Source organism: Delphinus delphis, chromosome 5, assembly GCF_949987515.2.
Source record: "Delphinus delphis chromosome 5, mDelDel1.2, whole genome shotgun sequence".
NCBI lineage: Eukaryota > Metazoa > Chordata > Mammalia > Artiodactyla > Delphinidae > Delphinus > Delphinus delphis.
The window spans coordinates 94,372,098-94,629,221 of record NC_082687.1 but is presented as its reverse complement, the minus strand read 5'-3'; the positions used below and the strand labels follow the sequence as shown (position 1 = coordinate 94,629,221).

The following is a 257,124-nucleotide window of genomic DNA, read 5'->3' as shown; positions in this document are numbered from 1 at the left end:
AAACACACACACACACACACACACACACACACACACACACACACACACACACAGCACTGATTCAACTCGATTCACATTCCCACCCTGGGAGCACAGACCACCTGCTCAGCGTGGAGGTGGTAGGAGTTTCCTTGGCAAGGATCCTTTCTCTCAGCTGCTTTAGGATGGTGTCTCCAGAAGGTCACCAAGATTTAGGACCGCTTCCCTTCCAGGTTGGCCTCCGAGGCAAAGTTTCAGCTCGCATTCTGCCTGGGCCTCCCTCGGGCGCGTCCGCACTCCCTCCCCGGCCCGGGGCGCCCCGGACGCGCAGCTGGCCAGCCTGCAGCGCCTCACGTTACCTTGGTGAGCTGGGCGATCTTCTTGCACATTTTCACGTGCATCTCGGGATCACAGTCCATTCTCCAGTCGGCGCCACCTCCGGCATCGGCTTTGGAGCCCGGGCAAGTCCCGGGAGCGTGAATTTTGCTGTTGAGGGCAGAAGCCATCAATGAAACGCGTCAGGCACTCAAAGCCTCTCGATGGCTCGGCTTCTCGATGGCTCGGCTTCTCGATGGCTCGGCTTCTCGATGCCCACGGTGTGCAGGTGCTTGCGCGCGCGGGCGTGTGAGTGTGTGGGCTTTCTCGGGAGAGGTGGCACTGCAGTCCCGCCGCCCGCGCCACCGCGTGGCTCCCGCGCGCCCACCCTTCCTCCTCCGGCCCTAGCTCGCTTGCTGGCTCTGCGGGCACCCGCACCCTGCGGCGAAGCGCCGAGAAACCGCACGTGCTGCTCGTGACCCGCGCGCAGCTCCCGGGCCCGTGCGGGTTTCGCCTGCAATCAGCTTCAGCGACGAGAAGCCAGTGGCCTTGGAGAGGTTTGCGCCGGTCAGGCGCGGCGCTCTGGGACACGTGGGTGGCGCCGGGCTCCGGACTCAGTGGCGACGGACCCCGCCCGTGGTGGGCATCCCAGGCCAAGGAGAAAGAAGAGCCGGCCTCAGCCTCGGGCAGCTGGGGCGTTTGGTGTGGGGAAGGGACCCTGGCGACGTGCTGCTGGCGAATGGATGGCGAGAGACCGGGCACCTTGCCGGGTGCACTCAGCCAGCGACTCCGGAGCCTCGGAGCTGGGCGCTGAGGGCTGAGAGGGGGGGGCGGGGTGCCGAGAGAGGGGCGGGGAGGGGAAAGCGAGTCGCGGGGACGCAAGGAGGTACGGGGACCCGGGCATACGTTTTGGGCCCCTGCCTGGGCTGAGGGTGGGAGCCCCCCTTCCCCCATTTTAAGAAGGACCCCGGACGTTGCGGGAGAATTGCAGGAGATTACCAAAGGGAAGAAGCCAAAAGGCCTGCCGAGGAGCTGGTGACCGAAATCTGGGACGAGAAAGCGCAGAGTACGTAGTGAGGGAATGTGTAGTGTAAGAAAGCAGAGAAAAAAGTCAAAGACAGGGGTAGAAAGGATGGTGACAGGTGTGGGAAAGGAGGAAGCAAAGAGGAATGAAGGAGTAGGTGAGTAACAAATGGAGCTGAAAGTCTGAGCAAACCGATCCCAGGGAAAGTGAAGCGACTCAACCACACACCTGGCCACCGGCCACCCGGAGCCAGAATCCTGTCAAGTCTTTGGATTACGAGCTTGTGTGGTTTTCGTTTGTTTGGTGAGTGGAGGGGTTAGCGGGCCAAATTTCTTTGTGACTTGCTTTTTCTGGTTTCAAACAGTGGGCTTTGGGGAAAGTGACAACATCCTGATCAGAATTTCCTAAAGTGTGAATAACAGCATCAAAATAATAAGCAATTTGCATGGTTAATATATTTCATTTTACAAACTGCTTTATATCAGAAGTTTTAATAATCTTGAAAAAAAAACAAGCAAACCTCAAGGGGTCTCAGAAACCACGATCCCATCCCTCCACACTACCCATTTTTATAGATGAGGAAATACAGAAAACTTGTACCAAGCAAGGCAATTACAAGTGGCAGAGTTGTGTCTGAAACAGAGATATTCCTATTCTAAATTCCTTACTTTCATCCCAATACATTATACTTCATAGGCATAGCCAACCTGGGTTTTGGTTCCTAGTTTATCCTCTTAGGTTCCCTCTCCAGGACAACTACCCCCTCCCCCAATTCAATTAGAAAACAGAATGCCTGAATCAGAATCACTGCCAGGATGTTGATGTAGACTCTTGGTCCTATCCTAGATTCCATAAGTCAAAATCTCTGGAGGTGAGGATCCAGAATCCACATTTTAAACGAGCGTCCTACTTAATTCCAAATTTAGAGTATTTTCTGCAGGGTCTTAATATATAATACATTTTACAGGAATTCAACCACTTTGTAAACTAGAAGAAAATTAGCCTTTTTGATTCAGAACTTTCTCAAAAGTTGTTCTCCTCTGTGGAAAATCACATCATCAGTGGCTTTGTGGCTCATATTTGGTTGCTGATACAACACACTTGTATTGTAACTGCCACGTTCATGGTGAGTCTGCCAGTATGTGGAAGCGTCTGAGTACTACATTATGTCATAAAGTTAAGCCAGAGCATTTCCATACTGAAATGATTTAATTATAATTGCTTTCCTTTTATTTCTCCTTTCTATTACTGTCAAGAAATTATACTGAGTTTTAAAATGTGTTTACTAATTTAAAAAATTATCTATGAATTTCAAGATAATACCATGAACATTATAGAAAAGGTGATATTGGGTGTGAACAGGATTGAGAACCACTGCTCTTGATGATCTTATACACACTAAAGTTTAGTAATACTGCTTTCTAACTCCAAGTTTTAGTTATTTAATTATGATCTTATTAAGTCTGGGGGCCAAAACGTTTTCCAGTTGGATATATTATACTTGCAACTTTATAGTGGCAGACAGTGGGGAAAGCAGATTCCCTTATCAGGCTTTGCTGGACTGCAGTTACTATAATCAAGGTACCACAAGCTGGCCTGTCTTGCAAAGAGTCCTTTGCAGTTTGCTGGGGTTTTCTAGCACCGTGACTAGTAGGTCTTTTCACACTATCAGGAATGAAATAGAGGGCAGAAGAGGACTATGTGCTTTGTCTAATACAGGGCATTTATTAGCCCACTAATGTGGTCTTGGAATTATGCCATGCTCTTTGCACATGGTCTCACCCCCACTAAGGCACTTATTATTCTCATTCTACAGACTAGAAAATTGAAGCTAAGGGAGGCTAAACACCCAATTTTACACAGCTAGTAAATGGATCTGAGTCTATCCAACTTCAAAGGCTGTTCTTCCCAGAGCACAGTGCTGGCAATCCAAAACTTTTTAAAACTACAATTTGTTTTTTCTTTAGATTATAAACATATAAGCTTCTTTTAGTTACCCCTCTCCTCAATCTCACCTGTAATAATACAAAAAATGGGTATAAGAAGAAAGCAAAAATCACCCCAAGTCCCACACTCAAAGAAAATTGCTGTTAATATTTTGAAGATTCTTCTAGACATCTCTCTGAAAACACCCAGAAAATGTTAAGTACATATATGTATTTTAAAATAAATGAGATACTGTAATAATGTTTTTGAACCCTATTCACTCAATCTTATTTTCCTTTTGCCAATAACAATCTACATTCCCATTTTAAACAGCCAGTATTCCATTATATACAACATATTTACCCCACCCATTATTGAACAATTCTTTTATTTTTTTATATTTTAAGCAAAATGCTTCATATATGTTTATAATGTTTGCTATATTATGAGAATATTCAATTCTGTTCTAAAGGACAGGAAAACCAAAAAGGATATATGAAACTTATGTTGGATAGAATTCTTAAAATGTGTTAAGTACAGAGTATACTGTAAGACAGGATAAAGACAGAATGGAATATATGTAAAAAGGAGGGAACGAACAAGAGTGTTACTAATAGGTGGAAAAAGATGGAAAGACCAAAGATGTAAGGTAAAGATAATGCCACCTTCAGGCTGACAGCTGTATCATCCCTAAAATGCCATTTGTTGTTGACACTCATTCTGGCCCCGTGAAAGTCCTGCCCCAGAAACACAGATAAAAAACATGGCTCTCAGCAGGCCGTTATCCAGGCATACGTGCCTTTGCACATTTCTAACAGAGCAAGCACGTATTGACTCTAGGCATCCTCCACCTGCTGAGCCCCTCTTTCAATTTCAACTGTGGTTCTCAAAACTGAACGTTCAGGGCTTCCCTGGTGGCGCAGTGGTTGAGAGTCCGCCTGCCAATGCAGGGGACACGGGTTTGTGCCCCGGTCCGGGAGGATCCCACATGCCCCGGAGCCATGGCCGCTGAGCCTGCGCGTCCGGAGCCTGTGCTCCGCAACGGGAGAGGCTACAACAGTGAGAGGCCCGCGTACCACAAAAAACAAAACAGAACAAAACCCTGCACGTTCAGAAGTCAAGGCTGCTGCAGCAGACAAGACAACAACACTGCATACCCCAGGATTCTGGCAATGTGGTCCTCCACCTCCCTGGCACCCTATCCTAAATGTCTTAACCTTCACTATACTTTCCAATTGACTTCTGTTTAAAAGTGATTCAGTAAACCATGGGATTTGAGCATCTTGATTTGGGCTGTAAGGATTTGCTGTCCATGACATCTGGGATAGTCTGTCTGGTAGTGTATTTGGAGATTACCATTGCATCAGGAAAACTTCCTACATGACATTATACACGGATCTTTGCACAGATGTGCAAGTATTTCCATAGGAGTAAATCCTAGAATAAACTGGTTTCAAAGAGTATGCAAATTTTAAATCTTTATATATTCTATACTGTTCTGGAATAGTTATTCCAAATTATACTCATTAATAGTGCTCAAAAATGTGTGTTTTCCCATGCTTGTGATCTTGAAATATCTTCCAATTTAAAAGGGGAAGAGCGTCTCCCCTACACCATTTGTTTGATTACTAGTAGGGCTGTTAAAACACCTTTCCACAAATTGATCAGTCATTGGAATTAAACCTTTTGTGCACTCTTTTTGTCTGGCTGTCTTCTATATGTTGAAGTAACTTTCTAGACCCAAGATAGGGCTGCTACTGTGTAGGGTGCCATGTCAGCAAACCAACACCTACATAATTTTTGTGTCCCTGTAATGCTCTGTGCGACCAGAAACACAGTATATCCAGTCAGCCAATCCCCAAACACCAAGCCAGCTCTGGGCTCTCTACTTAGTTTCTTCTTACTCTAAACAAGGTTGACTAGGTGACCCCAGCCAATCAGATATTTTCTATTTTTCTCTTCCTTGTTCTTTATTCTTTATCCTATAAAAGTTTCCTGCCTTCCACCCCATTTTATTCTACTTCATAAAGTGCTAAAGTTTGTATCACCAAAATTGTCTTTAATCATTTTTTAAAACTTATTACAAGATCTTTCTTTGCAGGGGCTTTGAGCACTTTACTTATCATACATATTGCAAACATTTCCCCCAGTTAGCAATTTACGTTTCTTATGCTCTATGAATATCTTGAATTTTTACATAGGTAAATCTGTTTATCTTTTCTCATATTTTGGAATAAAATGTTTGGTGGCAAAATTTTAGCCAGATTATATTAAATATTGATATGATCACCATGAGTGCCACAAATTGTTTTGGAAGTAGCTAGTGGGCAATGAGTCTAGTAATGCGAGCATTGGTAGTCATTTTTCTCATCTTCATACCTGAAAATCCTGCTAGTGGTAACAGAGGTGTGAAGCACAGGGATAAAAGAAGAGTTGAGTACATGGGCTAAGAGCAGTTAATCGCACAAGTAGTCTTTCCAATACCTGAAACGTTTAACAGCCAGTTTGCAAAGTACATTTGACTTCACCTTAAACAGGCAGAAAGTGAATCTGGCCACTCAATACTGCTGCCTTTCTGGTCTTTTTCTAGAGTTCAAAGGTAAATAAACAATAGAACTCTCCAAAACTTGAAAAAGGAATGGAACTGATGCTTTTAAATTCTCTTTATTACACAGCAGTAGAGTGCTCTCTACTTAATGGAAACGAAAAAGTTTTTTAACTGAATTAAGTAGTGGTAATAGAATGACCTATGGTTCAATTTTTCAACCTAGCCAAGTCGTTTTTCAATTTCCCTTTCCAGAATTGACCACTGTTTTTGTTTGTTTTGTTTTGTTTTTGTTTTTTAAGGTCATCTGGTGTCTCTGCAATACAAATCCAAGTATCACCTAGAATATGTACATGGATTTAGAATTTCTCAAATTTTGGTAAACATAAAAATTATCATGAGCTCGATAAAAATGAATAATTCTGACTCCTTCATCAGAAATTTTGATTCAGGTCTGAGTAAGGCATTTTAAACAATCACTTCAGTGATGCTGTTGTGGATGGTACCAGACCCCAGTTTGAGAATTGCTTTAATGTCTCAAATAAGCCTTAACAGTTCCCTCTATGTCGTCCTGCTTTATTACGTCCTCCTCATCCTTTCTCCTATTCACATCCTATCAGCCTTCATGTCTCAGCTCAGGTAGCACTCTGAGGGAGCCCTGACCTGACTACTCCAGTCAGAGGTGCTCTCCCTGAGCTCTCATGGCACTTAGTATACAGCAGACGTCTCTAAACTTTGATTCAGCAACTGATCAGAAGAAACTTTTTGAGCATGCATTCCAATAATGTACTTCTTGACCTATGATTGTACTGTACTAATATTTTATATACACTGTAAAATATACCCAAAAGAGAAAGTTAACAGATGAATTAAAGAAAATATGACAAATTATTGTTAATTTGACAAAAATTTTGGTATATATTATTAATATATTGTGACATAGTATTTTAGATGAAGCAATTTAATTGAATATGCTTCAACATTTTAAAAAATCTTGATTTATCATTTTAGGATATTGTGATTCAGAGGTCTAATTCTAAGTTCAGTTTATTTCAACATTGATTTTAATAGCTGCTATAATTGAAAACATATGAAACTTCACAGGTTCAAGGGATGGATATCATTAAAGTTACTTACTAAATTATGGTTATCAATTTTGCAATCCCATACACCAATTTTCATAAAGGATTTTGCTCAAATTTTGTTGAAATTCAGTAAAGTTATATCTTCCTTGATACCAATCAATTCTCACAAGCTAATCATAAAATGTTGCATTTCTATATGTATTTTTAAATAGGTAATTATTCATATGGTACAATATTCAAGAGTAAAAAAATGAAATGACTTCATTCCACCTCTGTTTCTAGTCACTGGTTCCACTCCTGCAGAAGCAACAAATTCTATTCCTACATGAGCATAAAAAGCATGTGTATATTTAATTTTCTGACACATTTTACACTTACTACCATACTGAATGAGGAAGGATGTGGTTTTCCTACACCATATCCCTTCCACATTCCTCAGTCTTATTTTATCAGAATTCCAATAGTAATCACTTAATATGATAACAATGTAAATATGGTTCATGGGCCAAAGTGTGCTCAAAATTACTCCTACTTTCTTACACAATCCTTCTTTGTCTTCTTTTTTAATTCGCTAACTGCTAGGGATAGATTTAAGTGTGTGTTGGTTTCAGTATTCAGCAAAAACCTGCTCTTAGGCTTTGGCCTTGCCCTTTGGGAGGCTGAAGAGCTGACTACCTCTTTCACTATCATTTCTGGCAACTCTGAAATTGTACCAGATCAATGATAATGGTTCTTTTTTCCAGATGAACATCACACCTATTCAGATTAACAACATCTGTATTATTAACAAGGCAAGTATATTAGTTACGGTAATGTTAATTGCTAAAATAAACAAACCCTACATTTCAGTAGCTTAACACAGTACAGTTTATTTTTTTGCTCACATGAAAGTCTGAGTTACTTGTCTTTGGACCCCCTTCCTATCTAAAGTGAATCAGCAGTTGGCTATTTCTATCTGTGCTCCAAGATCCTCCAGGACCACATAGTCATCTGCATCCAGCCAGTAAAAGGCAAAAAGAATATAGAGAAGGTATATCCACTTCTAAAATACCTTGGGGCCTGGACTTGACATACCAACTCTGTAGTCATTGGCAAAAACTGATTATAGGCGAGAACTGACTGAGATATAAGGGGGTCTGGAAATATAATTCCTGGCTGGGTAGCAATTTCTCATAAGAACTCTACACTCTGAAAAGGGGAGCACACAATATGATGGACACAGAATTATCTATTACAAATAATTCAGACTTACTGTTAATATCTGAATATATATTTTCTAGTACAGGTAAACATTTGGGATATAAATTGAAGTGAAAAATCACACTGAAATGTAAGCTCCATGAAGGCAGAAATTTTTGTCTTTTTTGTTGACTGCTAAAGCCCTAGGGCTTAGAATAGTACTTGGCACTCTGTAGGTGCTCAGTAAATATTTGCTGAATGACCAACTGAATGAATGTATTTTATGCACTGAAATTCTATTAATCAGGTCAAATATTATGTGTATGTATTGCAAAAGTAAAGTGCTGCAAATAATTGATTTGAAAACTGTTAATTTTATGTACAGAAACAGATATTGAGAACATTCTGGTAGCTGAATAATGGAAACAGATGAACACGAACATTAGACTAGATAACGTCTAGAAGAATACCTTAAATGTATAAAAACATTTAAATAACAGCGCAAGGCAGAATAATAGATTCAATTGTTTATAATTCCAATAGCTGTAGAATTGGTATACGAAAATTCAAAATTTTAAACAAAGAACTAGTATTAGATTTTAGTTAATTTATACCATTTAGATAATTAATTTTCAAGAAAAAGTCCAATTTGGGAATTCTTCAGTCTTTTGAGGATAACTGAAAAATGGAATGTCAACTCTCCTACCTCAGATTTCATGAAGAGGACAAACTCCAAAGATATATAAACCACATCTATGATAAATGACCTTTAACCTGGATAAAATAAATGTAAAGGTTACCGAAAAATAAAAAGAAGATAGTAATAGAGAAAAATGAGATACCTAAAGTATTGTTTTCAGTCATTAAATTTCAAAATGTCAGTTGTAATAAGAATATTTTAATAAAGACAATTCCTCTTCTACCTCATATCATATACAAAATTAACTTGAGATGGATCACAGACTTAAATGTGAAAGCTAAAACTATAAGGCTTCAAAAAAAACACAACATAGAAGAATATCTTCATAACATTCAGGTTGGCAAAGATTTGTTAGAGCACTAACAATAATAGAAAAATAACCTGATAAACTGGATTTTATAAAAATTTAAAACTTCCACTCATAACATACCATTAAGAAAGTAAAAATAAAAGGCATAGACTGGTAGAAGATACTTGTAACACACATACATATATCTGACAAACAACCTTGTATACTAAATACGTAAAGAACACATCATTAAGAAAAAGATAGCATAATTTACAAGTGGGCAAAAGACTTGAAAAAGTACTTTCAAAAGAGGTATCTGAAAGGACAATAAGCATATGAAAAGGTACTCAATATTGCAAATCATGGAAACGTAAATTAAAGCCACGATGAGATACTACTATACAATAACAGAATCGGTAAAATTAGGGACTGACAATAACAAGTGTTTGTAAGGATGTGAAGCAACTGGAATTTTCATACATTGCTAGTGAGAATGTAAAATGATACAAACACTTTGGAAAGTGTTTGGCAGTTTTACTCTATGACACAGCAGTCTGGCTCATTCCCTAAAGGAATGAGTGCCTACAGCCACAAAAAACACAGAAGAATGTTTAATTGCAGCTTTATTTGTAATAGCCGCAAACTGTAAAGAACTCAAATGCCATCTAACAGGTAAATGAATAAAAGAATTATGGCATATTCATACAATGGGATAGTCTACAGCAATTTAAAAAACTGAATCATGGATACGTGCAAACTCCTGGATGAATCGCAGATATTATGTTGATGAAAGAAGCCAAGTGTAAAACAATACATACTGGATGAGTTCATTCACATAAAGTTGAGAACAAGCAAAATTAATCAATCTTTAGAAGAGATGAGTGGTTATTTCTGGGGGAGGTATAAACAGGGAAAAGGGCACTAGGGAATCAGAAATTTTTTATACTTTAATCTGAGTGTATACATCTTAATATGAGTATGCATTATGTGAAAAATCAAGTACACTTAATGATTATTGCACTTTATGTATTTTAGTGTAGGTATGATTATCCCTTACTTAAAAAAAGAAAAAGAAAAAAAAAAAAGGCACATGGACAAATTGTCCTGGCAAGGTTCACTCAATAGATTGGATGACAGAGAAAAAACCACATCACCACACATAATTATTTGTAGTTAGATCAAAATTTATTAAGTTATATAATATTAATATAAACAAAGTATAGGGAAAAAACCTCAATCATAATACATAGAAAAAAAATCTAAAGCATTATATGGGAATAACTATATCCTGATAGCAAAAACAGTACAGAAGATGAAAATATGAAATTTCAGAATATTATTTGTAAAGAAGTAAATAACTCCTTATGCTTTTGAGTCTACAGAGGCTAAAATTTAAACAAAAAGCTGGTTGAAATGATTGCTATGTATTATGCATCATTTCTTTAAAAAAATTTGATATTTGCTTAAGCAAGGGGCATTTTACAAAACAAGTCACTGAACACAAGTTTTTCTGAAAAAGTCTTCCGCAGTGCACATCTTATTGAAGGTGAGCACCTATTGCAATTGTGGTGTATGATGCCTGAATGAGCAATCTAATCGCTGACAATACTAGTTTTCCTATATTTTTAATGTCAAACTTCTAAAATCTGACTACTGAAATTGTAATAGAATGATTACATTTTAAAAAATAAAATTTGCAGATATATTTTTGTGACACAGAGACACTCATCCAAAAATTTGTATTTGGTGTACTTTGAATTGCTTCATTTTATCATTATTCTAGTTACCCTTGTACTTATCTTTAAATTTTTTTCCCTTGTCCCAACATCTGTTGCATTTTTTACACGTTCCATGTACTCACACACTTTGTTCTAAGTTTCCCAGAGACCTGCTTCCTGAGATCCCCACTCTACTTACTTGACACAGCAGTCATCGTGGGACTTTCTTTCATGGCATTCCTTTGTGAGATCGTATATTTTCAGGATCTCATGTCTTCTTACTTAGATTACTCCTTTGTTTTGGTGAAGCACATCCTCCAGTAGCCTCCTAAAAAAGGGTACATGGTAGGATAAAATTTTGAGACTGTGCTAGCCTAACCTTTATTTTAGCCCCATACTTGATTGGACTGTCTATATTCTAGAGAGAATACTAGACTGGAAATCATTTTTCCTCTTAGATTTGAAGACCTTGCTTTCCTAGTTTTCTGCCATCTTCTAGTGTTGCTACCAAGGAGTCAAAATGCCATTCTGAAAACATCCTTTTATGTAACCCTTGTTTTCCCCTTGTGGAAACTTTTAGGATCTTTAACCCTGGCATCCTGAAATATCATCATATGCCTTTGTGTGTGTGCGTGTGCGTGTCCGTGTGTGTGTGTTTTAATTCATTGTACTGTGCACTCAGTGGATCCTTTTAATTTAGGAGCCAGATGTCTTACATTTTTGGGAGATGTTCTTTAATTTTTTATCCTCACCTCCTTTCTCTGTTCTCTCATGTTGGAGATCTTATTAATCAGATGTTGCATCCCATTCTGATCTTCTTTCTTTTTTCTTTGCTATTTTTCACCTCTGCTTTTTTGTTCTAATTTCTGAAATTTCTTCAGCTTATCTCCCAACACATCTATTTCATATTTAGTTTTGGCTCTCCTATTTTTCCAATATTCTTATTATTTACTGATTGTTCATCTTTTATAGCACCCTATTCTTAATTTTCATGGGTGTAATATATTCTATGTTTCTGAAAATATCATAGCATCTTTGAGAGCTTTATGTTTTCTGCCTCATTTTCAGTTTTTTTTTGTTTTAGGTACTTTTAATTGTTTTGGTCTTCATCTTTCATTGTTGAACGTATCTTCAAATATCTAGTGATCCTTGGCTATCAGCTTATCATGACTTCAAGGGACTGAAAGCCACGTATGAATGAGCAGGGCTGTGAACTCTGGGTTTCACTGTAACAAATAGTCAAGTGGCAAACTGTTTTTTAAATTGTCCATCTTTTTAGATGGGCTGGTCAGGGCTGGGGATAAGCCCAGCTACCAGATTCTGTAGTGAGGTGGTGAAAGGGCACTGAAGGATTATAATGTTCAGAATACTCACCTTCTCTCAATCATCCTGTTTTCAGAATAGCACCTCACTACCACCACCATTCTCCCTGCCCCAGGCCCCAGTTCTGATCCATTTGGTTCAATTTCTCCAGAGAATAAGCCTCTAGCCTTCTGCTAGAAAAAGGGAAAGCTGCCTGGCTACAAAGGGAGAACAAAAATAAACTTTCAAATAATTCCCTTATTTTCAACTTTGCTCCTCAACTTCACCTCCCAGGGTACCTTGTGCCCCCAAATCCTTGACTCTTTGGGGGGTTCTGGAAGGAAAAGATAGGTGTTCCAAATTTGTGGACCTTTTCTGCAATGAAGAGTGGCTGTGAGAACTGTGCTACCTATCAAGTATTAAAAAAAAAAAAAAGAAAGTAGTGCTACCAAATGTAAAATAGTGGGAAGCAGCTGCATAGCACAGGGAGATCAGCTCAGTGCTTTGTGTCCATCTAGAGGGGTGGGATAGGGAGGGTGGGAGGGAGGCGCACGAGGGAGGGGATATGGCGATATATGTATACATATAGCTGATTCACTTTGTTATACAGCAGAAACTAACACAACATTGTAAAACAATTATACTCCAATAAAGATGTTAGAAAAAAACAACAAAAAAGAACAAAAACAAAACAAAAAAAGATGTTAAAAAGAAAAAAGTAGTGCACTTAATCTTTCCCTTCATGGTAAAAGAGAAAGTAACTTTAAAATACACACAAACGAAAAACAACAAACCCCCAAACTACCTATTACTGAGACATCATTTTGAAAATTTGTACGTCTGGAAATGTTTTAATGGCTATGTGATAATTTTAGCCAAAGACAATGTGTCTCCTATAACAGCGCTCATATCTCAATTGACCTTCCTCTTTTATCTCTTAACAACAGTTCTAATCTTGGGTCAACTATGTGTTAGCCTCTCTCTTCCTGCATCAAGTATTCGCAGATAAAAATACAACACATAATGGAAAGAACCAGAGTGTTCCCTGGGAACAACTACAGGACTACAATCCAAATTTAATCAGTGTTACTCACACATTCATAGGGTTGCCAGATAAAATATGGGATGCCAGATAAATTTGAATTTCAAATAATTAATTATTTTTCCTCGAATAAGTATGGCCCCTATTTCATTGTTTATCTGAAATTCAAATTTACTTGGGCATCCTGTATTTTTGCTAAGTCTGGCAATCCAACACATTTACTTAAACAGTATATCATAAGTAGAAAGTGACCAACATAGAAAAACTGGGTTTAAAGAAGGAAACTGGGATCTGGACCAAAGCTATTCAAGCCACCGGGCAAGTCTACATTACTACCAGGCAGGTAGCCATGGGCAACCCCATATGCACCCACTTTGCAATGTACAATGCCTTGGCTGTGGCCAAAATTAATGCTTTCAATTACTATAGGAACTTGGATTCTCTAGGTAGTGTGGTCAGCCCCTTGTGTCACCAGAGCTGTGCCACTCTATCAAGCCATTTTGGTTGCTCAGGGTTCAATCATAAAGCCAATCTAGGGTCTTTTTTGATGGATGATGGCCATACTCTTGGACAGTTCCAATTATTTGTGCACCTCCCAAACAAAGTTGCCCCAACCAGACCTAGATAATACACACACAGCAAGGTATCAGTTGATGTATTGGAGTGTCAGGTCTCATAAGCTGACACCATGGATTGAAGGGGAGCATTAAGCATGGGTTTAGTAGTTAACCCAAATATAATAATTTCCCCCCAATAAAATATTACTAGCTCCTTCATTTATAAGCTGTAATATTTTAAGACTGTTTCATTTGGTTTCTGTTGATATCTAGTTTGATACCATACCAGCTCAGTTTCTGTGTATACTAGGAACTCAGTTACAATCTTGTTAGGCTGGCTGGTATCCTGTCTCCTAGGTGAATACTGGTTATGTTCTACGCTAGGAAATACAGCATAACTTTCCAAATGATTTCAGGAATTCTCATATCATGTTTCAGGGTCATCTATTTCTTCCCAGATAAACTACCCAAATTCCAGACTACTTACTTTTTTATGCTCCAACCCTAAGCTCTCACTAACATTTTTTTGAGCTTGAATTGTTTATTGTTCACTGTACAGTGTTATATACATTATCATGTCTTAAGTGGGTTATTAATAGACTCAAATATTTAAATACTTTGTATTGAATTGGACAAGTCACTTAATTTTTCTCATCTTCAGATTCCTCACCTCTGGAAATTATCTTAAAGTATCTTTCATAGTGTCATTTCAACGGGTGCTATAAGATTAAAAAAGAAAATAGATGAACATTAGTTATGACTTTGGTAAATACTGCCCAGCTGTGGAAGGTCATTTCCAGGTTTATAATGAGCTGCTGTCAATGAGAAATAAGCAATGATCAACCACATGCAGCAGCTGCAGGGGATGAGGGGAGAGGTTCCTCACAAAGGTCTATGCTCAATATGTAGGAAAAAAAAAGAGGCAAAAGCCACAGTATTCAGGTCTTAGAAGAAGGTAGAGGACTGGCTTTCACCAATGCCCCGCTTCTGCCTCAGTTTCAATGTTCGTTGCTTATAGGCTTGTTCTCTGATTCAACCCAAGCCCTGAAAGTGGTCCTTGAGATGGGGTAAGATATTTTTGCATTTATACATAATATTAAGGGTTTTTTTTTTTTTAACCTGAGTGAAGATGTGAGTTGAAAGGATTTTTACACTGTGCCACAAAAGTTTATTTTTGAATATTTCTTTTTAGAAATTAACAAAATTCTCTTGGAATTAAATGGATTACATTTTATGTCACGTGTGGGCTGGAATAAAAGTGATTTAAATTTCTATTTAAAACTAATGGGCTGCTCCAAAAATATTGAATTCTCTAACAATGGAGCCAAAAGTAGGAAATCATTTATTATGTAAGAGAATCTATGTTTTCAGTAAGAAAACAACCCAAGTGACTTCTAAAGTCCTAATTGCTTTAAGCAATTGAATAAAAGTTAATTCAGGATTGACATTTTAAATGAAACATGTATATTCCTAGTACATTTGATAACGGTTCTTCATTGGAGGCTACATTTTAAACTGACTCCACAGTTTAGAAGCAACTCTAGTACTGTCTGCCTGCTACATTGTTATTTTAAATCATTATTTTAAAATCAAGTATTCTTTTTCCATACCTTATTGAGAAGGGCTGGTCATAGCTCTTACAGCTAAGAGGAGCTGGGTAGATCAGATCACTGTGATACCTTTACCCTCTCCCTTTCCTTAGTCTCATATCCAAAAATTGTATAGTATATAATCCCACTGCTGCCACCAATAGAAAGAGATTAGAAGATTACATACAAGGATCACACTTAAACATGTAGCCATTAACTAAATTTTGTTCAAAACTGGCAAAGGTACACCACAGAGATTTTCCTTTTGATGACGGCAAGTAGACACAGAAGAAATACCTGGTGGTTGGTGTCAGTTAGTGTAGCTCCTTCAATTTTCCTCAGTCCAATGGATACCACTCATTAGTAGAACTTATGTGCCAGCAGCTTGTATAAAGTTGTCTCATGAAGTCTGAGTAGTTATCCAGACTTTCTGGGCTTTTATACATACCCCAGCCAAATGAGCATAACACTTCTGGTCCTGATCTTTGTGTGCTACTGCCTTGTGAATTTAGTATATACAATTTAAATCTGTGTATAAAATACCTATTTATTTTATGTATTCCCTTAGCTGACTACCTCTTGTGGGGTTTAATTGTTGGAGTGTGCTCTCCATCTGAATTCCCACTACACTTTGATGACTGTCTCATTTTCAAATATTTAATGGCCAGTGTAAGGAGTAAGCTTATATTCTGTGACCCTAGCTCACAGTAAATGAGCATCAGTGGCCAAAAGCCTTGGGGTAATTCACATTGGTTCAATATATTTTAAAACTGATTTCTTATGTATATCATCTGATTTAATTTTACACTCCCAGTGAGTGTCTGGATTATAGTAGGCACTCCATAATGTTATTAAATGACTAAATTTCTATTTAGAACTAATGGGCTGCTCCAAAAGATATTGAATTCTCTAACAATGCAGCCAAAAGTAGAAAATCATTTATTATGTAAGAGAATTTATGTTTTCAGTAAGAAAACAACCCAAGTGACTTCTAAAGTCCTAACTGCTTTAAGAATCTACTCTAATATCAAAACACTGTTTTCACCATAGAGAAAATGTTTTAGATGGATAGTTGTGATTGGAGTCTCAGCAAAATAATTCCCTAAAGGTGACCTAACATCTGCCCTCCTCCTGCCATGTCTAGATTTCTTCTGTTAGGAAGCTGATGGGCTTAAAAAAACATGTTTATGGTCTTCTGGGCTCAAGGTATCTGGACTGCTTCAACAAAAAGAGACTATCTGCACCAAGACAGAATAATACCTTTAAATAACATTGATGTCTGTTGGTTTAGAAATTCTGTTTCCTTACTCTTTTGATAAATATTTCTATAAATAGGGAATAAATTCATCCTTCTTTATCCTAATTATGGGGACTGCATTTAACCAAAGGCCCATGGAGGGAGAGTGTGAAAGTGGTAAATTCACCCCTAACCCCACACCATGGCACACAAAAAGAAGTAAAGGCTTAAGGCTTATTTAGGTACCTATCAATCATTTTGTGCAACCTGGAATTACTTATATACAAACAAATGGGTTCAAATCTGGGTCTTGACTGCATATCTGACACTTTCCTCTTCAAGTATGTTTCTTTTCTAGAGCTGCCAAGTCACCTCCTATCAGATACACTGTATCTCTATGGACTCTATTCAGCACTTGGTGAATGTTGAATATGCCTTAAGCAAAGCAGAATCTATTTCATTTGTGAAGAATAAATGACCATACTCTGTTCAGCATGTACAAAGCTGTTGGTTTATTCAGCTGGGAAGCTGGGGAAAGGCTTCCTTTGGGAATGAACAGCAAAAATGTGTTCATGAACAAGGCACTTGTACACACACACACACACACACACACACACACACACACACACACAGGAACATATTATGGTTACATAAACATCAACAGATTTTAATTTTTAGACCCCTCTACCTCTTCCCACCTTCCCCTAAAAAAAAAAAAAAAGAAAAAAAAAGAAACAAAGAAAGAAAGAAACAGGTTTTTTGTAACATTTTAAAAACCAACTTCATAGAACATCTACATAGGAACAGTTACTGATACATTCAGTTACACTAACATTATATGGTTTCAGTTCAGTAACAAATTTTCCATTAACAAGTATTTTTTTCTACCTACTATAATTCCCTCCTTTTTCCTTAAGAGGAGACAACTAAGGTTCAGCAGAAACTACTCATTAGGTTATAAACATTCTCCTCTCTCCTTAAAGTTGCTATACATTTATAGAATTTGTGATTCCATTAATGCTTCAATTTTTTGATGCCACACTGTATACAGCACTTAATTATGGAGAACAGGAAAAAGCAAAACTAAAATAAGGAGAGATATATATCTTTAACAATCTGTTTTCTGATTCCCTTTAGATGCCCAGTCAACCAGGATCACACAAAGGTTTCACTCTTTATTGTAGGTGTGTGAAAAGACTTACTGGTCTCATGCATTTTATGTATGTTGATTTCTACGTTTTGACTCATCTAAATAAACACAGCAAGATTCATTTACAAGGGTACATATGCTTTCTATTCAGCCAGAAAAAAAAATCTAAAGCTAGATGTAGAAAAACAATGATGCTAAAAAACTCTTCAACTTCAGACTGTATTAGGCTGAGAATTTCTGCAGTAAAGTTCCTGAAAAGTTTGCAATGGACATGGAAAGTGCATGAAGTACTGCTCCAGGGAACATCATACAGACGAAATACTTTAATCCACTAACATAAATGCTCTCTTAATTTTTTCCCATTGGTCTTTGGAATGGGTTTTATTTGCTCTTGACTAAAGTCTGGATGCCAAGATGCAGGAAATATATTGCCTACGGAACAGGAGTCTGTTTAATCCCCAGGTATGATCTTATAAGCCACTTTAGCTAGAGACTGCCTGGTGGGAGCCTATAAAATGTTTATGCTGTAACTGCAGGTTCCATAATAGGTTTGGAGCAGTGTAGGCTACTACTACACTACTGCACTCCCTCCCCCCAAAACAGGAACTCCTAAAGGGTGCCATATATAGGTCTACCAATATAAAAAGAGGGAGATAAATCCATATTCCCACCATTTTCTTTTATCTAGTTATTCAATTTAACTCAGCTACCTCCCTAGAAATGAGTATCAGAGAAAAGTATGCTCAGAAAGGTGTTACTGGGAGTAGCTAACTTACCGCTTTCCACAATGGCTACTCTGAAGGTTGGGTAACAAATGGGGTAGTGGCCTCCTTTTCCTTCCCATTAATAATTAGGTATCTAGTTAAGTCCATTAGACAGGCAGAGTAAACTGCGGGGAGAACTAAGTGTGGAGAATAGTCAACTTATCTCTTTTAATAAGGTCCCTTTTGACTAATTCTCTACTGAAGTTCTCATTTTAACCACAGGGTCTTTCAAAGTGAATGCTCACAATGCACATCTTCTGCACTGGAGTTACAGGACTCTTGGGTATTATATTCGGTACTTGATCATATTTTGGCATATCAGGACAGTTTGGTTGAGATGTTTGTTAGTTCCTCAACTGTGGGCTGTGTAACTGTATTCCTTTCTCAACTGGCAACACGAGAGATATGAGAAGGAATGGTGGATCTTTATAGTGATGCAGTTAGGAGTTTGTTAACTGCCTTTTGGAAGTCAGTGTAGGAGTAAGTAGTGTTGATGGGTTCAGTGCGGGTTGTTTCCTTAACTGTTTTAGTTAACCAGCCACAGCAACAACCAGAAACACATGAATTAGGAATTTGTTTTAGGTACTCGGGTATGGGAGTGGCTCTACTCAATGTTCGGCTCAACTGTTTGGTGGCAAATTGCAGTGCCCCATTTAGAGTGGCATGATCTCTAGAAAGCCGGCTGGGACTCATAAGGGGCTTTTGAAAAGGTGGGACTCCACAAGAAGCTAGAGGAGGCCATTCAGGAATTGGTTCCAGTTTGGGTACACAATGGGAGCAATGGGAGAGTCTTAGTCCTATCTCTCGTAGTATATGGACTGGTGTGCTAGCATCCAAGAGTTTAGCATGATACAACCAGGAATTAGGATTTAAAGGTTTCCAAGTTGTAGAATATTTTAAAAGGCACTTAACCTGCCAGGCAAGACTCTCAAGAGGTGTTAGGTTGGGCACCACAGGGTCCTCTTCTTCAGAGGAATCCCACTCTTCCCCAGAACTCTCATTTAGGTAGTTAGCATTTTCTTCTTCCTCACTTTCTGATTCTGATAAGGGGTCAGGAGAGGGATTTCTAGGACCCATTAGAATAGAACAACAGTATAGAAAAAAAGGTAACAGAAAAAGGTAACAATCTAAGCCAGTAAAACACTAACACTGGCAAATAGAAGCAGAAGATGAGAAATCCTTTCAATAGGATTCATTTGTCTGTTTCTCAGTCTGTTACACACACACAGTATGCCTCTGGCTCGCACCACTGTGCAGTTCTTCAAGATTATGTTGTATATTCTTCACTTACAAAGAAGACAGCTCAGTTCTCAGGACCAGTTCAGTGTGTAAAATTTAGTCACTTACCAGTGGCACAGGTCAGAGTCTCTCCTTCAAATCCTGGCTACCCAAGAAGAGAAGGGGTCCTCATCTAGGCAAGCTGATTTTCTTAGCATGGTCTCAACTGGTTGTGAAATTATGAAGAGACACTTTGTGTACTCTTTTTTGCTGGCAGAGATATTATATCTATTTCATAATAAAAAGAAACTCAGTGGTCGCCTTCTTTGTCCGCTGGTGCAGCAACTTTTGCGCAGAGAGATGGTGGGACGAGGTGTCAAGGATCTGTCTGGTGTGCACGGATCTGATGTTTTCCATAGGTGGTGCAAATGTCCTTGGAAACTGGTGACTTAGTTGTTGGACTATCTGGAAAGGTAGCCTTAACCTGTGAATGAGAAGACTAGAGACATGATATTAAAGCCTGAAAGCACTGGGTAACATTATTATCCATCTAACTTCATAGACTATCCAAGCACATGGTGTTGAGCAAGAAGCCTTATCAGCTTTCCCATCTCTAGCACATAAGTTTAGGCAGAGTTTCCTACTGGGAATGGATCCTACCAAGACAAAATTGGGAAGAAGAGCATGGGGCCACTTTAATCTTTTGTTGGTACATATCTGGGCTAGTTTGTTTTTTATCATGCAGTTCTAGCCCAGGAAATTACTTCTGCAAGAGCAGATCCCTTATGCTCCAAACTCCAAATAGGGAGCTATAAAAGATATCTTTTTTATCTTTAGAGGTGCTTGTTGGGATTAGTTCTAGGGGACCTGTGCTGGTTGTAGAGCTGGTTGTAGAACTCTTGCTGGGACCCCAGAGGTTGTGGTCCTATGACCATACTCTACAGATAATGAGGGAAGATGGCAGGTATAAATCTTAATATAGCAGGAGTTAAAATGAATATAAACAGCTTAAATTGACAATTGAAAGGCAGACACTCAGACTGGATCAACCAAACAAAACAAGATTTAACAATATGCTGCTAACAAAAGATATTTTAAAGCAAAAAGAACCAAAAAAGGTCAAAGCTAAAAATATGAAAAAATATATATCAGGTAACTGTGGACCAGAATAAAGCTGGGACAGCAATCTTAATATCCAACAAAAAATATTTCAAGGCAAAAAAATATAAGGGACAAAGATTGATGATAATACTAGTAAAAGGAAAACAATGAAAGTGATACACTCATCATAAACATCTATGACCCTAAAAGCACATCCTCAAAATTTCTCTAGTAACAACTAATAGAACTGACAGGGGAATATAAGCAGGGATACAAACATTCTGAAAAAGTTAAAATATTAATATACTTTAGGTATTATATTATTTAAGTATACAAAACTCTATACCAAACAGAACAGATATTAAGTACACACATATACACACACACACACACACACAAATAGTTCATGCATTAGGTTATAAAGTATAACTAGATTCCAAAGGGTCAATTTCATTTAGACTAAATTCTCTAACCATAATGCAATAAAAGTAGATATTAAAGGTTAGTTAAAAGTAATCCTGTTAGGAAACTAAATAGCTCATGAATCAATAAAATGGAAATCATAAAAGATATTAGATATAAAACTGAATAATAATATAACCTCACAAGCAAACATTTGTGGGGTATGGCCAAACCAGTACCTAGAAGAAATTTATAGCTTTAAATACATTGATGAGGAAACAAGGAAGTTTAAATACGCACAAGTTAAGCATTCAATTCAAGACAATCTAAAAGCGCAACAGCAAAATAAGCAGAAAGGAAATAATAAAGGCAGCAATTAAATAGTATATAAACGAATAATAGAGTGATAAAACTGAAAGACGGTTTTCTGAAAATATGAATAAGAAAAACAAAACTGGTGAGAGTTATCAGGAAAGAGATTTTAAAATACCCCCCCAAAATTAAAAACATAATATATGCTAAAAAGTGAAAACCTAGATAAAATGGCTAAATTCTAGAAGAATATAAAATACTAAAATTTGTACAGGAAGAAATAGATAACTTGAATAAAACAGACCAGTATTAAAGAAACTCAAAAGGTAACAACCTATTAAAAACACCAGGTGCAAATGGTTTTATAAGAGAGTTCCACTAAACTTCCAAGGAAATTAATACATATTTTATATAAATTGTTCCAGAAAAAAGAAAAATAGCATAAAACTCCTTTTATGAGGATAATAAAATATTAATTCCAAATCTAGAGATGAAGCAAATAAGAAAGGCTCATTTCACTTGCAAAAATTTCAAATATTACCTAACAAAATGTAATAGTGTATTAAAGAAAAAAAGAATGTCACAATCATATAGAGCTTATCATAGGAAAGCAAGAATATCTCAACTTCATAAAATTTATAAATATAAGTCACTACAGCAATAAATTAGATAATTTTATTAACTATGGATATTTAACCGTTCTTGGTTCTTGATCAACACCTATTTATGTTTTAAAAAACAAAATGCTCTTACCAAACTAGGAAGAGAAAGTTACTTTCTCAACAAGGTAAAAATTATCTATGAAAAACTTTCAACAAATATCCTAAATGAGAAACTTCAGATATATTCCCTTTAAAAATGAAATTAGGGAATTCCCTGGTGGCGCAGTCGTTAGGAATCCGCCTCTCAATGCAAGGGACAAGGGTTCTACCTGTGGTCCAGGAAGATCCCACATGCCGCGGAGCAACTTAGCCCGTGCGCCATGACAACTGAGCCTGAGCTCTAGAGCCCGCGCGCCTAGAGCCCGTGCTCCACAAGGAAGAATAGCCCCCGTTCGCCACAACTAGAGAAAGCCTGAGTGCAGCAACAAAGACCCAACGCAGCCAAAAATAAATTAATTAAAAAAAAGAAATTAGATAAGGATGATAAGGACTGATATTGTATAACAAAGTACCAGTGTAACAAAGTACCAAAGTTCTAATCAATGTTTTTTTTAAAAAAGGTGTGAGAACTGGAAAAAAGATATAAAACTACTAATTTACAGATGATATGGTCATCTAACATTAAAAAAAGCCTAACTTATAAACTATTAGAGCTAATAAAAGAGTTCAACAAAGTTCCTGGATCTGAGATTAACCTATGACTATTCATTAATTTATTTATATAGCACTTAAAATTTTCCAGGTACTATTCTAGGAACTGCACAAATGTTAACTCATTTAAAATTCTCCTAACAATCCTATAAGATAGGTACTTTTATTGACCCCATTTTATACATGAGGCTTAAGCTACCTGTCCAGGGTCATATATCTACTAAGTGATAGAATCAGGATTTGACCCCAGGCACTCTTAACACCAGCAATACTAACCATGAAATGTATTACATACATCACTTGCACAATAGGGGCAAAATACAAAACCTATAAAGGGTTTAAGAACTAATCAATAATATGCGAGACCTCTATGAAGAAGACTGTAAAATTCTAATGAAGGACATAGATGATTTAAAATAGACAGACATTCCATGCTCTTGGATGGAACAATGAATATTATAAAGAACTTTTTTCCAAATTAATTTATACAATTCCAATATGTTAAGAATAAAATTCCACATATAGCTAAACAAACTATTTAAGCAGAAGAGTAAAGTAAATATCATGGCCTACAAGATATTAACACATATTATTACACGTTACAGAAGCCACAGAAATTAAAGTAGGGTGGTTAGTATAAGAACAAATAGTCCAATGGAACAAAGCTCAGAAATAGAGCCACATAAGACTTAAGAATGTAGTATACAGTAAAGTTGGCACATAAATCAAGGGGGAATGAATGCATTTAGTATGTAGTAATACTGGTAAAAACTGGCTCATTACATGAAGAAAAATAAAACTGTACACCTATATAATGCCACATACAAAGGAGGACTCATGACAGGTTAAAGACCTAAATGAGAATTGTAAAACTATATAGTTAAGAGAATATAATGCAGGAGAATATCTTTGTGACTTAGGGCCAGAGAAGCACTTCTTAAAAAAACATAACGCACAAGACCAAAATACGATGAATTCAATCACATCAAAATTAGTATTTTTGGATTGAACTAAACACATCAAGAACAAAGTTAACTACAAATCAACAACCACCAAAAAGGTAGCAGTCTCAATAAAGAAATGGACAAAGGACAAAAATATCCAATTTACAGAAGAGAAAATCCACAGGCCATTAACTATATGATGAGTAAATAGATATCACACTATTCTATTATTTTGGTAAAAATTAGAAAGCTGGAAAAAGCCAAGTGTTCGTGAGGGGACTAAAGGAACTCCCTTAGAAACCTGCACTACTGGTGGGATTACAGACTGGGGTAACCTTTCTGAAGAGCAATCTGGCAGCACTACTTAGTCAAACTATTTGCACAACTCATGATGTAGGAATTCCACTCTTGGGTATATATAGCAGAGAAATTCTCCATAAGACCAACATGTACTCTGGGGAGTCATCTTTGATGGTAAAGAAATAGAAGCATTCCAGGCTTCCATCACTGGAGGAGTGGATAGGTTAACGTGTTAAAAGCACATTAGAAGTATACATAGCAACATGGATGGACTAAAGGCATAGGTCTGAACGAAAAAAGCAAAACCAAAATATCAAGATCCCACTCATGCCATCATGTAGCAATGATTTCTAAAATGAAAGTTAGTAAACATCTCTAGTTTCAAATACACAATGAAGTGGATATGGTCTGGCTTCGTGTCGGTACTATTCCTCTAAAAAACATTTCTCTGACTTCTACTCATTCTTTATCTAATTTAGTTCTCTGCAGTGTCCGGCACATATTAGGGGCTTAGCAAATTTTTTGGAAAAATTAATGAGAGAATGATGAAGGCCTGCTGTAAGTAACTATACAAGCATGTTTCACTTTTATTCTAGGGAGACAAAAATTCCTAAATTATATTCAGGTGATTTGGTAGTATGTTGTACAAAGACAAATGAAACAATTTTTTTAAACAAGATCAACAAAGATAATGCTACTAAAGCAATATAAAGGTCACTGCTTATAACTTCATCTTTAAGAACATGAGTGCAAATACTTTTAAAAGTTTATAATATTATTACCTACTTCAATCTGAAAACAAAAGGAAAATTTAAAACATACCGTAAGTATTTTATTGAGACAGGTGTTAACTTTTTTAAAAAACTAATTATTTATTTATTTATTTATTTTTGGCTGTGTTGGGTCTTTGTTGCTGCACCCGGGCTTTCTTTAGTGTGGCGAGTGGGAGCTACCCTTCGTTGCGGTGCATGGGCTTCTCATTGTGGTGGCTTCTCTTGTTGCGGAGCACGGGGTCAGTAGTTGTGCCTCCCGGGCTCTAGAGCACAGGCTCAGTAGTTGTGGCGCACGGGCTAGTTGCTCCGCGGCATGTGTGATCTTCCCGGACCAGGGCTCGAACCTGTGTCCCCTGCATTGGCAGGCGGATTCTTAACCACTGCACCACCAGGGAAGTCCCCAGGGGTTAGCTTTTAATTCTTCTGTCCTCTTATATTTTTACTATTTTCATTTCAACCAGATTCCATTTGCATGATTATTGATTGGCTATACTTCAGTAATTATGTTGCTCAAAGCATTCTTTAAAAGGCTCACCCTACTTTTTTTTGTTAAGCAAAAATAAAACAAAGTTTCTTTGAAGGCATATGTAAATTCTAGAGTGAACCCATCACTGTTACCTCTTTACATTCCATGAGTAATACCCTCATATCAAAAGTGAATTAACCACTTACTCTGTACACTCCCATGCATAATTTACTTTGAAAGAACCATTTTTCTGTAATTTCAGAACTAAATAGCCTTACCATACGAATTAGTTAGTTTGCTTAGTTTAGTTGCTACAGTGTGTTCTTTTCCCTATAGCATTTAGAGAAAAAGTCAAGACACAGGTAACCTAAAGGCAGTGAGTTTAAGCTTAATATAGCATCTTTTTTTTTTTACCAGTTTTATCGAGGTATAATTAACAAATTACATATATTTAACATGTACAATGTGATGCTTTGATATACGTATTCACTGTGAAATGGTTACACAATCAAGCTAATTAACATACCCATCACCTCAGTTACTATATATTTTTTTTTGCATGTGATGATAACACTCGAGATCTATTCTCAGCAAATTTCAAGTATACATGATCAACTATAGTCATTATGATGTACATTAGGTCTCCAGAAAGTCTGTATGCTTTGATATCTATTTCCTCCACCCGCTAGCCACTGATAACTCCCATTCTACTCTTTATTTCTATGAGTTCAACTTTTTAAGATTCCACATATAAGTGGGATCATACAGTATTTGTCTTTCTGTGTCTCGTTTATTTCACATGGCAGAATGTCCTCCAGGTTGACCCATGTTGTTGTAAGTTGCAGGATTTCCTTCTTTTTAAAGACTTAATTGTGTATGTATATAAATGTCACATCTTCTTTATTCATTCATTCATTGATGGACACTTAGATTATTTCCATATCTTGGTTACTGTGAATAATGCTGCAATAAACATGGGAATGCAGATGTATCTTTGAGATAGTAATTTTATCCTTTGAATATATACCAAGAAGGGGGATTGCTGGATCATATGATAGCTCTATTTTTACTTTTTTGAGGAACCTCCATATTGTTTCCCACCAGTGTGTATAAGGGTCCTAATCCTCACCAACACTTGTTATCTTCTGACTTTTAGATAACAGCCATCCTGACAGGTGTGAAGTGATACCTTATTGTGGTTGTGATTTGCATTTCCCTGATGATAAGTGATGTTGAGCTCCTTTTCATATACATGTTGGCCATTTGTAGGTGTTCTCTGGAAAAATGTCTATTCAGGTCCTTTGCTCATTTTTAAAGCAGGTTATTATTAATTTTTTTGCTACTGAATTATATGAGTCCTTATATATTTTTGATATTAACATCTTACAGGATATATGGCTTGAAAATATTTTCTTCCATTCCAAAGGCTGCCATTTTTGTAATCTAGTATCTTTTTTTTTTAACTTTTCAGATAATGTTCCAAAAATACTGAACAAAAACATGTTATTAATCCCCCCTGCCCAAGCTGGTCAAAATATACTTAGGCTGACCTCTGGTGGCCAGATGCCTCATCCCTCAGTAATGACAAAATGGTATGAAGTCACCTCTCATTTGTGGGTAACCAAATAAAATATGGTAAATGAAATAATATTGTTAGAAATTTCACAGTTAAACAAAGCAACAAAGGTAGCAGGCACCCAAAGCATAAGGAGAGCTGAGCAATTAAAGGCCACAAAATAAGAAAAATTTCTCCAAATATTAGTTTGTTCTAACTTTTAGTTCAGCAGTTGATTTTACATGAAAAACAAATGGTATATTCAGTGGTTCCCAAAGTAAGAATAGTTATACACTAATACTGTAGTCACTAGCCCCATGTTTATTGAGCAGTTTGAAATGTAGCTAGTGTAAAATAATTCCCAATTCCAAAGACTTAATAGGAAAAAAAAGAATGTAAATTAACTCATCAATATAATTTATGTTGAGTACATGTTGAAATGATACTTTGGATATAGCTGGTTAAAAAATTAATGCCCGTTCTAGGTTTCTTTCACCACAGCTGTCTAGGTATTCTACATTTTAGCTATAGTGAGATTATAAATGTTATCGACTATATTCCATGCACTCTTAAACCTCTGCTTTCCCTCTAGCTGATTAACCTAAAATACCCACCCCTCTTGCCTTTTCAGAAATTAGACATTTTGATAATTTTGAAATTATGGGCAACCCAATATTTACTATTACTGCTACCATATTTACTATTTTAACTAGCATTTGAATACCTGCAATGTTTCAGGAATTAGGACTATGAAGAGAATAGATGAATAAATTATGGCATGCTCATACAATAGAATTCTAGAGCAACCTATATGTACCTCAGTTTCCTCTTCTTAAAAAGACGGAAAGAATTTACAAGGGTTGTGCCTAAGGATTAAATGAAGTAAAGTGCTTAGAACAGTGTCTTGGCATATAAGGTGATGAAATAAAATTCATACTTTATGGCAAGACAAGAAAAATTTAAACGTAAAATTTTTCTCTGCCTGTTTTGGGCCTCCTCCCTCCCCTTTAGTGTGTGTTGTGTATCTGCACTAACCAAACCTCCTTAGGAGATAACCTTCCTTAATCTTGTAAGGAGTCAAGATGACCCATGACCTACTACTCTCTTTGTAACTATAGATCTGGATTGTGTAAACTGTCAATAATACGTCATTTGACGTATAACCCTTTGTCTCAAAAACATATATTACTGGGCTTCCCTGGTGGCGCAGTGGTTGAGAGTCCGCCTGCCGATGCAGGGGACACGGGTTCGTGCCCCGGTCCGGGAAGATCCCACATGCCGCGGAGCGGTTGGGCCCGTAAGCCATGGCCGCTGAGCCTGCGCGTCCGGCACCTGTGCTCCACAACGGGAGAGGCCACAACAGTGAGAGGCCCGCGTACCGCAAAAAACAAAAAAAAAACAAAAAAAACCCCATATATTACTGTGCTTAAGACCTCAAAAGGGCAGGACAGTCCTGAGCTTCCTGAAAGATTGTCTCACAGGTTATAACCCTCAGATTGGCTTGAATAAAATTCTCCGTTTCTTTCCTAGATCAACCATTGGTTAATTTTTCCTCGACAATGGGTCCAAAAGGTGTTGTTATGGTTATGAAAATATCAATATGAATAAACCTCAAAAATAATACTGAGTGAAAAAAGCAAGTTGCATACATAGGATCATTCATATAATGTTAGAACATGAAAACAATACAAGATACTTATTCAGAGATTTATTCAGATATCATTAATACATAAAAATTAACAGTAAATTCAGAAAATCCATTGCTGCTAGGGAGGAAAGGTAGTCCAACAGGAAAAAAGGCGTACAGGCTGCTTTGTAATCTATTTCTTTAGATGTTAATAATTGTCTCAAATAATTCCATTAAAGAACAGTTTAAATAAAGACTTAGTTCCTGCCGGAAGGCACTCCAAATTTCTTTATCTTACCATTACCCTAAACTCTTTTTCCATTCTGTGTTGAAAACACTGCCGTTATGCACCTCTGTAAACAGGCCTCGAAAGCCGGTACATCTAGAACAAGCTGTACCTAAATTAACCCGTGCCTCTCTTCCCATACTGCCTTACACGTTTGCAGACTCTCCACCAGACGCGGACCTAAGGCTTAAAAATACTGCGGCCCGCCTCCATCTGGAGACCTCGGAACATCCTCCCTTCCAGTAGAAACCAGGCCGCCGCCCAGCACTCCCGCACGCCCTAGCTCTCCCTTCTTGACGGATCTCCGAACGAATCCCTCCTCCCCTTCAGCGGGGGCAGGGATTCGTCCCCTCAGCAGATTCCCTTTCTCACCCAAGAAGGATCCGTTCTTCTTCCTCGCCTCACTCCCAGCCTCAAGACACGACTAAGCCTGGCGCCACCAGCTCTGATCCAACAGTCACTCCGCCGTAAGGCTCGCACTCCGGTGGATACCACTTCCGGGGGCGCCAACTCCTCCTCCTCTTAGAAACGCCACTTCCCACTCGGAAAACGGTTTAAAAGACCCTAAGCGCAAGCGCCCCATCGGTGGGGTTGAAGGGGGTGGTCCCATCTCTTCCCACTCTCGCCGCTCTAAACTCTCGCGATAGTCTCGCGTATTTCCTTCTCCCGCGGGAGTTATTTGAACGCTCTGGCGGCTACCACGCCCTCGGCTGTCGGCCGCCTGCAGACTGGAGAGTGAAGCGTACTTGTGGAGTCCCTGACCGTGGTCAGTCGGTCAGCTGAAGCCGAGCGCTGACAGGCTTCGTCACGACAGGGTCCCGGCGCCATGGGGGCGGAGAAGAGGCTGCTGCCGATTAAGGAGGCCTTCCAGCTGGCGCAGCAGCCGCACCAGAACCAGGCGAAGCTGGTGGTGGCGCTGAGCCGCACCTACCACTCGGTAAGCGATGCGGCCCGCGGCACCGGGCCCCCACCCCTCCCTTCCCCGGCTCGGCCTGGCCTCTCCCGGGGGCTTCCCGCGACCTTCCCAACTCCGCGCATCAAGACTCCAACCTCCTTAACTTTCACGACCTGGTTCGGAGAGGCACACCCTCCCCTCCCCCCCGCCTCTTCCCAGCGGCCTCCGGCGCGGACCGTTAATCCTCTGGCGGTGAACTTGGAGAAGAGTTTTCGCGTACCGTGGCGACCGGGCATCTAGTGTAGGGCCGCAGCGTGGATCCTGAACGCGGTGTTGTCCCTCAGATCACCGCCCACATTTAATTACGTAAACCTCGCCCCACTGTTAAATTGTATCAAATCACCAATTAGCAAATGAATCGTTAGGACTTGGCTCTTCTTAGTCATGTAAATACTGTTTGTTTCGTTTTTAAATGAAACCTCAAGAAGAATAGGACCATGAATTTACTGTTTGTTTCGTTTTTAAATGAAACCTCAAGAAGAATAGGACCATGAATTTCGGGAGAATAAATTATCTTGAGGTCCGAGAAAAATTGTAAGTCAGTATAGGGCTTGAGGATATGAGGTAGGATGTGAGTTATATCAAAAGGAAATTGCTGTGTAATATTAAGGGTAATACGGTAAAATGCAAAAGCTGTGGTTGATTTTGGGTTGTTCATGAAGAAGCAGATTTTTACTAAACTGGTACCAAGGCATCATATTGAGAATTCAAGGGTGTTAAAAAAAAAAAATCAGAGGAGTCCTTTCACTGTCAAAATTCATGTTTGTTTTCTTCCTGGGAGAAATAACTTTCTCTGGAGAGAAATTAGTGCAAATTTATTTCCCCTTTGATGGTTTGGATAATTGAGAGTTTACTAAATAATGATTTTAGTTTGTTTGCGTTAGGGCTGGTGTTTTCAGTGTCTTAGAGTAATGTTGAGAAAAAAGGATTTTATCCCTGCAGTTTGTGAAGGGTTTCTTTTCTCTTTCAGGTGGATGACAAAACAGGTTTTTATGAGGAGTTTGTTAATTACCTTAAATATGCTATGGTGGTCTATAAACGAGAACCAGCTGTGGAGAGGATAATAGAATTTGCAGCAAAGTTTGTTACTTCATTTCACCAATCAGATATGGAAGATGATGAAGAAGAGGAAGATGGTGGCATTTTAAATTATTTGTTTACTTTTCTATTAAAGGTATACGAAAACTAGAATTTCGAGGGAATATTGTAGAAAATTTTACTATTTTAAATGGGCCATGGGAGTTTGTATATCTTAGAGAATGAATATCTGGTAATTGAGAAAATGTCTGAACGAATCTGCCTTTTATAGGAAATATTAGAACTGTCATTAAGATTAAAAAGTGAACTTTTAAAAACTCCAGCATGAAATTTTTAATGACCATTCTAAACCAGTTCTTACATACATTTGTTTGAAATGGGTTCTCTAGTTCAGAAGTAAAGAGTTCCTCCGAAGAGGAATATGCTCTTGTAATTTAGCAGATACTTTAGACTGTGTATTTTGAGATTTTTATGTTATGTAATGTGTATTTAGCATGTATATATGGATCAAGGTAGCATTATAGTTTTTCTGCAAGGAATGAATTATTGCTATAAATTCTTGAATTCTAAACATAGAATTCAAATGGTATGTCATTATTTAGTAATGGTATGTGACTTGGAATAAATTTTGTTTTGTTTCTGTTTTAGTCTCATGAAGCAAACAGCAATGCAGTTAGATTTAGAGTGTGCCAGCTCATAAACAAGCTCTTGGGAAATATGCCAGAAAATGCCCAGATTGATGATGATTTGTTTGATAAAATTAATGAAGCCATGCTTATTAGATTAAAAGATAAAATTCCAAATGTAAGGATACAGGCAGTTCTTGCTCTTTCACGCCTTCAGGATCCCAAAGATGATGAATGCCTGGTGGTTAATGGTATGTATAGCTCCTTAAATCCTTTTTCAGTTTCACTGACTTTGTTAAATTCTCAGCAGATGAATTTTCTTATTATGAAATATTATGGAAGAGCATAGTTTATATACACACACACACATACATGTATGTAAAAATATATGATTAAAAAAAAATACCCAAGTAGCCACCATCCAACCTAAAAATAAATAGAGCATCATCAATACCTCTGAAGCCTATCTTACGTCCCTTTCTAGTTATATTACTCTCCCTCTGAATTAACGAATATCTTGAATTTTGGGTTCCCTTTTGTTTGTTTGATTAAACAGTTAACCACATGTATATACTTCTAAATAATGTTTAAGTTTTGCGTATCATTTTGTATGTTTTGTGGATCATACTATATTTTTCTGTGCTCTCAACATTATTTCTCATTGTAACATTCATCCATGTTGATACATTACTGATATACGGTTCTATTGTATGAATGTAAGACAATTTTATTATTTCTATTATTGATGGACCTTCTAGTTGTTTCCAGTTATTTTCCTCTTAAAATACAGTGTCGTTGCTATGAACTTTCTTACACAGTACATGGCTTCTGGTGCACAGTTTTTCTAGGATATGTACCTAAGGGTGGACTTGTTGGGATATGTGCATTCAGCTTTATTAGATGAGGTACAAGTGTTCTACAAAACATTTATCAATTTATATTTCCAATAACAGTGCATAAACTTGTTCATTGAGCCATATCCTCTCTAGTGTTTGGTACTGTCAGATTTTTAAATTTTTGTTAATCAGGTTGTGTGTATCATATGTCATTGTTATGCATCTTTTCATATATTTAGCAGCCAATTTTGTTTCTTCTGTATAATGCCTATTAACGTGTTCTCATTTTTCTATTGGTTTGTCTTATTAATTGGAGTTCTTTATATATTCTGAAGGGAAATCCTTGGGTTATATGAATTGTTAGATCTTCCTGCTTTCGATGGATTATTTCACTGTCTTCACTATGTCTTTTTTGGGGCAGAAATTCCTAATGTCAGAATTACCAGTCTCTTCCTGTATGATTTGCACTTTCTTTTATTTAAGAAATCTTTCTCTACCTCTGGGCTCATAAAGATAGTCATATTCCAGTTTTCCATATATGCCTAGGTTTATTTTGGGAACTCTTCTGGTTTGTTTTTCTCTTTGTCCCTGTTACTACCTTTATAATTTTGATAACTGGTGGTAGTTGGTATTTTTTGGTGTTAAATGAGGGGCATAATAATATGTGAAACATATATGTTTAGTAGTCAACATATACTTGATTATAAAGCATGGGAAAATCTGAGAAATAGAGGTGAATAAATATTTAAATACAGGAAATGAGTTTTGTTCAATGATAAGATCAGAAGTTATTTCTTTTTAGGATTCATTAAAAATCAAAATACTGAGCTCTTTATAAAGCCATATCCGTTTAAAATAAACTGGCTTCCATCCTAGACTTGTTTCTAAATCTTAAAGAGTAGCAAAGACATAATCTGAATGATGGATTTTCCATGATCTTTAGGGTTATTTATTTTCAGTTTTAGCCTTCCTGCCTAGTCCATTGACTAATTTCTAATTCTGTCCTTTTTAAGGGATGTTGGCAGAAAAAAATCTTCAGCTAAAATTAAATGTGTAAGACTAAAAAATGATTTTTATCATTTTAAAGATTAAATATCAAAATGTGGGTTATCTATGACTATGGCTAACTAAATAATATGTTGTTAGCGTACTAAAATGTATTGCTCTATTTTTAGCATATGCTACTTTGATTGAAAATGATTCAAATCCAGAAGTTAGGCGGGCAGTGTTATCATGTATTGCGCCATCAGCAAAGACTTTGCCAAAAATTGTAGGGCGCACCAAGGATGTGAAAGAGGCTGTCAGAAAGCTGGCTTATCAGGTAAATAAGTCCAATATCTTATATAGACATGTTCTTAAAAGACAAGAAGCTGTATTCTTAAAATACTTTTTTTTTTAACATCTTTATTGGAGTATAATTGCTTGACAATGGTGTGTTAGTTTCTGCTTTATAACGAAGTGAATCAGTTATACATATACATATGTTCCCATATCTCTTCCCTCATGGGTCTCCCTCCCTCCCACCCTCCCTATCCCACCCCTCTAGGTGGTCACAAAGCACCGAGTTGATCTCCCTGTGCTATGCGGCTGCTTCCCACTAGCTATCTATTTTACATTTGGTAGTGTATATATGTCCATGCCACTCTCTCGCTTTGTCACAGCTTACCCTTCCCCATCCCCATATCCTCAAGTCCATTCTCTAGTAGGTCTGTGTCTTTATTCCTCTCTTACCCCTAGGTTCTTCATGACATTTTCTTTTTCTTAAGTTCCATATATATATGTCAACATACGGTTATCTGTCTTTCTCCCTCTGACTTACTTCACTCTGTATGACAGACTCTGTGTCCATCCACCTCATTACAAATTACTCAATTCCATTTCTTTTTATGGCTGAGTAATATTCCATTGTATACATGTGCCACATCATCTTTGTGCATACATCCGATAATGGACACTTAGGTTGTTTCCATCTCCTGGCTGTTGTAAGTAGAGCTGCAATGAACATTTTGGTACATGACTCTTTTTGAATTATGGTTTTCTCAGGGTATACGCCCAGTAGTGGGATTGCTGGGTCATATGGTAGTTCTATTTGTAGTTTTTTAAGAAACCTCCATACTGTTCTCCACAGTGGCTGTACCAATTCACATTCCCACCAGCAGTGCAAGAGGGTTCCTTTTTCTCCACACCCTCTCCAGCATTTATTGTTTCTAGATTTTTTGATGATGGCCATTCTGACTGGTGTGAGATGATATCTCATTGTAGTTTTGATTTGCATTTCTCTAATGATTAATGATGTTGAGCATTCTTTCATGTGTTTGTTGGCAGTCTGTATATCTTCTTTGGAGAAATGTCTATTTAGGTTTTCCGCCCATTTTTGGATTGGGTTGTTTGTTTTTTTGTTATTGAGCAGCATGAGCTGCTTGTAAATTTTGGAGATTAATCCTTTGTCAGTTGCTTCATTTGCAAATATTTTCTCCCATTCTGAGGGTTGTCTTTTCATCTTGTTTACGGTTTCCTTTGCTGTGCAAAAGCTTTGAAGTTTCATTAGGTCCCATTTGTTTATTTTTGTTTTTATTTCCATTTCCTAGGAGGTGGGTCAAAAAGGATCTTGCTGTGATTTATGTCATAGAGTGTTCTGCCTATGTTTTCCTCTAAGAGTTTTATAGTGTATGGCCTTACATTTAGGTCTTTAATCCATTTTGAGCTTATTTTTGTGTATGGTGTTAGGGAGTGTTCTAATCTCATACTTTTACGTGTACCTGTCCATTTTTCCCAGCACCACTTATTGAAGAGGCTGTCCTTTCTCCACTGTACATTCCTGCCTTCTTTATCAAAGACAAGGTGACCATATGTGTGTGGGTTTATTTCTGGGCTTTCTATCCTGTTACATTGATCTATATTTCTGTTTCTGTGCCAGTACCATACTGTCTTGATTACTGTAGCTTTGTAGTATAGTCTGAAGTCAGGGAGCCTGATTTCTCCAGATCCGTTTCTCGTTCTCAAGATTGCTTTGGCTATTCGGGGTCTTTTGTGTTTCCATACAAATTGTGAAATTTTTTTGTTCTAGTTCTGTGAAAAATGCCAGTGGTAATTTGATAGGGACTGCATTGAATCTGTAGATTGCTTTGGGTAGTAGAGTCATTTTCACAATGTTGGTTCTTCCAATCCAAGAACATGGTATATCTCTCCATCTATTTGTATCATCTTTAATTTCTTTCAACAGTGTCTTTTAATTTTCTGCATACAGGTCTTTTGTCTCCTTAGGTAGGTTTACTCCTAGGTATTTTATTCTTTTTGTTGCAATGGTAAATGGGGTGTTTTCTTGATTTCACTTTCAGATTTTTCATCATTAGTGTATAGGAATGCCAGAGATTTCTGTGAATTAATTTTGTATCCTGCTACATTACCAAATTCATTGATTAGTTCTAGTAGTTTTCTGGTAGCATCTTTAGGATTCTCTATGTATAGTATCATGTCCTCTGCAAACAGTGACAGCTTTACTTCTTCTTTTCCGATTTGGATTCCTTTTATTTCCTTTTCTTCTCTCATTGCTGTGGCTAAAACTTCCAAAACTATGTTGAATAAGAGCGGTGAGAAGGGCAACCTTGTCTTGTTCCTGATCTTAGTGGAAATGCTTTCAGTTTTTCACCATTGAGGACGATGTTGGCTGTTGGTTTGTCATATATGGCCTTTATTATGTTGAGGAAAATTCCCTCTATGCCTACTTTCTGCAGAGTTTTTATCATAAATGGGTGTTGAATTTTGTTGAAAGCTTTCTCTGCATCTATTGAGATGATCCTATGGTTTTTCTCCTTCAGTTTGTTAATATGGTGTATCACATTGATTGATCTGCGTATATTGAAGAATCCTTGCATTCCTGGAATAAATCCCACTTGATCATGGTGTATGATCCTTCTAATGTGCTGTTGGATTCTGTTTGCTAGTATTTTGTTGAGGATTTCTGCATCTATGTTCATCAGTGATATTGGCCTGTAGTTTTCTTTCTTTGTGACATCCTTGTCCGGTTTTGGTATCAGGGTGATGGTGGCCTTGTAGAATGAGTTTGGGAGTGTTCCTCCCTCTGCTATATTTTGGAAGAGTTTGAGAAGGATAGGTGTTAGCTCTCCTCTAAATGTTTGATAGAATTCGCCTGTGAAGCCATCTGGTCCTGGACTTTATAGTTTGTTGGAAGATTTTTAATCACACTTTCAATTTCAGTGCTTGTGATTGGTCTGTTCATATTTTCTATTTCTTCCTGGTTCAGTCTTGGAGGTTGTGCATTTCTAAGAATTTGTCTATTTCTTCCAGGTTGTCCATTTTATTGGCATAGAGTTGCTTGTAGTAATGTCTTATGATCTTTTATATTTCTGCAGTGTAAGTTTTACTTCTCCTTTTTCATTCCTAATTCTATTGATTTGAGTCTTCTCCCCTTTTTTCTTGATGAGTCTGGCTAATGGTTTATCAATTTTGTTTGTCTTCCCAAAGAACCGGCTTTTAGTTTTATTGATCTTTGTTATCGTTTCCTTCATTTCTTTTTCATTTATTTCTGATCTGATCTTTATGATTTCTTTCCTTCTGCTAACTTTGGGGTTTTTTTGTTCTTCTTTCTCTAGTTGCTTTAGGTGCAAGGTTAGGTTGTTTATTCGAGATGTTTCCTGTTTCTTATGTATTGCTATAAATTTCCCTCTTAGAACTGCTTTTGCTGCATCCCATAGGTTTTGAGTCATCATGTCTCCATTGTCATTTGTTTCTAGGTATTTTTTGATTTCCTCTTTGATTTCTTCAGTGATCACTTCGTTATTAAGTAGTGTATTGTTTAGCCTCCATGTGTTTATATTTTTTACAGATCTTTTCCTGTAATTGATATCTAGTCTCATAGCATTGTGGTTGGAAAAGATACTTGATACAATTTCAATTTTCTTACATTTACCAAGGCTTGATTTGTGACCCAAGATATGATCTATCCTGGAGAATGTTCCATGAGCACTTGAGAAAAATGTGTATTCTGTTGTTTTTGGATGGAATGTCCTATAAATTATCAATTAAGTCCATTTGTTTAATGTATCATTTAAAGCTTGTGTTTCCTTATTTATTTTCATTTTGGGTGATCTGTCCATTGGTGAAAGTGGGGTGTTAAAGTCCCCTACTATGATTGTGTTACTGTCGATTTCCCCTTTTATGGCTGTTAGTATTTGCCTTATGCATGGAGGTGCTCCTATGTTGGGTGCATAAATATTTACAATTGTTATATTTTCTTCTTGGATTGCTCCCTTGATCATTATGTAGCGTCCTTCTTTGTCTCTTCTAATAGTCTTTATTTTAAAGTCTATTTTGTCTGATATGAGAATTGCTACTCCAGCTTTCTTCTGATTTCCATTTGCATGGAGTACCTTTCTCCATTCCCTCACTTTCAGTCTGTATGTGTCCATAGGTCTGAAGTGGGTCTCTTGTAGACAGCATATATATGGGTCTTGTTTTTGTATCCATTCAGCCAGTCTGTGTCTTTTGGTGGGAGCATTTAATCCATTTACATTTAAGGTAATTAACGATATGTATGTTCCTGTTCTTATTTTCTTAATTGTTTTGGGTTTGTTATTGTAGGTCTTTTCCTTCTCTTGTGTTTCTTGCCTAGAGAAGGTCCTTTAGCATTTGTTGTAAAGCTGGTTTGGCGGTGCTGAACTCTGTCAGCTTTTGCTTGTCTGTAAAGGTTTTAATTTCTCCATCAAATCTGAGTGAGATCCTTGCTGGTTAGAGTAATCTTGGTTGTAGGTTTTTCTCTTTCATCACTTTAAATATGTCTTGCCAGTCCCTTCTGGCTTGCAGAGTTTCTGCTGTAAGATCAGCTCTTAACCTTACAGGGATTCCCTTGTGTGTTATTTGTTGTTTTTCCCTTGCTGCTTTTAATTTGTTTTCTTTGTATTTTATTTTTGACAGTTTGATTAATTTGTGTCTTGGCGTGTTTCTCCTTGGATTTACCCTGTATGGGACTCTCTGTGCTTCCTGGACTTGACTATTTCCTTTCCCATATTAGGGAAGTTTTCAACTATAATCTCTTCAAATATTTTCTCGTCCCTTTCTTTTTCTCTTCTTCTGCTGGAACCCCTGTGATTTGAATGTTGGTGCGTTTAATATTGTCCCAGAGGTCTCTGAGACTGTCCTCAGTTCTTTTCATTCTTTTTTCTCTATTCTGCTCTGCAGTAGTTATTTCCACTGTTTTATCTTCCTGGTCACTTATCCGTTCTTCTGCCTCAGTTTTTCTGCTATTGATCCCTTCTAGAGTATTTTTAATTTCATTTATTGTGTTGTTCATCGTTGCTTGTTTCATCTTTAGTTCTTCTACGTCCTTGTTAAATGTTTCTTGCATTTTCTCTATTCCATTTCCAAGATTTTGGATCATCTTTACTATCATTATTCTGAATTCTTTTTCAGGTAGACTGCCTATTTCCTCTTCATTTGTTAGGTCTGGTGGGTTTTTATCTTGCTCCTTCATCTGCTGTGTGTTTTTCTGTATTCTCATTTTGCTTATCTTACTGTGTTTGGGGTCTCCTTTTTGCAGGCTGCAGGTTCATAGTTCCCGTTGTTTTTGGTGTCTGTCCCCAGTGGCTGAAGTTGGTTCAGTGGGTTTTGTAGGCTTCCTGGTGGAGGGGACTAGTGCCTGTGTTCTGGTGAATGAGGCTGGATCTTGTCTTTCTGGTGGGCAGGTCCACGTCTGGTGGTGTGTTTTGGGGTGTCTGTGGACTTCTTATGATTTTAGGCAGCCTCTCTGCTAATGGGTGGGGTTGTGTTCCTGTCTTGCTAGTTGTTTGGCATAGGGTGTCCAGCACTGTAGCTTGCTGGTCTTTGAGTGAAGCTGGGTGTTGGTGTTGAGATGGAGATCCCTGGGAGATTTTCGCCATTTGATATTACGTGGAGCTGGGAGGTCTCTTGTGGACCAGTGTCCTGAAGTTGGCTCTCCCACCTCAGAGGCACAGCACTGACTCCTGGCTGCAGCACCAAGAGCCTTTCATCCACACAGCTCAGAATAAAAGGGAGAAAAAGTAGAAAGAAAGAAAGAGGATAAAAGAAAATAAAATAAAGTAAGATAAAATAAAATAAAGCTATTAAAATAAATAATTATTAAGAAAAAAATTTTTAAAAAGGAAAAAAAAAAACGGACTGATAGAACCATAGGATAAATGGTGAAAGCAAAGCTATACAGACAAAATCTCACACAGAAGCATACACATACACACTCACAAAAAGAGGAAAAGGGGAAAAAATAATAAATCTTGGCCTCAAAGGCCACCTCCTCAATTTGGGATGATTCGTTGTCTATTCAGGTATTCCACAGATGCAGGGTACATCAAGTTGATTGTGGAGATTTAATCCCTGCTCCTGAGGGTGCTGGGAGAGATTTACCTTTCTCTTTGTTTGCACAGCTCCCAGGGCTCAGCTGTGGATTTGGCCCCGCCTCTCCATGTAGGTCGCTGGAGGGCGTCTGTTCTTCGCTCAGACAGGGGTTAAAGGAGCTGCTGATTCGGGGGCTCTGGCTCACTCAGGCCGGGGGGAGGGATCGGTATGGAGTGCGGGGCGAGCCTGCGGCGGCAGAGGCCAGCGTGACGTTGCACCAGCCTGAGGCGCGCCGTGCGTTCTCTCGGGGAAGTTGTCCCTGGATCACGGAACCCTGGTAGTGGCGGGCTGCACAGGCTCCCCGGAAGGGAAGGGAGGGTTGTATAGTGACCTGTGCTCGCACACAGGCTTCTTGGTGGCGGCAGCAGCAGCCGCCTTAGCATCTCATGCCCATCTCTGGGGTCCGCGTTGTTAGCCGCGGCTCGCGCCCATCTCTGGCGCTCCTTTAAGCAGCATTCTTAATCCCCTCTCCCCACGTACCAGGAAGCGAAGAGGGAAGAAAAAGTCTCTTGCCTCTTCGGCAGGTCCAGACTTTTCCCCGGACTCCCTTCCGGTTAGCCGTGGTGCACTAACCCCTGCAGGCTGCGTTCACGCCGCCAACCCCAGTCCTCTCCCTGCGCTCCGACCGAAGTCCTAGTCTCAGCTCCCAGCCCTGGCCCCGGCGGGTGAGCAGACAAGACTCTTGGGCTAGTGAGTGCCGGTGAACACCGATCCTCTGTTCGGGAGTCTCTCCACTTTGCCCTCCGCACCCCTGTTGCTGTGCTCTCCTCCGTGGCTCCGAAGTTTCCCCCCTCCGCCACCCGCCGTCTCCGCCCGCAAAGGGGCTTCTTAGTGTGTGGAAGACTTTCCTCCTTCACAGCTCCCTCCCACTGATGCAGGTCCCGTCCCTATTCTTTTGTCTCTGTTTATTTTTTCTTTTGCTCTCCCCAGATACGTGGGGGAGTTTCTTGCCTTTTGGGAGGTCTGAGGTCTTCTACCAGCGTTCAGTAGATGTTCTGTAGGAGTTGTTCCACGTGTAGATGTATTTCTGATGTATCTGTGGGGAAGTAGGTGATCTCTGCGTCTTACTCTTCCACCATCTTCCCTGCCGTAATCCCTCTTAAAATACTTTTGAAAAATATTTGGCACATAATAATTCAATTGAGATTTTTATGGACGGAGAGTGTAGATAATTTAGGTAGAATCTTATTGCATTAATGTGTTACCAGATATTAATTTTTTTGGAAATTCTGGATAATTTTCTTAGGTGAAGGAGATATTACTAGTTATAAAATACATAAATTATATTGAGTTTAATGGCCATTTTTTTATTATCATCTCTTTAAGGTTTTAGCTGAAAAGGTTCACATGAGAGCTATGTCCATTGCTCAGAGAGTAATGCTCCTTCAACAAGGTCTTAATGACAGATCAGGTAAGTTAGATATCATTATAGACAAAACATTAGTAGATTTTGAGGTTAGATTTAAAAGGTTTAGGAGAGTGTCCTAAATTAGGTCAGGTAAGCCTATCATTCCCACAGCCTGTCAAAGTTTATCTACGTGTATTGTATAGAATACATTTTCTAGGGTTAAAGGTCTTGGTACTTAGAAGTAGCAGTTTGTTTTAATTTTTCTGTGTTTTATGTGTGGAGAAACTAAAGCTTAAGGCTATAAAAATAACATCAGAAGTAGGGCAGGATCTCTTTTTCACCCCTTTCGCTTCCTTTAAAAAAAATGCTGTCTTATCCCTTTTGTGTATATCCTCCTATGAATGTGTTCTGTGTATCCGAAACAATTAGAAATGGTCAGACCAGTATAATTTTTCTAGTCCCCCCCACCTTTTCTCTTTGTTACAGCTGGAGAATCAACTTACAGCAATGATATGAAGAATGATATATTTTAAATTTCCAAACCCCATGAGAAGGTTAAGATGGCTTAATTTTGCTGTAGCAAGAAAACATGAGTTTGAAGGACTAATGACTAGGATGACTTTAAAAACTAAGAATAAGGTTTTTCAATCATATGCCTGTATGATTCACTACTGCACATATCAATCATGTAATAAATGGATGAAGTCAGGCAACAAGTAAAATAATAGGTATTATATATAGTCTAGACTAGTACCTGAAGCCCAGTGAACTCAGGGGAGAAGGAATGCAAAAATATTTTTGTAGGCCGTGGTAGTGGTTGTATATTTGGTTCTGACCTATTCCATTTTCATATGAAAGTGAGCATCACAGTGACTTTTCACTTTTTACAGTATCATTGTACTTTTAAGTTTTTCTTTAGTATGCGTTGTTTTGCCTCTGTCTGGTCCCATTTTTCTAGTAAATGTCGACTTAGTTAACATTGATCTGATAAGAGTTAATTAAAACAGACAAAATATAGGAAATGGAAGCTAGAGGGAGACTTTGTTCACCTGTGTTTCAAATGACTTAACAGATGCTGTGAAACAAGCAGTGCAGAAGCATCTTCTCCAAGGCTGGTTACGTTTCACTGAAGGAAGTATATTAGAGTTGCTTCATCGGTTAGATGTGGAAAATTCTTCTGAAGTGGCAGTCTCTGTTCTCAATGCCTTATTTTCAGTGACTCCTCTTAATGAACTGGCAGAAATCTGTAAAAATAATGATGGCAGGTATGTAAAGTATTCATTATTTGAAATATGATACGGATGAACCCCTGCAATTAAAATTAGTCCTCTTCTGCATTACTTAAGATTGTATCAGTACTTTTTATCTACATGTCTTTTCTTTAGTCTGGTGGATGTCTTTTTTCCCTTTTTTTCCTCCTTGTGTTAGAACTCACTACTTTATCATAGACTACTTTAGCTGCGTTTTTTGTTTTGTTTTGTTACTTTGATTTTTGCATTAGCTTTGATTGTTTGTTTTGTTACTTTGATTTTTGCATTGGAAAGTCCAACAGCATGGATCCCTATTGTGTTTGCTCATTTGATTTTCTTTTTTTCTCTTTTGGTTTAAATATTTTCATTCTCTTTTGTGTGGATAAGTTAATGACTCTGCAGTTAAAATGATGGTGGTTATAAATCAAGTCTGCTTATTCCCACTTTTCTACTCAGTTCATATTTTTACTGGATATTAAGATATATTCTGTCTCCCTTTTAAATGAAGGAAATTGATTCCAGCAGATACATTAACTCCTGAAATTGCTTTGTATTGGCGTGTCCTTTGTGAATATTTGAGATCAAAAGGAGATGAAGGTGAAGAATTTTTAGAGCAGATTTTGCCAGAGCCTGTAGTATATGCTGAGTATTTACTAAGGTAAAATTGTTTTCTTTGGTTTGGGATGTACTTGTGTTGTACTTGTGTTGTTGTGTGTATTAACTTTCCAGCCCCCTCCCTCAAAGCAATGCTTGATTGAGAATAAGTTGAAAACCATTTTTTTGGACAGGCAAGGATAAATAGGTATACACATTGAGCCTTTCTAAAGAATATCCTGTGCTGGTCAGTATACTGAAAGACCAAAGTCAATATGTTTTGGGACATTTCCTTAAAACTGGTAAGATGTAATGATGAACATTTCTCCATAAAGTTGATGATGATGTGTTGCTCTTTGAAATTGGTTGGCAAACTTTTTCTAAGTGCCAGACGGTAAATATTTTAGAGTCTGTGGACCATGCTCTGTCCCAACGACTCAGTTCTGCTGTGGTACTGCAAGAGCAGCCACAGAAAATATGTAATGAATAAGTGTGATTGTTTTCTGATAAATCTTTCATCAACTTTTATGGACACTAAAATTTGAATTTCATATAATTTTTACACATATATTTACATATATATATATATCATTTAAAGATGTAAAAATCTTAGCTTGCAGGCTGTACAAAAACAAGCAGCAGGCTCTCTCTGGTGCATGGGCCATAGTTTTCCAACTGACAGGGTGGACCTCTGGCCAGTTTTAGTATTAATTAAAACTGTTACGGTTTGGCTTTTGTTTTTTAAAAAGTTTTTTCAAAATATCTTTTTCTTAAATTATTTGAATTACTCTAGTTTCTACTTGGTTCACTTTAAAATTATACAAGTAGGGTTTCCCTGGTGGCGCAGTGGTTGAGAGTCCGCCTGCCGATGCAGGGGACGTGGGTTCATGCCCCGGTCTGGGAAGATCCCACATGCTGTGGAGCGGCTGGGCCTGTGAGCCATGGCCGCTGAGCCTGCGCATCCGGAGCCTGTGCACCGCAACAGGAGAGGCCACAACAGTGAGAGGCCCGCGTACCGCAAAATTATACAAGTAAAATTGTACAAGTAAAACATGAATGCATTTTTGTCAAAATTCAAATACAGAAGTATACAGAATAAAAGTGCGGTATTTCCTCTTACTCCTAATTCCTCAATCCCATTAATCTCCTTAGAGTTAACATCTAAACAATTTGGGGTATACACTTTAAACCCTCTTTCTCTACATTCACATACACATATACTAAGTGCATGGTTTTTAAAAATATAACACATTATACATATTTTTGGTTTTTTTCAACTACTATCTGAGATCATTATATTGGTACATATCAGTACAAATCTATCGCAATCTTAATAACAGCCTATCACTCCATAGTACGGTGGTAATGTTTAATTTACTTTTCTACTGATGGACATTTAGGGTGTTTTCAGTTTTCACTGATGAAGGTGTTTTAAATTTTCTTTACATTTTTATGTATGTTTGGGATTTTGTAGGGTTGATTCCCAGAAGTGGAATTGCTGGGCCAAAGGTTATATATTTTTTCAATAGATATTGGTGTGTAGATTTTTAACTTCATGATTTTGATGCAGTTTTTAAAAAGCTTTACATATAATATGGATTATGGGCCTGAATTCTCTTGGTGTGAAATATAGTGTCCTGCTTTTGTGTATAATGGCCCCACATATAAGTTAGGGAGCGAAGCTAAGAACGTATTTGAATTTTGTATGCAAAACATTGAATCCATAAATATCTTAAATGTGAGCCAATATGGAGACTTACAGCTTGAGCTCATAGTAACATGAAAAACGTGGGAATCTACTTAGAGTTTTAAGGGTAATTATTTCAGGCTTTAATACTTAACTGGAGTATTCATTATAATGGTGTTTGGGCCATGTTGAAATGTACCCAAAAGGAATGAATTTTGATGCAATGCTTAATAATATATGTTTATATAAAAGTAATAAGTGCTCATAGAAGATTGAAAAAATATAAGAAAATATGAGGAAATGTTAAATATTATATTTAAATAACAGAGGGTGAGCATCTCAAAGACTGGTTCACAGATTGATTAATTCTTAGTTACTGAAAATTGACATGTAAAGAGCTTGGTTCCTCTAACTTTAAGAGGTCAGGGATTCTTATATTTCCTTTGTCACTTAATCTGTGAGTTTTGAAATAAGTTACTTGGATCAACTTGTTTTTTTCACATATAAAAAGGAAAACTTTAAAGATCATATTTAATTATTGAAAGAATACTTAAGAAATAGGATGATTTTCTTTTTGGAGCAGTGTCACTAGATAGGATTCGTTTTCTCAAGAACAGAGACAAAATTAAATGGAAAAATTGTTTCTTGATAATCTCAAGTGTATTCTCAGACATTTTGTAGCAGGAAGAGTTAGTGACTCAGAATGCTGATACAAAATGATTTCCTGTTAATTGAGGTGTTCACATAAAGAGAGAAATTGGGGATGTTAAATGAGGCCTATCAAATTTGAGTAAGAAAAAGGGACACTAATAGAATTTTAAGAAATCTACCTTAAATTCTTAGAGAGTTTAAAAAAAGACTTTCTTGAGTGGTCTCTTCATTATAATGACTACCTTTAAAAATGGTTGGAAAGAGACGATTTCATGGTAATTAAAATTGGTAGGTCGATTTTAAGTTGTATTTATGCAGTTCAGGATTTGTAATTATTAATGAAACAACTACTCTTTAGGTATTTTTAAAAATAAATTCAAAGTCTTGATACTATGCATTGTGCTAAAGCTGGGATGGAGAAGTAGGAGGGATTCAAAGGTGAGTGAAGGTTTCTTAGCTTGTCAGAAATCAGTAACTCTACTGATTTATTGATTTTGATAATTATCAGTTTTGTAGCTTTAGTTTCCTGCTAGAATCCAAAGGGTGGCTGATGGCCTTGAAGGTCCTAGTATCATTGCCAGAGATTTATGAGCTTTTATTTACTCTTGGCTGTCATTTTATGAGTCAGTTCATTTATTCATCATTATTCTGCAGTGTTTATAACTTGATTTTTGTTGACAATTTAAAATGACATTTTTCATCAGGATTATCATTTCATATATTACTTCCAACCTAAAGGCACCTAGTTGTATAGGTTTAAACTCTTAATTCTACTTAAACTCTTAATTCTGTTTTTAAGTAGCTATTTTTGTTCCATACAAAAAAGGAGACCTTCTGGTAGACTCTTGAATGTTATCTAGGTGAGGGTTGTAAAAGGCTTTACTTTGGGCAGTGATAGTAAAAATAAAAGGGTAGTTGACGGTGCTTGCTTAGTATCACCTACACTAAAATAAGAACAATATAGAGATTAGTAGGGCCCCTAAGCAATGGTACTACAAATTCATGAAGCTATCTATATTTTTCTGATTTTTTCAAAAAGGTCGTTGTATTCATGCATTACTTATGTAATTACTATTTCTACTACTATACTTTTAAACAAAATAATGGTTAATTAAGGATGACAAGGGAAGACTAGCTCTTTCTGAATAATTGGATTTTGGAGACGGGATTTAGAACTTTATAATTGAGAATACTAGTGACATTGAAATAGTTATTTTGAGAGATACAAATATGTACCTTTTGAAAATTTCCCATAGGAAATTTGAATCTTTAATGAAAATATATTTTCCAAATTCTTTTGAATCAAGCCAGTAAGTTCACAGAAGTTCATGACAGTAACACGGGAAGTTACTCTGTAGATCTGGATTAGTATAACATGGTATAAATATCCATATATTTGGACTGATATGAGCAGAAAATGACCTTTTCTGACTTAATGGGGAGCTGTTTAATGTTTAATGTTTCTAAACAGATTCTACATCTTATTAATTGTGCTTGTTTTAGTTATATTCAGAGCATTCCGGTTGTTAATGAAGAACAGAGAGGTGATTTTTCTTATATTGGCAATTTGATGACAAAAGAGTTTATAGGTCAACAATTGATTCTAATTATCAAGTTTTTGGATACCAATGAAGAAGGAGGAAGGTACATTTAAATGTAAACCCTTGTTCTTATTTGCGCTTCTAATTTTATGTGTTGAAATATAGTCTTGTTACAATATGATTAAATATATTTAACCTAGCTCCCTAAAGTGTTATATGAAGTGTTCTCTTTCCTCTTATATAATATATATGGAGTATGTAAGAGGAAATATATTTATATACTGTCTCTCTCCTAATTTCTCTCTCTATGAATATATGTATATATGGAAATATAAGTTTCTAATTCAGTTCCTTGAGAATAAATCAATAAAATTGCAGGTTTTTGCTTAAAAATTTCTATTAGTATTACTAGTCCTCTCTAATAAATACTGTCTAAAAGATTTGATTCAAATATGGTATTTTGTCATTTCATCATGTTGATTTATGAAAGATTATAGGGCCATTTATAAATTTTTTTCAGAACGTGAATTTTGGTCTAAAGTCTGTACATATATTTTTGTACCTATAGTGATAAATATAAAAAAGAAGACAAATTAAGCCTGTAATTAAGTCTGCAGAATAGGTGAAACGTTAGAGATATAATGTGTTTCTACTCTTGTACTGAAATTAAAATAGTTCTTTTTGAATGCAGGAAACGACTGCTGGCTATCTTACAGGAGTTTCTTACTCTACCCACCACCCCAATATCCCTAATTTCTTTTCTTGTTGAGAGACTGCTCCACATTATTATAGATGATAATAAGAGAACACAGATTGTAAGTAATTTTCTTCATTCTTGATAAAAATAAAAGATTTTGGTCAATAACATTGAGGGCTGTCTTATTCTCTTTTCAGTACTTTTGGCTTTAATTGCTTTTGTTTTAGTTTTGTCTCTTTATCAAGTCTTTAAACTTCTTAAAACCAAATCTCTCTCACACACACATTTTAAAAAATATCTCCTTTCTTTTACCATACCTATCATTGTGTTGAATCAGTTTGAAATGGAGCAGGTTAGGGAAGAGGTGACATATAGGCATTGGTTGCTAGAAGGTTTGAGGGCCGACTGAATTTATACATACCTGGGTTCAAATCCCCTCGGACGCTTTCTCGATTTGTGGCTTTGCCTGAGTTATTTAATTTAGAATTTTTACCTGTCTGCAAAATAAGAATAACAATGAAATTTATCTTTCATTGTTCAATGAAGCAATGTTCATAAAGTGCTTGGTAAATACAGAAATAAATATTATCTATTATTTTACTATATTCAAGTGTTATTTTCTCTGGGGTAGCCCAAAAAGAGAGGCCTGTATCGTTGATTTTCATAAAATCGTATAGTCTTGGAGTTGCGAGTTAATTCAAAGGTTGTCTTTTCCACTCCTTCCTTATATAGATATACATAACATAAATTCTTTCTACAACATCCCCAGTTAGTGGTTATCCAGCACCTGCTTAAGGTACCTTCCTTTGGGATGCAGCTTTTTCCTGAATTGGCCAACTCCAATGCCTAGTGGCTCTGAAAGAAAAGTGTTTAATCTGCTGTCATTATTTATGCCTTGTATACCCAAAGGAAGAATAAAAGAGTATTCTAATTTTTTATATTCCACTTCCATTGGAGCTGAACAAGGGAGGGAGTTGAGGATTTTAGGCAGAAAATTTTAGTTTTATGGTGCCTAAGATTAGATGCTCTTTTCATTTTTTCTGTTTTAAAGCACTATATGAAAGAGAATTTATCTTCAGTGTCTATGTGCCTATTTACCTTCCCATAATCTTAAGGGTTTTTAGTCAGATGTATTGTTTGGTCATTTTTTTTCTAAAATTGTCTAGCAAATAGAATGTGTGCCATTTTTGCTTGTATATTTTGCTCTATTTTTCAAGAGATTGTGGATACAGTTTGGAGTTTTGTATAACAGTTCGATGTCATTTTCTGATATATAACATATATTAAAGCATGTATTCTGAATTATAACTTATCAGGTTACAGAAATTATCTCAGAGATTCGGGCACCCATTGTTACTGTTGGTGTTAATAATGATCCAGCTGATGCAAGAAAGAAGGAACTCAAGGTAACTGTCTTCTAAATTAAAGAAATGCTTGAGTATATTGTAATTGCACAAGTCTTTTATTTCTTCTTGTACATTTTCAAAATTGCACAAAGTCAAATTATTGGTTAACTATTAAACTATATAAGAGTATCTAAAATGTTATCAGATTATGTCAGTCTGAAAGATTTGCCAATCTCTGTTTCAGGAAGACTACCACTTTTTCTGTATGTACCTGACTGCTTAACTTCTAGATGGTTGAAATGGTTTTAAATAATACTCTTCAGTTTGCTACAGATTTCACATTAATAGTTTTTGTTTGGTGTTTACACAATTTATATCTTTTCTTAGATGGCTGAAATAAAAGTTAAACTTATTGAGGCAAAAGCAGCTTTGGAAAATTGCATTAACTTACAGGATTTTAATCAAGCATCAGAATTAAAAGAAGAAGTAAAAGCGTTAGAAGATGCCAAAATAAACCTATTGAAAGAGACAGAGCAACTTGAAATTAAAGAAGTCCACATAGAGAAGGTATAGATACATTTTTCATATTAAATTTCAGCTACTGTTAATCATCTCAACTAAACCTTGTTTTCTTAACTCAGCTGCTGGAATATATTCACTTAGGAGGGATTTTTTTTTTTTTTTTTGTGGTACGCGGGCCTCTCACCATTGTGGCCTCTCCCGTTGCGGAGCACAGGCTCCAGACGCACAGGCTCAGCGGCCATGGCTCACAGGGCCCAGCTGCTCCGCGGCATGTGGGACCTTCCCAGACCGGGGCACGAACCCGTGTCCCCTGCATCAGCAGGAGGACTTTCAACCGCTGCGCCACCAGGGAAGCCCTAGGAGGGATTTTTAACAATACCATGAACTAATACAAAAATAATATTTTTCCGCCTGTTCCTTTCTATTTTGGACTTCGAAAGGCTTTAATGAACTTTAATTATTGTAGCTAAGACTTTATTTGATTTGCTCCCTTGTCATGCTAATCCCTAGAATCTGAAGTCTTTCTTCCTTGCCAAGGAAACCTGCTTTCCAGTGGTTTCCTTCTCTTTGTTTTGTTCTGTTTTGTTTGTCTTGAATGGTTTAGAAAAGGAAAATGCATCTTTCTCTTATTTGTGGAAGACTCATGACCTTTCCACTGCTAGGAAAAGAATTTCTATAGTAACAGTGCAATTATACACATATTTTTTTAAAGTTTAATTACTCTTTTGTTTTTAGAAAAAGCTAAGTAACTTTGTTATTTTAAATGAAATACTGTATAAAATAGATAACTAATAAGAACCTGCTGTAAAGCACAGGGAACTCTACTCAATACTCTGTAATGGCCTATATGGGAAAAGAATCTTAAAAAAAAAAAAAAAGAGTGGATATATGTATATGTATAACTGATTCACTTTGCTGTGCACCTGAAACTAACAACATTGTAAACCAACTATACTCCAATAAAAATTTTTAAAAAAAGAAATACTAAACATATATCTAATAACATTTAAAGCTTCGTTTCAGCAGTCTTTTTTAATTAACTTAGTTGTATTTGATACATGAATATTATTTTAATGTAAGGTAAAATGGTATCAATTACTATAATATTTGCTATTAACTTTAATTCAGGAGGTCTTTTAGGATCTTGCCTTTTGTAGTAAACATCATTTATTACTGTAGTTTTGGTTTGGGAAGTGCTGATTATTCTTATAAAGAGAATGCTGGATAGGGAAGAGTTTACTATACAGGAGAGTTTTGTAAGTTATGTTATGTCCTTGAGCTCTGCAGCCATAGATATCCCTGCTCTAACACCCTACCTTCCCAGTGGGTATGCCTGAATTTTATTTTCATAGCTAAGTAGCTTATTTCTTTTGTTTGACCAAGTCAATGGATCGTTATAGGCTCTTAAATTTGAGGAGCAAATTTAAAGTGAAAAATGAAAATATAAACTGAAAAATGATATAAACTGCAGGTCTGAATTAGGAAAATTTTAACTAGGGTGATCTATCATGGTTATTATTATCTGTTTAACTTTACCTGCTTTGACCATTTATCTGTTCACTTGTCCTATTTTAAGGGTTATAAATCTATTACAGTATAATTACAGTATAGTATAATAAATGCTATGTTCAGGTAAGTATAGGGGTTTTATGGAGAGGGTGGTATTGGCTTCCCCAAAAGAAATGTTTCAGCTTGAGATTTGAATAAAAATAATATAAGCAAGTAGTTACAGGATCCTTTTTTTGTGGTATTCACAAGTATAAATTCATTTGATTCTCATTATGACCTAATGGAATTGGTACAATTATCCTTACTTTATAGAAGGCAAGTAACTTGCCTGAAGTTATACAGATAGTAAATGGTAGAGGCAGGATTCAAACCCAGGCAAGTGGCTTTGATTGTGCTTTTAATGCACTCTGTGTCATCTCTCCTCAGTGAGTTGTTAAGGGAATGTTATAGGCAGATGGAATGACGTGTGTGAAGGCCTAGAAGTTAAAGAGTGCCTGTTGTGTTTAAAAACTTCAGGTCCACATGACTAAAGAATTGAGGTGGAGAGATAAGAGATAAATCTGGGGGGAAGAAATTAAGGGCCAATTCATGTAAGGCCTTGTATAAACAATATTTTAAAAATTGTCCCTTACCCAAAGATCATGGTGAACCACTAAAGATGAGATTTATGTCTTATAAAGATCACTGTTACTCAGGAAATGAATTGCAGGCAGGCATACGAGTTTGAAGACTGTTAACAGTAATGTAGGATTGAGATGAGTGCAGTCTGAACAAGATAATGATGGTGGATATGGAAAGAAGTGATGGATTTGAGAAGTATTTAAGAATTAGTAACAAGGAGAAGAGTGAGTCAAGAATGTATCCTAGGTCTTTTGGTTTGGACAGCTGGGTAGATGGCAGTGAAATTTATGGAGGTAGCACAGGAGGAGGAATTTGGGTAATGATTGGTTAGTTCCCTTTTGGCCATTTTGAGTTTGGGAAGCCTGTGGACCATATAAGAGGAAATGTCTTATGGCAGTTTTATATATGAATCTGAAACTTAGAAAATAGTTGAACCAGCTTATAAATGGTAAGTTTTGTGACTGGATAAGGTTGTGCAGGAAGTGTGTATAGAGACAACATATCTTGGACAAAAAGCCTCGAGAAAGTAAACATTTAAGGGATGGGCAGAATATATTTTTACTAATGCTGAATATTTTGTGTTTCATTTTAGAATGATGCTGAAACACTACAGAAGTGTCTTATTTTGTGCTATGAACTGTTGAAACAGATGTGCACTTCAACAGGTATAGGTGCAACCATGAATGGCATCATTGAATCTTTGGTATGTTGGTGCACTTTGAGGCTTTATTTTAGCTCGCGCCTTCATCATTTTATAAGTAATATGTTCCTTGGGGTTCAAAAGAATGAAAAGACGATTTTAAACATCTGATAAATATAAATGGTAAAAAAGAAAAAATAATACAGTGGCTGCTTCATATTGTGAGGATTAGATTAAGATAATGCATGTAAATGACCTGGTATATAAGTTATAATTATTCCTTTAGAAAATTTGAAAAAATTATTTTATGCTGGAAAGAGATGCAGAATATCTTCATTTTTTGAATAGTAAGAGGAAATACTGAGGTACATAAGGAATATTTAAGTACCAGAATCTTGCTGTGTAGAAAGACTGAGAAGGTTACATTGTAAGCCCTGTGAAGGGAATTTGTTTATTATTATATATTTAAGGACTTTACTAAAGTAACCCTTCATAGGTAATCTCCATTTTACTGACCAGAGGGATATAAATACCTCAAGCCTTTAGAACCACGTTGTCTGACAGAAATATAATGCAAACCACATGTAACTTTAAATTTTCTAGTAGCCACATTTAAAAATTAAAAAGAAATGTGAAATTAATTCTAATATACATTAATTTAAATATATTTTAATATATTTAACCCAGTATACCCCAAATATTATAATTTCATCATTTAATCAATATTTTATTGCGATATTTTACATTCTATTCTTCATACTAAGTCTTAAAGCACAATCTCAATCTGGACTAGTCATATTTCAAGTGTTCAGTAGCCACATGTGGTTAATGGCGACAGTATTAGACATGCAGCTTTAGAGTATTCTTTTTAATAGTGCTACTTATCCAAAGCAAATTTTGAATGTATCCAAACTCTTCCAGGATTCTCCCCAAATTGTTTTTACTTGGGATTAGTGAAAAACAGCCAATGAATGTGATCTAAAATCTAGTTCATTGGATTGTCATGAGTTTCTAAATGTAGTAAAGAAAACCAATTATTGTTTATAACAGTCCAGAGCTGATTAAAACTAGATCTGTTAAACCGTTAGAATTTAGTTTTATTTTTAACAAAGCAGATATCTAGTGAAAAGTGATACTGTTAAAGTTCTGCTTGTATACTTTATGTCTGGTTCTATTGCAAGAGAATGATAAATGATGGTATAATTAATTGCACAATTGAAGTAGTAAATATGAAGACTTACATATATATGTGGGGAAACACTATTGAGGGAAGAAAGAACACAAAATTGAATGGTCATAATGATTTTAAGTATATAAAAACAATCTTCTAAAGATTGAAAGAGACTATAGAGGGATGTAAATGAGTAAGGTATTTAAATATAGGAGTTATAATATTTTAATGAAATTACTGTGCTTTAAATAAAAATCATATATTAAGTGAACAAATATTTATTGAACATCTATACACCCAGTGCTGGGGATAGAGTGCACATGGTGTACAGAACACATATAGACTGCCCTTTTTGGATCTTCCGGTCAAGTGAGGGGGGGCATCAATCAAATAAACAAGTGAAAGCTTATGCCATTGATAGTTGCTATGAAGAAGAGCTTTATGGTCATATGTGAATTTATGATAATGAGATTTCATCTATTTATGGAAGGTGACCTTGAGGTGATGTTTGAGTTAGACGTTAACTATGTGACAAAGAGGGAAGAATGATCTAGACCTACTCTCTTCAGTATGGTAGCCACCAGCCACATGTGGATATTAAAAACCTGTGGCTATTAAATCTAGTCCAAATATATATATATATTTATACATATTTATAAATGTAAAACTACATTGGGTTTCAAACACTTAGTACAGACAACAGAGATTATCTCAATTTTTTATAACATGAAAAAAGCCACAGCTAAAAAACAAATCTCAATTTTTTAACATTGATTACATGTTGTATTGATAATATTTTGTCTATATTGAGTAAAATAAAATGTATTAAAATTAGTTTCATCTTTTTCTTTTCACTTTAATGTGGCTACTAAAAAAATTTTAAATGACATACTTGGCTTGCATTATATTTCTAGTGGACAGCACTGAATGGGAGGCGTTGAAATCAGCTCAATTGAATAAACAGAGAGCAAGAGATAGCATGGTATAAGGTGATACTGGGAAAGACTACAGAATGAGGTGTATCATATATTATGTTAAGGGGTTTTATCTTTTCTATGAGCATTGGGAAGCCATTGAGTCAGTTTCGGCAGATGGAGGGAAGGTATCTCATGATCAGACTATATTTTGCTCTGACTGTATTCTTCTGTTTTACTGATTTAATATTTACCTTTTTTTAAACCAAAAGTTGACTTTTTTGGGTTAATAGACTACATGGAAATGAAGTAGGTCTGCAAAATCATACAGAAATTTGCATTTTTTAAAATATACTATTGTAAATTTCTTATCCTAGTCAAAATTATTTTAATTTCTAATTCATTTTAGATTCTTCCTGGAATAATAAGTGTTCATCCTACAGTAAGAAATCTGGCTGTTTTGTGCTTGGGATGCTGTGGACTACAGAATCAGGACTTTGCAAGTAAACACTTTGTATTACTATTGCAGGTAGGATTTATCTTGTGATTAAAATCTTGATTATACTTCTTGAGATAAATACTCAATCTGTGGTGATTTTGCTAGTGTTATTAAGTTTAATTGATTCCAGGGCTTGTTGATGATGATGATTATGGATGACTTTTAAGGGCTCAGTTTTTATGTTTTGATTTTTTTGTTATTAAAACTTTTTTGTAGAAGAAAGATGAAATGTCAATTATTTAAGGTATTTAAAAAATTAATCATATAGCAAATATTTATTGAGTGTATATTATATGCCCAACATTATTATAGACTTTAGAAAACAATAAGATAGGTAATGAAAAACATAAAAGTTGCTGTCCTAATGGAGCTTACATTTTAGAAGAGGAAATACACAATGAAAAATAAACAATATGTAGTATGTCAGATGGAAAAAAATAAAGCAGAGAAGGGGAATGAGGACTGGAAATAGGGAAAAGGAGCAGTTTGGTTTAGAAAGACCTCACTAATAAGTCAAAATTTGGGCTGTTACCAGAGGGAAGTGAGAATGAACTTTGTAGATCTGGGTAAGAGGTTTCCAAAGAGAGGGAAGAGCAGGGGAAGGGGTCCATCAGTAGGACTCTGCTTCACATATTAAAGGAGCGGGAGCTCATATGGCTAGGCCAGATTGAGCAAAGAGGAGAATAGTAGGAGAAATGATTTGCAGGCAGCTGGTCATCCATGTCTTCTAGGGATTTCTAGTCTGTAAAGATGTAGCCTTCACAGTGAATGAGATGGGAAAGAATTGGTAGTTTTTATTTTCTTTTTTTTAAAAAAAATTATCTATTTATTTGGTTGTGTCGGGTCTTAGTAGCGGCATGTGGGATCTTTTGTTGTGGCATGGGCTCTTCATTGCAGCATGCAGCCTTCTCTCTAGTTGTGGTGTGCGGGCGTTGGAGCACACGGGCTCTCTAATTGTGGCCTGAGGGCTCTAGAACACAAGGGCTTAGTTGCCCCGTGGCATGTGGGATCTTAGTTCCCCAGCCAGGGATCAAACCTGCATCCCCTGCATTGGAAGGTGGATTCTTAACCACTAGACCACCAGGGAAGTCCCAGAATTGGAAGATTTTGAGTAGGGGATTTTTATGCTGTGACTGGATATAGTGTTGGTTAGACCATGGGTTGGTTGGCAAACCTTTTTTCTAAAGGTCTAGAGAGTAAATATTGTAGACTTTGCAGGCCATGTGGTCTGTCTCAACTGCTGCTTTGCTGTGGTAGTATGAAAGCATCCATAGATGATACATAATTGAATAAGCGTAGTTGTAGATCAGTAAAACTTGTATTTATGGACACTGATACTTAAATTTCTTATAATTTTAGCATATAATGAGATATTATTTTTTAACCATTGAAAAATGTACAATTATTCCTAACTTGGAGGCTGTATAAAAACAGGCAACAAACTGGCCCATGAGTCATAGTTTGCAGATCCCTTATAGTAACTATAGGGATACAGTATGGAAGGAAGGATACTCATAAGGAAGCTATTGCAATAATCCAGGAAAGAGGTGATGATGACCTGGACCAGTGTTGTGATTACTGGGGTCATGAGAAGTGATGGTAATTTAAGTTTGAAGACAATGTCTATAGAATTTGCTGATAAATTTGATGTGGCGTGTGAGAGAAAGAAGTGGAAGAAAACAGGATTTTGGCCAGAATAACTGGAAAGATGGAATTGCCCTTTCCTGTGATGGGGAAAACAGAATAACAGGTTTTACGGCAGATAGGTGAGGTAAGGAGTTCAGTTTTGGACATGGTAAGTTTGAAGTTTGAGGTACAAGTGGATATACTGAATAGGCATTTTTAAGTGGGTTTGGAGATAGGAGAGAGGCCCAGGCTGGGGAGAGGAATCTGGAAGTCTTTATTCTATAATAGTATCCAATGCCTAGAAACTGGATGTTACCTGACAAATGAGTATAGTTGGAGAGGAGATCTCAACTTTATAGTTCCCTAGGCCTCAGGTAACATTTAAGGTAAGAGAGATGAAAAGGAACCAGTAAAGACCAAGGTGAAGTAGATAGTTAGGGGAGAGTGTGATGTCCTAGAAGGCAAGTGAAGATGGTATTTTAGAGAGGCCAGGGTGACCTAACTGTCTAATGCTGGTGACAGGTTAATAAGGATTCATTGTTGACCATTTTTGGCAAGTAAGGAAGTGTTTGGTGACTTTCATGTGCCCTAGTTTATGCGCAGGGCAAAGCCTGTTGGAGTGGTCCAAAGAGAATTATGGGAGAGGAATTGGAGACAGCCAGTGTATACTACTCTTTCAAGATTTTATTTTGTTAGGAGTAATGGAGAAATGGAGTGGTAGCAAGAGAGGATATGGGGTAAAAAGAGTTTTTGGTTTGGTTTGAATTATTTGAGGATGGAGAAAATTACAGCCTGTTTGAATCCTAATGAGAATGACCCATTTGAAAGGAAAAAAACAATATAGGGAAGAGAGGGCAGTTGCTAGAGTGCTACTGAGTAGACAAGAGGGGATTAAGTCTAGTGTATCAGTAGAATGCATTTGACTTTTTAACTCCTTTGGACATGTTTTTAACATTTTTGGGCCTAGTTTTATTTGGAAAATATACTTCCCTCCACCTCCCCCTGTAAAAAGACAGTGTGATTCATGTAGCCTCTTGGTGTTGTCAAACGTAATGGGATAAAAAAGCTGCAAGGAATTTTAGTGCAAATTGCTTGCCAACAGGTGAATGGGAGTGCTTTGCATGTTCAACATGAAAATAACACATGACAACATGGATTATCATTTTTATGAAGATTATATTAAAAGACTCAACCAATAGTTGAATTTTCCCCCAACATGAAATCCTTATCTTGAAGCATCCTTTAATGTTGCATATGACATTGCCAAGAAAAAGAAAACATACAATTAGGGAGAAATTGGGGAAGTCATGTGTTCTGGAAATGGTGAAACTGTTTGTGACTTGTATCAAAGGAAGAAAATTAAAACCATACTTTTGTCAAAAGGCAGTCCTCAGAAATTTCATTTTGTTGTAATTTCCTTTTTTGGAGTACTTGACATCTAATCAGTTCATTTAATGTGCAAGGATTAAATTCCTGACAGTGCTTTGTTTATATTTATCATCGCATGCTTGTTATCAGAGAAAAATTTCTATTATTGTGAGATCCTTTTGGAAACTTAGAATGTCAAGTATTATCTTTAAAATGGTGTACAGTTTCTTTTCAAAGAAACTGGAAGAAAAATCTTGGTACTTTGTCCGGATGAATCATTTATAGTGCTTGGCCATACATCTGGTTTTGCTCCAGGATGAATGAATGAATCTCCCTGTGTTATACAAAGTCATTACTATTTATATCAGCAGGTACTGGCATGAGTGATTCTGGTAGTAATTCTAAAGGGAGTCTTGTTTACTATTTTGAAATCTATTGGCTTTATAGGTGCCCAGGAAATAAAATACTACATTTTCAAAGAGGTTTTGCTAAGAAATTAAACCAGTAAGTTCTCTATTTCAATTTCCTGGTTTTCTAGAGGATGGGTCATTAAATGCTAGATTGACCCCTGGTCATTACTTTTTATTTAAGTGGAAGAAAAATCTTACTAGAAAATTTGATAGTGAAGGGTTCATTTATGTCTAGCTTATTAAGTATAGCGCTTTTTACTCTACAAATGAGGTAAAATGTTCATTAAGATGCCCTATATACCATTATGAGTACTTCTGAAAAATTGTATTGAGAAGTTGTTGTTTTCAAGTAGAGGAGATTAGAGTTAGACAACTATATAAAATTTCTAGTACTGCAGCAAAAGAAATACCATAGAACTCTTTCCAAAGACACATAAATTCACTTGACTTTTAAAGATGAAATGTAGATTTTGATCCTTTTAATTTTTGCTGACATAACATCAATAATAAGTGTTCTGGTCATTTCAGACAGAAGAAATTAATATGAATTTAATGCTTACAAGTGTCCTGGAGCATTAGGAAGCTATTTAATACTAACTCATACCCCATTTGACGGAGCTATAGGAGCCTTGATACTGTTTGCTCCTATATAATTTTCTGTAGTGAAAAAGAATTGTCAAAATCAAGTTCATGTGAAAAATAAATGAATGTTTCTTATCAAGACCATTCCATAATTTTACCTTAATTTCAAATCAAAACAGTTAATAGCAGCCTTGTCATAGAATTAAAATTTTTAAAAATGAAAGTTTAGGGGCTTTCCTGGTGGCACAGTGGTTGAGAGTCCGCCTGCCGATGCAGGGGACACGGGTTTGTGCCCTGGTCTGGGAAGATCCCACATGCCGCGAAGCGGTTAGGCCCGTGAGCCATGGCCGCTGAGCCTGCGCGTCCGGAGCCTGTGCTCCACAACGGGAGAGGCCACAACAGTGAGAGGCCCGCGTACCACAAAAAAAAAAAAAAATGTGAATGATACCAGATACAAATGCAGTAAAATAAATTGTTTGTGGAATTTTGCCTATATTTTGACTGTTATTTTGAGGTGGGCTCTTATTAGGTCCTCAAAGGGGTTCGCAATCAAAAGAATTTAACCACTGAGTAGATTCAATTATTTATCTTTATAAAGGTATTTTCAGAGCTATCATTGGAAGATTTTAGATTAAGAGAAAAGAGCAGTATTTTGGGGGAGTAAGAAATCAGTTTTTTTTTTAAATCAAGTTTTAGTAATAGAAATTGACTTAAGAAATATATCCACACTTGTTAGAAAGGCAGGAGAGGGAAATTATTTCATTTAGAAATCTTAAATAAATATCCAATATTGAGAGCTATTGCTAGCCAGTGAGGGACTGAGAAGGACAAGGAAAACCAAGATGCTGTTGAGAGTAGCATGTTTAGAATTTGTAGTGAATAGTCATGACAGTACATTCTTATAAATAAGCATTTGGCTTTGGCAGATTTGCAAGTCTTGCCATAAGAAAGTATGTAATAGATGTGTCTTGAAATTTCCTTCAAAGTTTTGTAATTTTGAGCCATTTTTCTCGATTCATTCATTTGACCAACTTGTGGGTGATTTTTCTTCATTCTATGGGCTAAGCTGTATAGCCAAGTAGCTTATCAGTGACCAAAATTTAAGTGTATTAAAAAATATAGTAAATCTTTTCATAGTAGAAATATTCAGCTCTATTTTTTTCATGGCTTTGAAATTTGGTATGTAAGAATTTGGTTTTCTTAAGTCAGGATAGATTCATACAAGCTGCTGGGTTTTATGGATTCAGGATAGACTCATAGAAACTGCTGGGTTTTATGGTTCACTTTCTTTTGTAAAGAAGTCCAGTTCAATGAAAACTGAATTCACTATTAATGAAATCTGAATTTATTGAGCTAATAAGAAAAATTTCTTTAATGAAACTTGATAACCTAGAAGAGTACTGATGTTCCAATGAATGCTTTTCATTGGTTAGAATGTAATGTTTTTATCTTGATAGATGGCCCCAAACAATTGCAATATATTGAACAGTTTTTCTAGATCTTAAAAAAATAATAAAATCATAGTTAAACATATACTTTTTTGTATATAAAAGGAACAAATAATATAATTCAGCTTGACTTCAGGGATTTTTTTTGACTGAAGACAGAATTTTTCTGAAGGAAATATAAAAGTGTCATGGTCTAAATAAAAAAAATAACTAAAATAAACTTCTAAGTTTTAAAAAATATTTATATAGACTTGACACTGTTGTTGCAGTTCGATTAATAATAAGATATATGTTAATTTTATGTAGCATAAACAATAAAAATATACCTAATTTGCTTTTGGTGGGGCATGTTTCGATTTAGGTTTTGCAAATTGATGATGTGACAATAAAAATAAGTGCTTTAAAGGCAATCTTTGACCAACTGATGGCATTTGGATTTCAACCATTTAAAACGAAAAAAATCAAAGCTATTCAAAGTGAAGGTGCAGAAGTAAACACTAATGAAGAGCAAGAGTCAAAAGAATCTGAAGAAGAGGCTGATACAGCCAAGAATGTTCTAAAACTACTTTCTGATTTTTTAGATAGCGAGGTAAGAAATAATCATAGCCCTATTATTGTGAAAGGTAATTGTCAGCATATATATGTTTATCCTCTTTGTAGTTTTTAGGCTGAAGTTTAAACTTGGCTAACATTTTTTTTAAATTTGCCTTTTGAATATTATAATTAAATCCTACTTTCACTTCTAATATATCTAATTTCTCACTATCAAATTACATTGTGTAGAGAATTGAAGTGTAAACAAAAATGAAATGACTGTTGGGGGGGGTTATTTTTTCATCTTTTTTCTCTGTCTTTGTGATCTGTGACTTACAAGTTTCCCCCCCAAGGGTCTTAAGAAATAATTTAAAATAATCTTACATTGGGTGGGTAGAAGTTCTAAGATATGATATGGGATTAGATCTCTTTCCTTAGGGTACTCATGAACTACATTTTTATAGCATATGTAAACATTTAAATTATAAAATTTTTATTTTTTTTGTTGAGGTGAAATTGACATTACATTAACAATTTTAGAGTGAACAATTCATTGACATTTAGTACATTAAAAATATAGTGTAACCACTGCCTCTGATTTTTAAAACATTTTCATTATCCCAAAAGGAAACTACCCATTAAGCAGTTGCTCCCTATTTCCCCTACCACCAGCCCCTAACAACTACCAATTTGCATTTTGTCTCTATGGATGTAACTCTTCTGGATATTTCCTATAAATGGAATCAGAAAATATGTGGCTTTGTGTCTGCTTTCTTTCACTTAGCTTGTTTTCAAGACTGTTGTGGCTTATATCACAAGCCTTCTTATGGCAGAATAATATTCCATTTTATGTATATACCAGAATTTGTTTAGCCATTCATCCATTGAAAGATATTTGGGCTGTTTCCACCTTTTGGCTATTGTGAATAGTGCTGCTATGAAGATGTATTTGTCTGAGTAGCTATTTTCAATTCTTTGGGGTATATTTCTAGAAGTGGGGTTACTAGGTCATATATTAATCCTTTTTTGTTGTTTTTAGGATTTTACCCCTGATCCCTATCCCAACTAGTTAATTAATACATCCTCACATATTTATCTTTTTTTTTTTTTTTTTTTTGAGTGAGAACATTTAAGTTCTCTCAGCAAATTTCAGTAATACAGTAGTGTTATCAGCTAGTCACCATGTTTTACATTTGGTGTCTAGAACTTATTCTTTTTTTTCTTTTCTTTTTTTTTTTTTAGGTATAATAGAACTGATAGTATACCCTTTTCCATATTTCACCCACCCACCAGTCTGTGGCAACCATTTTTTCTACTCTGTTTCTATGAGTTTGACTTTTAAAAAGATTCTGCATATGTCATATCATGCAGTATTTGTCTGTCTTTGTCAGGCTGTTTCACTTAGCATAATGTTCTCAGGGTCTACCCCTGTTGTTGCAAATGGCAGGATTTCCTTCCTTTTATGGCTGAATAATATTGCACTATATATCTCACATCTTCTTTATTCATTCATTGATTGATACGTGGGTTGTTTCCATATCTTAGCTCTTGTAAATAATGCTACAATGAACATGGGCATGCAGATATCTCTTTGAGATTCTATTTTCATTTCCTTTGGATATATACCCCCAAATTGGATTGTGTTTTTAATTTTTTGAGGAACTTCATTCTGCCTTCCAAAATGACTGTACCAGTTTACATTCCCACCAACACTGCACTAAGGTTCCCTTTTCTCCACATCCTTACCAACACTTCTCGTGTCTTTTTGATAAAGCCATTCTAACAGTGTGAGGTGATATCTCATTGTAGTATTGATTTGCGTTTCCCTGATGATTAGTGATATTGAGCAGCTTTTCATGTATCTGTCAGCCATTTGTATGTCTTCTTTGGAAAAATGTTTATCAATTCCTCTGACCATTTTTTAATCAAATTATTTGCTTTTTGCTATTGTGTTATATGAATTCTTTATATATAATTTTGGATATTAATCCCTTATCAGATATATAATTTGCAAATATTTTCTCCCATTCCATAGGTTGCTTTTTCATTTTGTTGATAGTTTCCTTTGCTGTGCAGAAGGTTTTCAGTTTGATATAGTCCCATGTGTTTATTTTTGCTTTTGTTACCTATGTTAAGGAGCTTACTATCCTGTTTTTTGTAGGCGTTTCATGATTTCATGTGGTAATTTCTTTAACTTTTTGAGGACTTGCCAAACTGTTTTCCATAGCAGCTGAACCATTTTACATTCCCACCAACAAACACTTGTTATTTTAAAATAATTTTGTTTTATTAATAAGAAAAAATTGTTAGTAAAAATTTTAGCCATCTTGTTTTGAATTGCCTTTCCCTAATAACTAATGATGAGTATCTACATGTGCTTTTTGGCTATTTGTATACCTTGTTTGGAGAAATATGTATTCAAATCCTTTGCTCATTTTTAAATTGGGGTGTCCTTCGGAATTCTTTATATATTCTGGGTAGTAGATCCTTATCAGATAACTGATATGCAAATATTTTCTCCTATAGGTTGTCTTTTCAGTTTGTTAATAATGTCCTTAGATTTTTAAAAAGTTTTAAATTTTGGTGAAGACTAATTTATCTTTCCTTTTGCTGCTTGTGCTTTTGGTGTTATCTCTAAGAATACATTGCCAAATCAAAAGTCATGAAAATTTATCTCTGTTTTCTTCTAAAAGTTTTACTCCTTTAGCTTTTAATTTAGGTGGATTGGTGCATTTTCAGCTAATATTTGTACATGGTGTGAGGTAGAGGTCCAACTTCATTGGTTTGCCTGTGGACATCCAGTTGTCTGAGCACCGTTAGTTGAAGAGACTATTCTTTTCCTATTGAATTGTTTTAGCACCATTGTGGAGGGTGAGAGAATCAATTGATCATAGGAATATGGGTTTATTTCTAGACTCTCAATTCTTTTCCATTGTTTGTGTCCACCCTTGTGCCATTACCTGACTGTTTTGATTCATGTAACTTCATAGTAAGTTTTGAAATCAGGAAGTTGAGTTTTCCAACTTTGGTTCTTTATTTTCAGTATTGTCTTGGCTATTTGGGGTATCTTGCAGTTCCTTATGAATTTGAGGATTGGCTTTTCCATTTCCGGAAAAAAGTCTATTGGAATTTTGATAGGGATTGCATTGAATATGTAGATTGCATTGGGCAGTATTGCCATCTTAATGTTATGTTTTCCAGTCCATGAACTAGAATATCTTTACATTTATTTAGGTCATTTTTAATTTCTTTCAGAAATGGTATATAGTTTTCAGGGTACATGTTTTTTACTTCCTTGATTAAATTTATTCCTATATATTTTATTTTGGTTGCTATTGTAAATGGAATTGTTTTCTTAATTTCCTTTTTTGGATTGTTCATTCTTGTTGTATAGAAACTCAGCTGTTTTGTGTGTGGATTTGATTTCATATCCTGCAACTTGGCTGCATTCATTTGTTAGCTCTTGTACAATAGTTTCCTTGTGTGTGTGTGTGTGTGTGTGTGTGTGTGTGTGTGTGTGTGTGTATTCTTTGGGATTTTTTCTATAAGACCAAGTCATCTGTGAAGAGACAGTTTTAATTCTTCCTTTGCAATTTGAATGTCTTTTATTTGTTTTTCTTGCCTAATTTCTCTGGCTAGAACTTGCTGTACAATCTTGAATAGCAGTGGTTAAAGCAGGCATCCTTGTCTTGTTTCTGATCTTAGGGGGAAAGTTTTCAGTCTTTAACCATTGAGTATGATGTAGATTCTTCATAAATGCCCTTTTTTATTTTGAAGAAGTTATCTTCTGGTTTTTTTTTCCAGTCATAAAAGCATGTTTAATTTTGTCAAATGGTTTTTCTACATCAATTGAAATGATTATGTGATTTTTTTCTTTTTTTTTTTTTGCCGTACGCGGGCCTCTCACTGTTGTGGCCTCTCCCTGTTGTGGCCTCTCCCGTTGTGGAGCACAGGCTCCGGATGTGCAGGCTCAGCGGCCATGTCTCACAGGCCTAGCCGCTCCGTGGCATGTGGGATCTTCCCAGACCGGGGCACGAACCTGTGTCCCCTGCATTGGCAGGCGGACTCTCAACCACTGTGCCACCAGGGAAGCCCATGATTTTTTTTTTTAATTGCTATGGTACATTACATTGCTTGATTTTCTTATGTTGAACCACCCTTGCATTCCTTGGATAAATCCCAGTTGGTTATGGTGTATAATCTTTTTAATATGTTGTTGGATTCCATTTGCTAGTAATTTATTAAAGATTTTTACATCTGTATTCATAAGGGAAATTGGTCTGTAGTTTCCTTGTATTGGTCTTTGTCTGCCTTTGGCATCAGTGTAATACTGACCTCATAAACTGAGATAGGAGTTGTTTTCTCCTCTTCTATTGTTTTCGAAGACTTTGAGAAAGATTGGTGTCAAGTCTTCTTTAAATATTTGGTAGAATTTACTAGTGAACACATCTGGTCTTGGACTTTTCTTTTGGAGAGGTTTCTGATTTCCTTATCCAATCTGTTTATTGTTATAGGTCTGTTCAGATTTTCTATTTCTTCTTGAGTCTATTTTTGTAATTTGTGTGTTTCTAGGAACTGGTTCATTTCATCTAGGTTGTTTAATTTGTTGGTATTCAGTTCTTATTATTCGTTTATAATCCTTTTTATTTCTGTAAGGTCAGTTGTAATGTTGCTGCTTTTATTTCTGATTTTAGTTGTTTGCATCGTCTTTTTTCTTTGTTAGTCTAACTCAAGGTTTTTCAATTGTGTTCATCTTTTCAAAGAACCAACTTCTGGTTTCATTGATTCTCTCCGGCCCACCCCCGATTTTCTATCTCTTTTTTAGTTCTTTAAAGTGTAAAGTTATTGATTTGAGATTTTTTTTTTTAAATGTAGGCATTTACTGCTATAAATTTCCCTCTGAACACTGTTTTTGATGCACACCATAAGTTTTTGTTTGTTGCATTTTCATTTTTATTCATCTAATTATTTTCTTTTTTTTTTTTTTGGCTGCTTTGGGTCTTTGTTATTGTGCTCAGGCTTTCTCTAGCTGCAGCGAGCGGGGGCTACTCTTCGTTGTGGTACGCGGGCTTCTCATTGTGGTGTCTTCTCTTGTTGCAAGCTCGGGCTCTAGGCACGCATGCTTCAGTAGTTGTAGCTTGCAGGCTCAGTAGTTGTGGCCTATGGGCTCTAGAGTGCAGGCTCAGTAGTTGTGGCACACAGGCTTAGTTGCTCTGTGGCATGTGGGATCTTCCCAGACCAGGGCTCGAACCCATGTCCCCAGCATTGACAGGCGGATTCTTAACCATTGCACCACCAGGGAAGCCCCCATCTAATTATTTTCTAATTTCCATTTTGATGACTTCTTTGACCTTTGGTGTGTAAGAAGAGTGTATTGTTTAATTTACAGACTTGTGAATTTTACAGTTTTCGTCTCTTGTTGCTTTTCAGGTGTATTCCATTGTAGTTGGAGAAGATATTTTGTATAATGTCATTCTTTATGAATTTATTAAGACTTGTTTTGGGCCTAATATAGCCTCTGTTCTTGAGAATGTTCCATGTGCACCTGAAGAATGTGTAGTCTGCTATTTTGGGGTGGAGTGTTCTATATGTTTGGTAGTTCTAGTTTGTTTATGGTGGTGTTCAAGTCCTCTATTTCCTTATTGGTCTGTCTAGTTGTTCTATCTATTACAGAAAGTGGAGTATTGAAGTCTTCAGTTATTATTATAGAGCTGTCTATTTCTCTCTGCAATTCTGTCAGTGTATGTTCATATATTTTGGGGCTCTGTTGTTTGTTGTGTATATGTTTATAATTATCTCTTTGATGGATTGACCTTTTTTTAAATCAATATTTAATGTCTTTTGTATATTGTAACAGTTTTTTACTTCACATTTGGACTGCAGAATAGTGGAAATAAGTCCTTCCTTATCAGTATTTTCTTTTTTCTTTATTGGAGTATAATTGTATCAGTATTTTCTTAAATTTTGAGTTATTAGCCAAGTGATAGACTAACTTCTCATTGGCAGTTGTCCAGTGCTGTGGGCTTGCTGACATTGCATAGATGGAAAACTGTTGCACATGAAAACTGTTTGACAGTAGATGAATGGTTTTTGTTTTTTTAAATAGTGCAGGTACTTTAATCTTCTTTTGGCTAAACTAGATTCTGTGGCTTTGATTTTATTTTTGTCATAAACACTAAAAAATCTTGACTTCCTTGACTGTCCTCTGGACCATAAATAATAGTTTTTCACATGCTTTAAAGACTTGCAGTCCTTATACTCCAATAAAGATGTTAAAAAAAAAAAAAAAAAGACTTGCAGTCTTGTCCCAATTAAAATTCCCATATTAGAAATTTTTAAAAAGACAGAGGGCATGCAGCCTTTGGAGTTGGAGACTTAAAGATTTGTGTTCTGGTAATGTCTGTGAATCTTCAATAAGGTATTTACTGTCTCTGTCCTGTTTCCTTATCTTTAAAATGGAAATAATGATGCCTATTCAGTGGGATAATTCTTTAATTTAGTCAACAAATATTTGAGAGCTATTTATGTGCCAGTCATTATATGCTCTTGAGAGTACAATGCTGAGTGGAACAAAGTCTCTGCTCTCATGGTTGTTGTGAGCCCTAAATGAGTTTGTATGCGGAAAGCACATGCCAGTACCCTGGCACTTATTAATCTTATCAACCTCTACATTTTTCTTCTTATTTTTGAGTTTTGAAAAATTTCTGAAGTAGTTCTTGTATCTGCTCATTCCTCTGTTTTTCCTCCTGTCCCCTCTAGTTTAGACTTGTCTTTCATTCCCAGATTATGGCCTGTCTAGATAATTTTTCTGAAATCTCATTCAAATCTTATCTCCCTACCCTTTCAAAAATCTTCAACCATATTTCTTTACCTAATTTTCGAGGTCTCTCTAATCTGATCACTGAGCAAACTTACTTTCCATCAATAATAATAATCACTGACATTTGTTGAGGATTTACTGTGTAGATAGCACTCCTTAGAGCTTTACATGTATTATTTCTTTGTGTTTTTTGATAAGTAGTTTTATTATCCCTTTTTTTTTGTATATGGAAAAAGTGAGGCACAAAGAAATTAAGTAATATGCACAGGATCAGATCATGCAGCTAGGAAGTGTCAGAGGCTTGAATTTAATTCAGGCTCAATAACCAATATTTTTAATTACTACTCTTTTATACCTGTACCTGCATTTGAATACCACTACATCTTTTCCATTTTCTTCTCTAGGTTTGTTTTGGTTTCTCTTTCTAGGAATGCCTTTTTCTACTTGTACATGTTCTATTCACATTTTACCTATTACCTATCACACACATTGCCACACCCACCTCTGGAGCTTTCATTTATAGGCACCTCTGATGGCAGAGACCATTACTGAAGGTTTTCTATATCTTAGCACCATGATAAGTGTTTAATACATATAGTTTTGATTTCTGGTTTCACAATATTATAAGATCTTTTGGTTTTTCTAAAGAGTTTAAAAGGAATTGAAGTTTTCATAGCTAGACTAATAATTTGTCACATAGCCTTAACCTAAAAGGAAAAAACAAAATCTTTTTATATGCCTTTAAAATAATTCATAATAACAGGAATGATTTTGGATAGTTTATATACAAATACTTATTTTGGGCTACAATGTAAGGCTTAAAAAGGAAATACAAATAAAAAATTTCTTTTAAATGAAAGTCATTTTTAATAGGTGTCTGAACTCAGGACAGGAGCTGCAGAAGGACTAGCCAAGCTGATGTTCTCTGGGCTTTTGGTCAGCAGCAGGATTCTTTCTCGTCTTGTCTTGTTATGGTACAATCCTGTGACTGAAGAGGATGTTCGACTTCGACATTGCCTAGGCGTGTTCTTTCCAATGTTTGCTTATGCAAGCAGGTATTTAGTCATATCGATAAATCAAAATCTAACTTGAAGTTAAATTCAGGCTCCCTATGAGTCATATCTGTAGTATTTTGTTGTTAATGTTCTTTTTCTTCAGTGGTAAGTGAAGAACTTACTTAGATTCTATCTACCTGAATCATTTGGCTCTTTCCTAGATGAATATGTACTCTATCTTGGTGGGGTGCATTTAATATATAATGTTGTCGCTGCTTTTTAAAGAATCATATGTTTTTTCTTTGCCAACATACCTCAAATTGTTTTTCAATAGGACTAACCAGGAATGTTTTGAAGAAGCCTTTCTTCCAACTCTACAAATACTGGCCAATGCCCCTGCATCTTCTCCTTTAGCTGAAATAGACATCACTAATGTTGCTGAGTTACTTGTAGATTTGACAAGACCAAGTGGATTAAATCCTCAGGCCAAGAATTCCCAAGATTATCAGGTAGGTGAGTATGTTAGCCTGTGGATGGTCTAGGGATGGTAAATAGCATGCTTTGGTAAAATAACCCCTCTCACAGATTCTTTGAAATAGTGAGAAGCTACATATAGATCTTGAGATTTCTAGTTTATATGGTAGCACATAACACAAAGCAAGAAAAAGAAAAAGATCTTTTGCAACTATGTGGGTGGACCTAGAGGGTATTATGCTTTGTGAAGTAAGTCAGAGAAAGACAAATACTCTGTTATCACTTACATGCAGACCCTAAAAAGTAAAACAAATGAATGAATATAACAAAACAGACACACAGTTATAGAGGACAAACTAGTGGTTACTAGTAGGGAAGGGGAGGGGAGAGGGACAAGATAGAGATAGGGGATTAAGAGACATAAACTACTATGTATAAAATAAACTACAAGGATTACTGTACAAGGATTACTGTACAGCACAGGGAAATGTAGCCATTTTTTTATAATAACTTGAAATGGAGTATAATCTATAAAAATATGGAATCACTCTCTTGTGTACCTGAAACTAATATAATATTGTAGATAACTATAATTTTTTAAAAAATCTTTTGGGAAATGGGGAGATAATCATATAAAAATAGAAGTAATCAGTGCTAACATTTTTGCTACTGAAAAGAAGTTACCGAAAATTCATCATCCTTACTACCCCCTCCCCACCTAGTTCTGGCTGTTAATCATTCTGAATAATGACCTGTTATGTAGGACTCATTGAGTCCTCAGTTGTTGGCTTACCTGCTCTGTTCCTGATACAAGGAAGGAGAATTCAAAGATTGAAACTCACCTCAGGCTTAGTTTTGTTTTTAATTCAAAGAAGATATAGTAAGTGCATACTCTCCCACAAATTACATGTAGCTGGTTTTTAACCCTTTAATATCATTTGATCAAACATTCACCATATTGAAAATTAATGTGTTAATTATTTCAGATGCCAGCTGATTAAGTTGAAAATATTGGTCTTCTGTTTTGTTACTTAGTGACTGCATACTTCATTTGAGTTACTATGTTACACGTTATTGGAAAGAAGATTACAATGGATATTAAGGCAAAATATAGTAAGCGTCAGTGATATAGCTACGAAGTGCTTCAGCGCTTTAGAAGATGGCAGGTTTCATGTGGTATGGGTGATGAGTACAGCATTACTAGTTTTAAATCTCACTGAGTAAAATTCACTTAGACCTTGTTGGGATTTGGGGAGTGGTTTGGATAGAGAGAAAGACTTTTAGTAAAGGTGATTAAATGTAGCTGGTAGTACAAGTCATGTTGGGGAACTGTGGAAAAAATCTGTCAGCTAAGGATCCTGACAGGGATCCTTAGGGAAGAACATTAGGATAGGGAATTTGGAGTTGACTCTGTTTGCAGGGCGTATAATGAAAGGGTTAATGGGATGACAGTTACTTATTAGGCAGATTAATTTGGTGGTCAGTTTCATTAGGTGAGGTGAATTGGTAAGAGGAATAGGGAGAGAATATTAATAAAGAGGGCAGTTAAAAGTTGATATAATTAGGAGATAAAAGCTTACAGAAAAAGAATAATATAAAGTAGTAGTAGAAAGTAGACAGAAAAAAGTAGTAGAAATTGACATAGAAAAAAAATTACGGGTAGAAAAGCCTAGAAGAACGAACTTTGTGTGAGGCAAGGGAGATGGAGGAATCCAAGATAACTCTGAGGTCCTAAGTGTGGGTGACAGAAGACTTCAAAGAAGCTGTTGACATTAGGGCGTACTCTCATGATCAGCATCTTGGAGGAGTGAGGGAAATAGATTGGGCAGAGGAAGAAGTTGAACTGTCATGCAGTCTTTTTTTTTTTTTTTTGTGGTACGCGGGCCTCTCACTGTTGTGGCCTCTCCTGTTGCAGAGCACAGGCTCCAGATGCGCAGGCTCAGTAGCCATGGCTCATGAATCTAGCCGCTCCGTGGCATGTGGGATCTTCCTGGACTGGGGCACGAACCCGTGTTCCCTGCATTGGCAGGCTGACTGTCAACCACTGCGCCACCAGGGAAGCCCTGTCATGCAGTCTTAAGGTCCCAGCTGATCTCACAGAAGTTCCAGAATTGGGATAGTTCTTTGCTTTGTCCAGAATTGAAACAAGGCTAGGCTGTTGTACCTGTACATCTGCCAGTTATTGAATGTGGACTAACCGTTGCGGGGAAGGTGTGACCTTAGGCAGAGCCCGTTGTCTTCAGCTTGGATCAGTTCTGCACCTGGGAACTTTTAGCCTCCATAACTCGTGGTAGCCTGGAGAATGAATGGTCAGTAGTAAAGCAGATGGATCTGAGCCCTGTACCATGGCATCCACTCTACAAGAAGGGGAGCTCACATGGGGAGGACTATGATAATTTTGTTTTAGACATTTTGGATTATGTCAAGATAATTAGTTGGAAATGATAGATGTGTCAGACTGTATTGTAATCATACCATTTCAGTTGACAAGGATTTTTCTCTTGATTTTCCAGGCCTTGACAGTTCATGACAATCTGGCTATAAAAATTTGCAATGAGATCCTAACATGTCCATATTCACCAGAAATTCGGGTCTATACGAAAGCCTTGAGTTCTTTAGAACTCACTAGCAGTCTTGCTAAAGATCTTCTGGTTCTGCTGAATGAGATTCTGGAGGTAAGTAGTTTCTAGTTACTCTTAATGTGTATAAATTTTTATCAAAGTAGAATTTACATGATTCTATTAATTTATGCATACATTAGTATGCTGTGACTTTGTTCATTTGAAGTAAATATTTCCTTCATAAATTTAATAGAATTTTTAGAATGTTGTATTATCAGTATGTAGCGTTTTTGAAGGAAGATTAGAAAATGCTGCATTAAAAAAAGTTTTCTGTTACAGCAAGTAAAAGATAGAATGTGTGTGAGAGCTTTGGAGAAAATCAAGGTTCAGTTAGAAAAAGGAAATAAAGAACATGGTGACCAAGTTGTAGCGGCACAGGATGACAACACAACTACAGCTGTTCTTCAAAGTGAAGATGGTAATGACATACTAACCTGAGTATTTTTAAGATTCTGTCCTTTTCATCTTTACTGAGATACATTGTTTTCCTCCTCTAACGTATATGTGATTGTATGTCAGAAATGGAAGAAAAGTTTTTCTAATTAAATCCCCTCAGGAAAGTGTATTACTGAGAAGTGTTCACTCACCATATAACCATGCATACTATGTTCCTAAGAGTTTTGTTTGCTTATTTTCCAGTGTTCACATTTTTTTGGAACACTTATTTATGATAAATTTTCAATAGCTGCTATTGGGACTGGTTGTCTTTGATTTGATCATTTAAAGTATTTCATGAGGCTACTTTTAATTTAGTTCATTAATAATTGTATTATTTCCTTTAATAGAAAACAACAAAGAAGTATATATAACCCCCGTCAAGGATGTAAAAGCAACCCGAATGAAATCCACTCAGCAAAAGACCAACAGAGGTAATATATGGATTGACTAGCTTTTTTAAAATAAATTTATTTATTTATTTAATTATTTAGTTTTGGTTGCATTAGATTCTTCGTTGCTGCACATGGGCTTTCTCCAGTTGCAGCGAGTGGGGGCTTCTCTTGTTGCGGAGCACGGGCTTGAGGCACGTGGGCTTCAGCAGTTGGGTGTGGGCTCAGTAGTTGCGGTGTGCAGGCTCTAGAGTGCAGACTCAGTAGTTGTGGCGCCCGGGCTTAGTTGCTCTGCGGCATGTGGGATCTTCCCAGACCAGGGATTGAACCCGTGTTTCCTGCATTGGCAGGCGGATTCTTTTTTTTTTTTTCAATTTATTTATTTATTTTTGGCTACATTGGGTCTTCATTGCTGCGTGCAGGCTTTTCTCTAGTTGCGTCGAGTGGGGGCTACTTTTCGTTGCGGTGTGCGGGGTTCTCATTGTGGTGTCTTCTCGTTGTGGAGCATGGGCTGTAGGCGCGCGAGCTTCAGTAGTTGTGGCTTGCAGGCTCTAGAGCGCAGGCTCAGTAGTTGTGGCACACGGGCTTAGTTGCTCCATGGCATGTGGGATATTCCTGGACCAGGGCTTGAACCCGTGTCGCCCACATTGGTGGGCGGATTCTTAACCCCTGCGCCACCAGGGAAGTCCCCTGGATTGACTAACCTTATAATAAAACTTTTCAGTTTTGTTATCCAGTGAAACACTTTGTTTCCTTAGATAGGTATAAAGATCATTCATTGTCTTCAGTATCCTTAACTTTCTTTTTGATTTGTTTTAGCTGATATTAGGTTTTGCTTTGTGTCTAAGAGACATCAGTATTGCTTCAAGTGCTTTTGATTGAAAGAAATATGATGCAAAAGATCATACTGCAAAGGACTATTTGGGTTAAATTAAGATTTTTATTATCAAATGATGAACAATGATTTTATATTTATATTATCAGTTGTTTGTGGTCTGTCCTTTATATGATTAAGCATTTTTGTCCCTTTTATCCTCCTAGTATATTTCTGGGCTTCTGTTTTCCGTTTTATTTCATATTTTCCCAACATAAATTTATTTTCAAAGGGATATCCAACAATAGGGGATTTGCTGGAATAAAGTAAATGTTGACTATTAGGGGATCACTTAGGAAAAAAAATGTGAAATTCAAGGTCTTTTTAATCTTTTATTATTTTCTTATTACAAAAGCAATGCATGCTTATTACAGAAGAATCAGAAAACACATCCAAGCAAACTAATCAAAAGAATGCTAATAATTCCACCTATGAACCAACCATTATTTTAATCCTTGAAAAATATTTTTTGAGGCCCTTTTCTGTGTAGACTTAATTTTTTTCTAAATGGAAAAATAATATTGTTTTGTAGCCAATCAGTTATTTAAATGCTAATTGCTGGCTAACTGTTTCACATTAGTCCCATATTGTTGGATGTTTTCTTGGGGATAACTGCATTAGAAGTTTACAAGCAAATATGTACAGTTGGAAGAAAACAGAAAGAAAAAGTCTCACTTGAATAAGTAGGGTATATAAATTTCAACCAAATGATCATACTGAATAATCTGCTTTTGATCAGATTGCTTTTAATCATGTATAAGAACTACACCTCTTTTTTTTTAATAGCTCAAACTTCATTTATATATGCTGTTTTATTATCATAAATGAGCATCACAGGCCACTTCACTGCTTAACCTTGTGAATTTCTAGCTAGAATTTTTGTAACCCCCCAGCATATAAAGGGCTTTAATTTTTATACTGAAATGTTTTAGAACACACATTTGAATTGACCATGTATATGTTCGAATATTTTATAATAAACTATACCTTACTGATTAAAGTTCTATTTATTTAGGATCTGTTTTATGGGCTTAATCTCTCTTTTTAACCTTAATTTTCATTAGGTTCTCCATATACCTTGTGCTATGAGGTACTTTCTTTATATAACATTTTTCACATGCTTCTTTCCCCCAAATAAATTTAACAAAATTTGCCACCTATAACTCATTTCCATCTTTTCCCTTACCTATTATAAGAGCTTACAAAAGAAATTAGTAAAATTTTGATCTTGCTGGGGTTCCTTTTCTCCATGGTGTTGATCATTTGTATCAAGGTGGCTGGGAACTAGGAGGAAAGGGTGTTGAAGAGGGAAAAATAAAGGATTTGGGTAGCCCAGAAAACAGGTTAAAAATGAGCAATTGATAATAGATTTTGATAATGATTTATATACTGTCTTTAAGGACGGAGAAAAGTGATAGCTTCAGCTAGAACGAACAGGAGACGTCAGACTGTTGAGGCTGAGGCTGACTCTGAAAGGTATGCCATGCACATCTAGAATATGTAAAGAGGTTTATCGTCATTTAAAAAAAAAAGTCTAGAAGTAAAAAAAAAAAAAATTGTAGTTTGTTTATACTGTGATTATTTAACAAGATAATCCATGAAAATTTACAGCTTTTTAGTTTATGTATCTAAGAGCATTTGACTTCCACTGGCTTGTGTGCTTTTCCTGTTCGTTGACATGGCTTTTAGTACTAGGTAGTTATCTTTATGTTCTTTCAAATTGTATTTCCACGTATTCCTCTAATTATAAGATCATGTATGTATGACTTCTCTGAACTTGAATTAGCAAACTATTGAGATTCAGATTTTCTACATTTATAATGATAGAATAATTCTGCCTATAATTTGGATGATATTAGTTATATAGTTTATTTTTGGTTTCTGCCAATAAGCCATTGTTGGAAGCTGTCTACAGCTGTCTTGCATTCATTCATTCATAGGTAAAATGTATATATTTTCAGTTTATAACTTTAGATCAAGTTTTAATTAAAGTATCTTTTGGGGAAACTTGCTGTTTACAGTGTTTTAAGAATGTATTGCCTAAATAAAATAGAACTTATTTTTTCACTACTTGAGTTTCCAAAAAAACTCTTGGGCAGTTGTTATGGTTCCTGTTTAATTACAAGTTTCATTATAGAAGTTTGGGTTTTTGTTTTTTGCTTTTTTCTGTATAATACCAGGTTCCATGTAGATATAAAAAAAAATTAGTTAGGTTAGGTTTTCCATGGTTCACTTTGCTGGATAGCCAATCGGTGTTTTTTGGTTTTGAGATTTTAGTTTTAAGCTTAATGGAATCAGGATATCAATCACACACGGATAGAATGACGGAAACAAAGTTTTATTTATAAATAAACTGGTTTTAAAGCTTGTATTTAAATTGGTGTATTTCAACATCTGTTTAGTGATCATGAAGTTCCAGAGCCAGAATCAGAAATGAAGATGAGACTACCAAGACGAGCAAAGACAGCAGCACTAGAAAAAAGTAAACTTAACCTTGCATAATTTCTCAGTGAAGATAAAAATTAGGAGAAGATATGATGCAGGTGGAGTCCTTTGAAAAATGTCCTTTAAAATTATATTCATTTCTTTGCTTTAATAAAGTTACCCTTGTATGAAAATTAGAAGAAGTCTGATTCTTGTAGAACTTCCTGCTGTGTGATTCCACATTAATTTAGCCTGTATTGAAGCAGTGAGACAGCGTCCATCAGTGTGCTCCACAGACCATCTCCATCAGTCATGGATTTAATCAGAATCTAAGGTGGGCCCAGGAACCTGCTTTTTAACAGCCTTCCCAGGTGATGCTTATGAGTTCTCACATTTAAAATCATGGCATTATAGACAACTTTTAAATGTAACTAGCTGGTAACTTGCATTTGAAAAGTTTGACTTAGATGTGGCAGATCCAACATAGATAAAAACACCTCAGGACACATTTTAAAAACGACATCTTAAGGGCAAATGAAGTACCACAAACTGGCTAGAGAGGAGCTTACTTCCAGGAAAGACTAGTATAATGAACCAAAGTCCCCAGCATCCAAGTTCAACAGTTATCATTTTGATAATTTTGTGATTCTTACACTTAAAAATATTTTGATAATGCTACATGCATGAGTAATTTTTTTCATAGAATGTTTGCATATAAGAGCCCAAGTTTGCTTATGTTGCGATGGTTCCTGGGTTAGGGAAATGTTCACATATACATATTAATCATGGAGTTCTCTATGTTTTTGGCATAACAAAATATTTATTGTGGGTAATAGAAAATACTAGTAGGAAAAGAATGTGACAGGAAGTCCACTATATACTAATGTGTGAATGAGCACTATTTCTTCACTGTAAATTTATTTTCTGAATTGGCACTGGCCTGACTTAAGAAACTTAAAACTGTGTCAAATCAGTCCTCTTTCCTTCTGTAACTCCCAACCAAACACCTTTTACTCCTCTGATAATCATCTCTATTATTCAGAACAGAAATACCCTAACATCGGATCTAATACATTGGTTTTAATAATAATTGTGCTTTTTTAGGTTTATTTACCAGAGGCCATTTAAGGTGATGTTCTAAGATGGAGCTAAAGTAAGAATGCTGTGCTTTTTTGAGCCAAATTGCTACATTACATATGTATATGTGCTTTATAAAACTTGGAAATATAAAAGGAGTCTGAAGGTTACAAAGAATGCTTATTAAGAAAAAGGAAAAGGCAGATATGGTGGTGATATAAAACAATGAAAAATAGATGATTGTTTCTCATTCTGTTGGCTCTGTGTCTTTTCCTGTGCTTCAAATTCCTTACGTAAGCCTTTTTGTTAAATCCCTGTCTTTTTAAAAATAATTTGGGGGTTGGGGTAGGCTGGGAGAAATAAGGACTTAGAAGGTACACAAAATGTGCCATAAGTAAAAGTCTTTAGAAACACACTAAACTAAAATCCCATTTAACCCACAGCCAGGCAATCCAAAGGGAAGGAGCCATGTGCTTACATACTTTACATGGACCACCATACCAAAGCTTTCCTTCTCAGCCATGGGAAAAATTAAGCATCAGACTTTGAGTATTCTTACTATTCAAGTTTTGGACACAATCACACAAGCCAATCACAAAAGCTATGCTTTTGTACTACTAAAGAGGTAAGGAATATTATCCTCATTTTAAGACATCCCTTTACACTTTAAAATAAATGGCTAAAATACAGTAAAATCAATGGATATAAATCCATTTACCATTTTTCATTCAAAATGGATAACTTAAAAAAACCAAACAGTATTCTTATCTGCAAGAGGCACAGATTTGCTGAAGAGTCAACATGCAATTGTGCCATTGCTCTTAAAACCCAGACTTCATAGGTTTAAAAGTACAGAGAAATAACTGATCAGTTCAAATTCTCCTTATGAATGGAAACATGCTACTTGATGATAAACTATGATCAATTTTTCTATACATATATAACTTTGAAAGAGATATACTTCTAAGAGATACCTTTGCCTTTTACCAATTTGCTTCGAGGTAGTTGGTATCCACCTGTTATACAACTGTTCATGGGTCAGGTAATCACAAATCTTTACAATACTAGCCTTCTAAATCTCACAATGCATTATATATTAAGACATTGTGCACGGAAATAAAACTGGGGACAATTATATATTTAAACTTAGGGAGTAAAAAATTCACAAAATACCATTAAAAAGAGAAACTTCAAAAATCCATTTGTACTGCAAAATTCCACAATGGTCTGGTGTAAAACATGTAAAAAGACATACAAAGAATATAATCAAAATGATTAATGCTAATGATTTAATATATAGACAAATCACAAGACTAGAAATATTTCAAAATCAATCGATAAATGCTTATCAGCAGGAAGAATGTTGACGTACAAAATAAGGATAGTGCAAGAAGAACTGCAATCTATTTCTCTTCACTTTTGAGATTTTGGTTATGAACTGTACAGCTCGCTAGAGATGCTGCTGTCAAATTCAGATTCCATTCAATGGGACGATTAAGGCACATCTTAATGGGGCTCAAAGGGCAACTTGCTGTATTCCCATCAGACAAATTCACTTTCTCATCAGTTTTCACTTGTAGCATGCTGGAAAAAAAAAAGTGTAAAGCACTTTAGTTTTTACTTTAATTTCAAAGAAACTATCAACCTTGTAAAAGAAAATTCAGTAGTTTTATTGTTCAGACCTCTAAACAATAGAGATAATTGATTGTTGGGTTTTTTTTAGCTCCTGTCTCCTTAATGAACTGAATTCAACACAGGTAATTGAGAGGTCACTCAGATACCACTGGACAAAATTAGCATATACAGATTTCATCAGTGTACATCAGAAAGGATATTTAACTTACTGACCTTGGCCAGATTCAACCTTTCTTTTAACTTTTCCTTTAACGTACCAGGATCACAGCCTCTTTGAGACAAGAAGGAATTAACCTTTGTTGAATGCCTACCATATTCTAGGCACATTCACATGCATAATCTCAAATTTCATAACCACCAAGCAAGGTTGGTATACTGTAAGCTCATAAGAAACGATAAAAGTGAGTCACAGAGTTCCAGTACAAATAAAGTCGAATGGGCTGGAACTGGAATACAGTCCTTGCTCTTTCCCTTATGCCTGTCTACTAGCTCTCTGATGAGAATCTTCTCTAAAATCACAGAAACTTGAGAGTCCAAAGGATAGCTAGCCACTCCACATGTGTAATATTAAAGTCAATTCACATCTTCCAATGTGAATCCTTACGTTTAGAAATGATTTAATAGCTTGCTATACATTAGCTCATTTGACACGACTGATTAGTTCAGTTAGACTACATCATTCCTAAGCTTTCTTCAACCGCAGGTCAATGATCCTTCCCACTTGTAAAGAGGAAGCTGAGTTGGGTAGTATTTTAGTGGCTTATTAGAGTTGGTAAATGGCAGCAGCATCCAGACTTCTCTCCTTACAACTTCAAACAACTGACTCACTTGCCATTCAATAAGCCAGAGATTTAACCTGTTAAACCATATTTTAACAGCCATTATATCTTCACTGAGTTGAGTTCTCCCCAAACAGTCCCAGTTCCACCGAATGACATGGTTTCAATTTTTATAAATAATGAAACAAAATGACAGCTTAAAAGATTGTTCATCAAAAATAGTAAATCATCATTAAAAAAAATATCCAAAACCTAGAGATATGATCAATAACAACAGTAATGTTTTTCCTTCCTCCAAGGACTGCTAGTCTTCATATTTTTATTTGTATTTTCAAAACAAGGAAGTCTGATGTATGACTCTTTGAGAAACTCTAAAGCAAGCTATAAAAATACAATGATATTAATTGAGGTAGCTTGGTAGGTAAGTATATCAGGCATCAAACTCTACAATAAAACAACGGCATGGAGCAACAAATCATAGTCCTAAAAACGATTTTTTTTTCTGTTTTCTGTTTGCTATTTGATTGACAAAGGTGTATTCATCAGAGAATACTATTCAGTAACTACACTATTGTTCTTTTCAATACTTTAAAGACTTTTAAAGTTACTTTTCTAGAGAGTGTACTCCAAACTTGGGAACACAAATGCCAGGGATGCACAAAACTATACACATGCATGGGAAGAAAATAGTCAAGAAAAATAACTAAATGTTGTTAGTACCAATATACAGATTGACATGTTTAATTCATAAATATATACCTACAAAAACAAAACTAGCTGGTGTTTGAAGTTTGGGCACTACTGATCTTGAAGTGCTAGAACCAGAGGCATTAGAACAGCAGAGCTAGAAGTGACCTTTCTAGTCCCCACTTCCCCGCTTTTTTTTTTAAAAGAGATGATAGGGAAACTAAGATATAGGAAAATAGAAAAATAAACTGCTATTTTTCAGAGTGTTCTAACCAGATGTATGAGAACTAATATAAGAATCTCGATCTCTAATTATAATCCAGTACTTACCAGAGCACTTTTCAATTCCATCTTCTCTACCAGTCAAATTAACAGTTTTTGAATACCCATCAGAAAGCACTTTTGGATACAAAGATGAAGATATAGTCCACGCTTTCAAAAAATTTGCAGTCTACAGGAATTTTTAACAAATATACCTTTATATTTGGAAATTAAAATTTTGACTAGTTAGGTTTAATGTTAGAAATTTGTCATAGAATCATATACATTTGTACCAAGTGAAAGATTAATGTTCAACTTAATGTATTTTTTAAACAATGATTTTTTTTCATGTTTTAAAAATAGGTAATAAATTTGCAAAATTAAAAATAGATAACTACAAAATGTTATACAATGAAGTCTCTCACTGCTCCTAGCCCCTCTTCCAGGAGCAACTACTGTTGCCAATTTCGTGTGTATTATTCCAGATAGTCTCTCTGCATTGATATATATGTATATATGACTGTTTCAAATATCTCCTTTCCCCCTACACAATTCTGAATACTGTTCTGTATCTTGCTTATATATTTTGGAGATTGTTCCATATTTGTACAATGAATATTTGATTATTTTAATAGCTACATAGAACTCCATTCTACGGCTATGTCATAATTGACTTAGCCAGTCTTCAACTGACAAACTTTTGGGCTATTCCAATCTTTTGCTTAAAAATATCAATGTATTGAATATTCTTATGTGTGTCTCTTTAAGTATATGTGCAAGTACATCTTCAGGACTGATGTCTAGGATTGGCGTGGCTGGGTCAACGGGTGCTTTAAAAATTTTGATAGATATTACCGAAATTCCCTTCACAGACTGTGTACATTTTTACACTCTGACCAATGATATATGAAAATGTCTTCCCTCAAACTCTTATAACAATGTATAATAAAATTTAGGGAAGCTTAAAAAACTGTATGCCCTGGCTTAATTTGCATTTCTCTTCTCAGTAAACTTATTTTCATATCTTGAAGCCATTTGTATTTCCTTTTCTGTGTTGCCAGTTGAGACGACTTCTCTCGTATTGCCAGGCAGTTAAGAATTAATCCTGTGTTCTGTGTGATTAATCCACAGGGGTGGGATTAATCGAATCCCACCCCTCCCCACCCTGCCTAGTTTATTTGTTGTTCGTATCTGCTTACAGTGAGTTTGTCATGAATCCATTTTAAATTTTATATCATCAAATTTATCAGTCTTTTATTTCATGGCTTCTCTGTTTTACATCATGATTAAAAAGCTTAAGGAGCAGCATTTGAATCATCTGATAAAGTGGCTTTATATGTCCATATCCAGGATTCTAATGAAAGCCCAGCAATAGTGTATCCAGTGGTACTCTTGAGAGTAAAGAATTGGGGAAAATAATGTAAGGACCCAGGTTCCAGTTCTGACAATATTAATAAGCAGCCTTATGACCTTGGACATGTAACCTTAGCCTCCTTCAGCCTCACTTTCCTCATCTGTAGAAAAACAAAAGTAAATGACATCTTCCCTGCTTACATGTTTCTGATGATCTAATTAGAGTCAGTTAACATGCTTTAATAAGCATATGGAGCTATAAACAAATGCAAACGCACATACTTTGGTGAAAGGGGGAAGAAGCTGGAGAGAGGTACTTATCCGAAGTAAGTCCCCTTCTAACTCTATCTCTACCATCCAGGAACCCAGATGGCAAGTGAGGCTGAATAAGGGCAAAGGGTGCCTGCAATGATTATGGCAGACAGCTCAGCCTATTTTCAATACTCCAGTAATTTCACTCACCCTAAGACAAAGCCCCTCTCCACCATCTGAATGAAAGTTTATAGAATATGTGCATTTGGAAAGTATCAAAGATAAAAATCATTTGTGAGTTATGAAAATCCAAACAATCATCATCTGTGATTTAAAGTAATGATACTGATAATTCTAACAAAAATAATTTTTAATATATACAACTTATAATTTAAACTTGTTTTACTTATTACTGGAGATATGTGATAGTTCATTTCTGTCATACAGACAATAAACTTAAGGTGAGCCACACTGCAGGAAACAAATTTTAGTGTGATCAAGACAGGTCCGAAAATAGCATTTGTAGAGCAGTTGCTATATGCCAGGTACTATGCTAAAAGCCTTTTTTACATTACCTGATTAAGTTCTAACAATCATCCACTGAGGCTCAAAGAAGTAAAATGACTGACCCAAGGTCACACAACTAAGTGAGTCTTCAGGGCCTATGATCTATTTACACTATCCTGCACACTGACTCTTGGTTTGTGATTCTGTCATGATTCTCCCTTCGTGTTAATATCCATTTATCTATTTCTTTAGAATACTTAACATACGCCACATGTCTGGCCTACGGCCATAACCTTATCCAGGAGACCTATATGTTTAGAGCATGACTTTTCTTTATGTTTAACTAAAGAGGGGGCTGCCAGTCATACTTTTAATTTCTCAGTGTGAAAAAAGAAAAAACGTTAGGGCAGAGACTGACATGAGAGCTACCATAAAACTATTCTTTAGGTTAAGGGTTTCAGGGAACACAAGTTTATCTTTTCAAAGAGAGAAAGAACTCAGTTGTATGCATGGATAAACAATTCTGATATAGGATTTGGAATTTGAATAGTTGCTATAATGTCGCTGAAACCATCAAATTTGAACTTAATGCCAGTGGGTGACTGGTTTATTTTCCTTTGGAAATAATTAACTGAATTAATTACTGTTAATTCAGTAAAAAGTTTACTGAATAGTTGTAACTCAGCACTGTCTTTGACCCTGATCTCTCTCCAAATCTGACCAAATATCATGATATGGTTGTCAGTTTGCAAAACTAGAGCAGAGAACCTTCCTGAAGTAGACAAGTGTATTCCCATGTTTTGGATGTAATAAGAAGTTATAAAAATGAAGTCATTGGTCTACTGGACCCTAAATGTGATGGTTCTTAGGTTCTAGGAGGCCAGTATAGAGGACCATGCCACAGAGCAAAATGTTTCACTTCTATACGGAGCTGGCATGTGTTCATCAGCAAGGTCCGCTGTTAAGTAAAGTTAAATCCTTAACCAGTACCTACCTAATATGTTAGGAATATAAAAGACTGTGATGGTATCTGTCTTCAAGGGTTTTGCAGCTTGGTAAGGAGACAGTGGGGGAAAAGTATTCATAAGTTACCAGAATTAAAAGCAGTAAAAAAAGGAGTAGCTAAGGGCAAAGGGATTACAGAGAAGGGAAAGATGAATCCCAGAAGTGGGGAGATGAGGGGGAAAAACATTTGAAATAGGTCTTTGGGGATGAGGATTTTAGGAAAGTGGGACAGAGGGAGACTTTAGAGCCTGAGTTCTGATCCTGAATCAAATCACTCACCCGCTGAGTGTACATTCCTTAGCCTCTAAGCTTCAATTTAACTGGATAGTGAAGATAGAATACCACATCTTAAGGGTAATGTGATTATTAAATGAGTTGATGTAGATAAAGCACCTGCATAGAGAATGCATGTAATATGCCCAGCTGGACACATAGTAAGGAGTCAATAAATGTTAGTACTAATAACAAAAATCAAAATAAAAAATTACATGTGTGGGAATAAAGTATGGCAGATATGTGTATGATTTGTTTCTACAATGTTCACCATACTAGTATGTTCCTATAATTTGTATAGTCAGATAATAATACGACAGTTTAATTTTGAATCTCTGGGCTTAAAGGGGATCAAACGTAAAAAAGCCATACAATGTAGCCAGGTAAACATGGTCCACTAGTGAACCATGAGGTCTAACACGACCAAATAGATCCTTTCTCTTGTTGGCAAACTCTCTAAGAGTTAGGTTGTACAGGTTTTTTGGTTTTTTTAAAAGACTTAATTTATCTCAAGAGTAAAATTTCCCTTTGGTAAGATACTGATGAATTTAAAGGCTTTGATAGATTGTTAAGGGGGAGATTTTAAGTCAGCCATTTTTTCTGACTTGCTTTTGATTATTTGATGTGGTTACTGGAGGAGCAGAAGAACCTGGTGGTTAAGAGCAAGACTTGGAAATCTGAGAGTCTCGGATTAGAGTCCTAGATTTGCAATTTTACTGCAACCAATTTTAGGAAAATTACTGACCCAGTAATTTACTTTTGACCAGTAATTTATTTTTGACCCAGAAAATTACTTTTTCAATAAAAGATTAGCCAACAAACACATGAAAGGATGCTCAACATCACTAATCATTAGAGAAATGCAAATCAAAACTACAATGAGATATCACCTCACACCAGTCAGAATGGCCAACATCAAAAAATCTACAAACAATAAATGCTGGAGAGGGTGTGGAGAAAAGGGAACGCTCCTACACTGTTAGTGGGAATGTAAACTGATACAGCCACTATAGAGAACAGTATGGAGGTTCCTTAAAAAACTAAAAACAGAACTACCATACAACCCAGCAATCCCACTACTGGGCATATATACCCTGAGAAAACCATAATTCAAAAAGGGTCATGTACCACAATGTTCATTGCAGCACTATTTACAATAGCCAGGACATGGAAGCAACCTAAGTGTCCATCGACAGATGAACGGATAAAGAAGATGTGGCACATATATACAATGGAATATTACTCAGCCATTTCTAGTGAGTTATTTCTAGTGAGGTGGATGGACCTAGAGTCTGTCATATAGAGTGAAGTAAGTCAGAAAGAGAAAAAGAAATATTGTATGCTATCACGTATATATGGAATCTAAAAAAAAAAAAGAAGAACCTAGGGGCAAGACAGGTATAAAGATGCAGATGTAGAGAATGGCCTTGAGGACACAGGGAGGGGGAAGGGTAAAGCTGGGACAAAGCGAGAGAGTGGCATGGACATATATACACTACCAAATGTAAAATAGCTAGTAGGAAGCAGCAGCATAGTACAGGCAGATGGGCTTGGTGCTTTGTGACCACCTAGAGGGATGGGATAGGGAGGGTGGGAGGGAGACGCATGAGGGAGAAGATATGGGGATATATGGATATGTATAGCTGATTCACTTTGTTAAAAAGCAGAAACTAACACACCATTGTAAAGCAATTATACTCCAATAAAGATGTTAAAAAAAAAGAAAGATTAACACATGGTGCATAGTATGTGCTTAATTAGTAAGTGCTACCATGATTATTAGACAGCAAACCATGGTAATCAAGAATTCAAAAGAAAACATTTAGAATTGAATCATTTCTACTGAGAAATAAGATAATCTACCTGAATTTTTAGTTGAATGGAATGAAGGAGATTGCAGTCAGATCAAAGGTACAAAACAAATTCTCTCCAGGAATCAATGAACAGTTTGCATTGCTACGTGACTTAGAAATGATTCTTGGCCTTGTAGGGATCCCTGAATTTCTTAGTGAACTTGTATATTAAATTAGTACAACACAACTGTGCCTAAAGCAGTACTGTATTCAAATATTCAGTAACTACATGTGATTCACATACCTTTATAAAAATAAAATAGAAAACTTCAGTACTAAATTAATATGAAAGTAAAAGCAATTAGCAAGTTGTTTATCTAAAATAATGCCAACTAACTGTAAAAGATCGCCGAACCTGGCATGACTTAAAACAAATGTTTTTGAACCCTGTTCCCATAGGCCTTCTCAGGAACTTATCAATGATCATCATCAATGATTCCGACCCTCTTTTTTTTTTTTAAATATACCATCTGTGGCAGATTAATTCCATTAATAGCCTCAGTTCTTCACCCATCACTATATGCACTCTCTCTGCCCTGTCATTTTACCATGTCCTCTCATTCTGCCTCACCTATGTGATTTGCTCTAGCTAATGGGATATTAGCAAATATGATGCAAGCTGAAGTTGAGAAATTGGGCATTTATGCTCACTTTTACACCTCTGCTTTTGCCCTGAGAACATGCCTGGGCTGGTTTACTGGATGGCTATGAGAGACTCAGGCTGAAGCTGCTATGGAGCAGGGCGAAGCTATCCACTTGACAGCCAGCTAACCCCAAAACACTCGACGGAGCCCAGCCAATATCCAAAGAACCTCCAGGCTTATTTTCAAATCACTGATTCATGAGTGAAATAAATGCTTATTTACTTTAAGCTAACGAGTTTTGGGGTGGTGTGTAATGTAGCATTGCTGTGGCAATAGATAAATATAGACCATCTCTTCTCAATTGGATCCTCACCATGATGTTTAAACAAGTGCGAAGTCTCTCATTCCTTAAAAAACAAGGCTTCACTCAATCTTTTACCTTCCTGAGGTTAATATTTTTAGAGTTAGATTACTTTAATGAGTTGTCCTATACTTGCTACCACCATTTTCGATACCTCTCATTCTTTAACCTACTCCAATCTAGCTTCCAGGCCTTTTACTCCATGAGGACAGCACTAAAGTCACCAATGAAATGATAAGTCTAATGAACGATCTTTAGTTTTCAACTTTTTTGCCTTCCTAACAACATTCAACACTGTTGCCCATTTCTTCTGCTATGGACTGCATTGTGTCGGGCCCCTCTCTCCCCCATGCCCCTCCCGTCTCCCTGCCTCAGATTTATATATTAAGAGATATAGGGCTTTTAGGAAGTAATTAAGGTGAAATGAGGTCACAGGGCAGGGCCATAATCCAATAGGATTGATGTCCCTATAAGATGAGAAGGAGATACCAGAGAACAGGAAAATGGCCTGCAAGCCAGGAAGAGAGCTCCCATCGGCAACACAGAACCCTCCAGATCTTGGACTTCCCAGCCTCCAGAACTGTGAGGCAATAAATTTCTGTTGTTTAAGTCATGCAGTCCATGTTATTTTGTTATGGCAGCCTGAGCAGAGTAAGATACACTTTCTTGAGACTCACTTTTTTTTGGCTTTTGAGACAAAAAACAGTACTGGCTTTCCTCTGCCTCTTCCTGTCACTGCAAGGCATCCCACTCTACCTGCAGAATACATATTGGCATTTCTCAAGGTTGAGTCCCAGGCTTTCTTTTCTTCTTCTCCTATACTCTCCCTTAGCTCTCATCCATACTCAGTTTCAGTCATGAATGATATCCTAGATATCTCAATTTTCCTGAGTACTCAACCTAAAGCAGCTCTCCCTAAAAACTCCTTATGTCATTTAATTTCATTAACACAGAATTTACCAGTGCCTTCTGTTTTCTATTTTATTTTTCCCCCCTCCCAAAAAAATACAAGCTTGATGACAGTAGAAATCCCTGCTGGTCTTGTTCAGTATATTATTTTCAGCACCTAGCATACAGAAACTGGATAAATATTTATTAAAAAAATAAATCTGGGATATTTGTTTCTGGCCATGATGAAGTAACAAAATGAATTTGCCCTCTCACTTTAAACAACTTAAAAAAACCCCACAAAATATATGAAATAATGTTTTTAAGATAATGGATGACAGGAAGTACAGGATGACAATGATTCCTGACAAAAGGGAAGCAAAAGGTGGTAAGACCTAAAATTTTCTCTGGCTTACTGCTTGGAGAGTTTCCAGGCTGCAATATAGGGGGAACCCAAATAGAGCTTGGAAATCTTCCTGAGAAAGGAAGACAGAGTTTGGAGGTGAAGGAGTCCCAGGTGACTAGAATGTGTGGAGCAGAATACAGGATAGAGAGCTGCAGAGAGAGCTAGTTCCAGAGCTCCTTGCAAGTCTGTAGATAAATACTGATCAGTACATTAATGCTTCCCAGGGCTGTGAGAAAGACCACTGAAAAGGACCAGCTGGAAAATACATAGAGGCCATACAGGACTGGATATGATTGGTGTTCCCACCAAAAAGAATGGAAAGACCTCCTAGCCCCTGGGGCATTAAGTAGAGTCCTCAGACAGGTGTTGGTACTACCTGACTAGCGGGGTAAAATTAGCCACTGAGAGGACGTGAACATGGTTTTTGAGAACTTGCATGGTCTATCCTTCACTTGCTCCTCAATCTTCACCACACCTGACATCATGCTCCTCCTTTCCGTCTTGACTCAAGACACACCAGTCATGTCTTATCCCTCTTACCCGCCAGGAATACCATGCCTCATACTTTTTTCACATTCAGTTCTTCCTGGAAGATCACTGCTCCCCTCCCCATTCTCTGCCTTGGCCTAGTTGGTTCCTACTCAGTCTTCCTACTCACTCTCACTCAGCTCAATGGTCATTTCCTCAGAAGTCTTCCTTCACTTCTCTGACTTGATAAGATCTCCTTATAAGGAATTCTCATAGTACCACCTACGAATTAAGAAGTTGTAAGATTTGTGTAACTGTTTTTTCAATGTCTGCCTCTCCAAACAAACTTGACCGTGAATGGAGTGACATCTGGTTTTGTCCCCCCATCATATTCCATATGTCTAGCATACTGCCTGGCACACAGGAGACAAACCTTTTTGAAAGAATTAATGGGGTCTATAGATACTGGCTTTTAAAATATAGCCTTCTGTACGTTTATATAACACAGAGGCAAAGAAGCAAACAAATGAATTTTCCAGGTTGCCTAGAACTGGAATTGAGGGGGAGAAAAAAGAAGCCAAGGTCTTGCTTAAAATTAAACAAAAGCAAGGAAGAAAAAAACCTGGCAGGATGAAATCATTCACACACCTACTCTGCCTTTTATTTTTCTGTAATTAAACAAAAGGTGAATTCAGTAGGCTTTATATTATGATAATCACAGGATACTCAGCTCCACTACAAAGAAAACTATTTACTGCCCAGGAAAAATGAGGAGAAAAACATGGTAGCCATGAAAGCTGAATTAAAAATTTTGAATTACTAAGTGAAGAAATAGAGAAGGAAAAAAGGGGTAGAAAAGGGGAGAAGAGAACACTTGAGGAAGGAATTTAAGGTGTGAAGCACTGAAATCAATCTCTTTCTAACAGGTGGTAGCAGCTGGTTAAGGAAGAGAAGGGTGACCCTTGAACTTACCTCAGATAGACAAAGCAGGTCTGGAGGCTGCTGGGAGAGAATAAAGGTTTACAAAACAGAATAAAACTGGCATTGATGCTCCCCCAGCACCACTGTGCTGGATAAAGACAGGTCTTGTTCCATAGAGAAAAACAAAATAACACAACTACGCGTCAGAAATGTATTGTGTGTGAGGTGGGAGTGGACAACAGGGAGTGAGTATGGATGGGTGTTGGGAATTAACTGGATATAATAATCTTAATTTACTAAAAAAATACAATAATTTTTTTTTCTAGTCACACCTTATTAAAATTCTACTGATATTACCAGGGGTCAGCAAACTTTTTCTGCAAAGGGCCAGATAATTAATATATTAGGCTTTGTGGGCTTTATAATCTCTGTTGCAACTACTCAATTCAGCTTCTGTGGCATAAAAACAGCAATAGACAAACACATAAGTAAATGAGCATGGCAATGTTCCAATAAAACTACTTACAGACGCCCCAAGTTAGAAAGTTAATTTTGTTTGAAAATAGTGCTGTACTCCATATCCATTAGAAGGGAGAATCAGGGCTTCCCTGGTGGCGCAGTGGTTGAGAGTGCCTGCCGATGCAGGGTCGCCTGGACTCAGGTTCGTGCCCCGGTCCGGGAGGATCCCACATGCTGCGGAGCGGCTGGGCCCGTGAGCCATGGCCACTGAGCCTGCGCATCCGGAGCCTGTCCTCCGCAACGGGAGAGGCCACAGCAGTGAGAGGCCCGCGTACCGCAAAAAATAGGGAGAATCAAACAAATTATCTTTCTTTAACTTATACTAATTATGTTGCCAAAGCGAAAAAACAACTTGAAATATTTTTTGATAAGTTCCCTGAGTTCCTTTGTAACTCTAGTATCTAACAATGCATGGTAGATCAAAAGAAAAATATACAATATTTGTTGAATAAATTGAATAGTTTTCCATGAAAGATATGGGGCAATTAGTAAAGCAGAATGTCCGTAACAGTTGACAAAGCAATGGTATATAAGATATGCAATAACAATTCTAAGACAAAAAATCAAGACAAGGAATTACTAAAGTAGCTGTTTCATATTTTAACATAGTATTATGGCAATAATACTATATTAAAACTCTTTAAAACCTAACATTCTTCTCTTTACTCAGTTCCTATGAAAATTATAATGATGGGAAAATAACCGATTGTAAACAGAATGGATTTTTATTAAAATTTTTTGATTTCATTAGAATACTTTAAATTATTGGGTCACAGTTTTAATATTTTTACTGATGGAACTGGCAAGTAAAATGGTAATATGAAGCCCATGTAATAAAGAATAGGTCAATGTATTTATTATTTCTTACATTAAAATATCTGTCTTTGTTTCATCCAGTTCTGACCAAATTAAGTGTGGATAAATTAAGACTTGAGGAGACACTGATCTCGTATGTTTTCCTAAACTCGTAAGATACTTTCTCATGGTCTGTAATACAGAGAGGAAAGCCACCTGAACTGACCGCTACCACAGCTCTTCCTTTCTTAACTCATTATGAAATAAAATCTAATATACAAAAATGAAACTTATTATACAAAATAGGCTGATCCACCATGCATTGTTAGACATTAGAGTTACAAAGGAACTCAGAGAACTTATCAAAAAAGATTTCAAGTTGTTTTTTCACTTTGGCAGCATAATTAGTATAAGCTGAAGAAAGATAATTTGTTTGATTCTCCCTATTAATGCATATGGAGTACAGCACTATTTTCAAACAAAATTAACTTTCTAACTTGGGGCATCTGTAAGCAATTTTATTGGAACATTGCCATGCTCATTCACTTACGTGTTTGTCTATTGCTATTTTTATGCCACAGAAGCTGAATTGAGTAGTTGCAACAGAGATTATAAAGCCCACAAAGCCTAAAATATTAATTATGTGTCTTCTTTCAATGGTGAATCTTAGTAAAGCACTTACAATTTAATTTTGATTACTCTAACAATTTACGTACAACAAGAACAAATCTAGTACATAGATTAACTTACATTTTTACAGTCATTGCTTTCTTTCTGGGAACATCACAGTAAGTACAGAGAAAGCCTAGCAGGAAACTATGTAGAGCAGTGCTTCCTAATTATGTTGCCCAAACTGTGTTCCGTGGGATATAAAATTTGGAGAATGCAGTTTAACATGCTAATGGGGCACTGCGACTCAATAAGCGCAGGAAAGAGAAGGGAGCATTTCCCAATGTTATTAGACCACAGAACGCTCTGCTCACAGAACATCTTGGTGGACGAGCATTTCCTGGAATACACCTTTGGAATGCTTGCGTAGCAAACTAGATTAAGGTGACTAAATCATCTGGAAACGTTTTTCTATCAGAATGAAATTCAGAAAATCATCTACTCTATGCTTCACAGTTCTTCCATTAGAAGATAATTATGATGCTGAGTAACAGCACATGAAGTAACTCTAATTCTAAATTTTATTTTTAAATGCTAAAGGATACTCTGTGCCGAGGGTTGCCTCAACCATACAAATTTAAAAGAATATCTTGAGTTAGGATTCAAAAAAAATATGGTAAAATGTTCATTAGCAGGACCAGAGAGGTATGCACGGTTAGTATCAGTTTTAGGTAGTTAAAGGAGTAATCACCCATCAGTTATATACCTGAGTGAAAACCAGAATTCTGAATGGAAAGAATATATATATATATATATATATATATATATTCAGTCGGTTTTGAGGATAGACCACAAAACAGGAGAAGCTGACAAACTGAACTTTTTTCAATCCAATCGAAAGTGTCAACTTGAGTTCTGAATTTTTATGGGAAAATTTAATGTTTTAGGAAAATAGTAGCTTTAAGTACACATTAGGTTATTCTAGTTTGAAATTTCCTCAGAGGTGTCCAAAGTCCATTTATTATATCCAGATATGTATCAATTAGGAAAAGGCACACCTTTGCTTTAGGAATTCAAGACACTGACATTGAAGAGGTCTATATTATTATTTTCAATAGTCACACACAATTTTAGGCCATTATCACCTCCGAAACTATCTCTTACAATTGGCCCTTCACACACCCCATTCTGCCCTCCCCTCAAATCTACACTGTGTGCAGCTATTAGAAAAAGACTCCTTAGAATTACACTTTGATCACATAGTTTATCACAATTCACAGAATAAATTCTTGGTTTGATCTCTTTTCTTCCTGTTACACCCACTTGGTGAACCTAATTACTCTTAAGTATAAGGGCCCACCTTTCTCCAAGCTTACATGCTGGCAACTGAGATAAAATCACAAAGCTGTTCAATCCTGTTATTTCTTGAGACAGTATTTCAAACATTATCCACAGAGCTCAATGCCCACCATGCTACTCTTAGATTACCTCTTGATTCATAGAAAACAGACTCTACTATCCTCAATACTCTGCCCATAAACTGCTTTGCATCCTCATATATTATCCCCACTATCCTCATGTTTTAAGAGAGAAATGACTCTTCTGGCCAAAACCAATCTCTCTAATGATGCCCCAAGATATCCCATAATGAAGTCAGGGGCTTCACTCCATTTCTCCTACTTGCCATCTCATTTTTCTATCTTCAATCTTTTTTTTCCACTGGCTTCTTCCCATTGGCATCTAAACATCCTTCAACTGGGCTTCCTCTCACTACTTCCCTATTTTCTCTCCAATCGTAGCTATTTACATTTTTCTGTGCTAATTTTCTTCATTTCCTCTTCCTGCATTTAGTCAATCACAACATTTCTGGCTCTATTAGTCCACCAAAACCGCTCTCTCCCAAATCTCTAAAATAACCTCTTGTGCTATGTTCAATGGAACATTTCAAGGCCTAACTGACCTCTTAATAACATTTTACACTGTTGTTTTTTCTCTTCTTAAAACATATTTCGTTTCGCCACGCTCTGCTGGCTCTCCTCTTACCTCCTGACTACTCATCAGTCTCCTTTTGCACATATCTTTTCCTTTCTCCGTATCTTTGGGGCTCCGAGACCCTATGTTCTTCATATTTTACACTGAACAGTCTCTTCCACTCTCATGGCTTCAATTATTTGCTGGCCCCCAAATCTGTATCTCCAGCTCAGACCCCTCTCCTGAGCAAAAAACCCATATTAACTCATTCCTTCCTAAACATCTTTTCTTGGATACCCCACTAGATACCTCAAATTTCTTATGTCTAAAACTGAACACCTTGAGTGTTCTCTTATATCTCAGTGAATATTACAATCACCTACCCAGATGCTGAAGCCGAAAACCTGGATGTTATCCTTCATTCCTCTCTTCTCTAAGACAGGTTGATTCTACTTCATGGATCTCTCTCAAATATATCGATTCTTCCCCATTACTGCCACTATTAGGGCTCAAGATATATTTTTTTTCATCAACTGATGCTGACCTCACAATTTGGGCTATGCTTCCATCGGTAGCTTTATCTTCTGCCATTTTTCCATCTACCCCCTGCCCCATCCTTAATTCCTATTTTGTGTCTCAGCTATATGAACTAAATTAACCAGTGCTCCAGACAAGCCTGCTCTCTTCTGCCACCCAAATTTTCCCTCTGCAATTTGCTTCTGCCTGAAATACTCTCGGGACTTCTAATACTTTGTCATCCTTCAAATTCCAGCTTAAAAGTAGGAATCCTTGCCTAATTCTCTGAACCTGGGTTCAATTTCCCTGTGACGTGCTCCTACAGTCAAATCTCTCCCATCACAGCACTCATCTTTCTACCAGAATTGCCTATTCACTATCCCCCATGAGATGATAAGCTCCTTGAGAGTACAAACCATGACTTTCACCATTCTACCCTCTTAAACCATATAATATCCCACTTAAAACATAAAATACACTCTATATATTGAATAAATAAGTGATATAGGTCTTCTTTTTCTCACTTAGATGGAAAAAGAACTTTTTGAACCTTTTCCGGTGCCTAAGAGCATATTGTAGGCATTCAAAAAGTATTTGTTGAAACAAGAATAGAATAGAATTGCATTTCTTCTTCTTCTTTTCCATGTCTACGGTTGATATATAGCAGTACAAATGTAGTCAAGTATAACTTTTAAAACTTCTGTGTATTAAGCTATATATGGACAGTTAATCTTGAAATGTTTAAAAACAAGACATTTGTGGTAGAAGCAAAACTCTTTATCAACAGAAATATTCCATTAATTCATTATATACCTAGAAAAGTCCTGTTGTTAAAAGTCTATCTCAAATTTCCAGTCACTAAGTACTCTATGAAGAAGAAAAACACATATAAAACTAATAATGAATTTTAGTGTCATTTCCAAAAAGGCAAAAAGAAGTATGGAATATCAAGAATAATGAGAAAAAAACAACACCTTAAGAAACATTTAGAAATCGGATAATATAACAAATATCGCTATAAATACAACTTTATAAAAATAATGTCCCTGTTGATTGAATGGAAAAAAAAAAGAATGTTAAAAAATAAAGAAGGAAAGTTATCAGTAAAAGATAAATAAAACTTTAAGCAGAACAGGAACTACTACTAGTAATTTTTAAAATGAGAAAAGGTGAAAAACAACTCTTAATATGATATTAAAATTTTTTTAAATGTCACAAGGATTTGAAATTAATTTGAAAAGTAATAATTAGGCATCTTCCATTTTATTTTTCTAGGGTGATCTCATATTTATAGTGAGTTGAAGAATCATATTAAAATAAATTTACACTTATACCTTAGAAAGATACAATGGTTAAGAAGCTGGAAGGAACAAAATACAGTTCTGTTGAAAAATGACAATGTAAACTAGCTTTAGTATGAAATGAGGATGGTATAAAGAATTAAAAATGAAACACTACACTTTATTCTCCATTCATGGCAGTCTTTTAAAAATATGTGTGAATATTTTTAGGTGAATTATAAGTTCTTTTAAAAAAATAACTATCAGATTTCTTCCCTCTTTTTCCCTGATATACTATTGGTTATAATATTATTTTCAGTTATCCTTAGGGCAAGAAACAAAGGGCATTACTTTTAGATTTGACTCATCTTTCATAATGGAGACTCTAATTTGACCACCTTTAAAATTTTAATCACTGAATGTTAGATAGTTAAAATTTTAAAATCACTGCATGTTAGATATACTGAAATAGGTATTATAAAGTTATTCAGTTAAGTAATTGAATTTTGGGGGTCATAATAATCTTCTAACCTATTAAAACTTGAGTTTAATTACTGATTTTAATATTTTAATTTAGGACCCGAGAGTGTTTTTTAGCTTTTAAAAAAGTTTTTTAAAAAGGTAACAAAAATAAAGCTGCCAATACCTTCTGGACCCCACAAAAGCCTCCCCTAAAATACACAATGTAACAATGCAACCATATGATAAAATATCCTTAAATTTCCAAATGTAACCTGGCACTCTTTCACGTCAGGGAAGTAATCAACAAGCACTACCACACTCTCACTTATCCTAAATTGTCTAGCACCTATCAATAGGCAGAGCTTGAACTCACTATGATGGCAACTACAGTGTTTACACCCAATTTTTGCTAGGTTCTAGGGGTAACAGTCTCCCTGAGGCACAAATGCCAGGTCAGTATAACTGAGTAAAGCCCATGATTACTTGCTGAAGTCATTTCAGTTTGCATTCTGAATTTAGCATTACCTTAAAATTACCTGTATACGACTTTCTCCCTTGCTAGGCTACGGATCATCTCCGTAAAGAAATCCTTTATATACATGGAATCTAGTTCAATGTCAGATATGAAAAAACTATTCAACAAGTTGCTGATTTATTGGGAAAAAAAATCTTGTTCCTTGATACTCTTTAAATAATAAAATCCTAAAGTGGTTCCCAAAGTAGTACCAAAGGGCCTAACTTAATGGTATGTAAGACTGATACCCTAGGATTATTACATGTTATAGTCTGTATCAATTTAGCCATGAGATAGTTTTTACTTCCTTCCAGATGGTCTCAAATCAAGACAATAAATATATATTAGCCTGTAGTGTAGTAGTTAATTTTTAGATAGTTATTTGGGCATATTTATTTGTCAAACTGTTTTCTATATTTTATATTAGAGCTATCAGATGCAAAAGCAGGTAATGTTTACATTAATATTTTTAGAAGCTTTCTATGTCTCAAATATACTTTAATTTGCTTGAAATCCTGGACACATTTAGATGTGGGGAAGTGCACTGGGACATTTAGCAGCACCTAATTTCACGAGTTTCATACTAGGTGCCAAGAAATTAGATTGTCCAAATTTTTTGGAAATAAAACTAAATCAGCTGTTCTTTTTCTACCCATTATCTCATACTTTACTCAAGGCACCTACAATGAAACTTTAAAATTAAGTAGAGAAAAACTTACCTAGTTGGGGTTTTGAATAATAGTTTGCCATTTGTCCACTGTTGCAAGACTGCCGTTTATGTCTTTTTGTTGGCATTTCTGTGGTCTTCCATGGTGGTCTTTTTCTTTTGTTCAATTTGCTAAGAACTTCAGAACTATCAGAAGGATTCTTGTCATAGTTAACACATTTATTTAATTTACTATTGTCAAGTTGGCTAGGAAATTTATTGCTTGAAGGACTATTTGCTTTAGCATTTTCTATTTCTTTAGATTGCTTTTTAAAAGAATTTTGCCTAGCAGAATGGGATCTTAAGGTAATGTGCTTTGATTCTTCTATGTGAGTTTGATGATTACTTCCACTGTTAACAGATTCAGGAGAGTAAATGATTGTATTTAACTTAAAAGTATTTCTGTGTTCAAGATAGTTGATCTTCCTCAAAAATATTCTACAATCTTTTAAGGTTTTTGACCTCCAATTATTTGGACATACATTTCCTAGTCTTGGACCCTTTTCAAAATCTTTTTGGCTGCAGTTTGTTCCATTCTCCTTTGCTTCTGACTTAAATTTATTCTCTAAACTACCATGTGTTTTGAAGTCAGACATTGCCACCCTCTGTTGCAAAAAGTCATCCCTGACCTTAGGTGGCAAAATAAACTGATTATCTACTGTGTTTTTTCCTTGGCGTGGGATGTCAGCATTTGTTCCTCCCTCAGTCTTACTCAAAAATTGGTTCTGACAAAAAAATCTTAAGTTCCTCCTTTTAGAGATCCAAGCACCTGTTCCATGGCTGTGCAGCTTTCCCTCTCTTCTCCACCTTTCATGCCGCAACCTCTTAAACTCAGTTCTTTTTAACCTAGTTAGTGTTAAATTACTTTTCACATTTAAGAGTGGAGAGCTAACCACTTTATGCAGTATATGCAACTTCCCTGCTGATTTTGAAGGAGAAGATAGTGCAAATTTTTTAAAGTGCTTTCTGAAGGGGCTGGTATTAAAATCAGAATATTTGGTCCCTAATTTAATTCCTCTGGTATTTATTACTTCCAAAGGGTTTCGTGCATTTGCTTTTCTAACTAGTGAAAGAGACTGCGTTTCTGTTGTTTGCATAAACCAGGTACAGAGTTCATTCAAATCATACTTTTTCCGAAAAAGCATTTTTACAGGTGAAACTTCAAGTTCTAAAAAACAGGTGTCCAAAGGGCTTGCTATTTTGAAGTTATCATTTTCAATGTGTTCTCTTTTTTTATGAACACAATTTTCAGCTTCATCTCCACTCACGGGCACCCAAGCATTTGTTATTTGCTCAAATCTATTGTTTAATTCCTCTAATAAGGAATCGTTTGAAGTAGAAGCAGCCCACCACCTGAGCAAAGGGTTTGATGAAATTATAGGGTCCAAGGATACTTCAGAAATGGGTATTAATTTATCTTCCAAACGCTTTTTTGCATTCCTTGAATTTCTAGCTCCTGGTGTACCTTTGGAAGCTATTTTAATCCTTGACTGCTTATGTTTGTCCTTCTGACTTTTACCTTTCTGCAAATGGAGTTTACACGATTTATGGAGCAGAGCATTTCTATAAATAAGTGAACCAGAAGATGCTAATGAATGTAAGAAATGCAGAGATGGTTTTCGATCCCTAATAGAATGTCTCAAAGGTATAGTAGCAACCATACTTTTTGATCCATTCTTAAATTCGTCAGCTTCAGTGTGCCTTGTATCCACGGTGCACTGGTGATCATATTTTACTTCAGGCAGATTTTTTTCTAATATATTCTCTTGTTCTAAGGGAGGTAAGCAGCTGCTAATACTTACTTCTCTCTCCTGAGGTGAAATTCTATTAATAGTCACAGATATGCCAGAGATTTTCACTTTTGCAGGTCTACCAGGCTTCCTAATTATTGCCAAAGACTTCTGATTTGGTCGAATAATGTTCTTGGAAGGTTGAGGTATCACAGACTTGTTCTTGATAGGTCTAACATGTTCAAAGCCAGACCCCAAGGTCTCAGTTTCAGTAGTCAGACTTGAAATAGCACTTATTCTTTCACCCGAGTCTATTTCACATTCTCTAATATTTCTGAGACTATTATATTCTGTTGGAAAATCAGCAACGTTATTATTTAAAGACATACCATTACTTATGTTTACACTTCCTTCAGAAACATGCCTTTTAGTTCTTCTTGACCTTCCATAAATAACAGTTACTATAATACTCTTCTTATATATACCTTCTTTTACTTCTGATAAGAGAGATTCTGGGCTTTTCTTTTCAGCACTAAAGGACTCATTTTGGCAAATGGTGATGTCCGTTTGGTCAGTTTTAGGTTTGGGTGGTCTTCCAATTGGTCGCTTAATCTGTTTCACAACCTGGGGACCTATTTTTTTAGGTCTACCTGGTTTTCTTTTAAAAGATGAATCAATAGCACTGCTTGAATATTCCTTAGGTTCCTCTTGTGGCTTATCACCATTCAGATCATCTGTAAACACTGCAGAGGATTCTGCAGTTTCTTTTGCACAATTAAATTTGTTTAGTTCTTTTTGGAGACCGTCACTATCATTAAGATTAGAACTATAATTTTCAAAGTTGGCATTTGGGATATTCTCATTTGTTTCTTTTTTTTTTTCATTTACTTGATGAGTTGGTCGTTTTTCTGAAGGAAGACAGCAATTTGATTCGGAATTACCAACTGAAGTTAAAGTATATTTGACTCCTTCACTGCTTTTAACCTCAGATAAAAACATGAGTTTGATAGGACTAGAATAGTTGGCAAAAGAAGAGCTTTCAATGGCTTCATATTTTGTTGGTACATTTTCAACACTGGAAATCAAGCTACCTGTATTTAAAACAGATGACTTTTTCTGGTTATCAAGTCTTTTGTTATTCAAATCTATTGTAGGTATATGATTGCTTTTAATATTGGTGGATGCCACTATGGGTTTTGATAAACTCTGCTCTTTGCATGTCATTCTACTTACAGTAAGAGTCATATTTCTACCAGCATGTTGATCTTTATCATCAATTTCGATCAATTTCTTGGATGCTTTATATCCTTCCGATAATGACTGATTATTCCAAGACTTTTTGGCCATATTTATTGTATCTTCCAAACGTTCCACAACAACTTGTAAATTAGAATTCATTGCAATTCTGTTTAAATCTATATTGTGTGAGCTTTCAATCTGAATATTTTTTACTGGATCTTTTTTTTTTGTAGAGTCACAGACTTTTTTGGCCTTAGGTGATTTTTTGAAAATATAATTATTTGTTACGTATATAGAATACCACCCTGGAGGTACAATATTTCGTTTAGTTCTGCTCAAAAGTCCAGGGACATCACTTTTCAAAGGAGTTTGAATATTCTCTAATTTTGGATTCTCTTTATGATTTTGCAAAAAATTTTTTCCAGCCACAGATTTCTCCTGTGATCTTCTTATGCTCCTTTTCTCAGAAGTTGTTTTAAAGCTTTCTGGAAATGCATCAAAAGCCAAGTTAGCTTCTAAATTAAGAGGTAGTTGCAATGATTGTAATCCATAATCTGGTGAAAATGTTTCTGCATGATTATTACCTTGAAGGTTTTTAGAATTTTGTAAAGGCGGCCCTTGGCAATGATAGAATTCTTCTTTGTCCGCTGAAAATAGTTCATCGTGGCACACAAATTTCCTTGGATTTTTTTCAGTGTATTTTTTTCTTACAAAGTTTTCATCAAGACTAGCAAGTTCTCTTTTTATCTGTAAAGACTGCCTTCTAAATATGGGTGAATCAGGAGAGTTGCGCATTGCAAGTAAGGTTTCTTGACGCTTTCGAAATCTTGTCTGAATAATTTTATTTTCTACCTTTTTATCATGTTGACTCAGTAATTCCATAAAACTGTAATCACTGGCCTTTGCATTATGCAAGAGAGAGGTTATTAAATCTCTCAATTTTAAATCATTATCTCTATTACAATCACTGCTAGATAATTTTATAAGGTTTGTCATATCTATCGTTTCTATTGATTTTAACTTTTCATTGATACGATCCATTAAATCTTGAAAAATTACAGTAGTTTCACCTTTTTCTTGATTTGTAGTACAATTATTGCTGTCTTCCAAGAGCAAACAATCAGAGTTACTGGATTTTTTAGTTTTATGCATTTTACCTTCATGATCATCTTTGTCACTGCTTACTTCTGCTGGTGTCAGAGATGGAGGCTGGTTAATGTTTGTTTCAAGTCTGTTATTTTCTAAGGCTGAAAGCTCTGAGATGACATCTTTCAATTTTTCAAATCCTTCAGTCTGTACAGGTGATAATGGTGGGGGTGAGGGACTTCGAGATCTACAAACGTCTTTAAGACTTATTGAAACATCACGTATTTCCCTTGATGAAAGAGGAGTCTGAAAGGCTGATTTTGTGGAATGAATGTTTGGTAAGAGTCCAGAACACCACCTGTGAGAATTATAACTGTTTGCAATTCCTCTATTCACTACTGTCTTAATGTGTTCAATAGTTACAGTTTGGCAAGATAAACAATGTATATCTTTAATACAGACTGGCAGAGGCACAAAACCAGGGCTTTGTCTTTCATTGTGTAAATACCCTCTTTCTGCCAGCCTATATTCACAACTACAGGAGAGCCCATCTAAATCATCTTCAATAAGGGGATTTTGAGATTCTGAAGACACAGAATATGATGTATTACAACAGCAAAGAGAAGCAGCATTCTGCTCTTGGACTAGAAATTTCAACATAGCCAAAACTTGTTGCTGGTGATGTATGCACAAAGATTCCAAAACTTTGCTTAATGCTGATTTTCCTTTTTCCATTTTAGTAGCTTCCTCTGATTTTGCATCAACAGTTGAACTAAAAATAAAAATCAAACAAAAAATGAATTACAGCAAAAATACTAATATCGTAAGGAATTTTAATTTTAACAGAGTTTGAACAAAAGATATTTTGGTATTGCTGGACTCCTAACTCCTATGGAGAGCTGCAATAGTGACATCTTCATTATTGTTTAGCAAAAATAAAATGAAGCACTGGTGATAATTAATTTCCTATGATAAAATATGAGTCAAAGCAAAGCCCTATGTTTTGTGATATAAAAGCTGCTGTTGATGATAGATATGATTATATTTAGAGATTGCTAATGTTTAGTGCTTTGGATATATTAAGAATATTTAATGGAAAGTGCTTCAGAAGGAGTTAAAATTTTTGTAAAGTAGACATGTTATAAATTATTTTGATTGTTATCAGTCCATATTAGTACAAATAAGAAAAATAAGATGTAGGAGAAAATCTTTCTTATCTTTATTTAAAATAGATATTTTTCAAGGTAGTGAAAATAAAATTATGAATAAAAAAGAGTTTTGCATAGTCACAATCAAGGGATTTAGATTTCATATAAATAACAGAATGCCTTTTCTAAGATTAAACTGTAGGCCTTTTAACCTAATAAGAAAATAAAAATTGAAGCTATTTAAAAATGAAATCTATTTTTAATTGATTTTAGATACTAAATTAATTACATCAAAACTAAAGGCATTACTTACCTAATTATTTAATTTCAAATGCTGGAAAATGTCCCACTGCAAAAACTAACATACATCTAATGTTAACTAAAACCCAGGATTACTTAGCAACCAATGTAGAGGTCTACAAAAGGCTTTTTAATCCAATACCAGCAGCAAGAAGAATAAAATATATTAAAAGAATTCTGTTTCAGAAAAGTATCTATTTAAATTAAACATATCACCAAACTCTGTACATGAAAATAGCCTCCCACTTGTGATTTCTTTTATTTGTTGTTGTTAGTTCCTGACTTGTAGAAATTTTATTTAGGGTTGGAGTTGAAATATGCTGATTATGAATTGCTACAGAAGATTGTATTTTGTTTAAATAAAGGGTTATTATGTTCATGAATATTAAAAATTAAAGAATTTTTCTTTTAAAATGAAGTGAGATTTATTTAAAAAATTTTCCTCCCTAAAACTGGCTTACCCTGTTTCACAGATAAGTATGCAATATTTTATCTACATTTTATAAAAACTACGTTGAGTAACAAAAACAACAAATTTTGCAAATTAGATCAAAATTTTTCTAGAAAAACAGTATCTTTGCTAGATTCAACCAATGTTTCACTACTACAACTAGCATGTGATTTGACATAAAGTAGCTATCAAAGAGATAAGAGATACGAAAGTACAGTAAAACTTTTTAAGTCCACTGCCACCTCTAGACAGATGAAGACAGGACATGACCTCAGTATCCTTTCTTTTCTGAAAATAATTTTTTGTAAATGTTTTCATGGTTGGGAGTGTAAAATAATTGAACTGAATCTGAAGATTCACTACTGGATAATTCAAGAAACCTATGTAGAGAACAGAGGCAGGAGTAAATGTTAACTATCAAATAAGAAGCTATAAGTGATACTATACTCTTTCCCAGTAAATTAAAAATTATAATTTTCACATAAGCAAAAGAAAACCCCAGAAGTTCTGACAGACACATTTCCAACACGTTTCTTTAAAAGTTATGTTATGGCCTATTAAACATATCTGTGACTAAATAAAGAGATTTTACATGTCTCTCAGAAAAATACATTGCACTATATTTTAAAGATTAACATGCTTTTATAACAGTTCCTGAAATGCTCAAATGATTTTTCTCTGTTAGTAAAGTCTAGAGTAGAAATAATAAAAATTCATGACTAGTGTTAACTATTCTGAAAACCACTGATTTTTATAGCTCTCTTTTGACTTTCCAAGGAAGTCGATACTTATTATTTTTAATAATGGAACTTCAAAAATCTCAAAAATACCACAGTGGCCAGTAATTTCTATCTAATGCCATATGAAGAACAGCTTTAAGAAGTTACTAATTAGATATTCAGGTATTAAGATTTTATATATATTTATATATATATCAGATATTAGATAACTAAGTTCTCAAATTATAAAACTCCACAATATGCTTATTTGCCTTCAATTTTTTTCTTTTCCATATTTCTTGTATGTTAGAATCTCAAAGAAAAATCTAATATATAATAGTTGAATACACATAAGCCTCCAATCTAGAATTTATTCTCAATTGATTCTAAAATTGTATGTTTCACAGCTCCCTTGTTTTTCATGTTAAAATTTTTTTCTAACCTTTTCCTGTTTGATTTATATATAAAAAAAATTCCACTTTTTTTAGGTAAGTTTCTATCCATTTTGCCATTACAAGTTTTGTTGTTGAAATAGTTGTCTTTGGAGAAAGTTAATTTCTAATATTAATATTAATAAAGCTGCTTCCTAGAGTGAATCAAAGAAGCCAGTGTAGTCAGTTTTTTCTTTGCTTTTCTTTTTTTTCCTTTTACTGAATGAGTAAATCAATCACACACCAACAGTGTTGTAAATTTAAGTGCAAAAGCATTGAAGTGCTTTACTACAAATTACAACCTAGAAACACGTTAACTGAACAATTAAAATTCATACAATCAGATTTAGATATATAACAACACAAAGTAGAAACAGAATTACAGTACATTTACAACACAAGACAGATACATGAATTCATTAGAAAATATTGTAATAAATAATTCATGAATTATAGTGCAATTGATTTATGCATAAATATAACTAATTGCCTAACAATCAGTTTATATTAACAAAATCTGTCAAAATCAAGGCAGCCACAGAGTTTTACTAAATTACTGCGACAATGGAAATACTGCAATTAAAAAACAAATACAAGTATTTGTACTGTAAACAACTAAAAAAATCGGTCTCACTAAAGTTAGTATACAATTTAATATAAAATTGTCATTAGCTACCAGAAATGGTTTAAACAACTTTACTGAGCAGTAGTTTTCTAAAAACAGAGGCACTGTTTTTTCTTTTCCTTTTTTTTTTTTTAAATATAAAATACTTGAACATTCAAATAAGTAGAAAGCACATAAGGGTTGCTTTCACCTTCATTAAAAGTCTGCTGAAACTGGATTTTTCAGAAAATTGTCAGTTAATAAGTAGTAACTGGTAACTAAATTTATAAAGTACTTTGAAAGTTTAACATAAAGAACATCTTAACAGAATCACTGGGGAGAAGGGGAACCCATAAATTTCCCTGCCTTTCCTAGTTTGTATAATCAAAAGTTAACTCAACAATTAGAAACATTTTGTTTCTTTTAAAAGTTATGGGTTGATCATTACCTATAAACTATCAAAAAATATTTAATTTACTATTTCTGACCAAAAATAAATAATACAAGTACTAAAATGCTGCAAATTAACTATAATATTACCTATAAAACTACTGATCACTGTGAAGTCAATAGCAAAATGATCCCTGATTTTATGAATCCTGTAAAGTTTTTGGTCAGGTCATCTTTTAAATGATATAAAAGTGTTCTGTAAGTATCCCTTTACTATAAACTTCTCAATCAATTTATTAATGTAAATATAGTGTGAGGAATAAAAAAGCTCAATACAATATAAATATTATGTAATGCATTCAAGCCCCCAAATTCTTGCAAGTAAAATTCTGTATAAAGCGGTCAATAAAATTGTGTTGAAACATTTACTTTAACTTTGTTTTTCAATGGGGGGGAAGGGAAATATATTAAATAATCCAAGTTCTGGCCCTCACAAAATATGGCTTAATTCTTTAAAAAGAAAGATGACCCTGACATCTGCTGTTTTGCAATCTATTATGTATACTTTCTTAGTGGGGAAAAAAAAAGCAAGAGGATTCATACCCTAGTATGCAGGTAACATTAATAGCTGAAGAGGGTTCAGTATGGATCTAAGAGACCAAATAACTACTCGGTTGTGTAGTTTCCCACTCTTCAGTTTCCTTAAAGATATGTAAGCAGTTTTTAAATGTAATAGCTGAAAATTTCTTTAGTATTACATATATATGTGATTATTAGATACACACAAACACAAGTGTAAAAACACATGTATTTGACAAGGTGCACTTATTTTTTTAATTCAGCTTTAAGTATTCCTTTTGGACTTAGGAAAACTGGCTTAGAAAAAATGATCAGAACCTGAATTTTAATAGAGAAAAGGGGCACTCAAAGAATTTTGAATTTGTGAAGCAAATCCCCATTCTTTCTATGGAGGCACATGCTTTATAACATTTTACCACTAAAACTGCATACTTCATAAATCCAACATGGATACTCTGAACCACATTTTGAAACTGCTATATAAAATTACTGGTCTCTCTTATGAGTCTAGTAAAAGTTAAAATGCACTGCCCAGCTTCTAACTACCCAATTAGTAGAGAGTTTACATTACTGAAAGTTCAAAACAGCTTCAGTGTTAAATATCTGTAAATCTATTCAAGACCCTGAACAAACTGCAAATTTGGTTATTAGCAAAATGATAATGTATCGCCCACCAAAATGAAATCTGTAATTCATTTTGATAAACTGAAAATGTTTTGAAATGTCACAGCAGCAAATATATTAAAGTTACACTGAGGTTTTTCAATAGTAGGAGTGTGTCACAATCCTTAAAATTTAAAGTAGTCATAACATCAACTAACCAGCACATTTTAAACCAAAATTATCATTCTCAAGCTTTTTCTGTGCACATTATAAACATGCTCTAAGTTGCATTCCAACTTTCTTTTCTAACCTTACACATTAGCTTATTTTTCAAATGAAAAACAAAATTAAATTATTTTAATAATTAAATTTAAATTACTTTTTGTTCTTAGTATTCCATCTTACATTAAAGGACTCTATAGCTGCTGGGGTTAACTATGTGTCAGTTTTTTTTAAAGTATATACCTTATAAACCCCAACTTCCTGCTAAATCAACTATTAAATGATAAATATTAAATTTCATTATACATATCATTTAAGGTTTTCTTTTCTATTCCCAGTGGATGCACTTGAGTGCATTTCATATTTCATAGAATGCACTGTAGTGTACTAATACTGTATATATTAATTTTTATTAGTGTGGAGATAGCTGTCCGTTTAAACTTTGATTGGTTGTTTGATATACTTACAACAAATGTAAGTATGCTATGCAAAAATGTTTACAAACTATTAATATATTTCCATTATAAGATGGTTCAACTGAATGGCTGGAGTGGTCTTTCACCAATAAAAATGTTTCACTTGACAATTACTTGTTTTCCCACAACGCTTTATGCTATTGACTACTAAAGAAAACCTGAATCTTTTTCACCTATTTATACAAGGATTAAATACAAACTATCAGAATTAAGTAAGCAACTATATAGTTCTGTCCACAGTGAAAACCCTGAATAAAACTTTTTTTCAAAAGGCATGTAAGTGGTTTTTGAACTGTAAAATTTCATGTCTCCTGTCAGAGTGAGCATCTGTAATTCCCACATGTGTGTATACAGACACACAAATACACACCTGTGCACATACACACACACACAAACACGCATACACACACACACACACACACGCACATACACACATTTTCCTAACAAGTAATCTACACAGGCTTGCCGCTGTTTTTGCAGCTGCCAGTCCCTGAATCTGTCATATTATATAACCCAGTGTCTGGTAATCGGAGTTTCTTCTTCGGAGGAGTCTTCAGTGTTCCAGATCTTTCTTTTACCTTGTATTCTAAAGTGCTGTGAGGTACCCCATAAATTCCTTGTGCTTTGGAAACACTCATTTTTCCGCTCATTACCATTGCAATAGCCTCTTCCATTATTTCATGATCATATTGCCGATAACGGCCACGTTTTTTCCTGGGCTGCTTATTATCTTTTCGATCCAACCCATCTTCAGTATTTTCAGAGGTTCCATCAACTGTTCCATTTTTAGAATTAAGACACAAAGGAGAGAGGTCCCCATGTAGAAAATAAGAGTCAACACTTGAGTGAGTTACGGGCCCAGAACATTCTATTTTGTTCTGTTTAGGGAGTATATTTTTCAGTTTTTGGAGAGCTGATCCTTCCAGGACTGGAGAGGTTTTGGAAACTTGATACATAACGTCCAGCAGACCAGGACCATCAGGTTGTGGTTTTGAAACAGAACTTACTCGTAGCTGAGGAATTTTTAACTGTACAGTAGGATGTGTTTCATATTGTAGGCTTTCATTTTTTTCTTTAAATTGAGTAACCATTTTCTGTAGAGTTAACTGATGGAGGTAACTGGAAGCTGTTGGGAATTTTAATTCTGAGGTTTCAAGTAGATTGAGTTTACTTTTTTCTGTGCGCTCTGCTTGAGCTCTCGCCCACAAGGCTACTTTTTGCAGCACTGCACAAGTTTCTTTACTGTCTTTATATGAGTAACTATCATTGAAATCTCGAGTTTTGTTTTTAAAAGATGCAGGCTTCCCTGCTGGTAAGGCTTCTAAGTGGAGAAGTAAAGTTTTTTGAGGTATGCCATAAAGTATGCCTGCTTTATTTATGTCCAGTGCTCCAGACTGAATGTCTTTCAAAGCTTTTGAGAGCAAACCATCTGCAAACTCAGCACTTCTTTCCACATAGTCCTCTCTGTTTCTGTGTAGTCTCCTGGATGGATGGAATGAAACGATGGTAAACTGATGCATGAGAGACTCTCACACAGCTATGGAAGGGGAGGGTCCACTCCTTTATTATACTCCTTGCTTAGGTAACATCACTGCTTATGACTCTTTTAAGTCTGTGAGATGTAGTAGTTGCTCCTTATCAAAGCAAACGCTATAGTCCTGGTAGGACAATGTGTCAATCATACGGTGGCCTCAACGGGCAGACCTTCCAAGAACATAAAATCCTAACTCAGTATTTGTAAAAATATTCTCATGATGTTGCTATTCCTCTGACAGATGCTTGCAGAGCAACACTTATAATTTTTTTACAATTAGAGTTCCATTATATAAAATACCCAAATCCTAAAGGAGTTTTTGTTAGTAGAAAAGTGACGTTACCGCTAAACAAGTAATAAAAGAGTCAACCCCTTTAAAGGAAATTTGTAGCAGCAAGAATATTTCCAAACACAAATACCCCATATTTCCACAAGACTAATTTTTCTCTAGATAAAAACTTAAAATCTGAAACAAGTAGATAAGTTATATTTGGGTAAAATACTTTTAGATTTTATACATGTTATTTCTATTTCGAATGTATCACTATAACTTTTAAAGTTTCTTAAACAGAAAGCTCACTATACCTCATGACTCAAAAAGCTATTACAGCCTTAGTTGAAACAGATTACACTCTACATCTGAGATTTAAATGTTACTAAAAAGCTTCCTATGCAGTTTGTTAATGGGAAGATGCAAAAGTTACCAAAAAAAAAAAAATCCAACAGAACAGCATTTCACTATTAACTATTTAATTAATTTAACAACAGCTTTTAAAGCATGAAAGGATTTTTTGTGGTGATTACTAGATAAAGTAGTCTGCCACCACACCTAGAACACAATGAAAAAAGTCTAAACACTGTTAAGTTAGTTGTAAGAATTAGTAAGCATAGTACTTTTAAAACTGGTTGATTGTTTTAAAAAATTAAATAGTGAAATTACATATTTTCCTTAAAATTGCCTCCTAAATATTGAATTTAAAATTCTCTTTACTCGTCCTGCTTCTTAGTTTGTATTCTATGATTAATTTGGTAGTTCATTTAGTAACATGAACTAAAGTTTGGTGATTGTTCTGATAACTTTTCTTTAACAGAAAGAATAAAAAAGAAAGAGAAAGGACAAATGAAAGGTATGAGAGACACACACTTATGAGTGACAAAAATTCTGGAAGAAAACTATATATGTCAATCTATTCAGAGTAGTATTAAGAGTTCTCTCCATAATTTTATATTAATATTAAATTATATTTCCTAGATATTGCTTACCCAGCCATTGAATTTTCAGAAGAAGGATCACATATGGATGACTCTTCAGATTTTATGCTGGTTTTCTTTGTAGAGAGATCTAACACTCCATCCCCTATAATTTTTGCAAGAGAAAAAACTTTATATTTGTGACAGGTAATCCTTAACATTTTAACATTTCATATTTTGATGATCTACTAATTCATGACCTAAAAATTAACACTTGTATTTGACACATGGCCATCACCAACTCATCTTGTGGTTTTAGCAACAATACATGACTGGGAAGGCACTACATAGGAAAAAAGAACAGAGAAGGAGCTGGCACTGCCAAGTGATATGAAGAAACAAAGAGACTAGATATAAAATGTTTAAAATCCACCCTTGGTCACCTTTTCCACTGTTCTGCAGTGAACAGCCATTGACTGCTCATTCAATAGAAACATGACTGCTTCCTATTCAAGGCTGCCCAGATGATTTTAGGAAAGTAGGAATAATGTACGTTGAACAAAACAGAAAGCATAGAAAATATGATGATGAATAAGAAAGCGATAATTAGCATTTACTAGGACCAGTAATATGTGGAACACATACTTTAGGTAATCTTTGACTCTATGTACAGCCAATCTGTTTTTTAGAACTCAGCATAGAATTTTCCTGTTTTAAATAACTCAAATGTACAACAGTTGAATCACTGCCTATGTAATGTATTGTGGTTATACCTGTGATTGGAAGAAGACACAACAATATAACATTTTAGGAAAAATAAACTGTTAGAAAACAACTGCTTATGTATGTTACTAACATGTAGTTATTTTATTACTATTATAATATTGAATCTACATAGATGAAGCTTCAATGATTCAGATATGTTGTTAATCTGATAAACTTCAAAATCAAAAAGAATAAAAATAAAACTATGAATTTAAAACACAGCAATACATACTGGGAATATATCTCTACAGATAGCTAAAAAATTGAAAATTAAAGCTACAAGGAATAATTGTAAGAAAACCCATGTTTAAAAAATATACTAAAAAATTCAACTAGGTTTAAAAATAATTTAATTATGTGCAAAGCACTGTTTTAGGAACTTGGAGACCAGCAGTAAAAAAAAAAAAAAAGGTATACAAAGTACCTATCCTCACAGTGCTTGTGATCTAGTTAGGTAATTCGTACACCACCACCACTGACAACAACCATATTTCAGGTTGATGATCAGTGCTACTTAGGAAAAATAAAGCAGAGTGAGCTGATAGAGTAATGAGGGTAGGACTAAGGCAGCTGCTCTTTTCTCAGGTATTATCAGTAAAGGCCTCTTGGACTTGAACAGAGTCCTGAACAAAGTGACGGTACCAACCAAGCAGATTATCTTGGGGAAAGCTTGTAGAAGGATCAGTGTGCAAAGGCTATGATATGGAATCATATCTGGAATGTTTAAGGAACAGCAAAGAGGCCAGGGTGACCAGAGTGGAGTAAGAAGACTGTGAGAGATGAAATCAGAAATCAGGCAGATCACATAGGGCCTTGTAGGCCATGGTAAGAAATTTTATTTTGAAAGACAAGAAACCACTGGAGGATTCTAAGCATAAATCTGGCACAATTTTAATTTATGTTTTTAAAGGATCAATCTGCTGTGGGGAGAATGGACTGCAAGGGGCTAAGAGGGGAACAGGGACACCTGTTGGGAAAATGCTATGCTATTTCTCACCTCTAGGCTTTCACACTTTCAATCAGTTTCCTCTGCCTAGAAGTCTCTTAATCCTCTCCTTCTTCTATCCCCACACTCATCCTAATATTCACCAAATCTTACTCATCATTCAGTCATTCATGACACAACTTGAACTTGGCTGTCATTATTCTAGGTTCCTATACTTGCAATACTTACCTAGAGTATTTAGCATTTAGCAGGCTATATTCTAGTTTCTTATTGACTTATTAGTGTTAGCCACCAGACTATAAGCTATGTGAAGGCAGAGATCATGTCTATTTTATTTACTGATGTATCCCCACTGCCTACAATAGTGGCTGGCACACAATAAGTGTTCAATAAATATTTGCTGAAAAGAACTGAGAGGAACTAGAAGGAATCCAGTTATTGCTAGAGGTTAAAATGCCTAGATTGAAAGGGTAAAAAGGGAGACTGGACAAATAAAGTACATGGTACATGCTACCTTAAAAAATTATTAAATGAAGTATCTTGCCCCAGTTTATCCATCCAGCCCAATCTTAGGCTTAGTTAACAACTCATCTCAACCATCACACTTCCTGTGCATCTAAACCACTTGCAGTTCCTCAAACAGCCTATGTGGTGTCAGGTCTCTCAAACTGCAGTGCATGGTTCCCTCTGCCTAGAATGTTCCTTCCACTTTTCAACTTGCCAAATGCCTCATCTTTAAAGATCCAGATCCCCCCAAGTTCACCTTGTCAACAGCATCCTATAACACTTACGACACTCTCATGCAATTTTTGATTTACGTATCTTTTTCTTCCATGAGACTGAATTCCTCAAGGTCAGGAATCCTGACTTACTGATTTGTATTTCATAAACAAAAGGAGAGTGCTATAACCTACTAAAATAGAGAAATGAATGTTGTCTTCTCCTTTACTATCTCATTTCTCTTCTTCAGCACTTAAATTTTTACTATTTTAAGGTCTTACAAGACCATCTTCAAAAACGTCATTACTACCTAATCCATATTCAGATTTATCACTGAATTCACTCGTTTTGATTCTGCTCATTTTATGTAGTTTATAGCATATAAAATACACTCTTCATAAGTGTGTTATTCCTTGTCAGTGTTACAGAACAAATTAATGAATTTCTCCAGTTCTAAATTTTAGACTTTTGATATGGTCGATTTCAGGTTAACTACTCCACAAACCATAAATAAGGAGGTGCAGAGAACTCCTTCTCTCTCTCCTTTACATTAAGTGTGAAAACTAGGCTGTAGCTCCCTAGCTAGGACAGTAACGGTCTTCTTGTCCTTTTTGGACCACTCCTTGATTGCTGGTTTGATAGCTAATTTCAGTCTTGAGGATGAGCTAGACTTAAGCCCTGCTCCATCTTTAAAAGAATTACCCAAATCAGGCTTATATTCCTGATTCTTCTTCTTTAGGAACTCTAAACAGTGGCCCAGGTGAGAAATGCTTTTATCTTTTTTCCATAACCCATTCTCCATACCTAGGCTGCCCATGTTATCTATTAAAAAATCTCACTTTTTGTTAGTGGTTTTGTCACCTATATTAAAATATTTTGCTGGTATCATGATTCCTTTTTCCATCATAAAGGCTGTGGCTCAAGACCTAGGAAAATCATAAAGAGTAACCCCTAGGTTTATCTGAAATAGAAAAAACAAAAACAGTAAGAGAAGGGGAGAAATAGCTTGGGAACTAGGATTAAGAAAAAGAAAAAATCAGAAATGGCAAAAAAGGGCATTTTCTTGCCGCTGCTGATTTGCATCTAACAGCATCACTTCTTCACAATGGAGATATCACATCATAACTAGATTGTTTTGTGTGTATACATTTTCAAAGTACTAATAATTAACTTGATGGATAAAAAGTAAGCACGTATCATGCTAAATGCTTCAGGGCAACAGAAAATAAGTAGAAGACAGAAAGAGAGACTGAAATTTATTTATCATTCACCTACTGGTAGGTACTTAGGCTGTTTTAGTTTTTCACTATTACAAACAATTCTGAAGCGAAAATCCTTCTAAATGTTTTCTTGTGTTCACGTGTAAGAATTTTTCTAAGATGCACACCTAGGAGTGTAAGTGCTGGACAGAAGGGTATACATTTTGAACTTCTGTAGATATTACTAAAATTTTTTTCCATAACCTTGACAACACTTGGTGTTGTTGAGATTTTTAATTTTTGCTAATCCGATGAGAAAGAGCAAGTTGCAGGAGTAAATGAACATGAATGCATTTGGTATGCATTTACGTGAATCTCTAAAGCACATAAAACTATTTTGCTTAGAGATGCATAAATAGGTATTGTCAGAGGTTGCTTTCAAGGATAAACAAAAAGATGTGATAGTTCCTCAAGAGAAAACATATTAGAAGCAAATATGATCAAATAACACATTTATTAGTTCTGGGTGACAGGAACATGATTATTACACTGCATTTTGCTGTATATAAGAAAATTTTCCAAATAATAAAAACAGATTGTTTCCATTTACTGGTTGTAGACTGAGCATTAACAACATGATTTAATTATTTCTCAGCAAACACTAGTGCAAAAGATATAGGATTAAAGACAGGCTGATGTAATCTACCAACAAGGTCAGGTAACTGTCTACATGACACTACCAGATAACTTTAAAAATGGACTGGTGTTTGGAAAATTGAAACCATGACCAAATTAAGCAATTTCTTGAGTATCAACATTTTATTGGGTTAATTTTTTTGAGAATTTGCATTCCAAAACCAAGATTTGGATTTCTGTTTACAAATTATTTTCAGCTCTGTATTCTCCTGCAAATTCCTGATGAAGAATCTATTAAAAGCAGACAAGTACAACCCTCATAATACAGAATTGTCTTTCACTCCTCCAAGGACACCATTCTTTCTCATCTCTTACCTGCCTCTGTCCATTCTTCAAAGTATGCTCTGTGCTCTCTTGGCCTGGCTAACTTTAAAACATCCTTCCGGATCGTCCCCTCAAAGAAAGTTTTCCTAACTTTTCCCCAGCCTTCTTTCATATTCCCATAGCACCCTTCATATTCTTCTATACTGTATTTATGATGTGTTATTATAATTTGCCTAGTTTAGCACCTGAAGCCCAATAGTACTGTGGGGATTTAGTAACTACGTTTAGAATCTATTTACTATTTATATCTAATTAAGTATACTTACTTAGCTGATTTTCTCACAAGACTCACTTCTAAGCAAGGGCCTGAAAGCAATAGTACCTCAATAAAGACCAATTCACTGACTCATCAATGACTTGCTCAATTCTGTCACACCAATCCTAAGCATATAGCACTGCATACAGCAGACCCTGACTGACAAAATAATCATGAAATCAATGAACTTTGTTCAGCTAGTCAGAAAATGACAGCACAGTCAAAAAGTTGATATCTATATGGGAGAGAAGTTAGCTTCACACAAAGAGAAACTCCAGTTCAGTTAAAGAGGCTGAGAATGATTTTTAATCATCAATTTCTATATTCGTTAGGCTCTAATAATAACAGATTTTTCTTTAGAAATATCAAGTTGATGATCACTAACCACTAAATTAAATATGAATATTAAATATATTAAAAACGTATTTATTAACTCATCACAATACTATTGGTCACCGGTTGCTATACAAGACAAATTCATCAAGCTCAGTCCATACCTGAGTATGAACATGAGTTAAAAGACCTTCAAAAACACATTACCTATCATCAATATTAAAGATGTAAATATCAGTAAGATTCAGTACATGAAGGCAAGTGAATTTTAATGACAAAATATCACATACATTTTATGTTGTTTGGACAAGGAGAAAATATTCCAAATTAAATTTCATAATAACACTAATCACTAGCAATAAAACTTTCATCCAAATCAATGCAATGTAACATTTCATGATGTTTGATGCAAACCTATGTTAATAGTTTTAATAAATACCTTAATACTATTTCTACTTTATGTCTTTGATCACCTCTTATCTCTCTCCTTAAATGGGTCTTCCTGTCTTTCTTTTAGCCCCTCAATGTATTGTTCTAGTCAGCCTTCAGCTCTTGTTCTTCCCTACTATACTCTCTAGGAGATTCCCCTGATTTCAAATATTGAGTATTTATATTTAACTGATTTCTAGAAAACAGAGCTTATATAAAAATCTAAATATATAAAACCATAACATTTTTATAGTGTGCAGAACACCACTCTAAGAGCATTATATGTCTTAACCCCACTTAGGGCTCACACAGCCCAATATATAAATAGGTTTTATTTATTTGCAATTTTTAATGATAAAACTGAAAGCAAAAGAGGTTTTAATTATCTTGCCCAAGATACCTGTAAGTAGTGAAATGCCATTCAAACTCAGGCAGTTATTCCAGACTCTGTATTCAACTACAATTCTAATCTGTGTAATGTTTTAAAAAGTCAAGTTACAATGTTGGTAATGGTGCAATAAATTTGCCACCATCACACATTACCAGTTTAGGAACAAATGCTTTTCTAAATAATCTAGTAATATGCTATCAAAAATCTTAAAAATGTTCACACTCCTCTAGGCATCTATCTTAAGAAAATAGTATTTTGGGCTTCCCTGGTGGCACAGTGGTTGAGAGTCCACCTGCCGATGCAGGGGACATGGGTTCGTGCCCCGGTCCGGGAAGATCCCACATGCCGCGGAGCGGCTGGGCCCGTGAGCCATGGCTGCTGAGCCTTCGCGTCCGGAGCCTGTGCTCCACAACGGGAGAGGCCACAACAGTGAGAGGCCCATGTACCGCAAAAAAAAGAAAATAGTATTTAAGTGGTTTTATATACAAAGATATACCAAAGATTTCAGTATTACTGATAAGCACAAATATATATAAAATACACACTTAACAGGATCTCGCTAATTTTCTGCTTTCCCCAGGTTTGCCATAATGAGCATATATTCATGAAGAAACCCCACAAACTTATTAACAAAATAATACCAAAGTGTAAAAGCAATCACTTGGGTTTATCCAAATTTTATTTTAAAATTGTTTTTATTACTTCTTTAACCATTGAGTTAAAGTTTCAGGGTCATGGACGAAATAATATAATATCAGAGTAGCACATCAATTAAGCTTTAACATTGGTTTTTCCTTCCTTCATTTGCCTTCCTCTGCACATCAAACACTTTTTTAAAAGGGAAGAGTTATTGCTTTCTTGACGTGTTTTTATTTAGTGCATACATAGCTGAAATCCCATAAGAATTCACTCACCTACTATTCACTAATAATGACAAGGGACAAAATAAATCAGAGTGAAGTGCTTATAGTAAATTTAGAATATAAAAATTAATAATACTAAATTTAATTAGGAAATATTACTGGTAAAATTAAATAGGGTTTTAGCACTTCCACCATATGCCATTTTAGAATTTCACTGCAGTTCTTTTTTTTTTTTTTTTTTTTTTTGCGGTACGCAGGCCTCTCACTGTCGTGGCCTCTCCCGTTGCGGAGCACAGGCTCCGGACGCGCAGGCTCAGCGGCCATGGCTCACGGGCCCAGCCGCTCCACGGCATGTGGGATCTTCCCGGACCGGGGCACGAACCCATGTCCCCTGCATCGGCAGGTGGACTCTCAACCACTGCGCCACCAGGGAAGCCCTTCACTGCAGTTCTTTTTTTCTTTCTTCAGTTATTCTACAAATACTGAACTAAAGCAAAGTTTCAAAAGGCTTCAAGTCAATACCTTGAAAAATATTTTTAAAAACACACTCTCTTTTTTATCCCATGTATTGTACTGTGTATTATGTAAGTTTAAGTTTCAACCAAACATTTAAAATGTGGGATGTATACTTATTACAACATCATATTGGAAGACTTTAGACTTGCTAGCCCTTAACATGCTCATTTAAAAGTGATTTATGAGTTTTAAAAATCTTTTTATTGAAATACAACATTCATAACAAGAATGAACCTAACTACACAATTTAATGAATTTTCACAAACTGAACATTTCGATGTAAATAGTACCTAGATCACCACCATCAACCCAGAAGCCCCCCATCATATCTCCTCTGGTCCTTACACCTACCTCCACTATCTTGACTTCTAACAGCTTTATGCATGCTGTTTTATGCAGCAATTTCACTTCTAGGAATATGTCCTAAGGTAAAAATTAAGACTGACTGCAAAATATCAGCTCGAGCATGTTCACTTATATACCTGAAGATACAGAATTAAGTATAATGTGATCCTTCCAGTAAATTGAATACTATTCAGCTAAGTAGATCAATTTAAGTATTAAAATGGATCTGCAGAAAAACAGTAACATATGGATGTTTAAAAATATTTAAAAAATACAACTTATAGAGGATTATATAATGAATGATTTGTGGGAATGAGCTCTGGGAGGAGAGAGTGAGAGTGTGTTAAGTGTGTGTGTTGAGTATGTTTTTCCAGAAAATGATTTGGAAGGATTGAAAACCGAATCAGTTACTTCTGGGTGGATAAATAAAAGATCAGTGCAGAGCTTTACAGTTCATTCATTTGATTAATATTTATTGCATGGTTATAATATGCCATTTTTCTAAATGGCACAAAGGAAACAGTAGGGAGCAAAACAGAAAATGTTCTTGCTCTCATGTAATTTACATTCTAGTAGAACAAAGAGAAGTCAATAAAATATTGATTTCACAAGGTGGTAAGGCCTTACAATGAAAATAAAACACAGTGACAGACAGAATAATAACAATGGCAGGTGGGAAGAGGTTACTATGTTGGAATAAATGATCAGTTAAAGCCTCTGGGAAGATGACTTGCTCTTTCTTAAAAAAGAAGTTTAATTGAGATACCTTTCAAAAATGCAAAAATATAGAATGATTGCTTCTATCCACTCTTCAGTTTATACAATTACCTAAATTTTTGCTACACTTGCTCTATTTATCTCTATCTACTTAAGTATTTTAAAGTTAATTCCAGCTGTCACATCATTTCTATATTCTTATGCATCTTTAAACATATGAACATTTTTGTACATAACTATATATAAAAATTCCTTGTTATCACCTAATACTTAGTTTGTACTGAATTTCCTCTAGTGAGTCCAAAATGTCTTTTTACAGTTTGTATGTTCAAATTAGGAGCTAATTTGTCTGTGTTATTCTTGATGGCTATGTCTCTTAAAATTTATAGCAGCCCTTTCCCTCATTGTTTAAAATAATGACACTGACTTTTTGAAGAGGCCAGGTCATCAGTTCTACTAGAGAATGTCTCACATTATGGTTTGTTCTTTTTGCTCTCCTATGGTGTCGTTTACTTTGCTCTAAAGCAAATGGTTCTCAAACTTTTGGTTCTCATGATCTCTTCACTCTTAAAAATTACTGTGGACCTCAAAGAACTTTTGTTTAGGTGAGTCATAATATTTACCATATTATAAATTAAACTAATTAAAAACTTTAAATATTTGTAATTGATAACTCTATAAATGTTTATAAAACATTTTAATGAAAAATAACATTGTCAAAATAAAGTGAGAACTTTAAAAAATAATTTTGCAAATCTTTTAAATGCCTAGCTTCTATTAAACTTCTTGTTTAATAGGAGACAGCTGGATTCTCATATATGCTTCTATATTCAATGTGTTCAGAAATCATACATCAGCCTCTGACTGACTGCACTACACACTTGTGAGAGAATGAGAGTGAAAAGGGCAAATAATATGTTATTATTAGTTTTGACCTGGTGTATCCCCTGAAAGAGTTTCAGAGACACTGAGGGCTTCCCGGACCACATTTGAGAACCACTGACCTAAAAAATCGCTTAGATTCATGTTCAACGTTTCTGGCAGGAATACTTCACAAGTGATGTATAAAGTCTATTTCTAATGATGCCTAAGTGATCGGTGTATTCTGATGACAACAGCCTGACCTCTCCATTGTAAAGTTCCCCAAGCAACCTCTCCTCTAATAGTTTTATCTTCTGATAATGTTTGATTCAGTTATCTTACTAGGCACTGCAAAATAATATTTTAAGTCTGTCGTGTCTGCCATATTTATTAACTGAAATTCTTCTTTAGGAATCTTCCTCAAAAGGCTATTTGGTTGTCCTGAAATACAATTTGTAAAAGCAAAGCAAAATAAATGCTTAACTCTTTCCTCTAATTGCTCATTTTCAAAGTAAGGAGTTGGTATGCTATGCTTCTCCAGTGTAGACTAATGACTTTGAGGGGCACCTTGTTTTTGTTTTTGTTTTTTTTTGGATTATCATGAACTAATGGATTTTAAAACATTCAACATGTTTCAGTTGAAACTGTTTTTCCTTCTGATGCTTAAATGTTCTCTTATTTGGCCAATGGGGAACCCTTAACGTTGCCTCCTGTATTTGGTTGACAAATTAGTCTTTGGCACGTCCTTGCTTGCTGGCACAAGATGTTCCAGGCTCATCTTGTACATTTTCTGATCCAGACCTGGATTCCAAGGAAGCCTATTTCCCTTTAAGGGAAAATAATGTTTAGAAGACCACAATCTTGGTCTAAATTCAATGCCACTGAGCTGTCGTGTTATTGCTTTTAGAATATTTCAGTGGTCAGACTAAGAAATGCACATTTTTGAAAAGAAAAAAAATCATGAGTTTGCAGTGACATTTCCAATCTACACATATGTAATATTACAGGGTGTTTACTTTGATTTTACACTTGTTTGTTTCTTCTCTTACCCTGAAAATCTTGGTTTCCCAAAACAATGTTAACATGATTATATATCTGATTTATCCTAGAGATCCAAAATAACAAACAATGGCAATATTATTACTAATATTACTAAAAGAAGTTTAGAATTTCTTTGAAGCACTCCTTTGTCCTTAGAATATATTCCACCAAGAATGTATAGTCAAAATACTGGGTAAAGTCACCTGACATCATTCTTTTCTTAGTGTTAATATATTACTAACTTGATGCAGCTATGCTCATTTGTTACATTCTTTTTCAAATTTTAGGGACTGCTTTAACTTTAAAAAATGCTTATTCTTGGGGATCTGAACATTTATATAAAACTACATAACAAGGTCCATTCACAACACTTCTATCCTGCCTCCTCCGCCTCATTTACTTCATTCCCTTATAGGTTTTATCTTTCCTGCTTTGTTTATACAAAAAGAGAACATACATATACTGTTCTGCATCTTGCTTCTATCTCCTAAAACTTGAAAATGCCACTAAAAAGGGATCTTTCTCACTCTTTTTATTCAAATGCTCAGTTTGCCACTGTGTGGATGTACAGTAATTTAGTTAACCATTTGGGTTACTTCTAATCCCTTGCTATTGTAAATAATGCCGCCCAATGAATAACCCTGAGTGTATATCATCAATATTTGTGTAAGTGTAATTATAGGCTCAATTCCTTGAAGTGAGATTTCTGGCTCAAAGAGTAAATGCATATATAATTTTAACACGTATTGTATTGTCAATTCCCCTCCAGAAGGATTCTACCAGTTAGTATTCCCCTAGCAATGAGAATACTAGAGAGTGCCTGTTTCTTCACAGTCTCACCAGAAAGATTATGTTGTTAAACTTGAATTCTTATCAGTCTGATAGGTGTGAACCATATATGACTATTTCCTATGAGTTTATAAGTGTGTTTCCCTATGTTTAAAGGCTTTTAAAACCTCTTCTTCTATGAATTGACAGTAAAACAATGCTCATTTTTCTATCAGTGGTATATCTTTCACTTCTCAATTTTTGAAACTCTTAATGCATTAGAGTATTAGTCCTTTATTTTGTAATATAAATTATAAATACTTTTTTCATAGACTACTATTTCTCTTTTGATTTTTCTAATGGTGCTTTCTTCTTTATCACTCAGAAGTTATTTTTATACACTGGCATTTATTATTGTCTTATTGTTAAGCTGATATTCTAGCTAAGATATAAATGATGAAGAGGGCCAAGCCACAGAAGGAAGAAGATCTAAAGGCAGAGTAATCCAGGAAAGCCATCAGCAAGAGTGAAGGTTCAGAAGTGAAGTGAGCTTAGAATGTGTCAGAAATAGACAGACAGTATGACTTGCACATACTAAGCCAGGAAGAGAGGAAAAGGAGTTAAGTCCAGAGGGGTAGACAGGGACAAGGTCTTAGCAAAGCCATGTAGGTCATGGAAAGAAAACTTAGATTTTGTTCTTCATGTAACGGAAAACTAAGAGGAAGATTTAAATATAGAAGTAATATCAGCTTTACTCTATTCAAGCTGTTATTTTGAACCCCATTTTGGCACACTGATAACTTCAAAGTTAAGGTACATATTATGGAAGCTGTATTTGGAGGGAAAATACATGAAAAAATTATAAGGGAAACCAAAACTCAGTGAATTATCACCTGGAAACCATGTGGTGATAGAGTGGCCAATTTTATATCAAACTATAACAAATATTCAGGAAATGTAATGGCTATAAAGAAATTGATTTTCTTTTTATACTTCGTACAGCTAATTAGGTTAGTCAAGTGACAGTTACATAACATTTATTTATGGAACTTCTGAATTTAAAGTGCATGGCTTTTTGTGATATTCTTTACAAAACAGAAAAGAGAAAAATCCAGCTTAAATATACCATAACAATTATATTTCTTGACACTCTATAATCTGACTTTAGGGAAAAGTTTTGACTAGTCTCTTGATTTTTAAGTGACTGAGACAATCTTCATACAGTTCCTCAAACATACCTGATTTGCTCCTGCCTTCTTTGATTTCTGATATTTTTTTCTCTGTTTTTGATATTTCTTCTGCCTGGAATGCCCTGCCCTCAGATCTTCATGTGGAGGACTTCTTCTCATTATTCAATTCTCTGTTCAAACTCATTTCTTCTGGGAGGCTTTCCTGACCACCTTACCTAAAATAATCCTCTCAAATCTCTCTTGATATCTTGCTTATTGATTCTTTTTGTAAAATTAGGGGCACGCTGACAGGCACATTTCAAAACAGTAACAAATAACTTCTGGAAATGGAAAAATAATAACAAATTAGAAACTCAAGACAAAGGTAAAACAGTGATTAGAATAGCTCAGGAGGGAATCAGTGAATTGGACATAGTTCTAAATTAAGTAATCAGGCTATAACACAAAGGGACAAAGAGGTGGAAGATATGAAAGAGAAGATAAGAGATATGAAGGATAGAATGAGAGGATCCAAAATATGTCTCAGTAAATTTTGACAAGAGAAAAAATGGGAGCTGCATTACACTGAAAAGATAATGGCTGAAAAATCACAAGTGATAAAAGAAATTTGTCCTCGGTTTTAGAAATGATAGGACCTCCAAGCAGAATGAAGAAAAGAAATCTACACCCAGGACTTCCCTGGCAGCACAGTGGTTAAGAATCTGCCTGCTACCGCAGGGGACATGGGTATGAGCCCTGGTCTGGGAAGATCCCACATGCCGCAGAGCAACTAAGCCCATGTGCCACAACTACTGAGCCTGCACTCTAGAGCCCATGAGCCACAACTACTGAAGCCCACGTGCCACAACTACTGAAGCCCACGCACCTAGAGCCTGTGCTCTGCAAAAAGAGAAGCCACCATGATGAGAAGCCCGTGCACCGCAATGAAGAGTGGCCCCCGCCCACCGCAACTAGAGAAAGCCCGCATGCAGCAATGAAGACCCAATACAGCCAAAAAATAAATAAATAAATGAATAAAAAGAAAAAAATAATAAAGAAATCTATACCCAAACATATCCAGGACAACCTGCAAAAAAGCATAAACAAAACACAGAGAGAAAAGTGAGAGAGAGATGCTAAACAAAAAGCGTGTAAAGTTTACCTACAAAGAAAAGATGATTTGTTGGGTGGTTATAGCAAAAATAGAAGCCAAGACACTATCATGGTAGCAGTGCTAAGAAAATAATTGTCAGCTTAGACTTGTGTACCCAGAAAAAAAATCTCTTTGAAGATCAAGGTTAAAAAAAAAGAATAAGAAACTGGAAAAATAATCCCAAAGGTTTACGACCAGTAGACCTTTATTAAAAGGATCTCTGGAGCCTGTGCAGCCCACCACTGCCAAGGTCCCGTGATCCAGGGACAATTTCCCAGGAGAACACAGGGCACACCTCAGGCTGTTGCAACATCATGCTGGCCTCTGCCGACAACGCAGGCTCACCCAGCATTCCATACCCCTCCCTCCCCCCAGCCTGAGTGAGCCAGAGCCCCCTAATCAGCTGCTACTTTAACCTTGTCCTGTCTGAGTGAAGAACAGACGCCCTCAGGCGACCAACACGCAGCGGCGGGTCCAAATCCAAAGCTGAACCCCGGGAGCAGTGTGAACAAAGAAGAGAAAGGGAAATAAAATGGACAACCTGGAAGAAATGGACAAATTCTTAGAAAAGCACAACCTTCCAAGACAACCATGAAGAAATAGAAAATATAAACAGGCCAATCACAAGCACTGAAATTGAGACTGTGATTAAAAATCTTCCAACAAACAAAAGCCCAGGACCAGATGGCTTCACAGGTGAATTCTATCAAACATTTAGAGAAGAGCTAACACCTATCCTTTTCAAACTCTTCCAAAACGTAGCAGAGGGAGGAACACTCCCAAACTCATTCTACAAGGCCACCATCACCCTGACACCAAAACCAGAAAAAGATGTCACAAAGAAAGAAAACTACAGGCCAATATCACTGATGAACATAGATGCAAAAATTCTCAACAAAACACTAGCAAACAGAATCCAACAGCATATTAAAAGGATCATACACCATGATCAAGTGGGGTTTATCCCAGGAATCCAAGGATTATTCAATATACAAAAATCAATGTGATACACCATATTAACAAATTGAAGAATAAAAACCATATGATCATCTCAATAGATGCAGAAAAATCTTCTGACAAAATTCAACACCCATTTATGATAAAAACCCTGCAGAAAGTAGGCATAGAGGGAACTTACCTCAACATAATAAAGGCCATATATGACAAACCCACAGCCAACATCGTTCTCAGTGGCGAAAAACTGAAAGCATTTCCTCTAAAATCAGGAACAAGACAAGGTTGTCCACTCTCACCACTATTACTCAACATAGTTTTGGAAGTTTTAGCCACAGAAATCAGAGAAGAAAAAAATAAAAGGAATCCAAACTGGAAAAGAAGAAGTAAAGCTGTCACTGTCTGCAGATGACATACTATACACAGAAAATCCTAAAGATGCTACCAGTAAACTACCAGAGCTAATCAATGAATCCGGTAAAGTGGCAGGATACAAAATTAATGCACAGAAATCTCTGGCATTCCTATACACTAATGATGAAAAATCTGAAAGAGAAATTAAGGAAACACTCCCATTTACCACTGCAACAAAAAGAAAAAAATATCTAGGAATAAACCTACCTAAGGAGACAAAAGAACTGTATGCAGAAAACTGTAAGACACTGACGAAAGAAATTAAAGATGATACACAGATGGAAAGATGTACCATGTTCTTGGATTGGAAGAATCAACACTGTGAAAATGACTCTACTACCCAAAGCAATCTACAGATTCAATGCAATCCCTATCAAACTACCAATGGCATTTTTCACAGAACTACAACAAAAAATTTCACAATCTGTATGGCAACATAAAAGACCCTGAACAGCCAAAGCAATCTTGAGAAAGAAAAACAGAGCTGGAGGAATCAGGCTCCTGGACTTCAAACTGTACTACAAAGCTTCAGTAATCAAGACAGTATGATACTGGCACAAAAACAGAAAAAGAGATCAATGGAACAGGACAGAAAGCCCAGAGATAAACCCACGCACAAATGGTCACCTTATTTTTGATAAAGGAGGCAAAAACATACAATCGAGAAAAGATAGCCTCTTCAATAAGTGGTGCTGGGAAAACTGGACAGCTACATGTAAAAGAACGAAATTAGAATACTCCCTAACACCATACACAAAAATAAACTCAACATGGATGAAGGACCTAAATGTAAGGCCAGACTCTATAAAAACTCTTAGAGGAAAACATAGGCAGAACACTCTATGACGTAAATCACAGCAAGATCCTTTCGACCCACCTCCTAGAGAAATGGAAATAAAAACAAAAATAAACAAATGGGACCTAATGAAACTCAAAAGCTTTTCTGCAGCAAAGGAAACCATAAACAAGATGAAAAGACAACCCTCAGAATGGGAGAAAATATCTGCAAACGAAGCAACTGACAAAGGATTAACCTCCAAAATATACAAGTAGCTCATGCGGCTCAATATCAAAAAAACAACTCAAACCAAAAATGGGTAGAAGGCGTAAATAGACAGTTCTCCAAAGAAGATATACAGATTGCCAACAAACACATGAAAGGATGCTCAACATCACTAATCATTAGAGAAATGCAAATCAAAACTGCAATGACATATCATCCCACACCAGTCAGAATGGCCATCATCAAAAAATCTACAAACAATAAATGCTGGAGAGGGTGTGGAGAAAAGGGAACCCTCCTACACTGTTGATGGGAATGTAAACTGATACAGTCACTACGGAGAACAGTATGGAGGTTTCTTAAAAAACTAAAAACAGAACTACCGTATGACCCAGCAATCCCACTACTGGGCGTATACCCTGAGAAAACCATAATTCAAAGAGTCATGTACCACAATGTTCATTGCAGCACTATTTACAATAGCCAGGACATGGAAACAACCTAAGTGTCCATCGACAGATGAATGGATAAAGAAGATGTGGCACATATATACAATGGAATATTACTCAGCCATAAAAAGAAACGAAATTGAGTTATTTGTAGTGAGATGGATGGACCTAGAGTCTGTCATACAGAGTGAAGTCAGAAAGGGAAAAACAAATACCATATGCTAACACATATATATGGAATCTAAAAAAAAAAAAAAAAAATGGTTCTGAAGAACCTAGGGGCAGGACAGGAATAAAGACGCAGATGTAGAGAATGGACTTGAGGACACGGGGAGGGGGAAGGGTAAGCTGGGATGAAGTGAGAGAGTGGCATGGACATATATATACTACCAAATGTAAAACAGATAGGTGGTGGGAAGCAGCTGCATAGCACAGGCAGATGGGCTTGGTGCTTTGTGACCACCTAGAGGGGTGGGATAGGGAGGGTGGGAGGGAGGGGATATGGGGATATATATATATATATGTATAGCTGTTTCACTTTGTTATAAAGCAGAAACTAACACACCATTGTAAAGCAATTATACTCCAATAAAGATGTTAAAAAAAAAAGGAATCTCTGATTCCAGAAGACACTTCGAGATATAAGAACAAATAATGAGCAAAGGAAAAAGGTAATCATGTATGTAAATCTAAACACAACTTGATTATATAAAATAGTTACAATGTTTTAATTGTGATATCATAAAAAGAGAACAAAAGCATTGATAAAATGGCTATCGTGTCAGGGCAGGTAAGAAGTTAAAATATTCCTTACCGGACTTCCCTGGTCGCACAGTGGATAAGAATCTGCCTGCCAATGCAGGGGACACGGGTTCGATGCCTGGTCCGGGAAGATCCCACATGCCGTGGAGCAACTAAGCCCACGCGCCACAACTACTGAGCGTGCGCTCTAGAGCCCGAGTGCCACAACTACTGAGCCCGCGCGCCTAGAGCCTGTGCTCAGCAACGAGAGAAGCCACTGCAATGAGAAGCCCACGCAACACTACTAAGAGTAGCCCCTGCTTGCCGCAACTAGAGAAAGCCTGTATGCAGCAATGAAGACCCAACGCAGTGAAAAAAAAAAAAAAGAAAAATTCCTTACATTAACTACTGAGTTAACTGAGCATTAAAAAATTTCTAGGGAAACCACTAACGGAACAGCAGTAGAGTATATAACTTCAAAATTAGCAAAGAAAAAATGCAATGTAAAAGAAAAAAAACAAAGGAGGGAAAAAAGCTTAACAAATGGGACAAACAGAAAGCACAAAATAAGATGGTGGAAATAATTACAAGGGTTATGAGGCTACAAAAGAATACAGGATGCTATGGGAAAATATGAGACCGAAACTCAATTTTGGTGGTAATTAGTAAGAATGCATGTGTTATGTCTGTGTGCATCCAATTTAGGAGGTGTGGGGGTTGGTTTTTCTTAGAGAAGTGATGTTTAAATGGAGACCTGAAGAAAAACCAAGTAAAATTTATTTAGAAAAAATTGGTGTGGGTAGGGGGTAGAGTGGCTTCTACACAGAGGCAAAAGCATGTACAAATGTTCTGAAGCCAGAGTATATGACATTCAAGAAACAGAGAAAACCAATATGAAGACTAAAGAAAGGTGCAAGATGAGACTGAATAGATAGGTAGGATCTGGATCTTGGTGAGTTTAGGATTTTACAGTTTATCCTAAGGACAGTTCAAAGCCATTAAAGTGTGTGTGTGTGTGTGTGTGTGTGTGTGTGTTTTGTTTTGTTTTTTTTTTAAGTGTTTTTAAGCAGATGAGTGATATGGCTTTGATTTGGAATTTTAAAAAACCACCTGTTTCGTCTATCCCTAGAGTTAGAGAAGGTTAGATCAGAAGGGACATGAATCATTTAGATATGTTTTATTCTTCAGGTTTACTAAAATATGGTATCTTCTCAAGCATGGAACATAACATTTTCTTCCATATGTCTTCAGCCTTGGAAAACAAAAGTTCAGCATAGAGAAACAAGATGGATAATTTTATTGCCTTCATTAGTAGATATGGAAATATCTTCTGAATTGATATTTAAAAAAAAAACAAACTATTCAGTATTTTCCTAACAGAGTAACAACAAACTTCATTTATAAACAGCGTAGTTTATAATACGTGATATCATAAAATGATACATTGCTCTTTTAATTATAGTTTAACATCTCAGCTGACAGTGTCACCTACCTTAATCTCAGCCAAGAAACCAGACTAGAATGGCAGCAGCAGCAACAAAGGATACTTAATAACAATTAAACATATCACTGAAATTTATATATTTCATTCAATGAAATATAAAATTTACCTGAAGCCTAGTTTATATGTCTCATACATAATTTATTTTTTAAAAAAATCTTATTCAATCTAGGAGACATGATTTCCAAAGTTTAGCCTACTGAGCAATGTGAAATAATAATTTCTTAAAAGTATTTTTAACTTAATCTGTTGCCAGTTAGCTTAAGGGAGAATAATTCTAAAAATGTCAAGACATTACAGGTCAGTGCAATAATTAATGTTCATCATGACACAATGTTCCATATGTTGTTTAAGAAAGTATAACGATATTTCAGGATAATTTCCATCCAATATGTTTAAAATAAGAAATTTCACTGCTAAAAACCCATAAATCCAATGATCAGGTATCAGTTCTCAGTTCAGCTGTCAATAGCATTTGAAAATAGTGAAGATTTTTAATCCAGTAAATCCAATATGTCATGTATCATACACGCCCTGGGGATACAAAAGTGAATACACAGGTTCCTGCGCCCAAAGGTTGATTACAGTGGGGAGATAAACACGGAAACAATTACAATGAAGTGAGAAATTTACTATAATGAAGATTCTACCAGAATATTCACTGGACCTCATGGTAGACAACACCACCACCAAGGCCAATAAAGTGCTGCTCTTTCATCTCTGCCCACATTTGATCTTGTTTTGTACAGAACTGGTAAATTCTTCATGGTTGTCACGATAATGATAAAGGTCCGTAAGTTGCAAATTTCTTCCTGTACTTTGGAATTCAGGAGAAGCTTTTACTTTGGGCCCAGATTAAAATCGAAAAAAAATTATTTTTGGTTATGCTAATGTTATTTCTACCTGTTTTTTAAGCTACTGCTCCAGGACAAAAGAATTCATAACTTACTTTCTCCCAGTTTCTGAGGCTCAGAGTATTTATACAAATCTGCAGAAATGAAAGTGCACATAGAAATCTCTCTAATATTTGAAATACCTGGTTAGAAGGTACAATGGAGAGGCAAATAGGAATGTATCTCTCAGGGCAACAATATTTTAAGTCAGTCTACAGTTTGTGGAAGAGAGGACAAGGAAAATGAGAAGTATAGAAACTGATTTATGAAGAACAATTAGAGAAGCTATATAAAGATTAGCATGGAAACAGAAGTTTAGACAGACAAAATAGTTTCAACAAATATTTACAGCACTAATAATAAGTAAAAGGAAAAATTTTCTCATATTGTTGCAGATGGAAAAGAAACCCCAAAACCCTAAAGGTTAGCATGGGAAAGAGAAGTCTGGAGATACAATAATTTCTACAAATATTTACAGTACTATTGAGTAAAATAATTACTGCAGATGGAAGAAATATAAAATGAAGGGTGGATGTTTCAGAGATAGGAGCTTAATTGTCAGAGCTGTCAAACAACGATTTTTTGCATGTACTTATTGTCAATCAGAGGTTGAATTACCATCTTTTATATGACAGAATAAAAGAACCCTATATTGGGATGAAAGCTGAGCAGGATATTCTTTTGAGCATCTTTTACTTTGCTTATTTGGTTATTCTGTAATCTTCTGATAACTGTTTTTGCCTATTTTTCTAAGGTGTCATGTTTTCCTCATTGGCTGTAGTTCTGTTTGATTAGCTAAATGGTTGTTAGTTACATCAGTTGTAAATACTGTCTCCAAATTTGAGGCTTGAATTTTCACTCTCTTCACAGTGACGTTTATAACACTTAAGTTTTACATTTTAGTACAAATTTACACAATTATTGCATGGATTGTTATTTCTGCATCTTAAGAAATTCTTCCTTATTTTAAATTCATTAAGATATAATCCTTTATCTTTTCTAACTTTTAGTTTTGCTTTTAACATTTAGCCCTTTAACCCAACTAAAATTACTTTTGTGAGCGGTGTAAGGTAGGGATCCATTTTTTTCCCCCCCAAGTGGCTAAGCAATTGCCCTGGAACTATTTACTGAACAGGCCATCATCCTGGTGATTTATAATGACATCTCTTCTGGGCTTGCTAATCTGTCCTAGTGATTTGTATATGGCCCATAGCACCCTGTTTGAATTATTATACAAAGTCTTGATATGTTTTAGAGAAGTCCCTCACCACCTTGACTTGGTAATTCTTGGCTCTTTTAAGTTTTACTCATAAATTTTATGATTGGCAAGTCATTTTTCACAATAAACCCTATCAGAATTTTGACTAGAATGACATTGAATTATTAAGTACATTAAAGATGAACTGCTATCTTCTAGAGTCTTCCCATTCATTTAAAATATAATCACTCATTTTGGGAGTCTTCTTTTATAACCTTCAATAAAGTTTTATAATGTTCTCCATAAGGTCTTAGTTTATTAGCTTCAATCTTAGGTGTTTTAATGTTTTTCCTGCTTTTGTTGCTATTGTAGAAGATTTTTTAAAAACTGGATTTTCTAATTGGATGTTATCATACTAATCTTGTGAGTAGTACCTTTTCTGAACTCTTTCATCAGTTCTAAAACTTTACATAGATATTCTTTCATATTTTCTATATACACAATCATACTGTTTGTAAGTAACCACAATTTTGTTCATTCTTTCCTTATAACCTATTACTTATTATTGCTTACTTTCATATTTCTTTTTTTCTCATCACGTTACATGAGTCAAGACGTCTCATAAAATGTTGAAAATTTTTATCATGTCTGTTACTTTAAATCATTTGGTTATGATGTCCCTCATAGCAGAAGTACTCATCTATTCTTGGGGTGATAAGCATTTTTTATAATAAATGTGTCAGCTTTTGTAAATTTTTTCTGTATCTATTAGGATGATATGGCTGATTTTTTTTTTGTAATGTGTAAAATCATAAAGGTGTCTCAAATGCAGAATCATCTGTGCTTCCCCACAGATGATTTATAATATTTTTATGATTTATAATTTATATAAACATTTATAATGTTTATAAACATTTATAATTTATAAAAACATTTATAATGTTTTTATAATTCACTATATTCAATTTGCCAACATTTTGTTTAGAATTTTTGTACCTAGGTTTGTAAATAAGACTAGCTTGCAAATTTTCTTTCTTTTGCTATCTATGCCTTGTTTTGGTAAAGATTATATCAATATTTCTCTTTTCTATTCTTTAAAATAGTCTGTAAAAGATAAGAATTATCTACTGCCTTAAGGTTATATAAAGTTACCTGTAAAACCATTTGGGATTAATAATTTTATAGATTTATAGGTCAGACAATCCATAAATTATCTACATTATTTATGGCTAGATTATCTACTGGATTTACAGATTACAGCATCTAATCTGAATAAAATAAATCACAAAATGAACAAATGACTTAAACGAGTATTGTTGCAAAATTACAGTGAGAATAATGTGAAAAAAGTTAGCACTAGCAAATAATAGACAAACAAAGGCAGAACTAATCCTGCTACTACTAGTATGAGCATTTTACTAATTATACTATAAGGTATGAACAGTGAAGTCAGTCCAAAAGTTTTTTTAGTTCTTAAGAAACCATTTGAAATAAGGATTTATACCTTGTATTATTACTAATGAAACGCTCCAAAGTCTACATTGTGTAATAAGATACTGGGGGTGAAGTCACCACGATTAGCAAGACATTTAAAAATTGTTTACAACATCTTTATTTCAACCTTAAAAATTTTAATTTGTGGAAATATTAGTACATATAAGGTACTGGTGTGTATAGGTACACACATACATGTGCTACATTAAAAAAAATCTGGTATGCAAGTAGACAAAGTTAGAGCTTACCAATCTATACCACGGCAGAATAGTTTTATAAAAGAAAATCTGATTTGTTACTCTCTGCTTAAAGAAACCTAGCAGCTTTCTAGGGCCCTAAGAAAAGTCAAAATCCTTAATATTTCCTACATGGCTTTCTCACAATCTTACCCCTACCTATTTCTTTAGCCTCACCTATTACCATTCTCTCCCTTGCTTTATACACTACAAGCCACACTAAACTAAATGACTTTTCAGCCTCAGAATGTTAACATATATATTTGTGTACTTTGTCTAGAACATCAAAATAATTTAAATAAGTAACTACATTACTTATTTTCTATATATACTTGGGTCTGCCTTATTACTTAAATTCATAGAATCACAGAATGTAAGGACTGGAAATTTACTTTTAAAATGTCATCTATTCCAACCACTCATCTGATGCTTTTGAATGCCTCTAATGATAAGGCAACCAGGGAATCTTTTCCCCTTTCCCCTTTAAAAAAAAATGTCTGATCTTTAGAAATATTCTTTCTTATATGGACCTGAAATCTGTTTCCACCTAACTTCTAGGTAGCGATCCTAATTCTACTCATTGGGCCATTCAGAGAAAGTTCAGTCCTACTTTAGTGGAAGAGCCATACAAATATTTACAGATAACTACCATGTTACTTCCAAGCCTTCTCTTCTGCGGTGGTAGGGAACAGGAGGTAGAGAGTAGGGAGAGACTAATGTCTGAGTATCTTTTATGAGTTGGTGACTTTATATTTAACTTTCATATTGCTCCAATGAGTTTGTTATTATTATTGCCAAGTAACAAATGAGGAAATTAAAGCTCTGGTAGGTAAAGTTAACTATTCATGTAACTTAAGTAGCAGAGCTGGGATTTCAACCACAAGTCTGTCACAGATACCAAAGCCTATGTTTTAGTCTCTTTAGAACACTGAACTGCCTCCCACAAAGGAGAAGAGATATAAGAGGGTATGAAACATGGAAAAGCAAGACAAACAAAAATTCTAAAAATCCCATGCTTTCTAACTTCCAAAATTCAATGTATTGATATATTTTTGTCCTTAAGACTTACATCAAAATCATCTTCAACATTTCTTTCTCTGTCTTATAACCTACCTAATTATTATCTCAAATTTCTCAGATCTTACTACATAAATGAACTCAACCTACAATTAGGGAAGCAAAAAGAGAAAAGTATTTCCATATTTCAGCCTCTCTCAATTTTAATGTCTTACACAGTGAAAAGATTATCTTCTTTAAACACTGACTAGTGTACTCTTCTTTACAGTCTCCAACACCACATTGCCTTCTGCAATCAAACTTAATGCTGACATTTTTTCTGGCTTTGAGGCCCGACAACACTATCCTTAACTTGTATTAACAAAAGCTACTTGTTCTCTCTTCTCCAGGCAAACACTTGTTTGGCATCCTCCACAAGCACTTTAAGGTCTTCCTTCTTTTCCTCTGAGAATCACAACTCTTCCTTCAGTTAACAATTAGATAAGACCAATACCGCCTCATCATTCATGCTTCTTATGAAAAATGTATCTCCATATAGTTAATTATATTTATCCCATGCATTAACTTTTCTCTTTCCCTAGTTACATCATAAACAACTGAATACAAGTCATCTATTTCTTTTTATCTTTCACCTAAGTGCAAAAAACTGAACAGCAAGTGCTTAATGAATGTTCTCAGCTGTACATTACAAAAATACATTTTTATCATATATATCTTTTTATTTGTACACTTTCCTTTTAGGTTGCTTGCTAGAATTCTTTCACCATACACTTTACTGTGAAAAAACATTGAGAGAAACTCTCACTTCCAGTTTTATAAACAAAGTCAAATGTAATACAAAAGCTCTAATTCAGCACTTCTCTCTAGTCCATACTACATAGGTTAATTACAAGTAATATTACTTCTGAAGTAAATTTCTCTGTGAATATAAGGTTATATATATTTAAGAATACTAAAACATAAAATTATATGTCACACACACACATACACACACATACCACACACATACACACAAATCTTACCTTGCTGAGTATTTTGTTCTTGCATTCGATTCACAGTGAGGTCTAAGGGGCCTTCCTGCTCTTCCTGAAGGGAGTTTTCTGCTTGATTCATTTGGATACTCTTACATATTAGACTTGGTCCAATTGAACCATTTCTATTCTCTTGAATTTTACCACTTTTTGAAATATACTCAATTGCAAACTGACGTATCATCTTTTTCATTAATTCCTGAGCAACTAGGGGAATGTTAGGATCACAGTTCTGAGGAAGATCTAGGGAAGAAATAAATATAATAAGAATTAAAAAAGAGAATGCAAAATACCTATGTTTAAATTTATCTTAATTACAAATTAATGATTTCACAAGTCTCAGATTCAGTCCATAATTGCAAATGGTTTCTAGGACTTAGCAACAAAAACCTTGTTGGTTTAATTAGTATTATGAGACTATATCAACCCCAAACTTGGCATTTTTAATTGTTTCTTAAAAATAAATATTTTTGGTCCCAAACTAAAATATAAACAACTAGACATAAAAACAGACAGCTTATTTTCAGAGTTTTAATTCAAATGTATTCTACAAGATACTAAGACACTTAGTATGTGAACATAAATTGTATATATAAGTAACCAAGCAAGTTTTAACCTAATAGAGTAGGTATACACATTAACTATTAAAGAAAATATCTAAACTCTGTAACTATTTATTACCATTAATTCTTCAATTCTGTCAAATGTGCACTTCATATATAGCCTAAATGTCATCATCAAGGATTTTTTTCTTTTTTCAATTTTTCATATTGAGAAATTTCAATCAGAAAGAAAAAAATAAAGAACACTACAATGACACAGACAGCCTCTACCAAGATTCAAGAATTGTTAGCATTCTGCCACATTCACCTTCTTTTTACTTTTATTGGTTTGCAGAACTACCGGAAAGTAAATTGCAGAATTATGAGATTTCACTCTTAAATATTTCAGTGCACATCTACTAAGATTCCCCTATAAAAACAGCAGTACCACTACTGAGGGTCTTAATCAGTCCTTGGTCCCAAAACATGTTGGTCAGCTACAACCAAAATAAAGGACAGCAGTCATATACAATTCTGCTTGAAACCTGTACAAGAGGTAAAAACAATTGAATGATTTTGTAAGAGGTGTGGAATAAAGACAGACCACTTATAAACACAGTATATAATAAGTAATAAATAGTTTTAATATTGGATGGTGGTGGCTTTTTTCACACACACACTACTGGCCTCACCCCAATCCTTTTATTTACTCTGCTCCTTCAGAGGCAGAATGATTGGTGAACTAGGAAGGATGACTAAGTGTATTTGGTTAGGCTCCATACTTCTTCCTCTTAGAAGTGGGCCTACTTCTAGAGATAACGGGTTGGCCAAAAAGTTTGTTTGGGTTCTTCTGTAAGATGTTATGGAAAAACCCAAACGAACTTTTTGGCCAAACCAACATGCTCCTCTGCTCCTTAAATGCCTCAACTCTTCCCCAGGCAGATCAGTGCTGTGTGAACAGGCCTGCCCTGATCCTGGGCTGTCTGAGACTGAAGGGTTGAGTCTCCTTAGTTTTGGGGTTCAGTATTAGATGGAGCAATTGTCTAAGAGATCTAAAGGCAAGTCCTCCAACTAGCATCTACTTTTATAGATCCATGATTCTAAAATGCAAGAAGATTAGAAAACATACTATTTAAAGGTGAGGAAAGGCAACAAAACTACCTCCACCATATCTGATAGCAAAATGTGACCTCAGCCGACATCAATCTGTTTATGGTCCTGCAGAAATATCAATATATTTGATCACAGGGTGCTGTTTTGGACCTGCTGGAGATGTTACATAATAAACATCTCCATTACATTAGCTCTTTCAAAACAAAGAACACTGAATTCTGAAAAAACATTTGAGACGGGATTACGGGCCTATAAAAAAAGTAACATTATAGTCCTCACATTTATTCTTTGTTTAGAGCCCAGAAGGGAAGAGAGGTACTATTTGTTTCTGAGTACGAGAAAAAAAGACTTGGCTATACAGTTGAGCACTGAGCAACATGCGTTTGAACTGTGCGGGTACACACAGACATGGATTTTTTCCAATAAATACATACTACGGTACTGCACAGTCCATGGTTGGTCAGTCTGCAGATGTGGAACCCCGAGTATGGAGGGCCCGCTGCAAAGTTAGACTCATTTTTCACTGTGCAGAGGGTCAGTGCTCCTAACCCCCACGTTGTCCAAGGGTCAACTGTATATATCACATGCCCGTGGCTCATTTATTTTATAACTGGAGGTTTGTACCTCTTAATTTCCCCCTTCACCTATTTCATCCGCCAACACTCCTCCCCTCTGGCAACCACCTGTTTGTTCTCTGTAACTATGAGTCTGTTTTAGCTTAGTTTGTTTTTGTTTTGTTTCTTAGAGTCCACATATAAATGAGAATATACAACGCAAGGAATATGGTCAATAATACTGTATTAACTTTGTATGAGGACAGTTGCTTTCTAGACTTATTATGGTGATCATTTCATCATGCATGTAAATGTGAATCACTCCATAGTATACCTGAAACTAAAGTAATATTGTCAACTGTATTTTAATGAAAAAAGAAAGACTTAGCTATAGATTGAAATCTTAGCCATCTTCCTGAATTCAGGCTAGTTACATACCCCTCCGTGTTTTAGTTTCTCTGTTCGTAAAAATGGAAATGATAATAGAACCTTGGTAGTCATAATAAGTCTTGCTCACAGGATATTTTAAAGTTATATGAGATTGTAGATAAAATACTGAACTCCTGTACTTGTCATTTTAATAGCTGACATTTACTCCACTGTTATCTTAGGTTATAGTGAAAATAACAGAAACAAAAAGATGCAGGCCAAGCAGTTACATTTTACGTAAATCATAAAATGTCAAATAAGTAAAAATATTAACTAACTAGGTTAATATGTAAAATTATTAACTAGCTGGGAAAACACAAAGGACATAATTTCTAAGCCCATGTGATATACTGTGCTCCAGAATAGATAGTATTAGCACATGTAACCCAACTAAAGTGATTTGTAACAAAACGAGAAATTTCCATGTTACACATAAGGATTCCCAATTTATACCATTTCTTGACTATTACTTCCAGGAATCCTTGAAGGCATCTGTGAACACTCTTTTCCATCTTTTTTCAAACCTAATCTTGCTTTGAATTATGTGTTAAAAGGAGATACTGATTTACTTCTAGGTATTTTGGTTAATTATCCTGTAATGTATTGGCTAATATCACTTTATCAATTCAAAATAATTATATTTATCAAAAAACAACAGAAATATGATCAGACATATCATGTGACTAGGGCTATACTTTAGAATTGAGTTTAGAGCTAAGTTTAAAGCAGAATAGATAATGCTACTTTACTCTATTCATCTACTCAGTTTTTGTTTATATTGGGAATAAGTCTATGTGTGAGACCAAAGGACGTGGCAAAAAACAAACAAACAAGATAAAAAAGAGAAAGAGACAAAGAAAATGCTGCTCAGCTGCTGATTAGTGAGCCTTCTAGAATACTTGTGCAAATTATCAAAACTATAAAAAAAAACTGAATTAACTAAAGATCTAGGCCAGGGATATAAACTCAGATAGTTTCAAAATTCAGGCAACTCACAAACCCTGGGCTAGAAGAGAAAATATGTTGCCAAATGGAAATGGTATGCCCCAAGAAGATAGAAATAATTTATTTTTGCCCTATCTCTTCATTTTCCAAATTTATCTAATTCAAGAGTTTAGCAAGTTGTTTGTAGTAGCCAGTTTCAAGATGGTCCTTAATGATTCCCACTCCCACCTCCTGGTTTCCAGGGTTGTGTAGTCCCTTCCACATTGTATTAAGGGTGGAATGTGTGATTAATAATAACATACTGCAGAAGTGTATGTCACTTCCAAGATTAGGGTATAAAAGAATATGGTTTCTACCCTGGATACTCTGAATACTGGTGTTCGCTGTGACCCCCACCCACACTATTCTGTCCTCTTGCTCTCTCATCACTCACTCTGGAGAAAGCTGTCCTGTGAGCGGCACTGAGGAGGCTCACAAGGAAAGGAACTGAAGTCTCCTGCAAACAGCCAAATGACTGAACTGGGAAGAAGATTCTCAAGACCAATCAACTCCCAAATGACTGAAAAGGAAAACAACACAGCAAAAGTTATGTGATGAAGCTAAAGCAGTGTTTAGAGAGCAATTTATAGCAATAAACACATATATTAAAAAAAATTCAACCCAGTAACCCAATAACCTAACCTTCCTCCTTAAGAGAAAACGAATCAAAAATTAAACCCAAAGCAAGCACAGAGAAGAAAATAAATAAAAAGTTAGGGCAGAAAAAAATAAGATAGAGAATAGAAAGACAACAGAGAAGAGCAATAAAACCAAAAGTTGGTTCTTTGAAAAGATCAAAAATTTGACCAAGAATAAAAACCAGAATAGACTTAAGTTTGTAAAATCAGAAATGAAGGAAGCATTATCAGCATTAACATTAAAGGTAATCAAGAAATACTACCAAAAAAAAAAAAAAAAAAAAGAAAAGAAAAAAGCTATACATCAACACATTAGGTATCCTAGATGAAATGGCCAAATTGCTAGAAAGACACAAACTATCAAACTCACTCAAGAAGTAACAGTAAAACCTGGACCTGCAAGTAAAAAGACTGAATTAGTAACCAAAAATCTTGCCACAAAGAAAAGCCCAGGGACAAACAGATTTACTGGTGAATACTATTAGACATTTAAAGAGGAATGAAAACCAATCCTTCACAAACTCCAAAACAAGAGATGAGAACACTTCCCAACTCATTCTATGAGGACAATATTAGCCTGATACCAAACCTGGACAAAGAAATTACATGAAAAGAAAACTACTAAACGAAATGAAAACTATCCATGATGAATAGACAAAAATCCAGTTGACCCTTGAGCTACATGGGTTTGAGCTGTGCGGGTCCACTTATATGTGGATTTTTTCAACAGTAAATACTACAGTACTACACAATCTGTGACTGGTTGAATCTCTGGATGTGGAAATGCAAATACAGAGGGCTGACCATAAGTCATACACAGATTTTCAACTGCATGAGGGGCCAGCCCCTATCCATCACATTGTTCAAGGGCCAACTCTCCTATCACACAGAAACAGGCAACACATAAAAAGGATTATACAATAAGACAAGGTTGTCCACGCTCACCATTATTATTCAACATAGTTTTGGAAGTTTTAGCCATAGCAATCAGAGTAGAAAAAGAAATAAAAGGAATCCAAATCGGAAAAGAAGAGGTAAAGCTGTCACTGTTTGCAGATGACATGATACTATACATAGAGAATCCTAAAGATGCTATCCGAAAACTACTAGAGCTAATCAATCAATCTGGTAAAGTGGCAGGATACAAAATTAATGCACAGAAACAAAATTAATGCACAGAAATCTCTGGCATTCCTGTACACTAATGATGAAAAATCTGAAAGAGAAATTAAGGAAACACTCCCATTTACCACTGCAACAAAAAGAATAAAATACCTAGGAATAAACTTACCTAAGGAGACAAAAGACCTGTATGCAGAAAACTGTAAGACATTGATGAAAGAAATTAAAGATGATACAAACAGATGGAGAGATATACCATGTTCTTGGATTGGAAGAATCAACACTGTGAAAATGACTCTATTCCCCAAAGCAATCTACAAATTCAATGCAATCCCTATCAAACTACCAATGGCATTTTTCACAGAACCAGAACAAAAAATTTCACAATTTGTATGGAAACACAAAAGACCCCGAATAGCCAAAGCAATCTTGAGAACGAAAAACGGAGCTGGAGGAATCAGGCTCCCTGACTTCAGACTATACTACAAAGCTACAGTAATCAAGACAGTATGGTACTGGCACAAAAACAGAAATATAGATCAATGGAACAGGATAGAAAGCCCAGAGATATACCCACGCACAAATGGTCACCTTATTTTTGATAAAGGAGGCAAGAATATACAATGGAGAAAAGACAGCCTCTTCAATAAGTGGTGCTGGGAAAACTGGACAGCTACATGTAAAAGAACGAAATTAGAACACTCCCTAACACCATACACAAAAAGAAACTCAAAATGGATTAAAGAACTAAACATAAGGCCAGACACTATAAAACTCTTAGAGGAAAACGGCAGAATACTCCATGACATAAATCACAACAAGATCCCTTTTCACCCACCTCCTAGAGAAATGGAAAAAAAACCAAAAATAAACAAATGGGACCTAATGAAACTTCAAAGCTTTTGCACAGCAAAGGAAACCGTAAACAAGATGAAAAGACAACCCTCAGAATGGGAGAAAATATTTGCAAATGAAGCAACTGACAAAGGATTAATCTCCAAAATTTACAAGCAGCTCGTGCAGCTCAATATCAAAAAAACAAACAACCGAATCCAAAAATAGGCAGAAGACCTAAATAGACATTTCTCCAAAGAAGATATACAGATTGCCAACAAACACATGAAAGGATGCTCAACATCACTAATCATTAGAGAAATGCAAATCAAAACTGCAATGACATATCATCCCACACCAGTCAGAATGGTCATCATCAAAAAATCTACAAACAATAAATGCTGAAGAGGATGTGGAGAAAAGGGAACACTCTTGCACTGCTGGTGGGAATGTAAATTGATACAGCCACTTCAGGGAACAGTATGGAGGTTCCTTAAAAACCTAAAAATAGAACTACCATACAACCCAGCAATCCTACTACTGGGTATGTAACCTGAGAAAACCATAATTCAAAAAGAGTCATGTACCAAAATGTTCACTGTAGCTCTATTTACAATAGCCAGGACATGGAAACAACCTAAGTGTCCATCGACAGATGAATGGATAAAGAAGATGTGGCACATATACACAATGGAGTATTACTCAGCCATAAAAAGAAACAAAACTGAGTTATTTGTAGTGAGACAGATGGACCCAGAGTCTGTCACACTGAGTGAAGTAAGTCAGAAAGAGAAAAATAAATACCATATGCTAATTCATTGTGTGGAATCTGAAAAGAAAAAAAAACTGTTCCTGAAGAACCTAGGGGCAGGACAGGAATAAAGACACAGATGTAGAGAATGGACTTGAGGACACCGGGAGGGGGAAGGGTAAGCTGGGACGAAGTGAGAGAGTGGCATGGACTTATATACACTACCAAATGTAAAATAGATAGCTAGTGGGAAGCAGCTGCATAGCACAGGGAGATAAGCTCGGTGCTTTGTGACCATCTAGAGGGGTGGAATAGGGAGGGTGGAAGGGAGACGCAAGAGAGAGGAGATATGGGGATATATGTATATGTATACCTGATTCACTTTGTTATAAAGCAGAAACTAACACACCATTGTAAAGCAATTATACTACAAAAAAGAAGTTAAAAAAAAAAGGATTATACATCAAGACCAAGAATCACAAGAATACAAGGTTAGTTCAACATATGAAAACCAATCAGGCAATGTAATGTAACGTATTAATAAAGAACAAAATCCACATAATAATCTCCATAGATGTAGAAAAGCACTTGATACCTTTTCATGATAAAAACAATGTACAAACTAGGAATAGAAGGAAACTACCTCAATCTACGAAAGAGCATCTATGAAAAATCTACAGATAACATCACACTTAATGGTGAAACATTGAAAGTTTCCCCCATAATATGAGAACAAGAGAAGGACTCTTGTCCTTGCTCTCATTACTTCTATTCAACATGTACTGGAGGTTCTAGCCAGTGCAATTAGGCAGGAAAAAGAAATAAAAGTAATTTGGATTGAAAAAGTAGAAGTAAAACTCTTTTTACAGATAACATAATGTTGTATATACAAATTTGTTAGGAATCCACACACACAAAATTTTAGAACTAGTAAGTTCAGCAAGGTTACAGGATGCCATATCAATATACAAAAATCAATTTTACTTCTATACAATGGCACTAAACAATTCTAAAAGGAAATAATTAAGAAAATAATTCCATTTACAACAGTATTAGGAAGAAAAGACTTAACAGGAATACGTTTGACAAAACATAAATAAACAGAAATACATCCTGTGTTCATGAACTGGAAGGCTTACTATTGTTACATGATAAGAACTCCCCAAATTGATCAACAAATTCAACACAATCCCTATCAAAACCCTAGCTGGCATTTTTTTTTTTTTTTTTTTGCGGTACGCAGGCCTCTCTCACTGTTGCGGCCTCTCCCATTGCGGAGCACCGGCTCCGGACGCACAGGCTCAGCGGCCACGGCTCATGGGCCCAGCTGCTCTGCAGCATGTGGGACCCTCCCGGACTGGGACACAAACCCGCATCCCCTGCATCGGCAGGCGGACCCCCAACCACTGCGCCACCAGGGAAGCCCCTAGCTGGCATTTTTGTATAAACTGACAAGGTGATTCTAAAAAGCATACTGAAATGCAAGGAATCCAGAATAGCCAAAATAATCCTGAAAAAGAACTAAACTGGAGGATTAGCAATTCCTGATTTCAAAACTTACTATAAAGTATAATAATCAAGCCTAGATGTTAATGTCCTAAGGATAGACATATAGATTAATAGAGTAGAACTGATCCCCAAGATAAACCATTAATCTATTTTTGATAAGAGTACCAAGACAATTCAGTGGGGGAAATCATTGTCTTTTCAACAAACTATGCTAGGACAACTGGATATTTACATGCAAAATAATGAAACTGGGGCTTCCCTGGTGGCGCAGTGGTTGAGGGTCCACTTGCCGATGCAGGGGACACGAGTTCGTGCCCCGGTCTGGGGAGATCCCACATGCCACGGAGCGGCTGGGCCCGTGAGCCATGGCCGCTAAGCCTGCGCGTCCAGAGCCTGTGCTCCGCAATGGGAGAGGCCACAACAGTGAGAGGCCCACGTACCAAAAAAAAAAAAAAATAATAATAATAATAATAATAATGAAACTGGACCTTCACCTCATACCATATAGAATAATTAACTCAAAATGCATCAATGACCTAAATGTAGGAGCTAAAACTATAAGAATCTGAAAGAAAACATACATGTAAATCTTCATGGCCTTAGATTAAGGCAATGATTCCTTAGATTCGACACTAAAACACAAGTAACAAGAGAAAAAAATAGATATAATGAACTTGATTAAAATTTAAAACTTCTGTACTTCAAAGGACACTAAGTGAAGAGAGTCCACAGAATAGGAGTAAATATTTACAAATCACATGTCTGATAAGGGTCTACTGTCCAAGTATATAAAGAACTCTTATAACCCAACAATAAAAAGACAAATGCCCAAATAAAAAAACAGCAAATGATTTGAGTAGACATTTGTCCAAAGAAGATATTACTAATGACCAGTAAGCACATGACAAGTTGATTAACATCATTAGTCTTTAGGGAAATGCAAATCAAAAGCACAATGAGATACCATTTCACACCTTGAAGGAGAATTATAATAAAAAGTGCAGATAACAAGTGCGAGTGAGAATGTGGAGAAATCTGAGTCCTCATACACGGTAGGTGGGAATGTAAAATGGTGCAGCCATTTTGGAAAATAATTCTGAAAACACATTAAAAAATGTAAACACAGAATTACCATATGACCCAGCAAATTCCACCTCTAGGTATATAACTACGAAAACCGAAAACATATGTTCAATCAAAAGTATGTATGGGGCTTCCCTGGTGGCGCAGCGGTTGAGAGTCCGCCTGCCAATGCAGGGGACGCGGGTTCGAGCCCTGGTCCGGGGGGATCCCACATGCCGCGGAGCAACTGGGCCCGTGAGCCACAGCTGCTGAGCCTGAGCGTCTGGAGCCTGTGCTCCGCAACAAGAGAGGCCGCGATGGTGAGAGGCCCGCGCACCGCGATGAAGAGTGGCCCCCGCTCGCCACAACTGGAGAAAGCCCTCGCACAGAAACGAAGACCCAACACAGCCAAAAATAAATAAATAAATAAAGGCAAGAACCATTTCCTTTATATTAAAAAAAAAAAAAAAGTATGTATGAATGTTCACAGCAGCATTATTCACAACAGCCAAAAAGTAGAAACAACCCAAATGAATGTCAACTGGTGAATGTATAAATAAAATGTGGTATATCCATACAATAATTATTCAATCATAGAAAGAAATGAACTGATGCATGTTATAACAAGAATGAACCTCAAAAACATGTTAAATGAAGGCTGCACATAGTGCAATTTCATTTATATGAAATGTTTAAAACAGGCAAATCTACAAAGAGAGAAATCTATTAGATTAGTGGTTGCCAAAGCCTGGAGAAGAGTAAGAGAATGATGAGTGAGTGTTCATCTAGTAATGGGTTTCTTTTTCAGGGTGAAGAAAATGTTCTGGAATCAGACAGCGGTGATGGTTGCAAAACTTTGTTAATGAGTGTACTAAAAACCACTGAATTTTATACTTTAAAAAAGTGAATTTTATTGTATGTGAATTATAACTCAATTTAAAAAAATAGGAAGAAAGGATAAATTAGAAAGTGGAACTTAGAGCCCAGAAGGCAGATTCAAGAGCCATAAAGAATTTTTCCTTAAGATCTAATCGAATAACTTCCAACATTTGCCCAGCTGGATTTCAGGATTGCTATGGAACAGTGACCCCTGTGTGCACCCCATTTTGCCATTTTTGAACAAGAGTGTTTACAGTGGTTATCCTATGCCTATCCTAACATTGTATGTTGGGTGTGTGTGAGCAAGTAATTTGCCTTTTTACTTTTAAAGGTCTACAGATCAAGAGAAACTATATTTGAAGTGCTATACCAAAGGAACTACACTCAAGGAACTTCATTTGTATCTGAAACTGAGTTAGATAACAAGAGTGTGGTCTCTGAGATGATGTTGTAATAAGATAAGACTTTTGGAGGTCTTGGGCAGGGGTGAGTGTATTTTACATATGGGAGAGATGTGAATCACCAGAACCAACTGATTCCAACTTCCTTGTATTCACTCCTTTGTTCAGTATTCTTCCACACTCATAGGTAGCATATAATGCTACTATTTACCTAGAGAGAGAGTTGCTCTTAGGACCAATCTAAGAATATCTGTGTAGGCTGTCTCAATTATGAGACTGTCAAAGTGGATAATATTGGTCACTAATCCAACAAAAATTTTAAAGACCAGGATGATGGTATTTTTCTTATCTTCTCTTTCTCCAAAATCCATTTCCCTTCTCTCCATGTTTGATATGTATTAACAATTAATACTTGTAGCACTTTATTTAACATGAAGACTTCTGACACACATTGGTATCATTTAATGACAAATATCATATTAGTGCAGATAATGATATAACGAAAGGTAAGAAGGAAAGCATAGTTCTACTGAACCACTTATGGTGTACAGTTGTTGCCCTTGCCTCCTATTCTTCCCCAAATATTTTTTTTCTAAAAATTTCAATCTACAGAAAAGTTGAAAGAAGAGTACAATGTACTTCCACAAAATTTTACCTCTATAGATTCAACAACTATTGACATTTTGCGTCATTGGATTTACACATAAACTCACACACACAGGTTATTTATGGGTGAAGCATTTGAAAGTTGCAGATATCATGAAGCTTTAACTCTACTTAAGAAATAAAGAACAAGAACATTATGATACATAACTATAATGCCATCACCCCTTTCAAAAAATTTAACACAAAAAATATAGTCCCCAACTTTCCTCATTATCTCCTTTACAGCTTTTTCCTCCCCAATCTCAGGTTGCAATCTAGGATTACACATTGTATTTTTTTTTAACATCTTTATTGGAGTATAATTGCTTGACAATGATGTGTTAGTTTCTGCTTCATAATAAAGTGAATCAGTTATACATATACATATGTCCCCATATCTCTTCCCTCTGGCGTCTCCCTCCCACACTCCCTATCCCACCCCTCTAGGTGGTCACAAAGCACCGAGCTGATCTCCCTGTGCTATGCAGCTGCTTCCCACTAGCTATCTATTTTACATTTGGTAGTGTATATATGTCCATGCCACTCTCTCACTTTGTCCCAGCTTACCCTTCCCCCTCCCTGTATCCTCAAGTCCATTCTCTAGTAGGTCTGCATCTTTATTCTCGTCTTGCCCCTAGGTTCTTCATGACTTTTTTTTTTTTTTTAGATTCCATATATATGTGTTAGCATACGGTATTTGTTTTTCTCTTTCTGACTTACTTCACTCTGTATGACAGACTCTAGGCCCACCCACCTCATTACAAATAACTCAATTTCGTTTCTTTTTAAGGCTGAGTAATATTCCATTGTATATATGTGCCACATCTTCTTTAGCCATTCATCTGTTGATGGAAACTTAGGTTGTTTCCATGTCCTGGCTATTGTAAATAGAGCTGCAATGAACATTTCGGTACATGACTCTTTTTGAATTATGGTTTTCTCAGGGTATATGCCCAGTAGTGGGATTCCTGGGTCATATGGTAGTTCTATTTGTAGTTTTTTAAGGAACCTCCATACTATTCTCCATAGTGGCTGTATCAATTTACATTCCCACCAACAGTGCAAGAGGATTCCCTTTTCTCCACACCCTCTCCAGCATTAATTGTTTGTAGATTTTTTGATGGCCATTCTGACCAGTGTGAGATGATATCTCATTGTAGTTTTGATTTGCATTTCTCTAGTGATTAGTGATGTTGAGCATTCTTTCATGTGTTTGTTGGCAATCTGTATATCTTCTTTGGAGAAATGTCTATTTAGGTCTTCTGTCCATTTTTGGATTGGGTTGTTTGTTTTTTGATATTGAGCTGCATGAGCGGCTTGTAAATTTTGGAGATTAATCCTTTGTCAGTTGCTCCATTTGCAAATATTTTCTCCCATTCTGAGGGTTGTCTTTTCATCTTGTTTATGGTTTCCTTTGCTGTGCAAAAACTTTTAAGTTTCATTAGGTCCCATTTGTTTATTTTTGTTTTTATTTCCATTTCTCTAGGAGGTGGGTCAAAAAGGATCTTGGTGTGATTTATGTCATGGAGTGTTCTGCCTATGTTTTCCTCTAAGAGTTTGATAGTGTCTGGCCTTACATCTAGGTCTTTAATCCATTTTGAGTTTCTTTTTGTGTATGGTGTTAGGGAGTGTTCTAATTTCATTCTTTTACATTTAGTTGTCCAGTTTTCCTACCACCACTGTTCTCACACACTCGTACCACATTTCTATGCAGGTTCTTGTAAGTAACTCTCGATGTTACATCAAACATTATAATGGCACACTGAGCTTGGATATAATAGCCATCTCTCAGTCCACCAAATTTCTCCTGACCAGCTGTATCCCATACATTGAACTGAATAGGTCCTTTGCTGGTATGGAACACAAGGGGATGGACCTCAACACCCAAGGTAGCTACATACTTCTTCTCAAATTCACCAGTCGGATGACGTTTCACAAATGTAGTTTTACCAGTACCACCATCACCAACCAATACAAGTTTGAACTGAACTTGGGGTTCTCCTTGGGCAGCCATTGTTATGTTACTCCTCCCGGCTGCCTCCCGCTGTCGCCACTGGGACGTCCCGATCCCCGGCCCCGCAACCCCTGCCCTGGCCCCCTTCTTACTTATTTTAGATCCACTTTACCGATCTAGGACTGAAAGTAACATGTTAATACACCTGAGGTGTTTGTCCTTTACTCTGAATTCTCTCAAGTTTCTGCTTTATGAAGTTCACTGCTATATTATTTGACACAGATATTAATAAATACTATTTATGAGTTAAGGCCCTTAACAAAGTTTTTTGTCCTCAAGACAACCAATGTAATTTGGTATGCAAGAGAAATATTTTGAGTACTTCACATTTAATTGTACAGAATATTTTTAAAAATGTCTAACCCAAGGGTTAAAATTTCATAAATTAAAACAATTTTATTCCTTCATCAGGGGCATTCTTAAGTGTAATAGCCCTTTTTTTTACTACAATGTGTGCGGTGCTGAAGAACACAAGGACTACTAGGTAGAGTTTAGTGCCACTGGTTTGACTCATGCTGGGGTACCAGTAATTTTAACCAACATTGCTCTTGCACCATCAGTTTTAAGGTCAACACAGCAAAAGTGGCAAATAACATCTTAGAATCATATTTTATAAAGTTTTGACCTTGCAGATTCCTTCAATGATTCTTAGAGACCCAAGAGTTCCATGTATCACTCTTGGAGAACCACCAAACTTAGTATATTTTTAACCCATAATAAATAGTACACTGGAAGGCAATATAGAAGAATGGTTGGAAATACATCATTGTAATCAGATACACCTGGAATCAAATTTCAGCTCTGCTGATTACAGGCTGTATAACGTTGTGTAAGTTACTTTATAAGCCATAATCTCTTTATCTGTAAAGCAGTTTTACTAATAGTGTCTAAAGGAGTTGCTTCAAGGATTAAATGAACTAATGTATAGAGAGTGCTTACCCAGTGCTTATCACATAGTCCTCAAAAAGAAGTAACCTAATTACATAATTTTTATATAATGCAACTATTTTCTAACAATCCCTATCAGGAGAAAAAAATTAAAGACAATAATTTGGGAAATCTCCCTAGACCAAAAACTTTAAAAATGAGCAAAATACTTGAAGCATTAAATTCCTAGAATTTTAGGATGTAAAATTTCAGATACCAGCAAATTTTGACATTTTCACTTTAATAGCCTTTTTAAAAAAATTGTTTTAACTTTATCTTTTCTATTTTATCTTTGCATATTATTTCACCAGTTTTGTTGATATCTTGTCTGCCTTTCTCCTAATTATTTAGGGTTACTTTATTTTATTTTGTATTTTATTTATTTATTTTTGGCTGCGTTGGGTCTTCATTGCTGCGCGTGGGCTTTCTCTAGTTGCAGTGAGCAGGCGTTACTCTTTGTTGCGGTGCGCAGGCTTCTTATTGTGGTGGCTTCTCTTGTTGTGGAGCACAGGTTCTAGGTGCGCAAGCTTCAGTAGTTGCAGCTCACGGGCTCAGTAGTTGTGGTTTGCAGGCTCTAGAGCGCAGGCTCAGTAGTTGTGGCACATGGGCTTAGTTACTCCGCAGCATGTGGGATCTTTCCAGACCAGGGCTCGAACCTGTGTCCCCTGCAATGGCAGGCGGATTCTTAACCACTGCACCACCAAGGAAGTCCCTTAGCGTTACTTAAAAAAAAAAAAAAACTCCTTCACTTAGATGCTCCGCTGACTTACTAAATTTCCAATCTTTTGCTTAATATAAAAATTTAAGGCTATAAATCTCCTTCTATCAAATCCTATAAGTCTTATAAGCTTTAAAATATATTTTTAATATTATTTAGTGCCAAATATATTCTGATAGCCATTAGGATTCCTTCTTTATCCCATAAATTACTTAGAAATATAATATTTCCATATGCACAAACTTATTCCATGAAAGTTGTCTTTTTTGTTACTGACTGCCATCTTAACTGAACTGTATCAAGAAATATGGTCTGTGTGATATCAGTTTTTACATGTTGATAACTTCTTAATGGCACAAAATGCAGTCAGTTTTTATAAAATTTTGAGTATACTTGAAAAAATGTTTACAAGGTTTCAAAATTTGCAATGATTGGGTTTGGGGCTCCATGTATGTCCATAAACTCAAACTTATTAAAACTATGTTGTTCAAATCTTCTTTCTTCTCATTAACATTAGGTCTGTTGGACTTAACAAGATCTTAAACTCCCTATGATGTTCTCCTTGTACTTTTGATAATTTTTGCATCATATTTTCAGGCTGTGTTATTCTGACACACATATTCACAACTGTCATGGTTTTCTGGTGAAACAGTACCTTTTATCATGATATAAAAATCCAATTAATTTTTAATATTTCTGTCTTCATAAGTCATTATGCTTGATGTTATACATTGTTATGCATATTTGGTCAGGCTTTTACTAGTGTGTATTTTTTTCCAGCCTTTCACATTTTCAAGGAGTCTTTTATAAAGAACATATAGGTGGATTTGAATTTTTAATCTATCTAATAATCGATGTCTTAATTGGAGAACTCATACTACATCTATTTAAATAACTAATATTTCTATTTATTCCTATTTTTTGCTTTTATAGGTCCCAATTTTTCTTTTGAAAAAAATTTTCCATGTATTTTCCCTCTTCTACTGGTTTGAAACTAGTATCTCTAGAGCTATTCTTTCATTACTTAGCCCCCAAAATTTCAGATGTGTTATTTTTCCTTGTCAAGGAAAGTCTGAAGTTAATAAATATATTTGCTCTATTAAAAAGGGCTGTACAATGCTTTAATTCCACTCATACCACTCTAGGCTTACATGCTCTTGTTTTCAGGTATTAACAGGATTTATTAATCCCACAAGTAGCTATTATTTTTATTATCTTAGGCAATCAGTTTTTCTTTAGATTTACTTCAATGTTTACCAGTTCGTACTTTCATTCCTCCTTGCATTTCAGACTTTTTTTTCAAGATTGTTTTATTTCTTCCTCAAGTATAACCCTCAGAGGGTTTTTTGTTTTTGTTTTAAGTCTATTGGAGGTAAAGTTTCTGGTTTTTTCTTTCTTTCTTTTTTTTTTTTTTTGCGGTACATAGGCCTCTCACTGTTGTGGCCTCTCCCGTTGTCCCCTGCATTGGCAGGTGGACTCTCAACCACTGAGCCACCAGGGAAGCCCCTGTTTTCCGTTTTTTTAACCTGCAAAAAAATTTGTTTCTTGAAAGAGCTTTTACCAGATCCTAAGTTGATAGTCACTTTCTTTTGTAGGAGTCCATTTCTGCTTAGAAAGCAGCTGTCAGTCTTATTCAACTGTAAGTAATCAGTCCCGTACTTCTGGCTGTTATCAACATTTTCTCTTGCTCTGCAGTCTTCAACTAAGTCTGATGTGAATTTATTTTCACTCATCCTGTTAGGTAACACTAGGATCCCTGAATATGATTCATGTCTTTCATAAATTCTAGAAAATTCTCTGGTAGTATCTCTTTAAATATTGCCTCTCTTAAATTCTATTTAGAATCCTCACCTTAAATTCTGATTAGACACACAATACCTCATTTCACTATATTTTTCATGTCTCTTAGCATCTTTCAAATTTTTCATTTTGTTGCTGCATTTTTTGTGACTTCTTCAACCTTTCCAATTATCAATGACCCTCCCAAATGTAACTGGTTGTTTAAAACTTTCATTATGTTTTAAAATTTCATTATTATATTTTTCATTTTTAGACATTCTATTTGGTTATTTTTTATACATGTTGGGTAGTTTATGATAGTCTCTAGCTTTTACTCATGCTTTTAATTTTAAACTTCCTATTTCTTTAAATAGATTAAAACATACCCTTTTTATATTCTTATCTTTTAATTACAAAATCCAGTCTTTGAAGGTTGGTTCTGGTTCTTTATTATTTCTGCCAACAATTATAAACTGTTTGCTTATGTGTTTTATGATTTATTTTATTTTGGGGGGAATGAATTCATTTTTTAAAGAACTTTATATTTGGGACTATTTTGAAAACAAAGATGATTAAAAAAGTTTTTTTTATTGTGGTAAAATACACATAAAATTTACCATCTTAACCATTTTAAGTGTATAGTTTAGTTCAGTGGTATTATATACATTTATAATGTTGTGCAACCTTCAGCACTATCCATCTCCATAATTTTTCATCTTACAAAACTGAAACTATACCCATTAAACAATAATCTCTCATCCCCCTCCACTCACAGCAACTGCAATTCTACTTTCTGTCTCTATGATTTTGACTACTCCAACTACCTCATATATAAGTGGAATCACACAGTATTTGTCATTTTGTGACTGGTTTATTTCACTCAGTGTAATATCCTCAAGGTTCCACCACGTTGAAGCATATGTCAGAATTTGCTCCCTTTTAAGGGTGACTAATATTCCATTGTATATATACACTACATTTTGCTTATCCATTCTTCTGTCCATGGACAACTGGGTTGCTTCCAATGCAAGATGATTTTAAATTAAATTCTAGATTTTTGAATTAGTTTGAACTCAGAGATTCTTAAACCCTGTGGCAATTAGTCAATGGCTAAAAATTACCAGGGGAGATTTTCTCCTTTTAGATACAGATATATATTCTTGCTCTCTATTTTAAGTTTTGATTTTTAATCTACGATTTTTCATTGTTTCTTTAATGAGAGCTTCATATTTCTAATCGTCTATATTTCCAGAATCAAGAAACCAAATCTTCCTTGATTATAAAATTCCTTGTCATTTCAAAAATAAATACTTCTTTAACAATTCATTTAAAAAACAAATTATTCATATGCCTTACGTTTAAAGGATATAATTCATGTAAACATACAGAATTATCTCTTTAGACAGTTTAAATATACTAAGTTGATTTATGTTATCTACCTTTAATAACCTTTGAAGCTTAATGATGTAGTGAGGCATTTAAACTTCCTAGGGGAACATTCTGAGCAGCTCTAACCCTGTGGAAAAATTTTAAGTCTAAATGTAGAATAATAAGCAAAAGAGCAAATGATTTTTCAATGTTGTCATATCTCATGAAAATTCCTGAAGATTTAGTGTTGAATTCTCATAGGAAAGGGTAGAGTTGGTTAAATCCCCACAGTAAAACACTCCTTGGGGCAGAGTTACTCATCATGACAAAAAGCAACTCTTTGCTATCTTTTTGATATGCCTTTACGTTTCAACATTAAGTAAGATCTGAAAAGCCTATGGGAACCATAAAGTAAAAATCAGATTAAGGGAAAAAAATCTATGATATGCTTTCAGAATCTTTCCTTCCTTAATAAAACTAAAAAGCAGATGATATTAGAGAACTTTCAGAATAAAGAATCCAGTATATATAGTCTATGCCTTCTTAAAAACTAAGATCACCTGGTTCTTTGAAAATGTCATTAAAATTGATAACCTCTAACCAGAATGCCAAGAAAGAGTGGCAAGACACAAGTTACAAACACAGAAATGAAAAAAAAAGCCATCACAATTGATCTCATGAATATTAAAAGAATGATAAATAAACATTATGAACAACTTCATACCCACAAATATGATAACTTACACGAAACAGACCAATTATTTGAAAGACACAATCTGGCAAAACACACACAAAGAAATACATAACATGGGTAAGCTCATATCTGTTAAAACTGAATGAATAATCACCTTTCAAAGCAGAAAGCACCAACCCAGATGGTTTCACTGGTGAATTCTACCAAGTATTAGGGAAGAAATTACACCAATACCCTACCATCTCTTCCAGATAATAGAAGAGGTGGGAGTACTTACCAATTCATTCTAAGGTCAGCATTATAGTAATACAAAAGAAAGATAAAGACAAAACTACAAAGCAATATCTCTCATGAAAATAAATTTAAAAATCTTGCTAAATACTAGCAAATCAAATCCAACAATGTACAAATGGAATTATACACAATGACCAAGTGGAATTTATTTCAGGTATACAAAGCAGATTCAACATTTGAAAACCAATTAATGTAATTGAGCACATCAACAGGCTAAGAAGAAAAATCATATGATCACCTCAACTGATGCAGAAAAAGCACCTGACAAAACCTAATACTCATTCATAATAAAAACTCAGCAAACCAGGAACAGAGGAGAACTTCTTCAACTTGATAAATAACATCTACAAAAACCTACAACATCATACTCAATGGTGAAAAACTAGATATTTTCCCCCTAACATCATGAACAAGGTAAGGATGTCCCATCTTATCACACCTATTCAGCATCATAATGGAAGCTCTAGGTAACATAATAAAAAGCTCTAGGTAACAAGAAAAAACAACAAGAAGTACACATTCGGGGAATAAAGAAATAAAACTGTCTTTGTTCACAGATAACATGATTGTCTATATGAAAGACTCAACAAAAAAATTCCTGGATATGAATACAGTGAGAAGTTTGACAAAGAGTTGCAAGATATAAAGAACCAAACAGAGATGAAGAATATAATTTAACTGAAATGAAAATTACACTACTAGAAGAAATCAACAGTACATTAATGATACAAAGAGACAGATTAGTGAGCTGGAAGACAAAAGCAGTGGAAATCACTGAAGCTGAACAGAAAAAAGAAAAGAAATGAGAGCAGTTTAAAAGACCCCTGGGACAACATCAAGCAAACGTACAGTCCCACTAGAGGAGTCCCAGAGGAGATGAGAGAGAAAAAGGGGCAGAAGACATAATAGCTAAAAAATTAATTAATATGGGAAAGGTCCAAGAAGTACAGAGAGTCCCATACAGGATCAACCCAAAGAAGACCACACCAAGACACATTGTAATTATAATGGCAAAAATTAAAAATAAAGAGAATATTAAAAGCAGCAAGGGAAAATCAACAAATTACATAAGGGAACATTCATTCAGCTACCAGCTGACTTTTCAGCAGAAACTCTGCAGGCCAGAAGGGAGTGGCATGATATATTTGGAGTAATGAAAGGGAAAAACCTACAACCAAGAATACTCTACACAGCAAGGCTTTCATTCAGATTTGATGGAGAGATTAAAAGTTTTAGAGATAAACAAAAGCTAAGAGCTCAGCTTCACCAAATCAGCTTTATAAGAAATGTTAAAGGCACTTGTCTAAGTGAAAAAGAGGCCACAACTGGAAACATGAAAATTATGAAAGGAAAATCTCACTAGTAAAGGCAAATATACAGTAGAAGTAGTAAATCAGCCATGTACAAAGCTAGTAGGAAGGTTAAAAGACAAAAGTAGTAAAATCATCTATATCCTTAATTAGTAATTAAGGGTACACAAACAGAAAGATGTAAAATATGATTCAAAAACTAACCATGGGGGGAGGGGAGTAAAAATACTGGGGTATTAAAAATGAGTTTGAAATGAAGAGATCAGCAACTTAAAATAAATAACACACACACACACACACACACACACACACACACACACACCCCTACCTCATGGTAATCACAAATCAAAATAGATACACAGACAAAAAAGAGAAAGGAATCCAAACATAACACTAAAGACAGTCATCACATCACAAAGAAGAGAAAAAAAGGAACAAAAAAGAACTATAAAACCAACCCCAAAACAGCTAACAAAATGGCAATAAATACATACTTATCAATAATTACTTGACACACTGACTGAAAGTGAGAGGATGGAAAAAGGTATTCCATGAAAATAGAAATCAAAAGAAAGCTGGAGCAGCAATACTTGTATCAGACAAAATAGATTTTTAAAACAAAGACTGTAGCAAGATACAAAGAAGGACATCACACAATAATCAATGGATCAATCCAAGGAAATATAACAATTATAAACATACATGCACCCAACAGAGGAACAACTAAATACATAAAGCAAATATTAACAGTCCTAAAGGGAGAAATTGACAGTAACACAATAACAGTAGGAACTTTAACACCCCACTTACATCAACAGACAGATCATCCAGACAGAGAATCAACAAGGAAACTGGCCTTAAATTACACATTAGATCAAGTGAACTTAATAGATATATACAGAACATCCCATCCAAAAGCAACAATATATACTCTTTTCAAGTACACATGGCACATTCTGCAGGATAGATCACATGCTAGGCCACAAAACAAACCTTGGTAAACATAAGAAAACTGGTATCATATCAAACATCTTTTCCAACCACAATGCTATGACACTAGAAATCAACTACAAGAAAAAAAACTGCGAGAAACACAAACATGTGGAAGCTAAACAATGTGCTAGTAAACAACCAATGAATCACCAAAGAAATCAAAGAACAACAAAAAAATACATAGAGACAAATGAAAACGAAAACACAATGATCCAAAATCTATGGGATGCAGCAAAAGCAATTCTAAGAGGGAAGTAAGTGATACAAGTGTAACTCAGGAACCAAGAAAAAAGAATCTCAAATAACAACCTAACCTCACATCTAAAGGAACCAGAAAAAGGAGAACAAACAAGTCCTATAAACAGAAGACAAGAAATCATAAAGATGAGAGCAGAAATAAATGAAATAGAAGCTTAAAAAGCAATAGAAAAGATCAATGAAAATAAGAGCAGGTTCTTTGAAAAAATAAACAAAATTGATAAACCTTTACTCAGACACATAAGAAAAAAAGAGAGCAGGCCCAGATCAATAAAATCAGAACTGAAAAAGGAGAAGTAACAACCAACACCACAGAAGTACAAAGGATCATAACAGATGAAAAACTATATGCCAGTAAAATGGACAACCTAGAAGAAATGGACAAACTCATAGAAATGTATACTCTCCCTATACTGAACCAGGAAGAAACAGAAAATATGAACAGACCAGTAATGAAATTGGATCAGTAATAAAAAAAAAAACTTCCAACAATGCTGTTCATAGCAGCAACAATGCTGTTTAATAGCCAAGATCTGGAAGTCACCCAAGTGTCCACCAACAGATGAGTGGATAAATAAGATGTGGTGTATATATATATATATATATATATATATATATATATATATATATACACACAATGGAATACATTCAGTCATAAAAGAAGAATGAGATTTTGCTACTTCCAACAATGTGGATGGACCTGGAAGGTATTATGCTTAGCGAAATGAGACAGAGAAAGAGAAATACTGTATGCTATTACTTATATGTCAAATCTTAAAAATAAAACAAATGAATGAATATAACAAATCAGAAACAGACTCACAAATATAGAGAACAAACTAGTGATTATTAATGGGGAGAGGGAAGGGGGTGGGGCAGGGTAGGGATTAAGAGGTACAAACTACTATGTATGAAATAAATAAGCTACAATGATATATTGTTCAATGTAGGGAATATAGCCAATATGTTTTAAGTTGAAATGGAGTCTAATCTATAAAAATTTTGCATCATTATGTTGTATAACTGAAACTAATACAGTATTATAGATCAACTACACCTCAATAAAAATAAAAGAAAAAAGTCTATTAGGGTGAACATAAGATTATTCTCATTTTAACTTATTGATTTGAGGAATCAAGGCAATAATAAGGTTACTAGGTCATGGATTATTATTTAGATTATTATTCTTTCAGTATACTTTTGGATTCAAGAGATTAATACAGCATTTAGAACTGTTGTCTATATATTCATTAGAGGATGATAATTTTTCAGATTTTGAACCAGTTACTTTTATTCTGAAAATGCACTGACAATGTTCATATTATTCTGTACTCTTAAAAAAAAAATTACATATAACATTGTTTGGAAAAATTAAAAAAAAAAATCCTGGAACTAATAATAGCAAGGTTGCAGGATACAAGGTGAATATACAAAAGTCAATTATCTTCCTATACACCACCAATGAACAAGTGGAATTTGAAACATAATGCAATTTACATTAGCACCCTTTTAATGAAGTACTTAGGTATAAAGCTAAGAAAATATATACAAGATCTATATAAGGAAAACCACAAACAGATGAAAGAAATCAAAGAACTGAATAAATGGAGAGACATCCTATGTTCACAGATAGAAACTCAATATTGTTAAGATGTCAGTTCTTCCCAACTTTATAGTTTCAATGTAATCCTAATCCAAATCCCACAATACTTTGTGGGTATTGACAAACTGATTCTTAAGTTTATATAGAAAGGCTAAGGACACAGACACAATAGCAAAAAAGAGCCATATTGGAGAACTGATACTACCAACCTCAAGACTTATTATAAAGCTACAGTAATCAAGACAGTATGATAATGAGCTCAAACAGACAAACAGATCAGTGAAACAGAACAGAGCACCCAGAAATAGACCCACACAAACAAGAGTCAACTGATCTTTGATAAAGGAGCAAAAGTAATCAAATGGAGAAAGGACTGTCTCCAAGAAATGATGGTGGAACAACCAAACAACCAATGCAAAGAAAGAACCTAGACAAAGACCTTGTATTTTTCACAAAAATGAACTCAAAATAGGTCATACACCTAAATGTAAAACACAAAACTATAAAACCACAAGAAGACAACACAGGAAAAACTCTTGGTGTCTTTGGGTTTGGCAGACTTTTTAGATAAAACAACAAAAGCATGATGCATGAAAAAATTTGATAATGTAGACTTTTAAAATTAAAAGTTTTTAATCTGTGAAAGATTCAACTTAAGAGAATGGAAAGACAAGCCATAGACTGAGAGAAAATATTTACAAAACACTTACCTGATAAAGGGCTTTTATGTCCAAAATATATAAACTCAACAATGAGAAAATGAAACACTGATTAAAAAATGGGCAAAAGATCTGAACAGATTATCTCACCCACGAAGATACGCAGATAGCAAATAAGTATATAAAAACAACTGTAAATTAAAGAACTGTAAATTAAAACAATAAAAAGATACCACCACACACCTATGAGAATGTCTAAAATCCAAAACACTGACAACAGCAAATGCTGGTGAGGATGTGGAGCAAAAGGAATTCTCATTCATTCCAGATGGAAATGCAAATTGGTACAGCCACACTGGAAGATAGTTTGGCAGTTTCTTAACAAAGCTAAAGTCTTACCATAGGATCCAGGAATTGCACTCCTAGGTATTTACCCAAATGAGCTGAAAACTTATGTCTGCATATAAACTAGTGAATGTTTATAGCAGGTTTATTTATAATTGCTAAAAATTGGAAGCAAACAAAATGTCCTTCAACAGGTTAATAGATAAACAAAACTGTGGTATATCCACAGCATGGAACATCATTCAGTAATAAAAAGAAATGAGCTATCTACCAAGCTACAAAAAGACAAAGAGGAACTTTAAATGCACATTACTAAGTGAAAGAAGCCAATCTAAAAAGGCTATATACTGTATGATTCCAACTATATGACATTCGGGAAAAGGCAAAACTATGGAGACAGTGTTTGACACAAGTTGGGGCAAGGGGTAGAAGGATGAATAAGTGGAGTACAGGGGATTTTCACAGTAGTGAAACTACTGTGTATAACACTGTAATGGTGGATACATGAAACTGTACATTTATTAAAACCCACACGACTGTACAGCATACAAAAAGTGAACCTAATGTAAACTATGGGCCTTATTTAATAATAATTTGTCAACACTGATTCATCAATTGTAACAAATGTACAACCAGCAATGAAGGATGCTGATAATAGGAGAAACTGAGTGGGGAAAGTATATGGGAACACTCTGTACTTTCTGTTCAACTTTTCTGTAAACCCAAAACTGCTCTAAAAAATGAAGTTTTATTAATTTACCAAACAAAACAAAAAATTGGATTAAGTAAAAAAATCCATTTGATTTCACGTACTTTTCTTCCTGTAAAAAAAACTATTCAGTAGGTGGCACCAGAGACCCTTTAGAATAAGGAATTACAGCCGTACTATTCATAATGCTTAGTTTTGATGCTGATACATGCGTTGAGATTGTATTTATTCACTAATGAATAATATGATTGATGCTCTTGAAAAAGTGTGTTATAGACAACTAAATTTAGATGCAAATTTTATTATTCCATAAGTAGGTAAATAATCATGATAATCTAGGAATGCAGATCTGATGAATTATGGAACAACAGTAATCTTACACTATGGGTAAATAAAAAAGGTGCTATATTAAGCCATTTAAAAAACAAATTCCAACTCACATTTTGACAACTACATAGCACATCCATTTGACACTTCTTGACTACTAGTGAGCAAGTATCTCATTAATAAATTGTTTGTCTCCACAGACTAAAAGCAGTCACTAAATGTGGCATCAAGGCATTTTAAAATTCATTTTCTCTTCAAGCCGGGACAGAAAAAGTATTATGCCTTTCTAAAATGCAGACGATGAAACATGTTAACTACCCACCGAGCAACTATTGCCTGTCCACCCACTGGGATTCAATCTAACATACTCAATACACAGTTTTACAGAGAACAAATGAAGTAGCCCTGACTTATAAAAAATAATCTCTTCCCCATCTTCTTATTTATATCACTTTAAAGTGATCTTATTCAGGTGCTCAGGAATTATGTATTTTACCCATTAATGGAGACCGAATACCATATACTGCCACTTTGGTGGAGATAGGAGAGAAGGGGTAGAAGAAAGGAGGGAATCAAAGAGGTATCTGGAGAGAAGAGTAAAACATATTCTTATTTTTCCAAATTTAGAACTCAATTCTCAAAAACAAATGATCAACAAGGCAGCATGTGGCTGAAATATAAAAACAAGTATATTAACCTTTAATTATCATTATAGAGTTCTGTACAACAGAGAATTGTTATTTAACATTTATTTCCAATAAAAAATACTATTCAGTGCCCTAAAACAAATTAATCCAAATTTTAGAACACAGTTTAGCTGTAGTTGCAGAACAACAGAAATGGAGTAGAATTAAGTCTAGGAACACAGTAATTGAAAACGAATCTTGGAAGTGAATCCTCTGAAAGTCTACTACACGTGACTAGGTAATACAAAAACATGGCCACTGATGGATCTCTGATTTGTCCACAAATACATGTATTAATCTTAATTTGTAAGAGTAAACTATGGTCACTTACACCTTGGGAAACACTGGATGATATATAGCCCAGTGATTTCCAATCTTTCATAATTTAATTCCCTATTTACTTTAATTAAAAGACATGCCAATAAGAGGTAAGTTGTTTTGTCTGGCAAATTTTATGAAGAAAAAGTAATATCAATTTGAACCAAATATAAAGAAAATTTTTTTTGTTTGGTTTACAGTCTTATCGCAAGTAAATATTTGACGTTTCTCTGGCTTTTTAAAATGTCAAAAATAGCTTCTGTACTTTTTACCAACTTTGAGGACTACTAGACTTCAGGATCTACCACCTGAGACAAAATCTAATCCAATCTCACAATTTTACAGAAAAGGTAGCAAAAATTTTACATTATTTTGTAATCTTTCATAATTCATTACATAAATTTTATAATAGCTCATAATTTACATATAGGGTTAAGAATTTATAAAATGACACATACTGTATGCCCTTTTAATCCCCCTGAACAAGTTAGGGTATTCATCCTCCTTTTACACTGGGTCTCCATTCCCTGCACCTATTCCTCAGTGCCAAACTAACATTGTTCTGGGATAACATTCTAATCATTCTAAAGTTTTCAGACAAATTTTGCCAACACTCTATTGCAACTGTTTCTAGCATGCTATAATACATCGCCACTGCTAGATATATTTCAACAAAACAAGCTCTAGCATCCATACTCTACAAACAATTGGGAAAAAATTTTTAAAATAGGGGTCTATTATTAAAGAAATGTTGGGACTTCCCTGGTGGTCCAGTGGGTAAGACTCCACGCTCTCAATGCAGGGGGCCCGGGTTCGATCTCTGGTCTGGGAACTAGATCCTGCATGCATGCCGCAACTAAGAGTTCGCATGCCACAACTAAGAAGTCCACATGCTGGAACGAAGATCCCACATGCCACAACAAAGACCCAGCCAATAAATAAATAAATATTTAAAAATAAACAAATAAATGTTATCTTCTGCAATCACTGAACTATATTACCAGGAAAAGAAAATTCCTCAATATAAAGAGTAGTATTAATATATCTAACTTTTTAAAGCATTTGTAAGAAAAGAATGTAAGAAGAACATGGGCTAACTGAATCTCTCAAATTAAAAAAACACCTGATTTTCATTAATAATTTCATCCTTCCTTTACTGAAAATTTCTTGTGATAGAGGCAATAAATGGAGAACCTTACAGACCTGGATTTCTTCTCCTTTTCCTCATCATTCTCTAGAGAAAGATATGAGCAAGTATGACACTTAGCACACCAGAGGCCAAATGGCAGCACACTCTCCTGCCTCCACAATTAAGAGGTACAGCTAAACCATATAAAAAGAAAATTCCTAAGTCATTATATTAACTATCAATTTATCAATTGATAAGACTAGTTACATTTTTCTCAAAAAGAGGAACTAAACCGTGTAGAAGTGGAACAAAGTCTGCTCTGTCTAGTTTTATCTAGCATATAAGCAGCCGGGAGAGTCATTTGACCTGGGCCTCACATTTGCAAATTTGCTACATATTTATGATTTTAGTATCATCTTCAAGTGAGGTTATATACTTATATGTGGCATGACTAAAAAAAAAAAAAAAAAAGGCCTACAACTTCAAATTTCCATCCCTCTACTGGACTTCCTGGATATTACAAATTAATACCTTTTGTAGATCTAATAATGATCGTGTAAATACAATTTTATTTCATGTTTTAAATGTGTTTAAAGCTTAATCTGTTAGGCAAAACATTTAAAATATACAACAGTTTGTAAAGCCCACTTCAAAAAGGTAAGGTTGCCAAGCCTCTTTCAAGTTTTCAGAGATCCCCTTTTAATATTTGTAGTTTTCTTTACCTTGGCTTAGTTTCATCTTATGTGTCTAGTTAACTTAGCTACCACATGGAGGATATCAAAACTATGTCTTCTACCTCACAAGGCTGAACAAATTAGGAGGTATAAAGGCACTTCAACAAGGTTAAAGCCCTATTCAACAAACACAAAACATTACTAATCATCTTATAAAAGACTTGTATCCAGAATTTATAAAGAATACATAAATCAACAGTAGAAAGCAAACAACCCTACTAAAAATGGGCAAACGAATTGAACAGATCTCTAAAAAAGAAGATCTACAAACTGCCTATAAGAACTTGAAAAAGCACTCAACATTATTAGTTATGAGGAAAATACAATTTAAAGCAAAATGAGATACCATTTCACACCTACCAGAATAGCCAGTAACAAAGATGGGTAACAGTAGTTACTGACAGGGATCTGGAGCAACTAGAACTCTCATGCATTTCTAATGAGTAAAATGATAAATTTGGGAGAATTATCTGTCAGTTTCTAATATATTTTAAATATACATTGATGCTATGACCCAGCAATTCTACTCTTACGGATTTTCCCAAGAGAAATGAAACAGGTGTCCAAAAGGCATAAGAATGTTCATAGCAGCCTTATTAATAATCCCTAGTGACTTATTAATAATCGCTTTCAGAGGACGTTGTAAGAAAGAACAAAGAATCAAAAGTGATTCTTGTATTTTAATACTGAGTGAGTGGGAAGGTGTCAATGGCACTAATTAATGGGGGACATAAGAAAATGAACAGGCTTAAAAAGGAAAATAAGTTTAGATTCACTGAGCTTAAAATTCTTCCATAATATATATGTGGAGATGTCTAGAAAACAGCATGGAACTTGGAGACTGTGGCTAATCAAAACAGAGGTTAAGAGTGGAAGCCAGGAGAGTGGATGAGGTTTTTTTGGGGGGGCACAGTCAGGGAAATACATGTATGTATAGAAATATACATATGAATGTATATATAACTCTAAGGACACAGTCCTTAAGGTATAACATTCTGGGGACAGCATGAAGATCAAATAGTAAAGGAGGCAGACAGGATTCTTAACCCTTTTTGTGGAAGAATTCCTTTGGCAGTGTGGTGAAGACTATGGTGGTCTCCTTCTCAGAACCATGTTTTAAATGCACAAATTTGTAGGATTACAAAAGAAACCAACTATACTGAAATACAATTTTAAAAAATTTTAAGTTAAGATACAGTAATATATTACCTTTTCTTAATGCATATATTATAATGCATAATATAAGATCTAGTAGTAAGTCTAATATCTACTATAATTTCAAAGTAGTCAGAATATAAACAATAATTATGTGTGATATGAAAATATCTATGATTTTTATTGCTAGAACAGGTATTATTAATACTACTGTTGTTTGTTATCAGCATTTATATTTGAAGGAAATGTTAAACTTCAGCTAGGGGTTAGTGAAAATAAAGATGTCATTTTTTTCCCCCCATTCAAGTTCATGAACCCATGAAATCCTGTCCATGAACTTTTTGGGGAATATCCCTGGTTAAGAACACTTGAACTAGAAAGTAAAATTAAAGAGACATAAAAACTTGATAAAACAATATCATGGAAACTACAGCAGCAAAATAGCATATGTTAATTTTAAACTGCAATGATAAAATACTATATCCCCTGCTTCATTTCTTACAATTGTCAAGTAGAACAAGATACAAAGGCCAGAGAACAGCATGTTAAGCAAAGTAAGGTGGAAAAGATTCAGAGGTTTCTGAATATTTTCAGAGAAAGAAAAGAAATCACAACTGTATTTAAACTAATTTTTAAAAATTTATCCCCATTAGGAATCACTTGATAACCACTATAACCACAGACTGCCAATACAATGATCATTCTATGTCTCATACATTCCACTCCCAACCTGCTTCATCCAGCCTCTGCTTCTTATACGATCTACTGATACACTCTGCCATGCAAGCCAGGGTCAGAACAGATGAATAATGATGGCACAAGTCCTTCAGTTGGCCTAACTGCTACCCTAGAGATACAAAACAATTCATTATACTGAACAGGAGGGGTAAACCATTTTCCTCTTAGAGAGACGCAGTCAGGCAAGTTACGCTAGATACATTATCTCAATGCTTATGTCTCTCTACACAATAGTCTGTGTTGTAGTGAAAATCTGACCAGAAATTATTTGGAATGCTGAGTCATCTCCCATGACAAACTATCTTTTTTTCTGCCTCCTCAGCAGCTATGGCACTTGCTATTAAGTACTATCAATCTCTGACCCAACAAAGTAGTTGTTTAGACAATGCCTTATTCCTATCAAAGTCACCGTCAACAGAGCTTAGAAGTTACTGTCCAGAGGCTATTATTACAGGGGAATTATGGCTGAGTGTGCCACAGTGTTTGTAGAACATATCCACTTGTAGATATACTACCCACTATAACCAATGTGGCACTCAGAGAGATACGAACATCTCCAGAGAAGCTTTTAGGTCTGCTAAAGCTAGGGCATTCCTGAGAACAAACAGAAAACAAAATAAAGGTGTTAAAAACCAGACTCCCTACCAAAGAAAATCTAATACTTTAATTTAACAATATAGCAAAGCCCAAATAAGGCTGTAAAAATTCTATTCTAAATGAGTTAAGTTTGATAAGGACTACAGTAGGATCAAGATCATGGAGAATATCTTCAGTAACAGGCAGAAAGGAAAACTGAAGAATGAGGGCTTAATATTCAACTCACAAGGCTAATACTATTTGCTCTGTCTTGCCTACTGAATATGAGCCATAAAAGCTCCTCCCAAGTGTTGCTTTCTTACTTTCTTACTTTTAATTTTAAATGGAATGAGTCTCTAAACAAAATGCAAATAAATTACTAATAACAAGCATTAAAATTTTTTTATCTAGAAAATAACAGCATAGCTACAGAGGCACAGAGCTATCTTTTAACTAAAGATCTCCCTTCATTGTTATAACTAAAGTTATTAAAAATCAAAGACTCTAAAAAAAAAGACTCTAAAATAACTATGATACTTGCTCAGGGTAATAAAAGAGACACTAAGGGAAAATACACAGTTTCTGCTCTCTATGAGTTAGCAATCCAGTATGGAAGGATAAAATGTAAAGATTGTATATTTCTTGGAGGAGTATCTTGAGGCTTATTTGGTCTTCAATTTCAACATTCCTGAGTAGAGTACACGAGGTTTAAGTCCACAAGAGAATCAAGAGCACATGAACTACTCTCTCTATTCTATCTCTACTGTATCCTATTATTAACATGCCAGTGTCCTCCTTGAGACTAAGCACTGTATCTTACTCATTTACCTATTCAGGGATCTACAATGGTACCACAACAAGGTAACAATGAATTTCATAAATAAACGATGCTTCACACTTCAAAGGGAATAAAGGGCAGCATTAACAGCTGAGCAATGAGTTATTAACCTTTTCTGGTTTTGGTTTTGGTTTTCTTAATTTTTTTTTATAGGGCATAGAAAAGTAAGAATGAGAAGACATCCCTTTACTCTCTCACACTTCGCACAAAAGGTTTCTGAACAGTCACTGAAAGGAATTATTACCAAAAAATGATTTTTTTTTTCTGGAAGTCTTATGAGCTAGTTGGTTCAAAGGCAGAAAAGAATGCAGACTTAGACACTGCTTATGCTGCTTTCACTTTGGTTTACTATGCCACTACTGAACATGCACTGCAAAGGATAAATATAAAATCAAGGATCAAATGAGTGGACATGGACTTCCTGAAGCTCCTTTTTATTCCACAGATTTGACTGTCTCAACTGCCCATGTAAAATGAGGAATCTGCCAGACAAGAGGAACATGGAGAACACATAACCATAGGATCTCTGCCTTTTATAACATTTTAGGGGTTTTTTTTGGGGGAGGAGCTAAGGGATAGCTGCACCCCAGTTATACTTCCAAGTTTCATTTCTTAAAGCCTACCTGAAGCTTTACTAAAAGTCATGGTCTACCACAGCTTAATGCTGCTATTTAATCCTTTTGCCCCTCCTTACCCTTCCTGCTTCTCCTGTTTTTTTGCCTCTTTAAAGCCATGATCTGACCATGGTATTTGTGAATCCCCTAGCCTTGTTAAAGCCAAAGTCCAACTCCCCTGTGACTACAACTTTCCTTGTTAGGCTTTTTAGCAATTAAATGTTCTTTGTAAGTTCAGCTCATCAATTTTGGACTTTGGAAGAATCAGTCTCTAAAGTATGCCTTTAGAGCAGAGTTCTTCAAATTCTGTTGGATATTCACTCATCAACTAACAAAACTGAGAATGCACGTTAAAAATATGTGTATTTTTCATTTTTATTATCTATTTTTATTTTATCTATTGTATCTATTTTTATTATCTATTTCATTTGTATTATCTATTTTTCAGACTTAATTCAGATAAAACTACATAGTAGAATAAGTATATCCATTTAACTGGCCATATAAATTATAATATATCACAATACTCAGAATGCAAACCAAAGAATAAGGGCTCCATTATCAATCCCTCCTTGTCCTCACTCTTCTCCCAAAACACTAGGTCTCCTTTATATGACAAGGGACTTCTGATATAAAGCCCAAGTAAGGGTGCCACTGTTAGTCAATCTGTCAAAGATTAGTAACGGTTAATTTATTTTTTTTTATGTTTTAAAAAATATTTTAAATTTTAAAGTAATTTTAGACTACAGAAAAGTTTCAAAAGCAGTACAAAGATTTCCTGTATATTCTTTTCCCAGTTTTTTCTTAATGTTAACTTCCTATATAACCAAGTATCAAAACCCAGAAATTAACATCAGTACAATACTATTAACTAAACTGTAGATTTTATTTGGAATTTATCAGTTTTCCCACTAATGTCCTTTTTCTGTTCTAAAATCCAATCCAGGATCTCACATTGCATTTAATTGTCATGTTTCTCCTTAGTCTCCTCTAATCAGTGAAAGTTCCTCAGTCTTTCCTTTCATGATATTAGACATTGTGGATGAGTAACAAACAGTTATTTGGGAGAATGTTCCTCAGTATATCTGATGCTTTCTCATGATTAGTTCAAAGTTACACATTTTTGGCAAGAATACTACAGAAGTGATGTGTATTTCTCAGTGCACCATATCGGTGTAGCAGTAAGACTGGACATTTGTTACTACTGGTGATGCTACCCTGGATCACTTGGTTAAGTTGGTGTCTGCTCGGTTTCTCGACTGCAGAGCTACTCTTTCTCCTTTGTAATTAATATACTGGGGAAGATACTTTTAGAATATGCACATACTCGGATTCTCATCAAACTTTTGCCCACTGATTTAAGCACTCATTGCTGGATGTAATAATTGTGACTGTGGTGTTCTAAGGGTGATTTTCATTTCCTGCATTCCTTCTACATTTTAAAATTGGAATTCTTCTCTGAGATAGAGCTGTCCCTTCTTCCTTATTTATTTACATCAATATGAAAAAGTGGATATTGATTTTATTCTATGGGTTATCTTATTTATTTTTTTGCTCATATTGTTCCAGCTTTGGCCATCAGCAGTTCTTTCAGGTTGGCACCTGCATCCTACCAATCTACCTTTTTTTGAGACTTCCTTACTTTCTGGCACCACAAAGTGCTCCAAATTCATTTTATACTTTCCCAGCCCCAGCCATGGAAGCAACCACTTCTCCAAGGAGCCTTGGTTCCCTTTATTGGAGAAGTCTTATTTTATCAAGGATGTACATCAATGTAAATAGAATTCCTGCACTCCAGTGGATCACCTTACTTAATCCCTGACTACATGCACACGTGATATTGGACAGCACCATTTTACAGCACTGGCTCCATGATGGTAATTGTTTTTTCTTTTTTTTGGTCTAACAAAATATTCAACAACAATGAAGGAATGTTCTCTATTAATAGTCTAAAACATTTCCAGGGTTAACAAGGATTAAGTCAAAGAAGTGCATGTAACAGGAAGAATCACAGACTTGTCAATATTATCCATAGTTTTATCTCTATAACCTTCTAGACACATGTAAGGCCTGCAACTCTGGAACTCCAATAACTCCAACAAACGACAATGCCAAAGGTACATAAACATACCCTAATCTAGGTAGGCAGTGACCATTACTCCACCAAAAAGTGAGTGCTTCTTTTACAAACAAACCTCAACAACATCAACCAGTACTGCCAGAACAATAAGTGTGCTTTTTAGAAAAACAAAAATGGATAAAGACTCCCATGAAAAAAATTGCCATCATTTAACATGAGCTCACAGATGGTTTTGTAGAACTCTAGAGTATTTTAAGTTGAAAAATGAAGTATGTGCAAAGTAAATCAGGATCCACTAGGCCATAACATACCCAAAAGGCTTTGGAGTTCAAATAATACCAGAATATTAGAGCATATGATCAGACTCACTAGAATATTTGGCTAGTATCATGGTTCCAGTTGCTCATTAGAAACACTGCTAGCCTAACTTAGTGTATTTAAGACAGAAGCAACCCTAAGGCAGGTCACTTTAACATGTTGCTGGCTTAAATAAAAAATAAATTTTCTTAAATATATATAAAAGTATTTTAACATTTCTAGTTACTATAATGTATACTCTTCATTACCCATATCTAAAGAAGCAAAAGGTAATCTAAAATAATAAATAGTTCCCAAATAATCTATATTTTGCTTTAGAAAATGTGACCTTTCATTACACAAATATATTCATACAAGATTTTCACTCTGTTATTAGTTAATATTTTAAAATTAGCTTCGGTTCTCTGATTAATCAGAACATGAAGGGAATATGAAAAATGGCTAGCAGGATTAGCTAACTTTTCAAACTATCCATGCTGAAATTTTACCTCAAAGTGTCTCACATGATTATTGAAGGCTGACTGGTGTATATGCCTGTACAATAATTTTTTTCAAATATTCCTTTACCTTTGTTTCACTTCCTTAATGCTACATCGACTAACAATATATCAACACACTTTAGCAAACATTTCCCCATTTTATCAACTAAGAAACCAAAGCAAAAAAGTGACTTTTCATTTGTATAAAATAAACACAAAGAACATTATAATTTGTATTCTGTTTACCTGACAATTCTACTCCCCCAAAGTACCCGAAGAGTACTATTGATATATTTACTGCTGACAGTTCTGAAGTATTACTACTCACTTTTGACACTGTATGATGCCTTACACCCTGATGTTAGTTATTAATTCATGGGCTCCTAAGGACAATCTTCTTAATGATTACAAGACTTAATTTGAGAACTAAACCCTATGTGATCTTCCTTTTTTGATTTACTGTGATTCCAAGTAACTGATGATAATGATAATAAATAACAGTAGCAGCAGTTTTAGATTACTGAGTCCTTACATTATCTCTTCTTCCCACCCCTCCCCAACTTTATTGAGGTATAACTGGTACACAAGAAAAACTGCACATAAATAATGTATACAACTTGGTCAGTTTGGATGCATTATCTCTTCTAATCATCACAATAATCCTCTTAAAAATGCCACAATTATTCCCATTATATAGAAATGGAAACTAGTCTTAAGGAGGTTAAAAAATTTGCCTAAGGTCATGCAAGGCTGAGTAAGTAGTAGAACCAGGACTAGAACCCAGGTCTAATCCAAAATCTGACCTCTTAACTACTATGCCATACTATGAGTAGAGCAAGTCATTTACATGCTGGTGCCTCGATTTCTCGTACACTCAAAAGCAAAAAAAAAAAATTAGTGTAATCCACCATAGGGCTACTCTTCACTGGATGCCTAGTATACATATGGCACTAAGCTGCATGTTTCATTTACATTATATTAATCTTCACAATAATATCACCAAGTTAAGCTGCCCAATATCACAGCTTCTTAATTAAAAAACAAACAAACAAAACAGCAAGCAACCCATCTAGGTTTGACTCCATAGCCCATATTCTTTTTTCCACCAGAAGCTACTACTGAACACACAGCATACCTATCAAACTAAAATCTAAACTAGTACCTTTTGTTTTAATAAAACTATTTTTTTGGTGGGTGAGGGTAGACAACAGAGTATAAATAAGCATCCACAATTATTATGCCTCTTGCGCATATGAGAAAACTAAGTCACATAAAAGGGTAAGTAGTTTATCAGAACTATATAACTAATGTATGGTAGGGCAAGATTTGAATCCATATATGTTTCATGGTAAAACTTATGCTTTGCCCTTTCTACTGAAGATAGAAACGTTTTAGAAGACTTCACTCAAAACACTTTAAGGGGGAAAACACACACACATACAAATATATATCCATATGGAGAAAGGTAGGAGGTGATCGCTACTTGGTAATAACAAATCAATGAGTTCCAATCAATAGAACAGTCTGAGCAGGCTGTGAATATAATGGACAACTAGCCAACAGCAAATAGTAAACTGTAACTGACAGTTCATAATTACATGTAAATTTAAAATGGTGAGATGGTAATTTATAAAACTAATTTATCACATTTCACAAGTACAGTATTTGATCAAATCCTCTGCTAGAATCCTAGACTCCTTATATCTTTGTAAGAGAAATTCAGAAAGAATTAATCAGCCACTGAGGTTCCAAAGTGCCAGAGAGAATAAGTAATTATTCAAAAGAGAATTATAACTATATCATATTAAATGAGATAGGAGAGTTCATGTGTTAGAGCATATTTAACAAATGCTATTTCTACAAAAATTGCACTAAAAAAAGATCTTTATGTGAGATTAAGAAACTGAAAATACAGACTCAAAATTATGGCAAGACAGAACTTCAACTTTTTATTAAAAAGTTGAGGTGGTAGATTGATTCAGTGGCTGGCTTATAACTCAGGTGTTTTTTACACTATAGTTTATCATCCACAAAACCACAGTATATGAAGAAAATTATCTGGAAAAAAACAAAACAAAACAGCTGACTAGTAACATACTTCTCCCTCTCCCTTATTATTTCAGTTCAGGACACATGAACTATTTCAGTCTTTAGCTAATGTTCTTGGCCATTAAGTTTTCTTTCTTTCCTCAAAAGGTCCTGATCTTGAGATTCTAATACCACCCAATTCAGTATATTGGGCTGTCTTAAGTTTGCAGGCAGACTACAATCAGGTTTAAAGTCTTACAGCTAAAGTACCAAGAGGAAACATACTTTTAAGAATTCTGGATTAGAGTTTTTAGACGTATTATTTACAATGACAATGAAAACTTTCTAAATGTATGCTTTAAAAGTACATCTTAAAAAGAAACTAAGCAAAAGAATAGTCATAGTAGTTTTTACTCTGAAGTCATCTAACAACCTGCTGTTTTTAGGTATATAATAAGACATAACCACTGTTTTAAAAGCATACAAACTAACAAATATTGTGGTTGAATTTAAAAAATTTAAAATAACATGAAGAAATTGAAACTTAGCGACAAAATTTAAAAAGATAAAAATCAGAGAAAAGCAGACCTCTAAGAAATGTAGGCTTTCCAAGTTTTAAAAAAACACAAACCCTTATTTTCACAGCATCTAACAAACACACACAATTTGCAGCAGGAGGACTGAATGAAACGTATAAACATCAGTTCTCATAAAAAAACAAACAAAAAAACCCCTCATCTTAGAAACATAATATTTCATAGAGCAAAATTTTAAGACACCTGAATATAAAGCAACTGAAAGCAGGAACCTGCTTTTGTCTTGTCTTTTGAGCAGGCTTCGCCTGTGTCTGCTTGGCCCCTTGCCAACACCCCTGAACCACACTGCTGTATGGTACCCTAAAATCTGTTCAGCAGCTGAGCCATGTTATTCCACCACACATACATGTAGGCAGTGTTCTCACTTTAACCCTAAAATGCATAATTATACATAAATTGAGCAGCAAATATATATTACATGTTGAAAAGTATCTTCTATGATTTTGATTTATGTCTTTGACCAAAACTCTATTCAAAAAACTAAGAAATGTTTATAAGGAATTGGAAAGATAAAAATTATTAAAATAGTCTTTGCCTCCAAGGAGTTCAAAATCTACTAAAATCAATACTCTTAGAGGAATATGATGGAATAATACTTAAAACTGACAAAGAAGGTAGAAATCATTTCACAGAATCAAAATTATCCTTAAAAATCTCTTAAATAGCCCACCAGTACAGTGTATACTTATGGTCTGCAGTCTCATACATTATTATGTATTATGAAACACACATTTTTTAACATGAGAATCATGCTCTATTTTGCAGAGATGCTTTAAAGTACAGGAGGTGTGTAGAAACTGAGAGCTATTAAAAAAACAGTAAATTTGCTTAATCTCCCATCTCATGGCCCCTACTGGGGGACCAAGGGACGCCATAGGTATTCTGACAAAGTAGAACAGTGGACAGATACCCACGTGACACAGATTTTTCTTTTTCACACTTGGCATGAAATATCTGCTGTGGGATGCTGATGCATTTGACACTTCTAGAAGTAGGACTTATGAAAGTGTTTTGATAAAAAGATACTCTCAGTCAATGAGGCTTGGGAAACAGTATCACAATAAACAGTGAATGGAGTATGAACAAACCTAGCATATTCTTCTGTTAACTTCAAGGAGTTAAAAGAAATGTTGACTGTAAAGCAAAAAGTCTTACATCTTGCTAAGGAGGCTGGGTTTAATGAAGTGGACCATGGAAATGTTAACTGTTAACATCACATAGTGAAGTTTATGATTAGAAAATCTTTCAACTTGATGCTCATCATTTGTCAGGCAAAGATAAAGGAGTCACAAATACTTGACACCAAATCTTTAAAAAAAAATTTTAGATTATGCAGATAAAATGTCTGTTCATACAAGTGAGTCTGATCATGATATGAGAAGACTCCACACATTAAAGGGTGACCAGGAGCTGAAAAACTACAAGTGACGGGAACTTAAATAGTTCATCCATTTTTAAAAGAAGTTTTAAAAAAAATCCCAGTGCCTTTTCTGTGGCTTCAGCTGATGGTTCAGATAAGCTAGTTCCATGGATTCAGACATGGATGAACCTTAGGCATTTAATTCACCTGTTCAATACTTCACCAGCTCACTCTGACTTAATACTACTCATCACCAAACAGCAACAGGAACTAAGCCTCCATCTCTTTTATTACCATCAAACTTCATGCAGGCAACTCTTTAATCAATTAAACATTTTAAAAATGCTTTTTTGATTATTTTACTAAGTACTATTAACAATCATTAACTATCTTACATTATTTAATCAGTTGTTTACATTATAGTACATGTTGCTTGGTCAAGTTATTTAACTGTTACTTCTTTGTATGTAAGTAAAGGAACAGAGTTAAATAATCTCCAAATCCCCTATCTGCTTTTAAATGCTATAATTTTAGCTTGGTCTTAAAAGGAAAATAATCTGTAAAACTGAGGAACGGGAGTGGCGATCACCTCCTACATGCCTGATCTATAATTTTTCAAAACTGATATTAGCTTTAACTCCTGAAATGTATTTCCCCCAGGTTTTCTGTAGTTTGAGTTTGATACCCTATTTTTTTTCTTTTTAGCGTTTGCTCAAATGTTATTCGACTGCTCTTTATAAGACTGCAATTCCCACCTCTACCCTGGCATTCCCTAAGCTCCTTTCCCTGCTTTGCCTCCACAACACCTACATATATATTTATATCCAGCACATGTGAAAGGTGTGTGTGTGTGTGTGTGTGTGCGTGCACGCATTCACATTCAACCACAAACAGAATTTACTTGCTTACTGTCTGCTTCCCCTCACTAGCACACAGAAGACAGGGATGTTTTCTGCCTTTTTTCCACTAGTATGGTACCTGGCATATAGAAGGAAACTTAGTGGAACGTTGTTGAATGAATTAACTTCTCTAACCATGGACGAGAAATATGTTTTATAAAGGCCAACATGCTAGTCTTGCTCTGGGGAAAGTCATACTCAGGGAAAGAAAGAAGTAAATTAGCAGGATTTTATGAAAGAACACATAGGTGATGACACAGCTGGTGAATTCATGAGTTACTCAAGAAAATCAGAAAAATATTCTAGAAAGATTTTTAAATGATTACTACGAAACAGTTAAATAGCACGTAGTAACTGTCTATTACTTCCACAAAAAAGTGCTTTTTCCAATTCAGTACTCATTAGTTTGAACAGCATATACAGATTACTACATTTATTCACATACAGGCTAATTTCACTATCTGCAGTATTAGAGACAGAGCACAGGGGAGAAATCCTACCCAGGGACAGATGGTAATTCAAAAAATAGGGCCCCAAATAGAATTATATCTCTTCTGAGAATTAGGTCTTCCCTCTCACCTAACAGACTACACTCTCTCAACTGAACTAGAATATGCAAAGAAATAATTTAGACAAACTTCTAAAGAATTATATAAAGATAAATGAAAGAACCACTGCTTCCCCAAAATTTAAATTATGTCCTCAAAATGTTATGAGTTGTGTATAACCATTGAAAGAATAATTCAATGACTAAACATTTCTGAAAGGAATTTAGAATCACTTATATTTTCATTATTTGGGCTGATTCCTAGAACATCTTAGAATATTGGAACTTTCTTATCACATGCAAGGACTCATTAAAGACTTTGCTAAAAGATCTAGCATACTACAGCTATAAGTAACATTTTAAAAAAACTGGATAGACAATCATGATTTTAAAGCATTACTGTTGACCTTTAAAATATTCCTCTTCTACAGGCACTCAATTAAGTTATTGAGTTTTAACTGTACCGGGTATAATTCTAGGTGCTGAGGAGATATAGACAAAATCCCTGTCTTATTGTTCTTATATTCTAGAAGTGGCAGATAACAAACAGATATTAAAAGAGGAGTCAGGGAAACAAACAAACAGACAAATGAAGAATGATGGGAAAGAGACTGACTGAAAGAATTATCATAAATGGGGTGGTTGGAGCAACGAGTGGTCAGGCCAGGGTAATGTTTGATAATATGAAGGAGTGCAATGCTCAAGTGCAAACAAGGATTCCAGACAGAGGTAACAGCAACAGCAAGTAGGAAGACCCTAAGGTGGGAATAAGGTTAGCACATCTGAGGAAAAGCTAAAAGCCAGAGTCTGCAAAAGAATAAACAATAAGAGATATGGCTAAAGAGGAGGCAGAAGTAGGCCATGTAGATTGAATTTTTGATAGATTTTACTCTCAGTGACATGCAAAGCCATTGGAAGCTTTTGGGCAGAGGAATAATGTCCTGGTTTAGGCTTCAGAAATATCATTTTGCCTTCTGTGTAGAAAAAATGAATTGGTAGGGAAGAGAAAAGTAGAAGAAGAGACACCAGTTAGGAGGCTGTTTAAGTAGTATATGCCAGAGATGAAGTGCCTTGGATTAGGATGGCAGCTATGGAAATGGTTTGAAGGTAGAACCAATGGGAGTTGATGATAGGTTGAATGTGGGTATACAGGATACTGAGGAATCAAGAAAAGCTCCTAGCTTGGGGACTGACCAACTGGGGTCAAGGGTGATACTTTTTACTAAGATAGGAAAGGCTGGGGCAGGGGAAGGTTTGGGGAGAGTAAAGTCAAGTGTTCTGTTTTAGATAGGTCATTCTGAGATGGCTACTGAATATTCTACTGAAGAATACCAAGTGGACAGATATAAGAGAGTAAAGCTAGAGAAAAGATTAGGATTAGATATAATCCTATAATATTCAGGTGTCATCAACACATACATCGTAGTTAAACCCACTGGATGAAATGATGCCATCAAGTAAGAGAAGGCATACTGAGAAGAAAAGACAACTGAGGACTAACTCCTAGGCTCTTCAATATTTAAAGGTAAAAAAGACAAAAAGCAGCAAGGAGCATGTGAAAGAAGTAATCTGCAAGACAAGGAAAACATTAAAAGAATATAGTTTCCTAGAAACCAGGATTAAGGAAGTGCTCATCCCTATCAATTGATGCTGAAAAGCTGAATAAGGTGAGAACTAATAACTTTCCTCTGAATAGTACAAGATGGAATTACCAATGAAACTGATAAAACAATTTCAATGTTGTAGTAGAAAAGAAAGTCTAATTGGGATGGGTTGAAAAGAAAAGGGGAGTTGAGAAGTGAAGATGGTAAAAGTACAGAAAATAATTATCTACTACCTGTCAGATGCTTGAGATATCTCAGCAGGCAAAAATACAAAAATCTAATTCTTCATAGTGCTTATATTCTAGCAAAAGGAATAAGACAATGAACAATAAAAATAAGTAAATTATATAATATGTTAGAAGGTGATTGTGCTACAAAAAGGAAGCACAATTTTTAGTTGTGAACTTTTGAGAAGGATATAAAACAACCACCTGTAACAGAGGAAAGGGACTAGGTGAGACTTAGAAAGTCAGCATAATAGGGTGTTTTACTTTAGTCAAGTTCAGCTGTTCCAGGGTAAGTGTGTAAGATATTGAGAATAGGGTTAAAACACAGATAGGGTTCTGACAAGCAAATATGACAAAGGAAAAGAGAAGCAAGGGAGTTAAAATTTTACAGAAAGATAATTACAGCGATTGAGCACAGTATCTGAGCTGAGTAAGGAAAGACGTGAAGTCGTAAGACAGTAACAGTGAGAAGTGGTATGGTCAATAGATTGGGGGTTGCAAGGAGGTTAAAAAAAATACTGGGATGACTACTGAAATAAAATGGTAGTAGAAATAGGGATGGTTGAAATTATTTTTGTGAGGTGGCAAAGGTCTAGGGATGATCATGGGAAAGGTGGTTGGAGTGGAATGGAGGAAAAGATCATTGGAAATGAAGAGGTCAAGTAACTGAGAGGCCAGAATGTAGAACCGAACAGTTACATAGAACTTGAAGTCACAAAGAACTAAGATGGGAGGAAGAAAGTGAAAAGGCTGGTAGAGGTGTGCAACATGATAATATGGATGGAATATTTAGATATTCCAAACAAGCTCAGGGTTTGGAGTAAGGATGGCAAATAAATGATTGGAAAGCAGCTATAAAGATCTCAGAAGTTGCTTGTTAATTTTATCACCCCCATATTACATAAAGCAAGGAATTAAAAACATCCAGCAAGGGAAAGGTCTACAAAAGCATCTTTTATGAATATACAGGTTTCACTTAAAGCAATAAAGTAAAGGGAACATTAAGAGAAAAGACTGAGGATATAGGGGATTGCTGATGAAAGACCACAAGTTCCAGAAAACACAGTGGAGAAAATTTGGGTGCTTGTAAAGGTGTAAATGACTGGGTCAAATTAGAGATTAAAAAAGACAAAAGGAGATAAGAATCCATGTGATGATGAATGAATGACCTGATAGTCGGCCTTCAATTCCTGCTATGGATGGTGTTGCAGGCAGAAAGGTGATTTTAACAGAAATGCTTAAAATCTTAAATAGTTATAATTTTAAGTGTGTTCTTAGAATTTTATTCATATCCTCTACATGGCAAAATAAGAAAAATCTTTCCAAGGATACCTCTGGATTGTGGCTCATAATGGTATGTGGATTATTTTATGACACTAACATACAGTTCCCTAAGAGTTCTAAAAAGGCAGCCCACATATAAAGAAAAAGTCAATGTATGACCACGTGTTATCACAAAGGCACATTTGTATAAGAAATGCTTAGGGCCTGAATGAATCAGGTCAAATTTACATAGTCATTCTAGGATACCTGCATTTAGAGAAAAGCAATCTTAACACTCCTGTTTCTAAGAAGTCAAACGTTTTTAGTATCAGTCATAATCCAATTAATTAATAAGCAGTATTAATATTTATTTCATGCAGTATTATAGAGCTTAAAAATTAAAAGTTTAAAAGGAAAAGGATCTGTGTTCAAAAGAGCCATGAAAAACTTTATATAAAACCTAGCTAACAATTAATTTAAGGGGGAAAGGTTGGTTAATAGCAGCTTTCAACTATATACCAAGGTCTTCGAAAAGAAAAGGCCAGAATAGTAGTTACATGAATGCTCAATGTGTGTGTGGGGGGGGTAAAAGATAAAGTAGGAAAAACATTATATTTTGATGAAGGAAGGCTTTATTTTGTTATATACACTTAGCAGTATGATTCATTCAGCTACAACGTGCATACTATCTGTCCAATTTAGTCAAGTAGCCTTCTTTAACTGAAAAATAAAAGATGAGATATCTTCCTGAATCGTAAGCCAGTGATTTACACTGCTTCAGGTGATCAGAGAATGTGAAGCCAAAGTCAAAACAGTTTAGTTCATATCCTATGGGGACAGCTTCAGAAAAGGCATTTTATATCTATATGCCTATGTTTACCCACATTTCAAAACAAATAAACTGACTGATATTCAGGCTATACACAGCAATATACTTAAGTACAAAGTAGGAAAAGATAAACAATACATACACGCTAAATAATTTTCTTCTTCAAACAAAACAAATAAGTACTAATACCACTGAATATGTAGAGAAACTGGAAGATATATGGACAGTTTATCTTAGTACTCATTTATTCATTCAAAAATACTTACTGAAGATCTAAGATGTGACAAGTACTATTCCAGATACTGAGGATTCTGCAATTAACAAAACAGAAGTCCCTACTATCATGGAGGTTTCATTCTACTCTAGCATTCTAGACAATTGTCTAGGTTAACCTCTAGAAGGAACTCAATTTTGAAACATTTCTAAAGTAAAGAATATATAAAATTAGTTAAAAGTTCATCTCTGCACTAAAATATCCACTCCCCTGACTGTACTTACTCAACTCTACAAGAGTATTTTTGACTGGCTTCTAATTATAAGGGATAGTCCAAACTGTATTTAGATTAAGTAATAAGTTTTCTCCAATTATTAAATACTATAAGGGAACTAATCACTAAAGCTGTTCATGTTCATATAAAGCAAAGATGGAATGCTCTGTATGTCTCATAGGTCCTCTCTAGCCTGCCTAATTCAATTAAAATAATACTAATTCTAGGCTGCTAAGTAGTAGAGAACAGGAATGATTTTCTACTTAATACTTAGAATCTAAGTGTTCCTCACATAGAAAATCTTTGACCTTTTAAAATTCCTTCCAAGGATTCAAACGTTCACAACACAAAACTTCTCTGAGCTTCATTATCTCAGTCTGTTAAAGCGATAACAAGAGTACCTATCTCTTAACAGTGTTTTGAGATTAAATGAGGTAAGTCACAAAACGGACTTAGTGTTCAATCATAATTGATGACATCAACCATCTTAATTATCCTAAGTGTGAGTTCTCAATAACAGCAGCTTACATCATCAACTTCCATAAAACTATAGTTAAGAAAGATAATAAACAAGCTACAATAGGGATATTAGAAGATTTCTCTATGTTTTGGCAAGATGATCACATGCTTATGCTCCTCAAACTAAGCAACAGATTTAAAGTATCAGTAATACTAACGCTATTAATATGCAGCACTCCTATAAATGACCAAGTTTGAGAAATTTTCAGGAATCAAATAAAAACTTCACTAACAAGATGCTTTATTAGCATTTTATTTGCTTCCGAATACTCGGAATTTCCTATCTTTAAAAACACATTTTTTGCCTTTTATTTCAAAGTAAAGTTAAAAGAACTTACTAAATAAATAAACAAATACACAAACAAAGGAGTTAAAACCATTTAAAAGATACTGTTATTATCTTCTAGTCTCATCCTGCTCAGACCATATTGGAAATCTCGAAAATGATTTCATTCAAAGAAATTAAAAACAAACAACAGAAACAAAACCAAGTAAACAAGTAGAGAAGTCCTTATGTTTAATTAAATCTGGAAAGTGATGAGGGACTACAAATAAAGAAATTAACAAAGACAAAAATACTGAAGACCTGAAGTAAAGCAAAAATACTACTAATAAGAATCTTTCATTTAAAAACTCTGTGATCCTTCAAAGATCTTGAAGAAAACCAAAAAAATCCCCAAATGGAGAGGTCACTAAATATCCATGAACACTCACCCAACCATTGGTAGGAGACCTCTTGGAGACCCAGATGCTTGAATCAGCTGAAATAGTACCAAGTTTTTACTGATTACTCTTAACAGGGCAATGGAGCACAGGCTAACTCCATACTATCAAATACTAAAAGTCATTATTATTGATTAATTTCTACCTACTACCATTACAAATTATTCAAAGGAGGAGGCAACTGAGTAAGTTCTAAGGTGAGTGAAACTTACTACATGCATGTGTGTAAATGCATACATTTTCTCCAGCTCTCTTAGTGATGTAAGTCTGATAACATAATTCTTATAAATGTAAATATAAAGACAGAATAAAATTTTCTAAGTTAATATAAAATTCTTAAAGAAATCATGTAAATAATTTTTATATTGGTTCATAAAGAAAATTTTAAGAAAACAATTTGTTTTTTTAAAGATACTGCCAATTTCTCAATACTAAGTACTTTGGTAACACACAGGAAAAGATTTTCAGTCCCCTGCACTTAAAAAAATATATAGTTCTTAACTTTAGGCCTTTTAATATACTAATGGTTCTTCTCATCAGAGGATTTTCATATTTCAACACATAAAAGAACTCGTAACAGTAAGACTAAACAAAAGCTTCCTTTCTCAAAGGTGAGGACTATATTCAACATTATAGATTAAAACCTGTAAGTCATCTGTTTTAACAGAAAATATCTGATGTTACCTAATTCAAAAGAGGAGTAAAAGCACTATCAATACTTAGATGAAAATACAGTAATGTTTTCCCCAATCTCAGGAAGCTGGGAGGTACAGTGATCCTCCCACCACCATCCTTCATTCCCCCTGCACCATGACTTATTCCAAAGGTCTATGTGATAAAAATTAAGACACTTTACTACTGCGCAAATGGCCAAGAGCAAAAAATGGAAGGGTCTATATTTCTGTATTTTTCTCAAGTAACTTAAGATATAAAAATAACTTCTGCCTGATACATGTGTATCAAAGCAAGAAAACAAGTGAAAACAGCCCTAATTTGGATTTAATGTTTAGATAGACAGGAAGCAAAGAACAACACTGACATTGTAATGTCAAGTAAGCACATTCAAGCTATCAAAGAAACACTGAAATCTCAAGCCAGCAAATATACTACCGACCTGGCTGATAAATGATTTAACTGTTACATTTCTAAAAACAGCTTTGCAATATATTATATCTATCACTTATTGAACACAAAAGAACTTTTGAAGTCAGAAACAAAATAAGGAAGACCAGAAGCATATAAAATTTTCTTCTGCCTATAGTAGATTAAGAAAATAAAGTCAGGGAGAGATTTGAGAATAGAATGGTGAAAAGGAAAGCCTAATAGAAGACAGCTCTACAGTGATTGCAAATCCTAATGTCCCTAAAAATATGAAGAAAAACTAAGGACAAAGAAGGAAATAATCAAGAATGGAGTAGAGATTGACATATTAAAAACTTGTGTGAGAGAAAATTCAAACATTTTAGATGTCTATTGCAAATTTTAAATGACAAAGTATATCAATATTACCTTTCTTTCGAAAGAGTGCATTTAGGTAATTTTCTGCTTGGCATTCAATCTTTTCAGTGTTGGACTGGCCCTGAGATGATAGTTCCTCTGTTGGTGTCGACTGTGAAGAATCAAGAGATGGTATACAATCCTAAAATTAGAAGAAAACAACATAAAAAAATCACTTTTTATTTAAACATGGGGCTCCATTTAAAATGGCAAAAAAATTCTGTTTATTTTTTTATCTTTTAAATATGTCAAATTATATACAGAACATAAGATTTGAGAAAGGAGTCGGGAAAAAAGAAATTTATCTTTGATAGAGGGACAAACTAGCCTTATTCCTTAGCAAAACTATTGTCAAAAAGGGGGTGGGGGCAGATAAAATATATTGTTAAATAAACTCACTATATAGCATGCCAGTAATGAGAGTTTTAAGAACAAAGCAGATATGTTTATCCACTAATCTGACCAAAATGGGTGCAAGTTCTCAAATTCCCATTTCTTCTCAGCCCTTCCCACAATAGTACATAAAGAATTAGGACTTCCCACCATGCAAGAAGATGCTGCTTGTCTATTTTATGCCCTGTTTACAGTAGAAACTAATAATTAATCATTTCACAGGAGATAATTATGATATCCAAAAGACTTCATGAGAAAGTAAAAGGCTAAAACGTAGTACTACATTATCCTCCAACCACTGATTCCTAAGAAATCAGACTACAGGGTGGTCTCAGACCAAACTCGGCTCACCCGTGTCTACCTAAATACAAAACAGATCTGAACTGAACTTTATGAGTCAAAGAGCTTTAAGAAAGAAATGTGAAATGAGCAAAAAAGATGAGAATGTTGTTGGGATTTTTACCTGCAAGTTAAGCTAAATGTTAGACTTCTAACATAAGACTTTAAAATATTCTTCTCATTACCAAAATCAAGTATTTAAATTTCACTGTAAGTCACAAATTCTCAGAACAAATTAAGTTTAAAAAATTGTGTTACAATTGTGCAATTAGTTTAGACATAATTTCATAGCACTAAAACTTACACTGACTGCTTCTCTCTGTAGGTTACAAAATGAACATTTTTCATCCATAGACCAGTCAGTCAGCTCTTCTGGTTCACAGTCTTCAAAAGAGGGAAAAATATTGATTAAATACACTAACTTTATTAAAACAAATAAAATTACCACTCGCCATAGCAATGGCTCATATAAAAAAGCTAGCTGCAATAGTAAGGGGAAAAGGCCCCCCCAAAATTAAACTGGTAACATCTAGAAAGAAATACAGAGAGTAATTTTGCACTATTATCAGACAAAGTAGCAAGAACAATGAGCTGGTTATAAATTAATTTTCCAACAATAGAATTTTAAGTATCATCTAGCCTTCTGAAAGATTCAATTTATCATTGTCTATTAATTTTTATTTTCACTATGAAAGAAGTCAGAACAAACAGGGAGATATGGGGATAAAGGAATAAATTTTGCACATCATGAAAGACAACATAAAACAGAGAAATGGAATAAAGCACCAGAAAAGCCTACAGATTTGAGAATATGGAATGCTATCCAAGAAAAAAGTAGAAATCCACTGCTAAGAAGTCAGATCAGATTTTCATTACGTGCTAAAGGCTTTGTTGCAAGAGTGAGAGCAAAAAGCAAGTAAACAAGTTATATTATTCAATACCAAACATGGATTTTTTTCACAAGAATGTTCCTTATAATCCAACTGTTGTAATATATTAGTGAGTTCGTGGAAAACATTTTCTAATGAAGGAATTTTATGAAGATATAATAACATTGCCATCCTAACTGTACTTGGTATAGACAGTGATTTTTCAAATTTACTCCTTGCAATAGAAATTCCCTCCAATTTCTTGTCCCAAATAAATTCATACACAGAACCTCAAATACATAAACTATTATCATCTGAGGCAGCTACATTGGAACTAATTTGAAAAGCACTGGTATACCACAGTAATTTCTCTTATACTTTTGAAATACATAATGAAATTGAATACATGTTTTCTGCTAAACTACACAGGAAACAAACTCATCCTTCTGGAATGATAATGAATAAATACTACTTAGGTTTAGCCCGTGGGATACTCTTGCATTAATCCAGATATATAGGTCAGAATAGAAGATAATATAATTTGCTGGAATATAAAGAGTACAGTGATAGCTTCCTTTGATTTTGGCAGTGCTCCAGAAATATTCCTTTTATTTATTTAAGCTTGGAAAGAGGAGGGAATGGGAACATAAGATCCAGTATGGAGTAATGGAAAGATGACTGGATTTGAAGTCTCCAAAAATCTGGAATGGAACTTATTATTTGTAGCCTTGCCAAGCCACAAAGGTTTCGTTTTAATTTCCACATCTGTAAAATAAGGATCCCATCACCTAACTTATTTGTGATCAAATTTTAAAAATATGAAAATACTTCATAAACTGCAAAACATCATGCAGAGGTGAATTATTAACGAGGTAGAGTCGCTAGTCATTATTTTTTAAATCCTGTACTATCACACATATATTTAATAAGGTTAGTTTGAAGAAGACAAATTTTAATTGAATATCTGCTTAAGAAAACTGATCACTTTTTGTAAACAACCTGACAAATGAAAAGGTTTACATAACCTATACAGTTAAAAACCCAGAATTGTAGTTATGCAGGTTCATAATTTTCTCCAACCTTTCACCCAGTCAGTACAACAGAAGCATAGATTCACACTCTTGAATATAGGACTGTGCAGTGTCTCTTACAGAGAGCGAGGCACAGCTTTCTGACCAATGAAATGAATATAGAAGAAGTGACAGTATACCATTCTAAGCAGAGGCTTTTAAAGGCATGGCAAATTTCCCCAATTCTCTTGAATTTCCACCATCCAACATCAGAAGAACTTGGCCCGTAAAGCCATTAATCCTTCAGTCTGGAACATGGAATCATGAGATGTTATCCCCATCCACAGCCTAGATTCCAGTGAATAAGGTCACCCATAAACATGAAACGGATTTTGGAGCTGTTTGTTATGTAGCATTACTGTAGCAAAAACTTGACTCATATGCTAAGCATAACATAATTTTGATAGATCAAGGAAATCTTACTGCTTTTAAAAATTATGGCCTCATGAATAGGGACTATGAAAGGAATCCAGCATTGGGATTTTTGAAAAATAGCTGGTAGGTCTGGAAAAGGTATTTCTGAAAAATCACTGAAAGGTTTCATAAAGTTTCAGTGATAAATATATTGACTCAAGGGACAACAACTTTGGGTTAATTAAGACCATTACCAGTTGTAAAATAAAATTGGGCATGCTGAGATTATCCTCATTTATTTTAGTTATTTTAGGTGAAGTTCTTCAAGGAAATTCAATTAAAATAAATGCCTACATAGTTAAACAAATGGCATTGAATAATCAATGATTACATAAATGCCATTAAATGTTACTGGGTTCAGAAATCTATGAATTTACTTAAAAATATTTAGTAATTACTCTGTATATAGCAGCTTTTAATTTTCAGTCCAAATAAATGATGATGGTATACTTTTTTTATATATAGGAAAAGCGATTTTGAAAAATCACCTGGAGGCCAGACTTCTCCCTCTGTCCAGGTTGTCCTTTCAGGTCATAAAAATTAAATAACCACTACAACAAAACACATTCATTTTATCTCTCAAACAAAATTTGACAATGATTCAGATATTCATCTCTAAAATAAGTTGTCTCTCATTTTGAAACTTTAATACATGAAGGTATAAGCTCAAAAAGGGTCAAAATATGTACCTTATACAACTAACCTTATTAATAAAAGGCAATGTCATATATGAAACTGATAGTAAAAGAATGATAAAAATCAACCTTTCCACCATATATACATATTCTTGTGGTCAAAGTCTGGCTCCAATCATTCACCTGATTTATCTGGGAAAGATAACAGTCTTTGAAATTAGAGAGCCTTGTAGTGAACCACGGTCTTTCCACATACTATTGATAGATGTAGCCTTGGGCTAGTCACTTTCTCTGAGCTTCAATTTCCTCACTGTACAATGAGGATAATAATAATTGCATCTTAAGGCTGTAGTAAAAATTAATTAAGAACATACACAAAACACAGAAGTCCAGTAGATGTTACTTTCATTTTCTTTTAACTAATCACACTTCTTTTTAATGTTTTTATTCTCTTCAGTACCCTCAAGCCACAGAAAATAAATTTGGAGTTCCTAAAGATAAAGTTCAATGAAAAGTGAAAAAGGAGAATACTGAAACTAGATTTTTCATTAAGGTCATAAAAACTGATTATAACTTTGTTAAAAGATACATAACAGTAGGCAATATAATTAAAAAATAATTTTTCATTATGAAACTACATATTAACTATATTGAAAGTACAAAGGAGAAAAGAAAAACTATTCATAATCCCATCATCCAGAGATAACGATTAATAGTTTGCAATATATCCTTCCAGTTTATATTCTATACCTTTTAAAAAATTAGGATCAGCTGATTTTTTAAAGATCAATAAAATGATAAACCTCTAGCCTGGCTAACCAGGAAAAAAAGAGAAAATATCAGAAATGAAAGATGGGCCATCACTACTGACCCTATGAACATTAAAAGAGTAACAAAAGAATATTATGGACAACATTAGTTTCCCACAGATTTGGATAAAATGGACAAATTTCTTGAAAGACACAATCTACCATATCTCACACACAAAAATATATGTAACCTCAACAGGCATTTATCAAAGAAATCAAATCAATAATTAATAGCCTTCCAAAACAGAAAGCACCAGCCCAAATGGTTTCTCTATAATCTGTTCCAGAATACAGAAGCAGAGGAAATATTTCCTAACTCATTCTTGATGCCAAAGCCTGTCTGAACAGACACCTCACCCAAGACGATATGCAGATAGTAAACAGGCATATGAAAAGGTGCTCAATATTACATGCCATCAGAGAAATGCAAATTACGACAAGATACCACTACACACCTATTAAAATGGTTAAAGTCCAAAACATTGACAACATGAAATGCTGGTGAGGATGTAGAGCAAAAGGAACCTAAATTCACTGCTGGTGGGAACACAAAATAGTACAGCCACTCTTGAAGATAGTCTGCTTCTTACAAAGCTAAACAGAGTCTTTCCTTTCCAAAGGATCCAGCAATGGTGCTCCTAGGTATTTAACCAAGTGAGTTAAAAATGTATGTTCACACAAAAACTTGCACACATATGTTTATAGCAGGTTTATTCATAATTGCCAAACCTAGGAAGTGAGCAGGTCTTTCAAATAGGTAAACAAACTGTAGTCCAACCGTATAAGGCAGTTTTATTGTTTTATTGCACTTTGCTTTACTGCACTTTGCAGATATTGCATTTTTTTACAAATTGAAGGTTTGTGGCAACACTGTGCTGAGCAAGTCTATCAATGCCATTTTTCCAACAGCGTTTATTCACTTTGTGTCTCTGTGTCACACATTTTGGTAATTCTCACAACATTTCAAACTTTTTCATTATTATATTTGCTATGGTGATCTGTGATCAGTGATCTTTGACATTACTATTATAACTGCTTTGGGGTCCAAGAACTGTGCCGATATAAGTTGTCAAACTTAATCAATGTTCTATGTGTGTTCTTTTTTTAATTGAAGTAGAGTTGATTTACAATGTTGTGTCAATTTCCGCTGTACAGCAAAGTGGTTCAGTTATACATATTTATATTCTTTTTAAGATTCTTTTCCATTATGGTTTATCACAAGATATTGAATACAGTTCCCTGGGCTATACAATAGGACCTTATTGTTTATCCATTCTATATATAGTGGTTTGCGTCTGCTAACCCCAAACTCCCAATCCCTCCCTCCCCCACCCACTCCCTCTTGGCAACCACAAGTCTGTTCCCTATGTCTGTGAGTCTGTTTCTATTTCATAGATAAGTTCATTTGTGTCATATTTTAGATTCCACATATAAGTGATATCATATGGTATTTGTCTTTCCCTTTCTGACTTCACTTAGTATGATAATCTCTAAGTCCATCCATGTTGCTGCAAATAGTATTATTTCATTCTTTTTTATGGTTGAGTAATATTCCGTTGTATATATGTACCACATCTTCTTTATCCATTCATCTGTCAATGGACATTTAGGTTGCTTCCTTGTCTTGGCTATTGTGAATAGTGCTGGTATGGACATAGGGACGCATGTGCCTTTTTGAATTATAGCTTTGTCTGGATGTATGCCGAGGAGTAGGACTGCAGAATCATATGGCAACTCTATTTTTAGTTTTTAGAGGAACCTCTATACTGTTCTCCACAGTGGCTGCACCAACTTACATTCCCAGCAACAGTATAGGAAGGTTCCCCCTTTTCTCCACACCCTCTCCAGCCATTTGTTAATTGTAACTTTTTAAGAAAAAAGTCTGACTGGTCTGAGGTGGTACATAATTATAGTTTTGATTTGTATTTCTCTAATAATTAGTGATGCTAAGCATCTTATCATGTGCCTGTTGGCCAACAGTATGTCTTCTTTGGAGAAATATCTATTTAGGTGTTCTACCCAGTTTTCAACTGGGTTTTTTTTGTTGTTGTTGTTGAGTTATATATTTGTGTATTGTGGAAATTAAGCCCTTGTCGGTCACATCATTTGCGAATATTTTCTCCCACTCTGTCTAAGTCGTCTTTTCGTTTTGCTTATGGTTCCCTTTGCTGTACAAAAGCTTTTAAGTTTGATTAGGTCTCATTTGCTTATTTTTGCTTTTATTCCTATTGCCTTGGGAGACTGACCTAAGAAAACACTGGTAGGATTTAAGTCAGAGAATGTTTTGCCTATGTTCTCTTCTAGGAATTTTATGGTGTCATTTCTTATATTTAAGTATTTAAGCCATTTTGAGTTATTTTTGTGTATGGTGTGAGGACGTGTTCTAACTTCATTAATTTGCATGCGGCTGTCTAACGTTCCCAGTACCACTTGCTGACGAGACAGTCTTTTTTCCATTGTATATTCTTTGTGTGTGTGTTCTGACTGCTCCACCAACTGGCCTGTCCCCAACATCTCTCCCTCTTGCTGGGCTTTCCTATTCCCTGAAACACAACAATATTGAAATTAGGCCAATTAATAACCCTACAGTGGCCTCTAAGAGTTCAAGTGAAAGGAGTAGCAGCAAGTCTCTCGCTTTAAATCAAAAGCTAGAAATGATTAAGCTTAGTGAGGAAAGCATATCAAAAGCTGAGACAGGCTGAAAGCTAGGCCACTTGTGCCAAACAGTCAAGCTGTGAATGCAAAGGAAAAGTTCTTAAAGGAAATTAAAAGTGAACACATGAATGATAAGAAAGTTTTAGTGGTCTGGATAGCCAGCCACAACATTCCCTTAAGCCACAGCCTAATCCAGAGCAAGGCCCTAATTCTCTTCATTGAAAACTGAGAGAGATGAAGAAGCTGCAGGAGAAAAGTTTGGAGCTAGCAGAGATTGGTTCATGACGTTTAAGGAGGGAAGCCATCGCCATAACATAAAAGTGCAAGGTAAAGCAACAGTGCTGATGTAGAAGCTGCAGCAAGTTATCCAGAAGATCTACCTAAGATAATCAATGAAGATGGCCACACTAAACAGCAGATTTAAAATTCAGACAAATCAGTCGCATATAGGAAGAAGATGCCATCTGAGACTTTCATAGCTAAAGAGGAGAAGTCAATGACTGGTTTCAGAGCTTCAAAGGAGAGACTGACTCTCTTGTTAGGGGCTAATGCAGCTGACAACTTGAAGTTGAAGCCAATGCTCATTTACCATTCCAAAAGTCCTCATTTACCACATTACCTGTGCTCTATGAATGGGACAACAAAGCCTGGATGACAGCACATCTGTTGACAACATGGTTTACTGAATATTTTAAGCTCACTGTTGAGACCTACTGCTCAGAAAAAAAAATTCCTTTCAAAATGTGAATGTGACTGCTTGTTGATAATGCACCTGATCACCTAAGAGCTCTGATGGAGATGTACAACAAGATTCATGTTGTTTTCATGCCTGCCAACACAATATCCACTCTGCAGCCCACTGACCAGGAATCATTAAGAAAAACATTTCATAAGGTTATAGTTGCCATACATAGTGATTCCTCTGATGGATCTGGGCAAAGTAAACTGAAAACCTTCTGGAAAGGATCCACCATTCTAGATGCCATGAAGAACATCCATGATTCATGGGAAGAGGTCAAAATACCAACATTAACAGGAGTTTTGAAGCAGCTGATTCCAACCCTCATGGATGACTTTGAAGGGCTCCGGACTTCAGTGGAGGAGGTAACTGCAGATGTGATGGAAATAGCAAGAGAACTGGAATTAGAAGTGGAGCCTGAAAATGTGACTGAATCATTACAAACTCATGATAAAACTTCAAAGGATGAGGAGTTGCTTCTTATGGATGAGCAAAGAAAGTGGTTTCCTGAGATAGAATCTACTCCTGGTAAGATGCTGGGAAGACTGTTGAAATGACAACAAAGGATTTAGAATATCACATAAAATTAGTTGATAAAACAATGGCAGGTTTTGAGAGGACTGACTCCAATTGTGAAAGAAGTTCTACTGTGGCTAATATGCTACCAAATAGCACTGAATGCTACAAATTGTTTGTGAAAGGAAGAGTCAATCAGTGTGGCAGACTTCATTGTTGTCTTATTTTAAGAAATCACCACAGCCATCCTAATCTTCAGCAACCAACACCCTGATGAGTCAGCAGCCATAAACATCAATGCAAGACCCTCCACCAGCAAAACAATTACAACTTGCCAAAGGCTCAAGTGACGGTTAGCATTTTTTAGCAATAAAGTCTTTTTTAACTTAAGGTACATACATTGTTTTTTAGCATAATGCTATTATTACACACTTAATAGACTACGGTATAGTGTAAACATAACTGTAGAAACCAAAAAATTTATATGCACTGGGAAACCAAAAATTCATGTGACTCACTCTATTGCATTATTCTCTTTATTGCAGTGGTCTGGAACTGAACCTGCAATACCTCTGAGGTATGCCTGTACACTTGGATAAGTCTCTGTGTACACATTGAGGAAAGCTAATATAACTTATATAACTAACTATAAAATAGTATTAGATTCTCTGGTTTTAATATAAATAAGCATCAATTCATATTAGAAAGCTACTCATTTTTTAGTTAATACTAGGGTATGGGTTCCTAGTAGGAAGAGATACTACCTATTCATTTTTCTTTCCTCATTGCTCATCACAGTTCCTAACACAAAATAAGCATTCAAAATATGTCATCCAATAAATCTTATTAAAAAGTAGTTTTGTTTGCTCCATCATCATAGTGTTAACAGTTGGGGAAAAAAAAGGATATTAAGCCAAAAATATTAAATGTTGGTCAGTGGTATAAGTCAGGGATTAGCAAACCTTTACTATAATATACACAGCCAGAGAGCAAATATTTTAGGTTTTGCAGGATATATGGTCTCTGTCACAACCATTCAACTCTACTGTTGAAGGACAAAAGTAGCCATAGACAATATGTCAACAAATAAGAGGGGCTGTTTCCAATAAAACTGTACTAATCGGGCATTAAATATGGACTTCATATAGTTTTCACAAGCCACAAAATATTAAATCTTCTTTTGATTTTTTTCAACTATTTAAAAACATAAAAACCATTCTTAGCTCACAGGCCATTCAAAAACAGTCAGTGAGCTGGATTTGGCCACGATGCAATCGCTTGCATACCTCTGATATAATTTCTCTTTGAAATGTGGACAGAGCTAGGGAAAAACCAATAAGGATCTATCAGCCACTTTATGCCTGCCTACTGTACTCTTTTCATATTTTGTAAATATCCATAGTCAGGGCAAGTAAATCAGACAATCCTACAAATGAAAGAAACTGGTTCCCCAATAAGACATGAGAAAGGATTGACTAAAGCAGAAAACAAGAGTGAATTTCTGCTTAAAAGTCATGTGATAGCAGGAAAAGTGAATTCTGGGTTGGTAGAAGAGAGGCATAGGGTATGGGGAACTTTTCAAGGAGTACATAAAAATTGATGACATTCAAAGTTTCTTTGGAGACTTTACTCCAAAAAGAAATAATAATTATGTTTTCCTCAAAAGGACAAAAAGTCCTAAGAACAGATCAAAGAAGACAGAAAGCTTTTGTTTCCAACAAATTAAAAATTAGCAACACTCAAAAGCTTTCAAAACCATTCAATCTGGAGGTGACTCTGAATAGATTTCAAGAATTAAAATATAAACTTCTCAAAACACTAATACAGATGATAAAAAGCCTTAAAATTAAAAACACACTGTATGGCAAAGTTGACTTTCAAGGTAGCACTATGAATTTTAGAGTACATTTTTCCACAGAAGCAGTAGCAGATTGGCAATGCAGTCTATTTAACTTAAATGTATTATAAAATAAAAATACTATGCATTTAATTTTATAATAAAAATAATTTAGAGTAATATACAAGGATCCCTTGGCTAGCCAATTCATCTAGTTCCTGAGTTTTGGAAAGTGAGTAACAAGGGTTCAGATTTCCAATGATTTATCTAGAAACATACACTCACCTATGTGATTCTTGCATACAGATTTGTATAATGAGAAATACCTACACTTGGTAGTCCTAACATCTAAATATTTAACCATTTTAAACAATGATAACAAAGAAAGCACACTTATTTAAGAAGAGGATAAGAAAAAAGCTGGAGATGTCTATAATGGATAGCTTCTATATGCCTTTTCAAAGGCTCTACACTTTGATAGCTCTGTTGTAACCTTCCTTCAAAATGTATGGCTGTCTTTATCTTTGCACAGATACAGATTTATTACTACAATTAATATTATCCCTCTTAAGCCTGAAACTTTGATTAGAAACCTTTTTTTTTTAATTCAAAAGAGCAAAGAAAAGGAGGAAGAATTTACCTAAGAAACCTGGAGAAAAGTTAGAACGTCTGGGGTGGAAAAGGGCAACATCAATATGTGCCTATGTGTGAGAAGAAGCTAAGTTCCAAAGCTTAGCTAATTTTGTAAATCCTCCCACCAAAAGCTTAGCTAATTTTGTAAATCCTCCCACCAAAAAAAGAACAAAAGAGGATATAAGGTACAAGATCTATCAGAATTAAAAGAATAAATGGAATGAGGTATAAGCAACAGGGTATTAAATTAATTAAATTAATTACCATAGATCTACAATGTAATACTGTGCTGCCATTAAGAATGATGATCCAGAACTTTATATACCCAAATGATACACCAGTGAACAAAATCAGTAGGCACAAAAAACTATATACACTGTATATACAGTATGTACTACTTTAATAAAAGAATAAATACATCTAAACATATATTTTAAATTTATATAAAAATGGTGAAGGTTATCTGTGGGTCATAGAACTAGGAGTAATTTTTTTCTTTCTGATTTATTTGTATTCTCTAATTTCCAAAAATGAACATGTGTTACTTGTATGCTAAGGAAATACTAGTCTAAATATAAAATACAAGAATTTATTTCATTAGGACATTCTGCCCTTTATGTAATAAACTAATTTCCGAAGACATAAATATATACACACATAACTACATAAATAAATAAATGACAGTGAGGGAAGCAAGACGCTTAGAGTTACAAGTTGCAACTTGGGTTATCAGAAGGCAATTAAGTATAATGCTGACTTCTGATCTGAATGAGGACAGCAGGTTTAAAAAGAAAGGTTGAAGAAATATCAAGCACAGGTTAAATTCTTGTTTCTTCGGATTTTTCCTTTCTTCATTTACATGCTCAGAAAAATAGGTGAAACTACAATTAGTAGTGTTTATAAATATATCAGGTAAAAATATTTAATCCAGTGTTAAACTACGATAAAACGAAAAATGAGTACAGTTAAGAGATAAAAGAGAAAGCTCTTAGCCATAAGAATGATAATACACTAGAATAAGGCACGTTTTAGAGTCTCCATCCTAAAAGTCATGTTCTGCATGGATATCATTTATCTGACTGAACGTGGGTGGTTGGCACAAATGATCTTTCATAGATACCAGCTCTATGGTTCATAACTCAATTATCCTGTTCAACATTAATTAAAAAAAAAAAGAATAAGTAGAAAACTTTTGATTGCCTCAACTCAAAAGATTTATTTATACAAGATACCTTGGGTCTTTGTAGAATGGAAAGTACCAGAGAAGAATAGAAGCTAAGAGTTATTAGCATATAAAACTGAACAGGTACGAGATTCAGAAATAATTGTACCAAAATCAAAGTAGAAAATCTATACTAGCACTGCCCATTTTGTGAATGAGCTGTACTATAAAATTTCAAATGTCTACAAAAATGTTCTCTCCTAGTGCTCTACATTTCCAAGCAAGTAATAAAAAAAACTAAACTATATTATAGCAATTATAGCATAGATCAAAATCTTCCACGAGGATTTATGCTAGAGTGTTTGGAAGAGGAGGCCATAAGAAATAACAAATAGTATTAAAACTCTGAACACACATGGCGGCGTATCTCAGAATGACAATCTGAGTTCCAGGCTGCCTATATCATAAGCAACAGGAGATATTTATTTAACTGAACCTTTTTAAGGCCTCTTTAAGAATAAGTCAGGGCACATAATGTTTAAAATAACAAAAATTAAATTTTACCATTAAGCCAAAAACAAGCTTTGTTTTCTACTTTGATCAATGTACTAAAAGTTTTTTAAAGATTATATAATAATGTAATAATAGAAATTTTGTTTTAAATTTTGTAATTATCATTATTACATTATGTAATAGAAATAATATTTAGATCATTTTATTTACTTATTTAAAAATATTTTCTAATTAAATGAGATCACAAATTCATTTTAATACAAAGTTAGTATAGAACAACCATTTTTCATTTGTAAAATGGACAGAAGATTAAAATTTTTAAATAAAATTTAAAGAAACATTACCTTCAAATAAACTGAGGTCTCTTCGTAGCCGTGGTCCATAAAGCCCTTCTAAAATACTCTCAAAACCTGTGTTTAATTAAAGACAGAAAAGTATATTAACTACTAAAAAAGCTTAATTTTACAATAATCAAAAGCCATAAATTCTATATGAATCAGATAATTATAAATTTAACATACTATGAGGTGTCATTTTTTCCTTTAGATGAATTAAGTTGAACTAGGCAATATATACAACACAGCAAGAAGTCACACAATGACTACCAGGAATTACATGATTGTAAAAAAAAAAATGTAAATATTTAAATGTAAATATTCACTTCTAAAACAAGTAAACACCTCGTCATTTAGAAATAGTCCCAGGTTAAAATAATGAGCAGATTTGTTTTTTTGTGTTTTTTTTTTTTGCAGTACGCGGGCCTCTCACTGTTTGTGGCCTCTCCCGTTGCGGAGCACAAGCTCTGGATGCGCAGGCTCAGTGGCCATGGCTCACGGGCTTAGCCGCTCCGCGGCATGTGGGATCTTCCCAGACCGGGGCACGAACCCGTGTCCCCTGCATCGGCAGGCAGACTCTCAACCACTGCGCCACCAGGGAAGCCCAGCAGATTTGTTTTGCAATGATTTGTAGAGATGAAAAGAATAATTAGAAGAGACGTGTATTACAATCCTGTTTATACTGGTTACAAAAAATGTTAACTTTAAAAAAAGTAGCATCTTTAACCTCAATTTTAAAAACGAGTAAATAAGTGTCAATGGGGAGAAATTTTTGCTGTGAAAAGTATGATATATAAAATTTAAACCTGCTTGTAAAAATTAAAACACAACAATTTTGCCTTGTTTTAAGGAAAAAAATTACTGAAAATCTTATTAACAAAACTCTAGTTCATGAACTGAGTATTCTACTTTGTGGATAAACTAATATTAAGATTTTACAATTTTCTTTTTGAAGTTTGCATCATATTCAGTATTAAGCAGGTTACTGATAAACTACAAGGCATCCTGGAAAATGACCAGGATGGCAAAATAAATGGAAAACCAAAAAAAGGAACTAATTTAGGGATGCTTAAATTATGAAGGAAGAAAACGAAAGGAAGCATGATAGACCTGAAAAATTAAAGACATTTTCTCAGTAATATTTCTAAACTGTAAAACACGAGAAATATTTCTGTAGAAATGTTTTATAAATCATAAACTGCTTTTAAAAACGTTTAAAAACCTCTATACTCAAGATGCATGTTAAAATCAATGGTGTGTCAGTCGAAAAGTGACTTTTTTATTTAGTAGAACATGAAGAAATGATGCATCTTACAACTGATGATGTCCTAAATTTGACAAAGTAAAGGTAGCTCTCATGGTACTTGGTAAATATGTACTTAAAAAAATCTCTGTGAAATGATTCAGTACTAGTTCCCATGAGTGGAAATTTCAGGCAGAAAAGTGAATTAACTCCCACCAGAGGATGCTTTCAAGAATGCTACAGAAAAGACTTACTATTAGATAAAGACTCAGACTGAACAAGCCCCAAATCTCTATTACCAAGATATTCTATTTTGATGTGATCAATTTACTCCAAAAATAATACTGCAAACAACTATTTTAGGATGTTATTCTGTGGTATTTTGGACAAAATGCATAGCGCCCCCCACCCCGGGGTAAGCATACTGAATTTAAACAGTGTATATTTCCTAGATTTAAGCCTGAAAAGAAAGCAAACAGAGACTTACATTTTTCTACTGGGTTCCTCAACTGTTCACTAGATAAGACCAAGGTCTTACATACAGCCTGTTAAGATTTATTCATATTGCATAGTGTTGGTGCTATTGTAAATGATATCTTTAGTTAAAAGTTTTATTTCTTGTAGGCATATAGAAACACAATTGATGTTTGTATATTGACTCTGTTATCTAACAACATCGCTAAACTTTGTAATTATAATTTATCTGGAAATGTTCTACATATACAAATATATCATCTATAGATAATGGTAGTTTTGTTCCTTTCTAATCCTTATTGCTTTCTTTTTTCTTGCTCTTGCCTTACTGGCTTAGCTAGGACCTCAATTATGATGTTGAAAATTGGTGGTCAGAGTGAGCATCCTTGACACATCCAATCTAAATGGGAACACATTCCAAGTTTCATCATTAAATATGTTTGCTGTATTCTTTAAGAGAAATACTGCTTATCACATTAAGGAAGTTCATTCTATGTCTAGCTTGCTAGGGGTGTTTTCCTGCCATGCAAAGATATTGAATTTTACCAAATCAATCAGTTTATTTATATTTGATTTACAATATTGCATTTCAGGTGTACAACACAATAATTCAATATTTTTATAGACTATACTCCATACAAAGCTATTATAAAATATTGACTATATTTCCTGTGCTGTAGATTACAACCTTGTAGCTTATTTCATACCTAGTAGTTTGTACCTCTCAATCCCCTTCACACATTTTGCTCATCCTCCCACCCATCTTCCCTCTGGTAACTACTAGTTTGTTCTCTGTAAGTCTGTTTCTGTTTTGTTGTATTCATTTATTTTATTTTTTAGATTTTATTTATAAGTGAAAACATACAGTATTTGTCTTTCTCTGTCTGACTTACTTCACAAAGCATAATACCTTCCAGGTCCATCCACATTGTCACAAACGGCAACATTTCTTTCTTTTTTTTTTAAGGCTGAGTACCAAATTTATTTTGAATTTATTGAAATAACTATGTCATTTTTCTTTCTTAAATCTCTGAATATAGTGATACAGTGAATTACATTGAATATTAAACCAAACCTCTTCCATTCCTGGGAAAATCCAACATTATCATGAGACATATTTGCTGGGTTCCTTATCTTGATTAGTCCTTTCAAATTTCGGCATCTATGTTCAGTAATGAGACTGGTCTGTAAATTTCCTTTGTATTTGATCAAGTTTTTATATCAACGTTATGCTACCCTCATAAAATGAGTGGCAATGACCTTTCTTTTTCTATTCTCTGGGAAAATATTAGGAAATGTAGGATGCCTTGCTTGAACATTTTAAAAGAACATGCCAGGGATGCCAAATGGAAATAAAGTCTTTCTGAAGTGCCTATTACTGATCAAATTTATTTAACTGTTAAAGGATTATTCATGTATTCTATTTCTTATGTTAGTCATAGTTTTCTGGGAACTTGCCCATTTCAACTATATTTTCTAATTTATTTGCATAAAACATTTCCTTGTATGTTTTTATCTATCTAATGTCAACAATATCAGCAGTCATGTCCTTTTTGCTTTTCATTCCATACTTCAGTTATTTATGATTTCTCTTTTTTCTTAGTCGAGCCATTAAAAGTTTCTCTCCCTCTCTTTTTTTTTAGATTTAAAAAGAATTCTTTTTTGATTCCTTGATCTTCTCTATTGTATGTCTGTTTTCTTATCCATTAATTCCTGTCCCTGCTTTTATTTCTTCCTGCCCTCTATTTTATTCTGCTCTTATTTTTTCTTCCTGAAATGGAAGAGCTCATTAACTTTCAGCCTTTCTTCTTTTCTAATATATGCATTTAAAGTTACTGATTTCCATCTAATAAGCTGCATTCCAGTCATATTTTCTCATCATTCAGTCGAAATATTCCCTAATTTTCATTATGTCTTCTTTTCCGGTTCACAGTTTTTAGAAGTGTATTTCTTAATTTCCAAATATATATGGATAGTCTATCCTTTTAATAGATTTCTAACTTAATTACACTGTAGTAAAAGAAAGTACCCAACATGATTTCAATCTTGAAATTTTCTGAGACTGTCTTTATGGTCAATACACAATTTTTGAAAATTCTCTGCATATGCTTGAAAAGAATACATACTCTAAAATTGCTGGATGCAATTTTACACTTTTGGTTTTTCAATGTCTGTTTTTTCTATCAATTGTTGAGAAAAGTAAGCAAAATCTTCTATGAAATTGTGACTTTGTCTATTTCTCTTTTTTACTTCTTTGAAATTTTGCTTTATAAGTTTTTGAGGCTACATTATTAAGTGCTTATAATTTTATAATTGTTATATCATCCTGGTGAATAGAACTTCATATAATTACAAAGTGAACCTTTTTATTTCTAGCAATGATTTTTGCATTCGGCTATATGGTCTTTTGTTACACACCTATAAAACACTTTTTGTTATTGTTTCCATAATGTCTTTTTCAATTATTTCCTTACAACCTTTCTGTATTATTAAATAATATGGAATTTCTTTTTCTAAAACACTACATTTTGTCAAAATTTAGTAATTTAAATTTAAGAGTTTATATTTGGGTTTAAATTCCTTATCTGTTTTTGTTCTATTTGTATCAAGCTTCTATTTTTCACCTTTCTTGCAAACTTTGGAATTCACTGAATATGTATTGCTTAATTTTGTTTTTCCTCTATCAATATGATAATTATGCCCTCTATTTCTATTCTTTTTGAGGTTATCCCAGAAATTAGGATATAGGTCTAACATTAATCAAAATCTTTACCCATCCTTCTAGGACTTAGACCTCCTTCCTATTTATGCTATTGCTCTATATACTTCACTAAACACTATGTTGTTTTATGTTTGCACACATATTTACCACTGTCTCTGCTCTTCATTACTTATCATATCTCAGAGCATTCATCTAGGAATACTTTGCTTCTGCCTAAAGTACCGCCTTTAGTGAATATGTGTTGCTGTTAACACCCTTCCTAAGACTCTGATCAAAAGTACTTAAGCTGTTCTCATAACATACTTCATGCTGCCCTCTCTCCTATATTTTACATTTCTTTCTTTTTTCTTAACTGCATTTAATTTCTTCTACCATATATATTCCACTTCACAAATTCCCTCTATTGCACAATCAGCTGACAAACACACCCTCTGATTTTTTTAAGTCAGTTTTATAGAGATAAAATTGTCATACAATACTATGTACCCATTTTAAAATAAAGTTCACTAAATTTTGACAAATGCATATTTTCATTTAACTAAGAACATAATCAAGCACAGAATATTTCTATCAACTCAAATAGTATCTTTGTGCCATATAAGTAAATTTCCTGGAACAACCCAAAGCCCAAAGAAACACTAATCTATTTTCTGTCATTATAAATTAGACTTATCTTTTCTATAGTTGCATATAAATGGAATCAGAGCATATATTGTTTTGTGTCTAGCTTCTTTTGCTCAGCCACCTGTTAATGAGATTTATCCATGCTGTTGCAGGTATCAACAGTGCTTTTAATTTCTGAGGTGTATTCCTTATACGGATATAGGGCAAGTTGTTTATTAAGTCTCATGTTGATGGACATTTGAGTTGTTTAAAAGTCTTTGTGAATATATGTTATCATTTCTCTTGAATAAATAAGAGTGTTATTGCTGGGCTGAGTGGTAAGATTGTTCTGGTTTGCTATTAATATTTTAAGGAATTGTACAGCGGTTCTGCAAAATGGCTGTACTCTTTTACATTCCCACCAGTAAAATGTGAGAGATTCAGTTGCACCACATCCTTACCAACATACAGCACTTAGCACTGTCAATCTTTCTAACTTTAGCCACTGTAAGGAACATGTATGGGTATATAATAGTGGTTGTAATTTGCAATTTCTTGATGACTAATGATTTTAAGCATCCTTTCTATTGAAACGTCTATTTTGTTATGGTAACAGGGTTATGCTATGCAATTTGTATAAGTTATAGTATTTATTTGCATAAAGTTGTTCAAAAGATTTTCCTACTACCCTTTTAATGTCTATACAATCTGCAGTGATAGCCCTCTTTCATTCTCATAGCAGTTTAATTATCTCCTCTACTTTTTTATTGATCTCTCTGGCCAAACTTTTAGCCATTTTATTGATCTTTTCAAAATACCACTGTGGTTTAAATAATTTTATTGTTCATCCTTTTCTATGGTTTTTATATCTGTCCTACCTTTATTATATTCTTCCTTATAATTATTTTTTGTTTCATTTGCACTTATTTTTCTAAGTTTTTAAGGTGAAAGCTTAGAACATTGATATGTGACCTCTGTCCTTTTCTAGTAAAAGCATTTAAAGCTATAAATTTCTCCCTATTCACTACTTTAGCTCCATCTCATAAATTCTGATAAATTGTCTTTTCATTCAGTTCAAAATGTTTGTAATTTTCCTTATGATGCATTGTTATGCGCCCAGGTTATAAATGTGCTGTTTATCTTCCAAATATTTGGGAATTTTCCAGAAGTCTGTTACTGAATCCCAACTGAATTCCTTGTGACCATAAAACATGCTTTGTTAGATTACAATCACTTTAAATTTATTGAGATTTGATTTACAGGTGGCACATGATGTACTATGTTGGTGAATATTGCATGTATACTTGAAAAGAATGTGTATTTGCAGTTATTGGGTGGAGTGTACTATAAATGTCACTTAGGCCTAGCTGACAAAGTGTTCTTTAAGTCTTCTATAGTTCTATTGGTCTTCTGTCTTATCTTTCTCCTTTAAGTTCTGTCAGTTTTTGCTTCATGTATTTTGAATCTACGATATTAGGTGCATATATATTTTTTATATTGTCTCCTTTGCGAATTGATTTCATCATCATTAAAAAATGCTCCCCTTTATCCCTGTTCTAAAGTCTTATCCTTTGGCCTGAAGTCTACTGTGTCTGATGTTACATCAGACACAGCAACTTCCTTATGATTAGCATTTTTTTTATACAGTTGACCTCTGACGAACATGGGTTTGAACTGTGTGGGTTCACTCACACGTGCATTTTTTCCAATAGTTAATACTATAGTGCTACACGATCTGTGGGTGGTTAAACCCACAGATGCAAACCACAGATATAGAGGAACCATAAATATGGAAGGCCGACTACAAGTTATAGGCAGATTTTCAACTGTGTGGAGGGACGACATCCCTAACCTGCTTGTTGTTCAAGGGTCAACTATATATCTTTTTCCATCCTTTAATTTTTAACCTATGTCTTTATATTTACATTGAGTTTCTTGTGGGAAACATACAGTTAATATTTCAATACAGTGTAAATATCTGCTTTTTAATTGAAGTGTTTAGATGATTAATATCTAATGTAGTTATCAATACGGTTGGGTTTATATCTGCCATCTTGTTATTTGTTTTCTATTTATTCCATCTGTTATATGTTACTTCCCCCAACTATCACCTCCCACAATATTCTTTTGGATTGAATAAGGATTTTTTAATACTCTATTTTATTTCCACTATTCGCTATTATTAGCTCAACCTCTTTTTAGTTTTTTAGTGCTTGCTACTATAGGATTTATAATGTTCATTTTAACTTTTCAGTCTACCTTCAAATATTATAATATGACTTAAGAGACAATGATAGGAGCAGTATATATCCATGCTCCACCCCCATTCTCGGTGCCATGGTTATACATTTTACATCCACGTCTGTTATAAATCCCACAATACATTACTTTTACTTTAAAAGAGAAATTATTTTAAAGAAATTTTAAACAGGAGAATGTCTCTCTTATATTTATGTACATATTTACAATCTCTGTAAGCTTTTTTTCCTTTGTGTAGATCTTATGTTTAAAGAACTTCCTTCAATATTTTTTGTACTAAAAGTTAGCTAGCAATGAATTTTTTCAGCTATTGTTTTTCTGGAAAAAAAAATCATTCTGTCTTCACTTAAAAAAAACCATTTTGTTAGGTATAGAATTCTAGGTTGACAGCTTTTGACGCCAGCACTTTAAAGATATCATTCCATTGTCTAACGGTTTGCAAAGTTCCTGACTGTCTGCAGTCCTTCTCATCTTCGTTCCTCTGTAGTAATGTGTCTTTTTCTCTGGCTGCTTTCAAAATTTCCTCTTTATTACTGACTTTGCGCAATTTGATTATTATGTGCTCTGGGTGGCTTTCTATGTGTATATTCTACTTGGGATAAATAAGTTGAGCTACCTGGATCTCTGCAGGGTTACAGTTGTTATCAAATTTGGAAAACTCATGGCAATTATTTCTCCCAATATTTTTTGTATGGCCTCTTTTTGTTCTGGATTCCAATTCTATATTGTTAGACCACTTGATATTGTTCCAAAAATCACTAATGCACAGTTTACTTTTTTCCCTAGTTCTTTTTCTACCTGTTCTGTATTTTCGGTTTTTTCTGTTGCTATGTTTCAATTCACTGATCTTTTCTTCTGCAGTGCCTAGTTTGCAATAGGACACCAGATATTTAAAATATATAATTTGAAGAGTTCTGACATATGCATATGCCCATAAAACCATTACCACAATAAAAAAAACTAACACTTGCAACACTTCCAAACACACGCTCACTCTTTTTTAAAAATAAATTCATTTATATATATTTTTGGCTGTGCTGGGTCTTCGTTCCTGCGTGCAGGCTTTCTCTAGTTGTGGCGAGTAGGGTCTACTCTTTGTTGCAACGCACGGGCTTCTCATTGTGGTGGCTTCTCTTGTTGCGGAGCATGGGTTCTAGGCGCGCAGGCTTCAGTAGTTGTGCCACACAGGCTCAGCAGTTGTGGCTTGCGGGCTCTAGAGTACAGGCTCAGTAGTTGTGGTCCCAGGCTTAGTTGCTCCGTGTCATGTGGGATCTTCCCGGATCAGGGCTCGAACCCATATCCCCTGCATTGGCAGGTAGATTCTTAACCACTGTGCCACCAGGGAAGCCCCCTGCTCACTTGTTTTTAATCCATCTATCCCTCTACTCAGAACCCTAGGCAAACACTATAGATTAGTTTACATTTTCTAGAATTTTACAAAAATAGAAACTTACAGTACACACTCCATATATTTTTTTTTTGGCCTGACCCGTTTCACTCAGCAGAATGATTCTGAGTTTTATCCATACTGTCACCTGTATCATTACTTTGTTATTTTATTTTCTAGTATACTCTATCGTATGGAATTATCCAGTCAGATGTCGGTGGATATTTTCATTTTTCTTGCATATATAATTAACAGTGAAATGGCTGGGTTATATGGTAGGTTTATGTTTACCTTTTTCAAATTAATTTATTTTTAAAATTGAAGTACAGTTGATTTACAGTGTTGTGTTAATTTCTGCTGTATAGCAAAGTGTTTCCATTATACAGATACATATTCTTCTTTATATTCTTTTCCATTATCGTTTATCCCAGGATATTGAATATAGTTCCCTGTGCTATACAGTATGACCTTCTTGTTTATTCATTCTATATGTAATCATTTGCATCTACTAACCCCAAACTCCCAGTCCATCCCTCCCCCACCACCCTCCCCCTTGGCAACCCCAAGTTGTTTAGCTTTTTAAGAAATCAAAATGTTTTCATAAGTTATTATATCATTTTATGCAAAAATCCTCAACAAAATATTAGCAAGCCAAATCCAACAACACATGAAAAAGATCATACACCACAATCAAGTGGGATTCATCCCAGGGCCACAGGGATGGTTCAACATATACAAATCAGTCAATGTGACAGACCACCTCAATAAGAGACAAAAACCACATGGTCATCTCAAGAGATGCAGGAAAACCATTTGATAAAATTCAACATCTATTCATGATAAAAACTCTTACCAAAGTGGGTGTAGAGGGAACATATCTCAACATATTAAAAGCTATTTATGACAAACCCACAGGCAACGTAATACTCAATGGCGAAAAGCTGAAAGCCTTCCCACTAAAATCTGGAACAAGACAAAGATTCCCACTCTTCTCACCACTTCTATTCAACACAGTATTGGAAGTCCTAGCCACAGCAATCAGACAAGAAAAAGAAATAAAAGGTATCCAAATTTTAAGGGGTAAAATTGTCATTATATGCAGATGACATTATACTGTATATAAAAAACCCTAAAGTCTCCACATAAAAACAACTAGAACTTATAAAGGAATTCAGCAAGGTAGCAGGATACAAGATTAACATAGAAATCTGTTGCATTTCTTTACACTAATAATGAAATATCAGAAAGGGAAAGTTAAAAATCACATTAAAAAAATAAAGTACTTAGGAATAAATCTGATCAAAGAGGTGAAACACATAAAAATCACATAAAAAAATAAAGTACTTAGGAATAAATCTGATCGAAGAGGGAAACACTTATATGCTGAAACTATAAAGTACTGATAAAGGAAACTAAAGATTCAAGGAAATGGAAAGATATCCCATGCTTTGGGATTAGAAGAATTAGTATAGTTAAAACGGCCATACTACCTATCCAAAACAACCTACAGATTTAATGTGATCCCTACCAAATTATGCATGATATTTTTCACAGATTTAAAACAAATAATCCTAAAATTTATATGGAACCATAAAAGACCCAGAATTGCCAAAACAATTTTAAGGTAAAAGGACAAAGCTTAGAGGCATAACCCTCCCAGACTTCAGACAATGCTACAAAGCTACAGTAATCAAAATAGCATGTTACTGGCACAAAACAGACATATAGGTCAATGGAACAGAATAGACAGCCCAGAAATAAAACCATACACCTGTGGTCAATTAATCTTCGACAAAGGAGGCAAGAATATACAATGGAGAAGAGACAGTCTCTTCAGCAAGAGGTGTTGGGAACACGGGACAGCTGCATGTAAATCAGTGAAGTTAGAACACTCCCTCACACCACACACAAAAATAAACCCCAAGTGATTTACAGAGTTAAATGTTAAGACATGACACCATAAACCTCCTAGAAGAGAACATAGGCAAAACATTTCTGACATGTTATAGCAGTGTTTTTCTTAGGTCATTCTCCCAAGGCAACAGAAAAATAAAAAGCAAAAATAAACAAATGGGATCTAGGAAAAAACCTTATAAGCTTTTGCACAGCAAAGAAAACCATAAACAAAATGAAAAAACTTATGGAGTGGGAGAAAATATTTGCAAATGATGAGACCAACATGGGCTTAATTTCCAAAATATAAAAACAGCTCAGGGCTTCCCTGGTGGTGCATTGGTTAAGAATCCACCTGCCAATGCAGGGGACACGGGTTCAAGCCCTGGTCCAGGAAGATCCCACATGCCGTGGAGCAACTAAGCCCGTGCACCACAACTACTAAGCCTGCACTCTAGAGCCTGCGAGCCACAACTACTGAGCCTGTGTGCCACAACTACTGAAGCCCACATGCCTAGAGCCCATGCTCCACAACAGGAGAAGCCACCGCAATGAGAAGCCCACGCACCTCAATGAAGAGTAGCCCCCACTTGCTGCAACTACAGAAAGCTCACACGCAGCAACGAAGACCCAATACAACCATAAATAAATAAATAGATAGATAGACTCAACTCAAGGGCTACTTAAATACAAACAAAAAACAAAAAAATAGCTCAACTCAATTACAAAAAAACAAACAACGCAATCAAAAACTGGGCAGAAGAACTAAATAGACATTTCTCCAATAAAGATATGCAGATGGCCAACAGGCATATGAAAAGATGCTCAATATCACTAATTATTAGAGAACTGCAAATCAAAACTACCCTGAGGTATCACCTCAAACCAGTCAGAATGGCCATTACCAAAAAGTCTACAAATAAATGCTGGAGAGAGTGTGAAGAATAGAAAATCTTCCTACACTGCTGGTGGGAATGTAAGCTGGTACAACCACTACAGAAAACAGTATGGAGATTCCTTAAAAAACTAAACATAGAGCTACCATATGATCAGCAGTCCCACTCCTGGGCATATATCCAGAAAAGATGATAACTGTAATTCGAAAAGATACATGCACCACTATGTTTATTGCAGCACTATTCACAATAGCCAAGACATGGAAGCAACCTAAGTATCCATTAACAGATGAATGGATAAAGAAGATGCATATATATGCAGTGGAGTGTCACTCAGCCATAAAAAGAATGAAATATTGCCATTTGCAACACATGGATGGATCTAGAGTTATCATACTAAGTCAACTAAGTCATAAAAGAGAAAGACAAATATCCTATGATATCACTCATATACAGAACCTAAAAAATAATACAAATGAACTATTTACAAAACAGAAACAGATTCACAAACATAGGAAACAAATTTATGGTTACCGAAGGGGAAAGGGGGGGAGGGATAAATCTGGAGTTTGGGATTAGCAGATACAAACTACTATATATTAAATAGATAAACAAAAAGGTCCTACTGTATAGCACAGGGAACTATATTCAATATCTTATAATAAACTATAATAGAAAAGAATATTAAAAACAACATATATGTATAACTGAATCATTTTGCTATACACCAGAAACTAATACAATGTTGTAAATTAACTATACTTCAATTCAAAAAATGTTATTGTATCGTTTTACATTCTCACCAGCCATGTACAAATGTTACATTATGGCTTCTCAACTCCAACATCACTTGGTATGGTCAACTGTGTGTTTTTCTTTTGTTTACTTTTTTTTTCTTTTCAACCATTCAAATGACTTAAAACCTTCCTAATGTCATGATATCTCATTGTGATTTTAATTTGCATTTCTCTAATGATTAGTGATGTTGATCATCTTTTCACATGCTTACTGCCATTCATATGTCTCTGTTAAAATATTTTGCAAAAATTTTAATTGGGTTGTTTCACCTCTTATAATTGAGTAGTAAGAGCATTTTTGTTTGTTTTTAAGTATTTTCTGGATACTATCCTTTTGTCTGATATATATGTTGTTGCTGTTTCCTCCCAGCTTATGGCCTTCCTTTGTTTTCTTAATGCTATCTTCCAAGGAACAGAAGTTAATTTTGATGAAGATCAATTCATCCATTTTTTTCCTTTATAGTTGTTGTTTTTGTGCTCTAAGAAACTTTCTCTACACCAAGGCTGCAAAGCTCTTCTCTGAAAACTTACAGAAATTTAAGTTTTACATTTAGGGCTATGGTCCATTTTGATTATTTTTTGTGAATGGTGTGATAGAGCTGATGTTTTCTATATTGATATCTATTTGACCCAGCACCATTTATTGAACCATTTCTTTCCTTTTTACATTTTCCTCTTCATTATGTTCACGCTATCCTTTTAATCCTTGAGTATACTTAGGAAATTTTAATAGTTTTCACATCCTTATCTGTTAATTCTATTATCTGTTAATTCTGGTTCTAATTCTATTGACTGATATTTTTCCTGATTATGAGCTAAATTTTCCTGCTTTTTTGCATGTCAAGTAATTTTATTCAGATGCCAGACATTATGAATTTTTATATTGTGAGTCCTTTTTTTTTTCCCCTTGAAGAGTGTCACATTTGATTCATTCAGTAAGTTAACTTACTTGAAGATCACTTTGAGGTTTTGAAAAAGGCTTTAAGGAAAGAAGCAGAAAAGCCTTTCTACTACTTCCTTTAGTTTTCTTGGATCTCCACTGAATACCTCTTGTATTCCATGACTGTACTTATTCTGGTTGGTGTGTGTAAGTTCTGAAAATTGTTGAAATTATAGCTCACTGGCACTTGTCCTTTCCTAAAGGTGTTATTTATCAGGCCTTGTAGAATGTCATCCTACATATGCATGAAGTGGTTTTCAGCCAAAGATTCAAGGGTACCCTATGCTGGTTTCTTGAGCTCTTTCTACATGTAGCTCTCCCCTTTCCAGCCACTGGAAAGTTCCAGCCACTCATACACCACCCTAAAGGCTGACCTTTGTCTTCTCCAGTCAGCGAGATCACTTTTTGGGCCAATCCTGCCTATGCTACAGTCTGGAAACTACCTCCGGGCAAAAAGCTGGAGTGATCATTAGTTTCCTTTTCCTCAGGGACCACAGTTCTGCGCTGCCTGTTTTCCAATGTCTGAAACAAATTTCTTTTAAATATACAGTCCAGTTTCCTAGCTGTCTATAGTGGAGGATAAGTCCAAACCCTCTTACTTCCTCATGGTCAGAGGTGGAAGTTCATTCTCTGACTTGCTGATTTCAGTAATTTTAGTTAAACAAGTTTTATAATGTTCTTTTTCAAATATTTAACATCTTATTTACAGTTCCCCATTTCTTGCAGATATTTAGGTCTGTCATTTCTTTAAATATGGTAAGCACAGTGATTTAAAAAATTAGTATCTGACCATATAGTGTATATATATGTGTGTGTGTGTGTGTGTGTATATATATATATATATATATATATATATATATATATATATATATATAGTCTTTTATGGGTTGGTTCTGCTGTCTGATGGGTCTTGCTCATCTTGCCTTGTTTCTTTGTGCACTTAATTCAGTACTTACTGGCTTTTACCATCAAAAGATTAAAAATTCCCTAAGGCCTAGGATGGATGTGACCTCCTCCAGAGATGCTTATCATTTGTTTCCAGAAAGCATCTAACGGCACCGTCAGCTAGAAACCACCCTGTGGTAAACAGAATAATGAATGGCTCCACAGATATATCCATGTTCCAATACCCAGTACCCATGAATAAATTATGCTACATGGCAGGGAGGAATTAAGATTGCAAATGTTATTAAGGTTCCTAATCACTCACCTTAAAATGAGATTAACATGGTGGACACAGTATAATCACAAGGATCTTTAAACTGGGAGGAAGGAGGCAAAACAATCAGAATAAAAGACGGCATTATAAGAATGACTCAACTGACCACTGCTGGCTTTGAAGATGGAAGGGGACCACAAGGCATGGAATGTTGGCAACCTTTAAAAGTTAGAAAATGCAAGAAAATGGATTCTGCCCCTGAAGCCTTCACAAAGAAACACAGCCCTGCCAACAACATGATTTTAGCCCACCAAAGCCCATCTCAGGTTTCTGACCTCCAGAACTGTAAGATAAATTAATGTTGTGTTAAACCACAGAATCTGTGTTAATGTATTACAAAAGCAATAGGAAACTAATATACCCTTGTCTTAGTCCATTCAGGCTGTTGTAACAAAATACCAGAGACTGGGTGGCTTATAAACAGCAAACATTTATTCCTCACAGTTCTGGAGGCTGAAAGCCCAAGATCAGGGTGCAAGCACAGTCAGATTCTGGTAAAGGCTCTCTTCCAGGTTACAGAATGCCAACTTCTCCCTGTGTCCTCACACAGTGGAAGGGGCAAGCTAGCTCTCTGGGGCCTCTTTTATAAGGGCAGTAATCCCAATCATGAGGGCTCCACTCTTAGGACCTAATCACTTCCTGAAGGTCCTACCTCCTAATACCATCACTTTGGCCCTTGGGTTTTCCACCTAGGAATTCTGGAGAGAGACAAACATTCAGACCACAGCAACACTTCAACCAATTTCATGGTCTGAAGTTCCTTGATTGACTCAGGGTACAGATCTGCTAGAAGGCCAGTCTGTGACAAGTTCAATCTCAGATATTTTCCTTCCTTTACGTTTTCCTTTTCCTGCTTTGATCATCAGGCAACCTCCTGGGTCTGCAGGGAAAAAAGATGATATAGGTCTGGTTGCATTTACTCTGAAGGCAAGGTCCTCTGAAGTCCCAGCTTAATTTGGATAGGAATATAAGGATATCTACCTTGAACAAGTTACAGGACTTGAATTCTGATCCTCTTGCCTAGTCAGCCAGGAAAGAACAAATAAAACAAATGACTTCACGCTTAAGCAGTTTTTTACCTCTTATTTTCTTCTTACTTCTAACATTAGCCTGTGTATTCCCAACTATCTTTTCAGCTCTTAAAAAAAATTTTTTTAATCTAGCATTTTCCATTGTTTTCAGCAGAAGGATTGATCTAGATAACTTAGATCACCCTTACCAAAAACCAAAATTCCTAGTTCATTCTGTTTGACTATAGAGTTCATTTATATAAGTACATGCAGTTTATCCATTTCTCTGTTGAGAACTGTGTGACTCTTCACCTTTTTTGTTATTACAAACAGAACTGCATTAAAAATCTTCATAAATGTGTGATCCTGTCCAAGTGTTAGAGTTTTTTGGGGTAGAAATCTATAAGTGGAAGAATTACTTGGCTCTCAAGTATGAACATTTTCAACTTTACTAGATATTGCATTATATGGTTGAATCATCCTACAGTTCTAACAGTAATGTTTAAGAGTTCCTGGTTCCCACAAATACTCACCAAAACTTGGCTTTATATTTGTCACACATATGAAAATAAAATCACTTATTTTAATTTGCAGTTCCCTAATTATTACTAAAATTTAGCGTATTTTGAAATGTTGTATTTTCATATTGCCCTTTTGCAACTTTTCAACTGAACCACGGGCTTTTCAAAAATTCAGTCAGTTTTAGTATTCTGGGTAATAATTAGCAATTTCATGAACTGTACCCTCCCCCACCCCCCCAGTTATGGCTTGATTTTTCGTTTTGTTCTCTTGTAACAGGAGTTTTGCAGGGGTTTTTTGAGGTATAGCTGATTTTAATATTTTTTTCAGAGGTTTTTTTTGGGGGGGGTTGTTTTGTTGTAACGTAGCATAAACAAACTTTTTTTGTATCTTGTGTTATGGTTGTACATTTTTTTGTATAGGAAAAATTTTTTAAAGTCATAGGTAATTATTCTATGTGTATGTATAAAATTTTGAAGTTTTGCTTTACAAATGTAGGTCTTTAATCCATCAGAATTCATTTTTATGAAGAGTCTAATATAGAAATTTAATTTTATCCCAAGCGCCATTCCATCTCAATTGATTAGTAAGGCTATCTTTATGTCCTAAGAAATCCCAAAATGCAAGTCTGGATTTTTTTAATTAATACTTTACTGAGATATAATTTCCTACCATAAAATTCACTCATTGTAAGTATTCAATTCAATGATTTTAATATACATACAGAGATGCACAATCATCACCACAATCTAATTTTAGAACATTCCATCACCTCCAAAAGAAACCTTCTGCCCATCTAGTCTCCTCATTCCTATAACCAACCCCAGGTACTGATTAATCCACTTTCTGTCTCTATAAATTTGCCTTTTCTGGATATTTCAAATAAATAAAATCATGTAATATGTGCACTTTTCTGTCTGGCTTCTTTCACTGAGTATAATGTCTAATGTTCATCTATGTTGTAGCACATATTAGTACTTCACCACATTTGTATATCCATTTGACAGCTGATGGAACTTTGGGTTGTTTCTACTTTCTGTCTTATTGTCAATAATGCTGCTATGGGCATTTGTGGATGTATATTTTCATTTCTATTGGGTAAGTACACATAGAAATGAAATCTTTGGGTCATATAGTATTTTTATGTTTAACATTTTCAGAAACTGCCAAACTGCCTTCCAAAGTAGCTAGACCATCTTATATTCCCACCAGCAATTTCTCCACAGTCTTACCAACACTTGTCTTTTCAATTATAGCCGTTTTAGTGAGTATGAAGTGATATCTCATTTTCCTAGTGATTAATGATACTGAACATCTTATTATGTGCTATTGGTAATTCACATATGTTCTTCAGTGAAATGTCTATTCAAATCCTTTGCTTATTTTTTAGTTGGGGTCATTTGTCTTCTCATTATTGAGCTATAAAAGTTCATATGGATATAGGTCCCTTATCAGATATATGATCTATCTGCAAGTATTTTCTACAAGTCTGTGCGTTGTCTTTTCACATTCTTGATGATGTCTTTTGAAGCACAAAGGTTTGTAACTTTGATTAAGCCCAACTTATCAACCTTTTTTCGTGGATCTGTTTTTAGGCTCTCATTGATCTGTTTGTCTACTCCTAAGTGAATACCACAATGTGTTAAAGATTACTATTTTATAATTTGAAAAAATATTCTTAATACCACTCAATGATTTTCTTAACAAAGGTCAAACATATCATTTATTGGAGTTATTCTTGCTTATAGTTCTTATGGCCAACTAAAAATGTTAACTTCTAAAAAAAAAACTTGTTTCTTTTTGGTATACATGGATGTGGCCAATTTATATCCAGTAAACTTGCTAAACTCTTCTAGTAGTTTTAAAAACATATCTATAGATTCTCTAACATTTTTATACACAAACACCTGTGGAAAACCACAACTGTAATTTCTCTTTCAAATCACTGTGCTTCCCCCCCCACACCTCCTTAATTTAATTGTTTTGGCTAAGGCCTCCAGTTAATGTTGAACAGAACTGGTAATACCCTAAAATACATACACAAGAAATAGGTGAGAATTACAGCACACTTCACATCTAAAACTATGCAACCTAGAAGACAATGGAATGATACCTTTAAAGTGCTGAAAGAAACTATCAACCCAGAATTCTATACTCAACAAAAACACCTTTCAAAGATGAAGGTGAAATAAAGACATTTCAGACAGACAAAAACTGAAAGACTAATTATCAGAAGATCTGCACTACAAGAAATGTGAAAGGAAATTCTTCAGGCAGAAAAAAATGTTACCACCCAAACATTTGGATTTACAGAAAGAAGTTAAGATTCCCCCCAAATGGTTAAGATGAAATGAAATATAAAAGAAATTTCCCATTTTGGGGGATCTAATCAAACTTGAAAGCTTTTGCACAGCTAACCACAAACAAAATGAAAAGACAACCTACAGAGTGGGAGAAAATATTTGCAAATGATGTGACCGACAAGGGCTTTATTTCCAAGATATAAAAACAACTCATACAACTTAATAACAAAAATACAAGCCAATCAAAAAATGGGCAGAAGAAGGGCTTCCCTGGTGGCGCAGTGGTTGAGAGTCTGCCTGCTGGTGCAGGGGACACGGGTTCGTGCCCTGGTCCAGGAGGATCCCACATGCCGCGGAGCGGCTGGGCCTGTGAGCCATGGCCTCGGAGCCTGTGTGTCCGGAGCCTGTGTTCCGCAACAGGAGAGGCCACGACAGTGAGAGGCCCGCGTACCGCAAAAAAAAAAAAAAAAAAAAAAAGGGCAGAAGACCTAAATAGACAGTTCTCCAAAGAAGACATACAAATGGCCAACATAACCTGGAAAGCTGTGTATGCTGCATCTTGACAGGTACTTTAGCACCCTCAGAAGTCAATTTTTCTAGGCTGATTCAGTGAGGTTCATAAATATATTGTTTTGTTTTTGTTTATAGTTCCAAGTCAACTGATCTTCCTGATTAGTGATGAGATAGAGCAATGCTGAGCTAAAAAGAATTTTTCTAGGAAATAGATCCTGTAAAGGCACTAATATTTCCATAACCCAACTCCAACAAACAAACAAAAAAAACCAAGAAAACAAGGAAAACAGTAGGGAGGATCCTTAAAAAACTAAAAATAGAGCTACCATATGATCCAGCAATCCCACTCCTGGGTATGTACCCAGAAAAGATGAAAATTTTAATTTGAAAAGATACATGTGCACCCCAATGTTCATAGCAGCACTATTTACAATAGCCAAAGTGTCCATCAACAGATGAAAGGATAAAGAAGATGTGGTATACATACACACACACACACAAAGACACACACACACAAAGGCGCGCACACACACACAGAGGAATATTACTCAGCAATAAAAAAGAATGAAACATTGCCATTTGCAGCACATGGATGGACCTAGAGACTATCATAAGTCAGACAGAGAAAGACAAATACCACATGGTATCACTCATGTGGAATCTAATAAATAATACAAATGAATTTATTTACAAAACAGAAACAGGGGCTTCCCTGGTGGCGCAGTGGTTGTGAGTCCGCCTGCCGATGCAGGGGACACGGGTTCGTGCCCCGGTCCGGGAAGATCCCACATGCCGCAGAGTGGCTGGGCCCGTGAGCCATGGCCGCTGAGCCTCTGCGTCCGGAGCCTGTGCTCCGCAACGGGAGAGGCCGCAGCGGTGAGAGGCCCGCGTATCGCAAAAAAAAAAAAAAAAAAACAGAAACAGACTCAAAGACATAGAAAACAAACTTATGGTAAAGGGGGAAGAGGGAAGGATAAATTAGAAGTATGGGATTAACAGATAAACACTACTATATATAAAATAAACAACAAGGATTTACTGCATAGGAAAGGGAACTATATTCAACATCTTGTAATAATCTATAATGGAAAATAATCTGAATATATACTTACATATATATATACATATATCTGAATTACTTTGCTGTACACCTGAAACTAACACAATATTGTAAATCTACTATACTTCAATTACAAAAAAATAGAGAGACATTTTCCCAGTTTTAACTGCTCTAAAAGATAACTGACTAAAGTAAAAGTAGTATCAATACTGGTTAATAGCATATGTAAAATTTTTGCAAATAATATATTTAATGAAGAATTTATATCTAGAAACAGAAGAAAACAAACCACTCAAAAAAAAAAGGGTGAGGGTAACAGATTTGAACAGACACATCACAGAAAACAAATGGATGGCAAATTAGCATATGAAAACGTACTCCACATAATTTATCACTGATATGCAAATTAAAATCTCAACAAAATATCATTACACACCTATTAGAATGGCTAAAAAGAAACTGCTAATACCATATGCTTCTAAGGATGCACAACAACAGGACTTCTCATAAATTATAGGAAGGAATGCCAAATAGCACAACTTTGGAAAACAATTTGATAATTTCTAACAAGCTATACACACATCACCACGTGATCCAACAATCCCACTCCTATTTAACCAACAGAATGAAAACTACATTTATACAAATACCTGTACACAAGTGTTTGTAGAGTTTCATTCACAATTACCCAATGTCCTTCAACTGTTGAATACATAAACAGTGATATAAGAGACTACTACGCAGCAAAAGGAATAAACTATTGATACATGCAACAACATGGATATATCTGAAATGCATACTGTTAAGTGAAGGAAGCCAGACTCAAAAGTACATACTGTATGATTCCATTCATATAACACTATAGGGTCAAAACCAGATCAATGGTTGTTAGTGCTTGGGTATGGGTAAGGAGATGACTACCAAAGAGTAAAAAAGAACTTTTGGGCATGGTGAAACTGTTCTGTATCTTGAATGCTGAGGGGTTGCTTATCCAACTGTTAGTGTGTGAGAACTCACAGAACTATACTTTGTAAATTATACCTTAATAAACCTCACCAATGGGACTTCCCTGGCAGTCCAGCAGTTAGGACTCTGCACTTCCACTGAAAGGGGCACGGGTTTGATCCCTGGTCAGGGTATTAAGATCCCGTAAGCCAAAAAAAACCTTGCCAAAAATTTTAAATATGGCATAACATGATTTTTGAAGCAGAGAACAGTGAAAGTCATTATTGAGAACTACATGAACTGTGAAGTTTAGGCAACTTGATAGGCTATCTTTATAAAAAATAAAGTCAACAAAAATGATGTCAGGGTTGAGAGTAAAGATGGAAGAATGAAAATTAGATGGCACAGTCATCAATGAGTGTGGAAAGGTAACTTAGCTTTCAGTAAACTCAACTGAATTCAGGAAACTGGGGTTCTGGTAGTTATACCTTTTAAATTTGAATATCTGAGTTCAGAAATATCTTGAGAAATCTACTGTTCCATAAGCCATAAAGAGGCATTCTAATATTTGGCATCTAAACCAATCCCATGATAGCCGCATATTTCTAGATAGATTAACAAAACCCAATGCAAACAGAAACCAAAACAAAAAACCCACCTCTCTTTAGAAGAGGCATCCAGATCTTTGGTTTGGAAAATACAGTCACCAAATCTACTACAAATAAGAAGAACAACAGGTCTTTTGTCCCTTTCCTAGAACAAAAGACAAGCCCTGAGCAAAAATTTGAAGTCTTCTCCCTCCTCACCCAAAAAGTCACATTTTCCTTTCTTAAGTTCTCTTTGGCTCACTAATACCATTTCTGAAGGCCTAAAATTATGCTGAAATGAATCTTTCCTCATCTTGGTCAAACAGAGATATATCTGAACTAATGATTACAGAAGTGAAATATACCAAGTGATGGCGAGATATGGGGAGTAGTGGGTAACTAAAGTAGAGCAGCAGTAAAACTTGCTGATGATAAGCAACAATATTATAAACTTGAGTGAGGGTAGGTACCCATACTGATGCTTTCTGCATTCCCCACTCTGCTTATCATAATGCTAATTATTAAAGTTGACCTGATACTTACAAATTTAATACTGTATTTTTGTAATGAAAATACATCTGCTACAATGCTTTTCTATTCGTAAATTTACCTTCAGACAAATTCGTGAGTTGCTAGATTCAATTCTGTGTTTTAAAATCTAATTAGATGTATGTAATTATCATTCAAGTAGCAAATGTGAAAACTGTGACCTATGTAACATACAAACTATCTTTTCCTAAGGTCACAATTATTTAATGAGGTGCTTCTCCAGTAAGTACTCAGATGATAAATCTATTTAAGTGTATCTTTACTTCCATGGTGGCAAATCCATGCACCACACTCAGTATAAAACTATATTGACTAAAACTATAATTTATACAAAATTTCAATACTTTGTATCTGCTGGAATTCTGCTTTCAAACACTGACTCCTGAATTTAAATGCAATAAACATTAAGGCAAAAGGCAAGAACTCAGACTTTGGAATTGGAAGAGACAAGAAAAGGTGGTATCAGGGAAGGTTTTCCAGAAATCAGGACATCCAAACTGAGTATTAATGGAAGAATGAGAATTAGCGAGGCAAAACAAGGAAGGGCACATTACACATTTAGCAAAGGAGAGCAGCATGCGTAAAGAGATAGGGGAAAAAAAGCTTAATATGCTTAAATATAGCACTACCCAACAGAACTTTATGTAATGATAGAAATGTTCTGTACTTGGGCTCTCCAGTACAGGTGATGAAGAACTGATTTTTAAATTTTAAGTTTCAACTAATTTAAGCAGCATGTCTAGAAGCTGGAAAAGTATGGTAGAAGAAAGAAGGTCAATATAAAAGGTTGGAGAGATGCACACGACAGGGATCCGGAAGAGCCTAGCACATTTTGCCAAGTAGTTAATATTTACCCTTAGAGCCAGAATGAGCTATGGTAGGCATTTAAGTAGTCAAGAAACAGGATTAGCTTTGCATTCAGAAAAGATCACTCAAGCAGGAAGTGGCACACAGACACATTAAGGGCAAAGACGAATAAAGCTAGAATGGTTAGAAAACCAGCAGAAATACAGCAGAGAGAAAACAAGAACATAAATTTAGGCAGAAGTATACCTAAGAAAAAGAGAATGGCTTTAAGCCATATAATACAATTAAATGGAAAAAATAATTAAATGGTGACACAGTTTCATTATTTTCAGGTGGGAGTGAGAGGGGTAAAGATTTCTGGCTTGACACATAGCACAGGGAGATCAGATCGGTGCTTTGTGAACACCTAGAGGGTTTGTGAACACCTAGAGGGGTGGGATACGGAGGGTGGGAGGGAGAAGCAAGAGGGAAGAGATATGGGGATATATGCATATGTATAGCTGATTCACTTTGTTATAAAGCAGAAACTAACACACCACTGTAAAGCAATTATACTCCAATAAAGATGTTAAAAAAATTAGTGATCTTAAGATTAATGAGATTGTAAGATTTATCTAGTTCTTGTGTAAAAATAGTCCAGTGCCATTGGCTATGCACACTCTTCTTGATTTTTATTGTAGATTTGTTAGCATGTAAACAAGTATTTTTCTGGAATAAATAAGACTATGTTCTTCATCCCTGTAAGAACAACTCAGAGTAAATTCTCACATGGCTAATTTAAAGGCTTTCCATCAAACTCAGCACCATGAATAGGATGGTAGTGCTAACCAGCAGGACAGCTACATCCATGGATGATGCCATAAAGAGATATTCATGGGTTCAGAAGAAATCACCTCTAGTTCATAAGTCAGGGAACATATTATGACATATAGGACGTGGGGGAGAAAGTAAACAAAGAGATTTATTAGAGCATTAATTGTGATAAAGATACAATTTCCAGAGGTAAATTGATTTTGCATATATATTGAGGTTTTCATACTTTTCATACATATGATAGTCTAGTAAAATATTCTCTATGGTATTTCCACATCATACATTTAGAAAATATTTTTGTGGGGAAAACCTTTTATATTTGAATAAATATCTGTTTTACTAACAACAACAACAACAAAAAAGATGTTAAAAAAAAGATTTCTGGCTTGAGAAATTGAGAAACATTCACTGACAATCCATGAAATTTTTTTTGTTTTGCCTTATATGACTGGTAGATATAAAAGGAGTTCACTTTTGGATATGCTAACTTGGCTATGTGGGCATAAATTAAAACAAAAACATCTGGAGGTAGAAACACAGACTCAGAGATCATCAGTACACAGATGGAAGATGGAGTCTCATTTTCTAATTAATTAAAACAAGTTTTCATCAAGTATCAGAATCAAAATATTTTTAAACTACCATTTAAAAGTTTTTTTCTATTTTAGTTGCTAATATTGTAATGACATTATTGTTTTTACTACAAATGTTCAGTATTTCAGTACATAATTGAAGAAAAGTTAGTATGTCATCTGGTACCATGCTACCCACAAGCCCCCACCCCAAGCCTGCCAACACTCAAACCCTAAAAAAAGCCACACTGTATCCCAACTCAGGCATTCACACAAAGTTGTTCCTTCAGCCTACAGTGCATTCCAACCCCCATTCTTACTCCCAAAACATGTCTAGATAACTCCTACTCATTCTTAAAATCTTGGTTTTAAAAATCACTGAAATCCTAAAATTCCTAGAAGAAAACATAGGGGAAAAGCTCCTTTATACTGGTCTTGGTGATAATTTTTTTAGACATAATACCAAAAGCACAAACAACAAGTGTAAAAATTAACGTGTGGGATACATCAAACTAAGAAGCTTCTGCACAGAAACCAACAATGAATAGGCACCCTATAAAAATATTTGCAAACCATGTATCTGATAAAAGGTTAACATCCAAAATATACAGAGACTCACACAACTCAATGGCAAAAAACAATCTGATTAAAAAATGAACAGAGGAACTGAACAGACATTTCTCCAAAGAAGATATACAAACGGCTACAGGTTCATGAAAAGGTGCTCAACATCACTAATCACCGGGGAAATGTAAATCAAAAGCACAATGATATCACCTCACGTCTGTTAGGATGGCTGTTAAACTCCCACCAACACCCTTGCGTACTGTTGGTGGGAATGTAAATTGGTGCAGCCACTATGGAAAACAGTAAGGGAGGTCCTCAAAAAATTAAAAATAGCACTAACACATGATCCAGAAATTCCACTTCTGGGTATGTATCCGAAGGAAACAAAATCACCATCTCAAAGAAATATCTGCACCCACGTGTTCATCGCAGCAATATTTACAATAGCCAAGTGTACTAAGGAAACAATCTAAGTGTCCATCAGTGGATGAATGGATAAAGAAGATGTGATGTGTATCGACAATGGAATATTATTCAGCCATAAGAAAGAAGGAAATTCTGCCATTTGCAACAACATGGATGAATCTAAGGACATTATGCTAAGCGAAGTTAGCCAGACAAAACAAGTACTGTATGATCTCACTTATATGTGGAATCTGGGAAAAAAAGAAAAAGTCAAACTCAAAGAAACAGTAGAGTGGTGGTTACCAGGGACTGGAGTGTTAGGGGAGATGGAGCAATGCTAGTCAGAGTATATATATATAGCCTTCTGCTATAAGATAAATAAGCTCTGGGGATCTAATGTACGGCATGCTGACTACAGTTAGTATTATTGTGTTGTGTACTTGAAATTTGCTAAGAAAGCAGATTTTAAGCTTTCTCATCACACACACCAAAGAAGTTAACTACGTGAGGTGATAGACATGTGGTAACCTGATTGCGGTAATCACTGCACAAAGTATACATATGTCAAATCATCACATTGTATACTTTAAATATATACAATTTTATTTGTCAATTATACCTCAGTAAAGCTGGGGAAAAAGAATCACTGCCTAAAATTAAAGCTTCATATAATCTAATCTAGCTTTAGACTAGGTTAGACCCATTATTACATGCTTTATATTATATAAATATATATATATAATACTCCCTTTGGAGCACCTATCACAATTCTGGTTAGTCATGTATAATTTTTTAATGTCTCTTCCCAACTAATCAATTATTCATTTAACAAATATTTGTATGTCTACCAGGTGTTCTAGAAGCTGGGGATATATCAGTGAGAAGAAGAGACAAGAATTCTGCCCTCAAACGTGGGAAAGAAGAGTGATAGAGAAAAAAAATCACATAAATAAATCTTTGATATTTTTATTTGATAAATGCCACAAAGTTGTATAAGCTCCAGAAAAGGAAGGGACAATGTCATCTTGCTTGCTATGATAGTCCTAGCATCTGGCCCATGTAAGGCATTCAAATATTTGTTGAATACATGTTTGAGAGAAAAATTTCACTCTGGGACCAAAGACATTCATTCTCAAAACAATTTTTAAAACACAGCCCAATCTGTAAATTAAAATCTTAATAATTACCTTTCCCTCATCAAGTATCTTTCTGAAATTCACAACCATTTATTTATTTACATGCTACCTTGTTCTAAGAGGAACCCATATTTGTGTCTTGCTTAGTTTAGTGCCTTTTCTATTTCTTGGACGCTACAACACTTTAGCTTCAACGTAACCACTGCCTCTTTCTTAAGTAGTTTCTTGACTGTGTTCTTTCTGTAAGCGTATGTCAAATATACATTCTACTCTGACTTAAGGACTGCAGTGCCTCTATTAATAAAAGTGTTTCTATTACAAGGCCCTGAAGTCTCCCTAATCCCCAAACATGAGGATATAAATGCAACTACTGGTATCTACTGGTATTAAGGATGCTGCTAAACACCCTACAATGCACAGGACAACTCCCCACAATAAAAATTTGTCCAGCCCCAAAATAGAGCCAAGGCTGGTTTGAAACTCAGCATTAAAGGAACTGAGTTCAACATGTCGGAGTAGACACTAGAAGAGAAAAACTCAAAGAATACCTTAATTATCCACCTCTTTCTCTAATTTACATTTATGCAACAAATGGAAACCAAACTAGTCACAAGGAATTACTGAGGAATAAGCACATGTATAAGATAGTTACCCTGTTCAAGACTTAAACATAGTTGGATTTGACACTAGAATAATTATTTTACTGTATTTAGCTGCTTCTTAGTTATTGGTGGGAAAAATAGTCTCATCCTCTCATTAAGAGCTATTAGCATTCCCTGATTTTTATATCTAGTATGAATTTGTTTTGCCCTCTCATAAAATATAGAATGATAATAGATATGGAGTCAAGGTCCATGCTGGAGTCTCAAACTTCCCACCATACCAGCCATGTGATCTTGGACATATGACATAACCTCTCTGAATCACTAATCCTTCTTCTATAAGACTTGGAGTATCATCAACAATTCATATGTTGAAGATTTAATTATTGTTTTCAAACATTTAATAAAACACATATATTCCAGGTAGAAGTTAATTTGTATGGAATTTCTTAATAAAATGTAATCAATCAATAAATAAATGCTAAACTTTACCAGAAACTAGAAATACACAATTCAGGTATCTGAACTAGATTTTACTCCTACCTGAGTACACAGGCAAAAATTCAGGAAACACATTCTGACCAGGCTGTGTCCATATTATTTCCGTTTACCTCTTATTAAGTTTGTAAGTTACTCTTATAAAGTTATAATACTAGAATATTCATATTTTATAGCACTGATAATGTCTCATTTCAAGCAAACTTAATAGGTATAACAACTAGGTCTACATAAAAATGAAAAGAAAATATGGGATGACAATATGCTTTAGGAAGAAACAATAATTTAAAGAGAAGGTTTGCTGGGCATTTAAAACAGACACAAAAAGTCTGTGCAACTTTTATGAAAGACACCTAGTACATAAAGCATATCTGTCTCTTACACTGAAATAACTTATAGAAAGTAGACTATGAAGGCTTTGTAGAAGACTGACAGCAAGAGAAAAATACATACCTCCAGGATGGAGGAAAGGGAATGGGACTGGTAAAAGATAGATGAGAATTTCAACTTCATCTGTCATGTTTTATTTCTTAAGATAGAAGGTACTTGAATATGTATTATATTACTCTGAAAATTTTTTGGAGGTCTGATACAGTTCATAAGTTGAAAAAGGTTTTATGGTTTCAAACAGTAAATGTGTTACCTTAAAGATTCACCTCTACTGAACATTATTCGTAGCAGTACAGAAAATGTGAAGTTTTACTGGAATGTCTCTGATTACCAAGGCTCTTATAATGGATATTGAAATCACTGTTCTAATCAACTTTCACCATTTAAAAGAACAGCCAACTATACTAATTCTGCTTAAAACTCTTCAATGGGTCTCTATTGATGAATTATAAATATTCTAGGACAGCATATATGGCCTTCCCTGATCTAGCCCCTGCCTATTCGCCAACCTCATTTTATACAACTCCATTATAATTCATATGCTACTTACAAGAAACAACTAACCTTTTACATTATTTACAAATCTGAGCTTTTGCACCTGCTGTCTATCTGAAATGCTTTTTTCCCATCTTTGTTCATCTGTCAAGTGCCCTGTCTTCCAAACTAACCTAAAACATTTTCTTCCAACTTTATAACTAGCTGAGTAATTAATCATATTAAGCAGCAGTTTGTTCACATGCAAAATAAAAGGTCTCTGGGACTTCCTTGGTGGCAGGGGACACCGGTTTGAGCCCTGGTCTGGGAAGATCTCACATGCCACGGAGTAACTAAGTCCATGCGCCAAAACTACTGAGCCTGCGCTCTAGAGCCCGCAAGCCACAACTACTGAGCCTACGCATCGCAACCACTGAAGCCCGCGCACCTAGACCCCACGCTCCGCAACAAGAGAAGCCACCGCAATGAGAAGCCCGCGCACTGCAACAAAGAGTAGTCCCCGCTCGCCACAACTAGAGAAAGCCCACGCGCAGCAACAAAAACCCAACACAGCCAAAAATAAATAAATAAATAAAATAAATTTATAAATAAATAAATAAAATAAAAGGTCTGGCATACTGGCATACAACAAATACTGTCCAGATGGTATCACAAAGACTTTTCCAATCTTACTTGTCAGAATTCACTGTTACCAGCACCACATTCTCCCAAGTATGTTCACATCCTAACTTGAGACTTTTTTTGATTGAGAAAGGTAGCTAGAATGTTTAACAACTTGACAACAGGGACAACATTACTGCCTTTCTATTAACCCTAGGATCTATCACAGTGATTCACCTAATAAATGTAGTTGAATTCGCCTAAAATGCAGGTTACAGAGGATTTGGCTGAAGAGAGAGAGGGACCACCTACACTTAGTAACACAATGATTTTTTAAGAAAGAAGTAGAGAGTTTTTAAATAATAAGAAAGATTACTACTGTAAAAATAAGCATTTGTAGCAAATACAGTGTTTTAGAGAAGACTAAAACAGGTGATAAAGTCTTCACAGAGTCAACATTTTTGTTACACTCCTAATAAACACCTGCCTTAAGGTCATAGTTTAATGGGGAAGAAAAACAAAAAGCAGACAAGCTCAATAAACATTACATAGAATCCCTGTGATGAGCAAGAAAAGAGTGCTAAAGCCAAACAGAAAGTGAGAGAAATAAGATGGTAGAAGGTACATTATCTTTAGCATTTAATTTGGGGAGTTGGGTGTTAGTAATGGCATGGTGTTTAAGCAAAGATAAAAATTTTGATTTCTGAGAAGACAAATTCAAGATGAAAATGTCTAAAAATGAAAAAGAAAACACTTACAAATTAAGGAAATAATGCGCAAGTATAAATTAAGTACAAGGTAAGTAACCTGCAAAATAATCAGCTTTTAAGGCACAAGAAACTCAGAAGCAAAATATACTATAAACTCTGGCTTATCTCAATGACTTAACTTTATCTGAATTCAGTGACTTAATTCTGTAAAAAGAAATAGTTTTCAAACCCACAAGGGGATGAGGATAGCAGAGAGTCTATGTTCCTTGAAATCTCAACTCACTTTTGATACAGTGTATCATTCATAAAATTACTGTCATAGCTCCAAATGTCTTTTGGCTATGTCCAAAACAACACAGCCTTCAAAGGGCAAATAACATCATTCGCCACAAATAAGGTTATTAAATGTGTCACAAATTATAAAGAAAATTTCCAAAGATACTTTGCAAGATATCTGTATGGCAGAACAGAAGCAGAAAAGGGAGTAAGTAAATACCGGACAAATTTTAAAATTTCAATATAACTTGATAATAATCAATTTTTAAGGTAAATCTATATATTTAACTGAAGAGAATAAAACAAAGGCAGAGAATAAGTATATTACCCAATTTCCATTAAGTTTATGCTTGTTTATTTTTTAGCAATGCAGGGTAAATGTACTGAAAAAAACTCATTCACTCGACAATTATTTAAGGACTCAGTGGGTGCCAAGAAAGGGAAGGAAAAAACATGTTTTTTCCTTTACCCATAGACGCGCGCGCGCGCACACACACACACACACACACACACACACACACTTTTTACTTAGTGGGAAATACAGCATAAATGTTATATGATAGAGAAAGGAGAGAGTGATTATCAGTGCATACAGAAGGGTACCAAATACAAACTTGGAAAGGCTAAGAAAAGCTGAAAAAATGAAGTCTAATTAGCTAAAATGCGACAGAAAAATAATCCAGGAGTTGAATCAAAATTAAATACGTATAATATATAAGAATGTCTGGAGGGGTGGGGTAGGGAGGGTGGGAGGGAGGGAGACGCAAGAGGGAAGAGATATGGGAACATATGTATACGTATGACTGATTCACTTTGTTATAAAGCAGAAACTAACACACCATTGTAAAGCAATTATACTCTAATAAAGATTAAAAAAAAAAAAGAATGTCAACTGTATTGTCTGTAATAATGTAAACTGGAAACAGCACCAAATCCTTCAAAACCGATTAGATGAGTAAGTTATCACATATGTACATATTAGAATATTATTAGAGCAATGAAAATGAATAATCTACGGGAGACCACACGAATGACTCTCACAACCATAATACGTTAAAGAAGCTATAACAAAGAATAAATGCTATATAATTCTATTTAAAGAAAGTTTCCCAAAATAGGCAAAAAATAATTTATGATGTTAAGAAGTCAGAATATTATTCACGTTTGACGGGAGAAAGATTAGTGACTGGGAGGGATTATGAGGTGACTTCTGGGGGTTTCTATTTCTTAATCTGGTGGTGGTTACAAGAGTATGTTCACTTTGTTCCCTTAAGTGTAAGTTTATAATCCATATACTTTTCTCTATGTAGTTATACTTTTTTAAAATGTTTACAAAAGAAATGGATAGCAGCTACTTGGTAATCCAGAAGGAAAAAAAAAATGCAAAAGCCCAAAGACACAGTGCTTGATGATCCAAAAAGGGTTCAGCATGGCTCCTCTGTAAAATGCTAACTATAATACCTATACTCAGGGTTACTATAGGATTAAAGGACAGAATATGAGTAAAGCACATATCTGGCACAAATATTTATAGGTGTTTATAAATGTTAGCTGTTATTATTACTATACTACTATTACTGTGCTACTGATGCGGCTCCTTGATGGTAGTGCTCAAGGTAGAATGACAAACAAAAAGGCTAAAGGAACAGAGGCAGCAGGTTATGATGGGCTTTTCTAAAATATATTATGAATTTAGACTTTATCCCAAGGTGGTGGGGAAGCAATGAAGAATTTTACACGGATGGTAATATGATCACATTTGAGTTTAGGAAATTTGTCAAAGGAAAGAAAATGTGAAGCTTAAAAAAGGATGTTAAGAAGAGGTTGTCAGCAAATCATACAGAGAGGTCCAGAAAGGAAGAAGGAAAAAAAGCGCTGACTTGAAAATCAATACCTAACAACTTTGAGAGAATAGCTTATGACTTTCTAAAGGTTACAAAGTTAATAAGTGACACTTAGAATTAAAGGTACTCTAAATTCATAATTTATTACAAAAATCTCAATTTAATACTTTTTATATAATTGTAACTTTAAGCACACAAATATCAACAGGACATTCTCTTCAACTATTCATTAAAATTAAACTAAAAATACTTTTTAAAAAAGTCTCCTGGGGGCTTCCCTGGTGGTGCAGTGGTTAAGAATCCACCTGCCAATGCAGGGGACACGGGTTCGAGCCCTGGTCCAGGAAGATCCCACGTGCCGCAGAGCAACTAAGCCTGTGCGCCACAACTACTGCGCCTGTGCTCTAGAGCCCGTGAGCCACAACTACTGAGCCCATGTGCCACAACTACTGAAGCCCGGGCACCTAGAGCCCATGCTCTGCTGCAAGACAAGCCCTGCAATGAGAAGCCCGCGCACCGCAACGAAAAGCAGCCCCGGCTTGCCACAACTAGAGAAAGCCCGCACAGAACAACGAAGACCAATGCAGCCAAAAATAAATAAATAAAATAATTTTTTTTAAAAAAGTCTCCTGGAATCATCACAATTGTTATTACTAATGATAAATTATACATATATGTGTATAGATGGATACCTATATATACTTGTCTCTATATATCTGTCTATCCATATCTCTTAAAATTCAGACTTTCCAAGTCATAAATTAATTTGATGTGGATCTGAATAAACACCAAGACCAAAGTGTAAGTACCAAATTATCATGAGTGCTAACAAATAGTGTAAAACTAATGTGAAAACATTTTTAGTGAATTATTGTTATTTCAGCAACAACCAAATAAGAGGAATGCTCTGAGACACTTTGACACATTAGCTATCTCTGTTGATTCAATGGCTCTACAAGATGAAAAACAATGAACTGCTCTTCAACATACACAGTGAATCTATTAATAAGCAGTACCTTCTTTGATTTGCCTGATGAATATAAAATGTCAGATAGATCCAAGACATAAGCAGCCAATGGTTTATTGGTTTTACAGCCATTCAAAAAGCAGAACAAAAATATGGGAGGGGGAAGGGAGGGGAGGAGCAGGGAGGGGAAGGGAGGAAAGGGAAGAAAAAAGTAAGCTTCTGGGGTCCAGAGCTCAACTTTTCTGCCTCATAAACAAACCATAAAGAACCAAAAATAGTTTATATTAAGCCTAAAAGCAAGCACTAAGATATCATAAATGTCATGATGTTTTTCACAACTGTAGCATAAATCCACAACTACCACAAAAAATGTGTAATCTGGCTTTGTTCACATTAGAACATGGAACGGTTTGACTGCTGCATTCAGACACCAACATATAAAATGCTTTGTTTAATAAAAATTCTACTATTAAAAATTAGTCCAGAACCTACAATACTATTGTTAAAGCTGGGTCACAGAAATATGGAGATTCATTATGCTTTCTTCTTCTTTTTTGTATATTTAAAATTTCCAATAATGATTTTTATAAATTATGACCAAGCTTTCAAATATTCTCCTGGGAAAGCTACTTTTGATTTCCCCATAGAAAGAGTAATCAGTGTTTGCAGAGGACTGGTATAAAACATAACTGCAACAGTAAATTCACTGAATAGAATGTGGAAAGTGGCATTCCTGTGAACTTCACCACTTAAAAGCGAACTAACAAAAATGTCAATTGACACTCAATTAAATATCAGAATAAGGACTAATTCCTTAGGGGGGGAAAAACATTCACAGTCTGGCGTCAAGTCAATTTTTGTACTCTCATGGTTCCTGCCACATTGCAACTTTTGGGCATGCTATAATAATTTTCCAAAAAACAATATCTCAGACCTCCATGCTTTTGCCTCTGGTGCAAAAGGAAGTCATCGTTCGGTTGAGAATAGAGCAAAAACGTCATCATATTGTTGTTGTAGGACACAAGATTAAACTAAAAAGAATCAGAGCAGAAGAGGGGAAACTTAAGAATCTGAGCAGTAGTCCAGGCAAAAAAGTAAGGTTTACTTAGACTGGAGTGGAAATGGAGGGAAAAGAATGGACTTAAGATATATTTGGCTGAGTAATGTTCCACTGTATATATGTACCACATCTTCTTTGCTCATTCGTCGGTCGATGGGCATTTAGGTTGCTTCCATGACTTGGCTATTGTAAATAGTGCTGCAGTGAACATTGGGGTGCATGTGTCCTTTTGAATTATGGTTTTCTCTGGGTATATGTCCAGTAGTGGGATTGCTGGGTCATATGGTAATTCTATTTTTAGTTTTTTAAGGAACCTCCATACTGTTCTCCATAGTGGCTGTATCAATTTACACTCCCACCAGCAGTGCAAGAGGGTTCCCCTTCCTCACACCCTCTCCAGCATTTGTTGTTTGTAGATTTTCTGATGATGCCCATTCTAACCAGTGTGAGGTGATACCTCATTGTAGTTTTTTTTCCTATAAATGTATTTATTTATTTGTTTGTTTTTATTTTTGGCTGTGCTGGGTCGTCGTTTCTGCGCGCGGGCTTTCTCTAGTTGCGGTGAGCAGGGGCTACTTTTTCGTTGCAGTGCACGGGCTTCTCATTGCAGTGGCTTCTCTTGTTGCGGAGCACGGGCTCTAGGCACGCAGGCTTCAGTAGTTGTGGCATGTGGGCTCAGTAGTTGTGGCTCATGGGCTCTTGAGTGCAGGCTCAGTAGTTGTGGCACATGGGCTTAGTTGCTCTGCAGCATGTGGGATCTTCCCAGGCCAGGGTTCAAACCCATGTCCCTTGCATTGGCAGGCGGATTCTTAACCACTGCGCCACCAGGGAAGCCCCCTCATTGTAGTTTTGATTTGCATTTCTCTAATAATTAGTGAGGTTGAGCAGCTTTTCATGTGCCTCTTGGCCATCTGTTGGAACGAAACTGGGTCATTTGTAGAGACATGGATGAACCTATAGACTGTCATACAGAGTGAAGTAAGTCAGAAAGAGAAAAATATTGTACATTAACAAATATATATGGAATCTAGAAAAATGGTACAGATGAACCGGTTTGCAAGGCATAAATAGAGACACAAATGTAGAGAACAAACATATGGACACCAAGGGGGGAAAGCGGGAGGGTGGGTGGTGGTGGGATGAATCAGGAGATTGGGATTGACATATATACACTAATATGTATAAAATAGATAACGAATAAGAACCTGCTGTATAAAAATAAATAAATAAAATAAAATTCAAATAAAAAATATATTTGGAAGCATAATAAATAATAATCGGTGAACTGGGTATAGGAGAGGAGATGGACAGTAAGTGAAAGATGACTTCCAGGTCTCTGACTTGTGAAACTAGGTATAATGAGATGAAGAAAACCAGAGGAACAGATTTGGTATTTGGTAGAGGGAGATCAAGAGTTCAGTTTTAGATATGTTATATTTAGGGTACCTGAAAGAGATACAAGTGGAGAGAGATCAAGTAAATCAAATATCGAGATAGGCTAATAAATGGGAGCAGACAGAGAAAATGAGGGTCACAAGGAAATGTTTAGGGTTTTGTTTAAAGAAGTAATCATTATATGTCAAAGCTATGGAAGTCTAAAACCTACTGTGAACCATGTTACATTCACTCTACTAACCTCGACACAATTTGTGAAAACTGACTTCAGGTAGTCTTTCCAAATTACTTATAACTATAAAGTTATTCACATACTAAACAAAAAAATACAACATAAAATTACTAAGTCTATCTAGGCTGTATTTTCCTGACAGATAATAATGGATAAAATTTGTGGGGGGGGCGGGGAGGGAAACAAAACACCACCCATGATAATAATCAAGGTCCAAAGCCACCCCTGGACCTACAAATGTTAAGAATTCAAGAATGCAGAGGTGCCACATCATTCCTGCAGCAAAATTTCTAAGTTAAGAAAGCTCAGAATTTATACTCTACTGTATTCCACTGTATGATTGGTTTCCTTAGCGGTCTTGCTGTACATATTCTTGCAACAAACTGGCTTACAGCAAACTACCACACCCTAATGGTTGATCCTAGATATTGATATGCCTATATACTGACGCTACTATCTCAAATATGAAAACCGCTCTATGTCCTATCCTGGATAATGGTCCCACAATCCAACAGGCCTCTTAAACAGAAGCCTGGAAATGATTCTCTACTTTCTCATTTTTCTGTATGCCCACAGCTCATCTATGACTAAAATCTGTTGATTGTAATAACTTATCTCTTGAATTCTTCTCCCTCCTCCATTTCTACCACTACCCTTATTTCAGAGCCTCATTATTTCTTAGTTGGGCTATCCTGACATTCCCGATTGATTTGCCTGTCCTATTCTCCTATTACTCTACTGGCCAAGTAATCTTATAAAACCACAAATTAAATTATGTCACTCCCATGCTTTAAAATCCTTCAGTGGTTTTCCACTACCTGTGAGTTATTTAACCTCCTTATCTGTAAAGTGGGGATGATAAAAATAGTTTCTACTTATGTGACTGTTTTGAAAATCAAATGAATTCTAGTGTAATTAAGCACTTAATGCCTAATGAACAGTAAAATAAAATAATTTAAAATAATAATAATTATTTTTATATTCTGCTTAGATGTTTCTCCATGATTCAGCTTCTATTTCTCTTTTCTCTTCTCATGTCCCACAGTCATTCCTGGACCCATACAAAGAAACCTGATCACTCTTCTCTATACCACAACTTTAATACTGTATGTGCTTCTATTATACCATTTACCACACTTCAGAGTAGGAGAGGCTTGTCTTCACTATGAGACTATGCTTCACAAAGACAATCTAATGCATCTGAGTCACCTAGCACAATGCCTGGCCCATAAATATTTACTGAAAAAAATTATGAAGAGAAAAGAGATGTATGAAAGGATTATAGCAGATGGCCATGCTTCCTTCCACACTGAAAATCCAATTATTCTTGATAAAAAACAAAACAGCAATTTCAGAATAGGTCTAAAGAATGAAAGAGTCAGAAAAAACTCACTCTGTGACAGAGGATGAAAGCACCTATGGGTTCAGACTGAGGAGAAGAATGAAGATAAATTAGTTAACTAAGATAACTTAGTAAGATAAGTTAGGTAAGTAAGCTAATCTGTAGTCATATAGGGAAATTTTACTTCATTTATGAGTTGTATATATCTGTGCTAGAATAGAAATATTAAAAGGTCAAATAATAAGGCAAAGGAGAAAAAACAAGTAAAGATTAAGCTGATGCCATAATATTAGTGTTAAAAAAACAAACAAACCCAAACACATATTTTACCAGGGCACTACTTTCCTATACTACGCTAAATGGGTAAAGGGGAGCATAGGCAAAGGATAGCTAAAATGAAACAATAAATTGTCATCAGCTATTTCTATTTGATCACTTGCCATTCTTGGGAAAAGTTCAAAAGAGTTGGAAAGGGGATGGCCGTCATTCTTGGAATTGCGATAGAGGGTTAACTGTATATCTTTACATCAAGACTAAAACTTAACATTGACAATCTATGCTGGGGTAATCCCTTGCCCCACTAACTCTATGTTCTTACCTCCCCCCCCGCCGCCCCGTTCCCAATGTTAAGACCAAGAAAGAAATTTGGGGATATTATTCCCTGACTAACCCATCTCAAGGGAACACTTAACTGTAATATGTGCATTCAAATACAGAAGCCCCTGGTTCTCTCTTATTCCAGGGCCAGGAACAAAAGGCCAAGGAGGTCTAGACCCAGAATACTTCTCCCTACTCCTGATTTCAAAGTTCTGAAATAAAATAGAGAACAGCTCTGGTACTAAAGTTTTAAATGCAACTATCTGATCAGAAAGCAGGAGGGATCAGACTTGCTAATTTTTAAACTAGGTTTCACCAAAAGAGTAATATAGACTTATATGCTAATTCTATCTTTATATTTTCTAGATGAAAAGTCTTCGGCAAGTCAGCTTCTCTAAGCCTTGGTTTTTTCATCTGTAAAATGAAGATAAAAATTGTACTATTTCTCATGTGAAAATTAAATGTGATTAATACAAATAAAAGCTTATTAGCACAGTGTCTAACACACGATGGTAAGCATTCAATGGACATTAGCTATCATTATTTCAAAGGGCAATTCTTAGTGTTGAAAAGTGTCAGTTTATATATTACCAACTATGAGATTTTAAGGGCTGAAAGTGATTAATTCAAGAGAATGTAATATTTAGACTAATGACATTGCTTTTAAGTATTTATTTTTACTTTGTATCAATGTTAAATTTACAGAAAATGTTTTAAGTATGGTAAAACCTTTTACTTTTCCAGCTATTTGAGAGTAAATGGCCTACGTGATAACCCGTCACCCTTGAATTCTTTAATAAGCGTTTCCTACAAAGGCATTCTCTTACAAATATGACCATTAAAATCAGGAAATTAACAATGAAGCATCATGCTCACTGCTATTGGGGTGTCACTGCTCCTAGGTGCCTTCTCAGTGAACAGTTTAGGGCATAAGTGTATATTTCTTTATTCTACATCTATATATAAGAAAAATCATGAATTCACACACCAATATCTCTTTTCCAATCCAACACTACAGAAAGCATTCTAGTTTTTTCCACTTCCATAATGGTAACTCCCTTCTCACACAGTGACAGGCTGGCTCCCATTATCCTTAAGGATTTATTTGACTAGTCTCCCTGTATGTTACCAGCCTCCCATTGTGGCTGTTTCCCCATCCCCACATGGACGCTCTCTTTACCCCTCTCTGCCCCAACACCCACATACTTCCTCCACGGGTATAACCTCCCCTATTCCTCATGCCTGGCACTCCTCCTACAAGAATATCCTCCTCATCTTGCTTAGGCACTAACATCCCATGTTGAGCTGATCCTCCACTGGGATGTCTTCCTCTCCCCACCCTCAGGTTCTGATATTGCACTGGGATGCCTCCAACCATGGACTCCCACAATATCCAACTTGAGGCTGAATACACCCAAACCAGGCTACCCTCCTACACAGATGACTTTCTGCTGCCACCCCTGGTGGCCATCACCTCCTAGTAGATGCCCTCTTATCCCTCTTACTCTGTACCAGGCTACTCACCTTCACAAATACCGATCTGACCCTGCTTGGCTCCAACACCTCACACTAGTGCGCCCCTCCTATTCAGACTGCTCCTCATACCTCCAGCTCCAACAACCCACATGGGGACCCTCCTCAACCCTGCCAGGCTCTGATATACCCACTCCTTCAAGAGGACATGCCCCCTCCCCCCATATACCCTAACCAGTGTGGACACTTTGTTTGGTCCCACCTGATGGTTTCAGTACTGAAACGTACCGAAAGGAAAGAAGAAGGGAACAAGGAAGAACAACTGATGACATTTAAAAAAAAAAAAAAGAGAGAGAGAGAGATACCAATGAATAAACTGCATAAGCACCCATAATCCAAGCTAATTAAAAGGCTAATCTATTTGTCAAAGTATCTGCTTTTTCCACTTAAAGAAACAGTGGTCAATTCTTTTATATTAATTCCTTCTAAATTTAAAAAGTCAATTGAAAATTGATAAAGAAGGAAGTCTTGTCTTTCTTTTCTAGCCAAATATGCATTTTATTTAAGTATCTTACATAGGCCTGTAGAAAAATCTAGTTCATCAAAAAAACAAGACTACCAATTTTATTTTAAGAGTTTAAATAATATATGAGTGTTTCAAACACTAGAATTAAATATTTAAAAAATATTTAGAATATGCAAGTTTGAGTTGTTTTCAGTATAATGACAATTGTATTGTTTCCAGTACACTTATGCCCAGATACAACTCTGCAAAAATTAGCCTTGATTGTTACAGGAGTAACACCTTTTCCTTGCTCCCTGTTTCTATGAGGAAGGATGGGCATAAGCACAATCTGAGTCTCTCTTCACTCCTACGGAAGCGAAGAGACTGATCTGATTGGTGATTTTGTAAAGAATAGTTGGGTAGACCCTTAGGAGTAGCTATCGAGAGAACATACTCACAGAGAGCTCATATTCCGCTCTGCTTCCCTAGTATGCCTAGCACCGGGTGGATAAATTGGCTTATGCCAGAACACCTGACTCCTTCACCAACCTATTTCTCTAGCCTGGCCTCTATTAGTAATAAAAGTAATATTCTACTTCCATCTTTCTCCTTGTTTTAATTTTCAAGTTGTTCAGAACCCAAGCAAAAGAGAAGGGTGCCATCTGAGAGTACTTCAGCAATCCAATATCTTAATTAATTTACTTAAGTGGAGATTGCTCGTTTTCCCAGTTTTGACTCAAAAGGGCTGCTTCAATTTGAGCTTCTTAAAACTATTAGAAATAAAAAAAACCCTCAAACCTGAACCAACAGCAGATGTTCAAAATGAAAATAAGCCGACTTATCTGATCATGCTTATTACCCATTAAAAAAAAAAACTTCAAAAGCTTATAATTTCCTCCTTATAGATGCCATAATTTATACTTTCAGTCCTACTTCCTACTCCCACCCTACACTCCAGTGACACTAGAGTGCTGAATATTTTCAGAATATACATTACTTAAACTTCTATACCTTTGTTTACACTATCCTTCAACCTGTTCCTTCCAACCTACTTTTCTGCTGGATCATTTAACTTAGGCATCAGCAAACCATGGCCAGTAGACCAAATCTGCCTATTTTTGTAAATAATTTTGTTATTGGAACACAGCCATGTTCATTCATTTATAGATTGCTTTTGTGCTACAACAGCAGAGTTGAGTACTTGCAATAAAGACCATATGGCCCACAGAGCCTAAAATATTTACATCCAGCCCTTTACAAAAAAAAGTCTGCCAACCCCAGCTTTCAGTCAATCCTTTGAAGCCTAGTCATTTCAGATTCTTCAAATCAAAATTAATTGCTGTCTCCTAAGCCTTTCCATTATATTATGCCATCTCTAATACTTAACATCCTTGATAACTGTGAGCTCTTTAAAAGCAAAGAATTCCTAGTGTAGGAATTAGCTTTTTTACCCAACTCACAGTTCCCACCTCTCCTAATTCTTATCACGTTTTCAGGGGAAGTATTCTGGAAGAAGCTTCTGCTCTTTTCTCTACCCCTTATTCATCCTACCAAAGGAGAGAGGAATAACTAGTATTGGCAACATGCTGATAGTTTTTCCTAGTGGAATGGATTAATGTTTTAAAGGTCACTTTTCATGCATGTTCAAGCCTACCATTCATTCTGCCTAGATGGTCCTACCTACCTATAAGCAAACCACATGGGGTAGAGCTTCCTTGTATTTTAGAAGAGGCCTGCAGCTCTAGCTGCTCTGTCTTTGATAGGTTGGTAAGTTCAGTTCAGGATGATATTGTCTTAATTCTGGCCTCAGCTACAAGCCAGGTTCTTCAATACAACCTTACCATCTAAAGAGCTAACATTTCGATCCCTGATTCCTAAGTCTATTTCTGGTTCAGAACCTGGTTAAGGAAGAAACATAGAATTACACTCCCATCAACCAGCACACAGTAGGACTCAAGATATTTGATGATTGACTGACAACAGTAAATTAACTGGAAAAAATCAATCTTTTAAACTGTGTAACACACTAATGTCACAAACCATATCTTACTTGATGAACTTAATTAGGAAAATATGTTTTGAAGAGAAAAAGAAACAATTTTAGAGTTCACATTCAGTGATGCAAACCAAGCCCATTCTATTTATCTCTCAATATTTTGTTGCTATCAAGTCTCAGCTTAATTAACATATAAAGTAATCATGGATATTATCAATTCAAAAAAGTATTCTCCATCTTATTATCCATGCATGAAACAAACATCTCTAGATCCCACACCCTTCCAATTACTGCTCTATACATCTGTTCTTCCTCAAAATGTAGCTTCTCAAATGGTTTCTCCTCTTCCACACATCTTAAATACTTTCTAACCTATTACAATATAGCTTCCATCCCTGCCACTCTGCTGAAATCCATCTGGTCAAGGTCACTAAGAACTTCCATGCTGCCAAAAACAATGCACATTTCCCTGTTTAAGGGTACTTGACATCTCATCAACATATAACAATCCCTCCTTATTTTAACACTCTTCTCTTAGATTTGGTAATACCATCTCTCCTGGTTTTCCGACATAGCCAATGGCCTTACTTTTCAGTGTGAAAGTCCAGTGGCTTTCCTTTGAGGCTCCTCTTCCTCCATCCAAGGAATGCTAAGATTCCTTAAGACATGGTACTGAGTACTCCTCTCTAGTTATACTATCACTTACCCTTAGGTGGTCTCATCCATTTCAAGGATTTAAATATCATCTTTATGCTGGTAATTCCTTAATTTATATTTTTAGCCCAGAAACCACTACTATATAAGTATTTTAACACCTTTCATAAAAACAAAAGATAGTGAACATTTAAGGACAGCTATAAATCTATTATCTGTAGATTTCCAGCTATGAAAAGTGAAATGACTCGTGCCTAAGGTTAAAACAATAGAGGCTAAAAAAGGAACTATGTTCTTTCAATTCTTAATCCTTTTTACCATTTGTGAAGACTTAGCCCCTTGTCCCTAAACTGTTTACTAAATAGTTTACTATTTAAATATGAAGACGACTGGACAAAGCTTCTTCCCTACATACACACCTTACACATAGCCATCAGAAAAGAACTGGTCAATCTGAATTAACAGAGAAAGCCTCAAACTCGTTTTTCAAGAAATATTTTAGAAAAGACTCTAGGCTACAACTGAATTTTAAAGGAGACTGAGGATGCAGGCAGGGTAGCTGTTATGATTAATAAGATACTCAAGAATTTGGAGCAATGTGTACAAAACAGAAGTAAAGGCAGATAAAAGTGGCTGGGCTGTCTAAAGAAGAAACCAGGCAAACGAACAGGGAAGGAGCCCGGTGGACTATGACCAACTAACTGGATACGGTCAGGAGCTTTCATTTGATGAAAAAAGACAAGTGGGAGACACTACTGCTTTGTAAAGTACAAAATTAAAGTAGCTATTCCAAATAATGATTTAATATAGGTTATAAGCTAGACTGAAGGACAGTAAAATCAATGATGCAGATACTGATATAAACTAGAGTCTTACCTAAATCGGCCCAAGTGCTTAACACTTCATCAGAAAAACTGAATCCAAGAGATATTGTAAAGAAAATAATAATAACTTGGTAATAGATCAAGGTAAAGAGAAAAGAAAAACAAAGAAGCAAATATAAGTAAGCAGGGTTGTTGCCAATTAATGGGAAAACCATATAAAAGGAAAGGAGATATAGAAAAGTGATTCTTCATTGGAAGCTGTTTTCTAGAAAACATAAAAAGCCTCAAAACAAATTTTTATTTAGCTTTATTAAGAGCAAAGTGCCATTCTTCAAATATAAATATGGCATTGTTACCTTAATTAGTTTCCTAATGGTAGTAGTAGGTTGGTCTGGGCCTAGTCACAGCCTCCTATCTTTATTCTGTGGTGAATAAAATACACACACACACACCCAAAAAAGAAGGAATATTATCAAAAAAGAAAAAGATAGAAACTCTAAACCTCAATAACGTATGAGATTATAATTGAAAAACTGGATTTACCAAAAAGGAAGAAAAAATTGCATATCCAAAAATCTACACGCCTCTGTTGCTCCTCCCAAGACTGCACAGTGGTAGAAGAATTAAACACCAGGATTGAAAGATAAACCAGGGGAGCATGGAGGATACATAATAGCTACTTCTGGTGACATAACAGGAACTTATCACAGTACCCAGCCAAACAGGGAGGGATACACACATGTAACCAGCCAAGGGAAGTAGCATGGACAGGAAAAGACAGCACCACACAGAAAGGAGAATACATGTGATATGCTCAGACCAGCATACAGCCTGTTTCTAACATATGCAAATATACGAAATTCATATACTGCTTGAACCCAAGGATGGCAGAACTTCCAAGTATACAATCCAAGAGTACACAGAATTTCAAATTTTACAAGCAAAATTCACAATGTGCCTATTTACAGAGAAATTTGGATATGTCTTTACCACCCAACTACTCATGATCATCACAGATTCCATTTGCCTGATACATATTATTAGATAGTGCTTTAATTCACATCTTTTTTTAATGGATAAAAAATCTGCTAGTGCCTGAAAAGACAGTTGTGCAAAGTTTTTGGGTAGTTGACCCATTCATACCAGTTCTCATCAAATCCAGATTTCTAAGTAAATCTACTCTTCCAGAATTTACATAGCAATAGTGACAAGATGAGGTAGAAGTTGGTGGAAAAATAAGAGTAGGAGGCAAGAAGCAGCCGGAAAGAAGTGTCAAGTTGATTATCTAGAACTTTATTTACCTGGACTATCCCATCTTTAAGTGTTATAGCTCTATGAAGTGCTCCCGTAACTTCTTCAGAGGTTAAAAAATAGAGGAAGAGAATATCTTCTGCCCCTGATACTGCTGATTATCAATGGGGCAGGTAGTTTGGAAAAGTCTACTCTGCAAACACCTGCAGAGTGTAGAACTCTAAGACAGTGATGTGGTTAACAGGAAGAGCACAGAGAGTAGGTACCAACAAAGAGTAGGTTCAAGATGATATAATGATACAGATTTTTTTAAATGAATTTAAACAGATTTCTTGTATTCAGCTACCACAAAGCCAAAATGTTCCTTGCAACGTAGGACGGCATCAAATGCCTTTTGCTTTTCTTATACATAAAAAGCGAAGATCAAGCTAAGTGATTATACTGTGATTCTTAAACTCCATGACTCTACGGCTCAAGAATACCCTAGAATATAGATCTTTCAAGCCTTTACTATCTTTTTCTCTAACATGCCTCATGATGTCTTCATTGTTCATCAGCATTCCCACCAGAAAGAATCTACTGGCAAAAACATAAAGCTCAAAGCTTTTAATAACCTGTATAAATAATATTAACAGCAAATGTTTATGGAATGTTTTCTATATGGCAGACACATATTAACATATATCAACACAATTAATTTTCGAACAACCTCATTATCTTCAATTTACAGGTAAGAAACTGAAGTACAGAAAGGTTAAGTAACTTGTCCACCCTGGTAGGTGGTAACAGCTAGAGAGCTGGAGTTCAAACACAGGTAGTCTAGCTCCAGTGCCTATATTCCCATTCACTATATTACGTTATTCAAATAAAAGATCTGGGGAATAAAAGATTTGGGGAAACCTATCAGTTTGGTTAGTATCAACAGATTTGAAAAAGTGGTACCAAGGTAATCAAGCCTTGGCTGGAGTCACTACACTATAAAACTGTGCTGTCCAATGTGGTAGCCATTTGCCACATGAGGCTACTAAGCACCTGAAATGTAGCTAGTCCAAACTGAGATATGCTATAATAACTGATTTCAAAGACTTAATGTTTTAAAAAGAATGTAAACTAACTCAACAATTTTATATGGATTAATGTTAAAATATTTTTAATATATTGGGCTAAATCAAACATGCTTTCTTAATGTAGCTACTAGAAAATTTTAAATAATATATTTGGCACCCATTTTATTTCTACTGGACGGCAATGGTATGTTGGAGTTTATTAAATGATTCTAATCAAATCTTCATTGTTTTACTGTTGTAACCTTAGGCAAATCAGTTACACTGGTTACACTGATCATTAACTTCTGAATCAGAAAAAGAAGGCTTAAAAACAGTCCTGGGGGCTTCCCTGGTGGCCCAGTGGTTGCGGGTCCGCCTGCTGATTCAGGGGACGCGGGTTCGTGCCCCGGTCCGGGGGGATCCCATGTGCTGCGGAGTGGCTGGGCCCGTGGGCCGTGGCCGCGCCGGGCCTGCGCGTCCGGAGCCTGTGCTCCGCAACGGGAGAGGCCACAGCAGTGAGAGGCCCGCGTACCGCAAAAAAAAAAAAAACAGTCCTGACACCTCGTGTTCATATTTTGGTATCTAAATCTATTTTCCACTAAAAAGAATGGAGGGCTCCTTGGAAAAATGGTTGATGTCGGGGCTGGGACATGTGAAGTACAAGATGAACCTGGAATATCTTGTTTGGGCAGGAAGGAAGTGCTCAAAAATAATCATTGGGCAGGGAGGGGTTGGGGAGACATGTGATTTGTCAAAAAACACTGGACAGCTTGATGAGGCTCCCACTGGCCAGACCTGGGACAATTTGGAAATCAAAATAATGACAGTAATGGATTTAACCACTGAATAAAATAAGAACCCATGAGTTCATACGGATGAAAATAACTAACAAAAATAAATAAAGAAGACAGGATAGACTGCTTTACGACAGAATATCAACTACTAGTTACAGAATGATGAAGCTAGAAAAATCATGAATGAATGTTAAAACTTGTGGGTAAAGTTTTGATGAGACTATGTAAATATCCTGTTCCTCAAAAGTATTTCCCCACAAATTACATATTAATTACAAAAGAACAAATAGTAACTTTCAGGGAGAAATATGGAAAATACCACATTAACCAGATTTCCAAAGCTACCATCACCAACACTGGGACAAAACAACATTATGAATCTCAAGATATGATGCATTAAGAAGGACAGAACATGTCTTCAGAGATATTCCTGCCAAAAATACATAACCAATCTAATCAGGAGGAAACAACAGACAAATTCAAATTGAGGGACATTCTACAAAATAACTCTCCTGTACTTTTCAAAAATGTCAAGGTCAAGAAATACAAGAAAGGCTGAGAAAGTGTTCCAGATTTAAAGAGACTAAAAGAGGACAACCAAATGCAATATATGATCCTAGCTAGGGGGAAAAGCTTATAAAGTAAAGTGGATAAAATCTGAATATGGATTATGAATTCGATAATAGTATCATTAATAGTATGTCAATGTCATATTTCCTGGTTTTAATAACTATACTGTAGTTAGGTAAGCCAATGTCCTTGGCTTTAGGAAATATAACTGAAGAATTTAGGGGTAAAGAGGCATCATGTCTCCAAATTACCCTCAAATGGTTCAGAAAAAAAAAAAAAAGATATAGATATAAGGCAAGAATGATAAAGCAAATACTTCAAAATGTAATACAATTGGTGAATGTGGGTAAGGGTATAGAGGAGTTCCTGGTACTATTCTTCCAACTTTTCTTGTAAGTTCGAAATTATATCAAAATTAAAAGTTAAAACAAAACAGAACTTATTTCCCAGATCAAATATCCTAATGGACTACACAAGTCCTGATAATGTTTAAAAATATACTAATGCATTTCTTTTATCCTGGACTTGACTTTGCTTTAAATTATATGATTTATCAGATACTAATTATATATTCCATATATAATTCCATAAGATCCAGGACTATATCTGTTATCACTCAACATGCTGAGTACTAGGATACTATTTATTATATCCAATAAGCACTCAAACATTTGTTAGATGAACATATTCAAAAGTATAGCACAGTACAGGATGATTACAGAGAAAAATCAAATTGTAAAAAGCACCACATTGTAAATAAAGCTATTAATTGGGCCACACAGCTTACAGGACAACTCTTCAATTATAAAAAAAGAAAAACCAGGATTAAATCACAGAGTAACCATAAACCTAACCTAAAGAGATGATGAGTTCCACAAATAAAGAAAGGTAAATATCATTTTCCATATCAAGAGTTAAACATCTTATCTAACTACAAGCAGTCATGGCAAGGAAAATGAACTTTTTGCTCATAAAATTAGAATATATATGTTATTTAAAGAATGAATGAGATTACTTTAAAGATTAAGCTAAGAACTGAGATTTTAAAACTTCACTACTGGCTCAATACTAATTTGCTGTAAGGCCCTGAGACACTACTTACAATTTCCATATTTCATTTAAAAATAAGACTTGTGGATCATTTTCTTCCCTAAAGGTAGAAAGAATATTTTATAAAAATTTCAACCAATAAGAGCAATGAATATTCAATACAGAAGTACATATACACATATATGTTCACACACATACACACATGCAAAGTAAAAAGAATATAGCTTTTTTCAAATATATTTACAAAGTAATAGCAAAAGGTGACTTAAAATAGTTACTCAAAATACATTTAATCCCAATTCATACTGTGAGTAGGTGCTTCACATATAGACTACTGAAAAAAACCCAATCAACCAGTGTATATCCTGCTTAAGAGAGTTTTATTGTTTATTTAAAAAACAAGCATGATAAAAACAAACTATGAGATGGATCTTCCTAGGTCTCCTGACTAGGACTGGGACTGTGGGAAATAATTCTCAAATACAGTTAGAGCTCAGGAAAAAATTTTCTTTCAAATACGATACAACTGTATACTACATTAAAAATGTAATACAGAGACTACATATTAGACACACAGCATTAACACAATCTTCAATGTCTTCCAATCCTACTTGAATATCCAAGTAGGTAAGACAGAAAGACATCCTATTTCCCTTCTTCCATCAAATCCAATTAATTTTGTGTTTAATTAAAATTCGACTATTTTTCAAAAGCACATATATTTTTGTGAGACGAAGCCATACTTAATGCATCTAAACAAGCAAGATGAGAAAAAAGAAAAAGCCAAAGTATTCTAAAATATAAAAATTGTCCAAAGACACCATCAAATAACTGTGCCTCGGCAAAACTTAACACAATAGTATCTCGAGCCAGTGTTACAATGCTATCATCCTGCCTGATTCTAACTGAACGAACTCAACAATTTTCAAACAGGTTGTCAGTAGAAGAGATCTTTACATAAGCAATTATAAAAACAGGGTCCATTTTGTATTCGGGAAGCACCAGCAACCCTTCGCTTAAAATTTTTATATAAGAATACCGTGAGGGTTTTTTTACACTTTTTAAAAAGAGATAAAATCACTTATGAATACCTGACTAAAGCTATTTCCTAGAACATTTCCTTAGATAAGAACAAAACATATTTTAAAGCGTAAAACAGTGAATTGCTTGAACATAACTTAAATGCCCCTACTCAGAGCAAACTTCCTTCTCGTACGTTTTCCTATATCCACCGTATTCTGCAGTGCACATTTCTAATTTGAAGTTGTACTAGTTTATCCTACCACGACCTCCTTTTCACTAGTGAAAAACAAGAAAGATCTTCAGGCGCTAACCAAACAAATCTGAGGGGGCTTGGGGAAAAGGGGCGCGAGGTGGCGCAAGAACAGATGGAAACAGGGTAAGAGAGTTGTTTTCTTAGGGCACTAAGGTTACTCAACTCCAAATGCCAAGATTTAACTGCCAGTCGAGCAAGCTGCTGCCACTATCCACTCTTTAAACAATGCAACCTTCCCTCTACCTCTTCTACTCGCCCACCCATCAACCCCTTCCAAAACAAACACAACACACCCCATCCCATAAACCGCGTTATCCCCTCGGTGCCCACTCGGTGTTATCCAACCTGCTGGATAACAGCTCCACGCACACGTCTTACTCAGACAAAACAGCGACGGCGGCAAGGTGGGGAGGTCCCACCACCTCTCGCCACCCCCGAGCAACCCTCAGAATGACAGCCCGGAGCCCAGAAGTTTGAAGCAGAAAGATTCCGACCCAACCAAAAGGGAAGACGGAATTGCAGAACGGGGATGGGAGTTGGGGAGGGCGATGTGCGTGTCTGTGCAAGGAAGGGTCCATCACATGACAGTAAAAGAGGACCCGAGTCTTCGGGGCGTCCGTGAGGAGAACGGGGGGGTTGCCGTCGCCATGGCAACACCCCCCCTCCGTCCAGACTTCCAAAGAGGGAGGAAGAACTTCAAATCCCAACCGTCAGCGCTCGAGCGGCTCCTTCTTAAAGGAGTACACACGGCGCCGCCGCCGCCGAGCGCGAGAGGGCAGAGTTGGGCGCCCCCGCCCCTCGGGCGACGCCCCCGCCGCCCCTCGCCCCCAGCCGGCTCACCCGCGGCCCCCGCCCCGCGAGCACCCGGGGGTCGTTCAGGTCCCCGTCCCCGGGAACCCTGTCGCGTCGGCCCGCCCGGACCCCGGCGGCAGAAGGGGGTGTGTGTGCACCCGGCGGGGGCGCGGACCAGCCCGCCTTCCTCCCGCCGGCTCTGCCCGCGGGCTCCTCTCCGGCCGGGCGCCGACCCACCGGCCCGCTTCCTCCCTCTTGACAGGGTGGACAGCGAGCGGCCAGGGGCGCCGAGGAGTTTCGGGGAGAGCGCAAGCGAGCCGTTTCCTTGGGGGCTCGGCGAGCGGGTCCGAACTAACAGTTCCCGGGGAGCCAAAGAGCTGAGGAGGGGAAAGGAGCGCGGACCGCGCCGGGCGAGGAGCCCCCAGACAAAAGGCGAGCGCCGGATCCGCCGCGCCGCCGCCGCTCCCATCTCGCTCCCCCAATGAACTGACCCGAACGGGAGATTCAACTAAACCCCTCTGCCACAAACTCCTCGGGCTGCGGCAGCCGTCGCCGCGCGGAGCCGGGGCCCCGGCCCGTGTCTCTCTTACCTACACAGTGCATGAGGCGGTGGCGCCAAGAGTCGAGTTCCCGCCGGAATCCTCTCCTCTCCGCCGCGCACCGAGGGCTCCGGCACTGAGCGGCGGCGGCGGCGGCGGCGGCGGCAGCAGCGGCGGCGGCAGCGGCCATTCTCTCTCTTCCCTTGTCCATCTGCGTCCCGCGTCACGCGCCCTCATTTACATACGAGCGGCGCAGGCACGAGGCAGGGGCGCGAGCCCTCGGCGCGAGCCCCGGAGCGCGCGCCCCCCGGAGGGGGGTTGATTGACACGTGTCACACTACCTTCCCTCTGCCCTTCCCTCCCCCTCCCACCGCTCCCTCTGGGAGAGGCGGGGAAGGAGCGTGAGGAGAAGGAAGCAACCTGCCGCTTCCGCTGACCCCGCCTCCCCATCTACTCCCCTGTCTCCCCTCCCCCCGGAGTTTACTCAAGCGAGCCATACCGCTCCCGCCGCCCGCGAAAACCCTGAGCAGGAGCCAGAGGCTCAGAGCCCCGCCAGGAACCGGCGTGCTAATGGAGCGGACTAGCAACGCTTCCTTTCTGTCTTCGCGACGCGACTCCGGCCTCCCGGAGACTTCACTTCCCAGGTCTCCTTGCGCTGGGGTCCCGAAGCGGAGCTTGCTGCCGCGGCGCGGTGCATGCCGGTTCTTGTAGTCCACCAGGGATGGGCGTGTTTCCGTACTCTTCGCACACTTGGGCTTGCAGCCTGGCCTTCGGCTTCTCGGCTCTGTGTGCGGCTTGTGGGTTTACCGCTCAGGGCAGTGCGCTGCGCGCGTTGCGGGGTCCGACCCAGCCACCTTAACTTCCTTAGGATTCACAATAGAAAGGCGGTGGAAGCCGCTAGAGTTGTCGGTATCTTGAAGTTTCGGGCTGCGCTTTGTGCTTTAAGTGCTGGAAACTTTTGGTGGTCACTGTGATCTCGTCGCTGCTGAGAAGGAACAAGCCGGTCATTCGGCTGCATCCGAAATAACTGCCAAATGTCCAGAGAGAGAACCCATAGTAACTTCAGTTTCCAGGGCGATGACATCTCGGAAAGCGAGAATATTTGTAAAGATTAGGGAAAGATTGCGGGGCTTTTCACCGGAAATCGTTTAAGGGGGACTTGGAGGTGGCTGGGTGAAAACTCCAAAAGGGGGACACTTTTATGCTCCGCAAAAAGTAAACTCCTGGAGGACAGCGACCCATTAAGTCTTGTGTACCGTGTCGTCTTTCACTTGCCTAACCCTAATACAGTGCGCAGCACGGGATTTAGCACTTAAATGTTGTGGAATGAATTCTGCGCTGAGCTAGAGGAAATATTTCTTCAGAGAGAGAGAAAGCTTTTGATTAGATATAAACTCCAATGACATTTTTAACTTTTGCCCCACAGTGATTGTGCATGCATTTCTGTATACGTGCAGGGGGCCGAACCGAAGCTATGACACACACAGTTTGCTGAGAAGTACTGTGGATTACTGGGAATTTATGCACAAGTTTGTGGGAAATATGTTTTAATTCTTCTTGGAAACTTCTGTGAATTCTGAATTCAGTTCCATCCTCCCTGTTTTGTGGATTATCCTTCCTTATCCACCTCCACCTTTTTTTTTTTGCTTCCTAGGAAAAAGTAGTCCTTGCTCATTGTTACCTCCTCAATACTGAATACGTAGTTTTAAATTTTCAAAAATTTAAAAAAAAATGAAGTTTGAAATCTCATAATCATCTTTTTTAGAATGGACACAATTGGAGAAGCAAGTGAAATCACTAGTGAAGGTGCTTTTGGAGTTATCAGTGGATGGTGTCAGTTGTGGGTTCTACTCATGTTGTAATTGCTAAGATGGTCAGCCTCTGTAGCTTTTCTCTCTCAGTACTCTACATTGGTTAGGATGTTAGGGCTAGGTTATGGTGCAGTAACAAAGCATCCAAGAGTTTTAGTGGCTTAAAAACAACAAAGAAAGTTATTTCCTGCTCATCTGTATTTTCATCTCTGGTAGAAGGAAGGGAGAGGGTGGGGGAGAGCGTCACTCCATGAGATTCTCACCAAGCAACCAAATGGCTTAGGGAGGCTCCAACCAATCTCTGGAACTTCCTCACTTACATGATAGGCAAAAGGAAGATGAATGGCAAACAGGTTCTTTCTGAAAGTGATACAAATCAATTTCACTCACATTTCATTGACAAAAGCAAATCATATGGGCATGCTATCTTCAAGGGAGCAGGAAAGTGTAATCCTACCATTTGCCCAGAAGAAAAATTAACCCAAATTTACTGGTGAACAGCACCAGTGATTACTACAATCCATCCTTCTAGTCACCAATATACATATCACTCTCCTTACACTACAATATACATTCATTCCTATCACAAGTGAAACAATCCAAAAGTTCTATTCAGTAATGGCATTAATCTCAAGTCCAGCATCTCTGGGTGATGCCTGGTAGTCCCTGTATTAGAAGAGGAGAAAAACTTCTGTTGTTATAAAGATCTGAAAAGACTAAATATCTATCCTCCCTGGTTACACACACACACACACACACACACACACACACACACAAACACACACGTGCACTCAACAAACAAACACTGGTGGGACAGGAACAGAACAACCGTGGTAAACATTTCTGTTTAGAAAGGGGAAGAATGGGAGGCATGCGTGAATAGCTTTAGCAAATATTTTACCACAGCTAGCGTGGATTACCAACTTTCCAGCCTCTAACAACACTTTCCTCGCCACCACCCACTGAGCTTCTAAGTCATAGCTAAATATTTTAGATTTTCTATCATAACTGTACTTCCTTCTGGGTACCAAATTCTGTGTTAGTCAGAATGGGCTCGGTTATGCTCCAGTAACAGAAACCCAAAATCTCAGAGGTTTAATACAGAGATTTATTTCTTACTTTAAACTATGTGTTCTCCAAAACTCAGTACTGGGGAGGAGAGGAAGAACTGCTATATGTCCACTCAGGGACCCACGTTTATGGGGCCCCACCATCTGAAAGTTCTGCAGTCAGCATGACAAGAGAAAGAAGATGCCAAAGCACAGTCCAGCTCTTAAAGACCTGCCAGAAGTGAAATATTTCACTGGGTGAAGCAAATCATATGGCTATGCTTAACTTCAAAGGAGTGATATATCAGATAGCTTTGAGGACATAACAAACCGCCTCAGAATTTAAAAGCTTATAACATCAACTATTTATTTAGTTCATGATTCTATGGAATAGCAATTTGTGTTAGGCTCAGCCAGACAGTTCTTCTGGCCTGGCCTGGGCTCACTCAGGTGTTTGTGAATAGCTGCCTGTCAACAAGGCAGCTCTGTTTCTGAGGGTGTGCCGTCAGCTGGGACAACAGAGCAATCAATCCAGGTGTCCCTCATCATCAGGAGGCTAGCCTTGGCTTGTTCACATGGTGGCAGTCACAGGGTTCAAAAAGAGCAAGCCCCAATGCACAAGCGCGTTTTATTTTTTAACACCTTTATTGAAGTATAAGTGCTTTACAATGGTGTGTTAGTTTCTGCTGTATAACAAAGTGAATCAACTATACATATACATATATCCACAGATCTCCTCCCTCTTGCATCTCCCTCCCTCCCACCTATCCCACCCCTCTAGGTGGACACAAAGCACGGAGCTGATCTCCCTGTGCTATGGGGCTGCTTCCCACTAGCTACCTATTTTATGTTTGCTTGTGTATGTATGTCCATGCCACTCTCTCACTTCGTCCCAGCTTACCCTTCCCCCTCCCCATGTCCTCAAGCCCATTCTCTATGTCTGCGTCTTTATTCCTGTCCTGCCCCTAGGTTCTTCAGAATCTTTTTTTTTCTTTTAGATTCCATATATATGTGTTGGCATACGGTATTTGTTTTTCTCTTTCTGACTTACTTCACTCTGTATGACAGTTTCTAGGTCCATCCACCTTGCTACAAATAACTCAATTTCGTTTCTTTTTATGGCTGAGTAACATTCCATTGTATATATGTGCCACATCTTCTTTATCCATTCATCTGTCGATGGACACTTAGGTTGCTTCCATGTCCTGGCTATTGTAAATAGAACTGCAATGAAAGCGTTTTTTAAGTTTCGGCTTGGGTTACATTTGCTCCAGGCCCATTGGCTAAAGCAAATCATATGGCCAAGCCCAGTGACAATATGGGGAAATAGATCCTACCTCTTAACAGGAAGAGCTGCAAGACACATTGCAAAGGGGTATGGAAAGAGGGCAAGAAATAATTTGTGCCCACTTTTCAATCTACTGCATGAGGAAAGTGCAATGCTACCATGTTCCCACAAAGCAGGGGAAATAGAAGTATTAACGAACAGAATTAATGAATATCATATCTATAGAATTTCTGGGAGAAGGGGAAGATCATGGCCAGATACAATGAAATACACAAATAGAGTTAACTTTGGAATTCACCTTGACTTTGAAGAGCAAAGACTTTTCCATGGCAAGTATCAGAGTATGTTGTAATAATCCAAAAACTTGATGTTCGTGTGAGCTCAGTGAACATAATGATAGAAGTCTGGCTGATTCACCTTTGTATTTTCAGCATCTAGCGCTGTTCTAGGCACTTAGTTGATGCCTAATGTTTATTGATTGATTTGACAAATGTTAGGGATATCTATAAAGACAAGGATAGAGAGGGGGTCATATCCAAGATTGTCTCCTACACTGAAAATCTAGTCACTCACAAAGGAGTTTTAACATAACAACAGATATATGATATGAAAATGTTAATGTTCTTTGGAAAGATGTTTTTGTTCTGTTGTCTATTTCCAATACATATTGTATCATTGGTTTATTGCTGTGTAAAAAGCCAGTCTATAACTTAGTAGCTTAAAAGAACAACCATTTGTTATCACTCAAAAATCTATGGGTCAAATGGGCAGTTCTGCTCAGTTGGTGAGGCTCTGCTGGTTTTGACTGGGATTTCTAATGCTGGAAGCTGCTTGATCTAGGATGGCCTCACTCTGGTCTGCAGTCTGGCTCCCTGTTTGCTAGGTAAAAGCTATGACTGAGCCATGCATCTCATTATCCAGAGACTAGCTAGAGCTTATTTATTTAGTGACAGCATATAAAACATATAAAGAGGGTAAGCACTAATGTGTAAGTGTTTTTCAAGTCTTTGCTTGCATTTGTTTGCTTGCTACTCTCCTATTAAACAAGGCCACTCATAAAACCAAGCCCAAAATCTGAGAGGGAGAATACTAACTAATGGCATGGATACAGAAAGGTATCACCAAATTAGGGTCATTACTTCAATCAAACCACCATAAAGGGCTTCCATGGTGGCGCAGTGGTTGAGAGTCCGCCTGCCGATGCAGGGGACATGGGTTCATGCTCCGGTCCGGGAAGATCCCACATGCCGCGGAGCGGCTGGGCCCGTGAGCCATGGCCCCTGAGCCTGCGCATCCGCAGCCTGTGCTCCGCAACGGGAGAGGCCACAACAGTCAGAGGCCCGCGTACAGCAAAAAAAAAAAAAAAAAAACACCATAAATATCCATCCAAATTCACTATTATTCACTAAAGCTTATAAGCACCTCTACAGAGTATCAAGTATACATATAAACGGCTGGGAAAATTACATTTCTTGATTTATGAGATCATTTGGCAGTCAATTCCCAATCTGGGGTACATTTTAGGAGAATATGATATAAACATACAAATAAATTGGAGTAGTTTGAAATACACATGTTTCCATAGTAAAGAAATATAAAATCACAGAAGTACATGACAAGAGATGTTTTTTGAGATACTAACCAAAAATGAAAGCTATTCTTTTACTTTGCAACAAAAATAAACAACCCAGTATACTAATAAGATTGTAAAATACCTATTCAATGATAAATTATCAACATGTAACATAAAATAATATACATTTTATAATTTAATAAAATATAAACATTTTTGTATGAATTAGATATTTGGAAGTATAAGGCATAGCCATTAGATGCCTTAATTAACTATAAATCATATTTCTGAGAAGCCATTTTTTGAGTAAACTTTATTAGCTGCTTTAAAAATATCACACTTTACTATATTTCCATTAGTTCTGAGTTATAATGCACTGCACTGATCAGAGATATAAAAATCAAAGACAAATTTGATCAACCAATTATTAGGACATGGAACATAGCCCTTTCCAGAAAATTTCTAATCAGCCACATAATCGTATTATGCTAAATTTTATGCAAACATCTTAGATTCATCCATGTTTATGAGCCAAAGATTTTTCAGTACTTTTTTTTCTTGTGGGAGTTTGGACTCTAAGGACACTGTTACCTCAGATATACATGCTGATGCTTTTAATTTCAATACTGTAGTTAAATAATTAGTTAAATAGATGAGTGATTTTGTCTTCTTGATACATTTCCAAATATTATCAACATCTTTTTTGTACATTTTATAGGGAACAATGATAAGATTTCAAAGGAGGGAATAAAAATTGAAGAAGCAGAAATATAATGATGATGTACTTCATTTCTTCTACTGTAATGTCTATTTCCTATTCCCAGGCTGTCCTTAGTGTACATAAAAATGGACATGATAGTTGATTCAATATGGTCACTCATCTCAGGGGCATATCTCAGATTTTTGTTCTCCATGTTCTTTGTTTAGTTCAACCATTGGATATTTTTAAATACATTTTAAAAACATTACTATTACACCCTGTAACCTCTTCATATTAAATATCTTATAGTTGGATATAATTTTCCCTGTATTAGGAAGACTCAGGCCCTAAACTGTCAGGATAACCAATACTGAAATTAGGGTGAGCATGTTTTCTTTTCTTTTTTTCTTACAAAATCATACATCTTTGAGCTTGGCATCTGAATTGAATAAATTTACCATCTATTTTCTCTTACATCCAGGCAGATGAGATGTTAATAGGATCTGATCTATCACTACTCTTTTTGTGTGCACTTGAAATTACTTCTGCAGCCTAACTCATTATTATCACTTTCATTTTCAGCCTTTTAATAAAATTTCAATGTATTATATGCTTAATGATGGCAATTTGATCCAATTTAATCCAATTGCATAGTTCAGTATCAAAGTCAAATAAAAATGTCATCTACAGCACCTAGTCTATTACAATTTAGGAAGAGTATGTGTTGTCTAGGTCAATCCCCTACTTTTTCAGATAGGGATACTGAGGCCCAGACAGAATAAGCAATTTATGTAGGTTACACAGCTTACAAGCAGTAGTACCCAAACTAAAGATCAGATTTCCTGATTCCTAATATTGAATTTTTTTACTATACTAATAGCCATGATTTGTTGAGCATGTACATATGTTATTAACTCATTTAACTTTCCCATAAGCCTATGCAATAAGTACTATTATTAATATCCACATATCACAGAGAAGGAATGATGAATTGGCCCAGAGAAGTTAACTTGTCCAACTTCACTCAGCTAGTTAGTGATAGGACTGGAATTTGAATCTGTCTTTCCAAATTTTATGACTGCTTTACACTGGGAAGCAGAAAAGAAGTTAATAATGTTGCCTTGTTAAAAGTCAGAAATTGAGGAACCTGGACTTTATATGATTTTCATGAGGGGCTCCTCATTATTTGAGTGAAGATAGTGACACAAACACAAAAGTACGGTTCCCCAGTATTTAATATATCATTCAGCCAAACTGGGGTTTTTGCCGCCCACTTTCTGATATTTCCATGCTGTCTACTGTCATGGAGCTCGTCTAATACTCCTTTCTGTGCTCTTAAAGCATGTTTTTTATACTTTTTCTCATGGGTTTTTATCATATTCTTCCATATATTATAGTTATTTGTGGATGTATCGTTTTATTCCACTCTATCACCTTGTTGATTGTGAAGTCAAGGCCTGGGTATTCATTTCTTTATACCTGTATTCTACACTTTGTTGATACCAAAGAGGCTTTTGTTAAGTTGAAATAAAAGGGTAACAAATCGGGATTTTTAAAAGAAAACAGGAAAGATATAGGACTTCTTTCACCCCCACCAACATTCTCAAGACCTACTCATAAATCCAAACTTATTTTTCACCCCTGATGTCAAGACAGTGACAAAAGGAGGTGGCATGTTTGCATTTTACAGAGGTTATATTTCAAACCCAGAAATAATCATTTGGCCTTTCAGTGTGTTGAAATTCCTCATACAAAATAAACCACAATGTCTTGTATGAATAAAGCAAATCACTTTACCTACTAAAATGTCTTAGGGAGCGAAATACGAACAATTTATGAATTTGAAAAATCTTTTCCATGCTGTTGACAATAGCTAGGATTGAGTCCTCAGTTTCAAATATAGAAAATATTTATGTATTTTGATATAAAAATAGTACAAAATACTAATATTTCATGGTAAACAGGCCCAGCAATAAAGCTCTGAAGTAAAATCCAGTGGACTGAAGAAGTTTATCTTAAAATATTACTATAAAGAAGGCTTATTTAACCAGTGAAATATGGTAGTAGTGCATATTAATATCCACCTAGAGAATAGATGTGAAATAAAGATAGAAAAGAAAGAAGCAATTAAATTATACTGTGATTTACCCTTATGAAGAAGAGCTATGAATTAAAATATGAAGCTGATAAAACTTTAGTACCTTTTAACTTAGTAGTCAATATGTCAAAATTATATAACATTTGATGATTTAAATTATATTAAGATTTAAATTATAATTAATAATCACTTATGCAACCGTAGAAGGTAAAAAATAGTCTAATATGATTCTATTGTAGACTTTCAAATTTAATAGGTAAAATCACCTGATCTTATTAATATACACTAAAGTTATTAAGCTCTAAACCAGAAACTTGAAAGAAAAGGAAATCTAAATATAAAACTCAGAAACTCTTTTGAATACCATTGGTCTCCCCCAGTCTCTGTTTCTCCATTGTTCTCAGGAAATAGGAGAATCACAAGACAGAAGGTAGAAGTGAGAAGGTGGCTAAAAAGCCTGGGAATTGGTTGAAAGAGTGTGTAAGGAGTGTTGAGAATCACCTCCTCCTCTAGACTCCTTCTTGACCATGTATGTGCAGCCAGCCCTTTTTATCCCAACTCCTAGAAGAGATTGGACATTCACTCTTTGGAGAAATTGGACTAGAGAGATTATGGTTGTGAGGACGCCAAGTTTAGTAGAGGGAGGGGCTAAAGTTGCAGACTGAACACAGATTATTAAGTAAAAGTTTGCTAAGTTTCCCCCCAACTTGCTCCTAGAACATCCATAACCAGAGTTACACCTTTTAGCAGAAAATTGGAGCTCTTTCTCAAGAGAAACTCAAAAGTCTCACAGAAAAGACTTATAGATGCTGACATTTGAATATCTTCATAATGAAAAGCTTATCTTCTTCTTGATCACACTTCAGTAAAGCCCACCAGTCATAAGGCTCACCCATTTACACAGAGCATCCAAAAAATGTTTAAGGGTTTCACTCATAAATGTGCATTGGCAGCTAAGAGTCCTTAGACATTTGAGGCAAAAATCCAAAAGACAGAGACCAAAACAAGCAGATAAAAGGAATTCAAAATAAAACAGAGACAATGCAGGGAACATAAGAAAGCTTCCAAATAATTATAATTAGCATCCTCAAAGAGATAAGAGAAGATATTGCATTATTAAAACAAGAATTACTTTGAAACAAGATGCTGTGGGAACAGAGAACAACAAGGAATCAAGAAAGAGCTCTTGGAAATTAAGAATATTTCAGATGAAATTAAGACAAAATTCCATAGAAGTGTTGAGAGGTGAAGTTGGAAAATTTCTTAAAGGTAGCATCAAAAAACCGAAAAGATGTAGAGACAGACAGTAGAAGATGTGAAAATTTCAATCAGTCTGGGAAGTCCAACATCTGACCAACCTGAGTTCAAGAAAGAGCCTATAGACAAACTGAGAGGAGGGTATTATCAAAAAAATAATAAAAGTTCCCAGAACTGAGGGAAATGAGCCTCTAGATTAAATGGCTTCATTCCAAGACAAATAATTATGAAATTTCACGATCCCAGGAATAATGAGACAATTCTAAAAACTTCTAGAGAGAAAATATAGACCATGTACAATGAATAAGGAATTGGAATAGTATCACACTTCTCAGCAAATGACAATGGACAACATCTTCAAAATTGTAACTAAAAATTATCTCCAATCTAGAATTCTAAAATCTGTCAAACGATCAGTCAGTTACGTGAATAGAGTAGATAGTTATGGCTTGCAAGGTCTCAAAGCATTTACTTCCCATGTATTCCTTTTCAGGATGCTACTGGGGGATGTGGTTTCTTATAATTAAGGAGATAAGTAATCATAGATACAGGGAATCCAACATAAAAAAGAGGTCAAAGGAATTCCTAAGGTGAGGAAGGACAGTTATAAATGAGAGCTGGCAGAAGACCCCAAAAGCAAATCCAAATGCAGGATGGACTTGCTTTTGGATGTAAGATGATGGAGAGATCCAAGAAAGAATTTCCTGGGACAAAATGGAGCAGAAATTGTATGACTGGTTTGACTTGTGGAAAAATAAAAATTGGAAGGATGTTGGGGAGAGCAAAAAGAACTAGTAATAGGCACATAAGTAACTTAGAAAATGAAAGGTCCTCAATGTATGTGACTTTGAATTTTTATCTTTGCTTCTCCAGTGTCTATGATAGTGCCTGGCATGGAAGAGGATCTCAGTGAGTGCTTACTGTATGGATAGATGGATGGATGAATGAATGGATGAATTAATAATGTAATAATAATAATAATAGTAATAATAATAATAAAATAATAATGAATTTGTGCCTTCCTCCACCTGAGAGTTCCTTGAACATAGACAAACCTCTGTGGATGTTTATTGAATTTTGTGAATGCATATTGTTTATTTAATCATTTGTTAATCCCTTTAGCCAGATTTTCTAGTTTTGAAAAACAAATTAAACTTAAATTTGTTTGATTACAGTAGGCTAATTATTAAGATTCTGAAAAATTCCAGGTGGTACCTTTAGTCACAGAAAGAATCCAGGTACTCAAAAATAATCTGTTTCTGTCCATCTTTTACCATTGCTTTCTTCTTTGTTGTTTCTGTTCTTAGGTCATATTTCCCAATGTGCTTGGCCAAGGTAACCACTAGTAGTTACAGCTTAATCCCCCAGATTAACCCCACTTCTTTTTTATTAGTTACCCCAAAATACACAGCTTATTCAAAGTCGACCAACTTTTATCGACTTCTTGAGCCAATTATTGCGGCCAGGGGAATAGAATATTCTGATTAGTTAGGCCTGGGTCACATGACCAACTCTAGAACCATGGGTCAGCCTCATCCAAACCAAAGGGAGAGAGAGTTCCTCGAAGGTGACTATTACCAGAAAAAGGGAATGTAGATATCCATACAGGCAAAACCAAATAGCTATACTTTATTGAAAAAAATTCACCTACTTTACCCTGACCTCTATTACAGAGATGAATATTCCTCCAAATAAGCCTTCCAAAACAGAAAATAGCATTTGAGATTGCTTGTTAAATATGACTTTGTATCTCTTTATATCTCATCTTTGACCTTTCTAACTTCTTGGCATGTAAATTGTAGACCAGCTCTGTTCAATAGAAACATAATGTGAGACATAAATGTAAGCCACGTGCAATTTTAAATTTTCTAGTGGCCATATTTAAAAAGTAAAAGTCATTTTAAAATATATTTTATTTAGTCCAATACATCTAAAACATTACCACTTCAACATATAATCAATATAAAACTTTTAATGAGATATTTTACATTCTTTTTTCTGTACTCTTTGAAATTCTATGTGTATTTTACACTTGCAGCACATTTCAATTTAAATTAGCCACATGTGGATGAAGGCTACCATTTTGGACAAAGCATTTCTGGACTGTGAAAGCCTTTATATTCTATCAAGTAAAGTCTTTATTCTTTCCCTCCGCCAACCAATTTCCTCTCTTAAAAGCCATCTCTTTCCATTCTAATCATCTTTCTCCCTCCAATCAAATAGTACAATGCATCAAATTGGACAATGTTAATGAGGTCACAGTCTTATGATTTTGAAAAGGGAATAAAAAGAAGTGTTCACATATTTTCTACTTTTCAGGAATGAGAACTGAAATAAAATGGCAAATCATCCTGGTGCTTTCATTCAGCATGAGTTAAAGCAATGTGAAACAGATGATCACATCTTGATGACAATTACAGTACTACTTGGCAGGAAGAAGTGAAGAAGAAATTTGTCCTGGTACTATTAAATAGCTGCCCAGATAGGTTCTACAAGGAATAGAAAGAGTGAGAAGAATCAAATTACCCACATGCAGGTAATGAAATAGTTGCATCATGTTGTTGGGGGAATCTCAATTGCTAAGATAGAATGTCTGTTAGCACACCTTTATTCCTCAAAGAAGTCTGATTTGCACATACTCACTTTTCAGGATAAATCTTCAGATGTGCTTTTTTGTATGTTTAAAAAGCAGGCTCTTTTTTCTATGAATCCCTTGATCCAAGGGTTTATTTTGGCACCTTGAGGATTATGTAAAACTTATTGCCGAAGCAGCATTTTCTTTTAAAGCGTCGGTTTCCAAGCACTCTCTGAGAAAGATAAAAAAGAAAAGAAAATAAAAAGCCCTCCAAAATGTCAACTACTTTGGGATGGATTTTACATGATTTTCTCAGTTCAAACAAAACTGTAGTATATATAAAAAATGTGACAGAATTTTATTTTGCAAATTTAGTATGATTAGAATTTACATGCAGTTATAAAATACTGTTCATTTTCACAGAAATATCTTAAACAACTTGCATTTGTAAACACTGGGTGATTCAATTTAAAAATATCAACACTTAAGATATATACCTTATCATAAAATATATCTTTTAGTCAGAAATCAATACCCCACACATAAAAATTCAATAAACATTTTGGACATCTAATGCTTTTCAAGTGCAACACTAGGCTCTGGACTTCAAGGATAAGTCACAGAATTTGCTCTCATGATCATGACATATATCTATAGTGTTTGTTGCACACTATTTGTAGACCTTCCTTTTAGAAATCAGATCTTAATTTTCCCCTGAAGACCATTCCCTCCCCTATCCTCAGTTTATCTGCATCTTATGGAATTGACACTACTCCTGACTGCAGACTTGAGCAGGTGAGTCAGAACT

General features: G+C 35.5%; 4 protein-coding genes and 1 pseudogene across 6 annotated transcripts in view; 2 read left to right on the top strand and 3 right to left on the bottom strand.

The window, feature by feature from the left end:
* FAM184B (family with sequence similarity 184 member B) overlaps nucleotides 1-485 on the bottom strand; it is a 111,193-nt gene extending 110,708 nt beyond the window's left edge. Inside the window, exon 1 of the mRNA XM_060012770.1 lies at nucleotides 339-485. Within this exon, the coding sequence (XP_059868753.1) occupies nucleotides 339-485 (147 nt within the window). The remainder of the gene's footprint in view (nucleotides 1-338) is intronic.
* Nucleotides 486-16,985: 16,500 nt separating this feature from the next.
* Nucleotides 16,986-29,272, bottom strand: DCAF16 (DDB1 and CUL4 associated factor 16). 2 transcript variants are annotated; one of them, XM_060012769.1, is made up of 2 exons: nucleotides 29,071-29,272; nucleotides 16,986-20,118 (listed from the first exon to the last, which is right to left on the bottom strand). In XM_060012769.1, exon 2 carries the CDS (start codon nucleotides 19,476-19,478, stop codon nucleotides 18,828-18,830), a length of 651 nt encoding a protein of 216 aa, XP_059868752.1. In that variant the 5' UTR covers nucleotides 19,479-20,118; nucleotides 29,071-29,272; the 3' UTR covers nucleotides 16,986-18,827. The 2 variants fall into 2 exon arrangements, with proteins under 2 accessions (XP_059868752.1, XP_059868751.1); XM_060012768.1 differs by having other exon boundaries at nucleotides 16,986-20,103.
* Nucleotides 29,273-29,490: 218 nt separating this feature from the next.
* On the top strand, nucleotides 29,491-75,650 carry NCAPG (non-SMC condensin I complex subunit G). The gene is made up of 21 exons (XM_060012766.1): nucleotides 29,491-29,635; nucleotides 30,624-30,827; nucleotides 31,340-31,568; nucleotides 33,329-33,474; nucleotides 40,869-40,953; nucleotides 41,963-42,155; nucleotides 42,649-42,798; nucleotides 46,576-46,716; nucleotides 47,305-47,428; nucleotides 48,627-48,716; nucleotides 49,044-49,223; nucleotides 51,901-52,011; nucleotides 54,443-54,562; nucleotides 60,328-60,555; nucleotides 68,194-68,375; nucleotides 68,650-68,824; nucleotides 71,303-71,464; nucleotides 71,690-71,828; nucleotides 72,196-72,279; nucleotides 74,512-74,587; nucleotides 75,514-75,650. The coding sequence occupies exons 1-21, from the start codon at nucleotides 29,525-29,527 to the stop codon at nucleotides 75,611-75,613; spliced, it is 3,030 nt and encodes a 1,009-aa protein (XP_059868749.1). The 5' UTR covers nucleotides 29,491-29,524; the 3' UTR covers nucleotides 75,614-75,650.
* LOC132426409 (U6 spliceosomal RNA) lies at nucleotides 45,994-46,094 on the top strand (annotated as a pseudogene).
* Nucleotides 75,651-78,050: 2,400 nt separating the features above from the next.
* LCORL (ligand dependent nuclear receptor corepressor like) lies at nucleotides 78,051-244,324 on the bottom strand. Of its 2 annotated transcripts, XM_060012759.1 has the most exons (8): nucleotides 244,017-244,324; nucleotides 193,978-194,043; nucleotides 182,086-182,165; nucleotides 181,062-181,191; nucleotides 133,335-133,586; nucleotides 108,993-109,086; nucleotides 96,231-101,044; nucleotides 78,051-78,196 (listed from the first exon to the last, which is right to left on the bottom strand). In XM_060012759.1, the coding sequence occupies exons 1-8, from the start codon at nucleotides 244,174-244,176 to the stop codon at nucleotides 78,183-78,185; spliced, it is 5,610 nt and encodes a 1,869-aa protein (XP_059868742.1). In that variant the 5' UTR covers nucleotides 244,177-244,324; the 3' UTR covers nucleotides 78,051-78,182. The 2 variants fall into 2 exon arrangements, with proteins under 2 accessions (XP_059868742.1, XP_059868741.1); XM_060012758.1 differs by lacking the exon at nucleotides 78,051-78,196 and having other exon boundaries at nucleotides 95,753-101,044.
* Between the last annotated feature and the right edge of the window lie 12,800 nt (nucleotides 244,325-257,124).

Excerpts from the sequence above, each read along its gene's own strand:
- DCAF16 (XM_060012769.1), bottom strand. The coding sequence starts at position 19,478 with ATGGGTCCTAGAAATCCCTCTCCTGACCCCTTATCAGAATCAGAAAGT.
- NCAPG (XM_060012766.1), top strand. The coding sequence starts at position 29,525 with ATGGGGGCGGAGAAGAGGCTGCTGCCGATTAAGGAGGCCTTCCAGCTG. Across the intron at positions 33,475-40,868 it reads TCAGAAAGCTGGCTTATCAG|GTTTTAGCTGAAAAGGTTCA; the intron begins GTAAATAAGTCC and ends CATCTCTTTAAG. Across the intron at positions 71,465-71,689 it reads TGCTGAATGAGATTCTGGAG|CAAGTAAAAGATAGAATGTG; the intron begins GTAAGTAGTTTC and ends TTTCTGTTACAG.
- LCORL (XM_060012758.1), bottom strand. The coding sequence starts at position 244,176 with ATGGACAAGGGAAGAGAGAGAATGGCCGCTGCCGCCGCCGCTGCTGCC. Across the intron at positions 194,044-244,016 it reads CCGCCTCATGCACTGTGTAG|GTTTTGAGAGTATTTTAGAA; the intron begins GTAAGAGAGACA and ends AATTAAACACAG. Across the intron at positions 133,587-181,061 it reads TGCACTCTTTCGAAAGAAAG|ATCTTCCTCAGAACTGTGAT; the intron begins GTAATATTGATA and ends TTTCTTCCCTAG.